At 49.1% G+C, this 274,649-nt stretch overlaps 16 protein-coding genes and 2 pseudogenes across 47 annotated transcripts in view; 11 read left to right on the forward strand and 7 right to left on the reverse strand.

Annotated features, from left to right (window-relative positions):
- Positions 1–10,387: 10,387 nt before the first annotated feature.
- TMT1B (thiol methyltransferase 1B) lies at positions 10,388–12,823 on the forward strand. The gene is made up of 2 exons (XM_084758598.1): positions 10,388–10,991; positions 12,177–12,823. The coding sequence occupies exons 1-2, from the start codon at positions 10,494–10,496 to the stop codon at positions 12,411–12,413; spliced, it is 735 nt and encodes a 244-aa protein (XP_084614724.1). The 5' UTR covers positions 10,388–10,493; the 3' UTR covers positions 12,414–12,823.
- On the reverse strand, positions 12,810–47,941 carry ITGA7 (integrin subunit alpha 7). 7 transcript variants are annotated; one of them, XM_084758484.1, is made up of 26 exons: positions 47,477–47,939; positions 36,239–36,385; positions 31,323–31,450; positions 31,160–31,239; positions 28,988–29,243; positions 27,979–28,098; positions 26,892–27,099; positions 26,595–26,788; positions 26,233–26,321; positions 25,995–26,122; positions 25,773–25,868; positions 25,571–25,632; positions 25,292–25,461; positions 23,973–24,122; positions 23,218–23,333; positions 22,488–22,680; positions 20,321–20,401; positions 20,149–20,228; positions 19,988–20,062; positions 19,759–19,861; positions 19,070–19,246; positions 18,818–18,949; positions 15,917–16,030; positions 15,639–15,737; positions 15,429–15,554; positions 12,810–13,514 (listed from the first exon to the last, which is right to left on the reverse strand). In XM_084758484.1, the coding sequence occupies exons 1-26, from the start codon at positions 47,638–47,640 to the stop codon at positions 13,284–13,286; spliced, it is 3,519 nt and encodes a 1,172-aa protein (XP_084614610.1). In that variant the 5' UTR covers positions 47,641–47,939; the 3' UTR covers positions 12,810–13,283. The 7 variants fall into 7 exon arrangements, with proteins under 7 accessions (XP_084614610.1, XP_084614609.1, XP_084614613.1 ...); XM_084758483.1 differs by lacking the exon at positions 27,979–28,098 and adding an exon at positions 28,335–28,466; XM_084758487.1 differs by lacking the exons at positions 27,979–28,098; positions 47,477–47,939 and adding exons at positions 28,335–28,466; positions 36,985–37,068.
- On the forward strand, positions 47,123–51,098 carry BLOC1S1 (biogenesis of lysosomal organelles complex 1 subunit 1). The gene is made up of 4 exons (XM_084758622.1): positions 47,123–47,280; positions 47,949–48,021; positions 49,923–50,055; positions 50,904–51,098. Exons 1-4 carry the CDS (start codon positions 47,220–47,222, stop codon positions 51,012–51,014), a joined length of 378 nt encoding a protein of 125 aa, XP_084614748.1. The 5' UTR covers positions 47,123–47,219; the 3' UTR covers positions 51,015–51,098.
- Positions 51,099–51,321: 223 nt separating this feature from the next.
- RDH5 (retinol dehydrogenase 5) lies at positions 51,322–57,822 on the forward strand. 3 transcript variants are annotated; one of them, XM_084758578.1, is made up of 5 exons: positions 51,322–51,918; positions 52,449–52,788; positions 52,931–53,189; positions 57,047–57,210; positions 57,403–57,822. In XM_084758578.1, the coding sequence occupies exons 2-5, from the start codon at positions 52,479–52,481 to the stop codon at positions 57,624–57,626; spliced, it is 957 nt and encodes a 318-aa protein (XP_084614704.1). In that variant the 5' UTR covers positions 51,322–51,918; positions 52,449–52,478; the 3' UTR covers positions 57,627–57,822. The 3 variants fall into 3 exon arrangements, with proteins under 3 accessions (XP_084614704.1, XP_084614702.1, XP_084614703.1); XM_084758576.1 differs by having other exon boundaries at positions 51,323–51,918; positions 52,444–52,788; XM_084758577.1 differs by having other exon boundaries at positions 51,325–51,918; positions 52,463–52,788.
- Positions 55,724–148,275, forward strand: ORMDL2 (ORMDL sphingolipid biosynthesis regulator 2). 3 transcript variants are annotated; one of them, XM_084758613.1, is made up of 4 exons: positions 55,724–55,727; positions 146,492–146,680; positions 146,822–146,973; positions 147,767–148,275. In XM_084758613.1, the coding sequence occupies exons 2-4, from the start codon at positions 146,507–146,509 to the stop codon at positions 147,900–147,902; spliced, it is 462 nt and encodes a 153-aa protein (XP_084614739.1). In that variant the 5' UTR covers positions 55,724–55,727; positions 146,492–146,506; the 3' UTR covers positions 147,903–148,275. The 3 variants fall into 3 exon arrangements, with proteins under 3 accessions (XP_084614739.1, XP_084614738.1, XP_084614740.1); XM_084758612.1 differs by lacking the exon at positions 55,724–55,727 and adding an exon at positions 145,239–145,350 and having other exon boundaries at positions 146,428–146,680; XM_084758614.1 differs by lacking the exon at positions 55,724–55,727 and adding an exon at positions 145,261–145,350 and having other exon boundaries at positions 146,506–146,680.
- Positions 58,702–61,519, reverse strand: CD63 (CD63 molecule). Its single transcript, XM_084758599.1, has 8 exons — positions 61,390–61,519; positions 60,882–60,958; positions 59,958–60,146; positions 59,713–59,787; positions 59,503–59,598; positions 59,249–59,389; positions 58,963–59,046; positions 58,702–58,855 (listed from the first exon to the last, which is right to left on the reverse strand). The coding sequence occupies exons 2-8, from the start codon at positions 60,945–60,947 to the stop codon at positions 58,790–58,792; spliced, it is 717 nt and encodes a 238-aa protein (XP_084614725.1). The 5' UTR covers positions 60,948–60,958; positions 61,390–61,519; the 3' UTR covers positions 58,702–58,789.
- Positions 77,705–87,199, forward strand: GDF11 (growth differentiation factor 11). Its single transcript, XM_084758557.1, has 3 exons — positions 77,705–78,157; positions 83,068–83,465; positions 84,049–87,199. The coding sequence occupies exons 1-3, from the start codon at positions 77,728–77,730 to the stop codon at positions 84,427–84,429; spliced, it is 1,209 nt and encodes a 402-aa protein (XP_084614683.1). The 5' UTR covers positions 77,705–77,727; the 3' UTR covers positions 84,430–87,199.
- On the reverse strand, positions 91,891–145,049 carry SARNP (SAP domain containing ribonucleoprotein). Of its 2 annotated transcripts, XM_084758606.1 has the most exons (12): positions 144,937–144,993; positions 142,418–142,470; positions 134,892–134,991; positions 129,157–129,203; positions 127,870–127,937; positions 121,167–121,218; positions 119,076–119,149; positions 118,606–118,634; positions 116,531–116,556; positions 113,553–113,621; positions 96,863–96,952; positions 91,891–92,213 (listed from the first exon to the last, which is right to left on the reverse strand). In XM_084758606.1, coding segments are annotated over exons 5-12 (384 nt in total). In that variant the 5' UTR covers positions 127,872–127,937; positions 129,157–129,203; positions 134,892–134,991; positions 142,418–142,470; positions 144,937–144,993; the 3' UTR covers positions 91,891–92,171. The 2 variants fall into 2 exon arrangements, with proteins under 2 accessions (XP_084614732.1, XP_084614731.1); XM_084758605.1 differs by lacking the exon at positions 142,418–142,470 and having other exon boundaries at positions 144,937–145,049.
- Positions 148,276–148,588: 313 nt separating the features above from the next.
- On the reverse strand, positions 148,589–160,777 carry DNAJC14 (DnaJ heat shock protein family (Hsp40) member C14). Of its 4 annotated transcripts, XM_084758502.1 has the most exons (8): positions 159,252–159,421; positions 157,327–158,777; positions 153,640–153,746; positions 152,961–153,080; positions 149,849–150,009; positions 149,661–149,763; positions 149,288–149,526; positions 148,589–149,142 (listed from the first exon to the last, which is right to left on the reverse strand). In XM_084758502.1, exons 2-7 carry the CDS (start codon positions 158,731–158,733, stop codon positions 149,316–149,318), a joined length of 2,109 nt encoding a protein of 702 aa, XP_084614628.1. In that variant the 5' UTR covers positions 158,734–158,777; positions 159,252–159,421; the 3' UTR covers positions 148,589–149,142; positions 149,288–149,315. The 4 variants fall into 4 exon arrangements, with proteins under 4 accessions (XP_084614628.1, XP_084614630.1, XP_084614629.1 ...); XM_084758504.1 differs by lacking the exon at positions 159,252–159,421 and adding an exon at positions 160,756–160,777 and having other exon boundaries at positions 148,589–149,526; XM_084758503.1 differs by having other exon boundaries at positions 148,589–149,526; positions 159,283–159,421.
- On the forward strand, positions 159,462–165,236 carry LOC311584313 (transmembrane protein 198-like). Of its 6 annotated transcripts, XM_084758537.1 has the most exons (6): positions 159,462–160,265; positions 160,468–160,608; positions 161,609–161,723; positions 162,254–162,835; positions 163,213–163,373; positions 163,497–165,236. In XM_084758537.1, exons 1-6 carry the CDS (start codon positions 160,263–160,265, stop codon positions 163,632–163,634), a joined length of 1,140 nt encoding a protein of 379 aa, XP_084614663.1. In that variant the 5' UTR covers positions 159,462–160,262; the 3' UTR covers positions 163,635–165,236. The 6 variants fall into 6 exon arrangements, with proteins under 6 accessions (XP_084614663.1, XP_084614667.1, XP_084614665.1 ...); XM_084758541.1 differs by lacking the exon at positions 160,468–160,608 and having other exon boundaries at positions 161,609–161,677; XM_084758539.1 differs by lacking the exon at positions 160,468–160,608 and having other exon boundaries at positions 159,464–160,265.
- On the reverse strand, positions 163,859–172,593 carry MMP19 (matrix metallopeptidase 19). 2 transcript variants are annotated; one of them, XM_084758523.1, is made up of 9 exons: positions 172,329–172,593; positions 171,816–171,901; positions 169,534–169,664; positions 169,158–169,373; positions 168,202–168,447; positions 167,534–167,659; positions 166,626–166,790; positions 166,335–166,462; positions 163,859–166,191 (listed from the first exon to the last, which is right to left on the reverse strand). In XM_084758523.1, exons 1-9 carry the CDS (start codon positions 172,416–172,418, stop codon positions 165,793–165,795), a joined length of 1,587 nt encoding a protein of 528 aa, XP_084614649.1. In that variant the 5' UTR covers positions 172,419–172,593; the 3' UTR covers positions 163,859–165,792. The 2 variants fall into 2 exon arrangements, with proteins under 2 accessions (XP_084614649.1, XP_084614650.1); XM_084758524.1 differs by having other exon boundaries at positions 172,513–172,575.
- A 3,057-nt stretch (positions 172,594–175,650) lies between these two features.
- Positions 175,651–177,103, forward strand: LOC311584337 (tubulin alpha chain-like; annotated as a pseudogene). The gene is made up of 2 exons (XR_014783575.1): positions 175,651–175,985; positions 176,096–177,103. The product of XR_014783575.1 is annotated as a tubulin alpha chain-like (transcript).
- Positions 177,104–192,236: 15,133 nt separating this feature from the next.
- PYM1 (PYM homolog 1, exon junction complex associated factor) lies at positions 192,237–208,052 on the reverse strand. 4 transcript variants are annotated; one of them, XM_084758591.1, is made up of 4 exons: positions 207,845–208,052; positions 205,129–205,185; positions 193,526–193,619; positions 192,237–193,165 (listed from the first exon to the last, which is right to left on the reverse strand). In XM_084758591.1, exons 1-4 carry the CDS (start codon positions 207,879–207,881, stop codon positions 192,685–192,687), a joined length of 669 nt encoding a protein of 222 aa, XP_084614717.1. In that variant the 5' UTR covers positions 207,882–208,052; the 3' UTR covers positions 192,237–192,684. The 4 variants fall into 4 exon arrangements, with proteins under 4 accessions (XP_084614717.1, XP_084614715.1, XP_084614718.1 ...); XM_084758589.1 differs by lacking the exon at positions 207,845–208,052 and adding an exon at positions 207,415–207,463; XM_084758592.1 differs by lacking the exon at positions 205,129–205,185 and having other exon boundaries at positions 207,845–208,026.
- Positions 208,053–211,686: 3,634 nt separating this feature from the next.
- Positions 211,687–233,895, forward strand: DGKA (diacylglycerol kinase alpha). 6 transcript variants are annotated; one of them, XM_084758496.1, is made up of 25 exons: positions 211,731–211,801; positions 212,708–212,944; positions 218,266–218,407; positions 218,695–218,768; positions 219,071–219,203; positions 219,405–219,482; positions 220,419–220,468; positions 220,949–221,023; positions 221,209–221,328; positions 221,437–221,551; positions 223,441–223,529; positions 223,670–223,789; positions 223,934–224,032; positions 224,384–224,452; positions 224,689–224,762; positions 224,910–224,981; positions 226,479–226,564; positions 226,659–226,748; positions 230,524–230,684; positions 230,961–231,025; positions 231,574–231,664; positions 232,675–232,873; positions 232,966–233,086; positions 233,272–233,332; positions 233,520–233,895. In XM_084758496.1, exons 3-25 carry the CDS (start codon positions 218,344–218,346, stop codon positions 233,601–233,603), a joined length of 2,190 nt encoding a protein of 729 aa, XP_084614622.1. In that variant the 5' UTR covers positions 211,731–211,801; positions 212,708–212,944; positions 218,266–218,343; the 3' UTR covers positions 233,604–233,895. The 6 variants fall into 6 exon arrangements, with proteins under 6 accessions (XP_084614623.1, XP_084614622.1, XP_084614621.1 ...); XM_084758497.1 differs by lacking the exon at positions 212,708–212,944 and having other exon boundaries at positions 211,687–211,801; XM_084758495.1 differs by lacking the exon at positions 211,731–211,801 and having other exon boundaries at positions 211,847–212,944.
- Positions 233,896–234,004: 109 nt separating this feature from the next.
- On the reverse strand, positions 234,005–246,058 carry PMEL (premelanosome protein). Its single transcript, XM_084758505.1, has 11 exons — positions 245,951–246,058; positions 242,381–242,491; positions 242,140–242,286; positions 238,579–238,713; positions 238,264–238,425; positions 237,375–238,043; positions 236,107–236,223; positions 235,850–235,934; positions 235,557–235,762; positions 235,375–235,462; positions 234,005–234,253 (listed from the first exon to the last, which is right to left on the reverse strand). Exons 1-11 carry the CDS (start codon positions 246,018–246,020, stop codon positions 234,112–234,114), a joined length of 1,932 nt encoding a protein of 643 aa, XP_084614631.1. The 5' UTR covers positions 246,021–246,058; the 3' UTR covers positions 234,005–234,111.
- On the forward strand, positions 239,442–240,576 carry LOC311585040 (heterogeneous nuclear ribonucleoprotein A3-like; annotated as a pseudogene). Its single transcript has one exon. The product of its transcript is annotated as a heterogeneous nuclear ribonucleoprotein A3-like (transcript).
- A 933-nt stretch (positions 246,059–246,991) lies between the features above and the next one.
- Positions 246,992–253,913, forward strand: CDK2 (cyclin dependent kinase 2). Of its 2 annotated transcripts, XM_084758574.1 has the most exons (8): positions 246,992–247,333; positions 248,026–248,103; positions 248,198–248,318; positions 249,453–249,623; positions 250,345–250,446; positions 251,733–251,876; positions 252,198–252,401; positions 252,664–253,913. In XM_084758574.1, exons 1-8 carry the CDS (start codon positions 247,218–247,220, stop codon positions 252,766–252,768), a joined length of 1,041 nt encoding a protein of 346 aa, XP_084614700.1. In that variant the 5' UTR covers positions 246,992–247,217; the 3' UTR covers positions 252,769–253,913. The 2 variants fall into 2 exon arrangements, with proteins under 2 accessions (XP_084614700.1, XP_084614701.1); XM_084758575.1 differs by lacking the exon at positions 251,733–251,876 and having other exon boundaries at positions 246,993–247,333.
- A 1,714-nt stretch (positions 253,914–255,627) lies between these two features.
- RAB5B (RAB5B, member RAS oncogene family) overlaps positions 255,628–274,649 on the forward strand; it is a 23,540-nt gene continuing 4,518 nt past the window's right edge. Inside the window, exons 1-5 of the mRNA XM_084758602.1 lie at positions 255,628–255,746; positions 267,869–268,127; positions 272,301–272,452; positions 272,679–272,801; positions 274,003–274,096. Of these exons, the coding sequence (XP_084614728.1) occupies positions 267,965–268,127; positions 272,301–272,452; positions 272,679–272,801; positions 274,003–274,096 (532 nt within the window). The 5' untranslated portion in view covers positions 255,628–255,746; positions 267,869–267,964. The remainder of the gene's footprint in view (positions 255,747–267,868; positions 268,128–272,300; positions 272,453–272,678; positions 272,802–274,002; positions 274,097–274,649) is intronic.

The following is a 274,649-nucleotide window of genomic DNA, read 5'->3' on the forward strand; positions in this document are numbered from 1 at the left end:
GCCTCGGAATAAAATTACTGCATCTTGTAATAGCTCTAGGCTCCGTGTCTCAAGGAACTGTCAAACAGTTTTCCAGGAAGGCTGAGCCTTTTTATAGCCCCACTGAGTGAACTAAGCTTCTGATTGTCCCGTGTCCTCATCGTGTTTGTCATTGTCTTTACTCAGTGAGTGTGTCACCACAGTCTGTCCCATCACTCCTTTTTGGTGGTTGGTATTGATCGTCTTTTGTGTGCTGATGGCTATTTGCGTATCTCCCCTGGGGGAAACATCTGCACAAATCCGCTCCTCCGTTGTTGTTTTTTCGCTTATTTTTAATATGTTTAGCTTACACGGGTACATGGGATGGAGTTATGTACGCATGAGTGCAAGTGCACGAGGAGGCCAGAGGCACAGAAGCCCTGGAGCAGACATCACAGGGGCTGTGAGCCGCTGGATTGTCCGGTCTCCATCCCCCTCCCTTTTCTTAGCTATTTCTCATTTTATCACTGACTTGGAAGACAGCGTTGTGTATTCTGGACACAAATCTCTTTTCATATATAGTCTACCCTGAGGATTGTCTTTTCACTTCATGGCTAATGTCATTAGGAACATGGAAATTTTTACTCCTGAAAAGTTTAATATCGAGATGTTATATAAGCTTTTCCTCCTGACCCGTTAGTTATTTAGGGATACATCACTTAATGTCTACATACTGTGAATGTTTTAGCCAGGGGTTCTATTGCTGTAATGAGGCACCATGACCAAAAGTCAACTCGGGTAAGAAAGGGTTTTTTCTGACTTACATTTCCATCTCACTGTTCATCATCTAAGGAAGTCAGGACAGGAACTCACACAGGGCAGAACCTGGAGGCAGGAGCTGGTGCAGAGGCTATGGAGGGGGGCTGCTTACTGGCTTGCTCCCCATAGCTTGCTCAGCCTGCTTTCTTACAGAACCCAGGTCCACCAGCCTTGGGATGGCACCACCCACAATAGGCTGGGCCCTGCCCCCATCAGTCACTAAATGAGAAAATGTCCTATGTGCTTTCCTACAGCTCAATTTTGTGGACGCATTTTCTAATTGACAATCCTTCCTCTCGGATGACTTTAGCTTATGGCAAGTTAACCTAGAACAATACTTCTGTCTTATTCAGTGTTCCACGGCTGTCAAGAGACACCATGACCATGGCAACTCTTACAAAGGAAAACATTTCAGTGAGGCTGGTTTACAGGTCAGGGGTTCAGTCCGTTGTCATCATGGTGAGGATCGTGGCCAGGTGTGGGCAGCCATGGTGCCGGGGAAGGAGATGAGAGTTCTACAGCCAGGTCCACAGGCAGCAGGAAGTGCCAGAGCCTCTGGGCCTGTCTTGGGCTTCTGAAACCTCAGAACTCACCTCCAGTGACTCACTTCCTCCCACAAGGTCACACCTCTCAACCTTTCAAACAGCACCACTTCCTGGTGACCAAGCAGTCAGACCTATGAGCCTATGGGCTCATCCAAACCACCAGAGAGAACATCCCAAATCTCCTTCTGTCCTTGGTTGCTTGTATTATTTATTTTGTGTGATAAGAGAGCCTATTTTGTATCATTTCAGTCATTTTGGGGCCTGACTTTCACATGAATTCTGGTGCCCCATATTTGACCACATCCCCTGGATGGGGAGGCCTGGTGGCACTCAGAGGAAGGATGGCAGGCTGCCAAGAAGAGACTTGATACCCTATGAGCATATACAGGGGGAGGAGGTCCCCCTCAGTCACAGTCATAGGGGAGGGGAATAAGGGGAAAATGGGAGGGAGGGAGGAATGGGAAGATACAAGGGATGGGATAAGAATTGAGATGTGATATGAATAAATTAATAAAATATATTTTTTTAAAATCTTTTGGTCTCATTTTATGGCATAGCGTGTGGTCCATCATGAAGGATGTTCATATTTGAAAACGGTCTGTGTGGGACCAGGGATGTGGGCTCAGCTGTTGCCCAGTGTCTCTAAGGTCCTGGTTTGTTCCCAGTGCGAAAAGGAACAGGCACATCCTGCGGTTCCACCTATAGCTCTGTTCAAGTCTTTGCGTCACAGTTGACCTTCTGCCTACTTATTCTACCCATTATTAAAAGTGGAACGTAGGCCGGACGGTGGTGGCGCACACCTTTAATCCCAGCACTCGGGAGGCAGAGGCAGGTGGATATCTGTGAGTTTGAGGACAGCCTGGTTGAACAGAGAAACTTTGTCTTTAAAAACTGAAGAAAATAACTTTTTTATTCCTTCCTTTTTTAGTGTTTTGTGACAAAATCTCACTATATAGCTCTGGCTGGCCAGAAACTCACTCTGTGCCCAGGCTGGCCTTGAACTTGTAGCCATCCTCCTGCCTCTGCCTCCTGCATGTTGAGATGATGGGCATGCACCACCACCGCACCTAATTTAAGAAGAACACTTTAAAACTGTAAGAGGTAGAGGTTTGGTCTATTCTGAAAGAAAGAAAAAGATTAAATAAGTGAAACAATAGAAACAAAAAAAAATCAACAAAACAAAAAGTGCTTCTTTCCAAAGATCAATAAAATTAACTAAGCTATAGCCAAACTGACCAAAACCAAAGAAATGAATAAGAACAAGAAAAATGGTCAGGGTACTAAAATCAGGAAGGAAGGAGGAGACGTCAGTACTTACTTTCCCTTACAGAAATAAGAATTCTGAGGTAATAGTATCTTCCCAGGGACTCCGCCCTCTGGGCTCTGTGGGGGAAGCAGGCCTCTGCCAAGCTCCAGAGTAATCTGCGCTGTTCTGGTACTTTGTTATCTCTTTCCATTTCTCACTGGAAACTGGGTGAGTTAAATAGTGTAACTGACAGTTCTAGAGACTAAGGTTTGTTTCTGCTGTGTGTTTTGTGGCTGCAGCTGCAGCTGGCTGTATCTGTGTCTTCCCTAAACTGATTTTGAAGTGTCTACCTTTTGCCATGTATGACCACTGAGGTCTCTAGCTAGCTTCACAGTCAAATCACAAAACACAGATTTTTCTTAGGCCTCTCTACCTGCCCAGTAGGTGCCCCACCCTTTGCCGAGGGTACTGTGTCTGTTGCCTTCAGGACACTAGCTGGCTAAATCTCTAACCTGGAATTCACTTCCTGCTTGAGCGGCGTCTCAAGACGATCCAAGAGGTGAGAGATGCCAACTGCCTGCATGTGCTACCGTGAGATCCTCTGAGTAGGAGCTGCTAAAAGACCCCTCGGGACATCCCTAGATTTTCCATCACAAATTTTGGCCAGTCTGTCTTTTCCTTCAGTGAATAGCACCACCAGGCAACGGCAACTTTGAAATTGCCGCTTGCTTGAGGTGACCAGCCTGTGAATGAGGCCATCAATAGTGACCCTTCTATAAAGATGGGCTCTTTAAGAAGCAGGGAGCCCTGCTTGCTGCAGAGTCGGAGGTTTCAGGGCTGGAAGTGGACGCTCACTGCTCTTATGGCCGCCAGCCATTTCTCTAGGAAACAGGCGGGGGTGGGGGGGGTCACGTTGTGGACTACTGTATCTTTGGCTCATTTCTAGAGTTCTGGAAAACTTTGATTTTGAGCATTTTTGCTACTAACATCTTGTTTGCTTCACCATCCAGGAACCACTTCCTCCCGCTGTGATGTTTTAATCACATTTCTTTACTAGTCTCCTGGGGCTCTGGGAAAGAAAGAAGCCGACATGGGAACGTACATTGGAGCAGCTACTTCAGAACTGGAGTGGCGTTGCCTAAAGAAATTAAAAACTGAACTACAAAACCCAGCAACCCGACCTCCAGGGAACCCCTCAGGGAGGGGGAGACGGCTCCGGGTGACGAGCATTGCCCTCCCACCTTCGTGGTAGTGTTATTCGTGGAATGAAGGCAAGTGTCCAACAGCCAACACGTGGGAAATTCAGCGGCAGTATGCACATACAGTTACACATTGCCCACGCCCATTTGACACAGCATGCATAAGATCAGAAGATGGCATGCTGAGTGATGTCATGCTGGGTGTGGTGGTGCATGCCCTTAGTCCCAGCACTTGGGAGGCAGAGGCAGGTGGCTCTCTGTGAGCTTGAAACCAGCCTGGTCTGCATGGTGAGTTTCAGGACAGCCAGAGTTACGTAGGAAGACCCTGTCTCAAAAAACAAAAACAAGAAGCAGCCTGGTGGAGATGGTGCACAGCTTTAAACTCAGCCCTCAGGAGGCAAAGGCAGGTCAGTGGACCTCTGTGAGTTCGAGGCCAGCCTGGTCTACGCAGAGACAACCAGGACAGCCAGGGCTACGCAGAGAAACCCTGTCTCAAAAAACCAAAGGTTAAAAATACTGCATGACCACACTTCTGTGTGGAATCAATTTCTTTTTTCACAGAGATAGGGGATAAAGTAGTGGCTACAAGGACCAGGGAAATGATTCAATCAGTCAATCAGTAAGATTCTTGCCACATAAACATCAAAGCTTAAACCTGGGTCTCCAGCGCCCATGTAAAAGCTGGTATGTGCACCTGTAACTCAGGATAATTGAGAGGGAAACTAGACACATCATCTTAATAGTGAGAGACACCAACTACAAGAATAAGACAGCAATCAAGTGGTAGAGGACAGCGCCCAACACGGACCCCTGGCCTCAGCACACCTATCTGCACAAACAGGCATGTACCACGTGCACGCGCATAAACACACAAACACACACACAATGTGGGGTCTGCCTGTGTGTTTAACAGGGTCTTATTACATAGCACCTGCTGGCCTAGAACTTGCTATGTAAGCAGGCTAACCTCAAAGTCACATACATCTGCCTGCCTCTGCACCCAAGTGCACACTCATTCCCAACCCGGGGCCCTCAGTTTTTTTATTTTAAACAGGGTCTCTCTTCGTAATCCTGGCTGCCCTAGAGTTCACTATATAAACCAGATCGGCCTTAAGCTCAAAGATAGTCTCCTGCCTCTGCCTCCAGAGTGCTGAGATCAAAGGCGTGCCCCACCACACCCAGCCTCCTCAAAACTTTTTGAAGTAGTGGTCACCCCAGTGGGGTGAGGTGGGGAAAGGAGGATGTGTAGGTCAAAGGCTACAGAGTAACAGACTCGTCCTACTAGACCAGGGATCCAACACCCACAAGAAGTCTACAGTTAATGTTACACTGTATTCGTGGACTTTGCCAGACTGAGTAGATTTTAGCCGCTCTTGTCACACAAAAAGAAACCCTGTGAAATGACGGACATGTCAACTTGCTATTTTGATATCTAGATGTGTCACACACCACATGTTGTATATCCTAATACACACAATAAAATCTACATATGAATTAGAGAGACAGAGAAACAACCCTAAAAGAAAAGCTCTCATCAAGGGTTCGGTCAGACCCCAGAGCTAAGAAGGCTTACAATACCCCTGTCTCCCCAGAGCCAGGGTGCCAAGGGCAGCGAAGTACAGCAGCTTTATCACGAGGCCAGAGTCAGCTGTGAGAGGTGCCTCGGAGCCAGAGCCAGGCTGGAACGGAGGTGCCTGTGTACAGGACAGGGTGAAAAGCTCTTGCACTGCTAGTAAATTGGTCCCTGAGTTTGTCACTCGCTGCTTTCAATGAGGTTCATGCTTGTCTTGAAGGGGGGGGGAGTCACGGCTTTCCATTTCAGAACACACAGACTCACGAGCAACATTTACGACTGCCACAGCTAATTTCACATTCCATCTACGAACTGGGTGTGGCTCCTTTTTTCATGCTCAACACAGATTTAAAATGCAGCGGTGTCAGCAAGGGTCACCCGATAGCGCTGTACTTTAGATGTTTATCTCCAGTTGACCAAAGTCATTTTTTTTTAATTGTTGTTTTTGAATTTTTATTTAGTCAGGGTCTCACTAGATAGCTCTGGCTGGCCTGGTACTAGCTATGTAGACCAGGCTAGTCTGGAATTAGCAACCCAAACCAGGCTGGCTTCAAACTCACAGAGCTCTGCCTACCTCTTAAAGTTTCTTATTTTTATGTTTATGTACGTGTGTGTGTGTGTGTGTGTGTGTGCCACATGTGTGCAGATGCCCACGCAGGCCAGAAGAGGATTAGATCTCATGGGGTTATAAATGGCTGTGAACTGCCTTGTGTAGATGCTGAGAACCACACTGAGATCCTCCGCCAAGCCAGCTCACCAGCCCAGCTCCCCACCGAGGTCTCACTCCCCAGCCCTGGCTGGCCTGGAACTTTCTATGAGGACTGGCTTCTGTGGCCTGGGGTGAGAGTACTGAGGCAGGGAGTGTGAGCTAACACACCTAAGCAAAATGGTTAATACAACTGATAAATGCATGATGATTGATCTTCATTATCAACTTTATCGGACTTAGGATCTGAGGAACACATCTGTAACGCGTCTATGGGAGAATTTCCAGAAAGGGTTAACTAAACAAGGAAGACCCAGCCTGAGTGTGGGTGTCACCACCCCATCGGTTGGGGTCCCTGACTGAATAAGGAGGAGGAGGGTGCTGAACCGTAGCTTTTACCTCTAACTGCGGGCCACAATGTGACTGGCCGCCTCATATTCTGTGTTCTGGCCCCACGCCTTCCCTCATGACACACTGAACCCCCGTCTTTCTTTCTTTTTTTTTTTTTTTTTTAAAGATTTGTTTATTTATTATGTATACAGCATTCTGCCTGCCGGCCAGAAGAGATGGTTGTGAGGCACCATGTGGTTGCTGGGAATTGAACTCAGGACCTCTGGAAGAGCAGGCAGCGCTCTTAACCACTGAGCCATCTCTCCAGCCCCACCCCCGTCTTTCTTAAAGTGTGAGCTCCCACCAGCTCCTCCCTCCTTACGCTGCTTTGAGGGACATTTTGTCACAATGAGAAAAAAACAAGACTCAACAGTGACTCACCTTTACCAATATTAGCAGAGTTACTTGAGGCCCCTCGTGGACATGGGGCCAGGCCATCCTTCCCATGTAAGATGACCTCTCTTTTCTGCCTCGCTGGGAGGAAAACGGTGAGAATCCAGAAATAATTATCCTCACAGTTTGAGCTCAGGGACTCAGTGTTGGGCCCTCCTGGCAAACTCATGGGGCGTGGGGAAGTGTGTCCTCCCAAGCCAGGCTGCATTGCAGCCCTGTTGGTACCCCACTTCGTGTTCCAGGCCAGAAGCAAGTTATGCCATACACTGCTCCAAAATGAGACTAGAGGCTGCGGCCTTCCCTGCATAACTTACTGCATCACACAAGCAAAGGAGCCCTTGCACATCTGGGCTTTTTCAAGAAGAGGGCTTCATACAGACCTGTTCTTTCTCTCGGTCCATTTTCAAGATCCAGATTCTGACCAAATCAAACCAGAACTTTTTCTGTCTAGATTTCATCAGGCCCTAAGTGAGGAGGCGCTTTCTCCAGTCCCGCATTTGACGTGGACAGGTGCTGTGTGTTGCAGCCACCCCACCTAAGAAGCAAACACACTTCGTCATAGCATGGCTTAATTTTTAACCCAAATCAATAAAGCTTAGTTTTATATTAAGAAATCATGTATCATTTTTGTGTGTGTGTGTTTCTGTTTCTTGATACAGGGTTTCTCAGGGTAGCCCTGGCTATCTTTGATCTCGATTTGTAGACCAGGCTAGCCTCAAACTCAGAGATCCACCTGCCTCTGCCTCCTGAGAGCTGGGGTTAAAGGTGTGCACCCAGCTTTAGGCATCCTGTATCATTCCTAGGGTTAAGATCTATACCCTAGGGCTGGAGAGATGGCTCAGAGGTTAAGAACGCTGCCTGCTCTTCCAAAGGTCCTGAATTCAACTCCCAGCAACCACATGGTGGCTCACAACCATCTGTAATGAGATCTGGTGCCCTCTTCTGGTGTACATACAGGCAAAACACTGTGTATATATGATAAATAAATAATTTTTTAAAAAAATATCTATACCCTATTCCTATCAGGATGCCCACTATAATGCCACTGAATTAAGGCTGAGCTGCTTCGTTAGGCATTGCAAGTTTCCCAGGGGCTGCTTCCAGGCATAGGTGCAAACTCCAGGCTCTGATCCACAGTGTTTCTGTCTCTCTGAAAAGAGAGAAAGTGGGGTTGTAGCATGTTCTAACACATGCAGTACATCCTGTTGTGACTCGCATCTAGTGGCTTCATTTATTTTTTATGGGAATAATAAAACATTATCTTAGAACTCAAAAGAGCAGCAGGCAGGAGTCACACACGCTACACACAAGTGTATTTAACATGAGAAACACACAGAGTGCTGTTAGCCAAAAGCTCTTCGGCACTCTTACCCGTGGCTCCTTGTGGGTGTCCTCACGGCCAGCAGAAGCCTAGAAGTCTAATGCAAGCATTTTAACATCCACCCATTTGAAATGTGCAAGTATCGCCTTGGATTACAAGCCCGACATTTGCTCTAGCTGTTTACAGATCCTGACCTTTATCCTGATCCTAAGCCTTGCCCCATTCCTGGTGCTCACTGACCCCTGACCCTCCAAATTGAGGGCCCAGTCCCAGTCCCTGCCTCAGGCCCACACCTTATGAGATTCCTGGCCTGACCTGCCTCTCCCACCGTTCCACCAAGGAGGTCCACCTTCCGCCGATCCCAGCCTGCCTAACCTTGGCTAGACTTTACTTGAACTCCACAGTTGAAGGGAGTGAGGGTGTGAGGAACTGAGGGATGGATGTTTGCTCCGGTGAGGGGGAAGCAGCAGCAGATGTGGGTGGACGCCATCTTGTGCGTGGCTTTATGAGCACCCAGCAAGAAGTGCAGGTTGTGTGTCCGGGACAGTGGGAAGCCGCTGGAGAGTGAGCAGACGAGAGGGTGGAGGTGACGAAGTCTGTCACCAGGCAATTAGAGCAGGCCAGCTGGGGAAGGGTCGTGGTCTGGTAGGATACTTACTGTGAGTGGTGATGAAAGAAGTGTGTGACAATCCCAAATCAAGAAACAGAGCTGTCGGGGCTTAGGGATCGCTCGCGTATATGGAACTGAAGGGAAAAGAACATTTGGAAAGGAATCCTGCCTCCGCTTCCTGAGTCCTGGCCTCTAAGCATGTGCTGTACTGGGATTTGTGCAGGACTGGGATTAAAACACATTCTAACTAAGCAAGCACCCTACAACTGAGCCACATCCTCGGACCAATACTGTATCTGAGTTTTAATTACACATCCTTCAAAAAGAGAAAGAGGGCTGGCGGGAGGACTCAGACAGTAAAGGTCCCTGCCACCAAAGCTGGCACCCGGTGTTAGACACCAAGAGCCACAGGTCGAGGAAAAGAACTGGCCCCCACAACTTGTCCTTTGACTTCCATGTGTGCCCTTTGGCATGTGCACAATCACACACATGCAAGCACAAAATGTGATTTTAACTTTTCTTTTTTTTTTTTCTTGGTTTTTCGAGACAAGGTTTCTCTGTGTAGCCTTGGCTGTCCTAGACTCGTTTTGTAGACCAGCCTGGCCTCAAACTCAGCGATCCACCTTCCTCTGCCTCCCGAGTGCTGGGATTAAAGGCGTGCACCACCACGCCAGCTCTGCCTGCCTTTCTTTCTTCTTTCCTTCCTCGTCTCCTCTTTTCCTTCTATTTTCTGGGGCCCTGATGCCTTGAACTTGATAAGAGGAGCGAGCTCCAACAAGTGACTTCTCGGGCCGGTGAGATGGCTCAACAAGCAAAAGTGCTTTCTGAGCAAGTCTCAGGGCCTGGGCTTGACCTCTAGAACCTACATAAAGGTGCAAAGAGGCAACCAACTCCACAAAGCTGTCCTCTGACCTCCACATGTTTACCTTGGTAAACATATACACACACACAAACACACACATACACACACACAGATACACAAACACACACACACATATACCACACACACACAAACACACACACATACACAAACACACACATACACACACACGAGCATACATGCATAACATACATAAAATTTTAAATATAATATTTAAAGCTTTTCTTTTTTTTTTCATTTTAAGCACCCTCTTTCAGGTGAGGGCCCCGAGCACAGCCGACCAGCACCGAAGCGTATCTCCAGTCCTGGAGTCTTCCTTCCAACCAGGAAGCCCCCTCCTCCTCATGACCCAGCACGCCTAACCCTGCACATTCTATCTGACCACCATGTAGGACAAAGGCATCCTGCTGACTATAAAACACCAGCGGGTGTGGTAGGAAATCCAACCAGAATCTCTGTCTTGCACAACCTGGGCAGACCTGAGGACAGTGAGTCAGCTCTGCCCCAAGCCTAATGCGGCTGCCTCCTGCCTCTGGCCTCCTTCCAGCTCCCTCTGAGGCAAGTCAGCATACCCATCTTCCCAGAACACAGAGCCATAGGCACAGTCATGATCCCTCACCGATAAAAAAATAAATAAAAAAATAAAAAAAACTTGTTGAAGAACCTGTGAGGCTCTCTGATCTGTGCTTCTGGAGGAACTCCATACACATGCTCCACCCAGTAAAGAGAATTTACCAGGCAGGAGGGCAAGGAGCAAAGTCCTGTCGCAGAGCGAGGGGAGAGTTTTATCTCCCAGACTGCAGGGAGGCAGAAAGCCAGTGTTCCAGGAGACACACCATCTGGAGCTGGCCTCATGGAGGCCCTGGTCCCATTTCTGCAGCTGCTGGTGCTGCTCCTGACCCTACCCCTGCACCTGCTGGCCTTGCTGGGCTTCTGGCAGCCCGTGTGCAAAACCTACTTCCCCTACTTTATGGCTATGCTAACAGCCAAGTCCAACAAAAAGATGGAAAAGAAGAAACGGGAACTGTTTAGCCAGATAAAAGATCTTAAGGGGACTTCCAAGAAAGTGGCCCTGCTGGAGCTCGGCTGCGGCACTGGTCCCAACTTCCAGTTCTACCCACCCGGCTGCAAGGTCACCTGCGTGGACCCGAACCCCAACTTTGAGAAGTTCCTGACAAAGAGCATGGCTGAGAACAGACATCTCCAATATGAGCGCTTCATCGTGGCTCATGGCGAGGACATGAAACAATTGGCTGACCATTCCATGGACGTGGTGGTCTGCACCCTGGTGCTGTGTTCCGTACAGAGCCCAAAAAAAGTCCTGCAGGAAATCCATAGAGTCCTGAGGCCGGTGAGCAAAGCGGGAAGGGAATGAGGCCGGGGAGGGAAACGGAGCATTGGCAGCTCCAGAGTTTCAGGACCCTGGGTGAGGAAGCTGATAGCGCTCACCATCTGACAGCTGAATACGCCATTAAAGGCCTGTACTGGGATGAGGCATAACAGGATGCTATGGAGACACAGGGGTGTGTTGCTTAACCTAGGTGAGGAGATCTGGGGAAGACGCTGAAGGCAGCAAAGATTAAATTGATATCTGAGAAGTTATCATGGTGTGGAGGAGGTGGGGGGTGGGGTAAAAAAAAAAAGTCTTCCAGTAGGAACTATTAGGAGTCTGAGAGCTGGAGCTGGGTGTGGGAAGAAGGAATTTAGGACAATTTCCAAACCTTCTGGCTTGCACAGCTGAAGGGAAAGTGGACGAAAAGTCTGTTTGCTGGAGTGGAAAAACTGTCTGGACAAGTTTGGTCTCAGGGTCTGCTAAGACATCCACGCAGAGAAGCCACACAGGCCGTTAGAGTTCAGGTCTGGAAGTCAAGACAAGATGTGGTTTGGAGCATGGCCTCTGGACAGTATATGACCTTTTAGATCAAATTAGACCCTAATTCGATATGGTAATGAATAAACCCCTAGGAAGAGGGCACTGGGGGTGGGACAAGTGCTTAAGGAAGCTCAGCTGTAGTCAGAACCCCCAGAATCTCGGGAGAGGCTGGGGTCACATCCCTATCTAGCCAATGTGTCTAACTCGCAGCCCCAGGTTAGCTGCGACAGTGGCCAACACAGAATCATTCATTTATTTAAAATACAGTAAGATTTGTTTTGTGACCTTTTTGCAACTTAACTGCAAAGTTCTTGAGGCAGCGTGAGCACGGTAGACACCAGGCATCGATGGGTACGCGTCTAGAAGAGCCTCCAGTTGCCCCTGTTCCCCACGGTACAGTTGTTCCAGTAAGACCTGTTGTCTGTCATGGCCACTTGCCCACCAGATGCTCCTGTGCACACTGTGAGGAGGGCAGGGGCTAGATGCGCAGATAACGCTGGGAACACTTTGTCCCGTCAACTCTTGGGCCAGAAGCTCTTACTTCAGAGAGCTCTGACTAGCTGGGTCTGAGAGGGGAGGGAGAGGTGCGGCGAGAAGAGCAGGACAGAGGAGACAACTGACCTACCTCCCTCCTCCTCCCTCCCCCTCCTCCCTCCTCCCCAGGGGGGGCTGCTGTTCTTCTGGGAGCACGTGGCTGAGCCTCGGGAAAGCTGGGCCTTCCTGTGGCAGCGGGTTCTCGAGCCCACCTGGAAACACATCGGGGACGGCTGCCACCTCACCAGAGAGACCTGGAAGGACATCGAGAGGGCGCAGTTCTCTGAAGTCCAAATGGAACGGCAGCCCCCTCCCTTCAAGTGGCTACCTGTTGGGCCCCACATAATGGGAAAAGCTGTGAAATAACTGTGCCCGAGGAGGAGGCCGTCTGCTCTCTCCCTGCCTGCAGCCAGAAGCCACCCCAGTACCTTCTAAGGGTCAGGTAAAGAATGCGAGAACCTCCTCGGCTCTGCCTCAGCCCTCTTCCACACGGAGGCTTTCTTCCTGCTTTCTCCAGACAGAGGCAGAAAACTACACTGCAAAGCCTTAGAGACTTTGCCCACCTGCCGTCTAGGACCTCTCTTCTCCTTCTGCCTCGACACCCATGTGCCCCTTGAAACTAGTCACAAGTCGATGCATGTATTCCCAGCCAGGTCACCTCAGCCTCCTTCCCCGCTACCCACTCTGTCCCTGGCTTCAGAAGAACAGAGATCAGCAGAAACCCTTGAGGTGAGAGAACAGCACTCAATAAAGCATCCAGAGTTGTTATTGTCAAATACTTTTTAATAAATAGACAAAGCCACTAGACTGGTACCACACACTAAGGTCAGAGTACAGGGAAGACCAGAGGGAAGAGCCCCTGAGACAGTGACACGATGTCCTCCCTGACCCTCTGTCTAAGGCACTTTGGGGAAGACAGGTGCTACAGGGGAGGGTGAGAGAGGGTGCTCAGGAGCCCTTCCCCCCCACCCCCTGTCCTGCATCAGGGCCTGCCTGCCCTTCCAGCCGTGCCCCCACGGCCCATCCATCCCTGATATGCCCCTCCTCTCACAGCATTCTAAGGGGAAGCCAGAGGGGTGGTTCTCACGGTGCGAGAGAGCTGTGGCCCTGAGGAAGCAAGAGTCTGCCACATCTCAATGCGATGCCAGCAACCTACTCCACGATCTCCTCCATCCCAAGGAGCCATCTTAGGAAAGGGTGGAAGGAGCCTACAGGCTGGGCCTGGGGCAAGGGAAGTTAGGCAGTGGCTGGCACAGGATGTCCATCAGGACCCAGCTCAGGGTGCCAGTCGGCAGCGAGGATGGGGTGCGCGTCAGAGCCCTCCCACTGGGAGTTGCCCCAGTTACTCCTCTGGATGGCTCCCGTCTTCTCCTCCTTGAACTGCTGCCGGTCTTCCCGAAGGATCTTCACTGCGTGGTACTGGGGCACGGTGGCCTCGGGGTGCTTCGCCCGCTTGAAGAATCCCAGCTATAAGGAAACCAAGCCAGACCATGAGGAGCCTACAGGGATGAGGCCCCCTGAGGCCCCCTCACCATCTCTGGGCTAGAATGAACCAAATGCGGGGTAGGCTGGTCGGCTTCCGGCACAGTGGGCAGCCCCCAGCTTGCTGCTGTCGGTACCAGGGTCCAAGCAAGAGGAAGACTAGAAGGGAACCCAACGTGCAAAACCAAGGAAATCTCTCTTGGTCCCTGAAAGAGAGGCTTGAGGCTGCACATCAGGATCTCCCACGCTCTCCTTTCATACCCAAGCTTCTTACAACCTCAATAGGGCCTCCTAAAACACAAGAGCCTCCCAGACCTCCCACACATCTGGAAGGATGCTCCCTGTACACATGCACCTGCGTGCTTTTAGCTGAGTAGCATTCCCTTCAGTCATCGACCTCGCAGCCATGAATACAGTAGCTTAACCCCTCACCTACCAAGGTGGTGTTGGGCCCCTTGCATACTGAAACTCAGACTAGCCATGAGTTCTGCATGCTCACGCTGTACGAGACCTCTTTACACAATCATCTCTGCACACTCATTCCCACAGAAAACACATGCATGCAGCCACCACCACCACCACCCCCCCGACATGCCCACATGCTCACATTCCTGGCCTACCCACTCTCCATGTGCATTCTGGGATATGTATGCTCAACACTGACAACCTCGTCTTTCTAGTCACTCCTTACCTCAGATATTCGGACCTCAACACCCTTGCGCACACTCCTCTCTTTACCCTGTCATTCCTGAACCTCCACCAATGCTGGGGCCTGCACTTGGACTCGCACGCACATAGATGCACGCGCACACATGTTTGCACACACACGTGCACACACAACAGTTACCCCACAGTCCCTGGACCCCCAACTTCCATGACCGAAGGCTGCACGGCCAGGTGGGCTCGGTGGTAGCTGGTTGCGAAGGAAGAGCGCGGACTGTTCCGGCGGAAGAAGCCGCACTGGGGACGTTGAGGGACAAGGGAAAGGCAGAGGGGGGGGAAGACTGAGAGGGGAGCAGATCTTTTACGTGTGTTCTTCCTCCTTCCCGTGGGAGCAGTGCACGGGCCGGGCCTCCTAAGGCCAGTCCTGAGGGCATCAACTCTCCCTAAGACTGGGCACATTCTCAGCAGCACAGATGCCACTCCAGAGCTCGATCCACTGATGGCACACACTCACCAAACAGCAGGTGGGCAGGGCAGTCCACAGAGCCCCGCGGATGTGCTTGGCTCTGCACAAGCCCCACCTGTGGCATGTGGCTCAGGGGTAGGCTCTGCTGGAGCATGAGATTCCCCAGCACTGGCATGTACGTGCATGTGCGTGCTTTTATGTTGAGCCAATAGGACTCTGTCACAGCTCTGTTAGCGCAAGACTGGTTCCATGTGCAGCCCGGTACGTGGCAGCTCCCACTCAGCCCCAAGCGGTTGCCTAGAGCTCCACAGTCGTTGGCCTTGATCACAGCTTCCTCCCCAGCCTTTGCTGCCACGCTCTGGTTCAATCAGACCACACTTTCCTACCCACCATGGCCTTCTGGAAGGCTCAGATCCCGCCCCCCACATCCCATTCCTACCACTTCACCGTCTTCTAGGGCCCAGCTCCTGGGGGTCACCCTCTAAAGCCTTCCCCTCCCTGAGTTTCCATTGTCTCAACTCAACAACTTCTGCCTTGTCCTCAACTACAAAGCCCCCTACTCCCACTGGACTACAAAATCCTCAAGGACAAGATCTGCACCAGGGCAGCCTCTGCTGGTGCACGAGATCCCCAGCACTGGCGTGTGCATGTGTGTACTTTTGTGTTGAGCCAATAGGAACCTCCAGGGCAGATGGAGTTCCTGGTGCTCAGCGGAGTGAGTCAGAGGCTAGCCCCCTTTTCACACGGGCTCCACCCTTCCCAAGGCTCACCTTCCACAGCAGCAGCACCAGCAGGGCCAGTACCAACAGCCCAGCCAGCACTGCCAGGAGGATGACCCACCAGGGGACTCCCTCCGCAATCACAGCCACGGGGTCCAAGTATACCATCACCGGGATCTGAAAAACAGGAAGTTCAAGGGCTGGGGTGAGCGGGAAGGAGGGGAGTCCCCACCCAGCACACCCTCCAGCCTGGCAGCTCACCACCGTGGACGCGTCTCTGAGCAGCAAGTTCTTGATGGACGATTTCACTGTGATGTTGGCTCGGACAATCACTTCCAGGGATTTCACGGTTATGTACTCCTAGGGGAATACGGAAGAAGACTGTTCTCCTCAACCCTCTCCAGCCACTGAGGTTACAAACAGGATGGTGCCAATGCAGAGGGTGTTTCTGCTCGGCTTGGGCTCTCAGCATTCGGATGGGGAGTGGTAGGGGTTTTCGCAGGAGACGCCCAGCCTGGAACCCCAGTGGTTGCCCTCACCTCCAGAAAGGTACTGTTCCAAAGGCGGCCCCAGACATGCAGCACGGCCGCACGATCAAAGCTGTGGAGTGGGCAGCTGAATACCACACACTTGGCCGTGCCCTGGGCGCAGTCCTAGAAACAAGGATAGGTAGGACCCTGAGCCATGTGCTGCCACCTTGCCCACACTCCTTGTCTGACCTCAAATTCCTCTCCTCCAAGAAGTCTTCCCAAGCCAAACCTCTGGCCCATAATAGTACCTACCTCAAATCTGGACTACTGGTCTTTGACAGACATGGGGGCAGGGTCTTTCACTTGCACAGTAACAGGCACAGTGGCTTCCTGAGTTGATTGCTACTCAACTTATTATCTCAATTATTAAGCACCCAGTAACTACCAGGCATTTGCCCCAGTCAAGTTCCAGATGTCCTGCAAGATGCTTTGTTTGTTTGTTTGTTTGTTTGTTTGTTTGTTTTTGTTTTTTTCCAAGACAGGATCTCTCTGTGTATCCTTGGCTGTCCTGGACTCACTCTGTAGACCAGGTTGGCCTCGAACTCATGCTGATCCACCTCCCAAGCGCTGGGATTAAAGGCATGTGCCACCATGCCCGGCAAGATGCTTTATTTTGAGACAGGGTCTCAGTAGCCCAGGCCAGCCTCAAACTTATCCTTTCACCTTGGCCTCTATGTGCTGCGGCTGTTGGGGTGTACGCCACTGTGCCTGGCATCAGTTTTTCAAAAGAAGAAAGTAAGGCTTAAGGAAGGCCACCAGCCTACTTGAGGTCACAGAGTTAGCAAAGCTATTCAGTGGTGCCAGACACAATGGCGCACGCCTTTAATCCCTACACTCAGGAGACAGAGGCAGGTGGATCTCTGGGAGTTTGAGGTCAGCCTGGTCTATATAGGGCGTTCCAGGACAGCCAAGACTACAAAGCAAGACTCTGTCTCAAAAAAAAAAAAAAAAAAAAAAAAGGGACGGAGGGAAGAAGGAAGGAAGGAAAGGAAAGAGATCTAGTGGTGGGGCAGGTGTTTGACGTCAGATTCATATTTGGCAAAGCCACATTCCCGTTCTAAACTCAGACTCACGGAAGGAGAGCTGCCGACAAGCTACTGGGCCGGGGAGCCGTCGCCACCCCCTTCCAAGCCTGACGTCAGCCGCTTGCCTAAAGCTGACTTGTGTCATCACTCACAGTGCACACGCACAAGAATGGCTTGAGAGCGCTTGGAGTCTTTTTTTTCTTTAAGTATTTTCTGAGTGGGGCGGGGCACGCTGCTGCACACATGTGGCAGTCAGAGGACAAATGGCAGGAGTTGGGTCTCTCCTTCCATACTGTGTGCTCCAGAGATGGAGCTCCTCTTCAAGCTAGCAGCACATGACCCTGCTCATCCTGCGTCTCCCTGGGCCTCTTTAGAATCTCTTAGTCTTCCCATAGTCTACCTTTGAGTAATTCAAAGCCCTTTAGTCAGTTTGACGAAAAACAAGGCTACCTGCCTATATTTTATATAAAAAGAATCCGGAAAAAGTGAGTCCAGGACAGGCAAGGCTAACACAGAGAAACCCTGTCTCAAAAAACCAAAATAGAAAAAAAAAAAAGAGAGAGAGACAGAGAGACAGAGAGACAGAGAGACAGAGAGAATCCAAGTGATGGGGCTGGAGAGATGACTCAGCAGTTACAGAGATGACTCAGCAGTTACAGAGATGATTCAGCAGGCTGTGCTTGTGGAGAACCTGGGTTCAGTTCCCAGCACCCACACAGCAGCTCACAACCACCCCTAACTCCAGTCCCAGGGGATCCAATGTCCTCCTCTGACCACCACAGGCTCCGGGCACATGCGTGATAAAGGTATATATATTTGTGGGCAAAACACTCATAAACATAAATTAAAATAAATCTTTTAAAAATATTGTTAAGGGCCGGGTGTGGTGGCGCACACCTTTAATCCCAGCACTCGGGAGGCAGAGGCAGGTGGATCTCTGTGAGTTCAAGGCCAGCCTGGTCTACAAAGCGAGTCCAGGACAGCTGTCTCAAAAAGAAAAAAAAATTTTTTTTAAGGAATCTGAGATAATGCATGAGGCAAAATGAATCAGAAACAGGTAGGGGGAAAAATGTCACATGGTCACCCAACTGTGGACTCAAAAAGAAGGCACTATGTGCGTATGGTTCACATGCACATATGCAAGCAAAACACCCACACACTCTGCTTCTTAACAAAGAAGTAAAAGAAACTATTTCAGCGGTCAGACTATTTCAAAGTCCAGGCAGGACCACATGTGTATGTGCTACAGCAGCAGCTAGGTGCAGACACACAGCTGGCTGCGTTCTTTAACCTCGGGTGAGTCGTCTCCAGGGCTGCTCTGATCACACGGCCATGCCTGGGCTTACCTCCAGCCCCAGTGTCTCTGACTGACATCTGTGCCACATTCTCCCTGTCAGCACCGCCCCAGGAGGAACAAACACAGAGCGTTCAACAAACGCAGCTAAACACCAAAACCATGTGGGGAAAGTGGGAAGTAAAAGTGCTCAAAGGGGCCGGCTTAACGAAGCTCACGTTTATACTCTCTTAATCATGAGAACGTAGAACACTGGGCCTGGTGGCGCACGCTTGTAATCCCAGTACTTGGTCGGCCCCAGCCCTTATAAAATGTGATGTGTTTTTATAAATGAGCAGGGCCAGTTGCTTGGCTACCCAGCTGGCCCTGGAGTGGACACGGGGAGTTGCAGGGTCTGAGGCATCAGGAACTAACCCCCCCCACCCCCCTCCGCAGGCACTCTCTCCCTCCAGACAGCTGCAGACTGTCGGCCTGACTTGTCCCTGGTGTGTGAGCACTTTGTCAGGCTCACCTCCATGGCAGCTTCCTGACACTGTACACCTGTGACGGGCTCCTCTACCACACATGCACCCCTGACTGTGCCTGCCTCACCAAAGTGACATTCTTCTTCTTCTCGGCAAAGGACACTGGCCACCAGGACGTGCTAGGCTCCAGCTTCTCTCTAGGCTCCTGCGGCTCGGGCTGCCCCAGCTCTCTCCGCCTCCTATCCCTGCTGTCCACATCCTGGACAGGGAAGAGGAACAGGTGGTGAGAGTCCCTCCAAATACTGCAACCCTGAGATGGTGACTTCCCTCCCAACTCCCCACCCCCGTCCCCACCCCGCCTGCCCTGCCTAAGCCTCACCAGGCGGAGGATGTTGGGTTGTGGGGAGCAGATCCCCTTCTTCCCAGGGCCCTGTCCGCCCTCCAGCTCCACCCGCATGGGGTACAGCAACCACTTCCCATTGGCGATCTCGTGGGGCCACATGATGTTGAGGAAGGCAGAGCCCAGAGTGTTGAGCGACTGGCCTTGATTGGAGACCTACGGGCCCAAAGCAGTGTGGGGGAAATGAAGCTCGGGTTCTGAGTGGACCCCACATCGCACAGAGAGAGGCAAGGCTGAGGGGAGGACCTCAGGAAACACAGCATCACCAGAGCTGCACAACCTGGACCACACTGGGCACCGTTCTCCCCCTGTACCCAAACCCAGGCAAAGCTGGACACGTGTGGGAGGCTAGGTCAGGCCAGCGCTAAGTATTAAGGAAAGCTACAAACTCTTGCCCAAGACCCATGCCAGCTGAGGCCCCAGCAGAGCCCGGTCTCTGAGTTCTCAATGCCTGTCGGACCTGGAGAAGAGACGGCCCTGTCCACTGAGACCCCCGGCGCCAAAATGTGCTTGGAGTCACGTCTGCCCAGGGAGGAGGCCTGGAGCCCCAGGGCCACCATTCTGCAGTACGGGGAAAGAACTCATACCTTGAGGCACGTTTCAGCAGCCTCTTCTCTGTGCCAACAGAGAGGAGACTGGGGAGGGCTATACAACAGGGTGCTGCTTACCGTGACCTCATACTTGACCTTGCTGCCCACATCCCTCTCAGACCGCATGGCACTCTCACCCTTCACCTCGCCAGAGAAGAAGAGTTGCTGGGGAGCGGCCACCCTGGTTACGGATGAGAAGAGGAGGCCTGGGGTCACCAGATAGAGTCCGGAGGCCAAGGCCAGGTGAGGCAGAGCCCAAACCGCGTGTATCGGGAGCGACAGAGGGACCCACGCAGGCAAGGCTTACCCTGACACGGACAGCGGCAGCTCAATGAAGACTCGAGCTCGCACGGAGACTGGATGCAGCCGCTGCTCACTGATCCTGCAATGGGCATGCGAGGGCGGTTGGCACGGGAACCCTCATGAGGTGTCTGACACCTAAGTGGCCCAACCTGCCCTCACGCTTACGTGGCCAACAGCAGCTCCACCTCCAGCTCCGTGGTCTCAATAGTGATCCCAGAGGTGCTGAAGATGAGGTAGAAAGTAACCTGCCCAGTGTGGAAGGACAGGTGAGTCGGGGGGGAAGGGCCAGGTCTTAAGGACGGGCATCTCAGACGAGGTAGAGGCCAGACATACCAACCTGAGCACCCCTCTTCATAGGGTTCCCCAGCTCACACTCGACGTGAGAGGTATTCTCATTGGACAGGCAGAGAGGCTTCTCCTGGGCCGGGGAGGGAGGGATAGCTCAGTTTAGGTTACTGAAGCCCTCAGGATCTCGTCTTGTATGTATACGCAATAGAGTTCTACTCAGTCATAAAAAGAACAAAACTACGCCATCTGCAGGAAAATGCACAGAACTGGAGATGGCCATGTTAAGAAGAACAAGCCAGACTCAGAAAGAAAGACGTGACATTTCTCTTATGTAAGAAATCTAGCTTTTTGGCCGGGTGGTAGTGGTGCACGCTTTTTTTTTTTATGTGCGTTGGTGTGGGGGTTGTCAGATCTTGGAGTTACAGACAGTTGTGAGCTGCCATGTGGGTGCTGGGAATTAAACCCAGGTCCTTTGGAAGAGCAGGCAGTGCTCTTAACCACTGAGCCATCTCTCCAGCCCGGTGCACGCTTTTAATCTCAGCACTCGGGAGGCAGAGGCAGGTGGATCGCTGTGAGTTCTAGGCCAGCCTGGTCCACAAAGCGAGTGCAGGACAGTCAAGGCTACACAGAGAGACCCTGTCTCGAAGAAGAAGAAGGAGGAGGAGGAGGAGGAGGAGGAGGAGGAGGAGGAGAAACTGGAAGGGGCGCCAGGAGGTGGTAGCGTACGCCTTTAGTCCCAGCACTCAGGAGACAGAGGCCGGTGGATCTCTGAGCTCTGAGACCTCTCTGGGGAGAAGAAACGTTCTGAATTGGGATGAAGGAGAACAAGAAAGGGTAACAGGAAAAGAGAAATATTATTACATATTTTTTCTCATGTGGAATCTAAATTTTTAAATATATACGTGTGTGTGTGTGTGTGTGTGTGTGTGTGCGCGCGCGCGCGCATATATATTCAAGTATAGTGGCACATTCCTGTAACTCCATCCCCTGGGAGGCTGAGGCAGAAGGACTGCCACAAGTTCAAGGCGAGCTTGGGCTTCATAGAGAGACGTTGTCTCAAATACACACATGGACCAAGTTTTGTAGTTGGTGGTGTTTGCCTTTGAGTCTAGCACTTTGGAGGCGGAGACCGGTGGATCTCTGTCAGTCTGAAGGCAGCCTGCTCTACATAGCAAGTTCCAACCCAGCCAAGGTTACATAATGTGATCCTGTTACAATACACACACACTCCTCACACACTCTCTCACACTCACACACACACTCTCACACACACACATGAGACTGTGTTGGAAGAGGAAGTAGTATAAGGAGGAAAAGGAGAATAAGACGGATTAACGGATTAATTCACACTAAATATGATGTGCTTTCTCTGCAAACATACTAAAGGGTAAGGGACTAGACTATCTAGGAAGGAGAGGAAAACCAAAAGGAGAAAAGAGAGCAAGGTGGTTTGAATAAGAATTCCGCCCCCGACCCCCGCCAGGAATGGCAGCGCACACCTTTAATCCCAGCACTCAGGAGGCAGAGGCAGGTGGATCACTGTGAGTTCTAGGCCAGCCTGGTCTACAAAGTGCGTCCAGGACAGCCAAGGCTACACAGAGAAACCTCTCAAAAAACAAAAAACAAAAACCAAAAAAAAAACCAAAAAAAAAAAAATGTCGCTCATAGGTGTAGGCTCAATTTGCTTAGCAAGTATATTCTATTACAATTTTATTAACTGAGAATACCTCACTTATAACCCCACTAACCTAAACAATAGGAAAAGGAGATTAAAGAACACAATAATGAAACTGTAAGGATGTCTCTGTCTCTCTGTCTCTCTCTCTGTGTCTCTGTCTCTCTGTGTGTGTGTCTGTCTCTCTCTCTTCCCGCCCCCTCTCTCTCCCTGCTGCCTACCAAGCCAGATGTAGAATTCTCAGCTCCCTCTTCAGCACCATGCCACCATGGTCCCCACCACAATGACAATGGACTAACCCTCTGAAGGTGTAAGCCAGCCCCAACTAAGTGCTTTCCTGAATAAGAGTCACCATGGTCACAGCATCTCTGCACAGCAGCAGATGACGGTGAAGATACAGAGGAAGAGTAATGGGGCTGACCGATGAGCTAAGCAAGTGACCTGCAGGTTTCAAAACATAGTAAGACCTATACCTACTTAAAAAAATTGTCATAAAATACACAACAACAACAACAACAACAGCCCTGTTCCAGAGTCTTACCACAGAGTCCAGGGCGCGGACTCCCGAGTAGTGCAGAGAGGCTGGGAGGGTGACCAGGAGCTGGGCCTCGTGAGCGTCATCACCATCTGCCTGAGGCTGTGCCGGGTCCGAGGGCAGGTTAGTGATGGTCAGCTCCAGGCCTAGGAATGGCTGCCCACTCAGTGCAAACAGGGCCGTCGCTCCGTCCACCTCCCTGGCGGATGGGACACGACTCGCTGTAGGATCTGAGCGTCACGCCCCCGCTCTCCACCCAGTCCCCAGTCAAGTACACACTGCCTCTCCCCCCACCTTCCAGGACCCCCAAACCACACACCAAACCAAGCCAGCTCTTTCAGTGCACAAATGAGTAAGCCAGGGGACCTCCACTCTTACGCTAACTCCACCATCTTCCAACCTCGTGTAAACATGGAGGGCTCCCTCTGCTCCCCACCCATAACATGGAACCAGTCATCACCACCTCACAGAGGAGGCAACGCTATGTAATGAAGTGTCCACAAAACACATAATATTATACAGACTAGGAAAATCATCATCTCTGGTCAGGACATCGTAGTCCCATCCCTGACCCTCATCTTAGTCTTCTGAGTCGGAGCCTCTGCCTGACGGCTCTGAAGAGGCATCCTGCATTTGCTGAGCTTAGGGGGGGAGTGGGGGGGGGGCAGTGGGGAGGGCCGGGGAATGCGAGGGGGGGCCTCTCCTCCCCGATGCACATGCTCTCCACCCTTCTCACATGGGCAGAGGCTGGAACTCCGTGTCGCTGATCCGGGAACAGAACTGGGCCTGCACCAGCTGCAGGTTGCTCTGACATATTTTATCTTCACCACAGCCTTGCTTCAGGAAGTGGATCTGAGGAGAGCGGTCAGGAGAAGATCATCTCTAAGGTTGAGGCAGGGGTCAAATGTGTCCCCAAGGCATATGCTACGTTAGGGAAGCCTGGGGTTAAAGAGCTTCAGAACCGACACTGTGTGACACTGTGTGACACTGGGCTGCCACGTAACCTCTCTGAGCTGTAAAATAAAGGGAGTACTGCCATACAGATGTACAGATTAGTAGGCCAGCGCCTAGGCAGATCACATCTCCCAGCCCAGACTGTACAAAATAGATTCCACACAGACACTGTGAAAAACCAGTGAAGGGTGCCACCACCAGGCTGCCCAGAGAATCGTGCAAGGAGCTGCACACTGCCCCTTCCCTCTGAATGGTAGGAATGTGACTTAAAGGCGTCATCTCAGAGGACAACAGGCTCTTATTATACCAAGACCCCGGACCACAGGGAGTGGGGAGCACTGCCCTCTTACGCAAGGAGCTCACGGCCATTTAGACCACTTTACCTCTGAGGTATTACAGCACCAAATATATAGGGTTGTACTGGGGCTAACGTGTGGACGAGCTCCACAAGCTGTGAGTGGGTGTCACAGGGTGTCACAGTGGCGACACCAGGACCACTGTCCCTCCCAAGCTCCATTTCCCCCCACACTCATTCACCTCAGTCCTCTGGGTGCTCGGCTGGTGAGCATTGAGGATGGGAGCCACTGGGGGGAGCCCCTGGCCAGGAGCTTGTCGCCGTAGCCGAGGGGTTTGGAGACTATATGACAGGGTCACCACGATGGCCCGAAGCTTGTCCTTGACATTTTCCTGGAGGGGAAAGATTGTTCCTCGATAGAGCAACCCCCAAGTTCCATCCCTGTGACTCCCCCCACCCCCCACCCCACTCGTACACTGAAGAATCTCAAGCTTGGAGAGGAGCCGAGGGAGACAGAGATGCAGGTGGCAGAGTGAGTGAGGATGAGAAAGAGACCACAGCAGGAAGAAGCCTCCCCTGAGGGTCAGACAGACACATCTCTATGAAACGCCAGACTCCACAGATGTACGACAGCAGCAGGACTCAAAAGGCTAAGGAAGTAGGAGCTCATGTTTAGGCCAGCCTGGCCTGCATCAAAAACTCCATCTCATTAAAAAAAAAAAATTCAGCAGAGAGACAAAAGCAGGTAGAAAGGAGCTTAAAAGGGAGACCAAGCGATGCCTAGACTTTTTTTAATGTGGAATTCTTCATAAACATATGTGTTGTCCTCGTGCGGAAGCTACACTGTCTCTTCTCTGTCATTTCTGGTTTAGTGACATGCTCCCAAGTACAAATTTTTTATTTTAAGTGTGTGTGTGTCTATGTGTGAGTATCTGTGTGTGTATGTGTGAGTATCTGTGTGTGTCTCTGTGTGTCTCTATGTATCTCTGTGTGTATGTCTGTATGTGTGTCTGTGTCTGTGTCTGTATGTATGTGTGTGTCTGTGTATGTCTGTATCTCTGCGTGTGTCTGTATGTGTGTCTGTGTCTGTGTCTGTATGTGTCTGTATGTGTGTGTGTGTCTGTGTATGTCTGTATCTCTGTGTGTGTCTATATGTGTGCCTGTGTGTGTCTATCTGTGTGTGTATGTAGTGTGTGTCTGTATCTATGTGTCTCTGTCTGTGTGTGTCTATGTGTGTGTCCGTGTGTGTCTATCTGTGTGTGTGGGTGTGTGCGTATGTGTGTGGGGGTGGAAATATAAGCACATGAGTGCAGGTATCCAAAGAAGCCAGAAGTGCACATCAGGTCTCCTGAAGCTGGAGTTCCAGGCATGACTAGCCACGCCACAGGGGTACTAGGACCAGGCCTGGGTCACCTGCAAAAGCAGGACAATCCCTTAGCTGCTGAGCATCTGTCCAGCCCCTTGAGGGCCGGAGCTTACAACAAGGTGTGAGTGTGCTGGAGAAGAGGTGAGGAAAAGGCTTGCAAGAACGATGTCCCTTGGAACACAAGTCAGTGTCCACCTGCAGCTGGAGCACGGTGTCTTCACAGACTCGGTCCTGTTGGTGCTTCAGCCACACCGTGCCTGAGGACTGGTGCTTCAGGTCATCTGGGCCTCGTCTCAGGAAAGTCACACGTGGGACCTGGCCCCGGAGCCTCCGGTCTGTGTCCCCGTCCAATATGTAATCCAGGGCTGTGGCATAGAGAGAGGAGGGAAGTGGTGAGCTGAGGACCCTGCTCCCGGTGCCTCCTCTCCACCCTGGCGGCCCTCAGAGTGAGCAGTGAGTGAGGGCTCCACTCACCCACAATAGGGCTGTAGCTGCTGGGCACAGCAACGTAGCTGAAGCAGATCGTTATGTTCACACTGTGGGGCAAAGGCGGCGCTCCTGAGCAAACAAGGCCCCAAACCCCACTTCTGCCACAGCCCAGACCCAACCGAGGAAACAGGCAAGGAACGTGAAAACCCAGCGAACTCCTCAGACCTCCCTCCTAATCTCGCCTCACCAAACCAAGCGTCCGCCGGCACAGTTGGGCTGTTCTAGGTCGATGGCTCTCGGGGTGATGAAGATCTCTTGGGAGACATGGAGAACCGGCCTGGCCCTGGGCACAGAGAGCTCGTTGGGTAGGAAAGGAGAGAGTGCGAGGCTGGGAATGCTGTGCAGGACCGGGTGTGAGACTGGAAGGGCGTCAGAGCTGCAGAGAGTGTCTGCTGGCCTGGAGGCTCACCTGAACAGTGCAGCGGTATCAGCCAGGGAGCCCACGAGCAGGTCTGGGTAGTGATTGCCGTCCATATCCAGGCCACCAGATAGAGAGTAACCAAAGCTCTTGATGCCCACGGCCTCACCCTCCAGCACCTGGAGATGAGCCTCCTTGAGGGGCTGTCTTCCCCAACCCCCCCTCCCCTGCCCTCTGCTGTCCTGACACCGCCCAGAACCATGCTCCTCACATCAGTGACCCCCCTCACCTGTGAAGGTTTGACAACCAGCCCCAGGCTGCTCCCATGGTAGATAAAGACTTTCCCATCTCCATCAAAGGGAGCTCCCACGGCAATGTCTGGGGGCAGGAGAAAGGCATTATGGGGCTATATGGAGGATGACAGACCGTGCGCATACCCAGTTTTCCTCATTCAGTCCTGCAGAATACTGTTTCTGGCTTCATTGAGAAGCTACACACATCATTTTAAATCCTCTTAGCCACTCCCCTCCAGACAACACTAGTTCAACTCTCCCCAGTTTAAAAAAAAGAAAAAAATCCCCTGATCACTGAGGGATGCCACCTCCTTCCCAGGCCCTCCCACACATTGAGCTTTCCCAATCCCAGTCATACCTGGGAAGCCATCTTGATTGAGGTCCCCCAAGACAGCCACGCTGATCCCAAACATGGAGTCAGGGGAGCCAAAGAGCCGGAGAGGAGAGACGTCATCCCAACGACCAGCCTGATTCATGTACACGTACACAGCACCTCCCAGCTCTTCCTGGCGCTCAAAGAAGTAGGGTGCACCCACAATCAGATCTTGCCAGCTGTGGAGAGTGAGGCAGTATGGGGCCCTCTAGACCAAGGGACCGAGGACAAAGTGCAGAAGCCACCTGGGGACCCAGGGGCACTCCCTGTGTCACCTCTCACCCGTCATTGTTGAGGTCAGCCACAGCCAACGAGTAGCCAAAGCCAGAGGTCAGGCGCTCCCCAGGCAGCACAAACTCCGGTATCAGGCGGCTGGCACTGTCCTTACGTAGAATGACCACGGCCCCTTTGTGGTTGGCACGGGGGGCCCCTGCCACAAAACTCAGCTCCTCCGCACGCACGAGACCCTTCCCAGAGTCGATGGAGAAACCTGGGTGAGGGGGTCACCAACCATGAGCGATGCGCCAAGACTCAGAAGCCAGGTGAGCCCCAGAGCCGCAAGGAACTCTTGCTCTCCCCAGCCACCACCGCTATGGCTAGACTATATTTCCTCCTCCCCTGCCAGGGCCTGGAAACCCTCATAGCCTTCCTGGTCAGAGACACAAGAGGTGACACAGAGGCGTCATGGAGCAGAGAGAAAGGCACTGACAGGGAAGCCTTGGTGACTCGGTGAGAGGGGCTGGGCACAGCAAGGAGAGTCGGGCCAACGTAACCATTCACAGCCAGCCTGGGCAACGGGAGAAGAGGGTGCCCCTTCTGCTTCACACACCCTGAAGCTCCACTGGCATCCAACGCACTTTCTTTTCCCCATCTTTCCCACCCTGCCAGGGGGAGGCAGTCTTTACATCGATGGGAGAAAGGCCACAGAATAAGGAAAAGCTTTGCCAGAATGTCCCCTGGACTTCATTGCATACTTGTCGACATGCAAAGGAGGATATAAGTGCCTACAGGGCCTCACCCGCAAGGCCACAGCTTCCTCCAACATAAGTCTCCCATCCACCCCTCAGAGGGACGTCCCTAGGGCCACCGCTGTCCTTCCAAGCAAGGTTGACCTTAGTCTTCTCACTTCCTCTGGGTCTTCCTCCATGGAGACTCTCGACTCACAGCCCCCCCGCCAAGGCTATCGCCTCCGAGACCTCTCCTTCTCAGGCCTGTCAATATGCCTAATTCTCCTCTACAGTGTGAGCCCGCTATGTGTTTCCCTGGGCACGGGTTGGGGGAGGGCAGAGGAGGAAAGGACACTCTGTAGAGGGGTTAGCAGAAAGGCCAGGGCCGAACCCCAGGGCCCAGGACGCAGGAGCTTACAAACCTAAATAGCTATTCAAGGTCAAGTCTCCGGCTGGTCCTGTGAGCCGGTCAGCAGGGTCCAAAGTTTTATACACGAGCTGGTCGGGGTCTGAACTATCAATGTTGGTCACAAAAAGCAACCCTGTGGGGAGCAGGTTGGGGAGAGACACCAGGGCAAGGGCGGCAAGGGAAGGGAGCACAGACAGACAGAGCCAGACAGACAGGACAGAAGAAAGTGAAAAGGAGGAGGAGGAGGAGAGGATGAAAATGAGAGAAAGCAGGAAGCCAGAGACAAACGACAGAGACAGAAGGGTGGGAGCACGGAGAGAGAAGGGGACACGGGGTTAGAGCGGTTCCGGGCCAGGGAGGGGTCCCTACCAAAGTAGCTGTTGGCAGGGACCGGAATGAGGTGGGGGTCTTGCTCCTTCTCTCCCCCCGCCTCGTAGGGCCCATCGTCCAGGTATGCCAGGTCCGACGAGCCCTGAGCACAGAGCTCCACCCTGGCCGTGCCTGCAAGGACAGTCCTGTTAGTACTCAAGGCGGGAGGGAGGTGCACCCTCCTCGGGCCAGACACTCCGCTGGACAGCCATACAGGGCAGCCCCTCCCCTCCTCTTCAGCCCCACCTCCCACCATCCCCCTAGCCCCAAGCTTCTAGCGGAGGGAGGGGGGTCCCCCAAGACAAGGCATTACACTCACCGAGTGTCAACTCAGCCAGTGGCAGCGTGCAGAGACGGGAATGGCAGTGATGAGGTGGAGGCTGCTGAGTTGGAGCATGCAGGCCCTGGCCCAGCCGTACATGTGGGAGCTCATGCTAACATGTAGATAGTCACATGGCCATGCGGTGGAGAGTAGGTAACCACCACCCCCCTTTCATGGTAGGAGTGGAAGGCATGGCAGTGCCCCAGGTCAACGTATGGTCATGCTTGGCCCTGTACTGCCAGCACCGAATCCTCTCAGAGACAGAACCCCCGTCTCTGAGGTAAGAAGAGGCTTTGCCCTCCTCCTCTACCCTCCGCCGTGAGTGACTCACCCTTCCAGTTATAGGTTCCTGGAGCCCCAAAGATGAGGTAGTGGCTGTCCGGGGAGAAGGTAGCAGCCGTGCCCTGCTGGCAGAACCCAAACTGTTCATGGCCCTGTGGGCGCCCCTCACAGAACTTCCACTCCCCACCATCCAACTCATCACGGATGGCCAGGTCCTGGCTTAGCACAAAGCAGCGACCAATCACATCCCGAGTCTCCAAGATCTGGTCCACTCTCTGTCGAGACTCGTATCGGTGTGCACACGTCTGTGAAAGGACAGGAGGACAAGTCATTTTCTGTGTTTGCCAGGACTCCACATGCTGTTCATACGCAAACTTCTGGCGGACACACACACACACACACACACACACACACACACACACACACCTATGCCAGGGTCACTTGAACACCTCCACCCAGCCAGTATGAAGTCCTCATCTATTCTCACATCTGCAGCCACTTAAAGGAAGATGGCCTTGTCCTAGCTTCTGCCTGGATATTCACAGACACATAAGTGACAGCACATAGAACATGTGCTTCCCTGATCATGAGACAATCTTGCAACGTGCTGAGTTTGGTGTGTGTGTGTGTGTGTGTGTGTGTGTGTGTGTGTGTGTGTGTTAATGCAGATATGTGCAAGTGCACATGTGTGCAATATCAGTGCACATACACGCGTCAGGTGCATGTGGAAACTAGGGGACAACCTGGGGTGTCATTCTTAAAAAGTTGTCCACTTTGATTTTTGAGAGTCTCTCACTGGGACCAGGGCCCTGACAATTGGGCTAGACTGGCTGGCCAGTAAGCCCCAGGGATCCTCTGTCTCTGCCTCCCTAATGTAGGGGCTACAAGTACAACTCCACACGTTGCTTTTTTTAATGTGAATTCTAGGAATCAAACTCAGATGCTCATGCTTGCAAAGCAAGCATTTTACTGAGTCATCTTCCCAGGCCCTGTCCCTAGACCTTTGTGTCATCGCCTCCAAAAATAACACACCCCAATATCCCCCTTCTGAGTCTTACCATCCTCAGAAGCACGGCTCAGAGCAGCTCACTGGCAGCAGCCCTTTCTATCCTTAGACTTATGGACTAAAAACTAGGCCCTTTAGTTAACACTAGTTATGTTCGGCCTCGTGGTGCCATCTTTTGACAATTATATGTTAGAGACAAAAGAAAAAAGGAAAACCGGACATGGTGGTGCACGCCTTTAATCCCAGCACTTGGGAGGCAGAGGCAGAGGCAGTCAGATCGCTGTGATTTCGAGGCCAGCCTGGTCTACAAAGCGAGTCTAGGATGGCCGAGGCTACACAGAGAGACCCTGTCTCTAAAAACCAAAAAAGAAGAAAAAATAAAAAAGGGAGGGAGGGAGGGAGGAAGTGAGAGAAGGAGGGAGGGAGAGATGTCAATGTCAAAAGTAAAAGGCATGTGCCACACAACTGAAGTCACAGCACTCGGGAAGCAGAGGCAGGAGGGGCTCTTTGAATCCCAGGCCAGCCAGAGTGAGACTCGGTCAACAAAAAGGTTGCCCTGGCTCCACTATGTTCACATGTCCTCTCTCAGAAACTAGCATAATGCCTGGAAATAAGAAAAGGGCTCATTCTGGGTGTGGTGGTGCACGCCTTTAATCCCAGCACTTAGGAGACAGAGGCAGAGTGAGTTCGAGGCCAGCCTGGTCTACAAAGCAAGTCCAGAACAGGTGAAGCTACACAAAGCCAGAAAAGAAAAGAAAAGAAAAGGGCTCAAAGTAATATGACAAATGCTTGGATGATTAGACAGCTATCAGAGGTAGATTTTTAGGGTTGTTTTTGTTTTTTGGGATTTTTGGTTTTGTTTTGCTTTTTTGTTTTGTTTTCGTTTTTGTTTTTTGAGACAGGGTTTCTCTGTGTATACTTGGCTGTCCTGGACTCACTTTGTAGACCAGGCTGGCCTCAAACTCACAGTAACTCACCTACCTCTGCCTCCCTGAGTGCTGGGATTAAAGGCGTGCTCCATCACGCCTGGTTATAGGTGGATATTTTAAAAATTGATAAGGAAAGGGACTGCGTCTCACACTCTTGTGTATCACCCAGTAGTTCTAGGAATGATGCCATGTGCCCAGTTTGTATTCTGTAGATGCACCCAGGCGCACACACACAGTGTGCACACGCCATCCTAATCCCTGCCTCCGCACAGGAAGAAGTACTCACGACAATCTTGCCGCCGGGTCCCTGGCTGCGAACACTGACTCCCAACCACTGGTTTTCCTTGCTCTCCTTCTGTATGTTAGCTGAGGCAAGACACTGGGAGTCAGGGGAGGGGACAGGAGACGGAGACCTGCCCTCCCCTCTTCACAGGCTCCCGACGCCACACCTCCCCTGTCGATGTCCACTCTGTAACAGTCGGTCTCCTCTGGACTCAGAGGACAAGCAAAGAGGCCTCCAGTGCGATTTGCCTGCTGCCCGGGAAGAGCCAGGGCCTGGGGAGCCCCCACCAACAGCCTGTGGGATAGGACAAGGGCTAGACTCAGAATCCAGGGTGCTCAATCACCCCAAAGCTCTTCTGGTCCCAACTCTCAGGTGCCAAGCAGAGTGTTCAAGTACTAAAGAGAGAAAAGAAAAAAACAAAAACAAAACAAAAAACAAAAAAACCAATCACTTTCCTCAAATTCTGACAAGGCCATGTTAACAGACCCAGGCTTTACAATCCTGTCACATGTGTGCTTGCTCTCTACATAAAGGACCAACAGAAAAAAGTGGATACACACACGCCAGCCAGAGCAGCCTGCCAGCGTTACCAGCTTAAGAGAACTGCCTGTCCCCAGCACCTGTTCCCAACCAGCTGCCCCACCCCCTGCTTGGCCTCAAACTCAGACTCTGCCCTCCTCCTCCCTAACCCTGGTCCAGTTGAAACCCGGCCAGAAATGGCAGGAATGCCTGGAGCAACAGGCAACACGGCGGCTCGGGGGCAGCAGCGTCAGAGGCCAGGAGAGAAGCTAGTGATGCTTCCTGTGTCCAGTGAAGACCCTACCCACCGGGAGCTCTGCAAGCCCCCAACTCAGGCCTGCCCACTGGCCTGGATGCAGCCGCTGGTCCAGCCCCAGCTCCTCGCCGCATCCAGAATCCCCTTTCCCATCCTGTCTTCCCCTCCATCCGCAGCTTTTTCTCTTCCTCTCCCCCACTCTTACCCAGCCTTCTCCCTTACCACCCCCTCGGCCTTTTTCTCGGCTAAACTTTCTTGGCAGGACAATTTTCCGTGATTACAGCCAAGGCGTCTTCCCTAGAGGGGGCTTGTACTGGGAACGAAGTCTGCCTGGGTCCCCCAGGACCGGACCCCAAAGCAGGAGCGACCAGGAAGTGAGGTGAAGTTAACTGATGCCTAGATGGCCACAGAGATCCTCTCTCTTCTGGGAGCGACAGGCAGCAGGACAAGCCTCAAGGCCTCTCTCTCTGTCTCTCCCTCTCCCACACTCCTGCATGCCCCACCCTGGCGGTGAAGCCCACAGCTGTTGGACAGTATGACTGACAGGCATCTGCGGGGCACTGAGCCAGACCGGGTGAGGGGAAAGGTTCCCACAACCCCTGCTGTCTCCTTAGCAGCTGTCCTTCCATGTCAGAGCCAGTGTCAAGGACGGGTCAGCGGAGCCCACAGCTGGACAGATGGCTCAGCAGTCAAGACATGCTGCTCTCTGCAGAGGACCTGGGTTCCGTTCCAAGCACCCACACCAGGTGTAGTGTCAGTTCCAGAGGATCCAACACCCTTCGTGCACATAATTTTATACTGGCACAGGGAACACACACACACACACACACACACACACACACACACACACACACACACGCATAAATTTTAAAAAATGTTTAAATTAAAAATAAATCTTTTAGTATGAGGGATGAGGAACTGTAGACATAACTTTAGTCAAGAACGCCTGTGGGCCATATGTAGTAGAACACATCGTCTTTAGTTCCAGAGTTCCAGAGGCAGAGGCAAGCGGATCTCTGTGAGTTCAGGGCCAGCCTGGTCTACAGAGCAAGTTCCAGGACAGCCAAGGCTACACAGAGAAACCCTGTATGGGGTATGGGGGAGCAGCACTTGTTGCTCCGCAGAGGACTTGGGTTTTGTTCCCAGCACCCACATGTTGGCTCACAGCAATACTTAACTCCATTTCCAAGGGATCTTACACCCTCTCCTGGCTTTCAGGGACACCAGGCACGCACGCAGTGCTCGTGCATACACACAGGTAAAATATGCGTACATATAAAACAAAACATCTTTTTAAAATGGGGGAACAGAGCCCGGGCATGGTGGCGCATGCCTTTAATCCCAGCACTTGGGAGGCAGGTGGATTGCTGTGAGTTCAAGACCAGCCTGGTCTACAAAGCGAGTCCAGAATAGTCAAGGCTACACAGAGAAACCCTGTCCCCAAAAACAGAAAAAAAAGGGGGGAGGGGAAGACAGAAGGAAAGAGGACACACAGCCGTCATTCACAACTGTTTACTCACACCTCCTCACACACCGAGCCCTGGCTCAGGCGCTGATAAGACTAAAGAGTGATATTTATTCAGCACCTACTATAGGTCGGGCCCTGGGCTAGACACCAAGGTTGGAGGAATTTACCACTCTCTGCTTGGATTCCTAGGACAGGAGCCACAAGCATTATCCTACTTGGCTTCACAATCCCGTAAGATAAGGATTCTTTTCTTCCAGATGAGGAAAACCATCCAAATACTTTAAGCATCCTTCCCACGTTCAGATGCACAGCTACCTAATCACGTTGCCAGGTCTGTTTTCGGGAAGCTGGGTCCTCTCCAGAAAAGGAAGAGGAAGAAGGAGGGGGGAGATGACGCCCTAGGAAATCCAGACGATGGTACCCGAGAAAACAAAGTCCAGCCTTTGAAGGCAGCACGCGCCAACCCGAAGACACAGAGAATGTCATCTGTTACACGGGACGGTCTGGTTTGTCCTGAGCTCCCCATTTACCGAGCTCGCGCCTTTAGGGGACTCAGAGAGACACCCAGAGCCGCCACTGTTCAGTGCACTGCTGCACAGCCAAAGAAGCAGAAGTGTTAAGTGTTTGCAGTACACATCTCCTCCGAAGGCCAAGAGCGGGAAGGAGGGAAGGGCTCATATGGACACAAGCTAAGTGGCCAATGCCACGCCTAGAAAAAAACCCCAGCCAGGTCCTCCTGAAGCAAGAGCACCCTAGCCACACTGTCCTTCACTGTTTCATCCTGGGAGCCCAGCTGCAGGGTCAGCCGCGGCAAGGGGCAGGAGTGGAGTGGACGGTGTTGGCTGCTGAGTACGGGGTGGGTAGCAGCTAGCAGCACACTACTACTGCGTCCTACTACAGCTTGGCCTCCGCCCTGCCCCTCCCTGACCTCGTCCAGTCTGAAGCGGCCCTCTGGGGCAGCGCATGGAAGGCTGGCTCTGCCCGCGTCCCTCCAGACTCTGGGTGCAGGATGCCACAATGCTCTTGTTCTTGAGCTTCGTGAATCCCAACACAAGGAAGGGTACAGCAACACTCTCACAACCTCAGGCTGCTCACTCTAAATATCTCACATATACTAAGGAGAGCCCAGCCTCGCATGGTGGCGCATGCCTTTAATCCCAGCACTCGGGAAGCAGAGGCAGGCAGATCACTGTGAGTTCGAGGCCAGCCTGGTCTACAAAGTGAGTCCAGGACAACCAAGGCTACACAGAGAAACCCAGCCTCAAAAAAAAACAAAAAATAAAAATAAATAAATAAATAAAATAAGGACAACCCTGTGTCATGGTGATAACAGTCCGCCTCCACTTCACAGTTGATGGACATGAATGAGGTAAGAAGAAGGTTAAACCACGGAGTCTTATCTAAGTTGGGCTGGAAACAAATGACGTCCTCTCGTTAGTGCTGAAGAGGACCACGAACAACTCAAGAGAGGGACCAAGCAAGGCGCCAGCTTCCCCATGTCCCTAGTCAGCAGAATGCCCCCTGCTGGAGCAAAATAAAGCCAGACAGTCAGGCCCCTGCTGGGAATACCCCCAACTTGGCTCTGGGAGACCGAATTCAGGGGCCACCTTCAGAGAAGGGGAGAATGACAAGAGACTTAGCTATTAAAAATAACCTAGAATTTGCCTGAAAATAACTCAGAGGGTTCGGCATGTCCTAAAAAGGCCTCCGGGCCTGGAACTCTTAACAGATGGAAGGAGGGAGGGGGAAGAGGTGGACGTGAAGCCTGCCGCTGGCTGGCGAGAGATGACATCTACTTCCTATCTTTCCCAAAGGTTTAGAGGACAGACCCTACTCCCAGATAACAGGAACAGTGGAGGGAGAGTGGTTAAAGCGACCCCCACCTCCAGTGGGTGAGGGGAAATAAACTGTTGTCCCTGCCTCCTGCCCCAGACCAACCGTAAAGAGAGAAGACAGTCCCCAAGGACAGCATCGATCCCAGTAATGGACTCTCAAATGTGGTTTATGCTTGGCTGACTGGTGGCAGCAGGATGGGGGGGGGATCCCCTTTGGAGGAGGGGCTGGGAAGCTTTCTTCCTGTTCGCATCTCTTTTCTTTGCGTTGTAGTCAGAATCCATGGAACTGAAACACAACCAACTGCAAATGTGTCTGTCGACCAGGGGTCCTGCCTCTCATTCTTTCTTGTCTTTCCCTCCTGCTGAGATTTCTGGAGCTGGAAATTTCCCGAGGTGGGGTGGGAAGCGGTCTCACATCTTTACAGGATCCTTGCCGCTGCCGCTGCCGCCACCATTCCTTGCTACTGCTCAGAGAAGCTCTATCTTTCTGCCACTGTCTGTGACCAAACCACTACTGCAAATTGCCAGGCCCTCTCAGGTCTTCCTGTCGTCTCCCTGCTTGCTTGCTAAGCCACACTGCTCCTGACCTCCAGGTGCCTCAAGTCCTCGCTCCTCATGGTGATGCTTTGACAGTAGCTGTCCCTGCTCCCTCTTCTCTTGGCCTCCCACGGCATCCTCATCCTCTCTACCTTTGCCCACTCCTTCCGCCCTATAAAGAGTCAGAATGCTTGCCCTCCTTCCCTGGAGTAGTTCACCCCTCTGAGGAAGAAGAGGAGCCTGAGACCCGGGCTGCAGCAAGGATACAAACTGCGGGGAAAGGGAAGTGATTGGGATTCTGCCAAGAGCACTGCCCTCCGACTCATCCCTAATGGCAAGACCGTGGGTCCGGAGACCTGGACAAGACCAGGCAAGACTTGAAGGCCTGAGAGATGGTAGGTGAGGAATTGGGAGAAGAGTAGCCCAAGGCTTGAGCCTGGGGACTCTGGGCAGGTACGGTGACTCACCAGCTCTGGGGTCCGGGCTGTAATTGTCTGTGCAGAGCCACCGAGAAGCCGAAGAGACTGCCAGGTTCGCCTTCCTTGCGTAGGGCGCCCATCACATCCAGATTGAAGGCGACAGCCCGTGGTAAGAGCAGTCCAGCGAACAGGGAACTAAGAAGGTAGCAAATCCCGGGGGCCCGGAGGGAATCGCAGCTCAGAATCCTGGCCATGGGTTCTGTGCGCGCTCCCTGCTAGAGCAAGTAAATCGTGGCGCGTCCTGAACCCCAGGTCTCCCCGGGAGTGTTTCTGGTTTCCGAAATCTAGCTGGTCTTTCAGGGTCTTCCAATCTTTCGCCTCGGCACCCCTCTTCAGTGCTCCCCTGCGCTGCCCCAGGACCTCCTAACTGTAACTACTGCAGTGGGAGCGCCGGCGTGCGCTCGGGCTCCGGCTCTGCCTCCACTCGGGGACCCCGCCCAGGCCCCGCCCAGGCCCCGCCCCCGGCCCCCAGCAGCCAAAGGAGACTCCAGTGCGCAACCGGGATGCCCAGACCCGCAGATGCAGGTGGGAACAGCTCTAGCACCCGCCGCACCCGTTTCCTTGTGCCCTGCCGCCCCATCCTTGCACTGCGCACTCCTCTCTTTCCCTGCCCTCCCCCCCCCCCAAAAAATGTGGAGGTTGAGCCCAGGAATGCAGAGAGGGAGTACAGTAGAAAGAAAAGAGGCTAAAAAGAGAGTCACGGAGAAGTAGGATGAGGCCGAAGGACTGACTACCTGAGAAGACAGATATGCTGATAAAACCAGAGGAAGGGAAAGCGGAGGACTCCTGGGCCTCCATCAGGAGTGATCCTTTCGCTGACTCCGCCTCCCCGGAGTCTCATGGGCGCGCCCCTTTGAGTGTAAACCGGTACCCACGTCATAGACACACACCCCCCAAAATAAAGATGACCATGCTAACTAGTCAACGTTAGCATTCAAGGGACCAGAAAGAAGCAGAGGCACAGAGAGAAAACACTCAGCACCTGTGGGAACCGTAATAACGGAGAGAAAGGGAGACATAACAACAGAAGGAGGAAGGTCAGGAGTTAGCTCAAAGTCTGCCACGAAGGAAGAAGAGAGAGGTAAAAAGTGCAAACTAAATTGTGGAGGGAGAAGAGGGAGTCATAAGGGAGCAAAAAATGAAAAACACTGGACCCAAGAGACAAAGGCATAGAAAGGGTGTGTCCTGCCGTGGATCCTTCCCGGCAGTGGGCATTTCCAACACACACAAAAGGGGGGGCTGGCAAACTAGGAGTGCTAGGACACGCCTATATTCCCAGCATTCAACAGGCAGAGGCAGGAAGATCTCTGTCACCTCAAGGCCAGATTGGTCTTCGATGGAGAGTTCCAGGCCAGTCAGAGCTAGAGAGAGACCCTGTCTCAGAACAAAAAAAAAGCCAGGTTTGGTGGCCCACACCTACAGCCTCAGCTCTGGAAAGGCAGGAGGAAGCCAGCCTGGGCTACAAAGTGAGGGGCTGTGACAGACAGGAGCTGGGTGGTAGAAAAGAAATCTCCAATAGCCAGACCCTGCCAGAGAAGGGGGGGGGGGGGAGTCTACAGGAACCCAACAGCCTATTCGGGTTCTTTTCCCTCCCCCACTCTGGGATCGAAGCAAGGGGAAGGGACATTTTTTCCCATCTCTCTGCTATTTATAGCTCTAATCAAGAAATGAGGCCAAGAGAAGAGATGGGAAATAATTCATCAAAATAGTAGCCTCACAGCCTTCCAGTATGCCCTCTGGCTTCTCTTTGTTACTGGCATTGATTGGTCTTCGTCACCCTCTTCAAAGACCCCAGTTTACCACGCCAACCCTTCTTGAGTATGTCACTCTCTCAGCCCGTTTCCCAGTGTTGCTACTGTCTCTGCCCTTCAAATATCTCATATGCTTGTGGTCTCTCTTCGTCCCTTTCTTAAAAGCAGCTTCTCCACGTCCCCCTTATCTCTTGTCTTTGTTCAGGATCATACCTCTTTGGCAGGGAAAAAAAAGTGGGCTTTCACTCTGACCATAGGACAATCTCTGCCCACAGGTCAGCTAAAATGCGTACAACAGCTCGGCCATCTTTGTCGTGCTCCACAGGGCTGGAGCGTGCCTCTAAGCAGGTGCTGTGAAAGAGATGCCTATGACAGGCGGATCGCTGTGAGTTCGAGGCCAGCCTGGTCTACAAAGTGAGTCTAGGACTGCCAAGGCTACACAGAGAGACCCTGTCTCGAAAAACCAAAAGAGAGAGAGAGAGAGAGAGAGAGAGAGAGAGAGAGAGAGAGAGAGAAGAGATGCCTATGAAAGCAGGCGCCTGCCACGATGCTACCCTCAGTGCCCCACTGTTTCCTCTCAGGTATGTTTGTGTCTCAGAGCCCCAGAAAGCAGATGATGTGGAAATACAGAAGAGCAAAACTGGATGGAACCCAGGACTTACGACTCCTCCCCAGGCTCTGACTCGGGTCAAAATGCCTTTATAGCCCCAGCTGCCCTTCCTTTCTGCACCTGCAGCTGGGCCTGCCTCTGTCTGCACTTCCCTGAACTTCACCAGCTACCCATAAACCCAAGGCTGAAATCAGATGCCAAGAATCTGCTTCTGACCTCCTCTGCCCAAATATTTAAAAAGTCACCTCACCCGCCACAGGAGGAAGAAGCAAAAAATAAGAGAGATTGGCCACCCAAAATTAGCCCGGCTATAAATAGTGGGGCAGGGGAGGGAAAGAACACACAGGAGCACTAAGCCAGCTTAGCAATGAAGACAAATATATTTCCCTGCGGGATAATCCAGAGCACAATGTTGCAGTTCTGAGCTACACTGTAAGCAAACAGACGGGAAGAAACTAGAGGAACCCAGAGACTGAGGGATGGTCTACCTAAACATCCTGCCAGAATGCATCTTGTATTTGAGTCAGGAGTTTAGAAATTAGTAATGTTAATAAGCACTGTTCAAGCCGGGTGTGGTAGCGCACGCCTTTAATCCCAGCACTCGGGAGGCAGAGGCAGGTGGATCTCTGTGAGTTCGAGGACAGCCTGATGTACAAAGTGAGACCAGGACAGCCAGGGATACACAGAGAAACCCTGTCTCGAAATACCAAAATAAAATAAAATAAAATAAAATAAAATAAAAGTAATGTTCAAAGCTTAGCATGGCACTTCACTCCAAACCCTCAGAGGCAAGATCTCCAGTGGGAAGCCACCTTGGATAACACAACAAAACCCACACAGCTCAGGGCAGGGCGTAGTAGTGGAAGATCGCCTTCCTAGCCACATGAATTCATGGTTGATGCTTCGCAACACCACATAAGCAAAAATACTTACATACATTGATATAACATTTCAAAACGACAAAGCTACAAAAACAGAGATCACGTTAGTGTTTGCCAGGGGATAAAGACAGAGGAGTGAGTCCAAGTATTAAGGGAAGGCTCAAGAGAGCTCCTTCACCACCTTGGTGGTGGTGGTGCTCTTAGTCAGGGCCACAGAGCAGATGGCAGTCCTTTGTTCACCCAAGCTTAATGCCTGACTTGGTGGCCAAAGCTGTTTTATGCCTGGGACTCATAAACGTTAAATAAATCACATCAAATCAAATCTAGTCAGCAGAGAGTCGGAGGAGGAAAACAGACCCGTGGACCTGTCCTCCCACACACATAAACACCCGCTTGCCAACACACCACACAGCATGAATGGAGGCTGTCACCCAGGGGTGTTGGCATAAAGTTATGGTGTAATTCAAATGCTGATTTCTGTATCCCCCATTTCTGGTTGCACGCCTTGTTCTGAGACTCTCCTGTCTGCTCCCCAGTTGTCCCCTGGTATGCCAATAAAGCAGCTTACAACCAATCACTGAGCAGGGGAGGGAATAGGCTGGACTTCCCGTCAGCCAGGTAGAGGAGGAGGAGTTAGGAGAGGAAACAGGAGATTCACAGGGAATATTCATTAGGAGTAAAGATGCTAGGAAGATCGGGAGGAAGGAGCTGGAGCCGAGGAAAACTACAAAGTGCAAGTAAGGCTGGGCTGTTTGCTGGGAGTGAGACAAAGGAACATAGAGGGTTAAGAACACACTTAAACTGCTCAAGATTGCGTCGTGAAGCCTTATAAAGAAATATAAAAGAGTCTAAATTATTTGTGTGATAGCTGGGTTAAGAGAGAAACTAAGAGAAATAAACACTGTTTTGTAAAGATAACATCAACACAGGGCCCGCCAGCCACATGGCCAGCCTGCCTCAGGAGCCACTACAGTGTGTGTGTGTGTGTGTGTGTGTGTGTGTGTGTGTGTGTGTGTGTGTGTGCGCGCGTGTAGGTCAGATGGAGGAGACAGCGAAGTGGAGCAGCTTGAGCTTTGTCAAGACAGTGGAGAGGAGTGGCAGAAGAGGTCTGTGTCTGTGTCGAGGCTCATATCACCACCAGAGAACATGGAGGTGTCCCTGGTCAGGGCAGCCTCCAAGGCTCACGAGGATGTCCAGGGGCTGTGCAGAACTGGCCCCACCCCTCACTGACTTCAGAGCCCTGGAGAGCAGAGGCAGCACTAGGCAAAGCGGAGCCCTGTGCAGCACAGAGAGCTGACTCCAGTGGCCGGGGCACAGGTGGGCTGATCCCAGGGTCATGAGAGCCCGTGAGCTGTCCCTGCCCCATACGGGCTGCAGCAGTCAGGGGACCAGGCCCTGCACCTCACTCACCTGGGCAGCACTGTGGAGCAGGCTCGGGAGAAGTGGGTGTGGCTGAGCTGGCCCCCGAGGGCATGAGATCAGGAGATCTGATCCTGCTTCCTGCTGATGGCAGCCTTGGTTGGCCTAGCCAGAGCAGTGCTGGAGAGCTCGGCCTGGTAGTGTGAATAGGGGAGAGGCTGGCCCTGGGCAGCTCAGGCAGCACACAGGCCCAGACCCAGGCCTCTGAGTTGGCCTTCCCCAAAATCTATGTCATCTGCAAACAGCTGGGATGCCTGAAAGGGTCAGTCCTGCTGATTCAAACCTGCAGGACCTCAGGGCAGGACAAGATAGCCGGGAGGGGACCCGGTGAGGGTTCAATACTGATAGTGTCACAGAAGCCAGAGACCTTGAACCAGACCATGACTCGCTGCAGTGAACACTTGCAAGTGAAGATGTGTGGACAGAGGGAGATACTGTGGGACACACCACAGCTTCCACAATGAGATGTTTTCAACGCTTTGGTTTTTTGGTTTGTGTGCCTGTTTTTTATTTGCGGGGGAGTTTGCAAGGACAAAGGGCAGATATGAGGGGGTGAGAAGATAAGTGAGACCGGGGTGCTTAATGTGAAACTCACAAAGAATAAATAAAAACATGATTAAAAATGGGCTGTTGGGGGCTGGAGAGATGGCTCGGTGGATAAGAGCGCTGTCTGCTCTTCCAGGGGTCCTGAGTTCAATCCCCAGCAACCACATGGAGGCTCACAACCATCTGTAATGTGATCTAATGTGCACTGTATACATAATAAATCTTTAAAAAAAAAATGGGCTGTTGGCGGTATTGTACCAATTTCAGCTTCCTGGCCTTGATATCACACTGCAAGTACATACAATGCCACCATTCTAGGAAACTGAATGAAAAGTACCAGGCCTTTGCACACTACTTTTGCAATTTTCTCTCAGTCTAAAATTACTTCAAGAATATTTCTTCAAGCCAGGTGTGGTGGCGCACGCCTTTAATCCCAGCACTCGGGAGACAGAGGTAGGCGGATCGCTGTGAGTTCGAGGCCAGCCTGGTCTACAAAGTGAGTCCAGGACAGCCAAGGCTACACAGAGAGACCCTGTCTCAAAAAACCAAAGAAAAATCTTCAATTGAGAAACATCGGTACCCAGCACAGACAGTGGCGGTTTTCTCCAGTCCCTTCCCCATCCCCTAAACACTTCCCTCACGTGCTACATTGCTTCTGTTTTTCCAGGTCCCAGAACATACTTTTTCCAGTTGTTGTCTCTGACTTACAGAAGACACGGTCCACAGGTCACTTCTCCCTCCACCTCCTCTGACCACAAAGGCTTGGAGTCTCTGCCAGGCCCACGCTTTTCCTCCCAAACACACAGCTTGAGGACTTTCTCGCTCACCCCACCCAGCTCTCCGGCACTGGGAGCCTTTGCAGCCTCGGAATTCTGGCTGTAGCCAAAGCTCATACTGTGGGAGTGGCTGGGAAAGAAAGGACATAAATGCCATTGAGTGAAGTCCATAGGGAAATGGCTTGACCACTCTGGTCTTTGAGGACCCAAGAGAAACTCTTGGGCAGAGGACCGAGGGGTCACTTCCCACAGGGAGCCATTTAGACCATCGTAAGGGCTCCTTTTCTTCTGAGCCTTGGCTTTAGGCCAACTCTGGAATATGGCCACACTGCCAACAACCCCCTCCCTTGAAGCCCAGCCAGCCTTCCCAGTGTGTGGCGCCTTCTCCACTCCCCCATGCTCTCCCTGGTCTGCATCCTAACAACTGAGCAGAGCCCAGCACTGGGGTTTGGCCTAGACCCTCAATTTGGAGTTTGTTCAATAAAGCTAACTCTGAGAGACCTCAGTGGAACAAGGGAATGGTGGGAAAAGAAGAAGTGGAGCTGCACTCATCCATTCTAAGGGGAAATAAGGCGGGAGCAAAATCAGAGAGAGAAGTGAGCAGAACCGAGGACAAATTCTTTTTTCTTTTTTTTTTTTCTTTTTTTTTTTTTTACTTTGTTTACTTGGGGGGATTTGGGGTTTGGGTTGGTTGGTTGTTCTGGGTTCCCGTTAAATTTGTTGACTTTGCTTTGTTTGGGGGGGAGGATTGTTTTTGGAGACAGGGTCACACGCTATAACCCAGGACGACCTGGAACTCACTCTGTAGACCATGCTGGCCTTGAATTTGTGGTAAGCATCCTTCCTACCTTAGCCTCCAAAGAACTGGGATTTCAAGTGTGAACTACCCCACCCAATTTAAAACTTCAAAGTATTTGTCCGGAGAGGTCGTCAGGATAAAGCATGCATGAAAGCCACTGGGATCCCAGCACTCAGGCTGGGGACTCTGGGGCAAGCTAGCTGGCTACACTAGTCAGAGCCGGTGAGCTTGGAGCTCAGCAAACGACTCTTCCTCAATAAGGAGAACTGTTGAAGAAGGCACCAGCTTCCAGCCTCCATACATACGGGTACATGCACCCTCACACACACTCAGACCCAAGCACACAGGGACAAACATACACATAAGCTATGGAGAGAGGGAGGAAAGAAGGGAGAGAGGGGACGGAGGAGGGCAAGGGAAATGGGGGGAGTTTAAACAGAGCAGTCATCCTCTGGAAATGTGTGCAGCCTTTGTCCACTTTCACCAAAGTTGGGTGAGGCTGATGAGCTTCAGCTACAGCAGAAACTGGGGTCACACAGTAAATAAGAAGGGTCCGGGCAAAAACCAGATGAAAGATAAGCCAGTTAGAGGCCCCAGATACAGGCGCCCCGCGTCCTCCACGGCCCAGCCCCGGGGCAGAGGGACAGCCAGTGTGTGGGGAAGAAGGGCAGAGGACTGGCAAAGCCTGGCAGCCTCTGTGGTGGAGATGTCGGGAATTCGTGCCAAGGCGGGTGAGGGGAACAGAAGATGACCCTGACGCGTTCTCTGAGTCACTCCTGAAATTCCCAACACCAGCCCGCTCAGGGGGGCCCCCACCTTCTGTACCACTCCACGCCTCAAGTGCCCAGGCTTTGGGATTGAAGCAGCTGGCATCTTCCATTCTGCCTCTGTTTTGCTTGCTCACTGCAGTTAAAAGCGGGAGCCAGAGCTAGAGGGGGTGGGGAGGGCTGGGCCTCGCTGCCCTGCGAAGCTCTCACTCTTGCCGAATTGCTCAGCCCTTCTATAGAGCAAGGCCTCTTCCCAAACACTCCTTCCCTCCAGGATTCCCCCTGGCTCACACCCAATGAGGTCCCCTGAAAGGTGTGCGGGGGTCCCCCCTTCCTGGCATCTCTCCCATGGTTTATGTAATACAGATTCTGGCTTTAGAATGGCCTGAATTTGTTTCCTATAAGGAGCTCCATCACTTAACTGCTTTCTTTTTTTTAAAGATTTATTATTTATACAGTATTCTGCCCACACGTGTGCCCACCACAAGACAGCACCAGATCTCATTACAGGTGATTGTAAGCACCATGTGGTTGCTGGGAATTGAACTCGGGACCTTTGGAAGAGCAGGTGGTGCTCTTAACTTCTGAGCCATCTCTCCAGCCCTTAACTGCTTTCTACTCAGATGCCTCACGTCATATTAAGGATGACAGTAATATTTCACTGATTATTCCAGGAACTAAATGAACAAAGTGCTTGGCTATTATGAGTGCTGAGAAAATAGTTACAATATACGTATAAACACTTAGATACATACTCATTATCCAACATTTTAATTCAGCTTTTGTGTGTATTTAGTGCTGGGGATTAAACCCAGACCTTCAAACAAGCCAGGCAAGCACTCAGGCAGTAAGCTACATCCTAGTCCAGTTCCTACTTAAGATTTTTATCCTGAGGGCTTGGAGAGATGGCTCAGCAGCTAAAAGCTCTTCCTACTCTTCCAGAGGACCTGAGTTCCGTTCCCGCGCCCCACCAGTGACTTATAGCTGCCGTGAATTCTGGTTCCAGGGGATCTAGGGGCCCTCTTCTGGCCCCCACTGACACGGTGTGCATGTACACACAATAAGAAGTGAAAATAAAAATTTCTAAGTGTTATTTTGACAACGAGTGAAATTCTGCTTAACACTGTCATTTAACAATGTCACGTGCTTCTTCTCGCTCGTCCTTGATGGTGACCCACCTCCCAGGGTTAGGACAGCATTCTTCAGATAGCTGAATGAGGCCCAGCAAGATCTAAATTTCATCCTCATGACCCACATGTTAAAAAGATAAAAGCTCAAGAGGTTAAGAGCACTGTCTGCTCTTCCAAAGGTCTTGAGTTCAATTCCCAGCACCCACATGGTGGCTCACAACCATCTATAATGAGATCTGGTGCCCTCTTCTGGCCTGAAGGTGTGCATGCAAGCAGAACACTAGACAGAACTGATTCCATAAAGTTCTCTTCTGACCTCAACACGCATGCCATGGCATGTGTCACCACTATCCACACACAAAACAGATAAAAGAACTGAGTACACAAGTGGATCAATAATTCTCAACTCATGCTAAGAAATTTCAAGAATATCCTAATCTGTTCTGCATCCTTTTGTCCTCCCCTGCTACAAATGCAAGAAATTCAGCTTCATCTATGCTATAATTCAGAAAATGAATAAATGACAAAGCTGTAAACAGTCTTAGACATGGATTGGTCCCATGATTTTTTAAATACACTTTAGAATCACCTGAAGGAAAACTAACTAACTATATATATATATACATACATACATACATACATACATACACACACACACATGTGTATGGGGCAGGGTCTTGCTATGTAACCCAAGAGAGCTAAACTCCCTACTCTTCCGTCTCAGCCTCCTGACAGGTTTGCATCAGCACACCATAGATGGAAGTATTTTTACAAATTCTTCTACACAGTCCTACTAATCTTTAACCAGAGATAAATATTAATAACCTTAGTTGATTGGCAAGAAAACTGAAGTTCAGAGTGGGTACGCAAATTGACCAAAATTTGCCCAGCATTTTATGTCTACAGACATTTGGTTTTGCTGTTTTGAGTGTGGTGGTGGTTTGTTGGTTTGTTTTGTTTTGTTTTTGTTTTTGTTTTTGTTTTTTTTTTCTTTCTGGTTTTTCGAGACAGGGTCTCTCTGTGTCTAGCCTTGGGTGTCCTGGACTCGCTTTGTAGACCAGGCTGGCCTCGAACTCACAGCGATCCGCCTGCCTCTGCCTCCCGAGTGCTGGGATTAAAGGCATGCGCCACCACGCCCGGCTTGTTTTGTTTTTTGAGACAGGGTTTCTCTGTGTCACCCTGGCTGTCCTGCGCTCACTTTGTAGACCAGGCTGGCCTCGAACTCACAATGATCAGCCTTCCTCTGCCTCCCTGAGTGCTGGAATTAAAGGCGTGCGCCACCACGCCTGAGTGTCACATTTGGGTTTTTGGTTTGGGGGGTTGTTTTTTGTTTTTTGCTTGTTTGTTTGGAGATTTGTTTGGTTTTGCTTTTGCTCTGAGACACGGTAGTCCTAGCTGCCCTGAAGTTCACTATGTAAACCAACCATTCAAGTCAGTATCACGATCAAAGGCATGTGATGCCGGGGTACATCTACACACTTGCAATGTACCCCGTAGCCCCAGTTGCTTGTGGGGCCCGAAGCAGAAGGTTCCTAGATTCCAGGCCACCCTGAAAAAACCACAGGGGGGCCACGAGGCCGACAGAGACAGAGAGGCAGCGAGAGAGACAGACTGTAGCAGCAGCAATAAACTGATGGTGTTTATAATTTTTCTCGTTGGAATTAGTCCTGGAAGCATTCCTCCTTAATCGGAGAGGCACTGTATAATTTACCTTTCACTTTGGCAGTAGCCCTCACGCTTCTGCCACGACTAAAATGGGTTCGCATTCCCTGACCACAAAAGGGCAGGGACGGACCAGCACGTTCAGCCCTCCCGTTAGCACAGCTCCCTAGAAGGCCGCTTGGGGTGCCTAAAATACTTCTCTACGGTCATCACGCAGAACTGAGGGAGCCTTGGTGGAGACCTGGGGAAGACGAGAAAGGATCCACCGAGAACTGGCTAGCCCGGCCCGGAGGTAACGCTACCCCAGGAACCGAACTGACGGCCAGCACGAAGACGCCAACCCTCTCGAGGCCTGACAGCCAGAGCACTGTGCAAACTGACTACTGCCCAGCGTGACTAAAACACAAAAAGCCGAGCCCCATTAGGAACAGCTCACCCACCGGGCAACCCTCCGCTTCCCTCCTTTAGCTCTTCGCTACCTACCCGACGCCTAAAAGGGAGAGGGGGGCGGGGGCGGGGGGGGGGGGGAGGAAGGTTCCCGCGTCATGTGACGCTACGATCACGTGACTCCGTCCTGCGGGAGCCAAGGTGCTATCCAGTTCCCGCAGCCTTAGGGAGGGGCCCGACGATGCTGTCCCGCCTGCTCAAAGAACATCAGGCCAAGCAGAACGAACGCAAGGAGCTGCAGGGTGAGTGCGGTGTCCCCCCTCCCCCCCACCCCCCCACCGCGGGCGCGCCGGGCCGCGGCCTAGCTTCTGCCGGAAGCCTGGGCCTCCCGTAACCTCCCAGATCAGGGGGAGGGCGCCGGCTAGCGGGCCACCCGAGCGAGCGCAGGCAGGCAGGGACTGGGGGCGGCTCTCCTGGGGAATCCGTTTTCTCGCCTACCCGCTCGGGTCCCCTCGGCAACTTCCCGGATCCCGCCGGGTGAGCCCCGCCCCCTGGCTCTTGGCGCGCGGTGCCCATTGGTCCAGGCAGCCTCTCGCCCCGGAAGTGGGAGGGGCTGGGGGCCCGCCCCCATGAGTGGTTGGATTCCAAAGGGTCTGCCGCATAGCCCAGGCAAGGAAGTCTCTCCCAAGGCCCAGACTGGCAGTCCTGGGGTGCCAAATTGCTGCCCGCAGTAGGGGAGAAAGGGTGTCTGGGAAAAGTCCTGGGCGTGCCGGACGGAGTCCCTTTCCCTCTAAGGGTGCCACCAAAATAAAGAGGGTTGTTTTGTTTATGTATGGGAGGTTCTCTTCTTTAAAGGTCTGACATTAGATGGCAGTTTCCAGAACAGTAATAGGTGCATGGGGACCCATTAGCACCACCGCTCAAATGTGAAGTCAGCTTCAATCCCTCACCCCACCCCACCCCTCCCTAGAGAAGAGGAGGCGAGAGGCTATCACTGCAGCGACCTGCCTGACGGAAGCGCTGGTGGATCACCTCAACGTGGGGTATGAACCTCTTCCTCCATCCACCCCGGTTAGGCAAGGTCTGGCTCATCCTCCTAAAGGATCCCGCGTGCTCCAGTAACTCCCCTGACCGGTCCCCTGCCCCCTAATGTAACTTTATGAAGAGTTGAGTCCGCTTTGACAACCACCCCCCCGCCCCCCAACACTGCATGGAGGCGAAGCAGCTGCGGTGGTTGGGGAAACAGCCAGAATTTGCCCCACCACCACCACACCCTCCCTGGCACTACTTGGTGCCATCTGTCCAGCTCGACTCACCCTTTTAAGCCCAGCTGTCACTTGGATGTGAGGGAAAGACAACCTCTTTCACCACATACCCTCTTTCCTTCCTCACCTCCTACTCTCTGGCAACCCCGGGGAAACAGATGGCAGGAACAAGACGGCACAGCTGGTAGAAGTACCAAAGAGCCTGTGCCAAGACCTATAGCAAAACCAAGCTCTTTCTTCTCTTCCTTCTGGGTCTCCTGGGGGCGGGGGGACCCTACCCCCAACCTCAACCCTCAGTGAGGAGACCCATGATAGCCAAAGACGTGAAGAGCTTTCCCGGCCCTGTGTGACTCAGCGGAGATGGTGCTCTGATAGTCTGTCCCTGGGAAGGAAGGAGGCACGTACTATGCCTCGCACCAGGGCCAGGAGAGCAGTTTGGTTGCAAATCCAAAGGCTTGAGTCACCACGGGAGTCAGGAGGGATTGAGGTCATCTCCTTTACTCATCCTGAGGGGAGATCAGGGGAAAGAATGGCTGTGGTCAGAGCCTCTGGTCTCTTCTGTCTCCAGACAGCTCTCTTCTCTCAATGCTCCCACGTTGGCACTTCCTTTGCCGCCATTTGTGAGGCTGGCCAGACTTCTCTCTTCCCTATTTATTTGCTAGATGCCACCCCACATTCAAAGCTTAGAGGGCAGCTAAGCCAAATCCAGATTAGAAAGGGTTTTGTGTTGCTACCCACAGCTCCTATTCTCCAGAAAATAAAACAAAGGCTTAGTCTGTCTCAGCCCTTGTCAGGTGCCCCCCCCCAGCCCTTTGCCTCCTCTGCCCCCACACATTCCACCGGGTGGGGGTCCCCGAATGTGGAGCCTCCTTACTGACCCAGAGCTTTGGAATAGGCAATGAAAAGGTCATCTGTGAATAAATAAGGGAGGGAGCAGGGAGTATGTAAAGGGGGAAGCAGACGGAGCCCCGCCCCATGGTGGTAACTGTTAGCTCAAGCACCACCTTGACTGAGCCTGGAGCATCAGAGCAGGATGTGTCGGGGACAGGAGCTGGGTGTCATGATGAACGCCCATATGCCTGTAACCCCAGCCAAAGAAGCTCCATCCACACAGCAAGTTTGAAGTCACTCTGGGCTACATAAAACCCTGTCTCAAAAAGGGGGGGGTGGTGGGGGGGGAGAGCCAAGAAAATTTCTTGGGGTAGGCTCAGCTGACCTGGGGTTCCTAGGGAAGAGAGTTGCTCTCCCATCTACCCCAGACTCAGGAAGCGGCCTGATCTTCGAAACTTCTCATAGAGATCACTGGGCCTCAGACCACTGCCAGGTGTGTCCCTGCTGCTGACTTTTCCCACGCTCCCTTCTCCCTCCCAGCTCTTCCTCAGGGATACCCCCTAGGTTAACCCTCCCTACCCCATCTCAGCTGCACACACTTCCCCAGAGCCTAGGAAATGGTATGTTTCTAGTCTGCGCCCAACTTGGCCTTCCTGGCAACCCTGGGGTTGGAGGAAGCAGCCTGCTTCATTTGGGTCACATCCAGAAAGGGCCAGAATCCTAAGGCTTCCCGGTCCTACCTCCTGGCTGACCCCCCCCTCCCCCCGCCACCGCTGTAAGAGGCTACTTCCCCTGAAGCCCACCCCCTGTGATTGGGTGAGCCGACACCCCTCTCCTCCCACGCTCAGTGTGGCCCAGGCCTACATGAACCAGAGGAAGTTGGACCATGAGGTGAAGACCCTCCAGGTCCAGGCTGCCCAGTTTGCCAAGCAGACCGGCCAGTGGATTGGAATGGTGGAGAACTTCAACCAGGCACTTAAGGTGGGCCAGACTCAACACACCACTGCCTTTATCTGAGCCCAGACTGGCTGTCTCCAGTCTCACAGCTATCCCAGACCTAGGGTTAATGAGGAACTGGGGATGGCTCCAGATAGCCCTTCTATGGCTGTGGTGTCAGAAAAGCTAGGAAGAAAAAGGCAGGATCGAGCCGGGCGTGGTGGCGCACGCCTTTAATCCCAGCACTCAGGAGGCAGAGGCAGGCTGATCGCTGTGAGTTCGAGGCCAGCCTGGATTACAAAGTGAGTCCAGGACAGTCAAGGCTACACAGAGAAACCTTGTCTGGAAAAAAAAAAAAAGAAGAAGAAAGAAAGAAAGAAAAAGGCAGGATCTTGGGATATGGCTCAGTGACACATTACACACACACACACACACACACACACACACACACACACACACGTACTCAGAAAACCCTGAGTGTGAGCCGAGCGTGGTGGCGCACGCCTATAATCCCAGCACTTGGGAGGCAGAGGCAGGCGGATCGCTGTGAGTTTGAGGCCAGCCTGGTCTACAAAGTGAGTCCAGGACAGCCAAGGCTACAACACAGAGAAACCCTGTCTCGAAAAACCAAAAAAAAAAGAAAGAAAGAAAGAAAAAGAAAAGAAAACCCTGAGTGTGATACGTGGACAGAACTCCCAGTCACACAGGAGGCTGACACAGGAAGGATAGCTTGAGCCCAGGAGTTGAAGCCAACCCAAGCAACGTTGCAGTAATCCATCTCAAAAGAAAGGTAGACAGACAGACAGAAATGCAGTCGGTGGATCTGACTTAGTTGGGGAGGCCTAATCTACCCACCCTGGTCCCTGACCTGCAGTCTCCTCTCCCTCTCCCAGGAAATCGGGGATGTGGAGAACTGGGCTCGGAGCATCGAGCTAGACATGCGCAGCATCGCCACCGCCCTGGAGTACGTGTACAAAGGGCAGCTGCAGGCTGCGCCGTCCTAGCCTAAAGCTCGCCCCTCTTACTTCACCCTCCCCGGCGGGAGGGACACTGGTGGGCCATGAATAAAGACACACGCTTCCATTCTACACGGTGTATTTGAAGGAGTCACTAGCCCCCCCCCCCCGACAGAGTCACCAGCCCCCCCCCCGATGTGTAGTGGGGGCTCCAAGGTTGTTTCCCATGGGACAAGTGCCTTGTGGTGGAGGGTGGCACTACCCTCCTTGTTACCCTCCTCTTCCTTGGACGCATTGCAGGTGCCTTATTGGGTGAGCAAAAAGAAAGTGTCCCCATGTCTGCCCCCTTCCCCCCCCCCCCGCCCCCGAAATGTGGTCAGCCTTGGCTTGAAACTTTGTACTCCCGGATTTCAGTTTCCTGCCGGGCAGAATTAAGGCAGACAACAGACCCAGTTAGTCCTCAGTGCTGGCTCTGTGCCTCACTCACGTGCCCTTCCATGGTGCTGTTAAGCAGTGTCATGAGACTGGGGCAGGTGGGAGATTAAGTCCTGAGGGCACTTAAGAGCTGAAAAGGAAGAAAAAAAAATGGCAGATCCCGGGCCACCCACAGAGAGGGCCAGCTGCCCTGTTAGGTTTCCCACCTCCTAGGAAACAGTGGCAAAGATGGTCAGGAGCCCAGGCTGGAAAAGATGGGGGCTGCGGGGGACCCTGTGCAGAGCTGCCCTCTGCCAAAACCTGGCTTCAGCCTCTTAGCTCCTCCTCATCGCTGCCCCCACCCCATGAACATACAGACATTTGACACTCCTGCTCCACAGCAAGGGTCCACCCACTGCAGACTTTGGCCTTAGCTGTAGCTAATTTGGGAGCTTGAGAGGGTTAGGAGCCAAGTCTCTTAAGCAGACGAAAAAGCTACAGCTTCGCACGTTGCGCTACCTGCCAGCTTTCCCCAGAGGTAAGCGGTGGTGGGAATGGGGCTGCTATTCAGAGACGAGCTAAGGATGGTGCGTAGTGATCACTTCAAGCTTTGAGCTTTGAGTATTGTCCTCACAGTCCATCCCTTTGATCTTCACAACCCTGGTGTGCGCCTGGTAGGTACTACAGTCCAATTTACTGAGAAAACAGGTACCAACATAGACTGAAGATGTCCGGCCTCACACAGTGACTTTGATGGTACCAGAAATGAAACGACGGCTCTTGGTTCCAAGAGTAATGCAAGGATGTGTTCAGAGGGTTTTGATGGTGCTGCTTTAGTGGGGACTGGTAACCCAGAGCTCCCACACAACAGCTCTGCACACAGGACCAGCTCAGGGTTATTTCATTGCCCACATGTTTTGCACCATAAGCCATTAGTTGCCAGTCATCTGCCAAGCATATTGCTGCTTGGTTTGTCTGCTCAGACCAAACATTTCCAGCTAAGTAGATGTGAGGGACCGGGGCTAAAGGGGCAGAGGAAGTGAATGGCAAGCTTTCCTGCCAGCCTAGACTGCCATCTGCAGGGCATCGCATCCAACCATGTGGCTGCCTCTCCTTCTGGGTGCCTTGCTGTGGGCAGTGCTGTGGTTGTTCAGAGACCGGCAGAGGCTGCCTGCCAGCGATGCTTTCATCTTCATCACTGGCTGCGACTCGGGCTTCGGGCGCCTTCTGGCTCTGCAACTTGACCAGAAGGGCTTCCAAGTCCTGGCCAGCTGCCTGACCCCCTCTGGGGCAGCAGCCCTACAGCAGACGGCTTCCTCCCGTCTCCACACCACACTGCTGGATATCGCTGATCCCCAGAGTGTCCAGCAGGTTGCCAAGTGGGTGAAGACACAGGTCGGAGATGCCGGTGAGTATAGAGCTGTACCTGCAGAGCAATCCCAGGACCTACTGAGGCTGTGGGGGAGGAACAGGGCTCCAGGCCTTCCAGAAACATCTGAGAATGCCTCGGTCTCCTCAAACCACCCCCTGTGTCTGTCATCTTCCCACAGGGCTTTTTGGCCTGGTGAATAATGCTGGTGTGGCCGGTATCATTGGGCCCACACCATGGCTGACACAAGACGACTTCCAGCGAGTGCTGAACGTAAACACACTGGGTCCCATTGGGGTCACCCTAGCCCTGCTGCCGCTGCTACAGCAGGCCCAGGGCCGGGTGGTCAACATCACCAGTGTCTTGGGTCGCCTAGCAGCCAATGGCGGGGGCTACTGTGTCTCCAAGTTTGGCCTGGAGGCCTTCTCTGACAGTCTGAGGTGAGGATGCACAGCTTCAGACCCTGGCCCTGGCCTAAAGCGGGGAGGGATCCTACTCAAACAGGTACCTCAGTGAGTGACACAGGCTAGGAGAGGGGGGTAGGACAACACAGGGGAGATGGAAGAGGAGGCAGGGTTGTAGGAGAGACCCAAGCTTTATCATTTACAAGCTTTGTGTCCTTAAGTTATGTGTGTGGTGGGTGTGTGTGGTGTGTAATATGGGTATGGTGTGGGAGTGTGGTGAGTTTTTGAAACAAGTCTCACTGTGTCACTCTGACTGACCTGGAACTGACAGAAATCAATCTGCCTCTGCCTCCCTAGTACTGGGATTAAAGGTGTGCGCCACCATACCAGGCAGGTCACTTCTTTTATTTTTTATTTTTGAGTCAGGTTTGCACTCTGTAGTCCAGACTGGCCTCGAATTCTTGGCAATCCTCCCGCCTCATCCTGTTGAGGACACAGATTACAGTTGTGAGCCACCACACATCAGTTAGGCTACTTCTCTAGGTGTTTTAGTTTTTCTTTCAAATCGGTTAAAGCAGAGTGTGATTTGCCTCATGGGGTTTCAGAGTAAAGTGAGGCGTGGTAAGAATCCAGCAGCGCCTAGCTGTTAGGGGAAGCTTTTGTCACTCATGTTTAAATGGCATTGACTTAGATGTTTACTTATTTACACGTGCCCATGTGCATACTGTGTGCACACACATGCAGGAAGGCCATGGCACGCATTCTAAAGTAAACTTACTGAGGTTATAGCGTTGATGGCGAGAAACCTTGTTCCGTGAGTCATCTCACCAGCCCCCCAAATCACAGTAGGAGAAAAACTGATATCCATTCCATCCTCCCAGCCATTTATAAATAGATTTTACCACAGGGCTTCTTAGGAAGAGCATTGAGATCTGCCCCGAGGTCAGGTCTGCCCTCATTGTTGTGTTTTATGAGACAGGATGTCACTACGCAGCTCAGACTGGGATGGCAGACATACGCCTCCACTTAGGGCTCACCACGGACATGTCAAACAATAATGTTCAAAGTCCGTGAGAATACAAAGGAGCTGGAGCGAGCAGGGGAGCGGCAGAGTCTGTCAGGACAGAAGCACAGGCTGTAAGGAAGGCGGCTCTCCTCACCTCACTCCAGTTCCCCTTGTCTCCTGCGTCCCTTTCCCTTTCTGTACCTTCCAGTCAGCATCTTGGAACACAGCTTTGCACTTGGATCTCTACCCAGCCAGGCTCCCCACCCCCCACCACCAGCCCCTCCCCCCAGCTTTATCCACCAAGTCTAGATCCGTCACCCCTGCCCGGTCATCCGCTGAGTCTGCAGTCAGCAACCTTCAGGCTAATGATGGTTTGGCTTTTTGGTTTTTGGAGCTTTTTGTGTGTGTTTGTTTGTTTATTTGTTTGTTTTCCAGACAGGGTTTCTCTGTGTAGCCTTGGCTGTCCTAGACTCACTCTGTAGACCAGGCTGGCCTGAAACTCAGAGATCCGCCTGCCTCTGCCTCCCAAGTACACATTTAAATAGTTACATTGTAAATGGTTATATTAGTACATTCCCAGCCTTTAATCCCAGCACTCGGGAGGCAGAGGCAGGCAGATCTCTGTGAGTTCGAGGCCAGCCTGGTCTACATAGTGAGTTCCAGGACAGCCAGGAGGGCTGTTACACAGAGGAATCTTGTCTCAAAAAAAATAAATAAATAAAATAAAACTACCAAAAAACAACAACAACAAAACATTACTTTGCCAAGCATTGTGGTACACACCTTTAATCCCAGCACTGAGAGGGCAGAAGCAGGCAAACCTGAGTTCCAGGCAAATCTGATCTACATAGCAAGCTCTCGTTCAGCCAGGGCTACGTGGTGAAACCCTGTCTCAAAATAAACAAAAACATTCATTTTGTCTAGCCTATAGTACCTCAAAATTTACTATTAAAAGAAAGTAAGGTGGTTGGAGAGATGGCTCAGTGGTTAAGAGGCTGCTCTTCCAGAGGCCCTGAGTTCAATTCCCAGCACCCACATGGTGGCTCACAACCATCTGTAATGAGATCTGGTGCCCTCTTCTGGCCTCCTGGTGTGCATGTATACATATTAAATAAATAAATCTTAAAAAAAAAAAAAAAAAGTAAGGGACAGGGTAGGGAGCGGCTCACCAGCTAAGACCACTCGCTGTGTATCATGAGGAACCACACCACACAACACAAGCCCTCCGCTGGCCTTCATACACACCTGCGCACACGCCACACATTCACCTGGATCTTTCTGAAGTAGACCGGGGTGCTGAGACAGAGGATACTGGGTTCTAAATTAGTCTGGACCTACATTAGCAGCATGAGGCTGAGGCTTGGTCCCAACCGAGCACCACCCCACCCAGAAAAAGCCTGCTAGCCCTGAGTCCAGATCACAGAAGAAAATATGCAGGAGAGGTGGGCGGAGTGATCCCCACCCGCAATCCAAAACCTAGGGAAGCTGAGGCAGGGAATGAGGCCAGCCTGGGCTACATAGCAAGACTCATCACACACACTCCGAGCTTGACATCCGAGTTAAGTGGACATGATGGTAGGAGAGAGCCACCTTCTCCTCTGACATCCACACATGCACAAAGCAAATACAATTCCCTCTCCCTCCCCCTTCCTCCCTCCCTCCCGCCCTCCCCCCTTCTCATGTTTTTCAAGCCAGGCTTTCTCTGTGTATCCTTGGCTATCCTGGAGTCACTTTGTAGACCAGGCTGGCCTCGAACTCACAGCGATCCGCCTGCCTCTGCCTCCCGCATGCTGGAATTAAAGGTGTGTGTCACAACACCCGGCCCTACAATTTTCTTAAGTAAAGAATTCTTGGGGGCTGGAGAGATGGGTCAGTGGTTAAGAGCACCGACTGCTCTTCCAGAGGTCCTGAGTTCAATTCCCAGCAACCACATGGTGGCTCACAACCATCTATAATGTGATTTGATGCCCTCTTCTGGTCTGCGGGTGTACATGAGGACAGAACACTGTATACATAACAATAAATAAATCTTAAAAAGAAAAAAAGAAAAAGAAAATTTCAAGATTATCCTAGATTACACAGTGAGACCCTGTCTCATAAAATAAAAGGTTTAAAAAGAGAGAAGCCAAGCTTGGTGGTACACACCTTTAATCCCAGCACCCGGGAGGCAGAGGCTAGCGTGGTCTACAAAGTGAGTTACAGGACAGGCAGGGCTGTTACACATAGAAACCCTGTCTTTAAAAAAAAAAACAAACGAGAGAGAAGTATGCAGGCTAACATGATGGCACACACCTGTAATCTCAACACATAGGAGGTAAGAGGCATAAATTATCAAGAGTTCAGGGTCATCCTTGGCTACACAGGGAGCTCAGGGCTAGCCTGGGCTACATGAAACCCCATCTCAAAAAAAACAAAAACAAAAACAACAACAACAACAACAAGGAGCCCGGGAGATGGCTCAGGATAAAAAAGATTCCTGCTCTTGCAGAGGACCCAGGTTTGGATTCCAGCACCTTAAGGTTGGCTCCAACCTGTAACCCCGTTAGTGACTTCTGACCAATGACGGTTCCTGCACATACGTGGTGCACACGAACTCATACAGCCATCCTCACATGAATTAATCAACAAATCTTCTTTTACAAGGAAAACAAGCCCAACAATGCCTTGCCCTAGGCTGCTATTGGTGTGGCTCACCTGGTTGCCTACCATGCACAGGTCCTAGGTTTATCCTCTGAGCCAGGGAGAAAAAAAACAACCTCCCACCCCACCCCTGTGCTCCCATCCCCGGCCAACCAGCAGCAGCTTTCCTGTCAGGGCGCCTTTCTGTCTTAGATTCCACTCTCCTGGAAACCCAGGCTGACACACAGAAACTCCGCCCTCCCTGCAGGCGGGACATGGCTCCGTTCGGAGTACAAGTCTCCATTGTGGAGCCTGGTTTCTTCCGAACCCCCGTGACCAACCTGGAGAGTCTGGAGAACACCCTGACGGCCTGTTGGGCCCGGCTGCCTCCCGCCACGCAGGCCCACTATGGGGACGCCTTCCTCGCTGCTTGTGAGTGGCTGGGCCTGTATCCTATCCGGTGCATGATAGGAAAAAGAAGCCCCAGATAGGTCAGGCCTCCTAGGGAGGAAAAGGCTGGGCAGAGGGGATGTTGTCACCTCCCAAGGACCTGTAAGGCGCCTAACATGAGACGCAGGAGAGGCAGGTTGAACATGCGCACTGACTACATCTATCACGCTTCAGACCTGCGAACACAGCGCCGCATCATGGACCTGATCTGTGACCCGGACCTAACGAAGGTGACCGGCTGCCTGGAGCATGCCCTGACTGCTCGTCACCCCCGAACCCGCTACAGCCCAGGCTGGGATGCCAAGCTGCTCTGGCTGCCGGCCTCCTACCTTCCAGCCAGGCTGGTGGACACAGTGCTCAGCTGGGTCCTTCCCCGGCCTGCCCAGGCAATCTACTGATCTCTAGCTTTGCAGCAAGAGGCTGGTTTCGAGGGGCAAGGCATTTATTTTTGTCCCCACCTTGGTGCTGCCTGGTTTCTGATACAAAGTAGGTTCTCAATAAATGTGTATTACTTTAAAACAAAAAGTACGTGGGCAGAAATGAAGGTGCTGTGGGAAGCTGACAAGATATAAGTCTGTAAAATCCCTAAGCTGCCCAGGGCCTAAAGTCTGGTCTGTCTAGTGCCTGCAAAACTTCTGTTGTCCACTGGGTGCACCTTAGATGCTTTTTGGAGCTGCACTTGGAGAGATGGCCACCAGGGGGCATTTTTCTCGGATTTTTCAAGGTAGAGTTGAGAATGCGCAGTTTGCACAAAAGTATCTATTTTTCCTGGGGACAGAGGGGAATGTGACGAAAAATGGTCATAGCCAAATTGGGTGGCTTCCATGAAAGAAGGAAATAGTGAAATTCTCCTATTATCTAATAGTCCGGGACACTGGCCACACAGGTCTCAAGCACCTTAATCATTCTGAGAGAAGCCAGGTCTCCTTGAGGCCTGAGGAGGAAGGAGTTTGCTGACCTCAGCATCAGAAGGCCAAAAAGTTAAACAGCCATGGCCAGGCTCCACCCTTGGTGGGAAACCCTTGGACTTACGCAGGAGATGGCCTCAGGAACTGAAGACTGAGCTGGCAACACAAAACCAGGGGTCAGGGACGAGACTCAGACACACCCTCCTCTGGATCCCCACCTCTCCCACTGCCAACGCAACCAATACATTCAAGAAAATACTCCATCAGGGCTGGAGAGATGGCTCAGCGGTTAAGAGCACTGACTGCTCTTCCAAAGGACCCGGGTTCAATTCCCAGCACCCACATGGCAGCTCACAACTGTCCCTAATTCCAAGATCTGACACAGACATACATGCAGGCAAAACACCAATGCATATCAAGTAAAAATAAATAAATTATTAAATAAAATAAGAAATACTCCGATCCCCAAACCCAGCCTAAATATGTCTGCCGGTTCCCAGGGCAGGGACGAGGAGAAGGGAAAGAAAGGGGGGCCGTCCATCACTCTAAGACAAACTGAGGCTCCTTTTTAGGTCTGAAAAAATAATCCGTTTAATTGAAAACCCCGGAGAATCCGCTCCCTTAGTTGAAGAGGCGGAAGGGACCAGACCCCGCTACATGACTTCGTAGCCGCTTCGGATACTCTTCACCAGACAGCAGGAGAAGACGATTCCCAGGATCTAACGGGAGAGGCGGAAGTGAGGGCGGGGAGAAGGCAGGGCACAAGCTTCCTCAGCCCACCCAAGGGCCGCTGTTCCCAGAGACCGCAGCCCACAGCCTGTCTCACCTCCACAAAAGCAATGCCCAGGGCTGCCGCAGCCACCAGCAGTATATTCTTCCTCAGCCAGACCCCTATTTTCTCCAAGCAGCCCTGAAGGAAAGAGGCAGGCGTGGATACCAACAGGAAGAAGCTCCCTACTGACCTCCCGCACCCCCATCCCCCACCCCCACAACCTCTCTTCTGGACCTTCTGCCCCCCACCCACCCCCCCACCCCCCGCTTCTCCCAACCCCGATCCCATGGGCACCTCTCCCCACCTCCCAAGCCCCCTTCCTCTGACGTCTTCTCCCCACCTGGGTATAGATGGTGGACACCTTGAAGTCATTTCCACAGCCTGCAGTGACGTTGATGCAGCAAGAATCCGGGACGCGGTCCTTGGACATACCCGGAATGTTCTCCCAATCTGTGTAGTTGGTGGCCCCACAGCACTGAAACTAGGGGAGGGAGGAGGCGCGGAAGGAGACGCTGCTAAATGGGCCCCTCCACGTCGATTCAGAGATGAGAACCTTCCGCCCATCCCGCCCCTCTTCCCAGCCGGCCCACTCACTTGCTTCTGCCATTTGTCCACAGCTTGGGCTGTGCTGTTGTCTTTAAGGTAATCCTGCATGTGCTTGTTCAGGCTCTTATTAAACTCTGACTTCACCTGAGAGTAGGGAATCACGGTGTGGAGAGCAGAGTTCAGGCCCTAGCAGCCTGAGAGAGGGCTTCCCCCCCCCAATTCCCCTCTTCCCCCCCCCCCCACCTTCCGGCCACTAACCTTGTCTCTAAACACATAGCCAGTAATCGCCACAGCCACCTCCACAAGCATGATTAGACAGAGGAAGGTGGCAAACTGCAAGAGGACAGGACAGGAGCGAGTTGGGTTTGAAGTCTGGATTGAAAGCGCTTGCTCTGACCCAGTCACTTCCTGGGACACTCCTGGTGTGCTTCGCCCACCCGCCTCGCCACAGAAATGCCCTCTGGTAGTCCCGGGAGTCACGCGGGTCCCACACCCCCACTCACTGTAATCATAAGACAGTAGTTCTCCTTGCAAGCCCCACAGCAGCCCACAAAGGCCACCAGGAAGAGGAAGGTCCCCACTGCGATGATGATCACCGGCAACAGGGAGCTAGGAGTAGCCTCCTGGGTGATGGTCTGGTTCAAGGCAAGCTGAACTGCTACACCAATGGTAATCAACCCCACTGCGCAGGCCTGGGGGAAAAGGTGAGGGTGAGGTCGGATCCACCCCCACCCAGAACACAGTTTCTTACGCCTCCAGGAAACACTAGCTATGGAAAAGGAAGTCTGCCCATCCTTGCCCCACAGTGAAGGCTAGGTATCAGGAGGCGGCATGCCTTCCTCTAAACAGCTCTTGGGCCCAGGGTGTGCATCACTCCCTACGAACTCCCAGCTACACTCTCTCCCAGAACTGCCCCTCACTCCCGTGACTATGGCCCTGGGGTCAGCCAGGCCAGGGAGCGGGGAGAGGAGGTTAAGAGCGGCCCCTTTCTGTACCAACAGCGGCTTCCCAGGGCAGGGGCAAATGAAAGATGGGCAGAGCCCTTCCTCCCCCTAGTAGATGAGAGGGCAGAGATGAATCAACAGGGTAAGGAGTGGGGGCAGCACGGTGGCGATACCATCTGACCGTTGGCAGGTTGCCCCACTACCCCGTATCACAAATGGTTGGGTCACCAGACAGGAAGGGCCAGAAGGGGGTTGGTTGGGGTGCTGTCCGTCTAAGGTGGCCATTCCCGGTCCAAACTCTGCCCAGAGGTCCCAGAAAGCTGGAGGGAGGAGGGTGCTCTGCCTCTGGCCCCTTTCCCGGTGCTTTTCTTTCCACATCTGGCCTCCAGCTGCAGTCATTCCCGGGTCCCTCACCCAACCCCTCCCGGCACCCGCTCCAAGGCTCCCCGCCGGCGTGCCCGGTCCCCTTCCCACTCGACTCACGCAAAAGGCCAGCAGAAGAACGTAGAGTAAGAACTTGACACACTTCATTCCTCCTTCCACCGCCATGGCTGCTGGGCCTGGGGCGGGCCGCGGAGAGCGCGAGGATCAGAACAGGCGGAGGGGGCGCCGGAGCGGCAGCTCCCCGCCGGCCCTCGCAGCCTTCCCTGCGCGGCCCCCATCGCGGCCCCTCCCACCCGGAACCCGCGGTCAGATCCACGTCTCCCTGCCCCCTCCGCGGTGGCCAGACCCGGGGGTGGGGGCGCGCGGCACGGAGCTCGGGACCCCGGCACGCACGGAGGGAACTCGACCCGCGCCCGCCCGGGCCGCCAGCCTGCCCTCCGGCGCCCCGCGGGCGTCGCGAACTTCGAGGCAAAGTTGCTCGAGGGCCGAGCGGGGTGGCCGAGACGGAGCGCGAGACTGCTCTCGGGGGGTTCGGGGGGGAGCTGGGCACCGTGCGCCCCCCGCGCGCGCGCGTCCCCGGGGCATGAGGGGGGTCCCCCAGCCTCACCTGCGCTCCCGACGCTCCTCGATGCTCTCCCGCCGCGCCTCGGCCGCTGTCTCCCGTGCCCCCCGCTCGCGCCCCGCCTGCCGCGCGGCCCCGCCCCGGCTCCGGCCAGCCCCCTCCCCCTCGGGGTGGCCGCCAGCCTCCCTCATGTGACGCGGGAACAGCTGCGGCCTGAGTCACTAGGAGCTAGCCGAGGGGGAGGCGAGCCCCCGGCCCGGATAGGGCCACGTGGCCCCCCTTTGCGGAAGGCTGGAGCCAGGAGCTGGACCTCAGGGTTCCTCGGGGCATTCTGGTTTTCTGTGGGTCAGGAACGCTGAATAGGCGAGTAAGAGCCCAGAGGACGGAGGGTGGCAGAACTGAGGCAAAGTGTCAAAATGGTCTTCGGCTGCCCTCCTCCACCCGCACTCCCCTGTCGCAGGTTCCCAAGACCGCAGAAACCTTAGGTTGTTGGGTGGGGTTGGGTGGGGCGAGAATAAACTTCCAGAAAGCGCTGGGAGTGTCCTATCGTTCTAGCTTAGGGTTTTCTGGCCCTGACTTCTCCATTTTCTGGAACTCCTGAGCTGGGAAAACTCGGAGGAAGTCCTTGTCCAGAACCTTTTCACACGTCCATCACAACGCGTCAGAGCCTGGGCCCGCCTTCTGGGGAATGATTAACAAAGTCTGCGCTCCCTTGTTCCTGGATTAGCCCGTGGTTAGTGGAGATGTGAGAGGCCACCAAGGCTGGAGATGGCAAAGCCAGGTGAAGGCCGTAGTCAGGGCCCCCCCTCCCTTGTGCTGTTGTGAAAAGCGACGATGGGACCGGTCTTCACGCTCCTAGCCTGAGCTCTGTCCTTTGCACAACAGCTCCTTCTGCCTCTTGCTGAGTCTGAAGGGAAGAGAAGTGTGCGCAAAGAAGCAATCAGAACCAAAGCCCGGCCTGGTGGTACGTGTGTCTAATCCCAGCACTTGCGATTCTTGTTTGTTGTTTTTCTTTTTTGAGAATAGGGGTTTTGTTGTTGTTGTTGTTGTTTTGTTTTTGTATAGCCCTGGCTGTCCTGGAAATTGGTCTGTTCGCCAGGCTGGCCTCAAACTCAGAGCTGCCTCTGCCTCTCTGGCTCTGCAGTGCTAGGACACCAAATGGGCCACCACAACAGACGCAATTTCAAACCTTAAGCAAGAGGATCAAAAATTCAAATCCACATAAAGGAAGCCGGGAGTGGTGGCAAACGCCTTTAATCTCAGTATTCAGGAGGCAGAGGCAGTTGGATTACTATGAGTTCGAGGCCAGTCTGGTCTACAAAGTGAGTCCAGGACAGCCAAGATAACACAGAGAAACCCTGTCTCGAAAAAAAAAAAATTTAAAAATCCACATAAAGACGTGAGTTCTGATCCAAGGACCCACATTATAAAATCAGGAGTGGCCCCACTCTTTCGAGGGTAGAGACAGGAGGATCACTGGGACTTGCTGGCCAGTCAGCCTTACTCTAAGTTCAGTAAAAGACCCCGTCTCAAGGCAACAAGGTGGGAAGTGACAAGGCAGGACACCAACGTCCTTTCCTGACCTCACACACATACGTAGGTACACAGAAAGAGGCAGCATGAGTGTCCTCATGACTCACAAAGACAGACATCACATGTTGTCTCTTCTGTGTGGGCTCTGGAGCGGCTTTTTAGAAGGATGTGAAAGTAAATGGAGAATTATTATGAGGGATGTGGAAAGAAAAAGAAAGCAGAGGGTAAATATTCATGTTTTGAGATGCCACGATAAAATCCAGGCACTGGTGGCACATGCCTGTGATCCCAGCACTCAGGAGGCAGAGGCAGGTGGATGCCTTTGAGGCCAGCTTGGTCTACAAAGCAAGTTCTAAAAGAAGGACTCCAGGGTTTCGAGAAACCCTGTCTGGAAAAGTGAAAAGAAAGGTCAGGGGGGAAAAAAAACTGAACGAAGTTGCCTCAGCCAGCACAGCTTGAGTCCTGGAAGCCTGACAGGGGATGAGGAGGGAGTGAAGACAGGATAGACACACCTACAAAAGTGCTGAGGTCGGGCGGCCCGCGTGTACCCTGGTGGAGAAGCACCAGCATGCAACGGGGAAACTCAGCTTCTTTGTACACACTCAGCTCAGGAACACACCTCATTCAGGACTTCGTCTGCTTCCCACACAATGTAAATCCACTATGAAAGAAATGCAGAGATAAGGCAATCATCTGGGCTGAGAAGCAGTTTCCTGAGTTATGCCCTCTCCCCCCCCCCCCCCCAGCTCCCTGCAGACTACACCAGGCGCGGTCCAGACCTGGCTCTCCCTTATCGCGGCAGGATATGGAGGAGGAGGAGTCAAGAGGCCAAAGAGAGGAGTATTCATGAGTTTTCTTATTGTGCTACCACTAACCGCCAGGCCTGTGCTGGGCGTGGGGCAGCAAGAGAGAGTAGGTCTGTCCTCTGTCAGAAGGCAGAACCACGTTCTATCCACACTGAAGGAGGGCAGAAACTCCTGGAGAGCCGCAGGAGCTCAGGGAGCCAGTGGGTTCCTCAGGGCTGGGCGCTATTCTCCAAGGCCACCTTGGTGATTAAAGGGCAAACTCTTGCTTCAGGGGGCGCAAATGAGAATCAGACATGACAGCAGTTTATTAGGCTTGGAGGGGAGTGTCTTAGTGCTACAACACTTCATAATGTTCAAGGCTCTGGATTTCATCTCCACCAATGGGGGGGGGGGAAGAGTAAAAAATAAAAATTGGCTAGCTTTGATAGTGAAATGATAATGCAAGAAAATCAGTCTCAGCCGGGCGTGGTGGCGCACGCCTTTAATCCCAGCACTCGGGAGGCAGAGGCAGGAGGATCGCTGTGAGTTCGAGGCCAGCCTGGTCTACAAAGTGAGTCCAGGACAGCCAGGGCTACACAGAGAGACCCTGTCTCAAAAAAAAAAAGAAAAGAAAAGAAAAAAGAAACAGGTGGAAGTAGCCAGTAAAGGGACTGAGAGACTAAATGGACAGCGAGGACTGGCAGAGCCTTCCCCTCTCCCTCAAGGGTCATTTCTCTTTTGAAGTCATTCCTGTTTCACTTTTGTTTATGGTGTGTGTGTGTGTGTGTGTGTGTGTGTGTGTGTGTGTGTGTGTGTGTGTGTGTGTAGGGCAGAGGACAGCTTCTAGGAAACAGTCTCTCCTTCCACCTTGCGGCTTCTAGGGATCAAAAGCCTTCAGGCCTACCTTGAGGCAAGTGCCCTCACCTGCTGGCCTCTTTTCTGTTTCAGACATAAGAAAACTGGCTTGACAACGTGCAGTAACATTCCCAGAGTCTTAGACACTTTTGCTTGCTTTTCTTTTCTTTTCTTTTTTTTTTATGACAAGGTCTCTCTGTGTAGCTCTGGCTGTCCCAGAACTCACCATGTAGACCAGGCTGGCCTCAAATTCACAGAGCCCCACCTGCCTCTTGAGTGCTGGCCCTAAAGGTGAATGCCACCACACCCTGCCTGTCTTAGAATTTGAACCCAGATCATCTACAAGAGAGAGGATGGGAGCGTCACCCAAGAAAAGCGATGGGCACCAAGGGCGGGAAGTTCAAGATGGCCATGCGGTGGGTGCACCCACAAAGAGTTGGAGGTTGTGAAAGCCTAAAGCCCTTGCTCATCCCTTACGCAGGGGACAGGTAAAATAAAAAAAAAAAAGAAAGAAAGAAAGAAATGGGAAGGAGCCCAGGGAAGGTTTCAGAACAGCAAGAGCCACGGGTGCCAGGTAGCATGGAGAGGTCACTTTGGGTGAGAAGCAAGCTGTTGGCACCCGGTCGGTGGTGCAGTCTCCTGCACTGTGTCAGGAGCACCGTTCTGGGGCCAAGGGGCAAAAGGAAGAAGTGGACATAGCCGAGTGAGCAGGGGGAGAGCTGTTGTGAAGATGAAGAGAATTATCCACCCCAACCCCCACCCCACCCTCACCCCACCCCCACCTACCCCACCCCACCCTCACCCCCACCCCACCCTCACCCCCACCCCACCCTCACCCCCCTACCCCTACCATCCCCACCCCCTGCCTACCCCCACCCCCACCCCCCAGGGGAACACCAGAAGTAGGGCTAGGGCAGGCCGCCACAAATGCACAGCAGTTGGAGAAGCAGGAGAAGCAGGAGAGAGCTGGAGACCAGAGACCAGAGGGGAAGCGCAGAGTAGCCAGACTCCTACAGAAGAAGATGGCGGTGTTGTGAGGGGCTGGTGTGAGGTAATGTGTTTACAGATACTCAAAAAAGAGATGGAGAGTTGAGGACTTTGGGGCTGAAGCAATGGCTGGGCAGCTAAGCTCTTACAGTGAAGCCAGATTTGTTTCCCAGGTCCCACATGACAGCTCGCAATCACGAATAACCCCAGTCCCAGAGGATCTGAACACCCCAGGCGTGGCACACACTACACCCAGTACTAACACACACACTCAGGCCACATTTTCATACTTAAAATACTTTTTAAAAAAGATTCTTAGGCCGGGTGTGGTGGCGCACGCCTTTAATCCCAGCCCTCAGGGAGGCAGAGGCAGGCGGATTGCTGTTTGAGGCCAGCCTGTTCTACCAAGTGAGTCTAGGACAGCCAAGGCTACACAGAGAGAAACCCTGTCTCGAAAAACCAAAAACAAGGGCTGGAGAGATGGCTCAGAGGTTAAGAGCACTACCTGCTCTTCCAAAGGTCCTGAGTTCAATTCCCAGCAACCACATGGTGGCTCACAACCATCTATAATGAGATCTGGTGCCCTCTTCTGGTGTTCAGGTGTACATGCAGGCAGAATACTGTATACATAATAAATAAATATTTAAAAAAAAAAAAAAAAAAAGAAAAACCAAAAACAAAAAAACAAAACCAAACAAAAAAATAAATAAATAAATTCTTGACGGGGCTGGAGAGATGGCTCAGAGAGGGGTCCTGAGTTCAATCCCTAGCAACCACATGGTGGCTCACAGTCATCTATCATGTGATCTGATGCAATATTGTATACATAATAAATCTCTTTTTAAAAAATTCTTGATGGGGCCGGGCGTGGTGGCGCACGCCTTTAATACCAGCACTTGGGAGGCAGAGGCAGGCGGATCGCTGTGAGTTCGAGGCCAGCCTGGTCTACAAAGTGAGTCCAGGACAGCCAAGGCTACACAGAGAGACTCTGTCTCGAAAAACCAAAAAAAAAAAAAAAAATTCTTGATGATCAAAGATGTACTGGTCATAAAATATGAATTATTTAAACCCACTTAACTCTACCTTAAAATATCCTGTAAATGAGCTAAACAGATGGCTTGGCAGACAAGACCCTGGATATATGACCCTGAACACTTGAATCCAAACACAAAACTCACACTTAAAAAGTCATTCTCGGGCCAGGTGGTGGTGGTGCACACTCAGGAGGCAGAGGCAGGCAGATCGCTGTGCGGTCGAGGCCAGCCTGGTCTACAAAGTGAGTCCAGGACAGCCAAGGCTACACAGAGAGACCTGTCTCGGGGAGGGAGGGGGAAATCATTCTCAGGCATTTGCCTAGCCCTACTTCTGGCATTCCCCCGGGGCGGGGCGGGGTAATTCCCCACAGTACCTGGCACTCTTGCTTTGTAAAGCCTCCCTCAGCCGGACAGTGGTGGCGCCCACATTTAGCACTTGGGAGGCAGAGGCAGAGGGATCTCCATGTGTTGAAGACCAGCCTGAGATCTGCAGAGTGAGTTCTAAGACAGCCAAGGCTACACAGTGAGACCCTGTCTCAAAACCATTTTTTTTTTAAAGAAGTCATTCTCATTATCAGGCACCCACAATTCCAGCACTCCGGTGGCAAGATGGAAGGCAGAGACAGAACAGTTGGCCACAGCTTCACGCCCCAGCTAATCTGTGACGCACAGCCCAAACAGCGGAAACAAGAGAAGCCCTGGCCTGCTTTGTTGGTACACACCTTTAATCCCAACAGAGGCAGGCAGATCTCTGTGAGTTCAACACCAGCCTGGCCTACAAAGTAAGTTCCAGGACAACCAGAGCTGTTACACAGAGAAACCTTGCCTCAAACCTCCACACACAAAAAAAGTAAAAATGGCAAAATTTAGTACCAATAGCACCAATTTTTATTTTTATTTTTTATTTTTTGGTCTTTCAAGACAGGGTCTTTCTGTGTAGCCTTGGCTTTCCTGGACTCTCTTTGTAGACCAGGCTGGCCTTGAACTCACAGCGATCCGCCTGCCTCTACCTCCCAAGCGCTGGGATTAAAGGCGTGTGCCACCACCGCCCAGCCAAAAATAATAATCTTATCCTACAGCCTGGAAAGTCAACCCTCTAAGGCAGAGGGGGCCTCTGAATGGGGATGGGCCCGACCCCAGCCTTGTCCCTTCAGAAGGTGCCATCCAGGGTGGACTCTAAGCCGCTGCAGTTGGCCGAGCCTGCTGCACTTCCGGTGCCTGGAAGATAAACTGGGGAGTAGGGACTCCCCCAGCCCCCCAGTCCCTCACATGAAGCAAAGCCAGGCTTCTCTGCAGCTCCTCGCTCTTCTCCTCCAAGCCACACAGGGAGTATCAGTGTTCCAGCAAAGGGATGAGGAAGAATGGAAAAAAAGATGGAGAGAGCACAAGGCACGTGCCACTGCTAAGGCCACCCCAAGGCACGTGCCACTGCTAAGGCCACCCACTCCTCCAGAGAGGAGGAGGACTGAGGGCTGGAACGCAGGCCTCTGGCTCATACCCAATCCTGATGAGTTTTGAATCTTGAAGCCCCAGCCTTGACTAATAACGGATGCTCCCCCAGACCACGGGCACAGGTGAAAACAAAGCTGAGGGCAGAGCTGTGACTGCAGGTCTGTCTCTAGGTCCTGTTGGCAGAAGGGCTCACAGACCACTCCCAGCAGAGCTCCCCAGACAGCCTGACGTGGATTCCCAGCGAGGAGCATACCCTGTTCTGTTGGTTGGTGGACTCTGGGGACACAGAGGGGAGCCTCCGGTCACTGTAACTGTCCCCAGGTTTCACAGGCAAGGCTAGATCTCTTGATCGTTGCATTACCCAAGAGGACACGTTGCCCAATGCCCTTCTGTCCTCATGGTGAGGAAATGGAGGCTTTGAGAGATAAAGCTCGTCATTCAGAATTAACACGCAGGTAACAGTAAGGGTGCCATGGCTGTCCCCACCGGGGCGCTCCCCAAGACAGAGAGACACCATGAAGTGAGACCTTGTTCTGTCAAATGGCATGACCTTGGCAAAACTCTTGCTCAGTCTGGTGGCAGAAAAGCGTCAACCCCCCTCCCCCGCTACCTCACAGTGCAGTTGTGAGGATCACGGAAGGAGCCCCGAGGGCGGGCTTTGCTCCGGTTGCAGTTCAGCAAGAAAGTGTTCATCTAGCAGGCGTGAGGCCCAATGTCCAATCTCCAGCACTAATAATAACGGCTTATGGGGGGGGGGGGGATGCGGCTCAGCTGGCGGAATGCTTGCCAGTCATGCATGAAGGCCTAAGGTCAACCCACAGCCCTGCACAAACACGGCATAGTGGCCAGGCCTGTACTCCCAGAAGGTAGGAGACGGCAGCAGGAGGATCAAGATTTAGAGGTCATCCTAAACTACAAAGAGAGGCTGAGACCAGCTTGGGCTACTTGAGATTGTCTCAAAGCTAAAGGCTTTATTCAGGTGCACTGGCGCACACCTTTAATCCCAGCACTCAGGAGGCAGAGGCAGGTGGATCTCTGTGAGTTCGAGGCCAGCCTGGTTTACAGAGCAAGTCCAGAACAGCCAAGGCTACACAGAGAAACCTTGTCTCAAAAAAAAAAAAAAAGGCTTTGAAGTATTAATGGTTTAATAGCTTTTTGTTTGTTTGTTTTGTTTTTTTGGTTTTTCGAGACAGGGTTTCTCTGTGTAGCCTTGACTGTCCTGGACTCACTTTGTAGACCAGGCTGGCCTCGAACTCACAGTGATCCACCTGCCTCTGCCTCCCGAGTGCTGGGATTAAAGGCGTGCGCCACCACGCCCGGCTGTTTGTTTTTTGTTTTGGTTTTGTTTCTACTTTTGAGACAGGGTCTCACTATGTAGTCCTAGAACTCACTGTGTAGACCAGGTTGAGCTCAAACTCACAGACACCTACCTGCTTCTGCCTTCCTCCCAAGTGCCAGGATCAAAGGTGTACGCCACTATGGCCAGCATATTATCTTTAGACTTGTGGGAATTAAATGACTTTGTTTACAGGTGGTGGTGCACATCTTTGATCCCAGAACTCCAGAAGCTGAAGTCTCTGTGAGTTTGAGGCCAGCCTGGTTTAGAGTGAGCCATAGCCAGCATGGAGGCGCACTCCTTAATCCCAGCACTTGGGAGGCAGAGGCAGGCAGATCTCTGTGAGTTCGAGGTCAGCCTGGGCTACGAAGTGAGTCCAGGACAGCCAGGGCTACACAGAGAACCCCTGTCTGGAAAAACCAATAAATAAATAAACAAATAACTCTGCTTTGATGAGCTGAAGAGGCTGCTCCGTGGTTGAGAGGACTGACTGCTCTTCTCCCGTGTTCAGTCCCCAGCACCCACCCACATTAGGTAGCTCACAACAGTCCTAGGGGATCTGACACCCTCTTCTGACTTCAGAGAGCACCTGCATCTTTCCCCTGACACAGGGCATGGGTGAGCATTTAACAAACAAGACAGAAGCAAAGTTAAGTGTTTGTTGGTGACTCTGTTTTGTTTTGTTTTGTTTTCAAAACAGGGTTTCTCTGTGTCACCCTGCCTGTCCTGGACTCTCTTTGTAGACCAGGATGGCCTCGAACTCATAGCAATCCGCCTGCCTCTGCCTCCCGAGTGTTGGGATTAAAGGCGTGCGCCACCATGCCCAGCTTTGTTGGTGACTATGTCTAATGCTTGGGACTGAAAGCCAAGGACACTAGGCAGGAACTGAGGAAGAACTCGTGCATTCACTCAGTCCCTGTATTAAAAAACCTTTAAAGTGCTTACAGACAAGGCAGGACAGACAGGGCAGAACAGACAGGGCAGGACAGACAGAGCAGGACAGATAGCGCAGGACAGACAGGGCAGGACAGACAGCGCAGGACAGACAGGGCAGGACAGACAGCACAGGACAGACAGCACAGGACAGACAGCGCAGGACAGACAGGGCAGGACAGACAGCACAGGACAGACAGCGCAGGACAGACAGGGCAGGACAGACAGCGCAGAACAGACAGGGCAGGACAGACAGCACAGTACAGACAGCACAGATGCCAAGAGCACTTGTTGCTCTCCTAAAGGACCTGGGTTCTGTTCCTAGCTTCCAAATGGTGGCTCATTACTGTAGCTCGAATCCTAAGGACCCAGCACTCCCTTCTGCCTCCCTGGACACAAGGCACACATACATACAGTCAGGAAATATACTTATAAACACAAAATTAAAACAAACAAACAAACAAACCCTTTTTTAAAAAGTAAAGATGGTGCCAGGCATGGTGGAGCATGCCTTTAATCCCAACACTCAGGAGCCAGAGGCAGGCAGATTGCTGTGAGTTTGAGGCCAGCCTGATCTACAAAATGAGTCCAGGACAACCAAGGCTACACAAAGAAACCCTGTCTTGGGGGGAAAAAAAAAAAGGTAAAAATGGTTACAGCCTGAGCCGGGTATGGTGGCACACACCTTTAATCCCAGCACTCGGGAGGCAGAGGCAGGTGGATCTCAGTGAGTTGGAGGCCAGCCTGGTCTACAAAGTGACTCCAGGACAGCCAGGGCTACACAGAGAAACCCTGTCTCAGGGGAAGGGGTGGGGGGTGGGGGGGGAGGGGGAAGATGGTTACAGCCTGCACATGCAGACAAAACTACAATGTGGTGATGTCCATACTGGAGAGAGGCCCTGGGTCCTGGGGGCTGCCCAGCACAGGGTGGTGGGCACAGGAGAAAGTCAGTATACCTAAGGTGTGCATGTCTGTGAGTTCGAGGCCAGCCTTATCTACCTAGAGAATCCCAGGCCAGCAAAGGCTACGTAGTGAGATCCTGTTTCAAACAAACAAAGGCAGTTGCCAAAAAAAAAAAAAAAAATGAGGGCTTTATAGGGGGCACGCTAGGGGCTGTAATCAAACTGGTCTGGTTCCCTCGTGGATGCAGTAGAGCAGTGAGACAGCCAGCAATGAAGTATCAGGGTTAGAAAGGGTAGGTGATGCTGGTAATGCAGAGGCAGATGCTCTGGTCCTCCTCAAACACACACAGACACACACACACACACACATACATACACATACACACACACATACACACATGCACACATACATACATACACACACACACACAAACACACACACACACACACACACTACACACTTCCAGGCAACCACTTTGATCTTTGCAGCCATGTGCTCTCCTGACTTCCCTCTGAGATTGCGTCTCCTTGGAACTCTGCCTCCAGCTGCCCTCTCACCAGCTTCTCTCATCTGACAGCTCAGGCCCGCATCAGCCCATCTGCCACTCCATGCCCCTGGAAGAGAAAACCCTAAGCTCAACACCCTCCCCTTCCTTCTCCTTGACCAGGAATATGGCGCCCCCTGCTGGAAGACCCCACCTGGAGAGCCCTGAAGTTAGGACTTCAAGGCCCTGGAAAGGAAGAAGACATCTTAAGAAAGGCTTTGGTTACCTGGGGAAACCAAAGGCAAAAAGGAAAGGGTACAGTTGGAGGGCTAACAGTCCCTACGAAGGCTTGGGGAGGCGCATTGGAAGTGTGGAGAAGGTTCTTCTCTGCAGGGCTGGCCAGCCGGAGCAGAGGAAGTCACAACCCCTAATGGTTCCTCCAGTCTCCAAATAGTTTTATAACCTCCACGGCCACCACTACAGCTGCTAACACAAACTCTCTGGATCCCTTCTCTCAGCCCCGAGCTTCTCTCAGAGAGGCTAAAGAAGTTAGAAGGACTGCCAAGGGCCCCACGCAAGACAAGTGTGGGGCTTGAGGACCATGTATGGAAGGGGCAATAATTACACAGTAAAGTCCTGTTGGGGATCGCAGCATTTGTGGACAGAGGCCTTGGAAGGGCCCGCTCCTCCAACATCCCACCCCAGACCCCCAAAAGCCTCTCCACAGCCTCAGAGGCATATACCAGAAGGGCCAGGGAGTAGGGAGGTAAGCCTCCAGGGGACCCTCTCCCCACAACTAAAATCCAGCCGTTCTAACCCTCTTCACCAAACCCAAGGAAGGGAGCACCCAAGTGTGAAGGAATAAAGCCACTAACCCCCAAAATAAGGCTTTTGGGGGCAAAGGAGGAGAGGAGACAGAATTAGGGAGTCCTGTGTACCACCATGCCACTGTGGCCTGTCCCTCCCCTAATATCAGAAGCTAAGCAGGGTTGGGCCTGGGTAACACTTGGGTGGGAAGGTTGAGGAAATGCTCTCAAAGGAGGCAAAAAACAGTGGCTTTACCCAAAAGGTCACCCCACCCACCCCCGTAGAAGCGCCCCTGCTTGAGCACTGGTACAGACTCCCAAGAGCAGAAGTTGTTGCTTCTAAGGCTCTTAACAGACAGCACACCCAAGAACGCATTTCTGCCCCTCTGCTGGCTCCCTCCCCTTATACACGCTTGCTTACAAGCTTCAAACCTAAATACCAGCCTCAAGCCCCTACCCATATTTGCTGTGAACCAGTCAGGACCTTGAAGGAGGCGGGTCTGGAGGTTGCCTGGGCAACCTAAGAAAGGGCACCCCCTATCAGGAAGGCAGTTACTAGGGAGACCAGGACAGTGGACTGGGACCCAAGCCAGGGTTGGCACAAACCAGGATCGGAAAGGCTGGGTGAGTAGGCTAGTTGGTTGGTTGGTGACAGGGTCTCTCTAGGTAGCCCAGGAAAACCTTGACTTATAACAATCCTCCTGTTTCAGCTTCTTGACTGTTTGGCTTACAGGCATGCACCACCACCTCAGCAAGCAAAAGTCTTAATGTTCTGCTCTCTTCCAACTCTTTTCCTAAGGAAAAGGGGGGGGGGGGGGAAGCATCCCCTTCTCATGACTATGTCTGAGGCAGCTGGAATGCTGAAGCTCAGAAAAGAAAGACACCTAGGGATGAAATAAAGGACCAAGCCTGAGAAAAGTCAAGGGAAGAAGTGAACCTAGGAAGGTTTGGAGAAGGGACGAGGCTCGCTGTTCACCTGTTCAGCATTTGCCTACGGTCCCTGGTTCCGGACTCATGTCTAAAGGGCAAGCATCCAAAGCACTGGACTGGCGGTTCCGATTGTTCCACCAGAGGGCAGCATTGTCCACTGAATGCGTTACCTATAGTCCTTGCGATAAAGCCTGGGAGTGGAACTCTGACTGGCAGATTGTTCCTGCTGTTTGACCTACAACAACCCCTTGTGAACACAAATACAGTTTTCTTCACCCCCACCTGGCTCTGGCTAGGTCCCCTTATTTAGGTTCATTCAACCCTTAGTCAAAGCAGCTACGAAATACATTAGTGGAAAAGGTCCCTGCTCTGTTGGGCGTCACAGTGTGAGGGTTACAACAAGCAGGGTAAGAGATGCCTAACGCTGTTGGAATGGTATGTCAGACCATTTAATTCTCATGCTTCCAAAATAACTGTAGTATTGTTATTCCATCTTACAAAGGCGAACTCTAAGGTGTAAAAAGGTTTGATAATGTCAGCTGGCTGCCAGGCACAGGCACAGTGACAAACACCTGTAACCCAGCACTCAGGGAAGCAGAGGCAGGCAGATCTCTGTGAGTTCAAGGCCAGCCTAGTCTACAAAGCAACTCCAAGACAGCTAGGGCTACAGAGAAACCCTGTCTTGAAAACCATAAAATGATGATAATGACGATGACGATGATGATGATGATGATGATGACGACGACGACGATGATGATACAACTTGAGTTGGCAAGATGGCTCAGCAGGTAAAGATACTTCCCACTAAGCCTAAAGACATTTAATTCCAGCACTTGGGAGGCAGAGGCAGGCAGATCCCTGTGAGTTCAAGGCCAGCCTGGTCTACACAGCAGGTCTAGGACAGCCAAGGCTACACAGAAAACCAAAATAAACAAACTCAAAGACGTGTGATCCCAGGGACCCACATGGTGGAAAGAGAGACTTTACTCAGAAAAGTATCGACTCCTTTTGTTCTCTCTCTCTCTCTCTCTCTCACACACACACACACACACACACCTTTGTTCAAGTTCACATAGCCAGAAAAGGGAGATTGCTGGAATTGGACGTAAGAAGCCTAGTTCCAGCAGAGAAGCTAGAGTAAAGAAAGGACTCAACCAGGCGCGGTGGCGCACGCCTTTAATCCCAGCACTCGGGAGGCAGAGGCAGGCGGATCGCTGTGAGTTCGAGGCCAGCCTGGTCTACAAAGCGAGTCCAGGACAGCCAAGGCTAACACAGAGAAACCCTGCCTCGAAAAACCAAAACAAGAAAGGACTCCTGAGCCATTAATTTTTTTTTTTTTTAAACTCATCTACATTGAGACCCGACAAAACAGTAAATTTGGCCAAGAGATTTGGAGAGTGAAAGCTGGGCGCTGGGGATCAGGACAGGTGAAGTGGGAGGTAGCACACTGAGCTCCGGGTGACCCCAAGCTCCCGGTGACCCCGTCACTGCAGGAAGCTGCAGGGCAGGGCACATCTGAGTGGAGAGGATCTGAGATGTCTGAGGCCTCAGGGACTGGGGCGCTGGCTGGTGGGCTTCTGTTTTATCTCTGTACCTTCCACTAGATGAGAAAGTGAAAGCTGTTCATTCTCTTAAGAAGCAGAAAGCAGCTGCACCGTTGGTTTCTGTTCTCAAGGTGTTTGCAGGGTGCTGGGTTGTTTGTTTCAAAGACAGGGTCACTCTGGCTGGCCTGGAACTCTCTATGTAGACCAGGCTAGTCTCTGCCTGGGATTAAAGGCCTGAGCCACTACACCTGGCTTGTTTGCAATCTTGCCTGTTTCCTAAAAAAAAAAAAAAAAAAAAAAAAAAGTTATCAGAGAAGAAAATTGGGCGTAGCGGGATAAGTGGTAAAAAGCCAATACCACTCTGAAGGATCAGGAAGAAAACAAAAGGGAACCGTGAGCTTGAAGCCATGACGCACAAGTGGCTGACGGTAGGAATCACGGGCCGCCATTTATAGATACGGAAACGCAAAGAGGGCTGGAGATGGAGCGCTTGCCTTGCCTGCGCAGACTGTGGGCTCCACCTCCACCTCCCACACAAGGCACAGGGAAGAGGGGAAGGGCAGGAAGATCACACGGAGAAGGAGGCAGAGAAGACTGGGTAAGACATTGAGATGGCTATGTTGTGCTCCAAAGCAAGGGAGCGAACCCCAGCTGTTTCAGGTTGTGTCCCATTAAGTTTTTGTTCTCGTGGGAGTAGACTGGCTCCTCAGGTATTCTGCTTCTCCTCTCACAGCCGACTCTCAGTCGTTACTTTATTCCAGCCTGATTCTATTCTTATGTATATGCCTAAGATATTAGGTTTTAATGAGAGAGAGAGAGAGACAGACAGACAGACAGACAGACAGACAGACAGACAGACAGACAGAGAGAAGTTCTATGTGGTCCAAAATCCCAATAGTGAAGTTTATACATTTTACATTCATCCACTGTTGTTTTTGTTTTTTGAGACAGGGGCCTTCATGCGTGCGTGCAGAAGTTTATTCATTTTGTTCAGTAAACCTTGCATGAGGCAGCAAAACACTTTCAGTTTGCCAAGGGATCTCCAGAGAGACACAAGTCAAGGAAAAGAGCTCTCTGGAGGCTGAGGCAGGAGGGTAACTGAGTTTGAGGCCAGCCCGGGATGCATTTGACACGCGCGCACGCACACACACACACACACACACACACACACACACACACACGCTTCAGAGAAGGAAAGGAGAGTAGGGACAAGGAGTGAACGGGTTGGGGGAGGTGGAGAGGGAGAGAGAGAAACACTGAGGCCTGAGAGAAGACGTCGTCCTCTTTTATCAGTTGACATTCCTGTGTACCGCTGGTCGGCTGTGCTTGGGGTCACACTTGAAGAGTATAAGGCTGGTCCCACACCCGAGTTGCTCCCCTTGCTGCTTGCTGTCTCCACACCGGGCATCTGGGTGTAGACTCTGCTCCCAGCCTTATGGCTGAAACTCCAAGCTCTTTTGTTTTCGAGACAGGGTTTCTTTGTATAGCCTTGACTGTCCTGGACTCGATTTCTAGACCAGGTTGGCCTCGAACTCACAGAGATCCACCTGCCTCTGCCTCCCAAGTGCTGAGATTAAAGGCAATCGCCACCACCACCTGGCTTCCAAGCTCTTTCTCAGACATGTAAGACCCTGCAAACACAAAGGCTTAAGCAGCTGGGAACCCAGAGGAGGAGTCCAGATCTCTTACCAAGCACCACTTTCAAGTCCTATCTCATGTGGCTCTCAGCCTCATGGTTCCCACCCTGTCCAGCCCTTTGTTCCCTTAAACCTCAGTTTCAAGCTCACGTCCTTCTGTCCTTCTCGTTAGTTTCCTTGTCACCACCTCCCCAACTTCTCAGCTTGTTGCTGGCCTCTTTCTCCTGATCTCCTTGATCCTTGTGTTGGGTCAGCCTGATGTTTCACTTTATGGCTCCTTTAAACATCCTGGGCTACCTGAGGCTATTTTTCACATCTCCACCTCCTCCCCTTGGGTGTCTCTTTCCACTCCCACCGAGGAGGCTGACTTGTCTCTGTTACTCCTTCCCCTATCCTTTCTCCGGAGCTCCCTCCAAGGTACCCCTGTCACCGCCTCTCCTTCTTGCCCAGGGCACTGAGCCTCTGTCCCATCAGCTCCCCTGCCCACCTCTCCCGCTCCCTCTGTAGAATTCAGTTAGCCGCCCCTCTTCGCGGTCTACCTTTGTCTTTGACTCCCTCCACTCCAACTGTCCCGCTAGTTTTTCTGGTCGTTCTTCGTCTGTGCTCTGGCTCTCTAGCTAAGTCTCTCCCTTCTGTGACTTTTTTCCTCTCTTTTGTCTCTTCCTCTTCCCTTCCTATCTAGGTCTCTTTGGATCTGCCTCTTCCCCCACCCCCAACCCCTACCCGTCGCTCCGTCTGTCCCCGGTATCTCTGACTCGGTCCCTCCCGGCTTCCCCCTCCCCCTCGTCTCTCGGTCTCTTCATCTTTCTCTGGGCCCGTGCTCCCTCGCTCCCTCCCTCTCTCTTTTCCTCCGCTCTCTCCGGCTCCCTCTCTCGCCTCGGATGACAGCGCTACCTCTTTTGTTGGCTCTGCAGCCAATCGCGGCCGCTGACGACACGGGGGCCGGGGCTATAAAGGGCCCGGCCCGGGCTTGGGCCCCCCCAGCCGCCCGCCCCGGCCGCCCGCCCGCCCCGCCCGTGCGCCCGCCGCCCCCGGCCCCCCCCTCGGCCGGGCAGCCCCCAATCCCGCGCCGCCCGGACCCCCTCCTCCTCCCTCTTCCCTCCGCCCCCTCCCCGCGGGACTCCGGCGTCCCCGCCCCCCAGTCCTCCTCCCCTCCCCTGCAGCATGGTGCTCGCGGCCCCGCTGCTGCTGGGCTTCCTGCTCCTCGCCCTGGAGCTGCGGCCCCGGGGGGAGGCGGCCGAGGGCCCCGCGGCGGCGGCGGCGGCGGCGGCCGGGGTCGGGGGGGAGCGCTCGAGCGGACCAGCCCCGTCCGCTGCGCCGGAGCCGGACGGCTGCCCCGTGTGCGTGTGGCGGCAGCACAGCCGCGAGCTGCGCCTGGAGAGCATCAAGTCGCAGATCCTGAGCAAACTGCGGCTCAAGGAGGCGCCCAACATCAGCCGGGAGGTGGTGAAGCAGCTGCTGCCCAAGGCGCCGCCGCTGCAGCAGATCCTGGATCTGCACGACTTCCAAGGCGACGCGCTGCAGCCCGAGGACTTCTTGGAAGAGGACGAGTACCACGCTACCACCGAGACGGTCATAAGCATGGCCCAGGAGAGTAAGTGGGCTGCGGGGTGCGCGCGGTGCAGTCTCGGGAAGGACCCGGAAGCCCTTTCTGCGAAAACTTGACGGATTGGGCAGCCGGTCCACTCCACATAACTTTTTTGAGCAGTGAAGATGGGCAGCGGAGCTGAGTGCACGCCCCGTTCGGGGGTGGGGGAGGATGGCGCGTTGGGGGAGGGGGTCAGCCCGGGCAGGTTGTGGGGTATTGCTTCCCATCTCTTGGGGGGGGGGTCAAAGTTGAAGTAGCCCTAGAAACTGGCACCCAACAGCGACTCTCCTGAAGCGCTAGGTGGGGGAGCTTCCGTGACCCGTGCTGTCCCAGCTGGGCCGCAGTGCCACCTCCCCACTCCTCTGGCACCAGCACTAACTCTGCCCGATACTCTGTGAGGCGCCCACCAGGCTGCGGAGAACTGAGTGTTCCTCTAACCCTACAGGCATAGGATCCAAGCCCGGTGTTCCTCTCAGCAACCCAGCTGACTGACACTTTTCCCTCCTGCACCTGATCACGCACTGGGTATCCCCCTAGGACCCAGAAGAGCTTACAGAAAGAGCTCAAACCACTCAACTCCACTGCGCTTGCGACTTAACGAGTATAGTTAGGTTACTCTCACCTTAGTGCTCTGCCCCCTGTTCCCTATCCTACCCACAGCTGGAACCAGAGAAGACCCAGGGAGAAAGAATTAGATGAGGGGATAGGAGAACCCAGGCATCCGAGTCCCTGGTCAAACGGAAGATGAACACTCTGATAGACATGAGCTGCTTTGAAATTTTATGGCCTGGAAAATCCAGGCCGATACTACCGCCCCCACTGCCTGCTCTCCCTAGGGTCAGGTGACTCCCCTTTCCCTTCCCCCACCGACTGTCGTCTCACACACCCCCCCCCCCAACTCCAGGGAACCAGGCTTTCTCTATTCCCTAGTGGCTTGGCAAGCCCCCCTCCTTTGGTTTTATGGCTCTGAACAGAAGGGGGGAGACTGGTTTATTGGCAGATGGGTCATAAAAAGCTGGGGGCTACGGGAAATTCTAGTGGCCCACCCCCATGGTAGAGGTACAGGAACCCAGGTGTGCATCTGGAAGATTGAGAGCCTGGCACTGCCACCCAGTTTCTGCAGAATTCAACTTGGTCTGGGTTGTAAAGAAAACTAAAAAGAACCAGGAAACTTGTGTGCGCGCATGTGTATGTGTGTGTGTGTGTGTGCATGGAGATCTGATCTTGGGTTCTCAGTCTCCCTTGTTCTTAGTGCTTCTACTTTTGGAAGCCAGGGTCAGCCTGAGATTGACTAAGGGCAGAGGTAGGGAAGGCAGTCTAGAAAACAGTTGCAGGGAAATTATGAAATGTCCTAAAATGTTCTGGAAGAGGAGGGTATATAGAGGGAAGTAACTCTGGTGTGTGTAATGTGAAGTGCGCGCACGCAGCTTCCCACTGCCCTTCACTATCCCTAGCATCCTTTAGCCAGAGGCTTGAGACCAGAATTAACTCTGGTAGTGGGGAGCAGCAGGAAGTGAAGGGACTCTGGATGCACAAATTGGGCAGTAGAAGTTAAGCCCAGGGCTGGCAACGTACCAGTAGATGAGGCTGGGTCTCACCCTAACTTCCATTTTAGTGCCACTCCAGGACTTAGGTAACCCTGGAGCTGGGTTTCAAACCAGGTATTGTACTTCCCCTTTAAGAGTCTAGCTGCGACCTTAAGAGAGGGAGGGGGAGTAGAGGGGAGGGGAGGGAGAGAGAGAGGGGAAAAGGAAAAAGAGACTTTTATAGTCTAATCCCCAGGGACCCGCTTTAATAAGAGACTTGTGCTCTGCTAATCGGGGGAGGTGTTTGTCAGCAGAGATGGCCTCTGCTCCCCTCCCCCTGCCTCCCCTCCCCCAGCCAACCCGACCCCAGCCCCCACCTTTCCTAGGCTGTTCGGCCTGCCCTAGTTCCCTCTACCCTCTCACTCTCCCACCCCAGCCTTCATCCCTGGGCAGCCAGCCCCCTGCTCTTCTGGGAGCCAAGCCCAGCCCCTCAGTTTGTCACTCCTGTGCACAGAAGAGGCCCCTGCCCTCTCCCCCCCAACCTCCTGCCCCTGGGCCATCCAGCCTGAGTTGGGAGAGGGTGTGTGGTGGGGTGGAGGCTGTAAGCAGAGAGGGGGTTGGGCCTTTGCTGAAAATAGTGCAATGACCTCTCTCCCCCACCAGCACCGCCTACTAAACCTGACCTGCTGCCTGCCACCAACCAAATCAATCCAACACAGATGTGGCCCCTTCCCCTCCCTCCCAGAGCTCCGTAGCTTTACCTGCTTCTTTGTTCCTTCCTCTGCACCTTATCGGTCCCTCTTTACCCCACTAGGGTTTACTCTGTCCTACCTTTGCCCTCTTAACCTGCCCACTCCACTGTAGCCCACCCAGGGTTCTCTGTTCCCCAAACATCCCCACCCCTTCCTGCCATCTGCTTGTCCAGTCCCTCTGCTGGTCTCCTCTAACCTGCTTTCATCCTGTCTTTTCACTCCTACCTTGTCATCTCCAGCATCTTCCCTTACCCTACATCCTGCCCCCTCGAAACATGACTGCATATACACAGAGACATGTATGTGGGCTCCGTGCGGTAGAGATAGAGGAACCTGTCTGAAGGAGCCAGGCTTACCCATCACCCTGTCTCAGCTTAGGTGGTTAAAATTACTTTGGGTCCTGCCAGAAGAGGCTAGGACGGACCTGCCATTTAACATGTATTTACTACTTGGCACTATGGGAGGCACAGAGACTACAGCAATGATAAAATAGTCTCAAGACACCATCCCTCAGGGAGATAAGTACTTAACGGCCAGAAACAGACAACTCCAGCTGGACCTGGAGGTACCAGCATGTAATCCTAGATACTCAGGAGCCTGAGGCAGGAGTTTCTAAAGTTCAAAGCCTGCCTCAAGTACAGAGTACAAGGCCTGGGCAACCCTGTCTCAAAGAGAAAGGGAATGTAGCCTAGTACTTGCCTAGCAGGTATGAGGCCCAAGGTCTGCTCCCCAGCAACACACATGCTCTCTCTCTCTCTCTCTCTCTCTCTCTCTCTCTCTCTCTCTCTCTCTCTCTCTCTCTCTCTCTCACACACACACACACACACACACACACACACACACACACACACACACACACACTCCCTATGCTGCAATTAGGTGTGGTATGCGTTTGGACTATTGTCACTTCTGATCTCACTAGTTTCTTTCCTGCCCCAGACTACCCTCCTAATCTCTGAGTGTCCACTCCTCACCCCTACGGTGCCTTACTGGAGAACTATCAACACACTGGGATCTTGGAAGAACAAAGGGAAAAGACACTGCACAAGGGCATGTTGTGCTGTGTTCTGAGTATATAGTCATTGTGTACTCCTCCTTATGAGGTGATGGAGAGCTAAGAGGAGTCAACAGACGCTGAGTTCTCCGTGGTTACGCCAGTGCAACACTTGCTTGTGACAGGCAGGGGCCTAGACTTCACCATACTTAGTGGCTCTAGAGCAGCCTCCTCCCAGGGTCTTCCCATCTAGAGTAAGAGTGGATGTGGCTGACAAAGAGCACATGAGTTAGGCATCTCTAACCCACTTAGGTTGGGAGAAGCTGTGCATAGCGGCACATGCTGAAGTCTCAACACATGGGAAGATGAGACAGGAGGACTGCTGTGAGCTGAGGCCAGCAATGGGCTACCTAGTGCCTTCCAGGAGAGTCAAGGCCACATAACAAAACCCTGCCTTGAAACACCAGAGGCTGAGACGAGCTTAAAGAAAACTGAGAAGAGCTGGAATAGAAGCAAAGGAATATATTGAAAACCATCCTTGAGACTCTTTAGGAAATGGCTATAATGTAACGCTGGCATGTTATACCTTTGTAAAGAGAGGTACTGCACTGAGCAAAGGGAGCTCAAGGGGGGAAGATGGCTACTTTTTTTTTTTTTTTTTTTTTTTGGTTTTTCGAGACAGGGTTTCTCTATGTAGCCTTGGCCATCCTGGACTCACTTTGTAGACCAGGCTGGCCTGGAACTCACAGCGATCCGCCTGCCTCTGCCTCCCGAGTGCTGGGATTAAAGGCGCATGCCACCACGCCCGGCTGAAGATGGCTACTTATAGCTGTGTGTTGAATATTATTTCTGACACTCTGGACAAGTAGGACACTCCGGGTTTTGAGTGCCTCTGCTGGCAGTGAGGAATCCGCAGAGAACACTTGGAGAGGCTTGGGAGCCAGAAACACAGGAAATGTTGGTAGTTACATTCTGAAGGATGTGTTGCTCTGATTTACTTTAGAAATCCATCTCTCTGGACCCTGGGTTATTTCCTCTGCTGATTCCTTCTTCAGGGGGAGTGGGGGGGGGGGCTTCCAGGCTCCACCTGCTCACTAGATAAACCAGGGTGGAAATGGAGCAAGGAAACCACGAAGGGAAAGAGGTATAGCTTCTATGAAGAGCATTAAAGCACCAGGAAAAAGCTGGAGACTAGCTGAGAAGCACTGGAGGCAAAGAAAGCCTCAGATGGAGAAGGCTCTATAGCGTTTGTTTGTTTGTTTGCTTTTTCTGGTTTTTCGAGACAGGGTTTCTCTGTGTAGCTCTGGCTGTCCTGGACTCACTTTGTAGATCAGGCTGGCCTTGAGAACTCACAGCGATCCTCCTGCCTCCACCTCCCGAGTGCTGAGAGTAAAGGCATGCACAGGTCCATTGGTAGATGGCTCCTTTGTGTTAGGAGAAATGGTATAGGGAATGGTTATACACCAGTAAGCCCTAACAAAGTCACATCCTAGTGATGGGACAGTTCTTGCTACCAGAGACACAGTAGCCAACAAGATAGGTACAAAGGGTAAAGAAGAACTGGAAAGCAGACTGACAAGAGTCTGCTTAGCCACTTGGGGCTGCTTAACCCTTGCTGATGTTGTGCCCCTTCTCTCTCATCAGCGGACCCTGCAGTGCAGACAGATGGCAGCCCCCTCTGTTGCCATTTCCACTTCAGCCCCAAGGTGATGTTCACAAAGGTACTGAAGGCCCAGCTGTGGGTGTACCTTCGGCCTGTGCCCCGCCCAGCCACAGTCTACCTGCAGATCTTACGACTGAAACCCCTAACTGGGGAAGGGACTGCAGGGGGAGGGGGTGGAGGCCGGCGTCACATCCGTATCAGGTCACTAAAGATTGAGCTACACTCACGGTCCGGCCACTGGCAGAGCATCGACTTCAAGCAAGTGCTGCACAGCTGGTTTCGCCAGCCACAGAGCAACTGGGGCATCGAGATCAACGCCTTTGATCCCAGTGGCACAGACCTGGCTGTCACCTCCCTGGGGCCAGGAGCTGAGGGGCTGGTGAGCAGGGGGTCTGAAGTGGTGGTGGATGTGTGTAACCTGTCCCCAGGAGATGGGGGTTAGAAAAAGTAGATCAGGGATGTGGAGGTTGGGGCCAGGAACTAATTCCAGAGGGTGGAGGTGGGGTGGCAACTATCACTTTTCAGGGATTTAGGCCAGATAACAGCTGAGAACTATAACTGGATTTGGGGTGAAGGTATCAGTTAGTGGGAGATCCGTGGGAACACAAACTGACCCTCGTATGGGTGTGGTGTCGTCTAATCCTAGCACTAGGGAGGCCAGACCATTTTCTGTTACTTAGCACTGAGCTACATGAGATCCTGCCTCAACACAAAACCAAAGAGCCTGGCCCTTGAGGCCCTGAGCCAAGAATCTGATGAAGTCACATTGCCAGAAAAGGAAGAATTAGAGAAAGCGAACAGGAGAGATGGCTAGATGGCAAGAGAAGCGGGTAGAAGGTCTGTGCGTGGGAGCCACAGTGGTTTCTGGTCAGCTGCTGCTGTTGAGATGCAGGTAGGAAAGTAAGGTAAGAGAAACTCTTCCGGGCTATGTCACATCTCTCTCCCCTCTCCCTGACCTTTAGCACCCTTTCATGGAGCTTCGAGTCCTAGAGAACACAAAAAGGTCCCGGCGGAACCTAGGCCTAGACTGCGATGAGCACTCGAGCGAGTCCCGCTGCTGCCGATACCCTCTCACAGTGGACTTTGAGGCTTTTGGCTGGGACTGGATCATCGCACCTAAGCGCTACAAGGCCAACTACTGCTCCGGCCAGTGCGAGTACATGTTCATGCAAAAATATCCACACACCCACTTGGTGCAACAGGCCAATCCAAGAGGCTCTGCTGGGCCCTGCTGCACCCCTACCAAGATGTCCCCAATCAACATGCTCTACTTCAATGACAAGCAGCAGATTATCTACGGCAAGATCCCTGGCATGGTGGTGGACCGATGTGGCTGTTCCTAAGGTGTGGGCTACAGTGGATGCCTCCCTCACAGACCCTACCCTAAGAACCCCAGCCCTGGTCCCCAACCCCCAAGCCCTAGAGCGCCCCCCACCTCTTCCCATGAACACCACTCCTTGTTCCCTGACCAAGCAGTGTGCAATACAACAGAGGGAGGCAGGTGGGGAGGAGGGTGAGGGGTTGGGACAAGGAAGGACAGTCAGGGTGGAGCGTATCTGAGATTTGCAAGTGAGAAGGTTTGGCAAGAAGACAAGTAGAGACAGAGGAAGAAGATGAAGGGTGGAGACAGGAACAAACAGCAACACAGAGAAGGCAAAGGAATAGAGGCAAAAAGATTAGAGACAGGCAAAGACAAACGAGGAGAGAGACTGAAATGGGAGTAAAAGGAAAGCCCTGCCCCAAGCCTTTACTTTTCCACCAGCAAGGTGAGAGGCTTGGTATAGCTTGGGGAGTTCCCCCTGACAACCCAGTAGGAGTAAACCGAAAATCCATTCTTAGCTTCTTCCCTCTCTCCTTCCAACAGTAGCCAAAAGCGGAACGAGGATGGGGCAAAGTAAGGACCTGGGTTTTTTTTTTTAATTTATTTATTTATTGTGACTTTTCATTTGTTGGTATTTGGCTTTACTGGAATGGGAGGGACCCTGCCCGCTGTGCCCCACTGGACCCTTATTCCCCAAATCCCGCTCTTCCCCAATACCAACCTACGTAAGCACTTGTATTAAGCCTCCAGGGCTGGGAATGGGAGTAAAGGGCAAGAGGGCTGACACATGGAAGTTTCTAACCCACAATCACCCTAACCAACCTTCTTGAGCCAAACGGGTTGAAATGAGTGGTTGGTCATGGAAACAGAAGTTGAGACTTAGGAGCTGGGGGGTGGGAGACTCCAACACCTAGGATATATGAGAGCTACTGAAATACCCCTCAGGCCTACCTTAGTCATGGTATTATTTAGCCAGAGGGCACAGCCTGCTCATCCCAAATCCCCTCGGCCAAGAGACCAAAGAGCCTGTGGAATGCCCCACTCTCAGCCTCTATCTTCAGGTCAAAACTAGAAATCCCAGAGTACCCCAGGTCTGGGAAGGGTTAAGGGTCAAGAAAATAGTAAAGAGGCTGAAAGTTACAGGGCACCTGAATCCAAATCACTGCTCTAGGCTAGGGAGTACAGCCAGCAGACCAAGGTGGAAGGGATTCTGAAGGGGGGCATTTTAGTCCCCCTAACCCAAAGCTCAGGGTGGAAGAAGGGAGAACAAGGGAGCAGAGTGTCTATAATTTTTATCTTTTATTTTTGGAATATAGCAGTATCTGGCAGCAGGGAGGGGACAGTACAATAGGGAAAGGCATGTGACAAGGCCAGTTACAGCAGAGGATGGGAGAGGATAGGACTTTGGTTTGGAAGGCTTAGGAAGCAGGCAAGAGATTAGTTGCCACTTCAAGTCACTAACTAGGCCCATCCATTCCTCCCACAACCCTAACCCACCCTCCTCTGGACTCACTGTGCCTCGGTTTCCTCCCCTTGATGGATTGAGAAACAGCAGCACCCGCCACAGCCAAGAGATGAATTCTGAGCACTTACCACTGGCACTTTATGGACATAAAATACCTCTCGCTGTGGGACTAGATAACCAGGGCACAATGGTGGTGAAGAGATGTGAGGCTTGAAGGAGCCACAGGCTTCAGAGTACAAGCACCCTCTGCCTCTCAGCTGGACAATGCTGGAAACCAAGGAGTTGAAAATCTCCACACCCTAACCATACCTCAACAGTGGCCTCTTGGCTCCAGACAAGAGTCTTAAGAGGATGGGGGAGGGGAGACTACAGCGCCATGATCACTAATGAGGCAGCAGCTGTGGTCTGGTAGACACAGCCCTGAACTGAAGCCTGACTGGGAAGGTTTACGCTTCCTAAGAGCATGTCTCTCACTTGGCCAGATCATAGAAAGGACAAAGGTATATGGCTATCCTTGGCACCTAACTCCTATTCTCATAGTGAGAAAATGAGGTGAGGTGTCTCCAAGAGGACACTTCCCATGTAGCAGGTGTGAGTCCCAAGCCCCTCCTCTGGCAGGTCTTCACTCTTTTTTTTTCCCCTACCCCATTTCAAAGACCAAGACTCATTTGACCATCAACACCAATTACATTTCTTTGGTGGAGGAGAGGTACAGAAAGGCAGAGGATGCTTTCCTCCAAGGTCAAATGCCTCTTTATCTTGGAAAAGGTAAGGGTTGGACAGTGGGGTTACCAGGTAAACTTCTCTATCGTTTAGAGAGCTGGGGCATTAAACTTCAACCATTGCCTCTTTACTACTACCAATACCTTTCCAGGGGAGGGGGTTGTCTTATGAATACACACCTGAGTTAAGCCTCAGTTTACTGGTCTTTTCTGTCCCCTAAGAGGCTTGAGGACATGGCCAAGTACTCAGTGGGAGCTGGCACCTCTGACCACACCTTACCTGTGTGGACTGGCCAGTGCTCCTCTGAACACATCATTAGTGTAATTCTTTGTATTTGTTTCATCCTGTGTGTGATTGCCTTTGTTTGTTAAGGGTGTTTGAGGAGTATGGGCTGACAGGGGCACTGGAATACCAGGAAAGGACTTCAATGAAATTGAGGTTTCCAGGGAGAAACCATTGCAAAAAGGCCATCAGGCAGTTTTCAAGTTATGTGACAGAGGGCAAAGATGGCCAAAGGGTGCTCTGAGTTTTGGGACAGTCACATGACACAATCCAGCACTTGAACCTGAAAAAAGAAAAATAAAAGCAGTCAAAGAGTTTAGAATTAAGTGATGAGCTCTTCTCCGTAACTGAGCACCACCCTCACACTTGGGAGACGAAGAACTGAGAAGATGAGGAGCAAGGGAGGAAACACTAAGGGTGTGGGGGTGATGACTGGACATGGAGCTGTAGGATGGACAGAGGCCGGGACAGCGAGAAGGCTTACAATTCTTCATGGAGCCAGCGACTCCCAAAGACTACAAAAACATCTAGCTCCACAGATGAAAAGATCTAAAAGTTGAAATGACCCAGCAGGCTTTTTATTTTACAGCCCTCTAATCCTGGCCGCCTCAATAGTATTACCAAAATCCAACAGGCAGCTCCCCATTGTAGCTAAGTGTTTCAAACACTGAGTCCACTATAAAAAAACAAAAACAACCAAACCCTCCTACAGCACAACCCCCATAGCATCATAGTCAGGAGTGGCAGAAGAACCTTGCTCGAGTCACAGGATTCGGTGTACCCTCTGGCTTTCCCTGTCCCATTAGGTCCATCAGAGCTTTCCTGCCTGTGGTATAGGACCTGGGCCTGCTCAGTATAGCCCTAGCCCTCCCCAAGAGAGGCACAACTGCATAAGCAAGTGTATGTGTATTTACAAAGGCCCAGACTGCTCCACTGACCGCCCCACCCTCCAGCTGGGTGAGGTGCTCCCACTTATTCTCCTAGTAGCACGTTAGCAGTGTGTGCTACGTACCTGGTGTGCCATTTCATTCTCAGTGACAGTTTGGACCCACAGAGCAAGTGCCCAGTCATGATTCAGAGGGAATGAGGTAGGACAAGGAACCAAACCTAGCTAGTTAACATAGAATACTGTGTTTTAATCTAATTTCATCTGTTGCTAAATGATATGAGAAAGTGGAAAACTAAATTTAGGGACAACACAGAGTTGAGAAACAACTTGGATTCAGGGGTTGGTAATGTATGGGGACATAGGATAACTGGTGGAGTAGTTGCCCAGCATACACACACTTCTTGACTAGCACCATGTAAAACCAGGCTTGCTAGCATAGGCCTGTATTCCCAGTACAGGGAGCAGAAGCAAAAAGATTCAGAGATTTAAGGCCACCCTCAGCTACATAGTTCATTTGAGCCCAGCCTGGGCTATAAGAAACCTCAAGAAAATTTTTAAAAGGTTAGATTTTGGGGGAAGACTAACAATTAAAAAATAAGTTCAACTGTCTATCAGGCCTCAGGTAAGTAGTTCAGAAAGTTATCTTGTCTCAGCTACCTGAATTCCTTTCTCCCATTTCATGTCAGATATAACAAGTCTCAAAGACTCAGACAAGAAATTCTGCTCATCTACCTTCCTTCCCAGCCACAGATGCTTCCAGGCGTTCTACTTCAGCAGTTCTGAGCTGGCAGAGCAAACAAGCACTTTAGGGCGATGATAGAGGAAACACCCATAAAAAGGAGCAGGTTGACAGCAAAGGGATATAACTCTCACAGCAGACCCCTGTAAGGACTTCTGCAGGATGCCAATGCTGCAACAAGTGTAAGACTACTGGATGATAACCAGAGACACCTTTTTTTGTTTTTTTCAGACAGGGTTTTTTGGGGGGTTTTTTTGTTGTTGTTTTTTCTTTTTTCTTTTTTTTGTTTGCATAGCCTTGGCTGTCCTCCCTTTATGGACCAGGCTGGCCTCAAACTCAGAGATCAGTCTGCCTGTCTTCTAAGTGGTGGGATTAAAGGTATGCACCACCATCATGCAGCCCTGCAAGAATTCAAAACCTAAATGTCTGCCTAGCCAAACAAACCGGAATTGGGTTTTAGATACTAAATTAGTAGAAACATGTAGGTATTCTATATTGTTTGCTCGCACTGTGTAGAATGAGACAGAAGAGAGCTTAGTTAGCAGAATCTTCTGACCAATATTTGAACTAGGGAACCAGGCACATGCCTTTAATCCTAGCATTCGGGAGGCAGAGGCAGGCGGATCGCTGTGAGTTCGAGGCCAGCCTGGCCTACAAAGTAAATCCAGGGCAGCCAGGGTTACACAGAGAAACCCTGTCTCAAAAAACAAAACAACAAAACAAAAAACATTTAAGAGAGATGGAACAAGGGGCCATTTAAAAGGAAAAAACTTAGGTACCGTGGAACATGGTGGTCCACCTTTACCCTCAGCACTCAGTAGGCAGACTTAGGTGGATCTGTGAGCTTGAGGCAGGCCAGGGATAAAACAAACAAACAAACATACCAGAACTTGTTTTTTATTTTGTTTTGAAAGAGTTGGGTAAAGCAAACTGAGTAAAAACAATGGTTATACCATCTGGGGCTAAGGAGATGTCTTAGTCAGGAAATGCCTGCTTCTCAAATATAAAGAACCTCAGTTTGGACTCCTAACTTCCACATAAAAAGCCAGGTCCCAGTAGCATTTGACTGTGACTCCAGTCACCCTAGGTAAATCAATGACCTCAAGATTTAGTAACTCCTGTCCTACCCACTTGAGCACACGTATATCACACACATACAAAACCCAAAGAGACAAAACAATACCCCTCTCCTCTCCCCTCCCACCAGGCATGGTAGTAATCCCATCACTAATAACAATCCCAGCACTTGGGAGGCAGATGCTGAAGGATGCTGTGAATTCAAAACTAGCCTGGACTACACAGTAAGGAACTATCTCAAAAACAAGGGGCTGGGAAGTGCAGAGAGAACCCTAGGTTGGGTTGAATACACCTCTGCAAGGTTATGGAGAATAAAGAGATACAGATCACACTGAACGCCCGCAGTGATAGCAAGGGACTTTAATCCCAGCACTCAGGAGGCAGAGACAGCCTGGTTTACATAGGGAGTTCAGACCAGCCAGGACTACACAGAGAAACCCTATCTCTTATAATTTTGGTTATGAGCCTAGTCTTTAATGGCTGAGCCATCTTTCCAGCCCAAAAAACCCTATCTCTAAAAACAAAGAGCCCCACATTAAGGGGACCGCTCCCCCCACCCCAGTGCTACATTCTGTTATCAGCATCTATTGACCTATGTCTGCCTCCTGATACAAAACAGTAATTCTCTATGACTGTTTTCAGATGAAGACACTGTAAGAGGAGAAAAGTAACTGGAGGTTACAGTCTTTTATGAAAGGGGTGGTGGGGCTGAAAGACTGACAGGAGGACAGAGTCACTCTGATTATATCATTTATTTAGCTGAGGAGGTGACAAAACTTCAGTAACTTTTTCTTCTACTAAGTTTTTCCAAAGTCTCAGAGGAGACAAATTCCACAGTAGGTGAGCAACCCATATAATCTGTTCTCCAAAGTATCTAAACTCCAGTTCCTAGCTTTCTTACAAGCCAGGGAGTATGCAGCTGCCCGGCCTTGAACTTCCCTGTGCCCCAAGTGCAGTGACTACAGGAACACATCATGCTTCATGGCACAAGACTATTATGTTAGAAAGAACGGTTAACTTTTGATTACTCACAGAACCAGCTAGGCTTTGGTAGGAATAAGGACAAAGATTCACACCATAGAAACAAAAATGTAATTTTATGAGCAACTTTTTCTTGTTTTTTCTTTCTCTCTTTTTTTGGTTTTCAGGACAGGGTTTTCTTGTGTAGCCCTGGCTGTCCTGGACTCCTCTGTAGACCAGGAAGCCTCAACCTCACAGCGATCCTCTGCCTTCTGAGTGCTGGGATTAAAGGCATGCAGTCTGGCTCAAAGTTTTCAAGTAAGGAAAATTTTACGACCTTTCCAAAGGAATCTCCCAAACAAAGCATTTGCTGATACCAAACATAAAGCCAAAACAGGTGTGGTGCTTGTGACCACAGCCCTAAGAGGGCTACGACACTGACGGACTTAAGGCCTCCAGGTCAAGGCCAAGCCACAAGAGAACAGGAAGGGATGTGGGGACAGAACTTACACTAACACATCAAAAGGCTAAGTGGCAGGGCTCAGGGCCAAGCATCCTTTGCTAAGGAAGTGATTCAGCGAGGAGAATGAACTTGAGTGTTATCTAAGGCATAGCAGCTCCAAAACTGTGACAGAAGGGGACAAACTAGCACCAAAGCCTAGCTAGAAAGTGGGACATGGTTGGGACCACTGTACATATCCAGAATGTGAAAGACCCTATGTCTGACCCCCAGTAATGGAATGGGGTGCCACAAAAAACAAACAACCAAAAAAACCAAAAACAAAACAAATCCGAAGCATCTTGTTCTGCTGACCCATGTCCCAATGACATAGGTAACAATGCTTTAACATCTTTGACACCAGTCATGCTTTGGATTTCTATACTTCTACCTGAAGAGTGGCCAGCCCACTGTCAGCTTCTTGAGCTATGTCCAACAAAGTGACCTCTGCTACAGCAGACAGGGCCATGTCAGGACACCCTGGAAAACAGGGCTCCTTTACAATGGGCTACTTTACTCAGTGAGGCGTCATTCAAAGCAGGAGACAACCGATCACTAGCCCCACACTTATCCTTTACATGTTCTAAAGCCCCCGGGGCTCTCTCAGTGGCTGACTTCAACCCTGAAGCAGACTTGGAGTGACTTGGCCTCATCATGAAAGAAAAAATAAAAGCATATCTATGAGTATGAAGGTAACAATAGGCTTAAAAGGCTGGTGCAATTTTCTGTCTTCTTTTTCTATGCATAAATGCATTGCAGCTAATCCTCCTAATATATGCCACTGGCACCCCCTCTATGTGGTCTAGTATGGCTCTAAGAATTTAAAAGGAGCACCTAATAAAACACATGTTCTCTTTTTTCTTCTTTTATTAATAAGCAAAATAATTAAAAACAAACAAAAAAAATCCAACAACCTTAAATGCAGAGCAGCAATTAAATCATTGCTGCTGGAATTCAAGGATGTACCTAAGGTACAGGCTTCCTCACTGTGAGGCATGTGACTGTGCATGTAGGTGTGTGTTTGTGTGTGTATGTGTATATATATATATATATGTACATATATATATGTATAAAACCAACAACAATTTGAGAAACGAAACCACTATGGGGCAGAAAGCATGAACTTTTCATTACGCAATCCCAAAACGTTCTGCTCTTTTCCTTTTCTTTGCCTGTAACAAAAAAGCAAGAAGAAGAAGAAAAAAATTAGATTGCAAGATAATAGCAGATTAAGTTCCCAACAGCTTTAAACAAAACCCACATTAACTGTTAAAAGGCCCAAGAAGAGCTATCCCTGACTTCAAGCCACAAACGTCACTCCTGAATCCCTTTAGTTATCCAGTCAGAATTAGGGAGGCTTCGTGAAAAATAAAGGTGAGAAACTAAAGGCAAAACACACCCATACATATAACATAAAGGTAAACAAACATAATCTTCTTAAGGGAGCATGAGGAAGAGTGGTAGAAAAGTGGAAAGATTTCCTTCTAATAAGTAGAAAGGTGGGAGACCTCAGAGGACACAGAGGTGAACAGTATCATCTGCAGAGCAAGTAGAATCAGGTCTCTGACAGGTCACAGAGAGGCTGGCCCTGCAATGCCAGGAGAGGGGAAGGGACAGTGCTTGCAACAAAGTCCTTATTATGGGTGTCCCCCCAGCCCCCCTCTCCTCTCTCCCTCCCTCTCTCCTTCTCAGAATAGAAGCCAAGCCTATTTTGCTTGGACTAATGACACAATCCCTTGGGACAAGACAAAACTCTTCTGATCCATGTAAAGTGCGTTAGCTTGAGAAGCTACTATTTCCTTATAGACAAGGACTTCCGACCAAAGCCACTGTCTCTACCGTCCTCTGTAACCTGGAGACGCCAACGTGGAGCACCTGGCTTAGCAACAACTTACGTGTAAGAAGAGGATAATTGTAATCAGAACCGCAGTCAGCTCATCTTGATAACCAGCAGTGAGCAGATCCTTACTACACATAGGATTTTATTTCAGTAGCACTAAGTCTACAGATTGCTTTAATGTTGTTCCCAGTGGGGGCTGGAGAGATGGCTCAGTGGTTAAGAGCACTGGCTGCTCCTCCAGAGGACCTGAGTTCAATTCCCAGGACCACATGGAGGCTCACAACCATCTATTATGAGATCTGCTGCCCTCTTCTGGCCTGCAGGTGTACATGCAGACACAACATTGTATACATAATAAATAAAATCTTTTTAAAAAAAATGTTGTTCCCAGTGAAGAGCAAACATTGACTTTAATATATTTCAGATTTATTTTATGTGTATGACTATCTTGCCTGCATACATGTATGTGCACCATGTACATGCTAGGAACTAGACACAGCTCCTTTGCGAGAACAAGTGCTCTTAACTGCGGAACCATCTCTCCAGCCCTTGATCTATAATCTTCATAGCATATATACTTATTTATAAAGAAACTTGAGGGAATAGCAAGATGGTTTAGTTGGTAAAATGATCATTAAACAAACAACCATTAGGACTCATATACAGTGGCACATGCCTGTAACCTTAAAACTGGGTAAAGGGAACACAGACAGATTCCTGGAGCTCACTGACCAGCCAGCCGAGCCCACCAGTGGGCTGCAGGTTTCAGTCAGAGACTATCTCAGGAAACAGAAAGACATCCATGTCAACCTCTATGTTCTACATGCACACCAACACACCAACACAGACACTATACACAGTGTGGCAGGGGAAGCAAATGAAACAAAATTAAAAACCATTCCAAGATTCTGAGTAAAGAAATTCATTTTTAAAAGCTATCTCAGAAGAGGAGAATCACTGTTTACACAGGAGCTCCAAGTCTGCCTAAGCTACAGAATGAGACCCTGGAAAGGGGAAGAGAAGGAGAGACTGGGGTTGGAGAAAACACTCTCAGTGGCTAAGAGCATTTGCTGCTCTTGGAGAAGATTCAAGTTTAATTCCCAGCACCCGTATCAGGTGGTTCATAACCTCCATTAATTCTAGCTCTGTTGTGGCCTCCGTGGAAACCTAACACACATACATACACACACACATAAATAAAAGCAAAGCTAAGGCAGCACACGATTGTCCATGACTGCAATCCTAGTACTCAGGACACTGAGGCAGGAGAACTGCTTCAAGTATAAAGCCAGACTGGATGACAGTGAAGATCCTGTTTCAAAAAACTAGTCTTACCAACACGACTGCCCAAACTTGGGCTGAACAAGGACACCAGTGAACACGCCAAAAAGGGCAAGGGAAGGCCCACGAGGCATCAGCACTACACAAAGAACTACAGGCAACCGAGGAAAGCTAGGACTGGAAAAGGTGGTCGTTCCCAGGGAAGAGCACACCACACCAATTGGCTGTCCAGTGCCAAATGGTAAGCCCTGAAAATATGCATACAAGTAACATCACAGACTGAACAGGTTATACTGAGGATATGTATGTATACACATAACCATGTATGCATGCAGTTACAGTGAAAAATAAAGGACATGAATTTGAAGGTAGAGCGGGACAGGGTATATGGGAGAGTTTGGAGGAAGAAGCAGACAGTGGTAGCACACACCTTTCATCCCAGCACTCGGGAGGAAGAGGCAGGCGGATGTCTGAATTGAGACAAGCATGGTCCACAGAGAAGAGTCCAGGACAGCCAAGGCTACACAGAGAAGTCCTGTTTTATCTCAGCCCCAAATAAAAAACACTATTTGCAACTAATGCCAGCTGGGAAGGGAAAATTCAGTTTTCCCTAATGGAGCATCCCTAGATTTATATCAACAAACTCCAGGGCAGCCCTCATGCCCAAGAGTAAGTAGGCAACACAAAATATACCACATGGGTTTTGTTTGTTTTGTAGCCTTTGTCTTATTGGTTTTATTTTTATTTTTTTGTTTGTTTGTTTATTTATTTTTAGAGATAGGGTTTCTCTCTGTAGCCTCTGCTGTCCTGTACTTGCTTTGTAGACCAGGCTGGCCTCGAACTCACATCGATCCACCTGCCTCTGCCTCCCAAGTGCTGGGATTAAAGGCATGCGCCACTACACCCGGCCTTAACTGTGTTTTGTTGTTTTGTTTAAGGGTTATCAAGACAGGGTTTCTCTGTGTAACAGTCTTGGTTGTCATAGATTCCCTCTGTAGACCAGGCTGGCCTTGAACTCAAGAGATCCTCCTGCCCCTGCCTCCTAGTGCTGGGATTAAGACATGCACTACCACGCCCAGCTAAATTTGTTGTTTTTGTTTTGTTTTTTCCCTTTGTTTGAGAAAGAATATAAAGTTGGGTGATAGAGAGGCTGGGAGAATCTGGGAGGAGTTGGGAGAAGGGAAAGAATATGATCAAAACAAACTGTATGAAAATATTATTTAATAAAAAACAAACAAATAAAACACAGTAGACTTTTTAATTAGCAGCCTATGTCTAGCCTATTTCTTAAGTGCCCAAAGTGAGTGGCTTAGCTAGAGAGTGGTTAAGAGGCCATGGACTGGATTTAAACCCACCCTATGAGAGAGAACATACCTGGCACTGCAAATCTAACCAAGAGGCCATGATTGCAGCACTCAGACCCCATGAGTCAATCAGTACTATTACTCTGCTACACAGACATAGTATCAAACTGCCTTTTAAATACCTCTCTATCTACCCATAGTTAGTGTAACCTTCAGACCGAACCACAGGAAAAGTGTTTTGTACAATGGATGGTAGTAAACTCACAACTGCTCAAAATGCAGAGATCTGTATCAATGGAGTGCTCAACTACAAACAAGACATCTGCATCAAGCTGCCATAATCAGGGACCATTGTGGAAGAGAGGGCGGAAAGACTAAGAGCCAGGGGTTGAAGAACATAGTCTTTTTGACAGGACACACACAGCAGCTTTACTTATGAACTCATGGCAGCTGTGGTTGCCCACCCCCCTGAGGAGGTATTAAGAGTTGTCGGCTTCTGGGGGAGGAAGAGACAGTTTCTTTTTCTTTTTCCTTTTTTTTTTTTTTTTTTTTGGTTTTTCGAGACAGGGTTTCTCTGTGTAGCCCTGGCTGTCCTGGACTCACTTTGTAGACCAAGCTGGCCTCGAACTCACAGCAATCCACCTGCCCCTGCCTCCCAAGTGCTGGGATTAAAGGCGTGCGCCACCACGCCCAGGTTGAGACAGTTTCTTTAAGGGTGCCATAGGGCTCCAGTGAATGGCGCCACACTCATGAGTATATAAATAACAAATGAAGATCCTTTGGAGTCTTGTGTTTGCTTGTTTGTTTTGACACTGGGAAGCAGTAGAGAGGTGGCAGTGAGTAGATCTGGAAGGAGTAGGTGGTGAATATGATCAAAATACATTGTATAAAACCCTCAGAGGATTATGAAAAGCACTAGAGTAACAAGGGGGAAAAGCAGGCTAGGAAAGTAGGGAAATACTTTTCCCTGTCCACTCAATGCAATCTTCCTGTTTGCTCTTCTGAGCTCTGTGAAGGACTAGGGAAACAAGAGAACAGTAAAGCACCAGCCAGGCAAGCCTGACAACTGGAACTCAATCGCCAGCACACACGTAAAAAGCCAGCCAGCCTGAAGTTAAGATGTACAGTGACAACAGAAACGACGAGACTCTGTATCACTGCAGAAATCAATGGCTCCCCAGAGTTGTCCTCTGACCTCCATACAGAACCCTTGACGTGTGATGGCCAGTGCACGCGCACCACACATACACACACACACATACACACACACACACACACACACACACACACACACACACACACACACACACACACACACACACAAACACACACTCTTCTGGTGTGTTCTGGGTTGATTTTATAACTTGTTCTATAAAGCATTCTAAATATAGTTCACCTCTGTATCCTCTGTGGTTCCAGTTCCAGCTGAACTTGTCACAATCCCAAATCTCTCCTTCCTTTTTTTCAGTTTCTCATCATCTTCAGACTGTCAATGACAAAGGCAACAGTTGAAACAAGTTAGACTCTCTACAAAGTTTACAGGAACAAAACTGTAGTTTATTAGTTATAATATGCAAGCCACTCTTATAGCAAGAGCCAAAGATCACACAAATGCAAAAGACATATCAGAAAATAAACAACTGCCTGAGCATGGCAATGCACACATTTAGTCCCAGCACTCAGGAGGCAGAGGCAGGCAGATCTCTGTGGGTTCCGGGCCAGCCTGACCTGTAGAGCAGGTCAGCTAGCGCTACACAGAGAAACCCTCTCTTGAGAAACCAAAGGGGGAGAAAAGAAAAAGAAAAAATAGAAAATAAACAAGCTGGTTTAGGTGTGCGGTACATGTGGGGACTACCTCGTGTGACATCAACAGGAAGCCGTGAGGTCTCTAAGAGGCTGGCCAGGTCACCGGCAGTGTCATTTCAAAAGGATTAAAGCTGTTCTTATAGAACCCTGAGCTGATTATTGTGAAAACACTTCCTCTTTAGAAATGTGACCTTTTCCTCCTGTTAACATTTCAGCCACTATATAATGCAACCAGGGAGAGGGTGGCGCTTGTTGCTGTTTGAACATTCAGCCTCTAAAACTATGAGGTAGCAACTTTATCAAGTCACTCAGCCTCAAGTGTCTTCTTATAGTAATAAGAGGCTAATACAATTAACATAGTATATACTGTACTGAAAGTAACTGAGAACTTCTACTTTCAGCAGGGCCTCAGTACTCCTAAGTACAGTGAAAAGTCAGGCATGGGAATGAACAGTAGGGACTGTGATACCAACAGCCAGAGAAAGAATCAGGAAGACTCATTCCCAGGCCAGTCTAGGCTATAGCGAGTTCCCAGCCAGTATGAGACACCTAGCAAGACTGTTTCAAAATCTAAAAGGCTAAGACAGCTAGGTCACAGTAAAGTGCTTGCTGTATAAGCTTACGGACAAACAAATCCCCAGCACCCATGACGGGTGCATCGGGGCCCAGGGAGTTCTGCTCAAACTATTGCACTAACCAAGGACAATACAACAGTAAACATCGAACCCCAACCCTGATCTACCCAATGGACAGGACATTCTCCACAGCTTTGTGGAGAGTGGGGACTGACTTTGACTTGAACTCTGGTGCTTCATATTTGACCACCTCCCCTTTGTGGGGAGGCCTGGTGGCACTCAAAGAAAGAATAAGCAGGCTACCAAGATGAGACTTGATAGCCTAGCCGGGTGTGGTGGCACACGCCTTTAATCCCAGTACTCAGGAGGCAGAGGCAGGTGGATCACTGTGAGTTCGAGGCCAGCCTGGTCTACAAATCGAGTACAGGATAGTCAAGGCTACACAGAGAAACACTGTCTCAAAACACCAAAAAACCAAAACCAAAACCAACCAAACAAACAAAAAACAAAAAACAGTGAGACTTGATAGCCTATGACCATACAGTGGGGGAGGAGGGCCCCCTCTGTCATAGACCAAGGGGAGGGGAATAGGGTGAAAGTGGGAAAGAGGGAGGAATGGGAAGATATAAGTGTACAAGTGATGGGATAACAATTTAGTTGTAATGTGAATAAATTAATAAAATTAATAAAATTAATAATAATAATAATAATAATAATAATAATAATAATAATAATAAATCCCCAGCACCCATGTAAAAAACTGGATGAGGAGCCGTGTGTGTGTGTGTGTGTGTGTGTGTGTCTGTGTGTGTGTGTGTGTGTGTGTGTGTCTGTGTGTCTGTGTCTTCCCAACACTGAGACAAAATAGACAGGCAGCTAGATCTCTAGTGTTTACTGGCTCCAAATCAGCCTAATCTACTCCACACAAGTCAATGAAAGACTACCTCAAAAAACAGTGGAGGGCTGGAGAGATGGCTCAGAAATTAAGAGCACTGTTTGCTCTTCCAAAGGTCCTGAGTTCAATTCCCAGCGACCACAACCATCTATAATGAGATCTGGTACCCTCTTCTAGCAGGCAGACAGACATACAGGCAAAACCACTGTATATATAATAAATAAATAAATCTTTAAAACAAAACATGATGGAGCCAGCTAGATGGCTTAACTGACAAAAATCTTTGCCAAGCCTCTTCAGAATGATTTTGATACCCACATATGAGGAAAGTACTGATTCCTCCCAACTTGTCCTGTGCGAGACAGACAGACAGACAGACACACACACACACTCGCCCCTGAATTACACCTTGAGGTTGACCTTTGGCTTCCATATATATTTAAATTAAAACAAAAACAAAGGGCTGGAGAGATGGCTCAGCGGTTAAGAGCACTGACTTCTCTTCCGGAGGTCATGAGTTCAATTCCCAGCAACCACATGGTGGCTCACAACCATCTATAATGTGATCTGATGTGCATTGTATACATAATAAATAAATAAATCTTTAAAAAAAAAAAAAAAAAAAAAAAAAAAACAAAAACAAAAACAAAAAAAGAAACATATGTAAAACAAATTACTCAAGAAATACTGGCAATGCAAATAGATAAAAGCATGTCACTGAGTAGCTCCTACAAAAAAATAAGTTAGATATCTGAACTACTTGCCTACTGCTCACAAGTTCCAATATGCCACACAAGAAAGGGAAGGAAAATGGAAATTTGCTAAGAGTCAAGGGCTTGCCTGAATTATCCAGTAAAGTCACAGAAATCTCTAAATAAAATGAAACTTTAAAAAACATTCCTAAAACATTTTATTATTTTATGTATTTTTCCTGAACCTATGTCTACCATCACATGAGTACCTAGTGACCACAGAGGCTTGACCCAAGTGCTGGGTCCCTAGAAGCAGCCGCAGCTGGTGGTGAAGCACCATGCAGGTCTGCCCTGCTCCCCTGGAGGGCTGCCAGGGTGCTGCGGAGGTATTCCTCCTGCACTGTAAGGACAACTACAGTCATCTACCAGAGAGGCTCTGGGTATTTTCCGCAGCTGTGAGATTCATCTCTGCCCAGAAACCAGGGAAAGAATACTTCAGCTTACGCTGGAGGGAGCTGTTTTAAACATCAGGTTACAGCTGAGTAAAGTGGTGCACACCTCTAATCTCAGCAGCTGGGAGTGTTTGTGTGTGTGATAAAATTTAAATTGCTGGTAACTGGGTATAATTAGTTAAGAAAACAAAAGAGAAAATAACAAAATAGGATAAATAAGTTGTGTTTAGGTCCTCACACTAATATGTGTCGGTTCTCCATAAATCGTGCTGGAGAAACCAGGTCTAGGTATTTGGTTTGTTTTGAGATAGGGTCTCTCTATGTAGCCCTACCTGTCTTGGAGCTCCCTAAGTAGACCCAACTACCTCAAACTCAGAGATCCTCATGCTGGGATCAAACACCTGGGTCACCATGGTAGGCTTTTTGTTTTTACTTTTGAATGAACTTTTGTGATGCTCTTCTACATTAGGTTTTTATTTAAATCCCAAGAATTCATATTCTATAGGCATTAGTATGTTTTAGAGTATTACAAAACCAGAGGCCATACCGAAAACAATCAAGAGACTATATACAAATGCACAGGGATGTCCCAATGCCCTACTCCGCCTGTGATCACAGCAGCCGCTTTTCTAGCGAAGTTTGGACAGCTAGCCAGCACTCTGTGCCCAACTTAGCCCAGCTCTTCATCCACAGAGTGAGCACTAGCCAGATCCTAGACTCTTTCAGCTTATTTTCTTCCCTTTGCTGAACTTTTCTCTAGTTAGTATGAAGTTAAGAAAGTTTGGGGATGGGCTGGAGAGATGGCTCAGTGGTTAAGAGTGCTGCCTGATCTTCCAGAGGTCCTGAGTTCAATTCCCAGCAACCACATGGTGGCTCATAGCCATCTGTAATGTGATCTGATGCCTTATTCTGCAGATAAAGTGCTCATATACAATAAACAAATAAATTTTTAAAAAAAGTTCAGGGAGAGGAGGACCCACTGGAGAGATGGCTCAGGGGCTAAGAGCTGCTGTTTCAGAGGACCCCAGTTCAATTCCCAGCACCCACATGGCAGCTCACAACCGTCTGTAACTCCAGTTCCAGGGGATCTGACACCCTTCCAGAGAAATACATGCACACAAAATACCAATGCACATAAAATAAAAATAAATACATCTTTTTAAAAAAGTTAAAAAAAAAAAAAGAAATCTTAGGGCCTGTGAGACAGTGGTAAACTATATACAAACTATTTAATCATCAGGCATTACCAGAATACACCATTACCCACCTACTTTTTCTAAATTTTTTTCTTTATAACCAAAAATAAATCTACAGTAGGGTATTTATGAGATTACTGAACTTCTGAAAATGGTTATGTGGTTCTCAGAAAAGAAGGGCCTTGTCCTTGACCAAAAGTACAGCCATTATTAACTAACATCTGAGTCTTTTTGTATGCATTTGGTGTCATACACAGTATCTCAATTCTTATAATAACCCTAGGAAGTAAGCACTATGAGTAAATTAACTTCATAAACAAGAAACTCAGGCTTAAAGAGAAAAAGTACAAGTTTCAAAAATTGTAAGCAGCAGAACCAGCCAGCACTGGCATCCAGAACACTTAAGAAATCACTTCTCCTAATTTGCTGCTTTAGGTAAGCACATCTTTGGAAGAGTAGTCGACATGTTAGCTATAGTATGGTCTCAACACTAGGATCCCACCTCCTACCACACCAAATGATATCTACTCTCTAAGGACCTAGGGAAAGGACTCTGTATAGTAATCTTGTACCAAATTTACCTCAGATGAATTTATTTCTAACTTTTGCTAATTAGCTATTCTGTCTGTTGAAGTGTAATAAATAATAAAGGCAGCAAAAAAAGTTCCACTACATTTTCACTACCCCTGTCAAGGAAAAAGTAGGGTTTTTTGCTTTGTTTGGTTTGGTTTTTTTGAGACAGGGTTTCTTAGGTGTTATCTTGGCTGTCCTGGACTCACTTTGTACACCAAACTGGCCTCAAACTCACAGTGATCCACCTGCCTCCACCTCCCAAGTGTTGGCATTAGAGGCGTGCACCACCACACCCGGCTTAGTAGTTTTGATTTTGCTTATTGCCATTAAGATTAAAAACTAAGGAGGGCCAGGCAAGGTGGCACAGCACTCAGGAGGCAGAGGCAGGTGATCGCTGTGAGTCTGAGGCCAGCTTGGTCTACAGAGTGAGTTCCAGGACAGTCTGGGTTACAGAGAGAAACCTTGTCGCAAAGAGGGAAAAAAAAACACCAAAACCCCACAAACCTGAAAGAAATGAATGAAGATTTTTATAACAACAGTCAGTTTCTGGGGGAATCAAAAGAACATTTTCCTTGGGAGAAGGAGGGACTAGACCACCAGTAACTACTATTATGAACTTAAAAAACAAACAAACAAACAAACAAACAAAAACTTTAATTCCAGGCCTGGCATGTAATTAAAAGGCACACCTTTAATCTTAGCACTAGGGAGGCAGAGGCAGGCAGATCTCTGTCAGTTCGAGGCCAGCCTGGTCTACAAAGCTAGTCCAGGACAGCCAGGGCTGTTACACAGAGAAACCCTGTCTTCAAAAAGCAAAAACAACAACAAAATCCAAAACAAAACCTTAATTCCATACTAAAAGAGCCCCTGAGCAAAGCTCCAGGCACAAATGATACACTACAGCTGAAATGGCCATTATCATGGAAAGCACAAACCTGGGGCTACTTTCCTTACAAATCCCACATTCACATAGTCTATGGGGAGCAGAGGCTGACCTCCTCCCAAGCACTTCTATTGTAGGTATGTGCCACTGCGCAGTAACTAGTGAGTAGGTGTGATAAGGGGCAGTCCTTTTCCTGGCTCTTTAGCTCTTTATTCTGAGGCAGAATCTAACTATCCTTTGAGCTGAAAGGTGAGGGAAGAACGAACCAGAAGTCCTGACTAAATATCACAGGAGCTTTTTACTCAGAGCTGGGGAACTTAGTGGTTCAGACTCTTCTCCAAATACTTCCTCCTCAGCTGCAACAAACACCCTGCCTGCCCTTCCCTCCCCACCTCAGTACCTCAGCTGCAGCTCTTCCTCCTTGCCTCGCAGGGAAAAGCAATGTGACAGTAAATCAACACAGTTCTTATGATCTCTCTCTCACCTCGTGGGAACAAACACACAACAAATGTCTTTCCATCCTGACAGACAGGTTCTGATTCATTGGTTAGCAAGATCCATCTAAGGAAAATCACCAACCAACGCACATTTCTCTCTGCATTTTTCAGGCCAGTGTTCCTGAGGCCATGCTCAAGTACACAGATGGGCATAAGCATCTGCAGAGACCCTCCTAGCGTAGCTTGTACTCGTAAACCTCTGTCCTTCATCATCACTCTGCAGAAGTAACCCTCATTCATATTGCATTAAGATGTGTCTACATGCGACCATTAATTGCTGAATCAGCAGTAGCTAATGATTCTGGTTGTCATCGCTATTAAGGATTCACCTGCCTCAATGTGTGTAAAAATTACTCCCCAATTATCTCTGATTGGTTAATAAAGAAGCTGAAGGGCAGCTGGGCATGCTGGCACACGCCCATTAATCCCAGCACTCGGGATGCAGAGGCAGGCAGATCTCTGCGAGTTCAAGGACAACCTGGTCTACAAGGGAGTCCAGGACAGCCAGGGTCACACAGAGAAACCAAAACAAACAAACAAAACTGAAGGGTCAGTGACTGGGCAGAGGAGACAATAGGCAAGACTTCCATTCCCAGTTTGGGGGGGGGGTGTCCCAGGTGGAAGGGGGTTGGGGAGAGAGGGAAACAGCAATATAAGAAAAGAACTGGATCGAGGTCGGCCCATAGGCTGGACGTGGTAGGTCATGCCTACAACCTCAGCACTCAATACAATGCAGGTCATCACAAGTTTAAGAAAAGTTAGGAATACAGGATGACATCATCTTAAAAAAAATGAGAAAAAGAAAGGAAAAAGAGGGCAGGACAGAAGGCATAATCTACATTTGACAAGTGTTCATGAATCATTATCAGTGTTTTTAAAACTTTTTTAGTTTTTCGAGACAGGGTCTCTCTGTGTAGCCTTGGCTGTCTGACTCACTCTGTAAACCAGGCTGGCCTCAAACTCAGAGCCATCTGCCTGCCTCTGTCTCCCAAGTGATGGGATTAAAGGCCCAGCTCTAAACATATATTTTTATTTGAAGGTTTATTTATTTCTAAATTATGTGTGACTATGTGTACATGCCTGAGAAGGCTCGAAGCGGGCATCAAATCTTCTGGAGCTGTGAAGTTACAGGCTATTAGCTGCCCACATGGGTTTGGGGAACCAAACTCAGGTCTTCTAAAAGAGTAAGTATGTGCTCTCCAGTGCTACCACTGTATTCCGACTATAAAATTAGATAGTGCAAACCAAAGCCCTTTAGAAGGTAATCTTAAGTTTTCAAAACTGACTTCTCTCCAGGAATGCTAAGGAAAAAGACCACTGAAGGAATAACTAAAACACTCAAGAATGCTCTAAGATATAAATCACATGCTGGCCTCGAACTCACTGAGTTCTGGGATTAAAGGCGTGTACCATTATCACGTATACAGCTCTGCCTGCATGTACACCTCCACACCAGAAGAGGGCCCCAGATCTCATTATAGATGGTTGTGAGGCACCATGTGGTTGCTGGGAATTGAACTCAGGACCTTTGGGAGAACAGCTGGTGCTCTTAACCTCTGAGCCATCTCTCCAACCCAGCTGTTTGGTTTTTATCAGGGTTTCACTCTGTAGCCTCTGAGAGACAGGAGAGAGAAGAGGAGAGGGGAGAGTGAGTAGACCCAAGGTCAATGTAAGTGTTTTCATTAGTCATCCTCCACCTACTATATTGAAACAGGGTCTCTACTAATTACCAAGCTCAGAGATCATGTTTGGGATAACTAGCTTGGTCGGAAATGTGCTGCCTCTGGCTCCACGTGCTGGTGTTACAGGAGAACTAGCATCACTTTTAAATGGGTTCTCAGCATCTGAACTCTGGACTTCAGGCTTGTGCTTTACCTACTGAGTTAAGCTATCATCATCATCATCATCACCACCACACTCCTCCTCTTCATTATTACTATTATGTCATCATCATCACCACCACACTCCTCCTCTTCATTATTACTATTATGTCATCATCATCATCATCACACTCCTCCTCCTCCTCATTATTATTATTATGTCATCATCAGTACCACCACACTTCTGGTCCTCGAAGTCTAAGACCACCACAATGTTTGAAGCTAACTATGCCAGTTACTCTTCTTCTCACTAAAGAGCAGATGACTAGACCATGCAATTAAATTTTTAGGTATGGCAGAATACTAACAGGACACTGGACAATACTAACTTGCCACCCTTACTATGTCTCTGAAAATCTGTCTACCACACAATTTACTGATGTCATCAACTATAATGATTAATAGCTGAAAAAACAAATACATACAGTAATAAAGGTCAGTATTGACCAGATATTCTACTCTGGACCCATGAACCATTTTCACTGAAAATACTTGTTATTGACAGCTCTTGCTATGGATAAACTCAATAGCCTCTTGCTTCAACATCCAGTTGGGATTATAAACATATACTCCACATTAGGCACAAATCAAACATTTTCAATAACTCTACAACCATAAAATTAATTCACAGCTGGAGAGATGTGTCAGCAGTTAGGAGCACTGGTTGCTCTTCCAGAGAAGCGAAGTTCAATTCCTAGCACCCACCTGGCAGCTCACAACTGTCAGTAACTCCAGTACCAGGAGATCCAACACATTCACACATACATGCAGGCAAAACTCCGATACAAGTAAAATAAAAGTAAATAAAACATTTAAAAAGTTCATCCATTCACTTGTCACTCAAATTATCAATTGAATCCCTTTAGGTCAAGCAGCATGAGGCCCTGAGAATACAGATTATGAGTAAAATAAAGATCTTTAACCTCATGAAGCTGATAAATTTACCACAGCTACTGTAAGGATGTGTGGTACGGTGACTACTGAATCATGAGGTCAGGCCCTGGTTGGAGGCAGGGCAGCATATTTTCTTTCTGATCCCAGATTTAAAATGTGCTTTTCATAAACAACCCGTCAGTCTGTCTTGAATATACAAATTCTGCTCTTACACTGTGTTAAGGGTATTGTCCACTTGGATATAACTAGTGCCCTGTGAGCAGTATGTTTACACATTCACCATTTTCAATCTCACCACTCTAGTTTATAAAGAGAAACCATGAAAACAAAAAGGAATCTGAACTATAACTCAGGCATGTTTAAGAATTTTGAATTTGCACTCGGGAGGCAGAGGCAGGTGGATCTCTCTGAGTTCCAGGCCAGCCTGGTCTACAGAGCAAGTCCAGGAACAGTCAAGGCTACACAGAGAAACCTTGTCTTGAAAAACAAAAACAAAACAAACAAACAAAAACAAAACAAAACAAAAACCAAGAATTTTGAATTTGTGCCAGGTGCGGTGGTACACAATACCTTTAATCCCAGCACTCAGAAGGCAGAGGCAAGCAGCTCTCTGTCAGTTTGAGGCCTGTCTGGTCTACAAAATGAGTCCAGGATATCCAAGGCTACACAAAAATTCCCAAGAACACAAAAGTAGTCACTGGACTCAAATAAGAAAATTCTTTATTACCTTGAGAGATCAAAGCTGGGCATCCTTTTACTAGTTAGTGAATAACTTTGAGGACAGTTTCCAAGATGAAGATTAAGTCATAGTATCTCCATAAGTAGAAAGCACTAAGGCAGCACATCTGGTTTTCTCTCGGGGACCTTTCCTACCTTTTTCAGCCCCAATGTGAGGAGGACGCTAGTGCTCTATCACTGAGCTCTCCCTACCCACAAGCCAGCCATACTTTGCCAAAGTAACTAGCAAGTAGCTGGTGCTTTCTGTAAATGAGCTAAAATATGCATTAAGATGTTAGCAGTTCTCAGACTAATCTGATTTTCTAAACAAACTTAAGGTTGGAAGGCAAAGGGGCCTTAGGATCAATGTCCTCATTTGACTACCAAGTGACTGACAACAGGATGAAAAGGAGAGCCTAGGGGGTAATGGAAAATTAACATGACATGGCTTTGACTTCCCAGAGGTAAAGGTTATGAAACACTCCAGGCTTCCCACTTCATTCTACCAGGATGAATAACAACAACTGATGGCTTTTCTCTCAGAAGCACTTCAATGCTTGCACACACAGCTGTCACCTCCCTACTTCTTGAAACCCATCTGACCTTGTTTCTTCCTGAGCCTTTATGTCAGCCAGTGAAGAGAACATAAAGTGGTCCCCAATACTAATGTGCACAGCCTAGGCAGATTAAAGGTGAAACTCCAGAGCAGCAGAGCGTGTGCCATCTTAGCAAAGGCATGGTAAAGAAGTCTAATGACATTCCCCAAACACACACACAATAAAGTAATCTTTCTTGGATTCTGGGGCCAAAAGAATCAGAGACCACCAAAGACCTGTTTTTTACCTTTGTAGGCTTTGAAACCAAAGTCATCACCAAATACTCTTTTCACAAGTTTCCATCATTTTTTTCTGGAATACAAATCACAAACACAACCCCAACACACACACCCTACCAGAGGAGGTCCCAACTTTGCTGTAGCTGAGTGGAGGATGAGAAAAGCAAGCAGAGGAAATGAAGGCTTCATACTTGAGACCTTAGGAAACCAAATTCTATTAGAAGTCCCCACCTCCTTCCCTTAGAAGCCAGGAAGCTACTGTCTTTAAGGATAAATGATGCAGAGCTTGGCAGAAATGTCAGGAAGTCAATAAAGGAAAGTAAAACTTTTAAGAAAAAGTGAATGCTATCTTAGCCAAAATATTCAGAGACTAGCAATGCGAGAGAGTGAGAGCGGGAGAGCTTGAGAGAGACTATTTCTGGTAACCTGTGTCTTTAATCCCAGCACTTGAGAGGCAGATGCTGGTGGATCACTGTAAATTCAGGGGCAGCCTGATCTACATAACAAGTTCCAGGTCAATGAATGGAGAAAAAAAGACACACACACACAAACTATAGATGACAAGGCTACACTCAACTAAAGAATGCTGAGAGAGGGAGAAATAGTCTTCTCTAGGAAAGAGCACCACCAATGATTATCTAATACCAAATGGGCCTAAAATATAAACACATACAAGTGCCACTGAAACTAGTGATATTATACAAGCTAAGCATGCTGTATTTATATATTCAGGAGCGTGCAAGTAAGTGTAATAGCTAAAAAAAAAAAGGGGGGGGACCATAAATTTAAGAAAATGCAAAGGGGAGGGTGCAGGGATGGGGTTGGAAGGAAAAAAAGGGAATGGGGAAATGCTATAATCTTCAAAATTATATAAAAAAAAAACCCAGGAGCCTTTCTATATAATAGTGACACATAGAAAAAGAAACCAGAGCAACAGTGAAAACTTTAGGCCATCCTACCAAAAGGAATCTATATATTCAAGCAACTACAGTGAAATTCCAGTAATACGCTTCACAGAAAGAAAGAAAGAAGTTGAAGTCGGGTGCAATGGCGCACACCTTTAATCCCAGCACTAGGGAGGCAGAGGCAGGCACAGCCTGGTCTACAAAGAGAGTCCAGGACAGCCAGAGAAACCCTGTGTGTGTGTGTGGGGGGGGGGTTGTGGAGTTGAAATTGATATGAAGCACAAAGTACCCCAGATAGGCAAAGCAGCCCTGGGCAAACACACCCCAGATTTCAAGCTATATTAGACTCCTAGGAATGACAGAAACATGGAACTAGTACAAAACCAAACAAACAGATCAATAGGCTACAAAGAGGATCCAGACATAAAGCCAGGCAGCTACAACCACTAGACTTTTGACAAAGACACTCAAAGTACACACTGAAGAAAAGACAGCATCTTCAGTAAAGGATATTGGAACTGGATTTATACCTGTAAAACAAAAATCAACTTCAAATGGATAAAAGATGTCAATTAAGACACTCAAAATGCTTGAGGAAAAGGGACAGACATAAACACAGAGAGGGACTTTCTGAGCAGGAAATAATAATCAACAAATGGGATCTCCTGAAATTAAAAAGTCCTGTACAGCAAAGGAAACCCATCAATTAAATGAAGATGCCTACATAATGAGAGATCTTTGCCAGCTATTAATCCAAGAGAAGATCATATCTAATGACACAAAGAACCAAAAAGCTAAACATAAAGGAAATAAGCCACCCAATCAGAGGACAGGCTGGTGAGCAGGCTGCAAAGGCTGCTCAGAGCATCTTCACCTGCACACACTGCTACTTCAGAGGACCAAGCATGCTTCCAGAACCCACAGCAGGAGGCTCAAACTACCTGTGACAATGGCCTCTGGCCTCCACCCACCCACACATGCACACACATCTACATAAATTAGAACAGTTGCTGTTCTTGTAGAGGACCCAGGTTCAGCTCCAAGTGCCCACACTAGGCAGCTCATTCCTGCCTGTAACTCCAATTCCAGATGACCCAATGCTTTTTCTGTGGCCACCAATTGCCTTTTTGGGGGTTAAGGAAACACAATCCCTTTGTATAGCCCTGTCTGGACTGAAACTTACAGAAATCCATCAGCCTCTGCCTCCGAAGTGCTGGAATTAAAGCCATGCGCCACCAGGTCTGGCTTCACATGACACACTTACATTCAGGCATACATACAAGCTGTCCTGGCCTTTACATACACAAACATGCACATACACAAGTGCAGTGGCATATATACACCATCATCCACATAATAAACAAATTTTCAGGGTTTTGGTTTTTCGAGACAGGGTTTCTCTGTGCAGCCCTGGCTGTCCTAGCATTCACTTTGTAGACCAGGTTGGCCTCAAAATCACAGAGATCCACCTGCCTCCCAAGTGCTTGGATTAAGGCTGTGTGCTACCACACCCAGCTCATAATTTTTATAATTTTTAAAAAGGTATCTTAACAGAGGCATCCTGTGTAAGTGGACAATGCTTCCTCCAGAAGACATGCTATACAATGAAAATCTGAATGCCCAGTGTAGGATATTTTTCTATGAATTACTGACCAGGGAGACTAGACCCTCAAGGCCCCCAAAGTCACATGAGCCTACTGCTGATGGTTGATGCTCTTGGTTGCTCACTATAACTAGCAGGTAAGACCTCACTGCACACTTTGCTTTGAGGACACAACGAGATCAAATGAGGAACAACTGGGAAACTCCTTCCCAAGGTGGGTGGGAGGGGAGTTAAAATTCACCAGCCCACTATCTAGCGGTAGACTCCGCATGCTACACTACCAACAAGACACGCCTACGGACGAAATAATGGTATGAACAATGTGGTGGGCAACTAGCTGCTTTCTGACTGATTCTCAGAACTAAGTGCTCCACAGGGGGGAAACTCATGCCTGAGACATCAACCTGGCCAAAAGCTCCCCTGGGTGGGGAATACGTGTTTGTTAACTAGCTAAATGGACACACTGCCAACGTATCTTCTAAATACTAAGATACCCATAGACTGCTGTTGTTCTCAACCTTGGTCAAAGAGGCTGCTTTCTTGCAGTGCACAGTAGTCTATGCACAGACTCATAACCGGTTTATGTACTGAAAATGCTCAGCCCTAAATAGGACATGCACATCAACCTCTCATATAAGGCTCAAAGACTATCAAAGAGAAGGGGGACTATTGTGGGACTGGAAATAGGACTCAACAGGGGTTCAAGCACTCTACCATAGGCTAAAGTTTTATCCTTACACAATTTCTCTGAAAGTATTGACTGTAATACTTTTAACTAATATCCCCCTCAAATGTGGCTATGTTAATGTGTCAATACGCCAGGAACGTTGGCACACACCTTTAATCCCATCACTTGGGAGACAGAGGCAGGTGGATCTGAGTTCAGAGCCAGCATGATCTACAGAGAAGGTTCTAAGACAGCCAGGGCTACAGAGATAACTGTCTTGAAAGGAAAAAAAAAAGTATCTAATCTTAGGGCAAAGTGGGAAAACATGACAACTGAGGCAAAGAAATACATCATGACCATTTTGTTAAAATTTAAGATTATTTTTTTAAGAGGAAAAAAGTCAGCTGGGCGTGGTGACACGACTTTAATCCTAGCACTTGGGAGGCAGAGACAGGCAGATTGCTGTGAGTTCAAGGACAACCTGGTCTACAAATCAAGTCCAGAACAGCCAAGGCTACACAGAGAAACCGTCTTGGGGAAAGAAAAGGGGGAAAAAAGTCCATTCTGGCTCCTTTTCTTCACAAATCCTATAGCCAAATGGTTCAATTGCAATTGAATGGCACATCACTAGAAGAATAACAGGAAAAAGAAAGGTTAGGAAAGGGGGAATGTAAGGGAGCAAAATGAAGATTTATTGGTTACAGATGAAGGCAAAGTTTGGTTCAGTCCGGTCCCTCACCCTAGCAGGGACAAGAGAAGAACCGGATGACTGAGCTCCCCCTCTACTCCCCCTCTACAGGCAGCTCCTTGCCCTCGCACGAAGTCTGGCCTGCTGAGCCCACAGAGCCATAGACAGTAGATGTGCCCTGGGTTTGATCACTAGCCTCACTACTACCACCACCACCAAGAAACAAATCCAGACGAGGATAACTTAGTTAACCAAATGAAAAGGGCCAAGTGTGGGGAATCTGGTAATAACCAGAAGAAAAAGAGGAAGATAAACTAAAATTAATAAGACCACAGATGCTCTTTATCCTACCACTAGACGAAAACCATTAACACCTGACCCATATATGCCCAAGAAGGGAGAAAAAATACTCCAATGTTCTGCATACTGCTGAACTTTGTTCTTTTTTTAAAAATTAATTTATTATTATGTATACAGTGTTGTGTCTATGTGTACACCTGCAGGCCAGAAGAGGGCATCAGATCACATTACAGATGGTTGTGAGCCACCATGTGGTTGCTGGGAATTGAACTCAGGACCTCTGGAAGAGCAGTCAGTGCTCTTAACCTCCGAGCCATCTCTCCAGCCCTGAACTTTGTTCTTTTCAATGTACATGCATTTGTACAACTCCCTAAAACATTAAGCTTTACTTTTCCAAGTATATCAATGTGTTAAAAAAAAAAACAAAATAAAACAGACATATCAGTTAATATACATATCTAAGTTGAGATTTAGTTATTGCCTTTTTTTTTTTTTCTTCGAGACAGGGTTTCTCTACGTAGCCTTGGCTGTCATAGACTCGCTTTGTAGACCAGGCTGGCCTCGAACTCACAGCGATCCACCTACCTCTGCCTCCCGAGTGCTGGGCATGCTACCACCGCCCGGCTCATTTAGTTTTTAACAGAATCCATGTCCTTTCACCATAAATAATCAACTGAACTGACTTACTGTCTTCATCCCCTCTACTCAATTCTTGCTTTTTTACTACACACCAAGTCCTGTCCATCATTCGGACTTACACAAACATTTCCTCTGAAGGCAAGGAAAACTGATGGAGAAGAAAATGACCAGTCAAACACAGACTGAAAACCTAGGTGGTGAGCAATAAGACACAATTTAACCAGACTGTGCTTATCTGGGTTTATTCTGTTAAGGAAGTGAGGTTCCCTAGCCTGTAGCTGCCATGGGACTCAGTGAGAGAAGGCATACCATTCCATCCTCAAACAGTCCATAGAGCTGGAACGGACAACTTACAGCCTCTTGTGCAAAGGTCTAAAGGCCAGAGCCACTCTCTGCTGTCACTTCCCACTACCCTAAACCAACAGCACCTACTCACTCAGAGATGAGGACAGGAACAGACATGACTTTCACTAGACGAAGAGAAAGAGGGAAGATGACTTATAGGATGCAGTAAGGGTGGAAAGAGAGTTCATTAAGTTTTTATACAACGCCTAATGCGTATAGCACACCTATAGAGTTATAAAACTGAAATGTGTGAGCATTCACAAAGCTCAGCCAAACAGCCAATCAGGGCATGGTAGAGCATGCCTATAATCCCAGCACTCTGGAGGCAAAAAAAAAAAAAAAAAACCACCAAAAAACCAAAACAAAACAATAAAACCCCCACCACCAACAAACAGTCAAATTCTAGTGTTGTAAATTCTGTCTCCTCAGCTTGCTTATGTGCCCAAGCTGCACACCTACTGTATGAAGAGATGAACAGATTGTAACTTTAAAAACAGGAGGAGGGGAGGTCCATAAACATTTCTATATGAACTTCAAATTTTTTTCTAGGTAACTGTTTTCTCTTACTCCTGTAACAGATTAGTTAAAGCATGTTTAATCATTACTATAGTCCACATTGTTTTTTTGAAAAGATAAATCCTACCTGCCTCCCAAGCACTGGGATTAAATAACTATATTCAACAATATATCAAAGAGAAACAGGCAATGTTTTAACAGTCTGGGTCAAAGAGATGACCCTGCACATGCCTGTAATCCCAGCACAAAGGGAACAGAGGCAAGTAGATCACTGTGAGTTCGAGGCCAGCCTGGTCTACAAAGTGAGTCCAGAACAGCCAAGGCTACACAGAGAGACCCTGTCTCCAAAAAATGCAATACAATTTGTTACAGTTCGTTTGATGTAATCAATAGTGAGGCAGTAATATTCAAATGACATAAAAATGAGATGCTAAAAAGCCAGCTTCACAAAATGACTTCACAAAAATAATTTCTAAATTCTCAGGCTGTTCTGACCTAAAAACAGAAATTACAGCTAACATACATTACCTTTCTGGAGATGGAAGAGACATTCAAACCAAATCTCTGTGCTCTTTCCTTTAGTTTATCCAGGTTAACCTACAGAAAGAGACACATTAAAAAATAAGAAAAGAGAAGGCAGAAACTATGGTCCAAAACTCAGTTCAAATAAGCCTACTGGCACCAAATACAGCAAATGTGCAAACTCAGCAGCTAAGTGACACATACATCCGACAATAATTAAAAAGCCTCTTCTGAAATGTGGTGAAAGGTGAAGGATTCAGCTCTGTTCATCAATGGTGGCAAAGGCTAAGAGAGCTCAAGATCAAAGCAGACCAAAAACAGCTTGAGAAAGCCACCATGCATAACAACCATCACCTCTACAAACAAGTCCACCATTCAGTCCAAATCTGTTAATTCTTAGCACAAAACCTCTGTAAGTAATTTGTTTCTTTGATGGATTTTACCCAAGATAGCCTTCAACAACTCACTAGACAGCCCAGCAGGGCCTCAGACTTGCACCAATCCTCCTACCCCAGCCTCTCGAATGCTGGGATTCACAAGAATGTGTGATCATCCCAAACTCTGCTACGCAATTCTTTTTTTTTTTTCCCTTGGTTTTTCGAGACAGGGTTTCTTTGTTTAACAGTCCTGGCTGTCCTAGACTCCCTTTGTAGACCAGGTTGGCCTTGCAACTCACAGTGATCTGCCTGCCTCTGCCTCCCGAGTGCTGGGATTAAAGGAGTGTGCCACCACATACAGCTCCTAAGTGATTCTTTTTTTTTTTTTTATTAAAGATCTATTTACTTAAAAACAAAACAAAACAAACAAAAAAACCACATTTTTTTCTAATAAGAGACAGAAGGGGTGTGGATCTGGATGAAAAGGGATGAGGGGAGGAACTGGGGAGAGCAGAGGGAGGGCAAACCATAATCAGGATATGTTAAACGAAAAAAAAATCTTTTCAATAAAAGAAAAAGAAAAGGGGAAAAAAAAAGATCTATTTACTTATTATATATACAATATTCTTCCTGTACTCCCGAAGAGGGCACAAGCTCTCATTACAAATGGTTGGGAGTCACCATGTGGTGGCTGAGAATTGAACTCAGGACCTCTGGAAGAGCAACTAGAGCTCTTAACCACTGAGCCGTCTCTCCAGCCCTGCTAAGTGATTCTTAATTGAATCTTTAAGCAAAGATAAACTTTCAATTTTAGAAGACAAATGATACTACTCAATTCAATTCTCTTTCTTCTTTTCTTGGAAGCCTTGATACAATCATTTAGAACATGTTCACTTATAATAAAATATTTCAATTTCAGTTACAATACTGACTGTAGCAGGATTTTGGAGTTAAATATATTTTATCACGTTTCTATTCTGAAAACTCACTGACTAGTAATAACAGCCCAGAAACCACCACTCTAATTCTTTCTTTACTCCCACATATGTACGTATGTATGTATGTATGTATGTATGTATGTACGTATGTACATACATACATACGTACACCCTGTACAGCAGACTTGGGCATGTGTCTATTTGCAGGTAGGGCACAGACAGCCAGGCACTTTATTAAATGCCAGCAGACAGCAGCCTACACTGCCCCTTTAAGGCACACTCCACACTCAACTCAACCTGAAGAGTAAAATAGGCGGTACTGGTGGAGAGCCAGTCCACGCTCACGGTCTCCTCTTTGAGGTATAGGAAGGTGTGTGCAGCTTGCTCCTTCTTGCTTCATGCTCCCCACACAGAGTGGGGAATGGGTTGCAGCACCCCCCATTATATGCACCGGACATACGAAGCAAGGGGAAACAAGCTTCAGGTAAGTGCCCGGCATATAGGACGAGCCCCGACTTTGGCACGGATTTTTTAGGATTAAAAACTCATACACCAGAAAATACAGTAAACATATACATGGTTTGTTTTTTTTTTAAGGGGGGTGGGGGGCTTTTGTGTGTGTGTGTGTGACATCTGACCATGTAGCCTTCGCTTGCCTGGAACTCAGTATGCAGACCAGGCTGACCTCATATTGCCTAGAAATCTACCTACTCCTTCCTCCCAGGTGCTGGGATTAAAGGTGTACACTAGCATACCTGGCTTCTCTTACGCTTATAGGCAACATGAAGCAACAGCGGCCTGGGGTGTAGCTTAGTTGGTAGTGTCTGCCTAGCATGCATCCTGGGTTTCCTCTCTAGTACCATACAAATCAGACAGAGACGAGCATGCCTTCAATCCCAATATTCTGGAGGTAGAAGCAAGAAAATCTGAAGTTCAAAGTCATCCTCAGATTAAAAAAAAAAAGATCCAGGCTAGGCCAGGAATGAGACAGACCCTGTTTTAAAATTTAAATCAACGTATTTTTAAAAAGAACAATATCTACAAATAGAACTTAATAAGTTACTTCTACAGATTTTGCGGTTGTTAAGAATTAAAAGCCAGAGCCAGGCGAGGTGGTGCACGCCTTTAATCCCAGCACTTGGGAGGCAGAGGCAGGTAGACCGCTGTAAGTTTGAGGCCAGCCTGTTCTAAGAAGTTGAGTCCAGGGCAGCAAAGACTACACAAAGAAACCCTGTCTCTAAAACAAAAACAAAAACAAACAAACAAACAAACAAACAAACAAAAAGAATTAAAATCTAGGCCTTTAATCACAGCACTTGGGAGGCAGAAGCTAGCAGATGTCTGAGTTTGAGGCCAGCATGGTCTCATGTGTAGCCAGGGCTACACAGAGAAACCTTATTTCAAAAAAAAACAAATTTAAATAGTTTTTCTTTAAAGAAAGACATTGCCAAAAGCTTTTAGACAAGGCCTAAAACTTCAGGTTAACAAAATTCTACTTATCCTTTCAAAGTAACGGCTGGTGGGCTATCTGTAGGAACTTGAGGATGTAGCAATTTTTCTAACTTCCCCAGTCTTCAAACACTTAAAATTCAGGGCATACTATACTGACGACAGTTACCAAACTCACAACCTCAGACACGACAAAGAGATTCTACAGAAGATTTCGTACCATAGGCTTGGTGTCAGATGACAGACCTAAGGGAGAAAAAATTTAATTATGTAATAGTTTAAAAATTCATAAAATTAAGTCTTCAAATCAAATTAGGGGAATAAACATAAAACACAGGATTAAAAACTCTTTAGACATACATGAGATGCTGTCTCAAAAATTAAATTAGTTGATTCAAAAAAGAACAATACCTACAAACAGAATTTGTCAGTTACTTCCACAGATTCTTTTGTGGTTATTAAGAACTAGACACTAGGGCTGGTGAGCTGGCTCAGCAGGTAAAGGTGCTTGCTTCTCAAGCTGGGTGACTCCATCCCCAGAGCCCAAGTAATGGTGGAAGGAGAGACCCAACGCCACGTAGGTTATCTTCTAGACATAGGTTCAAAATGAAAGAAAACACACATCCATACAAAACATAAAAGCAAGTATGCACAGCATCATTAACTGCATCAGACAAACAGTAAAGCAATGCACACTGATAGTGAACAGAATGTGGCGTGCTCATGCAGAGGATAGGGCATTTTCTTCACCATCCATGCTGGGAACATGTTAGGCTGCAGGTGATGTTCAGTGGCACAGCTAATAAACAGGCATGACATGTAGCATAGGCCTGGTGGTGCACATCTGCAATCTTAGCATTTGGGAGGCTAAAAGATAGAGATTGTAAATCTGAGGACGCCAGCCACAGTAAGCTACACAGCAAGTCTGAGGCTACCCTGTAAATTGTGAAATTCTATCTCAAGAACAGTCAAAAAATAAAATATTATGCTAAGTGGAAAAGCTAATTACATTGGGAGGCAGAGGCAGGCGGATCTCTGTGAGTTCAAAGCCAGCCTGGTCTACAAAGCAAGTTCCAGGACAGCCAGAGCTACATAGAGAAACCCTGTTTCTCAACCTCTCCTCGCCCTCCCCCCCAAAAGAAAGAAAAAATAATAAAGAAAGAACACACAAAAGAAAACTACAAGAGATCACATATCATACATAGTTCCCTTTGTGTGGAGGTAAATTCATAAATGGAGACAAACATCAGTAGTGGATAAAACACTGGGGTAGAAGAGGGAATGAAGAGGAAGTGACAACAGGGATCAATGTCTTCTGTGGGTGAATATCAGACTCAGGGTAATACTGTGTGGACCTCCAAATAACTCAAAAGGAATAACGTGTGCGCGCGTGCATGTGTGCATGTATTTATGTATGTATATGTAGAAGTATGTGTGCATGTATGTGCATATGTGTGTGTGTGTAGTGGTTTGTATGAGACATGTCTTGGGCACATACCACCATATTCTGCCTTTTTTGTAAAAAGTGTGAGTTCTAGGGCTCAGACTCTTCTCAAGTGCTTCACCCAGCCATCCACCTATCTCCTCAGCCTTTAAGTCATTTTTAATATTATATAGAGTCTACTATACTACTGTATTAGATACATGTTTTCCCTCAATGATTGATCAATATATATGATGCTAATATAAGCCTCATGGCTAAGTCTCTAAATACGTCAAAGGTTACTTCTTTGTAAGTTCTTTTCCCCCCCCCAAGATTTATTTATTTACTATGTATAAAGTATTCTGCCCACTTCTGTCCCTGCAGGCCAAAAGAGGGCAGCAGGTCTCATTATAGATGGTTGTGAGCCACCATGTGGTTGCTAGAAATTGAACTCAGAACCTCTGGAAGAACAGACAGTACTCTTAACCTCTGAGCCACCTCTCCAGCCCCTCTGTAAGTTCTTAAAAGTGAAACTATGAAGTAAATATAGTCTCCTTCAGTTTAATACATATGTTAACTCAGAGCACTGAAAAAGCATAACTTTATGCTAATAAGACACAAAAATAAGAATGTACTAGAAATTTCTCAGATGTCCCAAAAAACAAAAAAAACAAAAAACAAACAAAAAATAGTGAGATCTCCACTCTCATAATTTCAGAACTTTCTCTTAATTATTTATGAGGCATTAGGGTACAGATGCCATAGCCTCTTACAGCTCCGAGAGATAACCAATTTACCTAAATTTGGAGGAATGAAATCTATTGCCAGAAAAGGAAAAGTAAGCTTTCTCAGAAAAACCTCTGTACTCTCACCTTTTGTTGGAACTGAAGAAATTCCAAACCTGCAAGAGGAAAACATGCTGAATTTTAGGAAGTTGTTCACACTCCTGGTTGTCTGTGTCCGTGTCAAGGTACGTGACACTTCTTTCTTGTGATCTCAGAGTTTGCAATCATTAGCTAATTCTAACAACACCATGAAAGAGGTTCAGTTTACTCTTCTTCTCACCAAGAGTCCAAGCGTCCACTAAAAGAAATTCTCAGACTTAGGAGCAGCTGTCAGCTCCTGACTTTTACCTACTATAAAAACCCTGACAGATAACAGAGCCCAATGTACAGCTACTATATTCAAATCAACAGAAGGTTCTGCATATAGCCCAAACAGTGTTCATTAATTTCCATGAGGACACTTCCACTTAAAACCAACAATTATACCTAAAACAAAGATCTGACCCCTATATCCTGAAAACATCTCCACCTTGGGCCACAGGGCTAGAAGTACTCACCTAGCTGCCCGAGCAGCCTTCTTACTCTCCAAACTTACAGGTACATTGAATCGTTCAGCCCTCTTCTGCATTCTCTAAGTGTTAATAAATGAAAAATGAAAAGAAAACTTAATTACTTGTTAAAGAAAAGAGTTGTTATGGTCAGTGAAAACACTAACTTTAAGCCGTATCAGGTAGTATCCAATCTAAGGCTCAACACAATTATTTACACACACACACACACACACACACACACACACACACACACAGAGGGGGGGGGGGAGGAGAGAACTATTGTTCTATATATATCCTTAAAAACAAAAAGAAATAAAATCCATATTCAACATAAATCTCAAAACACAAGATATTTGGTTTGAATAAGATAAAAACAAAAGAAAGAAGAGGAGGAAGAGGAGGAGAAAGAAAAAAGATCAAAGAAACATCTTGGTTCCAATACAGGTAATAAAACAGTTAAAAAAACAAAACTACAGCATTAAATTCTAAAAGAATAAAATAAATTTCTACTTTGAGACAGGCAGGGTGGCACACTCCCAACACTCAGGAGGCAGAGGCAGGCAGATCTCTGAGTCCAGGACAGCCAGGGCTACACAGAAAAACCCTGTCTCAAAATAACAACAGCCAAAAAACAAAATCCAAAACAAAAAACTCTCTACTTTGAAAGTATAAAACTGAACACAAGATCTCAAATGAAACCTGATTTCATACATTTTGAGATAAGAATCCAAAAACTTTCGCTCTCACCAGCTACCAACAACCAAGTTAAAGGGAACGTCTCCCATTGCTACTTTCCCAAGGTACATACAATCCTCTCAAACTCTAATCCTATGCCTGCAAATGTCATAAAGTTACTATTAAGAGCACAGTTGTATAATATAACAGATGACAGTTTAGACATACGCACTATGTCAGCCCAAATATTTTTCTGAGTAGGTGGAGAAAGAAACACCAACTGTCAATACTGAATTTGCCTATGAATCAATTATTTTTACATTTATCCATCTTTAATTCTGTGTGCATGCATGGATGTATGCATCTATATCTTTTTTTGTTTGTTTGTTTATTTATGGTATATGAGTGCTTTTTCTGCAGAAGAGGGCATCAGATCATGTTATAGATGGTTGTGAGCCACCATGTGGTTGCTGGGAATTGAACTCAGGTCCTCTGGAAGAGCAGGCGGTGCTCTTAACCTCTGAGCCATCTCTCCAGCCCAGGATGGAGTCATCTATGCTACAATATCGAGCTCCATTTGCTCCCTTCTAACGTGAGTTCAGGGGGTCAGACTCAGGCTTTTCCCACAGCACCAACTGAGCAGCTCTACATGAAAAACTTTATGGAATGATGCAGACAAAAAAAAGTTAAAATCAGAAATGGCCAAGCATGGTGACACGTGCCTAGAATCCTAGTACCTGGGAGTCTGAAGTAGAAAGACTGTGTTTAGGGCCAGCCTAAGTTACACAGTAAGACGCTATGTCAAAGAACAAAAAGAAAAATGGGGATCCAGTAGGTAAAAGTACAAGCTGTGCAAGTGTGATAACCGGAGCCACAATGCCCAGAACCAGCTGTGCTGGTGCGCATCTGTAAAACAAGCACCCCTGTTGCAGGATGGAAGCTGACGGGCAGCTGGCCCAGCAGGAGAAACAAGGGAGAGCCTGACTAGGCCCAGGGAGGTGGCTCAGTGAGTAGCTGTTTGCCAGATGACCTACGTTTGATCTCTGAACCCACGTGCTACAATGAGAGCCAATTCCCCCAAGTTGTGTGTACACACACACACACACACACACACACACACACACACACACACACACACACACACACACCACTGACAGATAAATAAAAGGTAATTTTTTAAAATGGGGTTTCTTTGGCTGTCCTGGACTCGCTTTGTACACCAGGCTGGCCCCAAACTGAGAGATCCGCCTGTCTCTGCATCCTGAGTGCTGGGATTATGGCTAACAGAGAGATAGAGACCCGACCTCAACAAGCGGAAGGTAAGAACCGACTCTGGAGAATTGTCCTCTCATATCTATATGGCTTTTGTGCATCCACATCACTACCCCTATCCCAATAAATACTAAAAAAAAGAATACTTACCTCAGTCTGAGGTATTCCAGATGTAATTTTTACCACCTTCTTTTCTGATGCCCTGAAGAAACAGATTTTTAAAAATCAGAAAACTTTTCTCTTAACCCAAAACCTTAGAAATGTGTAAGAATTCACCTGAGTATGTTGTCTGCCCCACATGTGTCTACCACCCCTTAAGCCAAAGAGACATGAAGTCCATGGGAACTCTGGCTCCTTGAACTGTCAGAAATTGAGAAGAAAAATTAAAATAAAACTAAGCTCCTTTAAACTGAGATGTAAGAAAGTGACCCGCTAAGACGTCAGGCTAAACATGGTGGGCTAAAGGGACACAGTAAAATTATTTCATTTGCTTTTAAGCACTTTAGTTACTTTTGAACTAAGAACTATCTCTTCAAGCTTCAATTAAATAGAACCTCTCAATTTTCATCACAATATTTAACAAGTGCCGAAAGAGTCCTGATTTCCTTCTTTTATAAGTCTCCATTGCTCCCGTGGGATTTTAGCTGTAGCACAAATAGTTAAAGCAGAACAAATAAAAATGCCACAGGAAGTGGGAAGAAAAAAGGTCAAGGAGGTGGGGGGTGGAATTAGGAAAACATGCTAAGTTACTGGTCAAAAGGTTTAAGAGAAAACAAAAGAGGGGACCACAGGGGCAGGAGACAAAGTTCGGAAGTCCTCAGGATAAATGGAAGGGCATTAACTCTCCAACAAACAACTCCCATAAAACTGTGGGTCATAACCAGTCTCATTAAGGTCCCTTATTTAGAGACATGGGCAGCTTTTGTTCCAATATCCCAAACACTTTTCCCATTTGATGCCCTGAAAGGGAGGAATGGTTTAATGATGTTTTCAGAGGAAGCAATTCTGCAACAGGGCTTGACTCTCTCCATCCTTTGTTGCAACAACTCAGACAACAGGCACGCAACGAATGCCCCCTGCTGACCACAGCTAAGTCCTACAATATTTAATTGTCTTGGCTGGGGGAGGGGGTGGGGGAGAGGATGACCCTTAAAACTAGAAATAGAAGTGTATTTGCACATAACTTCAGGCCAAAGATGATATGAAGAGATTTCCATTTGGAAATACAAGGGATTCAAATAAGCCCTGAAATATGCAGACCGTTCACTAACCTCATCTTTGTATTGCTGTTGTTTTAAGTTGGCCTCTCTCATGCAGCAAAGCTGTCTTCAACTTCCTAACGCTCTTGTGCCCCTTCTCTAGTGCTGAGCTTACAGGCTACACACTCCCTACATTTCTTTTTAAGACAGGACATCTGAGCTGGGCATAGTGACACTCACCTTTAATCCCAGCACTCAGGAGGATTGCTGAGTTCGAGGCCAGCCTGGTCTACAGAATGAGTCCAGGACACCCAGAGAAATCCTGTCTCGCAAAATCAAAACAAGAAGAAAAAAAAAAAAAAAACAGAACAAAAACAGAACAACCCTGGTGGCTGGCCTGTAATTTCCTGTGTAGACCAGGCTGGCCTTGAACTCAGAGATCTGCCTGCCTCTGCTTCCTAAGTGTTGGGATTAAAAGCGTAGCCACAGCCAGACCTGGCAGCATACAGTGTTAAGTTCTGCACTGGAGAGTCAGAGACAAAAGGTCCTCCATGAGCTCAAGGCCAGCATGGTCTATAGAGCCAGCTCCAGAACAGGCAGAGCTGTTACACAAAGAAACCTTGTCCCTGAAAAAAATCAAAACAAAACAGAAAAAGCATGATCCACCAGGCCCAGCAGAACTATTCTGTTACTGAAATTAGACTCCAAGTAAAACATAAACTCTGGTAATGTTTTCCTGACTAAGACAGAGGGGCAAAGGCCAGACATGGTGGCACACACCTTTTTAATGCTAGTGCTTGGGAGGCAGAGGCAGTCTTAATCAACTTCAGGGTAATGACGTATTTTATTGTTGCTGTTTTGAGACAGTATCTCAAATAACCCAGACTGACCCCAAACCTGACAGAGCGGTATCACTCTGACCTGTCTGTCTCCCCCTCTCTAGTGCTGGGTTATAAACATCAACACTGCATCCAGTTTACTCAGAGCTGGGGACTGAACTCAGCACTCTGCATGCACAAAGCAAATACTCTGCCAACTAAATCACATCTCAGCCCCTGTGCACACTGAAACCCAATCATCACAGTAGACCTCAGGGTAGAAGGAGCTTGAGAGGGAACTTCTCATGTTACACAATTAAACTCAATCAGGGCACACAACATCCTCACAGGCGTCATGTGGAATTCCCATTCTTCACTGCCTACCTTCTTTCCTGCCCAGTCACAACAGAAAGTATTCCCCTAATTATAGGGACTCCAAATCTTTCCCTATAGGTTAGTCTAAAACCACAACTATTCCTCTGCAAAGCAAAATTAAAATACCCTGCAACGTTCAATGTCTTTCTTTCGAAATTCATTAATAGGATTAAAACTATCTGAACAGAGAATTACACTTTACATATTCTAGTATGATCCATTTTCAAAACCTCTTTATTTTTAACCCAAACAAGCCAATTATCACTATATTCATTCGATCTTCATTTTCATACCACAAATCCCCAAAATAATTTTAAAATTACTTCACTAGATCATTGTCTCTAGCCAGTACACCTAATTATAAACCTATAATGCAGGGAGAACAATCTGTATGCTTAGTATGCATGAGGCCCTCAGTTCAATCTTAACATAACAGTGGGGGTCAGGGGGAATTAAACTAAAACAGACAAACAAAAATGTTCTGGAAAATAACTGTGGTGGTTTGAATCAGAATGGCCCCACAGGCACTACTCGGCAGCCTGATTCTTGGAGTGTGTGTGTGTTTCTCAGAAGGAAATGCCAGTCAAGACACTCCTAAGGTGCTGGTGAATGATAAAGCCTATTCCAGACACCTGTGGGATAACTCAACCTCTCTCTCTCATATGACACTTATTAGAATGGCATACACACTGCAGTCCAACTAACCCAAGAGCGGCTAGCTGAGAATGGAAAGCCCAAGAATCTAGAGTTGCTGGGTGTCTCAGCTGGTGTCTTGTATAAATTGGAATCCCAAAGAAGTAGGCTCTACTGGATATGATGGCAAAGTGAGTGCAAGTAGAAGAAAAACAAGTGAGCCCTTCCTTTCTCCACTGTCCTTATGTAGCTTCCACCAAAGATATGGAGGAAATTAAAGGTGTGCCTCAAGATCTGGGTAGATCCAGACCACAAGTGCGCCCCCTCTACTTCTGGACTGTCACTCATTGCAGATACAGTCGACAACCAAGAATAACCACCACTATGTTCAAGGTCATTGTTGGCTATATAGCCAAGTTCTTTTTTTTAAAGATCTTATTTACTTATTTTATATGAGTGCTCCATCTGCATATACACCTGTATGTCAGAAGAGGGCACGAGATCTCATTATAGATGGTTGTGAGCCACCATGTGGTTGCTGGGGATTGAACTCAGGACCTCTGGAAGAGCAGACAGCGCTCTTATCTGCTGAGCCATTTCTCCAGCCGTAGATAGCCAAGTTCTACAACAACTTGAGCTATTATCAGACCCAGAGGAGAGGTGCATAATTTACTAGAAAGGGTAGGGTTCTGACGTTAATAGCCGTTAAATCTAGAGGACAGGTATAAGAGGACCTATTACACTACTATTACTATTACTTAACTTTTAAGCAATTTACTTGTACTTTCCTATAATTACAAGCTTAAAAAAACTTACCACTTGCTAAAACAATTAACACCATAAGGCTGATGTGAGGATTAAAAGGTAACATTGCAGCCTGGTGTGGTGGCGCTCGCCCTTAATCCCAGCACTCGGGAGGCAGAGGCAGGCAGATCACTGTGAGTTTGAGGCCAGCCTGGTCTACAAAGCAAGTCTAGAACAGCCAAGGCTACACAGGGAAACCCTGTCTCCAAAAAAAAAAAAAAAAAAAAAAAAAGATAATATTGCAATTATGTCTAACATATAACATTTAAATAAACTATCATTTTGTAAGGTCTCCTGACGTGACAATGTACAGCACCTAAACATGTGCCCACACACTCATATACAGACACCTGCACACTCACAGACACCCACATATCATGTTAAACATCTACAAAAACTACTAAAGGCCTTTATAAAGTCTCATTTCCTTTTTTATAAATAAGATTTCTTTTTATCTTATGTGAGTGTTTTGCCTGCATGTAGAGGAATGTTAACTGAGAACATGGCTGTTCTGGCAAGGGATCACATCCAAAGACCTTCTAGGTCTGCGTGATGCAGGAGAAATACAAACATGCCTTTAATCCAGAAGACTGAGGCAAGCAGATCTGAGTTCAAGGCCAGCCTGGTATAGAACAAGTGTCAAGTAAAGAAAATCTTAGATCCAGGAGTGGTGATAGATGCCTTTAATCCCAAAAAAAAGTAAAATTAGTTTGTAGAAGGAAACACCCATGTTTGAAAATGATGTCTAGTGAGGCAAGGTAGCGCAGGCCTTTAATCCCAGCACTCGAGAGGCAGAGGCGGGTGGATCTCTCCAAATTCAAGGCCAGCCTGGTCTACAGATTGAATCTGGGATAGCCAGGGCTGCTACACAGAGAAACCCTGTCCCGAAAAAGCAAAAGAAGAAAGAAGGAAGAGGAGGAGAAGGAGGAGGAAAGTGATGTCTAAGTGACTGGCAGAAAAGGTGACGAATCAGAGAAGATTTGACAGAATAGGATATGCCCAATTCTGATGACAAGAAAGAGGAAAGGGAAGCTACTTTAGAGGCAGTTTTTCAGAGAGTAGAGGCAATTTTACTGGGACAGTAATAGAGAGATGGGCTGCAGAGTGAAAACTCAGGTGAAGACAGAACAAGTTAGAGAATGGGAAGGATCCAGAAGACTAGAGCAGACTGCTGAGTTAGTCTGAGGCCAAGCGGAGCAATTCTGGGCCAACAGAGAAGCCAGATTAAGTAAGTCCACTGGGAGAAGAGTTTGGGCCAGAACAGCTGAGGTGAACTGGCCAGCTCAGAAAGAACAAGTGAGCTTATTAAGCAGTAAGTCTCAGAGGCTAAAACATTCTAGGCATAGGATAGAATGTATGAAGACTAGGAGCTTCCAGAACTAGGCCTAGGCCAGCAGGAGGTAGTAAACTTCTGAGACAACAATTGAAACAGGCAAATACACCTGCATATGTGTGTGTGGTGCCTGCAAAGGCCAGAAGAGGGCATTGGATTCCCCAGAACTGGAACCACACAAGTTGTGAGCTCCTATGTGGGTACAGAGAAACAAACCCAGGTCTTCTGTAAGAGGAATATGTATTCTTAAGTAAAACTATAATCTATTTGTGCAATTTTTTTTTCCGAGACAGGGTTTCTCTGTGTAGTCCTGGCTATTCTGGACTCACTCTGTACACCAGGCTGACCTCAAATTCACAGGGATCCACCTGCCTCTGCCTGCTGATTGCTGGGAGTAAAGGCGTGCGCCACTGCACCCGGTGTGATATGTATTCTTAACCTCTGATCATCTCTTCAGCCCATAAGCTTTCTATTTTGGTTTTTTACTTTTTTTTACCTTAATTTTTATTTTATGTGCATTGGTAGTTTGCCTGGTGGTATATCTATGTGAGGATGTCAGATCCCCAGGAACTGGAGTTACAGACAGTTGTGAGCTGCCACATGGTGCTGAGAATTGAACCCAGATCTTCTGAAAGAGCAGCCAGTACTTTCAGGCGCTGAGCCATCTCACAAGCCTCTATTTTAGTTTTCCTTTGTGTTCGGGGTTTTTTTTGTGAAGTAAGAGATCTAATCCAGGATCTTCACCACTAGGCTACATCTCCAGCCCCTTCATTTGCAATTTATATTCTCATCTACGTACTATCTGACACCCTGCATCCTCCCTGGACCATCTCTTTGTATGTATTTCACCTTTTTAAGGTTTGGGTCCATTCCAGCTACCCTGAAAGTGGAGAATTAAACACAAGGCCATGTACATGTTAAGGAAGCACTCTACCACTGACCTGTATTGCCAGGCTTATTTGCTGCCCCTTTGATAATGAAACACACCTAACAAAAACACCTGTAATACACACACTCAGTCGGCAGGAGAAGGGGGACTCTGAGTTCTAGGCCTTGCTGAGCTACACAGAAGATCCAGTCACAAAACTAATGACACCACTATAAAGAACAAAATGGTAGGACTCTACCATGCCTAATGTCCCAAAGTACAAAATGGCTAAAGAAAATATGTGGAAGGAGCCCCCAATAAAAACTGGTTTTCGTCACTGGAAACATATTTAACACAGATCTTTCCAAAAACGTCTGACTTTATGAGAAATGAGAAGGCCAGTGGGAACGTGTAACAAGTACACAGAGTGAACCCTAACCCAGTGTTTTTAAGGACTGCCTGACATGCCAAGGGCACCGTTATCTAATGCTTGCCATAGGAGCTTGAAGAACTGATCTCCTGGGAAAAGGACAGGTGGGAGGCTGGGGCTAAGATCTCAGCACCAGAAGGTGAGGACAGGAGGGTCCCTGGGGCTCACTGACGAGCCACTCTAATCAAACAGGTAAACTCTACGTCAGAGAGAAACCTTGTCTCCAAAACTAGGTGGAGCTGGGCTTAGCAGCGAACACCTTTAATCCCAGTACTTGGAAGGTAGAGGCAGGTGGTCTGTCAATTTGAGGCCTGCCTGGTTCCAGGGCAGCCAAGGCTACACAGAGAAACCCTGACAGGGAGGGGATAAAGATTATTAAAAAGTGATTCTTACATATCAACAGCTTTTTCAGGAGGTTCCTCTTCTTTAACAGGCAGTTCTATGGGCTTTGGTTCTTCTTCCTAAAACCAAATGAAACAACATGGTTACTCTCAGCACTCAGGAGGCAAAGGCAGGCAGATAGATCTCTAAATTCAAGGCCAGCCTGGTCTACAGAGCAAGTCCCAGGACAGCCAGAGCTACACAGAGAAAACTGTGACTCAAAAACAAAAAACAAACAAACAACAACAACAAAAACCCCACCACATATCCGTAAGGGGTTCTAGAGATGGCTCAGCACTTAAGAGTGCACACTGTTCTTCAGAGGACCTAAGCTCAATTCCCAGCACCCATTTCAGGCCACTCATAACTGCCTCTAACTCCAGCTCCAGGGGATCTGACGCCACTGGCCTCCACAGGTGCTGTACTCACATGTACATAACATACTCACACATAGATACACAATAAAAAATAAAATAAAATCTTAAAGAATTTTTAAGAACAGAATACCTATTAAGGCCAGCAAGATGGCTGAAGTCAGTGCTGATCTGTAGCCCAGCATCCCACAGCAAGGTGGATGGCTGAGACAAGAGAAGCTTCTGGACACTCAAGGGTTAGCTAGCCTGGAGTATACAGCTCAGCAGAAAACAATGAAAGAAAACCCTGACTTAAACAAGGTGGAAAGAAAAAACTAACTCCAGAAAAACTGTCAACTCAACATGCTTGAGCCCAATATTTCATACACTTACACATGCAATTTGTTTCCCATTAAAAACAGCAACAACAGGGCTGGAGAGAACAGACTGTTCTTCCAGGGGTCCTGAGTTCAATTCCCAGCAACCACATGGTGGCTCACAGCCAACTGTAATGTGATCTGGTGCCCTCTTCTGGCCTGCAGGTGTACATGCAGGCAGAGCACTATATACATAATAAATAAATAATAAATATATAAATCTTAAAAACAAAAAACCAGCAACAACAAAAATACCCATTTTAGAAGAGGATAAGTTGGGCACGGCAGCACTCAGGCGGTGGGAATGGAAAGAGCTGAAAGCTCAGGTCATCCTCAGCTATACAGTGTATCTGATGCCAGCCTGGGCTGTAAGACCCTAGCTCAAAAATCTTAGTTAAATTCTATTAGGAAAATAAAGGAATATCCACCAAATAGACACCATGAACTCCAAAATGAGCCAGCCTCTGACTCCTCTCGGGCGTCTAAGGACTGAAGTGACACAGAAGACAATCCAGGCAAAGCAGTGACAGACATACTGTCAGGCTGGTGACTAACCTCTCCCAACTCACCTCCGTTTCATCTCCCAGTACATCTTCTTCATTTGCTTCCTCTTCAGCTAAAGAACATTAAAATACTCGGGTCAAGCCTTGCTATAACACCACCTTGATCACTGTAGTAAACTTCCTTGCTTTCCCAAAATAAAACTCAATAATTAAGGTAGAACCAATCCTTGTAAAATAAGCCACATTTAGAGAAGATAAGTCCTCTATCTAATGTTAGTATAAAAGTAAACTTGAGCCGGGCGTGGTGGCGCACGCCTTTAATCCCAGCACTCGGGAGGCAGAGGCGGGCGGATCGCTGTGAGTTCAAGACCAGCCTGGTCTACAAAGTGAGTCCAGGGCAGCAAAGGCTACACAGAGAGACCCTGTCTCGAAAAACCAAAAAAAAAAAAAAAAAAAGTAAACTCTACCTGATTGAATAGCTAAATACAATGAGGTTGCAAATAAGACACAGTATAAAATTACTTTTAAGCCGGGCGTGGTGGCACACGCCTTTAATCCCAGCACTCAGGAGGCAGAGGCAGGCGGATAGCTGTGAGTTCGAGGCCAGCCTGGTCTACAAAGCGAGTCCAGGACAGCCAAGGCTACACAGAGAAACCGTGTCTCAAAAAAAAAAAAATTACTTTTAAAACTAATTAGGGGCTGGAGATATGGCTCAGAGGTTAAGAGCATTGTCTATTCTTCAAGAGGTCCTGAGTTCAATACCCAGCAACCACATGGTGGCTCACAACCATCTATATTGGATCTGATGCCCTCATCTGACATGCAGGTGTACATGTAGACAGTGCACTCATATATATGTAAAATAAATAAATCTTAAAAAAGAAAATAATTAGGACAAGGTATAGTGGTACACGCCCTGTAATCCCAGCATTTGGGAGACTACAGAGGCCAGCTTGAGCCATATAACACTGTCTCAGATAGCAACAACAGAAGCAACAACATGTGTGTATGCATGCTCAGCTCAAGTCCCGGAACCCACAAAAGAAGCCAAGCATGGTGGTGAGCCCTTGTAATAGCAGGGCTGGAGCCCGGCAGAGGCAGATGTTTAAAGGTAGATGGCTCCTAAGAACAGTGCCCACAGTTGACTCTGGGGAGCAGGAGGGAGACAGGGAGACAGGGTTACAGAATGATGAAGGAAATATCTTTGAGATGGTGGAAGGATAGAAAGACAGCTCAGCCTTTAATGGCTCAAAAGTAAAACACCATGAGGTTTCGTAGCAGGGAAGAATCTCTTTAAGAAATAGGCAAACACGGGGCCGGGCGTGGTGGCGCATGCCTTTAATCCCAGCACTCAGGAGGCAGAGGCAGGCGGAGTTCTGTGTTCAAGGCCAGCCTGGTCTACAAAGTGAATCCAGGACAGCCAAGGCTACACAGAGAAACCCTGTCTCGAGAAACCAACCAAACTAAACAAGGTAGGCAGGCACAGTGTCCCACGTGGTAATTATAGCACTTATGGAGAAAGAAGAAACCCATAGAATCAGGAACAGAGACAGCACTTAAGACTTTCTTCATGGAGAAAAGGATAGTATATTAAAGCCAACAAATTAGCAAAACTAGACGGCTTAATAGGATAATGTCACATACAGGTTTCTAGAGACAAACGAACCCTGAATGGACTAGAGAAACAGCTAAGTGGTTAGGCGCACTTGCAGAGGGTTTGGTTCCCAGCCACATGACCACTCACAACCACCCATATTTTTTTCTTTTTTCAAGACAGAGTTTCTCTGTCTAACAGCCCTGACTGTCCCAGAACTCCTGTTGTACATGAGGCTGGCCTTAAAATCAAAGAGATCCGCCTGCCTCTGCCTCCAGAGTGCTGGGATTAAAGGCGAGCACCACCATGCCCAGCTTCAACTGCACATCTTTAACTCCAGTTCTGGGAATCCAACGTCCTCTTCTGGCCTCCTCAGACACTAGGCACATACCCACACAAACAAAATAAAAATAAAACTTTTAAAAAATTATTCTTTTAATCTTGATAGAATAATGCCAAATATAGGCTTTAATCTTTTAAAATCTTTTTTTTAATGTATATGGCTGTCTTTGCCTGCACATGTATGCAGTACCCTTGGGGGCTGGAAGAGGGCATCATATTCCCCCAGGCCTGGAGTTACTAATGACTGTAAACTGCCATGTGGGTGTTGGGTCCTCTACAAAAGCAGCTAGGGCTTTGTTTGTTTGTTTGTTTTGCTGTTGTTGCTATTTTTGGATTTCTGAGACAGGGTCTCTCTGTGTAGCCCTGGCTGTCCTGGTCTCATTCTATAGACCAGGCTGGCCTCCAACTCAGAGGTCTGCCTGCCTCTGCCTCCCATGTGCTGGCATTAAAGGCGTGCGCCACCACCACCTGGCTACAGCTAGTGCTCTGAATAGGTGAGCCAACTCTCTAGCCCCAAATCAAATCTTTTTAAAAATATACAAATAGCTTTTGTTTGTTTGTTTGTTTGTTTTAAAAGAAAAGAAGTGTGGGGTCTTATTGAAGAATATGGATTTACAGGGCAATTCTAGGAAGCGACTTGGCAGGGCTAAGTCACATTAAGTATTTATACATTTGTGACTATATAGTAATTATAATCCTAATCTGGGCATATATTATATAATCTTACAGGCAAATAGAGAAGAAAAGTAGTTTACAAAAGAATTATCATAATCTTACCAATATATTATATGTAATACAATACTATATGCATGGTTACAGACTAGCAATATTAAAACACACAGGGCTTGGTGAGACGGCTCACACACGGGCTGCTAACCTCACTAGCATGAGTTCAATCCCTGGGATGTACATAGTAACGGAGGAGAGAACCGACCCTGCAAGCTGTCATCTGACTTTTGAGATGTATAGCATGGCGGGTGCACATATATACAAACACACCACAGAGGTTAAGTGTAATAAAAATCTTCAACAAAAACAAAAACTGTGGTTGCTATATAGCGCAGAATGCAATTCTAGAAATGGGACCAATAAAGGAAAAAAACAAACAAACAAACCACAAAACCCCTGCCACACATCCAAGTCTTGGTTTATTTTTGTGTGTGGGTGTTGTGCAAGTGTATACGCAGGTGAATACAACCATGGACGTATGTGGGGTCCAGAAGAGGTTAAGTATCCTCCTGCTCTAATATGCTCAGTCTCATACCCTGGAGTCAGGGTCTCTCACTGAGCCTGCAGCTCCCCAGCCATACAGCTCCCGGGCTCAGCACACTGCCACTCCCCAGGGCTGAGGTGACAGGCAGTCGTGGTTACCTGGGGTTGGGAGCCCAAACTCAGGTCCACATGCTTATGCAGCAGGAGCCTTTACCCACTAGGCCATCTCCTCAGGTCCCCTACATACAACTTGAAAAAGTAATAATTAGAGAACAAAGTGAGACATAAAGCAAAGCTATGAATTACCTGCTTTCTGAATTACCTCCTGCATTACCAATTACAGAAAGTAAGCAAGCTATCATCCTATTTGCAGGCCGTAAGCTGCCCTGCTCCGTTCCTCTCCCTTACACCTTTGAAATGGGGTGTGACACTGAACCTGGGACTGGTCTGGTGGAAGAAAGCTTAAGGAGACCTCCTACCTTCACCACCCACAGCACCCATAGGCTCGTGAGACCATGTCCAGCTTTTTACATGGGTGCTGGGATTCAAACCCAGGTCCTCGTGCTTATACAGCCACTGCCCTTACCTACTGTGCCATCTCCAGCCCCGAAACATACCTGGGATATACCAAATACCTAAGAGCACTGAAAGGAAGGGAAACGACCAACAGGAGTAAAAGAGAATGAGTGAAAATTAGAGCAATGTGTACAAATGGGGCGATAACACGCACCTTACACGAAGGGGACTGCTTATCTTGAAGGCAGAATTTGGGGATATGAGGTCTAGGAGGAACCAGAGGGTGCCTAGTTTAAAGATGTCAAGAGTCCAGACACTTGTCTCTGACACTGTGAAGGATAAGCCCGTAGCTATGTTAATAGTGACTGTCCAAACACATTTAACAAACCTTTTCACAAGACAAGTTAAAACTAAAGCCTTCAAACCTTTAAACTAGTGATAGTATTATAATTTTTTTAAAGGTGTAATTTCACCAAGTTGCTCAATTGGGTCTCAAATTTTGATTCTCTGATCTCAGGCTCCTAAGCAGCCGGGGTTATATAACTGGTCAGCTTTTTAAGATGTGGTTTTTTGTTTTTTGTTTTTTTTGGGGGGGGTTGGTGGTTTTTTTGTTGTTTGTTTATTTGTTTGTTTTGCTTTTCAAGACAGGATTTTTCTAACAGCTCTGGCTATCCTGGAACTCCCTCTGTAGACCAGAATAGCCTCAAACTCACAGATATCCACCTGCCTCTGCCTCCCAAGTGCTGGGATTAAAGGCATGCACCACCACACCCAGCAACTTGTTTGTTTGTTTGTTTGTTTTAAGACAGGGTTTCTCCTTGTAGCCTTGGCTGTCCTGGACTCACTTTGTAGGCTAGGCTGGCCTCGAACTCACAGCAATCCACCTGCCTCTGCCTCCTGAGTGCTGGAATTAAAGTTGTACACACACCACTACCGCCTGGCAGCCAGCAACTTTTAAAATATGTAGTTATTTTATTTTATATGTATGAGTGTTTTGCCTGCATGTTGTGCATATACATCATGTGCAGAAGAGGACATCAGATCCCCTGGAACTGGAGTTACAGATAGTTGCAAGCCACCACGTGGGCACTTGGAATTGAACCCAGGTCCACTGAAAGAACAACAAATGTTCTAAACCACTAAGACATCTTTCTAGCCCTATCATGCTGAATTTTTTTTTCCATGAGACAAGGTTTCTTTGTGTAACCATGGCTGCCCTGGACTCGATTTGAAGACAATCCGCCTGCCTCTGCCTCCCCAAGTGCTAGGATTACAGGTACACACCACCTTACCTGGCTAAGCATGTTGGTTTTTTAAATAACATGCTAAAATATTCACAGCCAGGTACGCAACATGACAAGATCCTATCTCTTTGGTATAAAACAAATAATTTTTTTGTTTGTCTTCTTTTGTTTTATTTTTCAAAACAGGGTTTCTCTCTGTAGCCTTACCTGTCCTGGACTTCTTTGTAAAACAGGTTGGCCTTGAACTCACAGAGATCTACCTGCCCCTGCCTCCCAAGTGCTAGGATTAAAGGCATGCGTCACCACAAATAATATTTTAACATATACACATATGTATGTATACACACTCATAAAGAGTTTTGTTTTGTTTCAGTCAGGGTCTTCCTATGTAGCACTGCCTAAGCTAGAACTCACTCTGTAGCCTAGACTGACCTCAAAGACCTGGTTCTAGGACTCAGGCAATTAGGTACTGAATTATAGGCATGTACAACCACATCCAACTCAGCCCAACAGTATTTTTTTGGTGGTGGTGGTGGTGATTTTTCGTTTTGGAATTGAACTCAGGACCTCTGGAAAAGCAGTCAGTGCTCTTAACCACTGAGCCATCTCTCCAACCCATTGGTTTTTTGAGACAGGGGTTCTCTGTGTAGCTCTGGCTGTCCTGGACTTGCTCTGTAAACCAGGCTGGCCTCAAATTCACAGAGATCTGCCGGCATCTGCCTCCCAGTGCTGGGATCAAAGGTGTGCGCCACCATGGCCAACTCTAAAAGTCTTCTTGATGTTAATTTAGACCTTACAATACCAATCACCTAAGAAAGGAATAAATCTTCTAAGTGTCGGAACTTGACACTCAATGCTTCCCTCATATCATGTTCCCTCCACAAAGTACTCACCGTGTTCTTCAAGATACGCCTGGAGCCTATTGATAAGATCTTGCTTTATTCCCTTGGTCTCTAAACCACGAGCAAGACATTCTTGCTTTAGTTCAGCAAGCTGAGAAGAAAAAAAAAACACAACTTTTTTTATTCCTATGAATGAAAAGATGTGATTCTCATAAAAGAGAAGATGATGATGATGGATAATTCCTAAATGCCAAATACTATCACTGACCAAGACTGAGTCCACACACAAAAGTAGGTTACTTTTCCTTTAAAATCATCCAATATGCAATTTTTTTTCCAAGACAGTGTTTCTCTGTGTAGCCCTGGCTGTCCTGGACTTGCTCTATCTATAGACCAGGCTGGCCTCGAACTCACAGAGATCCCCCTGCCTCTGCCTCCCAAGTGCTGGGATTAAAGGCGTGTACCACCACCGCCCAACCTGTGCAATTATTTTAAAATAAAGGGACAGGTCTAAAATGTCAACAACATAGCCAAGCGGTGGTGGCGAACGCCTTTAATCCCAGCACTCGAGAGGCAGAGGCAGGCGGATTGCTGTGAGTTCGAGGCCAGCCCGGGCTGCAGAGTAAGTTTTAGGACAGCCAAGGCTACACACTAAGAAACTCTGTCTCAAACCCCCCCCCCCAAAAAAGAGAGAAAATCCAGTGTCCTAAAGACAGTCTCCCTACTATCTAGCTATGGTTTGGATATGGTATAAATGTGTCTTCGCAGCCCAGAGTTTTTGTGTCAGAAGCTTATCCAGTGTAGTGGCTCTGGGACTATTAAAAGGTAGAGCAGCCTGACATAGTGCACACAATGTTAATCCTACCAGTTAGGAGGTGGAGGCAGGAGGATCAAGAATGCAAGGCCAGCAGAAAAACCCATCCCTAACCCCCAGAAAGTGGAGCTTACTGGGTAGTACTTAGGTCATCAAAGGAGGCATCATCCTAGGAAGAAATTAATACAGTTCTCTTTAGGTTAATTCTCCTAACGTCAGGTAAGAGTAAGACTGGCCAGGTATGGGCCTGCAATCCCAGCACTTAGGAAGTGGAGACAAGAAGGCCAGGGGTTCAACACCAGCAAAGTCCGCCTCTTATAGACAGCCCTACTCTAAGGAGACAGACCCTCCACACGTAAGCAGAAGGGACTAGTTGGGAAGAGGGTTAGTGGGGTCAGAAGAGAGCAGAAGAGGGTAGGGACCTAAATATGACTAAGTGCACTATGTACGTTTATAAAGACACCATATGAAACTTTTCTTTTTGTTTGGTTGGTTGGTTGGTTTTTTTGTTTTTCGAGACAGGGTTTCTCTATATAGCCTTGGCTGTCCTGGACTCACTTTGTAGACCAGGCTGGCCTCGAACTCACAGTGATCCGCCTGCCTCTGCCTCCCGAGTGCTGGGATTAAAGGCGTGCACCACCACGCCCAGCTATGAAACTTATTTTTATGCACAATTAATATATGCTAATAAAATGTTTCAAATGTTAACATATGAAAAAAGCCAGATAGGAAAAAAAAATTGGAAATTCTACCTCACCAACATTACTTGTAAGGGACAGAGCACACCTGAAAAAAGCACATGATATACAATGTAGGAGCAGGTGCCTCCTACATAAATGACTTATAAGAAGGTGGTGACAATGGGGACCCAGGGCTTTTGAGCAATGAACTTACCCCAGTTCTCTACCCCATTCCAATCTTAGGAATGCCTTCCTTCTCCTTAACACTTCTGTCTTCTTTATAGAGCCTCCCCTCTATTTCCACCAGACACACACTTTTTAAATCAGTAAAAAATGTATACTTACCAATCTTACAGGCTATAGCTGTCTAGTGATGAGTAATGGACAGGACTATGGGAGAAGACACCCACATCAAGAGTCTCAAAATTGCCAGTAACTCCAGCTACAGGGAATTTAACAACCTCTTCTTTCCTCCTTGGGTCTCTCTGACTACCCATATCCACACACACACACACGCCCAAACACAGATATGAGGGATTCCACCACAGTCTCAAGATGACTACCTAACAAGAGCTGAAAAAGACAACAATCCACACACTAACGTGGGAGAGGGGCAAGTCCAGGGGCCTGAACACCACAAAGAACTACAAGCAGCTAAGGAATGCTCAGAGTTGGAAAAATAGTCCGCCCCAGCAAAGAGCATAACAACTGATTATCAATACCAAGTAGACATCCCTGAAAACATGCATACAAGTGACATTATACAGACTGGGCAAGCTGTACTTATGTATTTAGGGGTGTGTGTGGAGAGAGAAAGATAAAGACAGAGAAAGATAGATAGATAGATATAAAATAGTTAATGAAAAAAGAGGTCTCAATTTGAAAAGGGGGTATATGGCTATATTATAATCTCAAAAAAATATTTTAAATTTAAAAAAGAAGGGTATAGCTCAGTAGAAGTGACTACTTGCTGTAAATAAGGTCCTGGAATTGATCTGCAGCACCACATACATAGATAGAGTGAGCCAGAAGTGCTGGCACATGCCTGTATCCCAGGACTCAGGACAGAAGCTGAAGGATCAGAAAAGATCAAGGTAGTCCTCAGCTATATAGATAGTGAGTTTAAGACCAGCCCGAGTTATGAGACCCTGTCTCAAAAATAAACACAAATAAATAAAAATAAATAGATGTGTATGTGAAAACTTCTATTTAAGATTCAAATCTCCAATCATGCAAAAACTAGATGAGGGCTGAGTAGATGGTTCAACAAGTAAAGACACTTGCTGCCAAGCCTGATGAAGCGAGTTCCATCCCTGAGAGTCACATGACAAGGTTGTCCTGAGCTCAAGAGTGCTCTATACTGCCCATCAACACATAAGCACACACACAATTTCTTTTTTTTAATGAACTCAACGGTTCATTTGGAGACTCAATGGTTCTCCAAAAAAGAGAGCTAGAAGCTGGAGAGATGGCTCAGAAATTAACAGTTCACTGTTCTTCCACAGGACCTAAATGTGGTTCCCACTGCCCATGTAGGGCAGCTCACAAATGCCTCTAACTCCAGAGCCAGGGGATCCAGTACCAGTTTCTTGTATCCACAGGCACCTGCACATGCATGGCACACATTCATATAAACACACACATATGCACATAAATGAAGATCAAACTAAAGGCAGTCAGGTTTGATGACACATGTCTTTAATCCCAGCACTCAAGAGGCAGATAGACACAAATGGATCTCTGTGAGCCAGTCTAGTCTACATAGAGTTTCAGGCCAGTCAGTATGACATAGTGAGATGTTAAAGTGGTTTTATTCTCCTGGCTCAATTGCTGTCTGGGAGGCTTATTGCTTCCTTCTGCTAAGCTAAGCTTGGAAGCTCCTAGCCTTTGTACAATCTAACCTAAGCCTAGAATGTTTTTAGTCTCTGAAACTTACTACTTAATAAGCTCACTTTTCTTTCTGAGCTGGCTGGTTCAACTCAGCTGTTCTGGCTCAAACTCTTCTCCCAGCTGACTTATTTAATCTGGCTTCTCTCTTGGCCCAGAATTGTTCTGCTTGGCCGCAAACTAACTCAGCAATTTGCTCTAATCTTCTGGATCCTTCTCATTGTCTGGTTCATTTGGTTTTTACCTCAGTTCTCTCTCTCTCTCTCTGCATCCCATCTCTCTATTACTGTCCTGGTAAGAACTGCCTCCTCTCTCTGAAAAACTGCCTCTTAAGTAGCTTCCCTTTCCACTCTCTTCTTGACCACCACACCTGGACCTAAGCTTTTCTTTACCTGATACTTGCTCTATACCAGGCTGGCCTTGAACTCAGATCTGTGTGCCTCTGTCTCCTGGATTAAAGGCGTGTTTGTATTCCAGCCGGATCACAGACCTAGAAGATCTTGGTCTCTTGCCAGCCAGATCACATAGACCTACAAGAACTTTGGATATGGTCTCTGCCAGAGCAGCCATGTTCTGAATTAACATTCCTCTACAGGGAGGCCCGTAAGAAAGTCTGTTGGGGCTGAAGAGACGGCTTGACAATGAGAAGACTCCCTGCTCTCACAGGGGCTCAGGCTCACGTCCCAGCACATGACTCACAGCCATCTCTAACTCCAGCTCTAGAGGATCCATCTCCCTCTCTGGCCCCCAAGGGCACTACACAAACATGGGGTACATATGTGCAGACAAACCACTCCTAGACATAACAGTAAATAGTAACAACAAGCAAAAAGACAAGGACCTTAGGATTTTAGGGAAAGACATTACCACCAAATTAGTGTGCATTATACATGGCTAAAATTATAGATCTTTGATAAACTATAGAATAGCCCTACTGGGAAGGATACATACTCCTTAAAATACTTGTGTTTGTGTTCATGTGTAGAGGTGTACACATACCATACCACAATGTAGAGATCAAAGGACAACACTGAATGTCTGTCTACACCTTACACCTCATTTGAGGCAAAGTCTCTTGTTTACCACTGTACTGTGTACTCCAGACTCACTGGCCTGAGAGTCTACAGGTGATTTCCCTGCCCCCCTTCTCATCACAGGAGGACTAAGATTGCAGACACACCTCTGTCAGCTTTTACACAGGTTTCAAGGATCTGAACTCAGATCATCAGGCTTGTGTGGCAAAGCACTTTTACCTGATAAGCTACTTATCTGACCCCTTTTTTGAGACAAAATCTAATGTAGCCCAAGCTTCCCTTAAACTCACAGGTTTTTGGTTTTTGGTTTTTTTAAAGATGTATTTATTTTGTATAGTGTTCTGCACCAGATTTCATTTAGATGGTTAGGAACCACCATGTGGTTGCTGGGAATTGAACTCAGGACCTTCGGAAGAGCAGCCAGTGCTCTTAACCTCTGAGCCATCTTTCCAGCTCCTAACCTCATGTTTTTACAAATGACTTTGCGTGTTTATGCATACTGCCTCTACGCCCTGATACTGAACATTACATGTGTGTACCATCATAACAGGTTTTATACAATAATTTGAATTCAAATCTAGGACTTCTCATACACTAGGCAAGGACTCTAGCAATGGACCTACATTCCCAGCTCTTGTGATCACTATATATTTTTATTTTATAAAGCACAACATGTTAGGCCTGGCATGATGGTGCACACCTTTAATCCCAGCACTCGGGAGGCAGAGACAGGCAGATCGCTGAGTTCAAGGCCAGCCTAGTCTACAAAGCGAGATAGGATAGCCAAGGCTACACAGAGAAATTCTGTGGGGGGTGGGGGGGCACAACGATCAGCACACTAGTGTGTCTGGTCTGAAAGATGATCTGGTTTTGGTTCTGGTTTTGAAGTAAAAATCTAAGAGCAAAGTGTCAATGGTAGAGCAGACGAGAACTTTAAGTTCCTACAGTTCTTCAGCCAGGGTAGCATTTGGAAATGCAGATCCAAGTTTGTTGGGTTTTGTTGGTTGTTTTGTTTTGCAGAAGTACTTAGTGGGTAGGATGGGCCGGCAGACTCAATGAGCCAACAGCATTCTTTACTGAGAAACATTGAACAGAGAAAGTAAGGTTCCTACCTACACCAAATGACTGCAGTGACTTAGGAATGTTAAGCATAAGCATCTAGACAGTCAAAGCAGTACACAGCTGTAAGCCCAGCACTCAAGCATGGTAGCTGGAGGGTGAGAGAGAGAAGGAGAAGGAGGGGGAGGAGGGGGAGGGGGAGGAGGAGGGGGAGAAGGGAGGAGGAGGAGAGACTAGCAGAGGTCATTGCAAGGCCGTCTGAAGCAGGGAGACTGCTATAACACACACCTGACTGGGAAGTCTCTGCTCTACATCCTCAACACTGCCAGAAAAACACATTCATCACACCAGGCGCCTCCTCTCAAACTTTCTAAAGCTTCTCTACCCATGCTACAGCTACAAGAAATAAAACTGCTGAAAGCCGGAGACATGACTGAGAACACTCGAGAGGTAATAGAGGCAAGGGGATCATGAATTCTAAGCCAGCATGGGCTGTATAGCAAGGACACACACACACACACTGCTTATACAACTTGCAAAGGCTCTTTCTGTCTGAGTTAGGATCACCATGAGTCTAGGATTAGTCTGAGATACAGTGAAGTCCTATCTTAACCCAAAAAGAGAGCTGCAGTTTGAAGCTGGCTCAGCAGGGCTGCCCACATACAACCAGACGAGGCAGCGTGCAGCCCTAGCACTCCTACAGTGAGGTGGGAGGCAGACACAGAAGAATCCTCAAGAGCTAGGAGGCCTAAATCACCTCAAATAGACATGTGGACCAAGAGGCCCTATCTCAGACAAGGCGCAGGTAAGGATGGACACCACAGGGTGTCCTCTGCCTTCCACAGTGTACATGCCTGCATTCATAAAAAGGAACAGGAAGACTCAACAGCAACAAAAACATCACCCTTCCAACACCACTCCAATTACCTTACTTTTATAGCCACAGTTTTACCAACTTTCCAAACTATGGCAACAATGTTTACATACTTCACGGTTTCATAACACTATAACGTATGTAATCTATACGTTTCTGGTTCTCTCCACTGTAGAGTTCCTTTTATCATGTTTGACTATAAATCTGGATGTTACAGTTCAGGGCATCCTCACCACACTGCAGTCTTTCCAACCAAGTCAGAATGACTACACTGACATAACATTTTCAGAAATCTGCACTTGATATAGACTTACATCTCAAAGCAGATGTTTTTGTCCTTCCTGCTTTAAAGCTTATTCCTTTCCTCTCAACTAAAGTCCCCAATTTCTTTTTGTAAAAATGGGAAGAGTTTTTTTGTTTTGAGGCAGGATCTTTCCATGTCACCTTGGCTGTCCTGGAACTCAGTACATAGACCAAGCTGGCCTGGGACTCACAGAGATTCACCTGCCTCTGCTTTCCAAGTGCTGGGCCCAGAGACATGCACTACTATGCTCAGCTTGGAAGGACTTTTTGTTTGTTTGTTTTCCAGTGGTGGTGGTGGAGGTGAAGGAGGTGGTGGGGGTGGGGGTGGGGGGTGGAGGAGGAGGAGGAGGAAGAGGAGAAGGCGGAGGAGGAAGAGGAGAAGGCAGAGGAGGAGATGATAGTTGTTTTTCGAAATAGGGTTTCTCTGTGTAGCCCTGGCTGTCCTAGAACTGCTCAGCAGACCACACTCAGAGATCTGCCTCCTGAGTGCTGGGATTAAAGAAGTATGCCACCACCCTCCTATTTGGGAAGAGAGGTGTTTTATTTTGTTTTGTTTGGCATTAAAAACCCTAAATCAGCCAGGGGAGGTAGCATCTGCCTTTAGACCCAGCACTGGGAAACAGAGGCAGACGATCTCAGTGAGTTCTGGGACAGCCTAGGGTTCTAGGCCATGAACAGCGACATAGAGAGTCCCTGTCTCAAAAATAAATTAAATAAAATAAAAACCCTAAGCCAATCCAAAAAGTTAGATTATTCAGTCAAGGTCAGCACTAGAGCCTAAAGCTGTCTTCAAAGCCAGAATCTGCGTGGGTTCTTAACCAAAGGTCCATGGACTGACTCCTCAGGGCTGCAAGGTAATTTTGTAGAGCCCCTTACGTCGCATGCGGAGTACTGTACATGCTTTTTTCTGGGGAGAGGGTCCATACCTTTCATCAGAGTGTCAAAGATATCTGTGACCTCCAAAAGTTTAAGAAGTGCTCTAGAGAAAAAGCAAAGACAAGCAAATGTGGTTAAAGAGTAAGTCCCGCTTAGGCCTTAGGAGTGCCTCTTACGACTCTTAAGATTATATACCTGAAATCAGGTCAGAAAGCATTAGATAAAAGTGATTTATTCAATCAAATGCAAATTTATTGAACTGACAAATACTAATATGATGGAAGGAGGAACTCCTTAAACCAACACAATATCCATAAAGGAAAGTAATGGAACTAGTGGCTTACTCCTGGATTTCAAAAGGGGAACAAACAAGAAAATATCAGATACCCCACTCACTTTTAATCTTTCACCTATGATTTTACTTTCTGTGTATATTTTGTAATATGTGTAACAGTACAGAGCTACATAACTTATACAAACAATATAGGTAGTTGCTCACTTTTCTTTACTTGTTCAAGTAATCATTAAAAAACCAATAACTAAAATAACATAAAAATCCACTAATGAACCTGAGAGTCCAACAGTTAGGAAACATACCTGTTTTCAAAAGGAGATGTCACCTTAACAGACTAAATTACAGGGGCCTTTCCTACATACACTTCATTTACAGCTTTTAAAGAAGGACAAAAGTTCAGGTCCTCTTAGAAAAACAAGTTCTCTTAAGCATTAGGCCATCTCTCCAGACCCAATGAAGTTTTAAGAAAAAAAGAAGGGCCGGGCGTGGTGGTGCACGCCTTTAATCCCAGCACTCGGTAGGCAGAGGCAAGCAGATCACTGTAAACTCAAGGCCAACCTGGTCTACAAAGTGAGTCTAGGACAGCCAAGGCTACACAGAGAAACCCTGTCTCCAAAAAAAAAAAAAAAAGAAAGAAAGAAAGAAAGAAAAAGAAAAGAAAAAAGAGAGAAAGAAAGAAAAAAGAATTTTCAGGGCTGGAGAGAGATGGCTCAAAGGTTAATACCCACTGACTGTTCTTTCAGAGGACCTAGGTTCATTCTCAGCACACACACACCTGGAGACTAAAAACTGTATTCTGCAGGTACACAGACATTCATACAGACAAAATACCCATATACATAAAATAAGTAATAAAATCATCATAATCCAACAATTAACATAAATCTTTTTTTTAAAAACTGGGCATGGTGGCGAATGCCTTTAAATCCCAACATTTGGGAGGTAGCAGTAGGGGGATCTCTGTGAGTTCCAGGCCAGCTAGAGCTACATTCGGAGATCCTGTCTCAATAAATAAATAAAGGAAAGTAAGACTTTAGTTTTTATTAAGTAAGTTTGATTTGTCCAGCGTTCCCAGGATAAGGTGACCAAAACAACTAATGGCAAAGCTACTTGTGATAACACAAACAATAACCAACAGTTTAATTCTTCCTAAAACGAAGCATTGTCCTTACAGAATAATAATCAAAGTGTAAGTCTAAATATAAGATTACCAAAACTTACAACTCAAAATAGGTCCTGTGGTTCAGAATGTCACCAAGAAATGACACCAAAGAGTGCTGGAGAGATGGTGAGCAGTGAGGAGCATTTCCTGCTCTTCTAGGGGACTCAAATTCTATTCCCAGAACCCACATTAGGCTGATCACAAGGGCCTATCACCCCAGCTCCAGGGGTATCCAACGCCCTCGTCTACCCTCCGAAGAAATCACCATACATTCACAGACACACACAGGTAAAGTAACAAAATTGTATCTTTAAAACCAAAACAAACAAACAAAAAACCGGTGACACCAAGAGACCTGGGGTCCTTCCTAATGACAAGCGAAATCCTAACGTTTTCAAACATACTTCACAGTGTTTCCAGTAGCACAGTGCTCCGTCCTCTCTCTAGGAGCATGGTCTCTCAGGAGGTAGCGCAGCTCGCTGAGACCCTCCTGAGAAAACTCAAAACACTTTGAGTGCTAATGGTTCCCGTCATTTTTCAGGCTCCCACCGGGACACCTATCTCAAGGACTCTCCTCAGTTTCCAAACTGGAGTCCAGGGAGCTTAACCCCCTCTAGTTAGGAGAATGGAAACGCTTTTTAGGTTATGTTTGGGACGTATCCGGGCAAACATATGCAAAAAGGCCACCCCATGCTAACTGAGGAATCTCAGCTGGGGAAAGAGAAGGGGGCGCAGCAATCTGGGAAGACAGCATCATTTTGGGTCCGCATGGGCACGGGGCAAGGACTACTGACGTAACGCAGGTCAAGTGAGAAAGGAGGCGTGTAAAAGACAGAAGGCGCTTCAGAGCCGGGCGGGGGGGAGAGTAACAGATAACCAAACAACGAGGACAGAGGAAACAACAGGGGAAGACAGCAATGAAATCCTGAGGGGAAACGGAGTTTAAGGTAGGCCTAAGAAGACGGGCACAAAACTACAACGGGAGCCAAAAAAGAAGCGTAAGCGCCTGGCAGGAAAACACGCAGAGGAAGGCGGCGCAGGACCCCTTCTTCTACGTAGGGAGAAGTCAGGCTCCAGAAAGGCCCACCTCAGCCTTCCCCGCGTAACGGTACCTTCAGCTTGTGGAGCTCCACCGTCTCGGCCGCCATCTTGCTGCGCCTTACTCCCGCGGACCCCAGCGCGGCCTCCGCCTCTAGGCGCCTAGGCCCCTCCAGCCAATCGCTATCGCTCTTACTCAGACCTCACACCAACGGCTCTTCCCATAGGTGGGTGGCGGTGGCGCTCTCACGCCTCTTGGCCACGTTCCACGACTCGCAGAAAAGGTGCGACCCAGAGAAGGGCGGGGTTTGCACAGCCTAACGACAGAGGAAGCGACCAATTGTACGTCCCCATTGCTCAGCCAACCAATGGACGAGGGCAACACGGATTCTGCTCCGCCAATCGGGAGAGCGCAGACGGGGCTAAAGACGGCTACTTCCTGGAGACCACAGGTGCGCCCCGAGCCGGACGGCGGCTGAAGCTGGCAGGTATGGGCTGCGCGGAACTTGAAGAAGGGTTGCGGGAAGAAACTAGTGGGAGTGTTGGGAAGTGCGGCGAAGCGACAGCCTGAAATGCCAGTTCCCGGGAACTGAGCCTTAAGCCGACATGCGAAAGAGGGGCTCTGGGAGGAGCACGGGCGGACTAGTACCTGATTCGGGGACAGGCAAGAGCAGGCTTTAAAAAAAAAAAGAAAGAAAGAAAAGAAAAGAAAAATTGGGCATTAGAGCTAGCAAATGTTTAAAAGCCAAAACCGCAAAACCGCCCCTAGAAGGGAGGGGCCCCATTCTTTGAGAGACTGAGCTCAGGCCCTTTCCTAGACTAATTTAAATACTAGGTAAGTTCTTACAGCCCCACGACTCAGAAAAGGGATGCTGCTGCTAACTGCTGAAATACCAAGAAGGTGAGAGACAGGACAAGCCCCCCCCCCCCAAAAAAAATGATGGAGACTACAGGTAGCATTATTCTCGATACCTTGATTAACTGCATACTTTCTTGTGGAACTCTGGGTGTGTGTGAACTCTTTATGGTTCAAAACTTCCTCAAGAAAATTAAAATACTCCCAGTTCACCTGGTCCTTGAATTGAGTGTCACAGTCTAAGCTTACTGCTTCATGTTTAGTTGAAGTGTAAAGATCCCAGAGTAAAAATTACCATGTTCCTGTAATAGCGAGCTTAAAAAAACAAAAAAAACAAAACAAAACAAAAAAGCAAAACTTGTGCGACAGCAGGTATGCAGTCGAGGACAGCGTGCAGTAGGTTCTCCCTTCCACTGTGTGGGGCTGGGGACCCCAGCTCAGGCCCTGTATGCCTTTGCCAGCCTAGCCATTTCGAAGACCCTTTTGCCTTTTTGTTTGTTTTGGAGAAATGATCTCACTCTAGCCCAGGATAGCCTCAAGCTCAGAACAGCCTTCGTGCGTTAGCCTGCCAAATACAGGGATTATAACACGAGCCACCACGCCAGGTGCTTCATGTCTTAGCAAGCTTTAACAGTCTTCAGTTTCCCCTTTTTTGCATGGTAGAGAAATTCTTACATTCCGAAGAGTTCAGGAGATTTTGGCTTTTCAGGAGACACCTTGGGAACAGTTCCATCAGGGGTTAAGAGGAAATTGAGTTGGACTCCTGCCTGATCCCTCACTGTGGTAGGATGAATGTGGGGGTGGCACACAGCGAAGTAAACCCCAACACTCGAGTGCTGAATAGCCGGGGCGTCTGGCTGGCCTACATCATCTTGGTAGGACTGCTGCATGTGGTTCTCCTCAGCATCCCTTTCTTCAGCATCCCTGTTGTCTGGACCCTGACCAACGTCATCCATAACCTGGTGAGCACTAAACCGCACCCTTGCACCCAGCCCAGACAGCCAAGTCACCAGATGTGGGGATTTTGTGTCTTCCTTTTGGGGTCTTAATTCTTGACCTGAAGGACTACTTCCTGCCCTCATACTCCACTCCCCTCTTCCCAGGCCATGTATATCTTCCTACACACAGTGAAAGGGACACCCTTTGAGACTCCTGACCAAGGAAAGGCTCGGCTCTTGACACACTGGGAGCAGATGGACTATGGACTACAGTTTACCTCCTCTCGAAAGTTCCTCAGCATCTCTCCTATTGTACTGTGAGTCTGGGATGGAGGAGATGCTGGATCAGAAATGGCTCAGTCAAGTGCTTACCCGACGCCTAAGGACTTGAGTTCAAGCCCTACACAGATGCGAGAGCCAGACGTGGCCATGTACAATTACAGGTGCCTGTGATCCCGGCACCGAGGAGCTGGAGGCAGGAGGATCCCTGGGGCTTGCTGGCCAGCCAGTCTAGCCAAATTACTCCACTTCAGTCTCAAACATAAAACATAAAGAAGGTGGAAAGCAACTAAAGGTGACTCATGCTGACCTCTGGTCACATGAACATGTACCTGTGTACACACATCCACACACAAGTAGACTAGTCCTAAGCCTCCAGAGAGCACTGTGAAGTACAGGCGCTGCCTGCTGTTCCATGGTGATAAGGAAAAGAAGAAGGGATTGGAAATAACCCAAACTCTAAGGAAAGCCAAGAGATTTACCAGTCCAAAAAGAAGCAAATAGGTAAAGGCAGAACTTAGGTTAATGGTTAAAAAATAAAGCTAACTTGGAGAAAGGGAGCAAAAACGGCTCCAAAAGTTATATAGACTGAAACAGCTATGGCTGTCATTTGTAATTTATCATTAACAATTAGCAAACAAAATGACTTATAATCTCTGCTTAAAGATGCCCTCTGATTATATCCTGAACCTCATAGTAAATGCTGTTGACTTAGCTGGAATGGCTCTGAACTACAAAGGACCACATGCAATAAAACTAATAATTCAAAAATTGGAAAAACATGAATGGGGGGGCAACCTCAGTCATTCTTTTTTTTTTTTTTCTTCCTAGCTACCTTCTGGCCAGCTTCTACACCAAGTATGATGCTGCTCACTTCCTCATCAACACTGCCTCACTGCTCAGCGTGCTGCTGCCTAAGCTGCCCCAGTTCCATGGGGTTCGTCTTTTTGGAATCAACAAATACTAAAAGATGGGTTGAGAGTTCTGCAGGCGTTGAGGGAAGACGCTGGAAATAAGATATGTTTCTCTCTTCTCCACACTCTCTTCTGTATCTTGGAAGCCTGAGGCATAAGACAAACCTTGCTAAACTCCAAGAAGGAAGAAATTGGAAAACGGGGTTCCTGGGCCCGGCCTTCATAGGGTCAAGCTTCTCTGAGTCAGGAAAGGTGGACAAGGTGAAGGGCCGCACACTCTCTCCCCTCTATCGAGCAAGGAGCCATCAGTGTTTGGGCAGCTTTTCTGGTGATTATGTTTTTCCGTATCTTCTAAACCTACCTCCTTCAAGTTCTGTTTTGCTGTATATTTTCCTTAAAATAAAGTCTTTCCAGTTATGGCTGAAATTGGATAAGCCAGGACAGATGCTCTGATGATGCTGGGGAGGAAATACGGGATGCCAACTTACTAAACAAACTTGAACAAATTTTTGTCACTACTCCTTTGGTCCAATAGGGGTACCTTTCACTCAGTCACAGCAAGGAAAAAAAGAGTTCGCAAGCTAGGTGTGGCGCACACCTCTAATCCCAGCCCTCAGGAGGCAGAGGCAGAAAGACCACTGCAAGCTGGAGGCCAGTCTGTTCCACATAGCAAGACCCTGTCTCCAAAACAGAAAAGGACTCCCAGCTACATGGGCAAAGAAGAGAAGGAGGATGTAAGTTGCCAGTTATATATTTATAGAAAGATAATCCCCTGGCTTTAAATAGATATATACATACAAATATGAACAAACTTAAAAAAATACAAACCCTTGGCTCACAAGGGGACCTCTGGGAACCCCTCTATCCTCCCCTCACCCAAGGGCACAGGGCATAAGTCTGCTTTTTAAAAATTAATTAATTTTGGCCACCCTTGCATCAGCAAGCCTGAAGTTAGGTGATTTACCCATACAGTTAAAGTCAGAGGAAAAATTCAGTTTCCACTCTGAATTCTGTATCTCCAAAATTAGGGCTACATGCTTTTTCTTTTAGCTAATACTTCAGGGTAAGGGGGAGGGGAACCCCTGAAATGGTTAAGAAATAAGATACACTCATTTAAAAAGGGGTATGTTTCATTTGCTCTGAGAGCAAATGCTAAGATAAAGGCAGACAGACCCCAAAACCCCCAGTTCCCATACCTCAGGGACACATTGTCTGGACGAGGTCCGGACCCTAAGTCCTTTGCTCTGGCCACCTCCTATTTCTTTGGTATTGTCAGAAAACAAGATTCAGTTCCTGCGTGTTGGGGAAGAGGGAGAACAGGTCATGGGTTTCCTCCAAGTACTGAGTGAACAATTTAAATGTTTCCCTTTTTAAAGTTTTTAAAAATAAACAAATCGAATCCCATCCTGTGCTGTGCACAGCCCTTTGACTCCCTCACATTGATCTGAGGGAGGAAGAGAAGGGGGTCATCGCTGGAAGGGCCGCCTCACTTTCTTCCGCCTTTTAGGTTTGGCTTCTCCCTTGGGTACTGAGCTGTTGGGTCTGGAGGTCGAAGTGGTCCCAGGGCCAGAGTGAGGTGCTGCAAAGAAGTTCCCATTGGACATTGGCCCTGGGGGTACTTGAAAGATCCGGCTCAAGAAATCCTGTAGGTCAGCAGGAGGGGCCTCTGGAGTGGCCCTGAGGGAGAAAAGATACAATGAGCAGGAGACATTATAGCCAGCTACCGAGTCAACCACACACTGAGTCAGTTCCCAAACTTCCTAGAGAGCAAGGCATCTGAAATAGTGGGTAACGAGAGAAGTGTCGCCTACCTCTGCCGACCGCTGGTGCCCGGTACCCGAGAACCAAATGAGATGTGGTAAGGAACTCGGTGGGTGTCTGGGGAGATTCCCACACGCTGGCATCCAGCCCACTCTGCAAAGAGAGATAATTACCCAAAACATCCATTCATAGCAAATGAGATGAAGAAATACCCTGTATGTAGAGGTCAGAAGTGTACCTGTGATGTCATAGACCTTTCCGTCCATCAGTGCAAAATAAGTGATCTTGAGGCCCAACATGCTTGACTCTGCCCAGAAGTCTCCTTCCTCAGCTGGGTGTAGCCTATTGCACTCAGCACAGTATCTGGCACTCTTAGGGTCCCGGTCCATTTCAAACCTCCTGCAGCCCAACACAGTAGCAATACTTTTCAAATGGTCATCACTGTCAAATACGGCCCAAACAGTAAAAGTTATCTGTACTCAGCCTCTCTATACTCTGCCTTCAGTTCTCTTAGTTTGAGCAGAGTCATGGTATGTAGCCCAGGCTAGACTTAAACATGTAATGCTTCTTCTGCCTTAGGCTCCCAAGTGCTGGGATTTCAGGTATATAGTTCCACACTCAGCTTCCACGTTTCTATAGTTAAGATGTTTTCTTCTTTAAGGTCTTATTAGCATCTAGCAGTTATAGACAATAGCTTTGATTATATTCTCATGCATATTTACAGTATATTTTGATCCTAGGCACCTCTATTACTTCTCTTTTCTCCCTCCCGTTCCCATTGATACCTAGAACTAATGTTCCATTTTCAGGTCCTGTCCCTTATTTCTGAGGTGTGTGAGAGACCTAATCAGTTCCATTAGGGTTGCTTACAGGGGCCTGGGCACCTTACCAGAGGCCATACAACTTAAGACACTTTCTCTCTTCCAACAACCACTAACTGCCTATAAATCCTCGAAAAAGAAAAGCCTTGTAAACCTTTTCTTTCCTTACTGCTAATGGTATGACACACCCAAAAGTCACAGCTATGTTGAAGACTTTACAAAGGTAATTGATTAGACTATGGGATCTGAATATTGCAGGTCTGTAGCCAAATTATCTTTGGCCCCTTTACTAGGCATTCGCTGCCCGCCTGTGTTTCACACCACACCTCACACAGACAACCCTCTGGAATGTACTGGTAGACCACTGGCTTCCACCAGCAAAAGCTAAGAATGTCATCAGGTTACATCTGAGGCCTACCTGACATTCCCACTAGTGTAATTACAAAAATATCTTGAGGGGGTTGGAAAGATGGCTCAGGGGTTAAGAACACTGTTGCTCTTGCCAAGGATCCAGGTCTGGTTTCCAGCACCCACATGATGCAACCCCTATAATCACCAGACAAAGGGTGCATATACATGCACTCAAAGCACGCATACACACATAAATCTAAAAGAAAACATTTTAAATACATTTTGTTCTCTAACTATAAAAATTTGGGATGGTGAGATAGCTCAATGGAAAAGGCATGTGTTACCAAGCTTCATGACCCAGTTCAAGGCCCCAGGTTCACACAGTCAAAGAAGAGAACTCCAGCAAGTTGTCCTAGGACTTCCATACATGTGCACCTCTATGCACACACATAAATAAATGCAATTTAAAAAAAATTTTTTTTTTTAAATTCAGGAGCTGGAGAGATGGCTCAGCAGTTAGGAGCACTTGCTGCTCTTGTAGAGGACATAGTTTTTGATTCCCAGTGCCTACATGGTGCCCTGCAACCATCTGTCATTCCAGTTCTAGGGAATTTGATGCCTTATTTTTTTAATTTGTTTTTAAAATTCTGTTTCTTTCATGTGAATTGAGTGTGTGTACATCTGGGCATCAGATCCTCTGGGGTCAGAGTTTTGGATGGCTGTGAGCCACCACATGGTGGCTGGGAATTAAACAGAGGTCCTCTGGAGAAACAGCCAGTGCTCTTAACCACTGAGACATCTCTCTGGCCCTTGATGCCCTCTTTCGACCTCCTCCAGCACCAGGCACACAGGCATTGAGCACACATACAATGCAAACAAACACATAAAATTCAAAATCTAGGGGCTGGAGAGGTGGCTCAGCGGTTAAGAGCACTCTGACTATTCTTCCAGAGGTCATGAGTTCAATTCCCAGCAACCACATGGTGGCTCACAACCATCTTTAATGTGATCTGATACCCTCCTCTGGCCTGCAGGTGTACATGCAGGCAGAGCTCTGTATACATAATAATAAGTAATAAATCTTTCTTAAAAATTCAAAATTTTAAAAAATAAGCAAATGAAAATTTTATGAAACTGCCCATGTTTGACGTGGTGTAGGGGATAACCTGAATCCACGCTCCCAGCCCATGGCCAGGCCTTTGTGGCTACAGAACTGACTCTTGTTCCAGGCTCTCACCTGGCCCAGACTAGCCTTGATCTGGACATGTAGCTGTGAATGACCTTATACCCTAGGTCATCCTGCTTCCACCTCCCAGATGACGGCACCACAGGCACGGTCATCACACCCGGGTGACGGCACCACAGGCATGGTCATCACACCCGGGTGACGGCACCACAGGCACGGTCATCACACCCGGGTGACGGCACCACAGGCACGGTCATCACACCCGGGTGACGGCACCACAGGCACGGTCATCACACCCGGGTGACGGCACCACAGGCACGGTCATCACACCCGGGTGACGGCACCACAGGCACGGTCATCACACCCGGGTGACGGCACCACAGGCACGGTCATCACACCCGGGTGACGGCACCACAGGCATGGTCATCACACCTGGTGTTTTACATCAGCAGTTGGAATCTTCAATCTTTTTTTGCTTGATTTTTGTTTTTCAAAAACATGGTTTCTCTATGTAGCCCTGGCTGTCCTAGAATTCACTCTGTCCAACAGGCTGGCCTCAAATCACAAGAGAGCCACCTCCCTCTGCCTCCCAGGTGCTGTAATTACAGGAGTATGCCACAGCCACCTGGCTCGATCTTTTTTTTTTTTCTCAAAGATTTGTTTTTATAACTTTTAAGTATGTACATGTGTGCCATGTATACATGAATGCAAATGCCCTCAGCCAGAGGAGTCTTGCGAGAACTGTAGTCACCGGCAGCTGTGAACCAACTGTTGAAGGTGCCAGGAGCCAAAACTGGATTCTCTGCAAAACCAGCAAATGCTCTTAATCATGGAGGCTTGTCTCCAGCACTAAATCTTGAATCTCTTAGTGCTAGGAGAAAGGTAGAAGTCTTGAGGGTTGCAGCCTATACTCCACACTCAAAGGAAAATGCCTGGTTACTCCATCCCTGGGCTGTAGCAGTCGCGTGCCCACCCGTCGTCCTGGGTCATACCTATGCTTTCCTTGGCATCGGCTACACATCATAGTATTCATTGCCTCCTTGAGATCATCTTGTAGCTTTGTCAGGAACTCATTCACTGACCGGCTCAGCTCGTTCTCTGCCATTCGTTTCCTAAAAGGAGAAAGGCTATGTAAATCGCAGGGTATTAAGGTACAAAGAGACAGATCTAGATGCCTCCAGAGCAGTGGCTCTCACCCTTCCTAACGCCGCAGCCCTTTAGTGCAGCTCCTCATGCTGTGGGGACCACAGGCATAAAGTTACTTTTGTTGCTCCTTCATAATTGGAATTTTGCCACTGTAATGTAATGTGTTAATAATGAAAATATGTAGCCATGGTGGCCATAATCCTAGCACTTATAGAGGCAGAGGCAGGTGGAGCTCTGTGAGTTCAAGGCCAGCCTGATCTACAAAGTGAATCCAGGACAGCCAGGGCTACAATGAGAAACCCTGTCTCGAAAAGAAAAGGAGAGAGAGAGAAAGAAACAAACCTTGTCTGGAAAAACAAGAAGAAGGAGGAGGAGGAGGAGTAACAACTGATACTCAATATATGTGATATTCAGCCCCTGTGAAAGGGTCGGCAAGCCCCAAAGGGATCAGGACCCACAAGTTCAGGGTCTTCTACTAGAGGGTTTCCCATGCAGTTCACCTGAAACCTCCCGTTCCAAACTCACATCTCATACTCCTTCCGCCTCTCTGGGTTGCTGACAATGTCCCAAGCTGCCCGCAAAACTTTGAAGGCCTCCTCAGCCCGGGGATGATGATTTTTATCAGGATGAACCTACCCAAAACACAGAAAAATTTCATCACAAATCCATTCAAACCCTCCCTTATTTCAGGTTGTGTGTGTGTGTGCGCGCACGCGCGCACGCGTGTCTGGTGCCCACAAAGGTCAGATGAGGGTGTCAGACAAACAGGAGCTGTAGTGGTTGTGAGCCACTGTGAATGGTGGGACTGGAATGTGAAACTCTGCAGGAGTGGCAGCTGAGTACTCTTAGCCTCTAGGCCACCATCCAACCACTTCCCTTGCATTTAAGATTTTCAGGAGGTAGCAGATCCCCCCTGAGCCAGAGCTAGAGGCAGCTGGGAGCTGTTCAGCACATGCTCCTAACTACCATGCTATCTCTCCAGCACATCATAGATATTCTGATATCGAAGAGTTCTCTTTCATTATCCTTTAGAGAATCAATATAGCCTAATGGCCAATGACTCTAGCTTTGCAGAGAGAGCTGAGTTTAAATCCAGGCATTTGAGCTGGGTGCGGTGGCACACACCAGTACAAAATCAGTATAAGTTAGCTTTGGGTGCAATTTTATACACATTATGTTTACACCTACATACAGAAATAGTAGCAGAGCTGGGGCTTTCGCTCAGTTGTAGAGTGCATGCCTAGGATGAGCCAAGGCTCCGGGTTTGATCCTCAGCACACCAAAAAGTAATACTAATTTCTCTCAAGTATAGAGTACATCAAAACTCCCACCTACATAGTTAACAAAAGCAATCCTATGTTCGTGCACTTGTATGATACACATACCTCTTTATGACTTATGCTCCTTTTTTCTTCCCTTTCATATTCTCAGTCTTAGCTGGGTATAGTGGCACACGCCTTTAATCCTAGCACTCGGGAGGCAGAGGTAGGCAGATCGCTGTGAGTTCGAGGCCAGCCTAGTTTACAGAGCCAAGGCTACACAGAGACCCTGTCTCAAAAACACAAAAAACAAAAACTAAGAGTATTCTCGTTCTTAGGATTCCTGTTTTCACCAAGCATGGTGGCACTCACCTTTAATCCCAGCACTTGGGAGGCAGAGGCAGGTGGATCACTGTGAGTTTGAGGCCAGCCTGGTCTACAAAGCAAGTCTAGGACAGCCAAGGCTACATAGGGAAACCCTGTCTCAAAAAGCCAAAAACAAAAAACAAAACAACAACAACAAAAGAATTCCTGTGTTCAGGTTAGGGCTGTGTGTACCTCAGCGGAACAGCACTCGCCTACACAGCAGACACAAGGCTCTAGACTCCATCCCAAGAAAACGCAAGCTCTCTTCTTCCTGGTCCTGGGCCAGCCACTCACGTGCACATCCTGACACTCCTGTACTGGGTCTACACTTGCCTTTCTAGGAGAGGTGCTTTTCTCCATGTTTAAAAATCTTCCCCCTGGGGCTGGAGAGGTGGCTCGGTGGCTTAAAAAAACCATGGTGCTCTTACAGAAGACCCAGGTTCAGTCCCAGCCTCTATCTAGTTGGCTCACAACCATCCGTAACTCCGCTCAGGGGATCCACACTCTGATCTCCTTGGTACCAGGCTTCACGTGGTGAACATATGTACAAGGAGGCAAACACTCATACACATCTGTAGGAGAGAGAAACCTGGTTTTGTTTTGATCCCAAGTGTGGGATGGGGAAGAGAGCAGGATGTTTACCACTTAGATGTGAGAGAGCAGGATGTCTTTCCACTTAGAAGTAGAACCACTTCATGGAGGAGCTTGGTTGCTGCCAGCTGAGAAACATCCTTGAACAGATTGAGAGGACATATATATGAGCCCAAAACAGGGGGCTGGGCTTTGGGCTGGGACTTGGTTTTGGACTGTTCATGCCTGCACTTTGAGACGCTCCTAGAGAGAACTGCTCCAGGGAAAGCTTCAAGGCTTTGGACTCTGGCTGAGGCTTCTGGTTCCAGTTGCTCCAGGTTCCAGGAGCAACTTTGGTGGAATTCATGGTCTGCTGAAATCCTGCTGACTACACCAGGAGAACTGTTCCTAGGAACTGACACCCAGGTTTCATTCTTGTTTTCCTTAATCTCCTTTCCCTATTATTTAGGCTAGTCAGGTTGTAAGGGAGGTAGGCTCGTTTAATAAGTTCATAATAAAGTAAAATTGTTGAGGTAATTCAGCCTACACATCTAAACCACCCGAAGGGGCCATTTCTCCCTGACTTGCCCTGAGCTGAGACCTCTGGCTACTGTGCTGAGGCCAGGGACAAGGAGGTCATCACAGTGTCCCAGTGCTGGGCTGATGGCAGTGCGCATTAAAGTACAGCCAGGAGACACCCACAGACCTGCAGACCACCTTGTTGTGCGGCACAGGCTGGGAAAGACAGCCAGAGAACTGCCCTCCAGCACACAGCACTGGCAGGGTCAGAGACACACAGAGGCCCACCTGCCGCCACTGCATACAGCGCAGATGGAGGAGGTCACCCAGAGGCCCTACCACCCAGGCTCAGATCAGGGCTTTGAGTTGGCCCACACTAAAGTCTACTTCATCTGTGAACTGTTGGGCCATGAGAAAGGGCTGGTCCTGCTGAGCCAAAACTGCAGGACCTCCATGACACAGGGCAGCAAGAGGATAACCGGGAGGAAGCCCGGAGAGGAGCCAACATTGATGGTGTCACAGAAGCCAGAGACCCCAGACCAGACCAATTACTCGTTGCAGTGAGCATTTACAAGTGAAGATGTGTAGACAGAGGGATACACTGTGACACACTACAGCTTCCACGATGAGATGTTTTCTATGCTTTGGTTTGTTTTGCTTGTTCGTTTGTTCACGTGTGTTATTTTATGGGGAAAGTTGCAAGGGCAGAGGGCAGATACAAGGGGACGGGAGAGATGAGTAGGGATGGTGTGCACAATATGAAACTCAGAAAGAATCAATAAAAAGTTTTTTTTTAAGGATAATTTCAGCAGGGCAGGGTGGCGGCACATGCCTGTAATCCCAGCACTGGGGAGGCAAAGGCAGGTGAATCACTGTGAGTTCAAAGCCAGCCTGGTCTACAAAGCCAATCCAGGACAGCCTGTCTCAAAAACCGAAACAAAAGATAATTTCTTTAAATTCCTCCTTTACCATTCATGGTACTGCACTTAAAATCCCAGACTTTCACAAGCAAAGGCAGGAGGATCACAAATTCAAGGCTAGCTGGAGCTACACAGCAATACCCTATCCCAAAACAACAAAACAAAAATTCCTTTGTTCAGGTGAGAGCAACTAAGGGACTATCTGAGTAGGCCTCTTCCCTACCCTAAGTAAAGGAACTTCACTTAGCTGTTGCAGAGTGAGTTCAACCCTGCCTGTTGTAACACACACAAACACACACACTTCATGACAAAAAACCTAAGGAGAGAAAGTCCGATCCCCAGTCAGAGAATAAGAGTGCGGCCCTTAGCGAGGGATGGTGGCCAGTGCCTGCAAACAGCAGTCACAGATGGAGGCCTGTCTACAAGGTGAAACTCTGCCTCAGAAACAAAACAAAACAGAGAAGTGTAATCCTTCAGCGTCAGGCTGGCTCCCTGCTCAGCCTTGCCTTACTTCTACACTCCATAAAACACGAACAGAAAGCACAGGGAAAGCAGCAGGCAGCAGCAAAGGTACTCACCATCACTGCCAGCTGCCTATAAGCCTTCTTTAGTTCAGTATCCGATGCTGTCACGTCAACTCCCAGCACATGAAAAGGGTTTAGTTCATCTTCAGGAACCTCAGCCATGCTCAAAAGTCGGGCCACTTCCTCTTCTGGCTGGCAGTAGCGAGCGCTAGCTACAGGTGCGCTATCCTGCTTATTAGTCCTCTGCTTGACCCAAGGCAACTCCAGCCAGCCCCGCTGAATCAACCTTACCAGCTGCTGCCACGGCCTGCTGTCTTTCAGCAGAGTCGAGCAACGATGCAAGGCTGGACAATCCAGCCAAGAGAACAGCCATGTGGTCTTATCCCTCCAACCTAACCGGTCACCCAGTCCCATCAAAAACCGCCAGCCCAATTGTAGACAACCCAGAAAGAGAGCTAGAGCCACGAGTAGGAAAGCACCCACTAGCCTAAGAAAACGGGTTAACAACCCTGCGGCACAGTAAAAGCTCTGAAGTAGAAACTGGAACACGGCATGGGCCCAGCCCCCCAGTCGCCCTGCCCAGACTCCCACCCAGACTCGGAAAAGGTCCAGGTCCCTGCCTCTCAGCTGCCTGCATGCATAAATGAGATGGCCACAAGTCTCCACATATTCTCCCACCAATACCAGAAGTTCAATCAGCCACCAGAAGCCTGCCTGTCCAAGCTGGCACAGTTCCTCCGCGCCCCACAGTCCCAGGCCTCTGCGCTTTTCTGTCTGACTTCGTTTTCGGCCCAACCGATGACGACCAGGAGACCTGGGATCTCGGCGTCCACTCTCCCGAGCATCCTCCTTGGCCAGAAAACGGTGCCTCTGCCTCCGGGATGAGGGTTTCTTTCCACTGGGCACACGTGAAAAATCACTGGGAAATTTAAGAGGTTCCTCATCATCATATTCTTCTACCTCTTCGTCTTCCCCCAAGGCAGGAGAGGCGCAGTGGTGGCAAATGTTGCTGAAAGAACCATCTCTGTCCTCGGAATAAGTCCCTTCAGGCACTCCAGGGCTTCCCTGGCAGTTACAAGCAGGTGGAATGGGAAGAAAAGAGGGGCCCACGTCCTGCTGGTACCCAGCCTCATTCTCTCCTGAGAGTTCCTGGTCCACTCCTGACTCTTCTGAAGATGCCTCACTCTCCTGAGGGTAGCCTCCTTCTCTAGGTGGTCCTGGACCCCTTGGAGGACCATGGCTTGGATCTGACCAGTGGGCTGGGTTGGGGGGCTGTGTGTATTTAGGGCCAGAGTGCTCTTTGAGGCAGCGTGTACCATTAGGAGCAGTCTCTGTCGGGTCCCTGAGTCGTGAGAAAGAAAGTATTTCAGGGTCCACAGAGGGTCCTGATGTCCTGAGGGAGGAGCCACCACTGGGGTGGGCTCCACACAACCCTCTTCCTCCGGGGTGCTTCTGGGCCATGACCCCGGGGCTTCCTGAGGATTTTAGGTCACAGCCATCATTACCTGTAACAAAGGTATCAAGTTAGGCATGGTCAAGGATAGAACCAAGAGATAAAGTTAAATCATCTCAAAAGGACATATGCAATGTACCCCCTCCCCCAGACCGTGTGAGCTCAAATTAACCCTAACAATAAACCTGAATGAGACTGACCACAAACCTGCTTGGCACCACCCCCGACCCTGATCGGAAACCCCCTTACCCCCCGGAAATCTTAATTTTTCTTTCTCCAGGAAGCTAATAATCTTCTGCCTGGGAAATAGGGAGGGAGGGGGGTTCCGCAAAGGGTGTGGTCGGCGGGTGGGGGGGTGGGCGGTGGGGGGGGGGGGGTAGAAATACTCTTAGCAAAAAAAAAAAAAAAAAAGACTGTCTGAAAGAGAGAGGCCGCAATCTGTCAGGAAAGGGTGGTGCAGCTCTAGAGGAAAAGCTGAGGGCGGAGCAGCGAGGCGGCCCCCGCAAAAGATCACCGGAGAACCCACCGGCTGAGTACCAGGGGCGAAGGCGACCGACCGAGCAGCGGCGGTAACTCCTCCCCGCTCAGCCAGCTGCGCCTGAGGCCAGGGGGAGCTACCAGAGCAGCTCCCCCGGCTCCGCCTCCCGCTCACGCTCCGCTTCCGCCTTCCGTCCCCGCCGCGGCCGCCTACTTCCACTTCCGGGGTCACCGGGGGGGCGAAAAAGACGGGAAGAAGGAAAGAGAGAAGCGGTTGGCCGAGGCGCAAGCCGACCGAGGGGGCGGTGCTAGAGCACCCGGGCCCCGCCCCTTAAAGTGCCCTCGGGCGGCCAGCCCGCGGACCACGCCGGGCGCGCTGCGCGCTGGAGGAGCTGCGAGGGGCAGGGCAGCCGCCGAGCCACACACGGTCTGCGCACACCCAAGACCCTTCCCTGTCGGCTGTGCAGCCGGAGAGGAAGAGGAGAAGCGTGTGTCCCTTAGCTCCACGCGCGACCCCGCCGACCCGCCCGCCCCCTGTGAGCGCGGCGCACGGGCGAGCCAGAGAAGGGGACCCGAAGCTTGGCTCCGCGGAGCTCAGATCCCAGCACACCTCCGCGTGCCGCTTTGCGTTTCATTTATGTAGTAAGCTTTGGGTCGACGCCAGCACGTGCCCCCCCCCACACCCCTACGCAGACCCTCGATGGATCCTCTCCTCTGCACTCCTAAAGCCTTACAGTTCTGTCAGTGTCCCCACCAGTCACGCGTCTTGCTCCACAAGTTTTGTTTGTTTGTTTGTTTTACCTATGAGCACCCCCCACCAGCACTGGTTTAAAAAAAACAAAACAGAACAAAAACTTCCCTGCAACCCCGGATCCCGACCACCCGGTTGTGCAGAAGACAATACTCCAATTCTCTGGGAAGTGGGAGAAACCAAGCTGGACCTGGGGGTGCTTTGGGACCCCACTCGGGCTTTGAAAACGTCAAGTTGTTAATTAATCTCCTCAACAGTCAGAAACCGTCCGTCTCAGCCTTGGTGGGCATCCCAAAAGTCTTCATTGCTATGGTAAGGGGGGGTCCGTAGTCCTGGATTAAAGACGTAGGTAGTCTGGGTTCCCCCACACACAGGGGTAAAGATTGAGGGGGCCCGCCCCGTGATGTCATCCTCCCCCCTTACACACACCCTGTCTCCTTCCTCCACACACAAGCACCCCCCCATCCCCAAGCTAATTGCATTTAGCTCACAGGGTTTGGGCTCCGACTTGCAGGAGTTTAGGAAGCAAGGAGCACGGTGGCCCTGGGGGGATGCCTGCGGCCAGCGGCCACCTCCACGCCTAGGACCTCCGGGCTGGCATGGAGGCCTAGGGAAGCAGGTCTGCCCCTTCAGCTCTCCTCAGCACTGCAGGCTGGTGAGTAACTAATAACCTCCCTGACCTCTCCTTGTTCTGGGTCCCAGAGCCCCAGGAGTTCTCCAATCCAGCCCTCAGCCTAAGACCTCAATATCCCAAAGGCAGCCAAAGGAAAGTGCATCCGCCTCGCCCGCCTCCCCGCAGTACCTCAGCGCCAGCCTTCCTCAGGGATCCCTCAGGATGGGAATCCAAATCCCATTGGCAGCCCAGGCATGCCTGGATGAGAGGGTGGGTGGGACAATTCCCATGCGTGTCCCAGGCGAGTAGCGAGTGGCTACCAGGACATGAGGCAGCTGTGGACAGGGCGCCTGCTTGCCCTCCCCCGCCCCCTAGCCCCCCCACCCCCACCCCCACTCCCTCAGGCCCTGGGATGAAGCCCAAGACTTCAAAATCCTGACAGACGCTGTTAGGGCGACTCTTAATTCCTTATTTGAAACTCTTTAAATGCCTGTTCCCTTTCTTCTTTGGGGGTTGCGTTTAGCTCACAGGGTTTGGGCTCTGCCTTGCAGGAGTTTAGGAAGCCACGAACACAGTGGCTGGCAGCCAGTGGCCACCCTGTGCCTAAGCCCCCTGGGCTGAGACGAAGCTGGCGGGGAGCAGTTCCATCCTTTGCTCTCCTCAGCGCTGCAGGGTGGTGAGCAGTTGTCCTGGGACCCTAGGATGACTCACTCTGTCCTCTTCCTTCCTCTCCTCACTCAATTGACCCTACCCTGTCGGCTTTGGCAGGGCTTGGTATTGACTCCCAACAGCGGAGGGGGGGTGTTTGGGGGGGGGAGTTGCTTTTTACTTGGAACAGATCACTTTTCAAAAGAAACGGAAGTTCAGAATCCTCAAGGTCCTGTGGTTTCTGCTCTCTGTTCTTTTACAGGTTCACGAGCCCCCCCCCCCCGGCCACACAGTTACGGATGGGTGAAAGGCTGTGACCTTCCACGCTGCGGCCATGGAGAAAGCCTTGCTGCCCCTGACTGTAACGTCTGACCCCAGGCCCTTTAACCAACAGTTCCCTGAGCCTCCAGACCCGAGATGCATCTTGGAACCCCAGGACAGCCTGGAACTGACCCCCGCCCTGGTGTGCGCCCTTTGTTGCTGTTTTGGGATCATCTATGGCTGCTTTGGTGAGGGCCGGGCCCAGGGCGTGGGGGGCGGGCAGCCTCCTAAGACTGTTCTCCTCCAGAGGCTGTGTTCCCAGGCCACTCCACCTCCCGTTTCAGGGGAGGCCTGCCTTCAGCGTTTCCCATCCTGCTTCTGGCAGCTTCTGGTCATTCTGGTTTGCCCGTGCCCTCTGGCTTTCACCCTTGGCTCTATTCTTTGCCTTTCATTTGTCTCGTACCTCAAACATCCCATTCCCCGATTGTCCCCCTCACCAGAGATTTCAGCTTTCCCTGGAATCTGAGTCAGTCTGTGGTGACTTCCTGCGTACCATCCTCTCCACGGTGTATCCGTTCTACCTCCTGATCTCTCCACCTGCCCCCTCAGAGTTTCTGGCTGTCCCCCTCCTGTAGCTGGTGCAGCCTTTTCTTCCCGTTTTCTCGAGGTCCCCATGGTGGGATGCTCCTGGCTTCTGCTCTCCCTCCCTATACACCAAAACCATCCCTGTAGGACCCGCCCCCTTCCGCCTTCTCAGTGCCTCCTGCCTCCCTCCCAGGCTACCGATGCTTCAAGGCGGTGATGTTTCTCTCCGGTCTGCTGTCAGGAGCTCTGGTGATCTTCCTGCTGTGCCATAAGGAGCGGGTGCTGGAGACACAGCTGAGCCTGGAAGTGAGCGCCGGCATCGCGCTGGGCATTGGACTCCTCTGCGGCCTGGTCACCATGCTGGTTCGCAGTGTTGGGCTCTTTCTGACTGGTCTCCTGCTAGGTCTGACCCTGGGCGCTGGCGCCTTACTGGGCACTGAAGCCGTCTACCAGCCACACTCAGCCTGGGTGCCAGTCGGTGGGCTGATGGGACTGGCGCTGCTGGGGGCCCTGCTCACGCTTGGATGGCCACGCCCATTCACGGTCCTTGGCACGGCGCTGCTAGGGGCTGCTGTGCTGGTGGCCTGCGCTGACTACTTCGTGGAAGGACTGGCGCTGGGCACTCGGCTGGCTGAACGCCTGCAGGCGCTTCCAGAGTTGCTCCCCCTTTGCTGGTATAGCTGGGTCTTACTGGGGGCCTGGCCAGTCTTGGGGGCTCTTGGGACACTAGCCCAGTGGAAACTCATGGCTGAGGAATGCGGTAACCGCACCAATGGTGAGTTAGTGCTGTGGCACAAAAGCAGCCGGCCTGCTCCTGCGACTATCCCTGCTTCCTACACGTGAGGGAAGGAGTCCCCGTGTCACACAGAGCGGGGCACTGCAGTTAAAGCTGAACTAGCCAAAGGAAGTCTGGGTAGAATAAAAAGAAAAACTGCCGGGAGATGCAGGGGATTTATTGAGGACTCTGGTCGGAGGGCGGAGGGATCCCAGAGAAGGGTAGGAGGGAACTGTAAAACAAATCCACTAACTGAAGAGAAGGAGCAGCTTGAGAAAGCCCACGAGAGAGAGGCCAAGTGGGTTTCTACGGAGTCTGGTTCTGGCTGGGCTTGGTGTCCAGGGCCTAAAGAACCCATATCGCCTCCTCCCCGACAGTGGTCCTGAGCGGCCGGCGAAGGCATCTCCAGCTCCTTCAGACCCATCATCAGCGAGAGGCCAAGTGGCATCGGAAGCCCCCTCGGGTGGCAGTGTGTGAAGGCAGCTGTGGGAGTCAGCTTCCCCACCGTATCCGGAGCCCTGCTCGGGGTGCAGCTCCAGTAAGTGGGAGGGTGAGGCACCCTGAGGAGGATGGGTCAGAGGGCATACGGTGCTGGCCAGGATGAGCTGAGGGGGGCTCTGATGCAGAACCTTTCTACTTTCTCTGCCCTGTATCCATTCAGAGTTGTCTCCAGAGTCTCCCTGAGTGCCAGCTGGGCCCAGGCACCCGGGCTCCCGCTCCCCACACTATCCTGGACCTGGATTCTGACTGCAGCTCCACTGTCCTCCTTACGACACCTTCTCACCCCGACCAGACCTGAGCCTAGCCCTGCAGAGACACTGATCCCCTAGTGAGGGCAGGGGATCGCTGTGTGGACAGGGCCTGAGCCCACAGCACCCACACAGATCTCCCTCCCCTTGGACTTGGTTCTCTGCCCAGACCAAGCCTTTTAGAGACAGAGAAGAGTGAGAATACAAACACCTACCTCTATCCAGAAGTAGAGGTGCCCTAGTCCCCAGACACACTGACTCCACACCGAGGAGGTCTGCCCAAAATAGCTTTTTATTGGTTCCTGTAATTCAGGGGTAGAACCCAGAGTGTTGCCCATAGTAGGCACGTATTCTATCACTGAACTACAACCAATTCCCAAATACACATTTGGTTTTGGGGTTTTTGGTTGGTTGGTTGGTTTTTATTTGTTTTTGTTTTTGAGACAGGGTTTCTCTGTGTATACTTGGCTGTCCTCATCTCACTTTGTAGACCAGGCCGGCCTCAAATTCACAGTGATCTGCCTGCCTCTGCCTCCTGAGTGCTGGGATTAAAGGTGTGCATCACCGTGCCCAGCCAGTTGGTTGGGTTTTTTTTGTTTTTGGGTTTTTTTTTTTTTTGGTTTTTTTTTTTTTTTTCATTTTTGAGACAGGGTTTCTCTATGTAGCTCTGGGTATCCTGCAACTCACTCTGTAGGCCATGCTGGCCTTGAACTCACAGATATCTTCCTGCCTCTGCCTCCCATGTTAGTATTAAAGGTGTGCTCCACCGTACAGGGAGGACGGCACAGAGGTGCTCCAAGATCTCCCAGCCTCCTTTTGGGGGGGTAACTGGGCTTCTGGTTAGCGTTTCTACCTAGACCCCATAGCCATGAGTCCCCTCTACCTCAGTGGGGAGCACCATCCTCCATGGTGCTGTCCCCTCTCTCCTCAGTGGGGGAAGACCACAGCATCTGCCTCAGCTCCCCTCTCTCCAAACAGAGCACTGGCCCACAGGGCTGGTTGTCGCCTTCTTGCTCAGAGGAGCCTGGTATTCAGGGCTGCACGGTAGTCAAGTGCCTTCTGTGTCTCTCAACATAGATAATCTAACCCGGTCTAACTCCCCCCCCCCCCCCCCCGCCCAGCCCCCCTCTGGCTCTCCTGACCATCGTCTGCTTCCGGGTTTCCCAGGCAGTACGAAGGTAGGCCTACCCTTCCCCTGAGCAACAAATCTGTAACGGAAGGAGGAACAAAGAACCATGGGAATAAAATGGCATTGAGAAGTCAACTGGGGAGTTGGGCCTCTCCTGCTGCTGCTTTGCACCACAGAACAAAGCTAATCTTCCTCCTCAAGATCTGCTCAGACACCACCGTATACAACACATATGTACACACAGCCAGCCCAGCTCTCTCGGGAACATGAAGTTAGCCTTTAGTAAACGCAGATCCACTAGCTCAGGCTGCCAGCTGACCTGCTGCCTCCTGTTAGGAAAGACCCAACTGACAGCCGGGCATGGTAGCACATGCATTAATCCCAGCGTGGTGGTGCACGCCTTTAATCCCAGCACTCGAGAGGCAGGCGGATCTCTGAGTTCGAAGCCAGCCTGGTCTACATAGCTGATAGCCATAGCCATTGTTATGTAGAAAGACCCTGTCAAAGAAAAGGAAAGGAAAAAGACCTGGTAGATTGACAATATCCCTCCACCAGAGAATAGTTGACACACTTGTAGGAGCTAGTGTGCAGGCAGCGGTGGCGCAGGCCTTTAATCCCAGCACTCGGGAGGCAGAGGCAGGCAGATCTCTGAGTTCGAGGCCAGCCTGGTCTACAGAGTGAGTCCAGGACAGCCAAGGCTACACAGAGAAACCCTGTCTCAGAAAGAAAGAGCCGGGCGTGGTGGCGCTCGCCTTTAATCCCAGCACTCGGGAGGCAGAGGCAGGCGGATCGCTGTGAGCTCAAGGCCAGCCTGGTCTACAAAGTCAGTCCAGGACAGTCAAGGCTACACAGAGAAACCGTGTCTCGAAAAAAAAAAAAAAAAAGAAAGAAAGAAAGAAAAAGAAGGAAGCAAGAAAGAGCAAGCTATATGACAAGGGGAAATGGGAACTGGGGACTGACGCAGAAGGGGGAACAGGAGAGTGCCATCCAGAACTGGAATGGTTATGGGCATGAGGTCTACGGTGGGTGCCCATCTGGTAACATCGGCACAATCCCAATGAGCAGACACTGATTAGTCCTTAGGCCCCTAGTGGGGTGACGTTAGCAGGGAATGGAAGGGTTGCAGAGGCTGTAGCTGAGGGAGTAATGTCCAAGATGGCGCCCATGGTTGAGGGAGTAGCGTCCACTACTGTGTCTGCTGTGGAGGGAGTAGTGTGTCGGGTTAGTGAGTCGGGGTCTGGGGTCTGCGGACTGCAGTGCATCCAGCCTGTGATATTTCTGGGATAGCCCTTGGCCGCCCGAAGCTGCTGGTTGAGACGCCAATACTCTTTCCCCTTGAAGAAGTAGACTTGGCCATCTTGCCCGCTCACAGCTGCCGAGAGCCGGTCTGGAACTCCAGTAAACAACTTCTTGATTGGTTTGGGGTAGCGGCTGAAGTCAGTTCTGGCCAGCTCGTCCCATTGCCAGTATCCTGAGCCCTAATTTGGGGTGGATATGAAGAAGAGAATCAGGAAAAATGCTTAGGGACCCCAGACGCTTGCTGACCCAGACTGTAGAAGGTGCCCTTTAAGGGGGAGACTGTGCCCCTCCTCAGAAGGCACTACCCTCAGCTTTGTTATACCTTAAAAAGGAACACCTTTTGATTCACAGGCCAATAGAGAGCTGCGTCCAGGTTGGGCTCTACCCTGTTGAGTTTCATGGGAAAGCCAGGAGCCATCTTGAAATCTACGTAGCGCCACACCTTGTTTCCTGAAAATGGTCAAAGGAAGAGTAAGTCGCCTCTGTCATCAGATGGGACCTTTCAGTCCCTCTCTCCTGCTCTCAGACATTTCTCAAGGCACCCCCACCCCTGCTCCCATCCACAGCTTTTTGGTGACTAGGCCCTTAGGTGAGACCTTAGTACCCCACTCACCCTTGAAGAAATGAATCCGTCGTGTCCGAGGGGAGTAGACAGCAGCGTCGAGGTTCCCAGGGAGCCCCTCCCACAGGGCAGACACTCGGAACAAGGGGCCCGGCCCTGAATCTGTCACAGTCCACACATAGTCCCCTTTGAAAGCATAGGTCTTCCCACGAGGCCCTGAGAACAGAATCACGTCAGTAAGTTTGAGAGACAAGGACTCATGAGTGTCTCGGGTGGATTCCTTCCTGGCCACTGATGGCCTCTTCAAAAAGTCAACTTCAAGAAAAAAGGGCAGAGATGGAAGACACAGAGCCGAGCCGCTCCAGTCAGTCAGCTGTTTCTCTTTGGAGACCTCGTGCTCCACGCCGGGTAGTTTTCCAACCAGGTGCAAAGCCTTCTCTAACAGGCATTGCAGCCAGTTCCATCTTGTTATGTTTCCACATGTTTTTGTTCTGTGTTGTTTGGTTTTTTCTTTTTCTTTTTTTTTTTTTCTTTTCTTCATGACAAGGTCTCTCTGTGTAGCCTTGGCTGTCCTGGACTCTCTTTGTAGACCAGGCTGGCCTTGAACTCACAGCGATCCGCCTGCCTCTGCCTCCCAAGTGTGTTTGGTTTTTTTTCGAGACAGGCTTTCTCTGTGTAATCCAACTTACTCTGTAGACCAGGCACACCTGGAACTCAGAGACCCACCTGCCTCTGCCTCCCCAGAGCACCACCACACCCAGCTCTACCTAGCCCTCTTTTAATTTGGCTCTGAGTGTTCCCTCTCCACTCTGCACGTCTTCTTCCCTGGTTACCAGCCACTTCCTGGAATCCAACCCCAATGCGCCCACTGAGGTCCAACACCACCCCATCCATCCAGGCGCTGGAGTCGGTAGCCTGTCCCCATTGCCTGCCAATAGCCCGTCGGCGAAGGGCCTCACCCAACATCACTGCATCCACGTCAGTGCCACACGGGTTTGGCATGGGACTGGGTTCTGTGGTCACTGGTGACACAGTGGGCACCTCGGTCTCTTCCTCCTCATCTCCTGTGTCTGGGCTCCTCTTGCCTGCGTAGAGAAAGAAGTCCAAACAAGTCTCCTCTTGTCTGCTGTACATTCTGGCCAAATGCCCCACAGAGAGAGAGAGGGGGGATTCTGAGAGGTTTCCCTTGGTGGTCGGCAATATGCTGGAGACGGCTTAGTTTTGAGAAGCGCCAATGAAAAGGAAGTTTCCTGGCAGTGTATAGTCTACATCTTCAAGAGTGGGGTTGCTAGGCATGGTGGCACACACCTGTAATCCCAGCACTAAGGATGGGTTGCTATAGGTCTGAGGCCAGGCTGAGTGACATGGCAAGTTCCAGGACAGCCAGAGCTACATCATAGAGACCCTGTCTCCAAACAACAAAGAAGGATTGGGGTGTGAGGGGAAGAAGGTCCAGAAAGGATGATTAGACATAAAAGGGTCAAAAATAGAGACAGTTTTTTGAGGATGAATAGCTTGCTGAACTGGGCAGAGGAAGAGAAAGATGCCAAGCCGTTTCACTCCATGAAAGCTAGTATTGTCTCCTTGAGGCTAGAGAGTTATTTGTCAGGCTGACTCTTATGCTCACCATACAGAGCCTGGATCCCTGCCACGTCATCTGGATGCAGCTTGAAGTAGGGCTGGTAGCCAGCATAGACAGGAGCCATGAGTGCCTGGGTATATCGGGAGTGCCCAAGTCCCAGGGCGTGGCCGACTTCGTGGGCAGCAATGATGCGCAGGTTCACTCCTTGGTAGGTCCCCTCAGTCCAGAACTCGTCTTTGTCAAAGTGTACACTGCCAAGCTCCGGGATGTCAGCATGGGCCAAGACCTTTCCTGGACAGAGGCAACGGTAGACAGTGCCGTGAGAGCCCGCACTGACAGGCAGCACACCCTGCCTGCCGTATACTCAAGGCACTGTCGAGTGTGGTGACACACCGGTAATCACAGCACTTAGAAGGTGGACACAGGAGGATCAGAAGTTCAGGGTCATCCTCAGCTGCGCAGTGGGTTCTGTGCCAGCTTGGACCACATTGAGATGCAGGATGCACAGCCATAGCTACCTTAGGTGCTTTCCCATCATCACTCCCAGAAGCCCAAAACAAAATCTTCACCACCCCGGCCCATGCTCTCCTCTGTGACCCAGCTCCCTCTCGGGGTGAGGTCTGAGAGAAGAAATGGGGCTGGAGTGATGGCTCAGTGGTTAAGAGCACTGCCTGCTCTTCCAAAGGACACAGGTTCAATTCCCAGCACCCACATGGCAGCTCACAACTGTCTGTAATTCCAAGACCTGATACCCCTACACTAACATATGCACATAAATTAAAATTAAATTAAAAAAAATGAAAGCCAGGCATAAGATTGAAAGAGGAGACGTAGTAAGGGCCCAGCTAGGTGATTAACAGTTCCTCTGGGGGCTGTTACAGGGTCGGAGTACAGAGTAAGCTGGGTAAAACTGACCACCTGAACCTTAAGGTCCCTCAGAACCTGGCTCAAGGGAACAGTTTAGTGCTAAGGTCTGTGGAAAGCTAAGAAGCAAAGCCTACCAGGCCCATCAAAGGTGTTGGAGCAGTATGAGCTTTGGCGGCCATGGAAAGAGAGGCGGATGTCAGCCCATCCGGTTTTCACCTCCCGGAAGGTCAGGGGGGCCACACTGCTCCAATACTTAAAGGCCTGATGCAGGGCTGCCCGGGCTCTGGAGGCTGAGAGGGTCGAAGGCAGGTTCAAGATGCGGAATGTCAAGTGCTTCTTTCTCCAGTGGCCTGGTTAAAGGACAAGAAAGGAAGTTAGAAACACAACTTCCCGGGGTGAAGGGACTGAGCACCCTTCTCAGCAGGCTACTGAACACCCCAGGCTGCCCCAACGCCACCCTCCCTCAGAGCCAGGCCGCCCTCTCCTTCCCTTCCCAGACTCAGTCCTCACCGAGAAGCAGGTATTTAAGGGTCTTCTCGTTGAAGGGATCCTCCAGGCCACAACGAGGCTGCTTCATACGGGCCCTGGTGGCATCATCCATCTGACCTGAAACTGGCAGTTCAGAGGCTTCCTGGAAAGCTCTAGAAAGAGAGAGGTCGGTCCACAAGGGCAGGTGGATCTGGGATGGCTTGAAATTGAGGATAGATCTCTGGCCTCCTAGTGCCCCAAGTCTGGAGCTGAAGAGGACCCTCCAGCCTCTAATGCTCACAACGGGGGCTTTGTCTTCTTGCCTGTAGAAATGGCAGCACTCCCAGCTCCATCTCCCCGTTTTCAGGATGTTTTGAGGAAGCCCTAAAGTGTGGCCTCCCTTCTTTCCACACTTTCTGGCTTTCTGATCTAGTGAGCAGGCCCACTCTACTCCCTGGCCAGCACCTTCTGGAGAGTCTCCCTCATAGCTGCTTTGCTCCCCACTTCAGCCTGCTGTACTCACCTTCCAGCCTGCACTGGGGCGACTTCAGCCCACAGCTTTACATGTGCGTGCATTACCTCCTGTGGACTGTATGTAACTATCCGTATTTTATGAAGGACAGTGCCTCCAAAGGCATGCTCTGGGCCTCAGCACATCCATTGGCTGTGTTCCTCATTTCTTTGTTTATTTATCTTTTCGAGATAAGGTCTCACTTTATAGCCTTGGCTGGCCTTAAACTCACTTTGGAACACAGGCTGGCCTCAAATTCATGGCAGTATTCCCCACCCCCACCCCATGGGACAAGATTTCTCTGTGTTATCTTGGCTGTCCTAGACTCACTTGGGAGGCAGAGGCAGGCAGATCACTGTGAGTTCGAGGCCAGCCTGGTCTACAAAGTGAGACCAGGACAGCCAAGGCTACACAGAGAAACCCTGTCTTGAAAAACAAACAAACAAAAAAAATTATCATGACAAAAACTCTATCTCAGCATGGTGGCTCATGCCCATAATTTTTTCTTTTTCAAGACAGGGCTTCTCCCTGCCTCTGCCTCCTGAGTGCTGGGATTACAGGCGTGCACCACCACACCCAGCTCATGGCCAGATTGCCAAGAATTTCAGGCCAGTCTAAGCTACAGAATCAAAAAGTAATAATAAAAATTAAAAATAAAGATGACTTTCCATTGTGTGGACCAGCCTAGCCTCCAGCTCTTTTGTTAAAATTTTTGTTCTTAGCTACTGCTGCTGCTGCTGCTGCTGCTGCTGCTGCTGCTGCTGCTGGTGCGCACACCCTTGAACCTAGCACTAGGAAGGCAGATCCAGGCATATCTAAGTTCAAGGCCAGCCTGGTCTACAGAGTGAATTCTAGAGCATCACAGAGACTCAATCCCTGTCTTAGGGGCTGAGGGGGTGCAGAAGGCGGTTTCATTCTTTTGTATGTTTCTCCATGCGTAAACATTGTTTACAGATGTTCAGGTGCCCAAGAAAGCCAGAAGAGGGCATCAGACCCTGTGGAGCTTCCGGGTATTGGTGCTGGTCTTCTGGAAGAACAACACATCTTCTTAACTGCTGAGCTGTTTTTCCATGATGTCATCTTGTCCACTTCTCCCTTTTTTTTAAGGCAGTGTCTCACTTAGCTGGCCTGGAACTCACAGATATCCACCTACCTCTGCCTCTGCCTCCTAAATGCTAGAAAGTAGAATCCTCCGATTGAAGACGTGAACAATCACACCCAGCTAGTCTTCAACTTTTGGTGTAGGGTGGGGGTTTGAAGACAGGGTTTCTCTGTGTAGCCCTGGCTGTCCTGGTCTCTCTTTATAGGCCAGCCTGGCCTCGAACTCACAGAGATTCTCCTGCCTCTGCCTCCTGAGTTTTGGGTTTAAAGGTGTGCGTCACCATGCCGGCTGCCTCATCTCCAACTTTTTTGTTTTTTGTTGTTTTTTGTTTGTTTGTTTGTTTGTTTGTTTTTTGTTTTTTCGAGACAAGGTTTCACTATGTAACCTTGGCTGTCTTGGACTCCCTTTGTAGACCAGGCTGGTCTTGAACTCACAGCGATCCACCTGCCTCTGCATCCCAAGTGCTGGGATTAAAGGTGCGCCCCACCATGCCCAGCCTAGTCTCCAACTTTTAATGCTTTTGTCTCTGCCACCCCAGTACTGAGATCACAGCTGTGGGCCACCACGCCTGGCCTGGTGCTCCTCACCCTGACTCTCACCTCACATTCCACCACCCTACAGATCCCCGCTGTGGACTGGGGTCAAGCAGAGGTGGGCCTACAGAGAGGAAGGACCTGTGAAAGCATGAGCCTTGTGGCCTTAGAGCCTCACCTTAGAGCCTCTGTGACATCTTGTAGCCTGAAGTCATTAGCTCCTTCTAGAGGCTTCTGTAGATACCCATATTGCAACAGGTAATCCTATAACAACATAGAGGTGGAAAGAAGGTTAGTCTCCGGGTCAAGTTTCCAGTGACCTAAAAGAAGCTGGGCGTGGTGGCGCACGCCTTTGATCCCAGCACTCTGGAGGCAGAGGCAGGCAGATCTCTATGAGATCTACAGTCTACCCAGCAAGTTCCAAGCCAGGCAGGGCTACATAGTGAGACCCTGTCTCAAACAAACAATCCAAATGTCCTAACAAGGCCCATGAGGGGGGAAGGGGACAGACACGGAAGGAGTCTGGGACCTCAGATGGAACAAGGGAAAGAGCAGGAAGTGGGCAGCATAGCAGGATGCAAAGCAAATCAGGACAGGCAGGTGGACTGTGGGGCAAGTAGGCTGTGGGGCAAGAGGGAAGCTAGCGAACACTATGACGTGGTCTGAGCCCTCCTTTGCCCAGAAGACTCACCAAGACTGCCTCCTTCTCAGAAGGCCCCAGAGCCCGGCCCGAGCCTGTCATGGGCAGTAAGAAGCACAGCCACAGTTGGTGCCAGTCCATAGTCCCAGCAGACAAGAGCTTCCGAGGCTGCCCGAGCCCTCTGACCTGAGACTTCTGGGAGCCTGAGGAGCAGGGCTAGGCAGGGGACTCTTACCTCCAGGTCTTCCCTGTCAACCTCTGGTCCTCTTTATAAACTTCCACTGTGGAGAATGGGGGTTGGGGGGGGGCAGTAGGAGGTGACTCAGCCCAGAGACATGTCGCAACTCATCGTTAACTCCTCCTCTACCAAAGAGTAGAAGCCAAAAAACAAAAAGCCCCTAACACCCCCTTTCCCCAGAGCCCTCTGCTGGAGACAAGGTGACTTTTTGTCTTGCTCCGGGGTCTGCCTCCCAGCAGGGTGAGACCTAGAACCTCTAGAGAGACTAGAATAGGACCAGGGCTGCCCCCTAGAGTTGAGCATTTCCTGCCCTTCAGGGATCCCAGGCCAGCAAATACCTGAGCTTCACAAGTCCGTTTGCCCCTGACAAGGAAAAATCAATGAGAGCCAAGGGGTAGGAGGCAACAGAGGTAGCCTGAGTTTCAAAGAGCAAAGATGAGATCTGCTTGGTTTTTGTTGTCTTTGGTTTTGTTGTTGCTGCTTGACAGTGTCTCTCTGTGTTCCTGGCTCTCCTGAAACTCCCTATGTAAACAAACTAGCCTAGAGCTCACAGAACCACCATGCCCAACTTTGAGGTCTGTTTCTGTGAAACAAAGATAAAGTTGGGAGATTAAATCAGAATCTAGCCTTGCAGGCTGGCCTTGAGCTCTAGATCAAGGCTTCTTAAACGTTTTCCATTTGTGACTCTTTTTGCTAGAGAAAAAAAAAATTTTTTACGGCTTATAGCGATTATAAAATAGGCATTCTAGAGACTGGAGACCTAGTTCAGCAGTTAAGATACTTGCTGCTCTTACAGAGAGGCCCCAAGTTCTGGTCCCACTACCAACGACAACTCCATAAGCACTACACACAAGAGGCGTAACACATACATGAGCTTTAAGCCCTGCAGTGGTGGCGCACACCTTTAATCCCAGCACTCAGAGGCAGAGGCAGGTGGATGTCTGTGATTTTAAGGCCAGCCTGGTCTACAAAATGACTCCAGGACAGCCAAGGCTACACAGAGAGACCCTGTCTCAAAAAACAAAAACAAAAACAACAAAAAAAGGAAGGTAGAGGGTTAACAAGATGGCTCAGCAAGTAGACTCTTGCTGCCAAGCCTGCTGACCTGAGTTCAGTTCCCGAGGAGCACATGGTGGAAGGAGAAAACCGAGTCCTACAAGTTCTCCTTTGACTTCCACACATGCATGATGGCGTGAACACTGTCCCCTCCACACACACACATACACACACAGAGGCACACATGTATGCACACATGCGCGCACACACACACACACACACTAATTAAATAAATATAATATTTAAAACTAAGGTGAGCTAGGCATAGTAGTACATGTCTTTAATCCCAGTACTTTAGATAAAGAAATAGGCAAAGTGGGGCATGGTGGCCCATGCCTGTAACCCCAGCACTTGGGAGGCAGAGGCAGGGGGATACATAATGAGACCCTATCTCAAAATTTAAAAAAAAAATTTTTTTTAAAGGCAAGATCAGCAGGGCATAATGGTGCATGCCTTTAATGATAGCACACACACATATGAATAAGCAATTTACATATTCATGAGTAGGGCATTGGATCACCCAGGAACTGCAGTTACAGACAATTGTGAGCCACCCTCTAAGTTTTGGGAGGTGAACCCAGGTCTTCTGGAAGAGCAACTAACACTCTTAAGCAGCGAACCATTCTCCAACTTCATGTGTTTTGTTTTTCGTTTGTTTGGTTGTTTGGTTTTTCAAGAAAGTTGACTTGGGTTGATCTTTGAAGGCTGGCTGAGAGTCAGAAGGACAGAGTCTGGACAAGTCAGAGTGATAATACAGAGCTCGAGCAGAGACACACACACACACTAATTAAATAAATATAATATTTAAAACTAAGGTGAGCTAGGCATAGTAGTACATGTCTTTATAGAGCTGCGAGCACGCTGTGCTAAGTCTGAAAGGTCAGCGGCTTGGCTCACCACTGAGGGTTCCCACCTCAAGCCATCTCTGGGCTTTACGAGTACTGTGGAGCACGCCTGTAATCCCAGCACTCTGGAGGTAGAGACAGGATGATCTCTGTGAATGTGAGGCTAGCCTGGTCTACAGAGTGAGTCCAGGACAGCCGAAGCTCTGTTACACAGAGAAACCCTGGGTCAAAAAACCAACCAACCAAACAAACAAACAAAAATCCTTAGATATAGCCATGCTTTGTGGGAACATCTTTAATCCTAGCCTTCAGGAGGCAGAGGCAGGTAGATTACTGTGAGTTCAAGGCTAGCCTGGTCTACACAGTGAGTGCCAGGAGTGAGACTGTCTCAAAAAACTAAGAAGCAAACAAACCAACAAAACTCAAAAAACCTAACTACTTGGTTCACCACTAGGGCTACAGTTCAGTTCATAGATGGCTGCCTAATGAACACGAAGCCTGAATTCCATCCTTAGCGCTATACAACCCAAGTCTGTTGGATGGACTATGCCTATAATATTAGCACTTGCGAGTTAGAGGAAGATGATAAGTTCAAGGTCATCCTCAACTATATAACAAGTTCTAGGCTAGCTTTGGTTATGAGACCCTGTCTCAATATTAAAGCAAGCTGGGCATGGTGGTGGCGCACACCTTTAATCCCAGCACTGAGGGAGGCAGAGGTGGGCAGATATCTGTGAGTTTGAGGCCAGCCTGGTCTACAAAGCGAGTCCATCCAGGACAGCCAAGGATACACGGAGAAGCCCTGTCTCGCAAAGCAAAAACAAACAAATAAAAAAAATTAAAGCAAATACTGTGAAGGAAGAATTATTCTAGTCTTTTGGCAGGGGGTGGGGAGCACAGGGTGGCACATACCTTTAATTTCAGTACTCAAGAGGCAAGAAGCTCTGTATGAATCTGAGGCCAACCTGGTCTACCTAACAAGCTCAAGGCCAGCCAGGGCTGTGTAGAGAGACCCTAGAGGAGGAGGAGGAGGAGGAGGAGGAGGAGGAGGAGGAGGAGGAGGAGGAGGACGACAAGAGGGAGAAAGAGAAGAACAAGAAGAATAGCTTCATTGTGTTACTTACCTTGCCTCTTAGCTGTCGGGAACGGTAACCAGGACTCAGTGTCGGCTTCTATCACTCTCACCTTCTAACCCTTAGCTACCATGCATGAGTGAATCACCATCCACACCGGCCAGACTGGTGTCCAGATCAGCTGGGAGCTCTACTGCCTGGAACATGGCATCCAGCCTGATGGCCAGATGCCAAGTGACAAGACCATGGGAGGGGGAGACGACTCCTTCAACACCTTCTTCAGTGAGACAGGCGCTGGCAAGCATGTGCCCCGGGCAGTGTTCGTAGACCTGGAACCCACCGTTATTGATGAGGTCGCACTGGTACCTACAGCCAGCTCTTCCACCCTGAGCAGCTCATCCCAGGCAAGGAAGATGCCGCCAATAACTATGCCCATGGCCACTACACCATTGGCAAGGAGATCATTGACCTTTTCTTGGACAGAATTCGCAAGCTGGTAAGTGCCTTACATGGATACATTTAAAAATGCAGTGAGGATGTTCCGGTGTCTAGCTAGGAGTGTGTGCCCTGCCAATAAAACATTACATTTTCTTCTCTTTTGTACAGGCTGACCAGTGAACGGGTCTTCAGGGCTTCTTGGTTTTCCATAGCTTTGGCGGGGGAACTGGCTCTGGCTTCACCTCCCTGCTGATGGAGCGGCTCTGTTGATTATGGAAAGAAATCCAAGCTGGAGTTCTCCATTTACCCCGCCCCCCCCACCCCAGGTTTCCACTGCTATGGTTGAGCCCTACAACTCCATGCTCAGCACCCACACCACCTTGGAGGACGCTGATTGTGTCTTCCTGGTAGACAGTGAACTATCTATGACATCTATCATAGAAACCTTGACATTGAGCGCCTGGCCTACACTACTAGCCTTAACTGCCTTATTAGCTGGGTTGTGTCATCCATCACTGCTTCCCTCAGATTTGATGGGGCCCTGAATGTTGACCTGACAGAATTCCAGACCAACCTGGTGCCTCACCCTTTGCACCCACTTCCCTCTGGCCACATATGCCCCTGTCATCTCTGCTGAGAAAGCTTACCATGAGCAGCTTTCTGTAACAGAGATCACCAATGCCTGCTTTGAGCCAGATGGTGAAATGTGACCCTTGCCGTGGTGAAAATATGGCTTGCTGCCTGCTGTATAGTGGTGTTAAAGTGGTTCCTAAAGATGTCAATGCTGCTATGGCCAGCCATCAAGACCAAGCGTGCCATCCAGTTTGTGGACTGGTGCCCCACTGGCTTCAAGGTTGGCATTAATGACCAGCCCCCTACCATGGTGCCTGGTGGAGACCTGGCCAAGGTCTAGAGAGCTGTGTGCATGCTGAGCAACACCACAGCCGTTGCTGAGGCCTGGGCTCGCCTAGATCACAAGTTTGATCTGATGTATGCCAAGCGTGCCTTTGTGCACTGGTATGTGGGTGAGGGCATGGAGGAGGGAGAGTTCTCTGAGGCCCTTGAGGACATGGCTGCCCTGGAGAAGGATTATGAGGAGGTTGGTGTGGATTCTCCTGAAGGATAGGGGCAGGAGGAAGGACAGGAATACTAATCTATTCTCAGAGCCCCTGTATCATGTCAGACTCCCGAGGCTTCAGCTTCAACGTGAAGCTGACAGGCAGTGATGCTATCCATTGTGTTATTTTCATTCTGTGATCATGTCTTCTCCATGTGTGCCTGGAAGGGTTTTTTTTTTTTCCGTGATGTCTCAAAGTAAACGCTTTACAAAAAAAGGGGAGGAGGAGAAGAGGAGGGAGAGAAAGAGACAGAGAAGGAGGAGGTGTTTGGAGAGATAGCTCAGTGGTTGAAGGCATTGAGTGTTCTTTTTATTTTGTTTGTTTTTATTTTTTTTTTAATCTTTCTGGTTTTTAAAAATATTTTTAAATTTATGTGCATTGGTGTGAGGGTGTCAGATCTTGGAGTTACAGACGGTTGTGAACTGCCATGTGGGTGCTGGGAATTGAACCCGGGACCTTTGGAAGAGCAGACCGTGCTCTTAGCCACTGAGCCAACTCTCCAGCCCCTATTTATTTATTTAGTATACAATGCTCTGCCTGCATGTACACCTACGCTCCAGAAGAGGGCACCAGATCTCATTATAGATGGTTTTAAGCCACCATATGGTTGCTGGGAATTGAACTCAGGACCTTTGGAAGAGCAGGCAGTGCTCTTAACCGCTGATCCATCTCTCCGGCCCTGTTTTTGTTTGTTTTTAAAGACCGGGTTTCTCTGTGTAGCCTTGGATGTCTTGGAACTCCCTCTGTAGACCAGGGTGGCCTGGAACTCACAGAGCTCTACCTGCTTCTGCCTCCTGAGTGCTGGGATTAAAGGTGTGCGCCACCACCGCCTGGCTGAACACTGACTATTCTTTCAGAGGACCCAGATTCAATTCTCAGCATCCACATGGTGGATCCAACTCCTTCTTCTGGTCCCTAAATACAGCAGGTACCCAAGGGGTGCACAGACATACACGTAGGCAAACACTCACACACATAAAATTAAAATATAAATGTTTTCATTTTATCAGGGCAGTGGTGGTGCACGCCTTTACTCCCAGCACTTGGGAGGCAGATGACTGTGAGGTCGAGGCCAGCCTGGTCTACAAAGCAAGTCCAGGACAGTCAAGGCTACAGAAAGAGACCTTGTCTCGGGGGAAAAAATTGTCTTAATTTTAAAAAGGAGCAAGATGGGGATCGCTGGGTACTTTAGGCTGGCCCTGAACTTCACGGCTCAGTCATCTGTTGCAGCCTCCCGAGTGCTGAGACCTGAACTACACTAACTTTTTGTTTTGTTTATTTACCTAGTTATTGCGTTTTTTTTTTTTTTAGTTTAAAATTACATTTGGGGGCGCTGGAGAGATGGCTCAGACGTTAAGAGCACTGACTTCTCTTCTGAAGGTTGTACACCATAACCCTGGCTGGCCTGCACCAATATGCCTGGCTACAACTGCATCCTGTGTGTCCCTGTGGGTGACCTGTGGGGACACTCGCCGTGGTAACAATGAGGAAGGCAAGAGCGTGATTCCGAGGCATGAAGAGGAAGGCCCAGGGATGGGGAAAGGTCAGCACACTCTCCTTCTGTACGGCCTCATTTCTGAGCCACTCCTGTTCTCTGGGACATCACGGGGGAACCCGCACACTCCAAGATCGAGGTGGGGGGGCGTGCTCCTGACTAATTGTTGCCCTCAGTGATGTTGGACCCCTGACCCAGCACCCTGCTGGGTAAGAATTGGCCGACTAAGCCCCTGTTGATCAGAAACAAAGGGGGGCTTTGAGGGATGAGTGTCAGTGGTGCTCCTCAGGGCCAGCGGCACACAGGCAAGTGACCTCAGGAAAGCAAGCTGACCTCACGCAAGCAAGCGGGGAGCAGCTACAGCTTAGCCCCCAGCGGAGCTCTCCTCTCTCCTCACTGCTCTCTTCTCTCCTCACATTATTCACCGTGGCTATGCCAGCCTAAGAGGTACAACCACATTCTGAAAACCAAAGAGCCAAGAGAAAGCAGAGGAGTATGTATGTCATCAGCGATGCCAAACTCTTTCCTCCCTCAGTCTAGGTAACTTGTATTTTCACCTCTTTGTCAAAAAGGAGTAAATCTCAAGCCGGGCATGGTGGCGCATGCCTTTGATCCCAGCACTCCAGAGGCAGAGGCAGGTGGATCGATGTGAGTTCAAGGCCATCCTGGTCTACAAAGCAAGCCCAGGACAGCCAGGGCTACACAGAGAAACCCTGTCTTGGAAAACCAAAACCAAAAAGGAGTAAATCTCCAATGAGCTGTTTCAGGCAGCACAGCTAGAAGATGTCAGTGCCACAGACTCCAGTGACACACATTGCTCTTCAGCTTCTGGAAAGTTCATGTAGTCACTAAAACCAAACCCCTGGAACCAGGAGCTGTAGGCAGGGTCTGTGTGCAAGAGCAGGGTGACTAATGCTGCTACCACTCGGTGTCATGGCCACCCCTGCCCACAGCTCCCCTTCTGAGTCAAGCTGACCCTGCTTTCTTCCTCTGAATTTGTCATTTCTCACTAGGGGAGTTTTGGGAATGTGTGCGAAGGGTTAGGACTTGGGGTGAGCCTGTTCTAAAAAGAGAACTTGGTTCTAAGAGAGGGAACTCCTTGGACTTGTTTACACTCTAACTGTAAACTGGTTCTCTACCCACAGCCTGAGGCAGAAGACATTTAGATAGATTTTCTTGTTGTTGTTGTTTTGTTTTGTTTTGTTTTTGAGACAGGGTCACTCTATGTAGCCTTGGCTGTCCTAGACTCACTTTGTAGACCGGGCTGGCCTCGAACTCACAGTGATCAGCCTGCCTCTGCCTCCCAAGTGCTGGGATTAAAGGTGTGCGCCACCACCCAGTTTATAGGTGTATTTTTCTGTTTGTTTGTTTTTGTTTTTTCCAGACAGGGTCTCTCTGTACCCTTGGCTGTCCTGGACTCACTTTGTAGACCAGGCGGGCCTCGAACTCACAGCAATCCGCCTGCCTCTGCCTCCCAAGTGCTGGGATTAAAGGCGTGCGCCACCACTGCCCACAGCTCCCCTTCTGAGTCAAGCTGTATTTTTTAAGTAGGGCGATTCAGAGGGCAACAGGGAGACTTCTGGAAGCATTTTCTAGTGACCAGAGGCCATGGGTTTTGGGCGAAAGTATGTAGTGGTCAGGCTGGAAAGATGGCTCAGTGGTGAAAAGCACTGGCTGCTCTTCCAGGGGACCAGGTTCAACTCCCAGCACCCACATGGCAGCTCACAACTGTCTGCAACTCCAGTTCCTGGGGATCTGACACCCTCACACACACATGCAGGTAAAACACCAAAGCAAGCCGGGCGTGGTGGCGCACGCCTTTAATCCCAGCACTCGGGAGGCAGAGGCAGACGGATCGCTGTGAGTTCGAGGCCAGCCTGGTTTACAAAGTGAGTCTAGGACAGCCAAGGCTACACAGAGAAACCCTGTCTGGAAAAACAAAACAAAAAAAAACCACCAAAGCAAATAAAATAAAATAATTAAAGTATGTAGTGGTTTCCAGGCTCATCAGAAGCCAGGTCCTTAGGCATCACCAGAACCTTCTGACAGCCACTCAGCCTGTAGAGGTTCACAGGCATTGGCCACCCTAGTATTACAAAGGGCAACATACATGTTGTACACAAACGGAATTTCTCGGTCTGAAACTGAGAACTGTAGGGATGAAAAAAGCGTATGTGTAGATTAGCAAGATAGCTTAGTACGGGCCAGGCAGTGGTGGGCCACCTCCTTTTTATTTTGTTTTTCTTTTTTGTTTGTTTGTTTGGGTTTTCAAGACAGGGTTTCTCTGTGTAGTCCTGGCTGCCTGGACTCACCTTATAGATCAGGTTGGCCTCTTAACTGACAAAGATCCACCTGCCTCTGCCTCCTGAGTGATGAGATTAAAGATGTGTGCCAAGCTAGGTGGTGGTGGCGCACGCCTTTAATCCCAGCACTCAGGAGGCAGAGGCAGGTGCATCGACCTGAGTTCGAAGCAAGCCTGGTCTATAGAGTGAGTCCAAGACAGCCAAGGCTACACAGAGAAACCCTGTCTCAAACAAACAAACAAACAAACAACAACAACAACAACAACAAAAAGGCGTGTGCCACCACACCAGGCTGGTGGCCTACCTCTTTAATCCCAGTACTCAAGAGTCATAGGCAGGCATGTCTCTGAGTTTAAGGCCAGCCTGGTCTACAGAGCTCCAGGATAGTCAGGGCTATTACACAGAAAAGCCCTGTCTCTAAAGAAAAAGAAAAAGAAGAAGAAGAAAAAAAAAAGATGAGCTCTGGGCGCAGTGGCACACACCTGTAAACCCAGCACTTGGGAGGCAGAGGCAGGTGGATCTCTGTGGGTTTAAGGCCAGCCTGGTCTACAAAGTGAGTCCAGGACAACCAGGGCTACACAGAAAAACCCTGTCTTGCTGGGGTGGGGGGGCCTGACAGCCAGAGGTGTTTTCCCACGGCCCACACGTGAAAGGAGAGCACCTATTAGTAAGAGTGTCCTCTGATCTACACATGCAGGTTGCAGCAGATGGCACCCACAAATACAATACATAATAGATGATCAACGATAGATAGATAGATAGATGATAGATAGATAGACAAATCTGTTTGGAACAAGATTGTTCAGACCCAATCTTAATATGAAGAAAGTTGAGGAGGGCTAGCCTGTGGTCTATTTTCCCTTTCAGAGCCCTGAAGGAATTAGGAAAAAAGGGAATCTTCCAGGGCCATTGAGGTTCAGTTTGCCAGTCTGTTGCCCTGGGAACCTGTGTTTATATGCGTATTTCCCCATCCTAGCCCATCCCCCCCCCAACTCCTTTAATTAGTCATAAGTTTCTAGAAGTCCGTGTAAGAAGTGATGGCCAGGACTGCGCACGGCTGGATCGGGTTAGTGTCCGCGGAAGTGGGTGGGGCTTAGGACGGATGATTCAGAGACTGGGCAGGCACATTTTATTCTCATGATGTCCCAGACTTTTCAGCACGGCCAAATTCCGTGTCTTCAGTTCTTCCCAAAGCACAAAGAAATCAATCAAGACCTGCTCCCCTTCACCTTTTCCGCTGGGGGCCTCAGCTGGTACACCACCCGCAGCGCAGTGCCCACTGCCCAGGGAGGGAAAGTAAGGCGGTTCAGGGCTCCCCGCCTGGAATGGGGTGCGGGAGGGGACGGGGGTGGGGTGGGGTGGGGGGTGCGGGGACTGATAATACAACAGGATTTTGCTCCTTCTGGGAACGGTGAAAATTTCTGTCACAAAATGCTTATCTGCATCGATTTTATGTGGGAAAGCACTTTGGTCTTTTGTCCTCTCTGTGTGACCCAAGAAAACAGCTCTGTCGTGATGTTGGAAAGCCTGTTTGGCTCGCTCTCTCTGTTGGCAAGGGTTCGCTAGGGAGCTGGCAAGGGATGGAGTCTCACTCTGTCCGCCTTCTTTTTCACAGAGGACTGTTGAGATGGGGAGGCGGGCTCTGTTTTTCTACCAGGCCTCAGCCAGAGGGCTATTGAGGATCTCAGACCCGTCTAGAGTTTACTTAAACCGAGAGGGCGTTCACCAGTGGACTTTCGTGGTTGCGCTTTAATTCATTAATTTGGTGTTGAGAGAGCAGTTGATATTATGTACAAATTCATCCTACCCATAGAAAGGAAAAGAAAGCTAAGTTAGGACTCAAAAGTGCCACGGGAGCCAGGCTTGGTGGTCCACACCTGTGATTTCACACCTGTGGTCAGGAACTCAAAGTACTCCTCAGTTACATAGTGAGTTTGAAGCCCTGTCTCAGAAAAATAACGGGGCCCAGAGAGATGGCTCAGTGGTTAAGAGGGCTGGCTGCTTCTAGAGGACCAGGGTTCCGTGCCCCGCACCCCCAGCCCATATCGAAGCTCGAAGTTATCTGTTATTCCAGAGACTCTGATTCTTTTCTTTCCCTTTTTTTTTTTTAAAAAAAATATTTTATTTAACTTTAATCTATGTGCATTGGTGTGAGGGTGTCAGATCTTGGAGTTATAGACAGTTGTGAGCTGCCATGTGGGTGCTGGGAATTGAACCCTGAACCCTGGTCCTTTGGAAGAGCAGGCAGAGCTCTTAACCACTGAGCCACCTCTCCAGCCCCCCCCCCCTTTTGTGTTTGTGTTTCTCAAGAGACGGTCTCTCCGTGTGTAACAGCCCTGGCTGTCCTGAAACTCTTCTTATAATCCAGGCTGGCTACGAACTCACAGCGATCCACCTGCCTCTGCCTCCCCTGTGCTGGGATTACAGGTGTGGGGCTCCACTCGCGGCCTGATGCCCTCTTATGACCACCACCTGCACCAGGCATGCAAGTAGTGTACCGACATAGATACTGGCAAAACACCCATAGGTACAAGATAAAAAATTAAAACCTTGAGCTGGGAGTGATGGTGCACGCCTTTAATACCAGCACTCTGGAGGCAAAGGCAGATGGATCTCTGAGTTCAAGGCCCGCCTGCCCTACACAGTGAGTTACAGGATAGCCAGGGCTACACAGAGAAACCCTGTCTGGAGAAGGTTAAAAAAAAAATCACGGGTGCTGGAGAGATGGCTCAGAGGTTAAGAGCACAGATTGCTCTTCCAAAGGTCATGAGTTCAATTCCCAGCAACCACACGGTGGCTCACAACCATCTAAAATGAGATCTGGTGCCTTCTTCTGGCTTGCAGGCAGGATATTGTATACATAATAAATAAAGAAATCTTTAAAAAAAAAATCACAGCTCGTCTTCCAGAGCACCTGCATGGTTGCTCACAACTGTCTGTAACTCTAGTCCCTGGGGTCTGACACCCTCCTCTAACTTCCCAGGAGCAGTGGACACAGACATGCATGCAGGCAAAACATCCAAATACATAAAATAAAAAAAAATATTTTTAAAGAATCCAGCTGCCACCAGGCGTGGTGGCACATGCCTTTAATCCCAGCATTTGGGAGGCAGAGGCAGGAGGATCTCTGTGAGTTTGAGGCCAGCCTGGTCTACAGAGAGTCCAGGACAGCCAAGGTTACACAGAGAAACCCTGTCTCGAAAAACTAAAAAAAATAAATAAAATTAAATTAAATTAAAAAAGAAAATGTGCCACCAAGCTTGGCGAGAATTTTATATTTGTTAAAAATAAGCTTTACAGGACAATCTTGAGTAGTTTACATCTGTTCTTAACCCTGTGTTATTTTGTCTCACTCCTAGAAAACATTGCAGTGGTATTTGCACATTGTAGCTTCCCTTGTCTCCAGCTCCTTCCTTTTGATCTTTCTTGGACCTCCTCTACCCATGGCTGACTCCCCTGGCCTCAGTCCCCTACTTCCTCCTCTAATTCCTCCTCCCCTGGCTGGCAGGAAGTCCAGCCCTATTCTCTTCCCTGCTCAGTGACTGGCTGTAAGCTGCTTTACTGACATTCAAGGGGACAGTTGGGGAGCAGTGTTTATACAACATTGAGACAGAAATCAGCACTTAAACTACACAATAGCCTATAGACTCAAACATGTTTACATCCACTACAGACTCTAACCTGTGTCAAGTTGACATAAAAGTAGCTAGCATATGTAGTAAAAAAATATTTCTAGGGGTTGGAGAGATGGCTCAGTGGTTAAGAGTGCTGGCCGCTAATTTGCAGCATCCACATGGTGACTCACAACCATCTGTAACTACAGCTCCAGAGAATCTGACACCCTCTTCTGGCCCAAGCAGCAGGTACCTGAACACATGTGGTGTACACACACACACACACACACACACACACACACGGGAGAGAGAGAGAGAGAGAGAGAGAGAGAGAGAGAGAGAGAGAGAGAGAGAGAGAGAGAGAAATTTAAATATACTAACACTAAGAACAAAAGATCAAGCCGGGCGTGGTGGCGCACGCCTTTAATCCCAGCACTCGGGAGGCAGAGATAGGTGGATCCCTGTGAGTTGGAGGCCAGCCTGGTCTACACAGCAAGTCCAGGACAGCCAAGGCTAACACAGTGAGACGAGACTCTGTCTCGAAACAAAACAAAACAAAACAAAACAAAAGAACAAAAGATCAAAAGGCAGGCAGATTGCTGTGAGTTCAAAGCCAGCCTGGTCTACAAAGTGAGTCCAGGACAGCCAAGGCTACACAGAGAAACTCTCTCTCGAAGAAAAAAAAAGAAAGAAAGAAAGAAAAGAAAAGAGGCAGGGCGAGGATAATTTCCATTCAACTGTCCTCTCAGGACCACCTAGTGGACAGCAAACACCAATACAGGCTCTGACCAAAATGACCATTCCTAAAATTCCAAATTCCTAGACCATAAGGCAGGAAAAGTGTCAAACAGAAGAGCAGCCCCAGGAATAGAAAAGGAAGCCAGGAGCTATTGTGCTTTTTTTTTTTTTCCATAAGATGCCTTTGGGGAAGAGAGTAAATAAGACCAGAGGTAAATGAGTGATACTTTATTCCCTCATAATGGGTTATAACAGTGGCTTTCAAACTTTGAACATGCATGCACACACATTCCTTACAATACGCACATTACTTATTACACATGTGTACACACATCACTTACTACACATACACAACATATTATGGGGTGAATCATACTTAGTGTGATGGCATTTGTTGTTGTTGTTGTTGTTGTTGTTGTTGTTGTTGTTGACCACGGACCCTCCTGCGCCCACCTGCCGGGCCCTGGAGTACAGGTTGTGCCACCACACCTAGCAAGCAGGTAGGACGTCTTTGTTGTACAGTCTCTTAGCCTCAGTTTCCCATCTCTGGTGACAAGAATGTCTCTCCTAAACCGAGCATGGTGGTGCACACCTGTAATCCCAGCACTCAGGAGGCAGAGGCAGGGGGATCACTGTGAGTTCCAGGCCAGCCTGGTCTACAAAGGGAGTCCAGGACAGCCAAGGCTACACAGAGAATTCCTGTCTCGAAAAACCAAAAGAAAAAAAAAAGCCCAAACAAACAAGCAGTCTCTCCTTTCTCCTTTCCAGTGTGCATTATGGTCTGCTTTCAGGAAGAGAACACGGAGCAGCGGTGATGGATTTTCTTCAGCATAAAATAACCAATATGCACGCTAAAGTGGCATATATCGGGATGGCACGCTCTAAAATCACCAGCATCATGGGCCATGTTTTGAGTACTCTTGCCTTACACGCAAATGTTCTTCTGTGAAGGGAAACAGGCCCCTACAAAACTGAACGCAAGCTTGGCCCACACCTGTCACACTCCTAAGGCCTGCGAACACAGGCCAGGTCTTCTCTGCTAGACTCTGAGGAGATGTTTGCTAGTCACACTATTCAAGCGCCATCCTTTCTGAGCACAGAGGTACATACGTATGATCCTAACACTGGGGGATTCTGATACAGGAGGATGCTTGAGGCCAGGTTAGGTTAACGTAGTAAGAGCCAATCTGAAGACCTGGGTGTAAGGGCACAAACTTTTAATCCCAGGACTCAGGAGGCAGAGGCAGGCAGATCTCTCTCAGTTCGAGGCCAGCCTGGTCTACAGAGTGAGTTCCAGGACAGCCAGGGCTTCACAGAGAAACCCTGTCTTGAAACAAACAAAAACCCATTATGATTATTATGTTTATTATCAGGCCTATAATTATTACTACAATAGTAATTTTTCACCTGCTAGCAATCAATCAAGACACAGACATTTGTTATATTTTAACATAGCCTTAGTTAACCTGGGGCAGGGTAGACATCAATCCCCCAAAACTACTTCCCACAGTGGGGCAAGTGTGGGATCCCTGCCCCAATCCTATGCCATTTGCTTTTAATAACTTTTGTCAAGCTACCCCCCATCCATAATCCCAAATACTTGCTAATGTTCTTCATCTGGACCAAATCTCCATCCACACCGGCCATGTGCTTCTCTTCCATCTAACCCATGGCGGCCGCCTTCTTTTCTCTTCTCCTCCGGTCTCTCTTTCTTCCCAAGATTCTCTGTGTCTCCCCACGCCCCGGGGAAGCTTGGCCACGCCTATCTCATTTGTCCTGCTCAGGTGTGACGGCCTTTTATTAATAAGCATCAAAACACATCAGACCAACAGTGCCCTGTCTCCTCTCTTCCACCCTGTGAGGCACCGTGAGAAGAGACACTTTATGAACTGAAAAAAACAGGACCTTACCAGACACCAAATGTCCAGAGCACTGTCTTGGGTTTCCTAGCCTCCAGAGCCATGAGGGACAAATCTGCCTCTGCTACAGCGGCCCAGATAGACTAAGCCAGCCGTTACTCCCGGGTCCCTGGGACCAGACCACCCAGCAGCAAGGAACAATTTATTTTGGTTCATAGTCTGAGTGGACTTTGGCGGCGAAGGCACAGGAATGGGGGACATGCGGTCGAAGCTGTTCACATCGTACGAGGCCAAAGAACAGTGCACGACGAGATTTCAGGTATTGTGGGCGTAAGGTTACTGAGTGATACAAATGCTGACTTCCGTACCCCCCACCCCCAAACACACACATACACATCTGGTTGCAAGCCTTGTTCTGAGAATCGCCTGTCTCAATGTTGTATAAACTCTGCTCCCCAACTGTCCCCTTGAATGCCAATAAAGCAGCTTACAGCCAATCGCTGAGCAGGAGAGAGGATAGGGCTGGACTTCCTGCTAGCCAGGGGGGGCGGAGTTAGAGGGGGAAGTAGGGGATTGAGCCACGGGCAGAGGTCCAAGAGATATCCGGACTGAGAGCTGAGCTGAGAAAGCAAGCTACCAAAGTGCAAGTATCTCAGGGATTTTGGCAAAGAGGAAGCCAGACCATCCAAAGGGGTTATGAAGAGATTAAAACTGCTCAGGTGTGTGTTGTAAAGTTTGTTAACAGATATAACAGAGTCAGTTATTTTAATGCTAGTCGGGGAAGAGAGCAACTGAGAAACGGTTTGGTAAAATTAACCTTAACAAGGCATCATCAGGGGTTGGGGATTTAGCTCAGTGGTAAAACGCTTGCCTAGCAAACGCAAGGCCCTGGGTTCGGTCCTCAGCTCTGGAAAAGAGAGCGAGCGAGAGAGAGAGAGAGAATAACAAGACATGTCAATGGCCTGTTACTAGTGTCCTCAGCTAGGCCTACCTCTCCTATAGATTTTACAGCCTCCCATAATTGTGCCAGCAGCTGAGGAAAAAGCAGTGAAAACTCGAGCCTATGGGGAACACTTCAGATGTTCTCGAAGCTACTCCTCCTCACCAGGTAGCTTACGCTACTACCACAGCACGCTGGTTTGAATGAGATACCCCATAAGCTTGTATGTTTATTTGTTGGTGAACTGCTTTAAAAGGAACTTGTTGGAGGAGAGATGCGTCCCTGGGGTTGGGCTTTGGGGTTTCAAAAGCCCATACCCTTCCCAGCTGGCTCTCTTCTGCCTCGTACCGGTCTCAACTACTGCTTCAGTGTCGTGTCAGCCCGCCTGCTACCTTAAAAATATTTTTTTTTTCCCTTAGAGAAGGGGTTCTTACCATGTAGTCAGGGCTAGCCAAGATCGTGACAGGTAGAGCAGGCTAGCCTGGAACTCACAGAGGGCTGTAGGAGAGAGAAACGTGTTTTTGTGTTGATCCCAAGTGTAGGGTGGAGAACAGACTTGTGAGAGAGCAGGATGTTTTTCCATTTAGAAGCTTGGGGTAGCTTGGATGTTGCCAGCTGAAAACATCCTAGTAGAGACTCTAAGAGCGCGCGCGCACACACACACACACACACACACACACACGGAGGCTTAGAAAAAAAGCAAGAGGACTTGGGATTGTTTTGGCTGCTCATCCCTGCACTTGGAGAGGCGCTCTGCTCCAGGGAAGGCTTCAAGGCTTTGGGCTCCGGCTAAGGCTCTGGGCCTCAGCTGCTGTTCCAGGTTCCAGCAGCAACCTTGGTTGAATTGTGGGTTTGCTGAGGTCCTGCTGACTACGCCAGGAAAATCGTTCCTCGGAACTGACATCCTTAAGGTTTCATTATTATGTTCTTTAATCTCTTCCTATTGTTTGTAAGTGAGGTATGCTTTGTTAGTGAGTTCATAATAAAGTATAATTGTTAAGAAAATTGAAGCCAGGTGGTGGTGGCACACACCTTTAATTCCAGCACTCGGGAGGCAGAGGCAGGTGGATCACTGTGAGTTCGAGGCCAGCCTGGTCTACAAAGTTAGTCCAGGACAGCCAAGAAACCCTGTCTCGAAAAACCAAAAAAAAAAAAAAAAAAAAAAAAGGGAAAGAAAGAAAGAAAATTGAGCCTACAGAGGTCTGTCTGCTCTGAGCCCTGGGATTAAAGGTGTAGACAACCACACCTGGCTTCTGTCTGGCTTTAATAAAGGATTTTTAGCAGAGTTGGATAAATGATTCAGAGGTCAAGAGCATACTGCTCCTACAGAAGTCCAGCTCCCGTGCCAGGCAGCTCCCACCCACCGCTCCAAGGGACCCTACGCCTTCTTCCGGAATCCACAGGGACCTGTATGACATTCATTCACACAGAAGCACAAGTATAAAATTAAATCTTTAAAAAATTATTCACTTTGGCCAGGTAGTTGTAGCACCTGCCTTTAAGCTCAGCATTTGGAAGGCAGAGACAGGTGAATCTCTGTGAGTTAAAGGCCAGCCTAGTCTACAGAGCTAGTTCCAGGACAACCAACAAACAAACGTTTAATTTTAAAGTGGGATCTAAGGCAACTGAAGATGTTTTTTATTTAATTTTTCAATCTTATAGGGGGTGTCTCAGGGTTTTTATTACTGAGATGAAACACCATGACCAAAACAAGTCAAGGAGGAAAGGGTTTGTGTGGCTTGCTTCTACAGCACTGTTCATCACCGAAAGAAGAGGGGACAGGAACTCCAACAGACAGGAACCTGGAGGCAGGAGCTGATGCAGAGGCCATGGAGGGTGCTGCTTACTGCCTTGCTTCCCATAGCTTGTTCAGCCTGCTTTCTTAGAGATCCCAGGGCCACCAGTGTAGGGATGTCCCCACCAAGAAAATGCCCTAGAGGGTAGGCCTATCTAAAGATTTATTTATTTATTGCTTATACAGTGCTCTGCCTGCATGTACACCTGCTCGCCAGAAGAGGGCATCAGATCACATTCTAAGTGGTCATGAGCCACCATGTGGTTGCTGGGAATTGAACTCAGGACCTTTGGAAGAGCAGCCAGTGCTCTTAACCACTGAGCCATCTCTCCAGCCCCCAACAGCTCTATCTAATGGAGGCGTTTTCTCCAGGTTCCCTCCACTCAGATGACTTTAGCTTGTGTCAAGTTGACATAAAACTGCCCAGCCAGCAGTCAGGAAGATCACTACACCCCTCAGGAGTCCTGCAAAGGTGTGTTGTCTCCGTGACAATCCGTTACTCACTCGTTAGCGTCAGCCTGAATTCTGATGTCCTTGAACTTGTAGCTCTCCTGCCTCTCCTGTCAGTGAGCCGGGACTGCAGGCTCGTGCTGTCTGGCTGTTTCACATGGTTCTGGGAAGTACACCCAGCGCTTGGTACATACTCAGCAGGCACTCTGACACTTCGCTTCATCCCACCCCACCCTTCAGGAACTTATATAACATGTATGTATATCATACGTGTATGATATCAGAGACTATGTCTAGGAATTGTCGGGTTCCTGCAGAAGGGAGCTCAGGCCTTTGGTCTTTGACTGGCCCCAGCTAGTACTTACTGGTATTAGCTGTGTTCTTTTCTATGCATGGTTCCAAGCCTTATTTTTATTTTTTTTTTTTTTTTATTTTTCGAGACAGGGTTTCTCTGTGTAGCCTTGGCTGTCCTGGACTCCCTTTGTAGACCAGGCTGGCCTCGAACTCACAGAGATCCGCCTGCCTCTGCCTCCCGAGTGCTGGGATTAAAGGCGTACGCCACCACGCCCGGCTCCAAGCCTTATTTCAGTTGGGTATCTGAGCATTCAACTGGTAGGCTCGAGGGATACAGCAGCCCACACCTGTGGACGCGGGAGCATCACAGCCTGATCTACATAGTGCATTCCAGTTCCAGGCCAGCCAAGTACAGAGACCCTATCTCAAACCAACCAGGCAGGGGGAACGCAGGGTCCAGTGAAGGGTGCTCGAGAGCTAAACCAGGTTGATAGTGGACAGTGGACCACTGACGGTCACCGTGATTGGGGGGGGGGGAAACGACAGCTCAGTCAGTAAAACGCAAGCATGAGGCCCCGAGTTCACCCCAAGGGAAGACGGCAGAGACAGAGGGATTATTGGGGCTCATTAGCCAGTAAGCCTGGTAGAATTGGTAAGCCCAGGCCCAACGAGCCCTTGCCTCAAAACACAAGGTGGATGGCTCCTCAACATTTGTGTGCTACCAAGGGCACACATACACATGTAAACACACAGAACACAGAAGAGATGGGTAACTCTGCTACTGTTTGAGGGTGAGGGGAATGGTAAAGGAAGGGTTCCCAAAGCTCCAAAAGCCAAAGGACTGGGCGGGGGTGGGGGCGGGGCAGGGCGGGTAAGGATTTAGCAGACTTGGTTTAGCTGGGACTTCTGAGTTAAACTAGGGCCTCTGGATTCCTGAGAGGCGACCATGCCTGTGACCTCTCCTCTTCCCACTAGTCTGTAACAAAGGTGCAGCATGGGTAAAACAAGAGTTGAACAGCAGATCTTTTCCATGTCTTGACACCTATAATTACTTGTGTCATCTTTTTTGTTTGTTTTGTTTTTCGAGACGGGGTTTGTTATATTGAGCCCTGGCTGTCCTGGACTCTTTATAGACCGACTGGCCTCAAACTCAGAGATTATCAGCCTCTGCCACCAGTGCTGGGATTAAAGGCGTGCGCCACCACGCCTGGCCCATTGTGCCATCTTAGGCAGCATCCAGGGTGACATTTCAAGAGCTACTCTAGGCATTTAAGGTAAATCACATTTATCTTGAGAAGCAGCAAGGAAGGCATGCCAGCCTTACCGCTCTGTTGCACCAGGACATGCGCTGTGCTAAGGTCATCTACATTTCACTAGATCTCAACACTAACTCGTTTACTGAGGTCTGATTTCACCATACGTTACTTTCTCTCTGCTTGAGAGTCTTGCTCTCCAGCCCGGCTGGCCTTGCAATGTTGGCAAGCCTGCCTCTGCCTCCAGAGTACCACCACAGGTGTGCACTACCACAGCCAGCTGCACTTATAACTTTAAAATGTTAAGGGCTGGGGATATAGATCAGCGGGAAAGCTACCATGTGCAGGGCATGGGTTCAATTCCTTACCACCATTAAACATTTAAGCTTAAGTGTCTTCTTTCACCAAGCTGACGGGACAGGAGCTGAGAAGAGCGGAAAGCTGGCCACATGGCGTCTACTTGAATTTATTCTTACTTTCTTTAAAAAAAAAAGAAGGAAGAGGTTTGGGATGGGCAGGGAAGAAACTCAGAAACACTGAACAGGAACAAGGCTCCAAGACTCGGGGTACTCCCTGTACCCTCAACCTCAGATCTCTACAGACGCCCACCCCCGGTTTGTTTTTTTTTTTCAACAAGACACCCAGATCAGCAGCAGAGGTGCCTAGGGTCACCACTGAGAGTGTGGACACTGGGAATGGGTGGGGAAAAGTCCAAAAATAGGAGCTGAGGAGAAAAGGGAGGGAGTGAAGGGGAGCCCAGGCTGTGGGGACCGCATCGGGCCGCAGGAGGTGGAAGTGAGCCAGTACAGGGGTGCCCCTCCTGACTGCTACGGCCCACACTCCCTGGACCCCAGAGCACCCCATGGTTTGTTCTGCAGTCCACTCTCCTCAGGAAGCCTCACAGGCCCAGCTCCAAGTCCTCCAGCTCCTCCTCCAGGGCCCTCCTCCGGGCCAGCTTCTCCAGCTGCTCCCTGCTGGGCTGGCTGACCTCCCCGGCCTGGATGCGCTGCTGCAGCTCCTCCACCTGTCGCAGCTTCTTCCTTAGATTCTTGATCTTCTTGGCTTTCTCTGTGGTGGCAGCAGAGTCGGATCCGTCAGAGGCAGCTAGAGGGGTGGCCGGGGAGCCTTGGAGAGCACTGGGCGTTTGGGCCGCGTCGCCCAGAGACACCTTATCGAGAGTCCTACTCAGAGCCTCTGCCTCTTTCTCCTGCTGTTGCCTCCTCTTCTCCTTCCTCTTCAGGTTGCGTTTGGCTGTCTTGGAGAGGCCTGCTTCACCACCTTCGGGTCTGGATGGGGTGACGGGGGTGGTGGCCTCAGGGCTCAGCCCTGGGGGGAGTTCTGGTTTACTCTTGAAAAACTTGACATACTTGTTTTCATAGCTGCAGGAAACAGAGATGCTAAAGCTTCAAGGGTGCAGCCTAACTCCCTTCCACCTCACTTCCTTCCCACTACATTCCCACTTTCTGTGCCTCGGGCTCCCTGGTCTGTAGGAAAGTTCTAGAATCAAAGCTCTGGGTCTCTGATTGCTGTCTAGAGAGCCTGAAGAATAGAGGTCAAAAGAACAAGACTAGTTGGGGAGCCCTCACTCACCCCTCAATCCCAGCTCCTTCCTCTCCTGAGGCCGTTGTCCCGCCTTCCATTTCTCTGGGGCTCAGGCGAGTCCTCCCTGAACTCAAAGGCACATATGCTCTACTGTGTAGGGACCCCACTACATCCCCTTGTTAAACCTAGCCACGCACACGGGGACCTCCTCTTGGGGCACGTATCCTTCTTTGACCCTCCGTTGCTTGCGCCAGGTCCCGTCGGGTCTCTGTGTTGAGGCAATGTACTTGCCTGAAATGACAGAAATTAAGTTGACTTTAGTCTCTCATTCTCCAACATTTTCCAAGATGAGAAAAGTGTTTATAGATGCGCACCACTCCCCCAGCACCATCTGTCCGCCTGGCGGAAGGCTAGGGCTCACTATGTAGACCAAGCAGGCCTTCTACTTCCAGTCTCCCCCTCCAGCTCCTGAGCACCAAGATCACAGGAGTGCAACCCCACTCAGCCGAGGCATTTCTCCTGTCAGCTCTCTCTCTTGTCACTACTAACACACTGTCCTTCCCCCACAGAGCGTCTTCTTCTAAGTAACATACATAGACAGACCAGGTAGAGATGGCATTCTTAGAAAGTACAAGGCAAAGGGACTATCAAAAGCAGGAAACACATAGACCATAAGGACCAAAGCACAAACTCCAGAGAGAAAAGGACATTTAGACTTTGAAAAACCAAAACCTTTAGGAAAACAGATTACAAAGGCATCGAAACACATGGGGGTAAAGGACACTTGTTCCTGCAGTATTTTTTATGGTCACGTAGTGTATGCGTCTCCATGTGAGTGTATATACGTCTCTGTAGGGTCCAAAAGAGGAGTGTTGGATTAACTGGAGCCAGAGTTACAGATAGCTATGAACTAACTGCCTGGTGTGGGTCTGGGAACTGAACTCAGGGCCTCTGGAAGAGCAGCGAGTGCTCTTAACAATGCCTCCATCTCTCCAGCTACCATGCATTTAAGTCAGCCAAAAGCTGACAGCACTCTAAAGGGCCAACAACAGATGGTCTCAGATCAGACATACAATGCAACACCATGCTGCTATTAGGAAGAAAATGTTAGCCCAGCGTGGTAGCACAAGGCTTCAATCCCAGCACTCGGGAGGCAGAGGCAGGCGGAGCTCTGTGAGTTTGAGCCCAGCCTGGTCTACAAAGGGAGTTCAGGACAGCCAAAGCTACACAGAGAAACCCTGTCCCAGAAGAAGAAAAAAATAAAAAAGAAAAGAAAAAAGGAAGAAAAAGCTAGATATTAGTGGACAAAGTGTTCGTAAAATTTAGAGCGAAAAAGCAAGCTGGAGGGCCTGGAAGCTCTGGTTCACGCTCATAACCCCAGCATACATTAAGCTGAAGCAGGAGCAAGTTCAAGGCCAGCCCAAGCCACACAGTAAGTTTAAACACAGCCCAGGATGCAAGAGGAAAATGTCAAGAACAAAAGTCAAGTGTAGGCTGTGTGTAAGTTCCAAAGTTAAGCTAAAGACCCATATGCATCCTTACTTTGTTATGGTATGTATTTCTTTGTGCAATAGGAAGAAATCATTTTCATCTCCTCCAAAGTCGTATTTTTATTCTTTGTACCTGTGTGGGTGGGCACAGGCGCGCAGGTACTGGTGGAGGCCAGAAGAGGGCGTCAGATCCCTTGGAGCTCAAGTTACAGGCACTTGTGAGCCTCTCCATGTGGGTGCTGGGAAGCCAGGTCCTCTAGAAGAGCAACATGGGCTCTCCTGCTAAGCCAAGCCATATGCCTAGCTCCTAGAAAAGTCTCTCTCTCTTTTTTTTTTTTTCTTTTTTCTTTTCTTTCTTTCAGGGCAGGGTTTCTCTGTGTAGCCTTCACTGTCCTGGAATCACTGTAGACCAGGCTGGCCTGGAACTCCCAGTGATCCTTATGCCTCTGCCTCCTGAGTGCTGGGATGACAGGTCACCACACCTGGTCTAGAAAAGTCTTAAGTACTAGGAAGCTGTCAGTCAGCTCACTGTAGAAGACAACAGCTTTTCAAATGTCTAAGTTTCACTTAAAGATTTTAATTTTATTATTAGCAATAAATATTGAACATTGTTTTCCTTGAAAAAACAGGCTTATTTGTTTTAGTTTTAGCTTCTCTATGTAGCTCTTACTGTCCTGGAACTCCCTCTGTAGACCAGGCTGGCCTTGAACTTCAGAGATCCGCCTGCCTTGGTCTCCAACGTGTCCTGAGTGCTGGATTAAAGGTGGGCACCACTGTATCCTGCTGGCAGAATGATGGGTTTACTCCTTCTCAGGAAAATGCCTGGCAGGTGTCATGGTTTCCATAATCTGAGGCTCAAGGAGCAGGGTGTCCCATGAAGAGAAAGCCTGTTTAGCTTGCAACTCCACAGCTGTTTTTCTCCAGACGCCAACCTTGCTGTAGGGTGGCAGGGGTGGTCCTGCCGCTCCCCTTTCAGTTATGCACTCAAGGCCGGGTTAACAGCACCCAGCACTTTCAACACGTAACTAAGCCTTCCAAAGGGGGATGCACGATCTACTGCACGTGGCCAGGGCTCAGCGGCTTCACCCACATCAGTACAAAAGCCAGCCCAGCAGAAAGGGCAAAGACATAGTATCATGAAAGGGCCTCGGGAATCCCCCCAAGGATCATGGACACCTCAGAAGCAGTGCGGTGTTGCCCGTCCCATTGTTGTTGAGACAAAAGGAGTGTAATGGTCTATGCAGTCTGTGCTCAGGGACAAAGAGGAGAATGTGAGGTAACAATGCTGCAATGCTTGTTACTTTAGGAAGGATATGTAGAAGACATAACAGATCAGTTCTATTTGTTTGTTTATTTATCCGCACCACCCAGAGGCAGGGCTTCTCTGTGTGCTCCTGGCTGTCCTCCAACTCACTCTGTAGACCAGGCTGTCCTCCAACTCACTCTGTAGACCAGGCTGTCCTCCAACTCACTCTGTAGACCAGGCTGGCCTCAAACTCAAACTCAGAGCTCTGCCTACCTCTGCCTCAAGAGTACTTTGATGAAAGGGTGTGTCACCACACCCAGCTAGAAATCACCAATTTTTCATTCATACTTTCTTTTTTTGGTTTTTCGAGACAGGGTCTCTCTGTGTATCCTTGGCTGTCCTGAACTCACTTTGTAGACCAGGCTGGCCTAGAACTCACAGTGATCCTCCTGCCTCTGCCTCCCAAGTGCTGGGATTAAAGGCGTGTGCCACCACCGCCCAGCTCTTTTTTCTTCGTTTTTAACGATTTATTTATTATGTATACGGTGCTCTGCCTGCATGTGCTCCTGCATGCCAGAAGAGGGCTTTAGGTCACATTACAGACAGATTGCTGGGAATTGAACTCAGGACCTTCAGGAGAGCAGGCAGTGCTCTTAACCTCTGTGCCATCTCTCCAGCCCGGAAATCATCAATTCTTTAATAAAAGGACTGGAGATGTAGCTCATTGCTCAGTACTGTTTAGCACCCCCAGCACCACATAAACTGGCATGATCATCATCCTGAAACTTCTTGTCACTTGTGTCTGTGTATGAATGCCAGATATGTGCCAGAGTTGCAGGCAGTTGTCAGACACCTGGCTTGGGTTCATCTCTCTCCCGCCCCTATAATCCCAGAACTTAAAAGCAAGCAGAGAGCTAATGAGAGCAGTCTTTTTTAATTAAGAAATTATTACTGTGGGGTATGCACACATACACAAAGCACAATGCCCAGGCAGAAATGAAGAAGTCCTTTCCATCTTTCCATGAGCTCCAGGTGTCAAACTCAGGAATTACTCCTACTTAGAAAGATCCAAGTATTGTATAAAAGTAAGTTTTAAAATATCTAGATATAAAAGCAGGGCGTGGTGGCACAGGCCTTTAATCCCAGCACTCAGGAAGCAGAGTCAGGTGGATCTCTGTGAGTTCGAGGCCAGCCTGGTCTACTAAGAGAGTCCAGGACAGCCAAGGCTACACAGAGAAACCATCTTGAAAAACAAAACAAAAAGAGACAGAGAAATAGCTGTAAAATGATCCTTTACTGAAAAGGTTGTTTTAGGGCCTTGGGTAAGTGACTGAATCCATCATCTAATATAGTATCTTAAGTCAATCTGGAATGACGACAAAGCAACTTGAAAACACACAAACAGGCAGGCAATGCTGGCGCACACCTTTAATAGGCCAGCCTGCTCTACAGAGTGAGTTCCAGGACAGCCAAAGATATACACAGAGAATCCTTGTCTTGAAAACCTTAAAAAAAAAAAAAAAAAAAAAAGATTTGCATCTCTGGGACCTGCTGCATGGAAAGAGATCTAGGTCACAGATCTGAGCTTTGACCTGGGGACAAGTTCTTTTTCTTTTTTAAAGTTTTTTTTTTTCCTGTTGCTATTACTATTAAAAGTTTTTATTATTTTTGATTTTGTGAAGGTGTGTCTGCATGCGGTTATAACACATGAGTGCTGGCGCCCACAGGGATTGGAAGCACTGGGTTCTTCTGGAGCTAGAGTTAGAGACTGTTACGAGCTGTCTGGTGTGGGAGCTGGGAACCAAACTCAGGTCATCTGGAAGAGCAGCCAGTGCTGTTAACTGATGAGCCGGCTTCCCAGCGGTATTCTTTCCAACTGTGGGTACATGCACATAGCACAGGTACCTGTAGAGGCCAAGGCATCAGAGCCCTGAGTGGTGGGAACTGAACCTGGTCCTCTTAAGGCCAGTATGTCTTAGGCACTCTGCAGCCACCTCTCCAGACCCTGGGGACAATCTCTAAGAAAGAAAAAAATAGAACCAGTGAGATGGCTGAGTGGCTAAAGCTGCTTGCTGGATCTGACCATGTTTGACCTGACTACATATAGTGGAAGGAGAAAACTGATTCCTGTAAGCTGAGCTCTCATCTCCACAAACACACAGTGGCTAGTCTTCCCCAAACAGACAGACAGACAGACAGACAGACAGATAATGAGAGAAAGAATTAGTTGTAAAAAGATAAAAAAATAAAAATAAAACCAGAGTATCCAGGTTAGAGAAATGATCATTATTATCACTCTCAAGGAAGGAAAAGCAACAATACTGGCAGGAAATACTTCAAGAAAGGCAGGACTATGGGAAACAAGTTTGAAGTTATAGCAGGTGCTAAAGTATATTAATAATATTTTAAAATAGTATTAAACACTACAGAGACCGCCTGTAATCCCAGCACTTGGGAGGCAGGGGCAGGTGGATTGCTGTGAGTTCGAGGCCAGCCTGGTCTACAAAGTAAGTTCTAGGACAGCCACGGAGTGTTCCACAAATTATATCTTGAAAAACAGAAAAAAGAAAACAGTTTTTGCTAATTGAAACCTTATTTATCTTCTAAGAATAAAGCTTCAAAAAGTATAGTGGTCAGAAGTTAGATTATAAGTGAATTAAATATGATATGCATATTTTGATAACCCTATGAGAAAACTGCTAAGCTAAGTACTACAGGATTATCAATATGAGCAAGATGTCCTTAGTTTGAACAATTTACAGTCTAAGTGGAAGAGGCTGAGGCAAGAGCTACGTATCAAATTCTCTCCCATTACATACACACACACACACACACAATGTCGATGTAGCTGAGATGGTGGAATGCTTGCCTTAAATTTCCAGGTTTAAGCACCAGCACTTGCAGAAACTGGGCGTGGCAGTGCTTGCCTATGATCCTAGCATTCAAGTGTGCTAGAGGCAGAGGATCAGGAGCTGAAGGCAGACTTGGCTATGTAAGACCCAATCTTGAATATAGAACAAAGCAATAACTTTTTTTTAATGTCAAGAGGAAACAGACAAGTCAGGCAAGCAAAGGGTAAGACAGTATTTTCAAGTAGTAAGCCAAGAAGGTGCCTGTGCAGGTGAAGGTGCCTGCTCTGCCGGCCTCACACCAGGAAGGAAAGATGAACTGCAGACCGCCACACGTCATCCACAGTGAAGCCAGTCTGAGCCAGCAAGGGCTATATATACAGTAAGACCCTGTGTCAGGAAAAAGTGGAGGGCGAGTGTGAGGGGAGCACAGGAGATGGTGGCAGTGAACTAGGAAAACCTAAAGATTTGACCTTTAAGACTGGTTATGAAAGGCCGGGCGTGGTGGCGCACGCCTTTAATCCCAGCACTCGGGAGGCAGAGATAGGCGGATCGCTGTGAGTTCGAGGCCAGCCTGGACTACAAAGCGAGTCTAGGACAGCCAAGACTACACAGAGAAACCCTGTCTCGAAAAACCAAAAAAAAAAAAAAAAAAGACTGGTTATGAATAACAGCACGAGACGGCAGTTAAAAATCACAGTAGTGCTGTTTGTTTTTATTTAAGATAACATCTCACTATGTAGCCCTTCCTGGCCAACCTAGAAATTGCCTGTATCCAGCGGCCTTTGACTGTTACAGAGTGCTGGGATGCAACCTGACAAGCTAAGGACTGAACTCTGCACAGGGGCTCAGGCTTCAAATGGCAGCATTCAGGAAGTAGAGGCAGGAGGACCGTCATGAGTTCAAGGCTAGCCTGAGCTAACGAGACCTCCTTTTTTCTTTTCTTTTTTTTTTTTTAATTTTCAAGACAGGGTTTCTCTGTGTAGCTTTGGCTGTCCTGGAACTTGCTTTGTAGACCACACTGGCCTTGAACTCACCCAATCCACCTGCCTCTGACTCCCTAGTGCTGGGATCACAGGTGTACGCCACTACACAGGACCTGTTTTTTAAAATCTTTTTTTTTTGTTTGTTTTTTTGTTTTTTGAGACAGGGTTTTCTCTATGTAGCCTTGGTTATCCTGGACTCATTTTGTAGATCAGGCTGGCCTCGAACTCACAGAGATCTGCCTGCCTCTGCGAGTGCTGGGATTAAGGGTATGTGCCACCATGCCCGGCATGTTTTTTAAAGTCTTGAGACAGGGTCTTATGTTGCCCAGGCTGGCCATTTGTTATGCAGCTGAGGATGACCTTGAGTTTGTAATTCCTCTGCCTCCTCGGTTCTCGGGTTACAGATGTGCAGGCCACAGCCTGGTTTATGCTGGATCCAAGGCTGTGCGTGCATGCTGGGCGAGCACTGTGCCTGCCATACTGCACGCGGAGGCCAAGGGTGGCAGTATCCTGAGCATTAAGCCTGAATGCAACAAATGTAAAGCTGTGGATTCCCAAGAGAAAATGGTGGCTGTTCTTTACTTGAGTGCACCCCAATTACAGGGCTCAATATTTATAGACACACTTAATTTTCACAACTCTATGTATCACTCCAGTTTTACACACAATGAGAAATTTATTAACATTCCTCACGTTACAATGTGTAGACAGTATCGGAACTGAAATCAAGATTCTGAACTCTAGGAGCTGTAGTGCTGTTGCTGGACATTGAGCCTGGCAAGGTGGTCAGCAGGCTTTAAGTTGTCTTTTGATGTACGTGAGATGATGCTCACATAGATTCAAATAAATACAGATAAATAAACGTAGTACAACAAAGTTCAAACTTATCACTAAAATTTTAAAAAGTAGGGGCCGGGGAGATGGCTCAGTTGGCAAAGCACTTACTGTACAGGCAGACGAATCCGAGCTCCACCTTAGAATGCATGCGTGGCACGGTGGGCCATGCCTGCAATCAGAGCTATGGAGACAGATAGGACAGATTACAGCCAGCCTAGTGGTACAGTGAGCTACAAATTCAGAGAAAGACTGGTCTTTGAGAAACAAGCGGAGCTGGGTGTGGTGGAGCACACTTCTACTCCTAATCAGGAGGCAGAGGCAGAAAGATCTCTGTGGGTTTGAAGCCGGTCTGGTTTACTAGTGAGACCCAGGCCATCTAGCCTACTTAGAGAACTTACCAAAAAAAAAAAAAAGGTACAGGTGGGGAGTGGAGGCTTGTTTAAGAGAAGATACCCAAGTTAAACAACCTCAGCCTTTACACACACACACACACACACACACACACACACACACCACACAAAGAGACACAGTAAAAAAATAAACTCACATATGTCAGGTAAAAGCTTTGTATGAAGCAAGGAAGCGAGCAGACCTGTCCCCATGTCACTTACAACATCCCGAAGGCCTGTTAAACAACGCACTGCTGTGCTCACTTTGGCAGGACATTCATATGAACATCAACATGGCACCTGGACAAAGATGCAAATTCACAAAGCACTTCACAGTTAAAAATAAGGTGGGGTCTTACTGGAGAGATGGCCCAGTTAAGAGCACGTGCTGCTCTAGCAGAGGACCCAAGTTCAGTGTCCAGCAGCCACAACCACCCATAAACCCAGTTCCACGCCACACAGTGGTACACATAAATGCTTACAAAAAAAGCACTGATACACCAGGCGTGGTGGTGCACGCCTTTATTCCCAGCACTTGGGAGGCAGAGGCAGGCGGATCTCTGTGAGTTTGAGGCCAGCCTGGTCTACAGGGGAGTCCAGGACAGCTAGGACTACACAGAGAAACCCTGTCTCAAAAAAAGAAGAAAAAAAAAACAAACCTCCTTCCGACAGGTATCTGTGCACTATGCATGGGTGTGCAGGAGCCGCTGTTGTCTTCTGTACCTTGTATAGTCTTTCTCTGCAGGGCTATTGTCTAACTCCGAAAAATACCTAATCTAAGCTGCTCTCTTTTTTTGTTTTTCAAGACAGGGTTTCTCTGTGTAGCCCTGGCTTTCCTGGACTCACTCTGTAGAGCAGGGTGGCCTCGAACTCAAAGCAATCCACCTGTCTCTGCCTCCCGAGTGCTGGGATTAAAGGCGGGCGCCACTGCACCCCATGACAGAAACAAGGAGCACCTGCGGAGGATGAGCGACACCTGGCGTCCCAGCTCTCAGGAGGCTGAGGAAAGCTGGGTCCAGAGCTCAAGATCTGAGTCACAAAGTGAGCTCCAGACAAACCGGCAGTGAGAGGGAGAGAGAGAGAGGGAGAGAGAGAGAGAGGGAGAGGGAGGGAGGGAGCACGCATGTCTACACACAGGAAGAAACACAGAGGACAGAGAGCTGAGGATGAGGAGGAGAAAGAAGAAATTCCAATAAAAGGGTAGTCTTCAGAATACATCTCTAGCACTGCTGAGAACTGCTGGGGGCGGCTCTGCGTAAGCTGAGTTAAAACCCTCGGTACCACTTGGCTGGAGAACTGGTTCAGAAGTTAGGATCACTTGCTGCTCTTACAGAGGACCCAGTAGCAGCTGACAACGGTTTCTCCCCTCTGACTACAGGCACCAAGCACATTCATAAACACATATAATAATGTCAAGAGAGTCACCAGCAAGCAAGTGAAGCCATCTGCACCTGTGACCCACGAGCACATGGGCTCAAACAAGACCAATGTGGCTCGCTCCAAGCTCAGTGAGACCTCAAACAGGCCGCCAGGTGGCCTGCTCTGGCCTCTGAAATCATGAACGAGCACACATGTACATATATACCTACACCCTGTACACCCCCCTCAAAAAAAACATCAAGATGACAGAGGGCATGTAAAAAGCGAGAAACTGTTATTAAGGAGACAAGAAACCTGCATGATACGATGTGCCAGATGAGATCCTGGATCAGAAAAAAAATTAGAAAGTTTCTTTAAAAAAAAAAAAAAAGAGGGGCTGGAGAGACGGCTCAGAGGTTAAGTGCACTGGCTGCTCTTCCAAAGGCCCTGAGTTCAATTCCCAGCAACCACATGGTGGCTCACAACCACCTATACTGAGATCTTCTGGTGTGGAGGTATACACGCAGGCAAAACATTATAAACATAACAAAGAAAGAAATCTTTTTTAAAAATGAAAGAAAGAAAAAAGAAAGTTTCTTTCTTTCTTTTTTTTTTGAGACAGGGTCTCCATATGTAGCTCTGGCTGTCCTGGAACTCACTATGTAGGTAACACTGTCTCTACCTTCCAAGTGCTGGGATTAAAGGCATGGGCCACCCATCTCCAGTTTAAGGAAGTTTCGGTAATTTGTTTGCTTGTTTTTTGAGACAAGATCTATGTAACCCAGGCTGGCCTTTAACTCACCATGTAACCCAGGCTGGCCTCAAACTGCAGGAATTCTGTGTCTGCTTCCCACCATGCCTGGCCTGAATAACATATGACTTTAATTAATATTAACATTCTACACAGTTCAGTTAACAGTAAGAAATGCACTTTATCAATATAAAATGCTAATAAAAGGGAAAGGCACAAGGTATATAGGAATTCTTTGAACTTTTTTTTTTTTTTTTTTTGAGACAGGGTTTCACTGTGTAGCCTTGGCTGACCTGGACTCACTCTGTAGACCAGGCTGGCCTCGAACTCAGTGATCGGCCTGCCTCTGCCTAGAGTGGTGGGATTAAAGGCGTGCGCCACCACGCCCAGCTGAACCATTTTCTTTTCTTTCTTTCTTTTTTTCTTTTTTTCTTTTGTTTTTTTTTTTGTTTTTCGAGACAAGGTTTCTCTGTGTAGCCTTGGCTGTCCTGGACTCACTCTGTAGACCAGGCTGGCCTCGAACTTACAGCGATCTGCCTGCCTCTGTCTCCCAAGTGCTGGGATTAAAGGCATGCACCACCACCGCCCAGCTGAACCATTTTCTTAATTGCTCTAAAAATCTTGAAACTGAAAAAAAAAATTAAAAAATCTTGAAACTTCTGAAAAACCAAGTCTATACCATCTCATTATGCAGAATAAATAAAATCTAATCAAAGTTTTAAAAGAGAGAGAACAGGTTGCTCTAGAGTTGGCAAAAAAAAAAAAGGTGCCTATAACAGAAATAACGGTGGAAAGATTAGAAGAGATGAATTTGAGATGTGACAGTACACACCCCCAAAAAGCTAGACCTTCAGCATTAGGAAACAAAGGCAGCAGCGCCTCAGCGGAGAAGACAGTGCTAAGAACGGGGCTACAGTTACGCAGCAGACTCAGCAGCCAGGCAGGTGAGACCTGACTCTCACTGGGCTTCAGTGGCCCCAGGCCTGCGACCCCAGTGCCCCAGAGGCTGGAGCAGACCGCGGGCACACTGGGCTGGCGACACAGGGAGACCTGATGGAAGGCAGGGGTAGGGCAGGAAGGAGGGGAGGAAAGGAGAGAGACAGAGAGCTGGCTGTGACTCGGAGAGAAACAAATGACAGGCGCTAAGTTTTCAGTGAAATGGAAGTAAAAGGGAGAATTAAAGGCAGAGTGACAGGGGTCGGGGAAAGCTGGTGGAAAAGCCACGGAGACCCTAGGACACCGAGGAGCGGAACTGGCAAAGCTGTGACACTGATGGAAGCGGCGCTGTACGCAAACGCCTAACTTCTGAGTTTTTTCTTTTCTAGCAATAAATTAACAGTCTAAAATCAGAAACCAAAGGAGTTGATGGATGTCGTCCAAGACAAAGGCAGCCAGGTGAGTTACTGTCTGTAACACAGGCTTAGGAGGTGGGGCCAGGAAGAACAGTTCAAGGCAAACCTGAACTTCAAGAGACTGCCTCCAAAAAGCCAAAAACTAAACAAACAGAAATGATAAAAGAGGCGGCTGGGGGACACGGCTCAGAGGGTGACATACTTGCCACACTAATATGAGAACCAGAACTCAGGTGGCAGCATCCACGTACGTGCTGTGAGGCCGTGGCGTGACTAAAATCCCAGCACGTGGGGGGAGGCAGACGGGATCCCAGACTAGCCGATTCGCCCAACCCTGGGCTCCAGTGAAGATCCTGCCAGATGTCAGGTGCAAGGGATCAGGGAGGACACCTGACAGCAACAGCTGGTCTCCACGCCCCGCACGTGCACACATTCCCACACACACTGAACCAGAAAGACTCAGGAGGGCAAAAGGCTGCCTCTGTGGATTGGAGACGATCACAGTGGTGACTGGGAAGGAAGCTGAGGTGAAGGGGAATACCTGAAGGGAAAGGAGGGTCACAGATGAGGTCCAGGCTGTAGTGATCCTGAGGTGTAGCTGAAAATACAAAGGTATGTCAATGATCTCGTGCTTAGGAACCTGGAGTTCAGAGTTTCCCAAGGCACTAGAGACAGAATAACAACAGCAAAAATAAGAACAAAAGGACCAGAGAGATGGCTCGGTGAGTAAGAGTGGGGACCGCAATGGAGCGAGGCTGGTGTTTGACCCCCAGCACTGACACAGTGGTTTACAACTGTGACTCCAGTCCCAGATCTGATACTACTTCTGCTCCTGTGGTCACCAACCACACAAGTGATGCACAGACATCACTCACACTTAAAATAAGCCTAAAAAAAATTGTGGGCAGTAGATGGGAACTTCACAGGAGCGACTATAATTGCAAGACACTTGAAAATTAGAAAAGCAAAAGAGCAGTTTGTTTATTTTTTTCTTCTGCATAGTCAAAAAGGACAGAAAATACCTCTGATTCAGGGGCCAGATGGGAAGTGTGGATTAAAAAGAATAATAATAGATACATTAAAAGAAGCAAAAGGAAACTGGGCGTGGTGGCACACACCTGTAATCCCACCACTCGGGAGGCAGAGGCAGGAGGATCACTGTGAATTCGAGGCCAGCCTGGTCTACAAAGTTAATCCAGGACAGGCAAGGCTACACAGAGAGACCCTGTCTCCAAACAAACAAACAAAAACAAAACACAAAACAAAAAGAGCTGTGAAGTCATGGCAATGACACCTTTCATCCCACGGTGGGAGGTGGAGGCAGGTGGACATCTATACCTTCAAGGCCAGCCTGGTCTACACAGTGGGCTCCAGGCCAGCCAGGGAGCCAGTGAGACCATGTCTAGGTGGGGCAGGAGACGGTTAAAGAAAGAAGTTGCTATTTAAAAGTGGGGTACAGTAGTGCATGCCTTTGGTCCCAGCACCCGAGAGGCAGAGGCAGACATATCTCTCTGTGTTTAAGACAAGTTTCCTCTATATGGGGAGCTCTAGGCCAGCCACGGGTACATAAAGAGACCTTTATGTACCTTTATGTCTTTAAAAGAAAAAAAGTTGCCGGGCGTGGTGGCACTCGCCTTTATTCCCAGCACTTGGGAGGCAGAGGCAGGTGGATCGCTGTGAGTTCGAGGCCAGCCTGGTCTAAAAGCTACTCCAGGACAGCCAAGGCTACACAGAGAACTTGACTGGGGGGAGAGGGGGGAGTTGTCAGTTAAAGACCTACTGAGTAAGAACATAAGGCAGCATTGCTCTAAGACTCTGAAAGGCAGCAGCAGACCAAGCTGTCAGCGAGACCGGAAGGTAGGAAGCCCACCTACAAGGGAACAGGTAAAGCAAACCAAGAAGCGCATATGGCAAAACGCACTACTGCACTCACAGGACCACTTCTGCGGAACGCTAGTCAGCGACTGCCACAACGAAGAATGCAAACACAGTTTCCAGGTTCTTGCACTGCATTTTACATACGTCTTTCATGTATCTATTTGATCATCCCGAGGGCAATTTTGCTATTCTGCACATCATTCTAAAGACAAGACAATCAGAAACAAGACACAAACATAAAGAAAACGGATTCTCAGTTTCACAAACAGCAGACAGCTCGTCTGAGAGATTCTACCCACGCTGTAAGAAATAACGGGGCTCTATTAACTGGCAAAGATGTTGAGAGAAAGGCCAGTCGAGACTTTTCCTGTTTGCTCTCTCCCACTTTAGAAGGAAAACCCCATCAATGAGACAAGTGGAGTTGAAAGTTAAATCCGTCTCCCCGTCACACCTCTGGACTTCAGTGACCCTCCAACAAATACAGACGAGACAAAGGGTGAGGAAAGGACTATGTAGCAATGAGATCTTCCACAGACACAGCTTGCAGAAAAAGAATGAAAAACGGGGTAGGGTAGAGAGCATGCATTAACAGTGAGAGATGGGGGAGGGGGCGAGGAGGGTTGGAATTGGAGGGAACTGACAGCGCAGGAGCCCTAATGCTGGAAAACCCTGACAAGGTATACGTCTCCAACAGCCGAGGCTCCTAAGGGTCCCGGAGCAGGGGACATTGAAGGACCCCCAGGATTTGGGAGACCGGAAGCAGAGATCCCCCCCAAAGGAGAGACCAGAAGGGGGCGCAGGTGATAACCCACGGGAATGAATGGGGAAGGCGGTACGGGGGCGTGGCAAAGGAGGGGCCCCGGGATGGGCGTGGCACAAACCCCTCTCCAAGTCCGAACCCCTAACCCACGAGTCCGGGGAGAAGCGGCTCCGCGATTCCCGCACTCACCGCCGGTCTCGTCAGTTACATAGGGAGTCGCCATCTTGAGAACCCGAACCACTTCCGGCGTGAGCGGGCTGGGGTCCCGCCCCCTCCCCACCGGAAGTGGAGCCCTCATCACAGCAAGCCACCATTTTAGTCTTAAAGAGAGACTGCACCATTTCATTGACCCGGGAGGAGGAAAAGGGAGAGTAGGAGATCGTAGCAGTTTATGAAGTCGTGGGCTCTTTTTACTGAGCGCCTGGTGTATATAAAACCATCCTCTGGGCTCCAGGGGAAGTTCCGCCATATGCCCTCTGCTCCCTACCCCAAACAGTTCTCGGCGGGTCTCAACGCAGCCAAAAGAGGGAAGCACCGTGCAAGGCCCTGGCCTGCACCGAGCCCTAGGGCACCTGCTGACGTGGGTGCACGAACAAGAGGGGCGCTGCGGGCGGGTCACCTGTCCCCGTGGCCTCGGTGATGCCGGCAGGTTCCATGGCGGAGCTGGGCGGGCGGCCCTGGGGAGTCGGCGGCGGGCGAAGCGGCTTCTGGCCGGGCCGCCCAGCACCGGATCCTCCCGGGTCAGAGGGCGCGCGGTGAGGGCCTTTGGGCGGACCCAGGCAGTATTCTAATTAGCCGCGCCCAAGTCTCCGGATTAGTCCCGGCGACCGCGGGCAGGGCCAGTCTTCAAACCACCCGCTCCGTCCAACGCACCCTAAAGTCCCGTCCTCCCCGCTTCGGGGCTGACTACCTGCTGAACTTGTTTCCCCTTCAGCTAGTGCTGGCTGCAAGCTGCTCTCCTCCGGGGTCCGACTCTGCCCCCCTTACCCTCCAACCCCGCATAGCTTTTTCCTTAGCTCTTTCACCTTCCTCTGTTGCCCCACTCTGGCTTAGGTTAGTGTCCAACAGTGCTTCTCGAATTGAGGAAAAGCGGGGAATTATTAGTGACCGACTGCCTCAGCAATAGACAAATTGTCCCACTGAAGAAGAATAAAGAAAGCCTGCTGCTGTTGGCCTGTGCCATTAATTCCAGCACTGGAGAGACGGGTGTAGATCAAAGGCGGGCGGATATTTGAGTTCGAAGCCAGCCTAGTCTGCAGAGCGAGTTCCAGGACAGCCAGAACTACACATAGAAATCTGTCTCAGGGCTGGAGAGACAGCTCAGAGGTTAAGAGCACTGGCTGCTCTTCAGAGGTCCTGAGTTCAATTTCCAGCAACCACATGGTGCCTCACAACCATCTATCTATAATGAGATCTGGCGCTCTTATGGCCGACACAGGCACACCTGCAGGTGGGACGTTGTATACATCATAAATAAATAAACAGAAAGAAAGAAAATAAATCTGTCTCAAACAAGAAGGAGGACAGACAGAAAGATTTGTAAAAATTTAAAAAGCAGGCTGCCAGGCAATGGTAGTGCATACCTTTAATCCCAGCACTCTGGGAGGCAGAAGCAGGCAGATCTCGGAGTTCAAGGACAGTCTGGTCTACAAAGCAAGCACAGAACAGCCAAGACACAGAAAAACCCTGCCTCGAAAAATAAACAAAAAAGCCGGGCGTGGTGGCACACGCCTTTCACTCGGGAGGCAGAGGCAGGCGGATCGCTGTGAGTTCGAGGCCAGCCTGGTCTACAAAGTGAGTCCAGGACAGCCAAGGCTACACAGAGAAACCCTGTCTTGAAAAACCAAAAAAAGAAAAATAAACAAAAAACAGGTGGGTTGTGGTGGTGCACGCCTTTAATCCCAGCACTTGAGAGGTAGAGGCAGATGGATCTCTGTTAAATTGAGGCCAGCCTGATCTACAGAGTGAGTCTAGGACAGCCATGGCTACACAGAGAGACCCTGTCTTGAAGAACCAAAATAAACCAAACAAACAAAAAAAACAGGCTGAGAAAGCCTTAACTAAATTTTCAGAAACCCACACTTTACTTTCCTTACAATTCCCCCAGCTCTGACTTCTCTCCTCGGGCTCCAATTAAAAGTCAAAGGCTACACGGGGAAACCTTGTCTTGGAGGGGGATAAAAAAAAGTCAAAATCACTTTTAAATTATTTGCATGTACGACGAATGTACTTTTTCTGGACTCTACAGACCAGGCTGGCCTTGAACTCACAGAAACCCACCTGCCTCTACCTCCTCAAGTGCTGGGATTACAGATGTGCGCCACAGACTGGCTGCACACATGTATACTTCTAATCACTGTGTGTGTGTGTGTGTGTGTGTGTGTGTGTGTGTGTGTGTGTGTGTGTGTTCCCCCATGCCCGTGCCTCCCCTGTGTATCTGGTGTACCTTGTGTATATGGTGGGGGAAGGGTGCTAGGGAACGGAACCTAGAGGCTAGCTAGTACGTGCTAGACAACCTTCCTGGCCAGTGAGCTACACCCGCAGCCCACCAGCCCATGCCTGTTCTTTCATCAGTTGTATTTCAGTCCTGCCCACATGGTACCCTTTCCTCTAAGAGGAAAAGGAGATGAGGGAATGGAATGGTGCCCCTAAAAATTAGTGGGGCAAATGACTTTTTTGGGGGGGGTTGGGAGAGGATTTGAGACCAGGTCTCTCTGTGTTAGCCTTGGCTGTCCTGGAGTCACTTTGTAGACCAGGCTGGCCTTGAACTCACAGTGATCCGCCTGCCTCTGCCTCCCGAGTGCGAGGCAAATGACTCTTGGCCAGACTCTTTCAAGAGTCATGTCTTCAGCTTTCACGGAGGGGGAAACCCTAGTGCGACCTGTTTACTCTCTAACCCTGGACACTCCCCGTCACTGTGCCCCCTCAGACATCCTGCCCTCGCGTCTGCAGGTTGGCAGGAAGTGAAACTCAGTTGTCTGTTTAGCAGACCAGCCTTGGACCCAGCCCTGGGCCCCGGATGTGTACCCCCACCCAGAGGAGGAAGAGGAGGCTGGGAAAACAGGCTTGTTTTTTCCTTTCCCTTTGTTCGTTGTGGTTTCTTTCTTTCTGACTTTTATGATGTGGCTGATTAAAGAGACGAGCACCTGGAACCTACAGGCATTAGACGCCTCCTCCTTAGATGATTCTTTGCCTTTTTTCTCCCGCCCCCACCAACAACTGATTCAGGGTAGGATGAAGAGGGCAAAGATGATGGAGCCAGGCTGGTGTTCTCTTATCCTTTGTTAGAGAAATCACATTCCAACTGATGTAGGAGAGTCTTTAATTTTATGTAAGGACTGACTGGAAGAGTAATTCAGGACATAGTATTACTCAAATGGAGTCTTTTTTTTTTTTTTTTAGGGTGATCAAGAGCTGGAGAGCTCTACACACATCTAGCCACATTTTAGCTTCTGCAGAACTAAAGAAGATGAGGTATAAGGAACCCACAAGAGCATGGAGAGTCGTATACACCAGTAATCTGAGCACTTAAGAGGCTGAGGCAGGATGGCAAGTTCAAGGCCAGCCTAGGCTACATACATACTGAACCCTTATCTCAGGAAAAAGAAAAAAGTTTGTTGACTGTGCACAGGGAGGCTATATAGGAAGGGGGAGATAAAGCGTTGCTAACAGTGAAGAGTATGCTGTTAAAAATAAAGGCTGATCCCAGCACTCGGGGGGGCAGAGGTAGGTAGAGTTCTGAGTTTGAGGCCACCCTGGTCTATAGAGCAAGTTCCAGGACAGCCAGGGCTACACAAAGAAGCCCTGTCTCAAAACAATTAAGAGGAGGAGGAGGAAGAGGAAGAGGAGGAGGAAGAGGAGGGATGGAGCACAGATTAATGGTAGAGCACGTGGGAAGCAGATCCCAGGCACTGAAGTTCATCTGCACCATGATGCTGATGACGATGAAGGAGGAGGAGAGAAAAGGAAAAAGAAACAGTAAAAGATCAAGATGTAAAAAACAAAACACGCCTTTAATCCCAGCACTCGGGAGGCAGAGGCAGGTGGATCTCTGTGAGTTCGAGACCAGCCCTGTCTACAAAGTGAGTCCAGGACAGCCAAGGCTGTCTGGAAAAAACTCAAAATATTAATATTAGTATTAATAAGTAACAACAACAACAACATGCTTGTCTCCACACACCTGAGAACTGTTTAGTTCTGTTTCCACTAGAGGGCCTAATGTATTCTTTATGTTTTTTTTCCCTCTGACTCTCATTGGACCCAAATATTTATATATATGAGGGTGTGTGTGTGTAACACACACAGACAAACACACATTACCAACCAGCAGTCTCTCCTCTCCTTTCTACTTCCAGATGTTAAGAGGAGGCAATTCCAAGAACCCAAAGCTTTCTTAACTCTCCTACTTCAGAGACCGGTAGGAGGGAGTTAGTCAGGGGTTTGGGCGGGGCCAGGGAGCAGGACGTCCCCGATTGCTACCAGAAAATACCCAGTCCTTGATCTCTTCCCCGTTATCTACCAACCTCACACCATCCATGCAGCCCCAAGAGTCCTGACAGCTCCAACCCGATTACAGGTAGGAGAAACTGAAACTCTCTCTCTCGAGACAGGGTTTCTCTGTGTAGTCTTGGCTGTCCTGGACTCACTTTGTAGACCAGTCTGGCCTATTACTCACAGGGATCCGTCTGCCTCTGCCTCCCGAGTGCTGGGATTAAAGGCGTGCGCCACTGCCGCCGGGTCTGAAAGGCTGTCTTAAGGCGCTACCTTTGCCCAGGCTCTTCTGTGCCATCTGCCAAGGCCAGAGGGTAAAGTGCCAGGGTCGGGAGTCGGGAAAAGGTGAACACAACCATGCTCTATGCACCTGAGCCTCCACCCTGGTCTTAAGGAAGGGATGTGGATTTCGAGAGAAAGAGCTGTGTGTGCACAGACGAGTGCAGGGGAGCTGAGGAACACGGAGGCGAGGCAGGTCACTGTCCCGGGCAGGGGCAAGCCATGTGAGGCTATGCGGGGAGGGGGAAAGTACCTAGGTCTCATGTTATCAAGTGTGGAATCTGGCCTTGCCCCTCTGGGTTCTCATCAATGTGGAGTCACTGAGTTGGGCAGGTGAGTCCAAAAAGACGATTTGGAGACTGGAAAGGCCGACCAATTGCTGACCAGTTGCTGGATAGTTCCAAACAGCACCCTGACCCCTACCTTGGCCTCCCAGGGGAGGCATGATGGGAGAGGCTGGAATTAGAAAAAAGAGAAAAATAAAAGTGGAGCTGCCCCGGGCGTGGGAAGACAGAAGCGTGGGAGTGGAGAAAGTGGCGCAAACCAGAGCCGTGGAGATCTCTGGAGGCCTGGAGCAGGTTGTGTTGGAAAACTGGCACCCGAGGTGGTCCGGGGAGCGACCGGAGGGCAGGCTGGGTCGGGGGCGGGCAGTGTGTCGTCAGGAGCTGGGCGGCCCCGCGGCGGCCGCGTCTGCCTAGCCCGTCCCCTCCAGGCCAGCTCGGGCTCCGACGCCTCAGCCCAGACCGTGAGCTCTCCCGGGTGAGTCCCCGCGAGCCCCGCGCCACTCGCACACTCCCGCACCGGGGCAGCAGGGCTGCGGAAGGGGCCGCCCCACCGGCTGGGCGAGAGTTGCGGCGTCCGGAGGAGGAAGCGTTGACAGCTGGAGCCGGCTGCGGCAAGGGCTTGCGCTGGGACGCCGCCGGGGCTGCCGGGGCTGCGCAAGACAAGGGTAAGCTGCGTTACCCCAGACCTTACCCCCACCACACCCCACCCGACCCCACCCCGCGTCCTGCTCGCTCACTCGGAGACCTGGGGAAGTTCAGCTCCAGGGGACTGGAGCTCAAGAAAGGTCCCTTTCGGAAACCCACAGTGCCACAGGGGTGAGGAAGCGTTCTTCTTTGGCCTCCCATCCTCGCCACACCTGTCACAGGGAAGTTTCTGAAAAGACTGCCCGGGAATCCCACTTTTCAGATTTAAATACCAGAAATGAGCCTGACTACCGAGGAAGAAAAGCAAATATTACTGGTCGTATCTATACGGCCTCAGAAATGCAAGCCCACATCCCCCAACTATGTCAAGTTACGCTCGTAACTTCCTCCTGTACCAGTAGCTATGACACCCTGCGCACAGGAACATAACGTGCCACCATCCCCTTATCCAGGCAACACAGTTATCCCTGGTGTGTGTGGTGATTTAATGAATTCCGATGCTTCAAGACAAAAATAAAATAAAATAAAAATCCTTCTGGCGAGTAGCAGGGATGGATGGGGAGGAATGGACCCTCAGCCCTGGGTGAAAGGGGGCACCATCCGTGACACAGTTACGTCCAGTTCCTTAGGCCTGCCTCCAAGACTAGAAGCGCCTGCTCTGTGAAGTACTTTTTTCCGCCCCCCCAGGACATCCTGAATGTCCTAGAGACCGGGCTAATTCTGGAATAATGGTGAACTTGGAAGTGAGCAGTGTAGTGAAAAGGAGGCTTTAAGTGTTACGCCAGTTGTGGGGAACCCTTGCCTCTTTGATAGCTGCAGTTTTAGCAGTCGGTGTTTAAAATTTGACCCAGAGGATGGGAGACAGCAAGGCTTGGTGGAGGCCCTGTGGACAGGTTGGCTACGGGCTGGCTGTGACCAGGACGTAGGACCCTCTCCCTGCAAGTCGATTTCTTCCGGTCTCACTCTAAGTTGGTAGAGGTGAGTCGGGAAAGCAGGGGGAGGGAGGGGAAGGGTGAGTCACAAACAGCTGGGGCGAGGGCTACAGTCCCACCCTTCTAGCCTGCATTTGTCTGGACTAGCCCATATTATAGCCTGGGGGTTGCGATGCGGTTGAAGGGCAACTGTGGACTCGCTCCAGGTCTTTATGGCCCCAGGATTCTGCACTTTGCTCCTCTCCCAGACGCCCCTAGAAGCCCCTGGCCCAAGGCACCAACCCACAGGTGTCCCTGACTCTATAGCGTCTAAGCCACCCCCTTATTTGCTCAGAGGCCAACGCGCGAACCCACAGCTGCATGTCTGTGCATGACACACTTTTTTTACTTTAGGTGGAGGTACAGTACAGAGTTTCGCCACTGGTCGGAGTCACTAGAATTTGCCAGTTCTTGGCTTAAAAGTATACTTTTTCCTATATCCGAATGTGTTTCTTTTTCTTGCTTTTTTGGAGGGAGAGGAGGACAGAGTCTCACCCAAGTTGCCTGTTCTGGCCTTGAGTTTGCTCTGTAGCCCAGACAGGCCTTAAGCTGTTGACTCCCTGCTCCCGTCTCCTGAGCGGCTGAGATGGCCTATACCGCCACACCTCGCCAGGCATAACACTGTCTTCTGCATGTTACCTAATATACTGTTGGCTGGTGTTTATTAAATTCTTATTCTGTGTTATACAGTTTGCTGTGTGTAATTACGTATGTAAACTTACTTAAGATCCACTCTGTGACTGATCAGGTCCCTAATTATTGATAAGATTGGGCCATTGTGATTTGCTCAGTAACAGAAGGCTTACCTTACGTTCTTGAGATCTTAAAGGCCTAGGTTTGATTCCCACCTTTAAAAAAAACAAAAAACAAAAAACAAAACAAAATTAATGTGGTTCAGTGAGTAAAATGACTCATCCAAGACGTAGGATTCTAACTTGCACCTAATTCAAAAGTCCATTCTTGAGCAGGGTGTGGCAGGGCAGATGTCTATAATCCCAGCATTTAAGAGGCTGTGACAAGAGCTACATAGTGAGACTCTGGCTCAAAAACAAACAGTAAAAGGGAAAAACACTCTTAGTTTCCATTATATAGTGGCTCTCCAGGTGTAAGGCCCGGGGAGCCACGGAGGGACTGCAAAGAGCTGAGTCACTGCAAAGAGTGTCGGGAAAGACGGGTCTTGACCTCTTCCTCTTCGTTGTCCCTTGTTTGTTCTCCCTATCACTTTCTCCCTCCGTTTCCACTTCCCAGAACTTTGGAGTCATCTAAAAATCTCCAGCAGTAATCAGAGATGCTCATTAAGCTGTTCAAGCTTATTGACCATAAGGCTGTTACATATTCATTAACTGTTGGCAGCAGAGGATGGGTTAAAGTCACTGATGAAGGCCAGAAAGGCAAGGTCCCTTTCCTCAGCTGTCACTGTCCTAAAAGACCCATTTCCAGTGTTCTCAGAGAGCCCTTGGAACACAGATGTTATACTGCATAGAGTAGGACAGCAGATATGTCACGGGCAGAGGTTTCAGAGGAGAGCTGGCAGCACCAGAAAGGAAAGGGCCTTTCTTAGGGCCCAGCTGCCGTCCTGTATCCTGACCAGTGCTCCCTGAACCAGTGGCTAGAGATCAGGGTGTTTTGTTCTGAAGTCAGGGTCTCATGTTGCCCTCTTTGCCTTGGACTTCTGATCTTGCTGTCTCCATCCACTTCCCAGATGCTGGGACTCCAGGCATACATCATCATGCCTAGTTTATATGGTATTGGGGATTGAACTTGGGGATGCTAAGCAGGCACTCCACCAACTGAGCTACACCCCCAGCAAGACCAGAGTATTTAGCCAGGTGGTGGTGGCGGCGGCCGGCGCACGCCTTTAATCCCAGCACTTGGGAGGCAAAGGCAGGCAGATCGCTGTGAGTTTGAGGACAGCCTGGTCTACAAAAGCAAGTCCAAGACAGTCAAGGCTACACAGAGAAACCCTGTCTTGAAAAAAAAAAAAGTTCTGCTTGTGATGTGAAGAGGGAGCTACACTGAGATAGAACAAGAAAAGCAAAGACTCTGAGGCAGCAGGTTTACATCAGTTTCAGGCCAGCTTGGGCTAGTGAGACCCTCCCTCAAAAAAAACAAAACAAAACTGGATGGAACGTCAAGGAAGTTCTCATGAAGGAGCTGGTGGTATTTTAGATGAGACAAGAAGATAGCTCTGCCAGGAACAGGGGGAAGTGTCCTAATCAGGAAGAACAACAAATACCTTGGTGGTAGAAAAAAAACTTGCCATGCTTGAGAACAGGAGGGCAGTGTGTGCCCAGGAGAGTAACACAGATGGACACCTCCCTGTGTTCAGGCGCTGTCCTCGCCCATGACTTCCTCGAGTTTCAGTAGTGTCTTCCTTCTCCTCTTTTTCTCTTTATTTTTTCCTTTTTAATACAACTTTGTTTATTTTTAGTGTGTGTGTATGTGTGTGTGTGTGTTTGTGTTTGCACACACATGCAGGCTATTTTTTGTGTGCACACCCCTGTGGCATAAGCATGTAAGTCAGGGAAAAACTTGGTGGAGTTGGCTCACTTTTTTCATTTTGTTTTGTTTTGTGTTTCGAGACAGGGTTTCTCCGTGTAGCCTTAGCTGTCCTGGACTCACTTTGTAGACCAGGCTGGCCTCGAACTCACAGAGATCCATCTGCCTCTACCTCCCGAGTGCTGGGATTAAAGACATGTGTCACCACCACTCAGCTCACGGTCACTCTTACCATGATAAGGGTTGGGCTGTGCAACTCAGGTGGCCAGGATTGCGTAGCCAGCCCCTTCACCTGTTGGACAGTCTCACCAGCCTCTCTTGGGTTTTTTCTTTTCTTTTCTTTTCCTTTTTTTTTTTTTTTTTTTTTTTTTTTTGTGTGTGTGTGTGTGTGTGTGTGTGTGTGTGTGTGTGTGTGAGAGAGAGAGAGGGGGGGGGAGGGAGAGAGAGAGACAGGGTCTCACTATGTAGCTCTGGCTAAAGGTATGCATATGGAACTCAATGTGTAGAGCAACCTGTCTTCAAACTCAAGAGCTCCACCCGCCTCTGCCTCCTGAGTCCTGGGATTAAAGGCGTGTGCAACCACCCCCTGGCTTGTTTGAGATATTTTTAAATATGTGACTGTATTTAACTGTCCAACTGTGAAAGGTAGATACCGTTCTCCCTGTCTTGCCGGTGTCATTATTCCAAGCCCCAGGCCCATCACAGCCAAGAGTAGAACCCAGTGAGGTCTGACCAGCTGAGTCCTCGGCCACCCTGCACTATCTACTTCCCTAAAATATGTAATTGCTTGTTGTTGCTATTATTAAATAACCAAGGTGGGTTAGTGTATAGCTCAACCCAGGGCCCTGGATACAATAGCTTATCCGGGCTAGTGGTTTCTTGGCTGAACCAGTTTGACTCAGCTTCGTCTACAAAGCCAGTTCTAGGACAGCCTTGGCCACTTAGTAAGGAGACCCTTGCAAACAGACAAAATAGAATCATCAAGAAAAGGCCGGAAGCCGGGCATGGTGGAGCACGCCTTTAATCCCAGTACTCGGGAGGCAGAGGCAGGTGGATCGCTGTGAGTTCGAGGACAGCCTGGTCTACAAAGTTAGTCCAGGACAGCCAAGGCTACACAGAGAAACCCTGTCTTGAACCCCCCCCCAAAAAAAAAAAAAGAAAAAAGAAAGAAAGAAAGAAATGTTGGCTGGCTACTACTCAGTCCTTAAGGCAGGTGTTAGTCCGGATCACATGATCATTATTCCTGCTTGATTCCTGGTCCAGTAGCAAAAAATGGGGCTCCATAAATGCTGTTAGCCTAACCTGGTGGAAGGTCCCGCATCATAGCTGAGCCCGTAGCTCGGCAGCCCCCGCCCGGCCCTGGTACAGCCCCTGGGACAGGGCTAGGTAGGATCCCAGCCGTGGGTAGTTCTGCGTCACGTGTCCGAAGCGCTAGAGGTCGTTGCGGGGGTGTGGCTTGGGGGGAGTGGTGGCTGGAGGCGCACAGCAAGATGGGGTCTTGCCATGGTAGGCGTGGTGAGGTACTAAGAATCTTGGTGGGAGGGTAGACGGAGGTGGGCAGAAGTCACAGAGCCTGAAGTGGGGGGTGGGGACTGAAAAAGGCCAGGAGCATCCCCCGGGGGTGTGGGAGGGGCGGGGGCGGGGCGGCGGTGGGGATAGTAGCCGAATCAAGACAGATGGGAGGAGACGGCTGAGTGGAAGAAAGACCCAGAAATGAAAGAAAATGTCAGAGATGAGTCAGAGAAAGGAAGACAGAGGACAGGCCTTGTCGGGGGCGACTTAGAGACCCAGGGGAGAGGAATTACAGGGAAAAGAAGCACACAATGCAGACAACGGGCCGTTCTTCACGAGAGCTCTGCTCTTCCCCCTAGACTTACCCTCTGAAGAAGAGACCCAGGAAGCCGCTCCACCAGGCTCTCTTCTCGATCCTCCTCAAGAGGAGGAGAAGGATGGCCAAAGAAAAAGGCCTAATCAGCCCAGAAGACTTTGCTCAGCTGCAGAAATTCATAGAATGTGAGTCTTTCTCCCGGCCCCTCGGCTCTGAAGACTTTTCTTCCCTGATATTACACTTCACTCCAGTGTCCCAGCCACCTGGAGCTGCTCCTCCTCACAGAGCCCCGGAAGGAGGCCTCAGCTCTCCGCCCACCTTCCCTCCGCGCCTGACTGCTCGCCTCAAGCTTCTTCCCTTCTTGAACTTTCTTCTCCTATCTGACCCTTTCTGGCCTGTGGACGTCCAAGTGGAACTCCGGCCGAGGGCCAGGCTGTCCTCTCGCTCTTACCTCCGCTCTCCTCTCATCCAGACTCCACCAGAAAGGTCAGCGATGTGCTGAAGATCTTTGAGGATGGAGAGATGGACAGATACTGCGAAGGAGACGTAAGTGGCACCGGGGCATTCTCTCCTTCACGACCTCTCCGCCAAGATCTCCAACTTGCAGGAATTTTTTGTGTACCCACTTCTTGCTTCCTCCCCTATTAAACAACCCACTTGTTGATTGTTACTGCAGCTGTTGCTTTAAAACTAGAGACCCCAGTGACTCGGGAGACGGCCCAAGGAACGCCTTGTTTCTTGTGCTTGTCAGCACCTCGGTTATTGTCTCCCCGCTTTGCTCCCCATTCCTCTGTCCCCAGGGTCTCCATCCTGCAGACTCCCCAGGGTAATACTCACTCTTACCATAGGCCATTGGGTACCTGGGATTTATGCAATTCCTGAAACTTTATCTGGAAGTGGATGAAGTTCCCCATCACCTGTGCTGGGCTCTGTTTCAGTCCTTTCATCCTGGTCAAAGCTTTATGGAGACTGAGAGAAAAGGTATGCTAAAGCGGGTAGGGCTGGCCCAGGGCCCAGGGAACAAAAGTCAAAGCCGTTTGAATTTGGGGATAAGAGCTGAAACAGTTCATATATTGTGGAGAGAGAGAGAGAGAGAGAGAGAGAGAGAGAGAGAGAGAGAGAGAGAGGGAGGGAGAAGTGTGGGGGCCCTGCCCTTGAACCTGCGCTGCTTTCGTTTTGTAGGCAACTCCATCTGTCTCAGTGACGTCTCTTGCTACTTCTCCCTCTTGGAGGGTGGCCGGCCAGAAGACAAGCTGGAATGTGAGTTTGCCACTCTGAGCAGGAAAAACAGGACGGGAGGGAGGAGGCCGAAGGGACCCCCCCCCCTCATTCCCTTCTAAAGGGTTTCTAAAGGCCAGCAAGGGCGCGGCCAGAGAACGGACTTGTTTCCTCTGTTCTCCTAGTCTGCCTACACCTAATACACCCCTCTCCCGCCCCCCCCTCACCTCCCCCCACCCCCGGCCACACCCCAGTCCTCGAGTCTTTACAACCCCACGTGTGAGGCCTTGGATGTTCATGGTGGATAGAAGTGTGTTTACCAAGGCTGGCGAGCACTGCTGTTCCCCCTCCCTTTTTGCTTTATTTGTACCTACCGGGGTCTCACAATGTGCAACCCGTCCTGGTCTCAAACTCTCTACCCTTTTGCCTCAGCTCCCAGAGTCCTGGGATTACAGGTGCACACACTGTGTCTCCAGCTTTCCTTCTTTCTCATCTGTTCTGTCAGTCCTATTATTTTATTGTTCTTACTGTTCTTATTGTTATTATTATTATTATTATTATTATTATTATTATTATTATTATTATTATTTTGGTTTTTTCGAGAGAGGGTTTCTCTGTGTAGTCTTGGCTGTCCTGGACTCACTTTGTAGAACAGGCTGGCCTCGAACTCACAGCAATCCGCCTGCCTCTGCCTCCCGAGTGCTGGGATTAAAGGCATGGGTTTTGTTTTTAGTTTGGGTTGGAGTTTGTTGTGTTTAATGATTTATTTTATTTATTTTGAGAGAGGTTCTCCACTATGTATCCTTGGCTGGCCTGGAACTCCCTGAGTAGAGCAGCATGGCCTTGATCTTATAGAAATCTGCCTGCCTCTGCCTTCCAAGTGCTGGAATTACAGGTCCACCATGCCAGGCCTTGGAATGAATTCTTTGGATCTCTGTCATAAACTGACCGTATCCCTCCCTCCAAAACACTTCACAGTTACCTTCAAGCTGTATGACACGGACAGAAATGGAATCCTGGACAGCTCGGTGAGTTGTGGGACACGTGTTGGGCAAAGGGATGTGACCGTCTGCCTGTGTTCTCCCAAGTAAGCTTTTCCAGGGTCTCCAGACACAGAAAAGGTTGGGGGTGAGCTCAGTGGCACAGTGCTTGCCCAATATACACAAGACCTTGGGGTTTAGCCTCAATACTACCCTTCTTCCCAGCACATGCACACACACACACACACACACACACACACACACACACACACACATACACACATACACACACACACACACACAGGAGACAATGGCCCCCTAGGACTAAGTATGGAAGTAGTTTCCAAGGTCATGACCTCTAAAAGAGAAAGCTGGAGACACGAAGCTTGCAAACATTTATTTAATTTGTCAGAGGTATCTGAGAACAAGAGGTGACTTTGGAAGTGGAACCCGGAAGCTGTGATTTCTAGAGGAGATTTGTGTAGTGGTGATAGTGAGTGGCTGTGGCTTTTCCCCTCTTTGCCCCAGGAAGTAGAAAAAATTATCCTCCAGATGATGCGAGTGGCCGAATACCTCGACTGGGATGTGTCTGAGCTGAGACCGGTAAGGTTGTTTGTCCCGGTCCTGGCTGCACCCTCCTGCCTACGGTCCTGCACCCACCTCACCTCATCTTGGATGGGTACCTGGTTCCCTCTGCTAGGATGACTGTGTTGGGTGCCCTAAGAGACAGTGGACAAGGGTGCCGGGGGGCCGCTCTCGGCCAAAGGCGTTTCCTGCTCTCCTCACAGATTCTTCAGGAGATGATGAAGGAGATTGACTACGATGGCAGTGGCTCTGTCTCTCTGGCTGAGTGGGTCCGGGCCGGCTCCACCATGGTGCCACTGCTTGTGCTTCTGGGGATGGATATGGTAGGCGGGAAGGGTCTGTAAGGGTGGGCCAGGAGCTGTCTTGAGATGCGCTTACCAGAGAACCAGAGATTAGCCTTCTGAGAAGCTGCATCCTCTGTGACTTCCTAGACCTTGAAAGATGATGGGCAGCATATGTGGAGATCCAGAAGATTCTCCAGGCCAGTCTACTGCAACATATGCGAGTTGAGCATCGGCCTTGGCAAACAGGGCCTGAGCTGTAACCGTGAGTGACGTCACCTGGGAGTGTGGAAGCAGGGAAGCCCAGCAGTTAGTGCGGACATGATGTTACATACTCAGAGAATCTAGGATTTGAATTTTAGGCTTTACCACTCACTCTATATGATTCTGGGAAAGCAGCATAACTTTCTGTTTTAATTATTATTATTTGTATGCTGTGCTGGGATTCAAACCCAAGTCTGTATGTCTTTTTTTGTTTTTGTTTTTGTTTTTGTTTTTCGAGACAGGGTCTCTCTGCGTAGCCTTGGCTGTCCTGGACTCACTTTGTAGACCAGGCTGGCCTCGAACTCACAGAGATCCGCCTGCCTCTGCCTCCCGAGTGCTGGGATTAAAGGCGTGCGCCACCAAACCCGGCTTTTTTTTTTTTTTTTTTTAAACAACCTTTATTATTAAAAAAAGAAAGAAAGAAAATGGGCTGGAGAAATGACTCAGATGTTCTTCCAAAGATCCCGAGTTCAATTCCCAGCAACCACATGGTGGCTCATAACCCTCTATAATGAGATCTGGTGACCTGTTGACTCACATGCAGGCAGAATACCATATAAATAAATAAATCTTTAAAACAACAACTTGTAGCCAGGCAGTGGTGGCGCACGCCTTTAATTCTAGCACTTGAGAGGCAGAAGCAGGCGGATCGCTGTGAGTTCCAGGCCAGCCAGAGCTACACAGAGAAACTTTTTCCTCAGGGAGGGGGAGGTAGGGGTTGGGGGGAGATGACTCGTAAATAAAAAATTTTCACACTGTAGCTCAGGCTGGCTTGGAACTATATGGGCCAAACTGACTCAAACCTCCTCCCCCTGCTCCTCTTCTTCCTCCTTCTCCTCCTCTTCCTCCTTTTTGTTTTTGAGACAGGGTCTCTTTATGTAGACCTGGCACTTACTATGTTCATTAGGCTGGCTTTAAACTCACAGAGACTTCCCTGCCCCTGCCTTCCTTCCGAGTGCTAGGACTAAAGGTGTTCATCACCATACCCAGCTTGCCACAGCTGTTTGAACGTTGGCATTAAAGGGTGAGCCATCACGCCCAGTCTCATGTTTTTCTATTATTTAAAACATTTTAAAATATTTATTTATCAATATTCTGCCTGCACGCCAGAAGAGGGCACCAGATCTCATATATAGACGGTTATGAGCCACCATGGTTGCTGGGAATTGAACTCAGGACGTTTGGAAGAACAGCCAGTGCTCTTAACCTCTGAGCCATCCCTCCAGCCCTCATGTTTTTCTTTAGCCTTTAGTTTCCTTGACTGAAAAAGAAGATAATTGTAAATATGTTGATACTGTTGCTGCTAGCACATGCCGGCAATAACAGCATTCCTTAGGAAGTTTAGGTCTAGCCTTAAGTACAGCCTGGACTACATAAGACCCTATCTCAAAACACATGGGCTGGTGAGATGACGCCTCCAAATCTGATGTTGTGAGTTTGATCCCCAGAACCCACACTGGAAGGAGAGAACTGACTAGAAACTTGTCCTCTGATCTCTGAGTGTCCACTGTGGCACATGCATACCCACACGCATAAATCATTGTAATTAGTTAGTTAAAATGAGACGTTGTTTTTGCAGTATATCAAAGATTCAATTATTTTATCGAGACAAAAGTTTTCACTTTGTACCTTTGGCTGGCCTGGCCTGGATATGTAGACCAGGCTTGCCTCAAACTCCCAGAGATCTTTCCAGCTCAGTTCCAGCCTAGCATGGGGACAATGTGGAGACAGATAAGAGGTGGCATGTGCTTGCCCTTGCAAACTTCTTCACCACAACCTGGAGACAAGGGTTGCATGCTTTGTTCCAATGGGTGATTCCCCCTCATTCCCAAGAAAGGAGAAGAGAGGGGACAGCCTTGATTAAGGCTCTGACCTTTTTCCTTTCCCCAGTCTGTAAGTACGTCGTTCATGACCACTGTGCTATGAGGGCCCTGCCTTGTGAAGTCAGCACCTACGCCAAGTCTCGAAAAGACGTTGGTGTGAGTGACCCCGTGCCCCCTTCATTCCCACACTGCCAACCCCGCCCTGGCCCTGGTCCCAAGCCTTTCGCTGCCCTTATCCCCTCACACGAGACGCTCCCAGACAAGGGCCTGCCTCTCTTCCCCCCTACCCACCCAAGGTCCAGTCACATGTTTGGGTTCGAGGAGGCTGTGATTCCGGACGCTGTGACCGCTGCCAGAAAAAGATCCGGATCTACCACGGCTTAACCGGACTGCATTGTGTGTGGTGCCACCTGGAGGTCAGTTTGGGGGGCGGGGGGCCGGGGCGCACCTCATCTCTCTTATTGCCATCGTTATTGTTGGTCCGAAGGGCTCTCCTGTCCATCCCCTCAAGCTGAGAACTGACAAAGTCTCCCGCCTGGTTTCCCCTTTTGTGCTCCCAGATCCACGATGACTGCCTGCAGGCTGTGGGTCCCGAGTGTGACTGTGGGCTGCTCCGAGATCATATCCTGCCTCCATCCTCCATCTACCCCAGGTTCCTGGTAAGATCCTTGACAACAGCGAGGAGGGCACAGGAGCGTGTCCTTGCTTTCCCACGGACACCACCTCTACACACAGAATACCTTTGGTTTGGTACGGGGTTCTGTTATTGTTCCTCGCTACGTATCCCTGGCTAGCCTGGAACTTGCTATGTAGACCAAACTAGCCTTGAACTCAGACCTGCCTGTCTCTGTCTCCCAAGTGTTGGGATTATAGGATAGATGTGAGCCACCACACCCAGCCAGAGTGACATTTAGAACAGGAGGCCAGCACGTTGAGGGTTCAGGTGAGACCCACCCATTTGATTCCTGGATGAGGCATCTTTTCCCTCCCCTTCACTGTTCCCCTCACAGGCATCTGGACAGGAGCGCAAACAGAAGATCACAGACGAACCAAGCCTGTGCACCTCTGAGGCTCTTCGGGTACAGGGTTGAGGGGCTTGGTCCTAAAGGTCCCATGCCAGCTCTTGCTTGGAGCCTTCGTGGGAGGGTCTGAAGTGGAAAGTAAGGGCTACCCGCTCCCTAAAAGCTTCAGCTTGGGAGAGGAGGAGAGGGGAGGGGGGAAAGTGTTTGGGGGAAATGCCGGTCCTGTGTCTGGGCCACCTTCATGTCTTCACAAAACCTGCTTCACTTCTCCTTACTTTCTCCCTCCACTGCAGATTGACCCCGTTTCCAACACCCACCCACTCCTAGTGTTTGTCAATCTTAAGAGCGGAGGGAAGCAGGGGCAGAGGTGAGGAGGGATGGGGAGGGAGGGGCAGGGCAGGGAGGGACGAGGGTGTATGTATGCAGAGGGTGCTTTGGGAGAGTAAATCCAAAAGGAGTGCAAAACGTGAGTCCTGTCGTCCATGCCACACGCCTTTCTTCTCCTCGCACACAGGGTGCTTTGGAAATTCCAGTATTTGCTAAACCCTCGGCAGGTGTACAACCTGAAGGATGGTCCAGAGCAAGGGTACGTATAGGTGAGGGGCGGGCTGTCTCACAGGGTTTAAGGGTGTGTGTGGAAAGGGGAGAGAGAGAGAGAGAGAGAGAGAGAGAGAGAGAGAGAGAGAGAGAGAGAGAGAGAGATATCAAGAAAGTGTCTTTAGGAGAGGAGACTCAGTAGCTTGGATTTCCTTTTTTTCTTTTTTTCTTTTTCTTTTTTTGGTTTTTTGGTTTTTGAGACAGGATTTCTCTGTGTAGCCTTGCCTCTCCTGGACTCTCTTTGTAGACCAGGCTGGCTTTGAACTCATAGTGATCCACCTGCCTCTGCCTCCCGAGTGCTGGGATTGAAGGCGTGCTCCACTACGCCCTGCAAGAGCTTGGATTTCTAAATGCTTTTCCCCCTTAGTCACTGGGTATCTCATTACTTCGGATTTTCTGGCTCTCTTGATTCCACTCTCACAAGATAGAGATGAAGTAGTCTTCTGTGACCACCAAGGGACAGCTGCACCTCTCCCCATTGTCCTTTCTCTACTTTCACTAGAAACTCAAAAGCTTTCCATCAGGTTTTTCCCAGTGCTGGGTTTCCAGGAGCCTACTGTCACCATAGTTTTTCTTTTTCTTTTTCTTTTTTTCTTTCTTTCTTTCAACATGGGTTTTGGAGACCAAAACTCAGGCCTTCATGTTGCTGGAAGAGCATTTACCAACCGAGTCATCTGCCCGACCCGTTACATTTCTATTTTTATTTACTTATTTATTTTGGTTTCTTGAGACAACGTTTCTCCGTGTAGCCTTGGCTGTCCTGGCCCCTGAGTACTGGGATTAAAAGTGTGCACCACCATGCCCGGCTATTATTACTATTTTTTATCGTTATTATCATCATCAGTGGTGTGTGTGTGTGTGTGTGTGTGTGTACGCGCCACAGTGCATGTAACAGAGATCAAAGGACAACTTTGCGAAGTGGTGAGGATTGCAGACAGGTTGTTCAGCTTGCTTGGCAAGCTCTTTTACCCACTTGAAAAATGGTGTGTATGCTTACAAGTCTGTGTGCACATACAAGTGTGTGTATTTTTGTGTGTGCATATATATGTACATGCTGTGTGTGTGTGTGTGTGTAGGGTGGGGATCTAGGGTGTTTTGGTGAATCAGAGCCAAGGAACAGTTTCAGGTGTCATCTTTGGAGTACTGTCCTTCTTCTGAGACTGGGTCTCTCAGTGACTCAGGGCTCACTAATTTGGCTGGCCTGGCTGACCAGTGAACCAGGGGTCCTTCCGTTTCACCTCCCCAGCAGTACTGTAATAAGAACACACCTCGCCCTGCCTGACATCTTTATGTGGGTTCTGGGGATCAAATTCAGGCCCCAGAGCTTGCAAGGCCACTCCACGCCGGCCTCCCAGCCCGCGACTGAAGTCTTTGGACGATAGGGAACAGGGTCGTAGGAGTGAGAGACAAGAAGCCACTTATCTAAGAGGACTTGGGGGGCTTCTCCGTTACGCTCCTTCATTTTCTCTCTCCTCTTTTATCTCAGGCTCAGATTTTTCAAAGACGTTCCTCAGTTCCGGGTCCTGGTGTGTGGTGGAGACGGCACAGTGGGCTGGATTCTAGACAGCATTGGTCAGTGCAAGGAGAGCCTCCCCCTGGGCAGGAGGTGGGGGCAGTGGTGTTCAGGGCCAGCTCCCTTCACCCATTTCTTTCCCTGCCTCCTCAGAGAAAGCCAACTTGTCCATTGTGCCTCCTGTTGCTGTGTTGCCCCTGGGCACTGGAAATGATCTGGCTCGCTGCCTGAGATGGGGACGAGGTAAGTGGTAAAGAGAAGTTTTGCCGGACCGTGGACCATGGGGAGCTTTAAGAGAGAGAGACAAAGTGCTGGGGAGATGGCTCAGCAGTTAAGAGCACACTGGCTGTTCTTCTGATGGAGCTGGGCACAATTCCCAACGCCCACATGGTGGCTTACGACCTTCTGTGACGCGAGTCCTGGAGGATCTGATATTGTCCTCTGTGAGTCCTGCATGCACAGGGTGCACAGTCATACAGGCAGGCAAGACATCTATTCACATTAGCGAAGGAATGAATAAATAAAATAAGTATTGTTATAGAAGAGAGAGGAGGAGGAAAACCCAGGGATCTGGTATAAAGAGGACTGGGAAGAAGAGAGGAACACAAAGATGGGACCAAAGAAGGAACTTTGGAAGAGATAAGGGTGGCCTTCTGAACAAAGGGGCGTTGAGGGTCACAGTGCCCTTCCTCAGTATCTACATGTCTTTCTCACAAACAGCGACAGGCTCAGAGGATAAAGGGATGATGTAGGAAGGAGCAAGTCGTGTGAGAGCTGAGTGAGCCAGCAAGGTTCACTCAGCAGGCAGCCATTTGTTTACTTGCTTCTTTCGCTGCTTTCTTTTTTCTAATTACCAAAAATTTTGCATTATAGCCAGGTGTGGTGGTGCACACCTTTAATCCCAGCACTTGGGAGGCAGAGGCAGGCGAATCACTACAAAGTGAGTCCAGGACAGCCAGGGCTACACACGGAAACCCTGTCTCGGAAAAAAGATTTTTTAATTTTGCATTATGCACATGTGCTTGTGCCACAGTGGGACTGTAGATATCAGAAGACGATTTCCTTCCTTCCTTCCTTCCTTCCTTCTTTCCTTCCTTCCTTCCTTCTTTCCTTCCTTCCTTCCTTCTTTCCTTCCTTCCTTCCTTCCTTCCTTCTTTCCTTCCTTCTTTCCTTCCTTCCTTCCTTCCTTCCTTCTTTCCTTCCTTCCTTCTTTCCTTCCTTCCTTCTTTCTTTCCTTCCTTCCTTCCTTCCACAAGATCTTTCTATGTATCCCTGGCCCTAAAACTCTCTCTGTGGATCAGGCTGGCTTTGAAATCACCAGAGGACAATTTCCAAGCTTTTGGAGTCAGTTTTCTTCCACCACATGGGTTCCTGAGGTTGACATCAGGCTTGGCAGCAAGCGCCTTTCCCCACTGAGGCAGCTCACTGGCCCCTCACTGATTTCTTTTTTTTTTTTTTTTTTTTAAAATATTTATTTATTACATGTACAGTGCTCTGCCTGCAGGTACATCTGCAGCCCAGAGGAGGGCATCAGATCACATTATAGATGGTTGTGAGCCACCATGTGGTTGCTGGGAATTGAACTCAGGACCTCTGGAAGAGTAGCCAGTGCTCTTAATTGCTGAGCCATCTCTCCAGCCCCCCCCTCACTGATTTCTTTCTGAGGTAATTGCCATAGTCTTTCAAAACATTCCAGTTTCTCTGTTGTGTTTTTGAAAAATTATTACTTTATATATTTTGCCTACGTCTATTCCTGTGTATTCCTATGGAGGCATTTTCTGTTGTGGTTTGGTTTGGTTTTTGGAAACAGGCGCGGTGGTGTGCATGTACATGCAGGAGTTGGTTCTCTCCTAACGTGGGTCTCAGGGAACAAACTCAGGTCCTCAGGCGTGGGAGCCTATGACTTTACCTGCTGAGTCATCTCATGTAGCCCTGTGGGTTTTTTTAATTTTATATGTATATATGTGCAAGTATGTATGCCCATGCATGTTTTTATCTTGGTGTGTGTGTGTGTGTGTGTGTGTGTGTGTGTGTGTGTGTGTGTGTGTGTGCACGCAGTTCACAGGATAACCTCCAAGGCTGAGCCTCACCTTCCACTACCTCTGAGATTTAGAGTCTGGTCTTTTTTTCCTGACGGATGTGCCAGGCTGGCTCACTCATGAGCTTCCGGGTGTTTCTGTACCTAACTCCCACCTCCCTGAAGAATTCCTGGGACCACAGATATTCCTGTTCCTGTGTTTCAGACTGGAGTCTCCAGGGCTGTAGACAAGCATGTTACTCTAGCCCTCATGTGACATTTTAACAAATACACAGGTCATACTGGACAGACGGTTCTAGGACTTTCTTCATTAAATTACGTGTCTATGGTCTAAGATTACTGTATTTCACTGTTTCCAATACCTACATAGCATTTTGTTTGTTTGTTTGCTTTTTCGAGACAGGGTTTCTCTCTGTAGCCTTGGCTATCCTGGACTCACTCTGTAGACCAGGCTGGCCTCGAACACATAGTGATCCCCCGGCCTCTGCCTCCCGAGTGCTGGGATTAAAGGCGTGCGCCACCACACCCGGCTCTACATAGCATTTTGTGGCTTACATTTTTTTTTTTTTTTTTAAATTTTCAACATTGGGTTGGTGTCTCTGTGCAGCGTTGGCTGTCCTGGACTTGATTTGTAGACCAGGCCACCAGCCTTGAACTCACAGCAATCTGCCTGCCTCTGCCTCCCAAGTGCTGGGATTAAAGGAATGTGCCACCACACCCAGATATATGGCATATATTTTTATACAGAGGAATATTTAGACTTTTAAGAATTATTTCCCCTGGGCGTGGTGGCGCATGCCTTTAATCTCAACACTCTGAGTTCGAGGCCAGCCTGGTCTACAGAGCGAGTCCAGGACAGCCAAGGCTACACAGAGAAACCCTGTCTCAAAAGACCAAAAAAAAAAAAAAAAGATTTATTTCCCGCTGTGCGGTGGTGGCGCACACCTTTAGTCCCAGCACTTAGGAGACAGAGGTAGGCGATCGCTGTGAGGTCGAGGCCAGCCTGGTCTACAGAGTGAGTCCAGGACAGCCAAGGCTACACAAAGAAACTCTGCCTCAAAAAAAATTTTTTTCCAAGAATATTTCCATATACATACATCTATCTATTCATGTATTGTGTGTGTTAGGTTCTATAGGAGGAATTCTTAAAGTGAAATTGTGTTTTTTTAAAAAAGTGTTAAGGGGCTGGAGAGATGTCTCAGCAGAGGCAGATGGATCTCTGTGAGTTCGAGGCCAGCCTGGTCTACAGAGTGAGTTCCAGGACAACCAGGGCTACACAGAGAAACCTTGTCTTGAAAAACCAAAAAATAGAAAAATAAAAATACAATTACTTGTTGCCCTTTTTTTTTTTTTTTTTAAGATATGCTTGTTTAGTTTGGTTTGATTATTGTGGTTGGTTTTGGGGACAGGGTTTTTCTTTGTAGCCCTGTGCTCTGTAGACCAGGCTGGCCTCAGAACTCAGAGATTCATTCATCTATCTCTGCCTCTGCCTCACAAGTGCTGGGAACAAAGATATGAGCCGCCGCCACCACCTGGCTATGTTTTTATGTTTTGAGAGATGGTGTCACTGTGCAGCTTAGACTGGACTTGAACTCCTATGTAGCCCAGGATGGTCTTAAATCTTCAGTAGCCTTTCTTCAGCCTCCCATGTGCTGTGAGTGTAGACATGAGCCATCACAACTTGCTGTCATCTTTTTCTGCGTTTTCCTGGTTTGTCTTTTACTACTCGATGTGTATTTGGAATATTTTCTGTATGTACACACATTGGAAATGCTTATTTTTATAATAGAGTGGAACAGACAGCAAGGGCTGACTTTCTCATTGGTACATGGAGCCTGGGCATCTTGCCCTTTCCCAGGCAAAGGGCTGGGGCGTCCTACAGAACAGAGGCACAGGGTGGGGAGCCTGCCAATGGGCCCGATGGGCTCATTGTGGGCTGCGGCTGAGGGATCAATGCAAGCCTGATCTTTTCCCTTGTAGGTTACGAAGGTGAGAACTTGGGAAAAATCCTCAAGGACATAGAGATAAGTAAGGTGGTATATCTCGATCGATGGCTTCTGGAAGTGACACCCCAAGAGAACGAAGAAAAGAGTGATCCAATCCCCTCTCAAATCATCAATAACTACTTCTCCATCGGCGTGGTCAGTGGAGCAGGGTGGGGAGAAGGGAGGAGAAGTGTGGGTTAAAACAGGCAGAAGCTGGAGGAGATCAAAGAGGAAGACACAGGAAAAAGTGGGAGTTAGGTACCCAGTGATACGGGTGGCAGAGGGAACTCGGGACGTGTTGTGAACTCGAGGTGTGGGAGGAAAGAGGGGGAAGGGCTGGGAGAGGGCGAGGAAAGGGAAAGAGAACGTAGCAGAGAAAGAGCTCTGGACACGGGCAAGGCTGGCCTCTGAAGTGTGCTTGTAACTCCCCAGGATGCTTCAATTGCTCACCGATTCCACATCATGCGAGAGAAATATCCTGAGAAGTTCAATAGCAGGTAAGGGAAAGAGTGACTCCGTGGGCGGCTACACCTAAGCCCCACGGCCTGAGTCTGACCCTGGGAACCTCCGTGGTAGAAAGGGGGCGGGGCTAGCTCTTGCAGGAAGTCTGACCTCCATATACCCGCATGAGTGCACACACAAATAAGATATTAAAAAACAAAACAAAACCCAAAACACAGACAGGGAACAGACACTCAGTATCAAGACTGGATTTAGGCCAGGCATCAGGAGGCAGAAGCAGGTGGATCTCTTGAGGTTGAGGCTAGCCTGAGCTATAGAGGAGTCCAAGGACAGCCAGAGCTACATAGAGGAACCCTGTCTAAACACACACACACACACACACACACACACACACACACCACAACACAACAACAAAAAAAGCCAGGTTTGACACAGAGTAGTTATGTTTTGGGCAAAAACCCTTCCAGGAAACCCCTAACCCAAGCTCCTGCTGGGAGTGGGGAAGTTGGCGTGCTTCCTTGTCGCTCTCCACACTGTGTAATTTGTCTCTTCCCTGCTGGGCCTTTTGCCTGGGCTCACACAGGATGAAAAACAAGCTATGGTATTTGGAATTTGCCACATCCGAATCCATCTTCTCAACATGCAAAAAGCTGGAAGAGTCTTTGACAGTTGAGGTACGTATGATAACACCAACCAAATCCACATCCTTAGAACCTTTTTGGAGACAGGGTCTCAACATTGTAGCCCAGGTTGGCCTGCCTCAGAGTCCTAAGTGCTAAGTGCTAAGAGTACACCCTTTTTTTTTTTTTCATTTCCTTGTATTCAAGTTTCTTCCTACATAGGAGTCCTTGGGGATGTCACATATGTGTGGCCCTACTTTTGACGACCCAGATCTCCAAGCCTGACTTGCCAAGTCCTTAAGATACAATAGACCCTCAGCTGGTGAGATGGCTCAGCAGGCTACCAAGCCTGATGACCTGGGTTCGGTCCCCAGGACTCACGTGCTTCTGCATGTTGCCCTCTTGCCTGCCACACAAGTGCATCTTCATGCCCCCACCCTTCACATACGAACAATAAATGCATTTCCATCATTTTTTTTTTTTAAGACAGGGCCTCTAATTATATAGATCTGGCTGTCCTGGCACTTAATATGTAGACCAGGCTGGCCTTAAACTCACAGATCCATCTTTGTCTGCCTCCTGAGGGCTAGGATTAAGGGCATGGGCCACCATGCTAGGCTAATAAATACATTTCTTAGGTGGTACAAGCCTTTAATTTTAGCACTCAGGAGGCAGAGATAGGCAGATCACTGAGTTTGTGGCCAGCCTGGAGAATTCGAGAATGGCTACCCAGAAAAAAAAAACCCAAAAACCTGAAGTTTTTTCTTGTACAGTTTTTTATTTTTAATTTGTTTTTATTTATTTATTTATTTATTTTTATTTAAAGACAGGGTTTCTCTGTGTAACAGAGCCCTGGCTGTCCTGGACTTGTTTTGTAGACCAGGCTGGCCTTGAACTCATAGACATCTGCCTGCCTCTGCCTCCAAGCGCTGGGACTAAAGGTGTTCGCCACCATGCCCAGCCTCTTACACACCTCTTAATCCTGGCAGGAGCAACCACATCTCAGGACAGTGGTCTGAGGTGAGAATCTGCACTCTAGCTGCAGTTCTGTCCTCTCCCCTCAGATCTGTGGAAAGCTGCTGGATCTGAGTGACCTCTCCCTAGAAGGCATTGCAGTGCTGAATATCCCAAGCATGCATGGAGGCTCCAACCTCTGGGGTGACACCAAGAGACCTGAAGGGGACACCTGTGGGATCAACCAGGCACTAGGGAGTATGGCCAAAATAATTACAGACCCTGATATCTTGAAAACCTGTGTGCCAGGTGAGGCAAGCTCCCCTGGGAACTAAAGTGGGTGGCAGGTCTGAGGGGAAGGGAGGACCAACTGCCCTCTACCTCTAACCCCGCCCCGCCAGACATGAGTGACAAGCGGCTGGAAGTCGTTGGCATAGAGGGCGTACTTGAGATGGGCCAAATCTATACGAGGCTCAAGAGTGCAGGGCACCGGCTGGCCAAGTGCTCGGAGATCACATTCCAGTAAGGAACCCTCCAGCCAGGGGGATCCCGAGGGAGGGGAGGTGGGGGTTCAGGGGGCTGTGGGAGCCACTTGGAAGGTATCAAAGCTCAGCTGAGAAAGCAGAGGTCTGATGTTTGGGTGGTTAAAAAAAATTTAAAAAAATACTAAATAAACCTCAACTAGAGTCTTTCTCCACCTCCCACAGGACCACAAAAACCCTCCCTATGCAAATTGACGGGGAGCCCTGGATGCAGGCACCCTGTACCGTGAGTACCACCTCTGCCTGTAGAAGCTGGACCCTTGGGTTCCGTGGGCGCCCGTTCCGTCCTGCACCCTCCTTACTTCTTCCCAGTGCCCCAGGTTCCCCTGTCTGTCCCCAAACTCTGGTCTCTCAGGGCCCCGGCAGCTTACCCCTCCAGGAGAGGCTTCCAGATGCCTTCCCTTCCCTTTCAGATCAAGATCACCCACAAGAACCAGATGCCTATGCTTATGGGTCCAGCCTCCAGCTCCTGCAATTTCTTTGGCTTCTGGAGCTGAGGATACCCACTGCCTTGAGTCCACCTCCCTGTTCCTGCAGAGCTCCCTCTAGGCTCTGCACATTGCTGCCACGCCTTCCTGCCAGCTCGGAAGGCTGTTCCATTGTTTTCACAGTATTTATTATCCTGAACCCCCTCGCTTCTCTCTCTCTCTCTCTCTCTCTCTCTCTCTCTCTCTCTCTCTCTCTCTCTCTCTCTCTCTCTCTCTCACACACACACACACACACACACACACACAGCCAACAACACATAACACTGAAAGTGCCTCATCTAATAAAATGACTTTTCCTTCATTGGGTATCTGTTAAATGAGCGATACATCCCCCCCTTTTAAAAAAAAAACACCTTCACCCCTTTAGAGACAGATTTAAGAGCAAACAGAACGAACAAAAACCCTAGCAGCAAAGTTCTGAGAATTTATTTCAGGTATGGGTAGTCTCAAAGGGAAGGCTGCAGAAAACACAAGCATTGCTGTCAGCCCCAGGAAATTTGCACCGTCCCGAGACTACTCAGACCTGCTGCCCGCTGAGGAGCGGGCTGTTCTCACCAACGTGGCAAGCGCGGAAGACCCGGGGCAGGCGCAGCCAGTGGATGCTACTGTGTGGCCCTTGGGAAACAGGAGGAACTGAGACCCGCTTCTTAAGCCTGTGCCTGGTATGGAGAGAAGAGGGGTTGTGGTCGGCAATGGCAGGCAGCCTGCACTCATCATATGTCCCAGGTCTTGGCCTTGACTGTGCTCTCTCCTCTCTTCTTTACTCTACCCTAGTATTCATGTTCTCTGTCTCTCTACCCACTGACATCCATTACCCCTTCCCCCTGTAAGCTCTCCGCCTTAAGCACTTTAGCAACACTAGCTAGTTGGGGAATCTGCGTCCCCCCCAACACGCCCCCCCCCCCACTTTGTTTTTTTTGAGACAGGGTCTCACTATGTAGCTCTGGTTGCCTCAGACTCAGAGAGATCCATCTGCCTCTGCCTCATAAATGCTGGAACTAAAGTTGTGTGCCATCACGTCCTCTTGAATTTACCTTTCTCATAGGTAAATAATATGCTTTTTTGTTTTGTTTTGTTTTCAAAACAGGGTTTCTCTGTGTAACAGCTCTAGTTGTCCTGGACTCACTCTGTGGACCAGGCTGGCCTCGAACTCAGAGACATCCACATGCCTCTGCTTCCCGAGTGCTGGGATTAAAACCATGTGCCACAACGCCCAGCTGCCCTGTTCTTGGTTTGTTTTTGTTTTTGGGTTTTTCCCCCCCAAACTTTCATTTACTTATTATGGTGTGATGTCATGGTCTACATGTGGAAGTCAGAGGGAAACTTTTGTGAATTTGTTCTCTCTTATCCTGTGGGCACCAGAGATTGAACTCAGGTGGGCAGCCTTAGTGGCAAACGCCTTTCCACACTGAGCCAAGTCGCTGGCCGACTCGCTTTGTAGACCAGGCTGGCCTCTGCCTCCCGAGTGCTGGGATTACAGGCGTGCACCACCACGCCTGGCTCTCTGACCCACTCTTAATATTGACAACAGCTCCATGTCGTCAATTGTTTCTACCTGAGGAGGCCTCCCCACAGAGCTTCTAATGCTAATAATCCTCAGAAAATTAAAGCTGCTTCCCACTGTGCCACAGGAAGACTGAGGCTCAGGCCTGTCTCACTCCTTTCCTGGGTTCTCTCCTGGATACCATGCTTGCCCAAAGGGTGTGGGAGTTCTGTCACCCTTGAAGGAAGTGCGGTTGTTGGTCATAATGGGTGAAGATCTGGATGGCAAGGCTCTTACCTGTATATCAGAGATGCAAGGGCTACAGCCATCAGCACCAGTGAGACACTTACAAGCAAGGGAGCCTGCCCAAGGCCACCGTCCTGACCTGTAGGCAAGAGTCGCAGACACTACTTCAGGAGCTGTTCCCTCCCGGCTAGCCTCTGTCCGCCGTGTTTCTCCTGACTCGTTTAGGTACCTACCAGGAACAACAAGTTGGGTGCTGGCCACCGCCAGACTGTTGGCATCGGCCAGAGACACATTGAGGCAATAGGTCCCTGAGCCACCTTTCAGTACTTGGTGCAGAACCAGTTGGCAGTCTGGGCTTGGCGGCACAGGTTGGCACAGCCTCTGGGCAGGGGGCTGGCACCCTGGCGATGAGATGTCCATACAGGCTTCCTTGGGTAGCCTGGAAGAGTATGAGTTTGCATCAAGGAATCGGGAAGGGACGGAACTCCAGAAAGAGTGACAGTCAGTCCCAAGAGTTAACACTCACCCGCCTCGGCAGGACACGGTCAGCTCAAAGGCATCCCCCTCGCTGGATGGCACAGCCTGCAGGATCTCAGCGTTTTCAATGCCCTCTGCAAGGTCACAACTTTTTAAGTTAGGATTCCTCTACCAAGACCACGTACAGGAAAGCCCCTGGGATTTCTCCCAACACTATCTCTGCCAGGAGGGTAGAGTAACTTCTCCCAAGGCCAGCCTGGCAGTATATGCCTCCCTTCCTCACTTCCCACTGTAGGCAAGACTCACGGACAATGTCCAGGGTGAGGGAAAAAGAGCCATATCGATACAGAACACAATCCAGGGCGACTTGTCTCTTCACAAGCACTAAGGGCTCTGTGCCATCCAGGAGAGGGTTGATGGGCCCTGGTAGGAGGAGATAGGAAAGGGCAGAGTCAAGAGACAGAGACCAAGCAGGCACCGTGCCAAGTACAGCCAGAGCTACAGGGTCCTAGAGGGACTGGCAGGATCAGCCAAGCTCTAGCAGGTCTCATTTTATATACAAGGAAGCTATGCAAGAAAGGGAAAAAAAGTCTTTTCCCCTCACATAATATCTCTCTCCCTCTCTCTCTCTCTCTCTCTCTCTCTCTCTCTCTCTCTCTCTCTGTGTGTGTGTGTGTGTGTGTGTGTGTGTGTGTGTGTGTGTGTGTCTTTCTCAGACTGGAGAGATGGGTCAGTGACTTAAAGTACAGTTTGGAAAAAAGGAAGAGTTGGAGAGATGGCTCAGAGGTTAAGAGCACTGTCTGCTCTTCCAGAGGTCCTGAGTTCAATTCCCAGCAACTACATGGTGGCTCACGACCATCTATAATGTGATCTGATGCCCTCTTCTGGCCTGGGGATGTACATGAAGACAGAGCACTCATATACATAAGTAAACAAATCTTTAAAAAGAAAGAAAGGAAGGAGGAGGAAAAAAAGAATTGCCAAAAATAAAATAAAAACAAAAAAATCTCCAAATATTTATCATGTCCCACTGTGGGCTATGTCCTGGAGAAGACAATTGGCCTTTGTCAATCCGTTCAGCATCAGCTCTCCCTCTTCTGTTTTGCTCTGGGGTAGGAATGCCGGGGTGGGAGAAATGGGAGAATCCGGGTGTCAGATCTGAAACACCTGTGCTTTTACGCTTGACCAGAAGATGTGGAACAGCTCAGCCAATGACCGTGGGCTGTTCCCTTGGCTGAGCTTAAAAAAAAAAAAAAGCAGCTCATTCTTCCCTTGTGGCCTGGGCAAAACTCCTTTCCTGAACTGCACATGCCTTGCATATAATTAAGGCAGACTGTAGGCTTTAGAGCTGGTGAGGACTCTGAGGCAGCCACAAGGCTAAAGACAAGACTGGTAGTCGGACGTGGTGGCGCACGCCTTTAATCCCAGCACTGGGGGGGGGGGGGGGCAGGCGGATCTCTCTGAGTTCGAGGCCAGCCTGGTCCAAAGCCAGTCCAGGACAGTCAAGGCTACACAGAGAAACCCTGTCTCAAAAAAACAAAACAAACAAACAAAGCCTCATTCTCATGTCTCACCTGTAGAGCTTATGGTAGGTAGAGGTGGGCTGGCATCCGGGCCCTCAGACCCACGGGTGGGTAATTCTTCAGTGGTAGTTTCCACCAACTCTGTGGTTGCTGCTTGTGTGACTGTGGCTCCAGAGGGCCTTGTGGGTGTGGTACCTGTACCCGCTACAGTTGACATCTCTGCGGGTGTGGTATCTATGACCGCTGAGGTCAGCATCTGCTCAGAGGTAGTAGCCATGCCCTCTGTGGTTGGCATTTGTACAACTGTGGTTCCAGAGGGCTCTGTAGTTGGCATCTGGCCAGGTGTGGTACCCACAACTTTTGTAGTGGTCCCTTGCCTGGATGTGGTTCCAGGTGCCTCTGCAGTTGGCATGGAGCCATCTGTGGTGCCTGGGGCTGGGGAGGAGCCACAGGAAGTGAGAGGAATGGCAGCCTGCAGAACCACCTGAGCAGTGACTGAGCCCGACTCCAGATAGGTATGAGTGACCTCAGCCGCCCGAGAAATCAGGGTCCCGGTATGGTCTCCAAAGTCCCATGTGTAAGAGAGGTCAGCCTCGGCCAAGTAGCCACTGGGGTCATGGAGCTGGAGGGCAAAGATGAGAGGCTGATTTCTTAGGAAATGCTTGTTCCCTCCGTCCAAGGCCTGCAGCTGTGACACAGTCACGGAGAAGGGTACCTGGTCTGGGGGTGGAGCCATAAAAATCATAAGGGGGAGACTGAGTCACATCTTCTTCACAGCTACGTTCTCCACCCAAAGCTGAGTAGCCGCATCTTTCTTTGTCTCTGAGCCCCATATTTCTCTGCCTAGGTCTCTCTTCCCTTCCTCTTTCCAGTCCAAGTCAGCCTCCCCACCTCCTGCCCTGGGCCTGCCTGGCCGTGTTCCTTTCTGAGCCCTTTTTACCAGTAATGGTGAAAGCCGAAGTGGAGTGAGTAAGGGGCACATAGCTCTGGGCCCCCCGTCGGTGGTAGACAGTCACTTCCATGGTGTGTGTGCCCAGCCTTGCGTGGCCTGTCGCAATGCTCAGCCTGGACACTGGGCCCCCCAGAACCTGCCAGTATTGTCCTGAGAGAAAAGCAAGGAAGAGGGGGGCAGCTGGTCAAAGAGAAGTGAGAGGCAGGGTTTGGAAAAGGCTTCAGAGAAGGGAGGCTGAGGACCTCCTCTAGGAGGATTCTGGGAGGGTGGGCTCGGTGGGAATGGGCTGCTACGAGACCTCACCCCAGATCTTCCAGACATAGACAAAGCTTCTTCTCGGAGGCTTAGGACCAGCCGGGCAGGGTCTACCATCAGGGAAGATGCAGGCATCGTCAGGGTCCTGTGCGTACACTGGCTGTCCTCCCCACACCTGGCTCCCTGCAAAGCAGAATCAGGCACTCGAACCCCTAGCATAGCTCCTGGTGATGGGGCTGTGGAACTACAGTCTCCACATTATAACCCATAGGGGACAGTGGCTGGAGAGCGGGGGATGTGCGCAAAGCACAGCTTGGGGTTCATATGCAAACAGAAGATAAATAGAAGACTGGACATCCGTAAAATAAAGTGCTCACAGCGACTGGCACCTAACACTACGTACTTATTGTAGGTCCGGGCACTCACTCTACAAACAGGAAAACAGGACAGGCACACATTAACTTACTCGGTCAGTGTCACATCTACTGATGGATTTACGTCTCAGCCCCTGCAGCTTCAGGAATTTGCTATCCTCCAATTCAGAAACTATAATTTTATCTGTGCTTGCTAATTTTAGTGCAATAAGTATATATTACACTTTATATATAACACTTTATATATTTACAGTGTATGTTGGCTGTAGTGAGTATTAGCATAATTTTTTCTTTTTTTTAAATTTTATGGGGAGGAAAAAAGATTTTATGGGGAAGCCGAGGGCAGTGGCCCATGCCTGTAATCCCAGCACTCTGGGAGGCAGAGGCAGGTGGATCTCTGTGAGTTCGAGGCCAGCCTGGTCTACAAAGTGAGTCCAGGACAGCCAGGACTACACAGAGAAACCCTGTCTCAAAAAAAAAAAAAATATATATATATATATGTATATTGAACTCAAGTTGGAAGAGATTAATCCAGTCTCAAAATAGAGGGCCATGATCCAAAGGAACCAGATGTTTATTGGTGGTGTGAGCTTTGAAAGCACAGATGATAGCATAAGAGAGCATTTTGAGAAACACATACAGACTGTGTGGTAATGAGAGATCCTCAAAGGAAACGTTCCAGGGGCTTTGGTTTTGTGACCTACTCTTGTGTTGAAGAGGTGGATGCTGCAATGTGTGCTTGGCTACACAAGGTTGATGGGCATGTGGTGGAACCAAAGAGAGCTGTTTCTAGAGAGGATTCTGTAAAGTCTGGTGCCCATTTAATGATGAAGAAAATTTCTGTTGTGGTATTAAAGAAGACCCAGAAGAATATATATAATCTGAAAGACTACTTTGAAAAGTATGGCAAGGTTGAAACCATAGACATTATGGAAGACAGGAAGAGTGGAAAAAAAAGAGAGGATTTGCTTTTGTAACTTTTTTTTTTTTTTTGCTTTTTTTTCTTTTGTAAGTTTTGATGATCATGAACAGTTGATAAAAGTGTCGTTCAGGAATACCATATACTATTCATGGGCATAATTGTGAAGTGAAAAAGGCTCTTTCTCAACAAGAGATGCAGTGTGCTGGGTCACAGAGAGGTGGTGGAGGAGGATCTGGCAACCTTATGGCTCGTAGTGGAAACTTTGGAGGTGGTGGAGGTAACTTTGGTCGTGGTGGAAACTCTGGTGGAAGAGGAGGCTGTGGTGGTGGAGGTGGTGGCGGCAGAGGTAGTTACGGAGGTGGTGATGGTGGGTATAATGGATGTGGAGGTGACGGCGCCAACTATGGTGGAGGTTCTGGTTACCCTGGTTACCGTAGTAGAGGAGGCTATGGTGTGGTGAACCAGGACATGGAAACCAAGGTGGTGGATATGGTGGTGGAGGAGGAGGATATGATGGTTCCAATGAAGGAGGAAATTTTGGTGGCGGTAACTATGGTGGTGATGGGAACTATAATGACTTTGGAAAGTATAGTGGACAACAGCAGTCAGATTAGAGACCCACAAGGGGGCAGTTCTAGTGGGAGAACCCTGGGGAGCCCCTGTGGTGGGAGAACCCCGGAGAGCCCCTGTGGTGGTGGCTATGGATCTGGTGGTGGAAGTGGTGGATATGGTAGTGGAAGGTTTTTTTAAAAAACAAAACAAACAAGCTAGGCGGTGGTGGCGCACGCCTTTAATCCCAGCACTCGGGAGGCAGAGGCAGGTGGATCACTGTGAGTTCAAGGCCTGCCTGATCTACAAAATGAGTCAAGGAGAGCCAAGGCTACACAGAGAAATCCTGTGTCAAAAAACCCCCAAAAGACCCAAACCAAACCAAACCAACCAAAGAAAGAAAAACAGCAGAAAAAGGTTACAGTTCTTAGCAGGAGAGAGAGCGAGGGGTTGTCAGGAAAGCTGCGGGTTACTTGAGACAGTTGTCCCAAATGCTTTAGAGGAACTGTAAAGATCTGCCGCAGAAGGAACCATAGTCAGAAAAGTCACTGCAATTTTAATAGGAAGCCCTTCTTGTTCAGGACGTCATAGCCACAGTTGGCAGCAAGCGCAGCTATTGATGAATGCAGTGTACTGACGACTGGATGGACATTCCTGAGGACTTTTACCTGTTGTAGCTTTGTTTTGTCTTTTCCTTTTCATTACATCAGGCATATTGCCTTGTAAAGTGTGCTGGTGCTACCAGGAATAAAAATTAAGGAATTCTTTTTAAAAAGATTTATTTATTTGCGTATTTGTATTTATGAGCACTCTATTTGCATGTATGACCGTAAGACAGAAGAGGGCATCAAATTTCATTATAGGTGGTTGTGAGCCACCATGTGGTTGCTGGGAATTGAACTTAGGACTTCTGGATGAGCAGTGAGTGCTCTTAGCTGCTGAGCCATCTCTCCAGGAATTTTTAACTTGAGAGAGAGAGAGAGAGACAGAGAGAGAGAGAGACAGACAGAGAGAGAGAGACAGAGAGAGAGATTCTATGGGGGATAAAGATCATCGATAAGTACTTGGGGGCTGGAGAGATGGCTCAGTGGTTAAGAGTACTGTCTGCTCTTCCGGAGGTCATGAGTTCAATTCCCAGCAACCACATGGTGGCTCACAACCATCTATAATGAGATCTGGTGCCCTCTTCCGGAGTTCAGGTGTACATGCAGGCAGAATACTGAATGCATAATAAATAAATAAATCTTAAAAAAAAAAAAAAAAGAAAAGAAAAGTACTTGGTGAGCCGGGCATGGTGGTGCAAACCTTTAATCCCAACACTTGAGAAATAGAGGCAGGGGGATCACTGTGAGTTTAAAGCTGTCCAGGACAGCCAAGGCTACACAGAGAAACTCTGTCTTTTTTTTTTTTTTTTTTTTTTTTGGTTTTTCGAGACAGGGTTTCTCTATGCAGCCTTGGCCATCCTGGACTCACTTTGTAGACCAGGCTGGCCTTGAACTCACAGAGATCCGCCTGCTTCTGCCTCCCGAGTGCTGGGATTAGAGAAACTCTGTCTTGAAAAAACAAAAACAAAAAAACAAAAGAAACAAAAAAAAAAAGAAAAGAAAAAGAAAGCACTTGACAAGCACGTGTGAGGCCCTAGGTTCTAATCCCAGCGCTGTTAAAAAAATAGAAGAGGAAGGTTTTTTTCTCTAGGCTTACTGGGCACCCCTGGGAATCTGAGCCCCAAGAAGAAGGCTCAGAACATCCTGAGAAGGAACTCACCATTGATGATGGTGGTGTTGGCCCAGATAACCTGCCCATCTGGCAGCACCTTTTGACTTCCAGGGAAACACAGGGCGATGGAAAAGGAGGCATTTGCACCGAGCAGCGTGGGCCCGTCATTACTGACCTTCAGGGACACCTGGCCACCTGGGAAGGAACGCCGCGTTAGCCTGCCCTCTCCAACCCCCTCCCCTCAAATCCCAGTCCCACTGCGCCTTCCCCCAGGATTTCCACACCCTACCTCTCCAGCAGTTAGGCCCCTGCGCCTCTGTCCACTCAGGGTACAGCCGCCTGTTCCAGGCTTTAGATAAAAGTTGCCTGGGGACACCAAGCCAGTCCTGATTCCTGGATCCTAAAGGAAATGTGCCATAAGATCCTGGGATCCTGGGTCCCTTCTCAGAGGACAGTGCTATGTCCCATTCATGTCACTGTTCCATTCAAAGTGAAATTTGTTCATTTGGTGGCATGGAAGGCAGCCCTGAGACAGAGCACAGGGCCAGCACCTGGGAGCACTCTACCACTGAGTACATCCTCAAACCTCTTTTTACTTTTCTTTAAATGCTTTTGTTAATTTTTTAAAGCTGGGTGTAGTGGTGCACACATCTAATCCCATCACTCAAGAGGCAAGTGGCTCTCTGTGAGTTCCAGGCCAGCCAGGCTTACAAATCAAGCTCCAGGACATGCAGGGCTACATAGAGACCCTGTCTCAAAAAAGCCCAGAACCAAAAATATTTTCTTGAGACAAGATTCCACTATGCAGCCCTACCTGGCCTAGAACTCACTTTGTAAACGAGGCTGCCCTTGAACTCACGGACATCTATCTGTTTGCCACTAGAGTGCTGGAAATTTTTTTTTAGATTTATTTATTTTATATATTGTATGAGTGCTTTATCTGCAGAAGAATGCATCATATCATATCATAGATGGTTGTGAGGCACCATGTGGTTGCTGGGAACTGAACTCAGGACCTCTGGAAGAGCAGGCGGCGCTCTTAACCACTGAGCCATCTCTCCAGCCCTGGAATTTTTTTTTTCCCGAGACAGGGTCTCTTTGTAGCCTTGGCTGTCCTGGACTCACTTTGTAGACCAGGCTGGCCTCGAACTCAACAGCGATCCACCTGCTTCTGCCTCCCGAGTGCTGGGATTAAAGGCGTGCACCACCACGCCCAGCGGAAATTTTTTTAAAAAGATTATTTAATGTAGTATTATGTATACAGTGCTCTGCTTGCATGTACTCCTGAAAGCCAGGAGAGGGCGCCATATCACATTACAGATGGTTATGAGCCATCATGCGGTTGCTGGGAATTGAACTCAGGACCTTTGGAAGGGCAGGCGGTGCTCTTAACCACTGAGCCATCTCTCCAGCCCTGGAAATTTTTTTAAACTTTAAATGATTTATTATTTGCACACACAAACTCACACATCCATGCACCAGACAATGGTGTATGTGTGGAGGTTAGGTTAATTTTAAAAGTTTTTTTGTGGGTCTGGAAAGATGGCTCAGTGGTTAAGAGCACACTCTTCCAAAGGACCCTGGTTCAATTCCCAGCACCTACACGGCAGCTTACAACTGTATGTAACTTCAAGATCAGACACCCTCACACATACATGCAGGCAAAACACCAAGGCACATAAAAAATTTTTTTTTAATTTTTTAAATTTTTTTTTCAAGACAGGGTTTCTCTGTGTAGCCTTGGCTGTACTGGACTGTCTTTGTAGACTAGGTTGGCCTCAAACTCACAGAGATCCATCTGCCTCTGTCTCCCTAAGTGCTGGGATCAAAGGAGTGCCCCACCTTGCCCGGCTATTTAATTAAAAATGTAAAAATTACCGGGCAGTGGTGGTGCACGCCTTTAATCCCAGCACTCGGGAGGCAGAGGTAGGTGAATCTCTGTGAGTTTGAGGCCAGCCTGGCATACAAAGTGAGTCCAGGACAGCCAAAGCTACACAGAGAGACCCTGTCTCAAAAAACAAAACCAAAATAAAACAAAACTGGTAGCGTGTAGTCAGCCTTTGCTGCTTTGTGGGTTCTCTTTCCCACCCTTTACACCCAGGGTTTCATCCCCTATCACTAGGTAGGAGAGAAAGGATGGAGGGGGGAGAGAGGAGGAAAGGGGGGAGGAGCGAGAGAGCCCTGAATCTAATTTCTTTTCTTTTCTTTTTTCTTTTTTTTTGGTTTTTCTAGACAAGGTTTCTCTGTGTAGCCTTGGCTGTCGTGGACCCGCTTTGTAGACCAGGCTGGCCTCGAACTCACAGAGATCTACCTGCCTCTGCCTCCCAAGTGCCGGGATTATAGGTGTGCACCACCACGCCGGGCTCTGAATCTAATTTCTTTTGTTTCTTCTTTGAGCACAACTACTAACAAAACACAACCAACCCTCCCACCCCCACCCCCCCACTCCCCCACCCCCGCCCCCCACCGACAACAACCATCAACCCTGCCTATTGGGGCCCTAGCATTTATGTACCCTCTGAAAAGTTCCCAGAATTCCAAATGTCACACAATCACAGAAACTATCTGCTGCTGGCAAAATGACACTGCTAGAGCGTGAGGCAAATCATAGTCAGCTGCTGCGGACAGTCCAAAGCAGCCGCACATCCCCACACCTGGGATTAAGACAAAAACACATTCTTGTTTTGTTTTGTTTTTAAAGGTATTTTGAGATAGGGTTTCTCTGTGTAACAGCCTTAGCTGTCCAGGCTGGCCTAAAAAAAAAAACGACATTCTTATATTTCTCTTTTTTTTTTTTTTAAAGAAAACCAAAATTCCAAAATTGTCAAAACTGTTGCTACAGTAGCACACACCTGTCTCTGATTCCGGCACCCAGGAGGCAGAATCAGAAGGATTTACTACATAGTGAGTTCAAGACCAGTTTGCAATTCATCTCAGAAAAGGAATGAAGAAAAACAAAACAAAACAAAACAAAAACCTGGGAACTGCACTACAAATGAAGAAGTCAGGTTAAGGACCTTTCTAGAAGTTTGTGAAACCAAGGATCCAGATAGGTTTAAAAAAAAAAAAAGAGGGCTGTGAACCAATGCAAATACTGCAGCACATGAGAACTGTGCCCACTGGGAAGCCAGGGGCTTTGTGGGGGTTGTTGGTCTTTGGCATCTGAGAGAGTGTCCTGCCACAGAAGCAAGAGCAGGCATAAGAGGCACCATTCTTTTTGACTGCCCAACCTCCCTACTCAGCAGCACGGGACATTCCAGACCCTCTCCCCGACCCTTAACTCCCTCCCCCTTGCCTGTCACGAGGGCCTCAGTCCCCCAGAGTCCTTTCATGTGACACTCAGCTGAGACCCTCCTGCTTGACTCTCCCCTAGCCCTAGAACATGAGGCCTGGGCTGTGTTCATCCATCCGCACCCCTAAATGCAGAAGGTGGTGTCAGCTTGGTCTTACTGGCCACCATATTCTTTTTTCTCTCTACTTAAGATATTACTTAAAGGATCGCCACCCATTTCACCTCCTTGGAGGTGCTGTTTCAGCTGACTGCCCTAGGGAGCCTCAGAATTAGCGCTGTGCCTTCTGCCCCTTGCATCAGACGAAAACGCTTCTATGCTCAACCCTAAATTTCACATGTAAAGCCGGACACAACGGTTTAGGAGTTCAAGACCATCCTTGGCTACATAGTGAGTCTGAGGCTAGCCTGGGCTACACTGGACCTTGACTCGAACAAATAAAAACCCACAAGCCCATACCCTCACTAAATCAAGCAAGACAAGGCTGAAATATTTTGACATGCCTGATTAGAAGGAGAAGCCCCCCCCCACAGCAGGTGTTCACTGTGTTTGTGCCTGACCACACTCACCTGCGGCCCCCACAGCCAGCAGAGCAGTCAGCACAAAGAGCAGGAGACGGCCCCTTCTCTGCACACCCATCTTCTCCCTTCCAGCCGCCAAAGGTGCCAGGGGGTGGGAACGGGACCCTATATAGAAAGGGGTGCTCATTTGCATAGCCCTACCTCCTCCCCACCCCCAGCCCCCAGAGGAGGGGAACCCGGGAGGAGGCAAAGGGCCTGAGCTGGTTTCAGCCCCTTTCTCATCCCACTGTTCAGTGACAGCTTCTGGTTTCACTGGGCCACGTTCATCCTGACACACACGGATGGTTCTGGAAAGACTTCACTGATGAAGCCAGGCTGAGAAACGACTCTGTTATCTAGCCAAAGAATCCTTTATAAGAGTCCCGATTTTCCAGCCTGGTCTTCAGAGCGAGTTCCAGGACAGCCAAGGCCACACACAGAGAAACCTTGTCTTGGCGAGTCCCGACTTTATGGCCCACATGAAGGCACACGGAGGCAGAGCCAGACGGACCTCTGCGAGTTTGAAGCCAACCTGGAGTTTTTAACGCATTCCAGCCAGCCAGGCTTGCATTAGTGTCTCAAAAAAAGGGGGTGGTCGTGCTGGAGGTTTAAGCGTGCGTGCTGTTCTTGCAGAGGACCAGACTACGGATCCAGCATCCAAGCCTGGCTATAACTTCAGCAACAGGGGATTTGCTCCTTCTGGGAAAACCTACACACAGACACACAGACATACACACAATTTAAAACAAATATATATGTGCACATATATTATTTATTTATTTATTTATTTATTAAGATTGTAAGGTGTTTGCTTTTTAAACGAGGCTCTCTTGGCCAGGTAGAATTTGCTCTCACTCAAGGGGTGGTGACACTGGTGAGTGACAGACAGGGAAACCCGAAGACAACGCCAGTTCCGGCCCGCGGGAAGGAACGGGGGAAAGTTGCGCGGTCGCCTCACAGCTCGCCCGCCCAGGGCGGGGCCTCCGCGGCGGGCCTCGTGACGTCCGCCAATCGGAAGCGCGGTGGGCGGAGCCAGGGAAACGCGGGAAGGAGGGGCGGGGCCTCGGCCGGCCGTCTGCAGCCGTGGGGGGAGGCGGCAACATTGTTTCAAGTTGGATAAATTGTCAAGGGCTGGGCTTCCCGTGCGTTCCATCCCGAGCCCGGGCTGCGGTGCTCACCTTGGCCCCCGGGTCCTCCGCCCCGAGAGTCGGGCCCGCTTTTTTCAGGGTTCCCGGGCCCCGCTCCCGGGGGGCCTGAGCCGCCTCACTAGCGCTCCATGGAGAACTTCCAAAAGGTGGAGAAGATCGGAGAGGGCACGTACGGAGTGGTGTACAAAGCCAAGAACAAGTTGACGGGAGAAGTGGTGGCGCTTAAGAAAATCCGGCTCGACACGTGAGTGGCCTTGGAGCCGGAACTCCTTTGCCGGGACCTCCCGGCTGCCCCCCCAACCCCCGACCCCGACAGGCGGGTAGCCGTCTGGGACCGGAAGGTAGCGGGGAGGGACTCCTGAAGCGAGCGCTGGGTGGGCTGGCGGAGAGACGCTCGCTCTGGCTCTGGCGGAGGACAAACTTTTCTCCTCGTGCTCCACCCGGTGTGTTCCCAAATCTGCAAGCCGAGAGACTCCGGAGGAGAGAGCGGGGGCGGGGGGATGGGGAGCCGAGGTAGGGCCCAGGACTGTTCATGGAGTTGAGCTACGTGGGAACGAGAGGGAGAAAAGTTCCTTTCTGAATGGAGAGCTCTCCTCACTGCTCCAGCCCCATACTTAGAACCCTCAGCCCTATTTCAAAAGAATGGCAGTTGAGACTCGCTGGCCTTCTGGGGAGGCTGGAGATTACTCTCACCCGCCTCCCCTAGTACCTTTCCTCTGTTTTTTCATTCACCTGGAGGCTCTACTTTACCGTCCACTGGAAAAAGAGGAAATAATGATCATAAATATGTCTAAAAGCCACACCCTGACTGCCAAGGCATTAACTCCTCCGGACACCTGTCCTTTCTGACTTCCTGAGGGGTCTGGGGGTTGTGTATGCCTGACAGAGTCATGTTTGTAACCATATTTGCGTCTCTGCTTTCCCAACCTTTCCAAGTGAGACAGAAGGTGTTCCCAGCACTGCCATCAGAGAGATCTCTCTGCTTAAAGAACTTAATCACCCTAATATCGTCAAGTAAGTAAGTCTGAGAGATGACCAACACGAATTCTGTTTGGTTAGCCTTAGAGTTTCTCTCCTTCAACTCTGTTTCCGGGATCTTCTCTTGCAGGCTGCTGGACGTCATCCACACAGAAAATAAGCTTTACCTGGTTTTTGAGTTTCTGCACCAGGATCTCAAGAAATTTATGGATGCCTCTGCTCTCACTGGCATACCTCTCCCCCTCATCAAGGTAATCCTCCTCAATTCCAGCCCCACATATTTTAGGGGAAACTAAGAGGCAGGCAATTGAGACTACTAATGATTTATTTTGGCTTTCTCCTCCACCCCCCCAGACCTCAACACTCCTCCCTTTACCTGTGTTGCTTTTTCTGGGTATTATAGTCATTGGACGTAGGTAGGACAGAAGAGTCAAAACTGAGCTCCCGTGAGCCAACCTAGGCAGCTCAGGCAGGAGATCCGCTAGCACTAAGATAAATGGGATTGAGGGCAACTGGTGGGTTCCTTCAGAAAGTTCTTCCACCTGTGATGGGGAAGAAACCAGTGAGTCACATGGTCTGTTTTAGAGCTGGGCTCCTGAAGCTACTTTGTACATATCAGCAATTACACCTTCAACACACAGTTAACACCTTCAGTGTGCTAGGCACAGGGTGTTGGAAGGGAAGCAAAAATTGAGTAAAATGTGGTCTTTATCCGTGACAGGCTGGGAGCCCAGTGAAAGAGGTAGCTATAATGTGTGGTTATGTTATAGTTGCGTGTGTTGGCTCAAGCTCCTAGTCCTAACACTTGGGATGCTGAGGCAGGAGGATGTCTGTAAGTACAAGGACAGCCTAGGATATAAAATTACTATCTTAAAAAAACAGGAGCCAGGTGTGGTGGCACACGCTCTTAATCCCAGCACTCAGGAGGCAGAGGCAGGCGGATCGCTGTGAGGTCGAGGCCAGCCTGGTCTACAAAGCAAGTCCAGGACAGCCAAGGTTACACAGAGAGACCCTGTCTCGAAACATCCCCCCCCAAACAAACAAACAAACAAAAAACCAGAGCTGACAAAATGGCTCAGCTAGTAAAGGTGTCTGCCTCCAAGCCCGATGACCTGATGGCCTGATGGCCTGACTCCACCCCTAGGTCCCACACAGTATAAGAAGAAAACCAATTCCAAGTTGTCCTCTGCCATGCACTGTGGCATGCCTCCGCCCCCCAATAAATGAATACATGTGTAATTATTGAGTTAAACAAAACTCCTTAAAATGCGTAGCACAGTCACCATCTATCATGGTTACGGTTTTGTTGAATTTGGAGGACAGAGAACATGTCGTATCCGCTCATTGTGAAGAAGACACAAACTTCCCTCTCTCTCCCTCGGCAGAGCTATCTGTTCCAGCTGCTCCAGGGCCTAGCGTTCTGCCATTCTCACCGGGTCCTACACCGAGACCTTAAACCCCAGAATCTGCTTATCAATGCAGAGGGGTCCATCAAGCTGGCCGACTTTGGACTAGCAAGAGCCTTTGGAGTCCCTGTTCGTACTTACACTCACGAGGTGAGTCCCTCTGCTGTTTTCTTCTTGAAGAATCTTGGGAGATGTTCGTAACAGCATTCACAAATACCAAAATACCAGGGTGAGAGTTCTTTGGTAAATAGACTCAGAACCAAGAGTCTTTATTTATTTAAAGTGTATGGGTGTTTGGCTCCCATGTACGTCTGTACCACATGCTTGCCTGATGCTCACAGACATCAAAAGAAAGTGTCTGATCCCCTGGAACTGTAAATTACAGACTGTCGTGAGCTGCCATATGGGTGCTGGGAATTGAACCTGGGGCTTTTGCAAGAGCAAATGCTCTTTACTGAGCCATGTCTCCAACCCTTAACCAGAGGGTTGCTGGTTAAGATATGCACTGAATTCATATCGTGAAGTTATGCAGACTTAGACACTAAGTCAGGAAAGCTGATTGGTGTGTGCTTTTCCAGGAAGCCCATGAATCTGGGGCATGGAGAATTGGCTCAACAGTTAAGAGCGTATAATGGTCTGCAGATGACCTGAGTTCAGTTCCCAGAGCCCATGTCAGGCAGTTGACAGTCACCCTTAGCTCCAGTTCCCGAGGATCAGACCCTTCCGGCCTCTGAGGGCTCTGCACCATTGTGGAAACCTACGTCAACATGCATGTACGCACGTTATGAATCTGGAAGGTGACAGGGTTTTGTCTAACTGAGGCACTTGACCCTCCTTGCCTTGTGACCCCTGTTGTCCTCTTGCTGCCCAGGTGGTGACCCTGTGGTACCGGGCGCCCGAAATTCTTCTGGGCTGCAAGTACTACTCCACAGCGGTGGACATCTGGAGCCTGGGCTGCATCTTTGCTGAAATGGTACGGAAGCTTCCCGGTTCTAACCAGCCCACTCACGTCCACGTCCAAGAGCAAGGCCCATCTCTTGGCCCTTTGATCGCAGGGTCCTCTCAAGTATTGCTACTGCAGAGATAGTTGCCTGAGACAGCTGCAGCTTTAGAATACTCCAGAACAGAGTTAGTCGTCTGGTATACAGCTCCTTCCCAAAGTGAGCCAAACCTTTTCGGTGCCCACTCAGCTGGCTTCTGGTTTTGTTTTTTGTTTTGAGATAGTCTCCCTGTGTAGCCCAGACTGGCTCCTGTGTTCTTCATCTTCAGCTCCACCTCCCGCCATTACTGTCTAGCCCATGGGACTGGGTTGACCGGCATGAGCAACCATGCTGGCTCCACTCACTCAGCTGTTTCAGCTTTAATCCTCAAATATTTGGAAGAATGAATTCCATTTAGTACAACAGGTGGCCCACAGGCCACATGCTGCCAACGGTAGCTATGAGTGTGGCCTCAACATAAAACCATAAAACTTGCTTATAAAACAGAGTGGGTTTTGGTTTTGCTTTTTTGTTTGTTTGTTTGTTTTGGTTTTTTGGTTTGTTTGGGTTTTTTTTGGTTTTTCGAGACAGGGTTTGGGTTTTGGTTTTGTTGGTAACAGGGTTTTGTTTGTTCTTTTTTTGTTTTGTTGCCTTTTTGTTTGGTTTGGTCTTTGGTTTTTGTTTGATGGTTTGGAAAGACAGGGTTTCTCTGTGTAGTCCTGGCTGTCCTGAAACTCACTTTGTAGACCAGGCTGGCCTCAAACTCAAGAGATCCACCTGCCACTGCCTCCTGAGTGCTGGGATTAAATGCATGTGACCAGCTTTGGTTTTTATAAAAATTTGGTTTAATGGTACTTGAGCTTGAGCATTGTGGATGACAGAGTCATGTTGCAGTGTCAAAGGCTGGCTAGGTCTGATGTTGTCGCCTTCATTTGTCCTTAGACCTCCTCTTAGAAACAAGGAATTTAGTAAAGTCAGTTGTGTTCAGCTTATCCACACCTACCATTTTTGTAGACTTAGTCACGGCCTTGCCCCCTCAACCTCTGGCTTTTCAGATTGAAGGATCCTTGAAGCCTAGTTTCATATGGGAGCGCCCATCCCATTTAATGCAATAGTGGGTAGACAGACAAGTAATATTTTTATGGTCCTTTGGGTTGAAACTGGGGGCTTGGAGACCATTAGCCTAGCTATAGATAGACATATAGAATGTGAATTTATCCAGCAATACCTTACAATTGCCCATATTCCTCTCTCAATTCATCCAAAAATATTTGTTAAGCACCTAGTGTGTACCCAGCACCATGCTAAGTGCTGTGGGGAACACAGAAGAAATGGAAGACACAGTCTCTGCCCGCTGTGCTCCTATCTAGAAGTGGCTGCGTCACAAGGAGGGGGGATGACCGCAGTGTCTACCCCATACCCCGTGAGTGGCTTGGGATCCCTTTGCTACGTGTCAGTGGCACCCCAGACATTCACCCCCTCCCAGCCCCACCCAACCTTGGGGATCTACAAAGCCATGGTTGGGGGAAGGAAGGAGGGGGAAGGAAGGAGGGGCAAGCGAGGAGACAGATGAAGGGACTTCATTGTCTCAAGCTCTGTATGACCGACCGACCGACTCCATGAAAAGCCCTGGGGAGGGAGTCATGGGCCCTGCTGACCTTCCACTGTGGGAACCTTCCTTTGTACAAGAGTCAGTGTGGACTGACGTCAGTGTGGGCCCGCTTTCCTCTCTCCCCACTTTCAGGTGACCCGCCGGGCCCTATTTCCTGGGGATTCTGAGATTGACCAACTCTTCCGGATCTTTCGGACTCTGGGGACCCCAGATGAGGTGGTTTGGCCAGGAGTTACTTCTATGCCTGATTATAAGCCAAGCTTCCCCAAGTGGGCTCGGCAAGATTTTAGCAAAGTTGTGCCTCCCCTGGATGAAGATGGACGGAACTTGTTATCGGTAAGAGCCCGGAGTGGATACCTGTAACGCCCCTCCTAGTCCCCAGAGAGGAGCGTTTCCCAGATGGAGCGAAACTGAGCCCCTCGCCTCTGTTAGAAGTCCCGCAGGCATGATTCCTTTGTCATTAGTAGGCTGGTTCAGATAAGGGGGAAGGAAAGGAGAGCTGGGTAAGAAGAGCATTGGTGTCCAGGTCTCTGAGCACACCTGCTGCCGCCTGGGCCGCAGTCCTGTCACTGAAGTCAGGGTATGTTTCTCCCTCCAGCAAATGCTGCACTACGACCCCAACAAGCGGATCTCAGCTAAAGCAGCCCTGGCGCACCCCTTCTTCCAGGATGTGACTAAGCCAGTGCCCCACCTTCGACTCTGATGCCTTCCCATGGCCCTCTTCACCGAGCCTGACTTGACTCAGGTCAGCCCTCTGCTCTCTTCTGGCTGTCTGGGCGCCTTTTCTTGTTGGCCAGCCAGTTCAGGGAAAGATTAGGTGAGAAGGAAAAAGGTTTGGTATTCGATGCACTTAACTCAGCTTCCAGCACCTTCTCTCCCTCTTCTTAGTCATCACCGACAAGGGTTGGCATTCAAAACAAAACAAAACTGACCTTTTTCCCCGTGTCGAGTTTTGCCATCCCAATCTTAGAGTGTCTTATAATTATTATGTCCATGTTTAGGAAGACAGACCCAGCTCTCCTGCGGCCACTGTTTTGTAGAGGCCAACTAATAAGCAGACGTCTAAGTTGGGACATTTCAGAACCAAGCAAGAGAGGTCTGTTCTGATGAATTAGATCTAAGCAGTTTCTACGTTAGTTTTAGAGTTTGGCCTCACCTAGCAGTCGAGGGGCCCAGCTGGAGAGGCAGGCTAAAGGATGTCCTGACTGCCTCCTCCAGGCAAGAAGAGCCAGGAGGGCACAGGGATTGCGCCTCACTCGGGTCTGTTTCCCACGGGGAAAAAGACACTTGAAGTTTTCTTTTTTAGCAGTTTTATTGTTTCCTGGTGCTGACAGCTGAACCCAGGAGGGCCTTGCCCTCACGAAGCAAACGCACCACCAGTGAACCAGATTTCTACCCTCTTTTTGGAATTTTAGCTGTTCAGTTGTCAAAGGTCCCTCTTGGCATCTTCCTCTGAGAGTCACCCCTCGCTGCACGGTGGTGGAAGCTGGAAGCGAGCCTTTTAGATGCCATTGGGAACACTGGTGTTTTTAAAGGGTCCGACCTGATCAGGTCATTGGGGGAAAATTTCTATAAAGAGTGAACAATTATATTTATATTTGAAGTTTATAGTAGTTTGGATGTTTTAGTGGGTTTTTTTTTTCCATTTTTGGTTTGTTTTTTTCTTTTTTGTCAGACAGTGTGGATGGATTTGTTGCCATGTGCACTTTGGATTTTATAATTCAATTGTTTAAAGAAAGTATTTCTTTTATGATTTTCTTTCTTCTCCCACCCCTTGTCCTCCAGTGTTCTGTTAATATTTTTGTAATTTAGTTTGTAATTCATTAAAAGAAAATATTCTCAGTTGTACAGTGAATCTCTTTCATAGTCATCATCTATTTACTGAAAGAATGGTGCGAGTAAGAATCTGACCGTAGTGGTGAGTGATTTCACATCTGTCTCTTTACTCTCCGAATATGCAGGCCACCCTCCCGGGCTTTGTGCTGGGATGTTTTTATTTGTTTGCTTTTTTGTTTTTTGGCTTTTCAAGACAAGGTTTCTCTGTGTAGCCTTGGCTGGGCTGGACTCGCTTTGTAGACCAGGCTGGCCTCAAACTCACAGCGATCCGCCTGCCTCTGCCTCCCAAATGCTGGGATTAAAGGCGTGTGCCACCACCGCCCGGCAGCTGGGATGTTTTTAAGGGTGAGTAAATTGGGTTATTGTCCCCACTGTACAGGTGGGGGAACGGAAGCTTCCTCCCTACCCTCCCTTTCCCCCTCACATGTGCAGTTTCAGTGTTCTGTTAGCATCCATGTGACTGAGCTGTCTTCAGAGGTCTGTATCTCAGCGCCCTGCTTCCCAATAAACTCTTACCATGTGTAGAGTTCTGTTTGGTTCATTTGGAGATTATGTGTGGTGTGTGAGCAAGCCTCTCAAGTGCCTGCAGAGGTCAGGAGAGGGCACTGGCCCTCCTAGGGTATTCTGTGAGCTCTGAATGGCTGAGCTATCTCTAGCTTGTCTGGGGCCCTAGGTTCAATCCTCAGTGCCACAGAAAACCCTTAGCAGAGCTGTCTAAATATTTTATTCACATTTACAAGCAAAGATACCAATTATATGAAAATGTAGGAGGTTAAGATGTCTTGGGACTACCACTTTTTTTTTGAGACAGTTTCTCTGTGTAGCCCTGGCTGTCCTGGACTCGCTTTGTAGACCAGGCTGGCCTCGAACTCATAGCGATCTGCCTGCCTCTGCCTCCCGAGTGCTGGGATTAAAGGCATGCGCCACCATGCCCGGCGGGACTACCACTTTTTGTTGTCATGGTTTTACACCATCAAAAATTTTGCAGTCCACCCCAGCCCAAATCCAGGCTGTGGGGAGAAGAAAGGGTTAATGCCGAGTATATATCCTCCACTGTAAGCTAAGAACTCCATTTGCAGACCAAGCTGGTCTGGAGCTCGTTGAGGTTTTCCTTAGCCTCCTTATTTTTAGGATTAAAGGCGGTGGCCACCAAGCCCAGCCTTCATCCCCCAATCCCCCTTTAACGGAGATCTTGTCTCAAGGAGCCCTGGGTAGCCTGGAACTCACTAGGTAGAGGAAGATGACCTAGAACTCATAAACCTGACTCTACCTCTCAGTGCTGGCGTTAGACAGGGTTGCCACACCACACCCGGCCAAAAGCCTTCCTAGGGCTTCTTTTCGCGCTCGCCTTGCCTGCCACTCAAGTTCGGAAACTTTCCAGTACTGGTTAAAAATGTCCTTTTGACCCGCCTCCTTCACTCACCTGATTACATGTTTACGAGTCAAAAGGCGGGGTGGGGTGTCATGGGTGTCGAGGTTTTATTGGTTGATATACATGCCTGTCAGCACTGTACCGCCCCCTCCCCCAGGAGCCCTCTCTTTAATGGCTTGTCATCTCGTCAATCTTCAGGGCTTCTCTTGTCGTTATTGGCTTGCATTCTCGCCAGTCAGGCCTCTCACTTGACCTGGTTGGTGACGGCAACCCTAAAGCCCGCCTTTCTCCAGAGGATTGGCGGGCGTGCGCACATAAGGCCCACCCACCACGGTAGGCGAGCGGTCTTGCGATTGGCTGGAGTCCCCGCCCCGGCGAGGAGGAGGGGCGAAGGGGGCAGGAGGCTTGGTTGAGCCGCAGCTGTTTGTCTGTTCCGCACAGGCTCGGGCCCGACGCGGGAGACGGAGCCCCAGGTACCGAGCTGATGGAGCCCACAAGGGCAGAGGCGGAGGTCCCGAGAGCAGCGCAGCCTGGCCTATGGCCGCACCCGGCCTGCGCCGGGGCCTCGCCGCGGCCGCGTAGCCTCCCGGAGAGGGCAGCAGAGGCTGTCCCGGCAGGCCCAGTGGGCGCCGAGCCTCTGGTCGGGGAGGCGGCTCGGGGTTCGGGCGCGGGGACCCGGCGAGGAGGGAGGAGCTGCGCCGGGAGCCCTGGCAGCCCGGGAGGTGTGGAGGGGTGGGCGCTACGCCCAGCCCCGAGGGATGCCGACGCTCGGTCTCCGGAGTCCAGGGTTCTCAGCCGAGTGCAGGCATTCTTTTCAGGGGAAAGTGACTGTTGAAAGGGGAACTGGGGGCACTCTGGTGTGGCCGAGAGGGATTTGGTCTCAGCGAAGTAAATGACGAATGCATTGCTGAGCTACAAGACCGAAGTAGAGGGAAGTAAAACGGGGCCTGGCATCCGTCCTGGGAACTTCTGGACTGATGGTGAGGGAGGCTCTGCATCTTACCCTCTTGTTCCTTTAGCGGTTAGGTCTGGTGACTTGAAGTTTTTTGGTACTTCGGGAGTAGGGAGCGAAGACAAAGGTAAAATTAGATTTCCCATGGCTCCCGGTAGCTCCAAGTTCAGCTCTCCCTCCCCCCCCCCCCCCCCCCAATACTTGAGTTTGCTCTGGCCTCCTAGCTGGTCTTGTTTTTTTGTTTTGTTTTGTTTTCCTACTTCATGTACTATGAAAGAACTAAGGAAAATTCGGAGATGCTTTGCTCAATCTTTCCCACTTCATAATGTGGTCTGCGGTGACCTAACTTTTACCTAGAATTGAGGAACTCTGTCATCTGTGTGGAAAGGAGCTTAGCGATCCCCAGCCATTTAAAAAAAAAATGGACCATGTTCGTTGAAACTTCTGTGAGACTTTAACTTAGGCATTTTCTAGATACTTAGTGGTCTCCAGGCCAGGAACTGTGAGCTGATACCCCTGAGGGAATTTGGGGAAAGAGTTAAGAATTACCTCCCAGGAGGCCGGCATCATCTTTTTTTCTTTGTCCATTTATTCAGGAGCCACTTCTTGTGTGATTAGTCAGTTAGGCCAAATCCTGGGATACTTAGAAAGATGAATTACAGAGAATGAAGATGTCCTTAAAAATGTTCTGTGTGTGTGTGTGTGTGTGTGTGTGTGTGTGTGTATATGTGTATGTGTGTATGCCTGTGTGAGCCACAGTGCATATGTGGCAGTCAGAGGACAACCTGTGAATGTTGAGTTCTCAGGCTTGTCAGCCTAGAACAGGCATTATTAGTGGCAAACAAATGGGAGTCCCCTCTTCCCGCACACATACATACACACACATACACATAAAGGGAGGGGTTTACTGACCTGTCAAATTTCCTATAGATTGGACCCTATTGGTATTGGTTTCTGTCTTAGGGCCCTTTCTCTTTTCTTTCTGTACTAATGCTATGTATCACTGCATTATTTCTTCTTCTTCTTCTTCTTCTTCTTCTTCTTCTTCTTCTTCTTCTTCTTCTTCTTCTTCTTTTTTCTTCGAAACAGGGTTTCTCTGCATTATTTCTTCTTCTTCTTCTTCTCCTCCTCCTCCTCCTCCTCCTCCTCCTCCTCCTCTTCTTCTTCTTCTTCTTCTTCTTCTTCTTCTTCTTCTTCTTTTTTCTTCGAAACAGGGTTTCTCTGCGTAGCCTTGGCTGTCCTGGAATCACTCTGTAAACCAGGCTGGCCTCGAACTCACAGAGATCTGCCTGCCTCCGCCTCCGGAGTGCTGGGATTAAAGGTGTGCGCCACCACTGCACAGCCTCCTTTTTTTCTAAATATTTAATTTTTATGGGTGCATATGTGTTCCAAGGTGCATGCATCATGCAGGAGTCCTTAGAAGGTCAGAGGAAGTGTTGGAGTCCCTGGAACTGGAGTTAAAGACAATTATAAGCTGCCACATGGGTGCTGGGAACAACCACTGAGCTGTCTCTAACTTGTGTCACTACATCTCTTAATTACCAAAGCAATATATACACATATTAAAGTGTGTAGGCTGCATGGAAATGAATGAGATCTGAGTCCTTCCACACATAGCTTATTTCACTGAGGACAGCCACAGTAAACAGTTTGCCACCAAAGACAGAGTTTCCACATTCTCACTAAACCCTGTTTTCATCCTTTCAACTGTGTTCTCCTCTTGTATGATACTCTCTGATTCACTGTGTCCCTTTTGCTCTTCATCTTGTCTTCTATCGCATGCAGAACAAGCATGGGGTTGTGCCGTGTGTTATCATCTGCCTTCCTCAGTACACAGTCACACGGTTGTGCACTGGGTAGCCTAGAAACTGCCCGAATCCATGAACAAAAATTTTATGGGCAGGAAAGAAACATAAAGGGAAGTAATTTTGTTTAGGATAGTTATTAGCATCTCCACTAGAAAAAGGAATCTGGAACGCTCCTCTTCATGCAGGTATTTACAATATTTGACTATCTCTTCCTTCTCTCAGGGAGAGAGTGGAGGTTCCAGAAGAGGGTCTTGTACCTGGCTTGATACAGTGGCCCAAGAAGTCCCATATTGCCCCAAATTTGAAGTTGGCCTTTTCGACTTTTCGAAGGTCTCTAATATGCTCATGGTACAGTGCCTAGCAAACACCTCAATTCAGTCTCTGCCCCAGCTTTTCTCACCTACACAGCCAGTCCTGGAGAAAACTATTGGCAAGTGTGTTCATCCTCTTTAAGCCCCCTGATCATACCCTGACTGTTCTGTGTCCCTTCGTGGGGTTTGTGTTTTATACCTTCTCCTTAAAGCATCCTTTCAAGAAAAGATCTGGAAGCTGGGTATTCTGAGTACTTGCCTTTGAGTCCAGCATTCAGGAGGCTGAAGCAAGGCCCTGAGTTCAAGGCCAGGCTAAGCTACAAGCAGGCACTGTTTCAAACACTATGACTACTGCCCAAAAGATTTTTTAAAAAATCTAGGATCTAGGATTGTAGCCTAGTGGTAGAACGTATGATTAGCATTTACCAGATTCTGTATACAGAGAGAGTAAGAACAGAGGTTGTATCTAGGAATTGTTAAGTTTAACATAATAAATAATTCGCGGCTGCAGAGATGGCTCAGTGGTTAAGAGCAGTGGTTGCTCTTCCAGAGGACCTGGGTTCAGTTCCCGGCACCCATGTGGCAGCTCAGAACTGTCTGTAACTCCAGTTCCAGGGGATCTGACATCTTCACACAGATATACATGCAGGCAAAACACCAATGCATATAAAATAAGATTATTTATTTATTTTTGGGGTTTTCAAGACAGGATCTCTCTATGTAGCCTTGGCTGTCCTGGACTTGCATTGTAGACCAGGCTGGCCCCAAACTCGCAGGAGATACACCTGCCTCTGCCTCCTGAGTGCTGGGATTAAAGGCATGCGCCACCACACCTGGCTAAAATAAGATTTTTTAAAAAGATGTAAATAATTCATAGTGACTTAAAATATCATTTCCCAAAATCACCAAAGGCTTTTGTGTATTTAGGGAGCTAAAGTGGACTTAGCAATGTAGAACTTCAAACATAGGCCTGGAGTCACAACAGTGTATTTGGAGAAGAGGGCTTTCTTGCTGCCCTTGCACTCACACCCTCTGTCGCCTGGTGCTGTGCGGGGGTGCAGGGTGCTCCTTCACGGTTGGCTTGTCTGTGTTGGTGTATGTTCGGCTCCTGTGATGGGGCATAGATTGGACAGGAGAAGCAACAGGCACCTCCCACTCCTAAGACATTTCAGGGGGGAAGGGATCAGTGGTGCAGCTTGTGCAGCATGTGTGAAGCCACGTGTAACTGAAGTGCGAAGTGGTGAACACACGGAAGTGCGTGGCCCTCACAGAGGAAGGATGCTGTAAAAGCTGTACATATATCCTCCTTCCTCCCAAGAGTCACCAGGAGAGGAAAGTACAGGTCTCTGGGCTAGAGTGTAGCTTTGGTGTAGGGCTTGCAGATCCCTGCCTGTGTCGGGTGCAGCTTCCATCTCTAAAGTGTTTCTCAAAGCCCAGGGTGATGACGCCAAAGCTTTAAAAAAACTGCTTAACATCACCTAAAGCCTCAGCGTTGTTTTTAGGCACTAGGAGTTGCCTCAGCGTTACAGAGCCACACTGGGTGTGACTAGGCCATGTGAGACATAGTAACAGTGACAGGAAGGGCAGTTAGCCCATATCGGTTACAACAGTCCATCTGTCCAAGGGTGATCACCAAGCCCCTCGGAAGAGAGCTGCTCTGAAGCCGGGAAGGAGGAGCTCCTAACCCTCGCGAGGCCTGTGCAGGTGGCTCTGAGAGGGAGGAGTAGGTGCTGAGGATCTCGGGATCACTGAGGTATAAGAACACTGCTCTGAAGGTTTATTTATTTATACTTTTGCTTCTTTTCAAGACAAGATTTCTCTGTATAGCCTTGGCTGCCCTAGACTCACTTTATAAACCAGGCTGGCCTCAAACTCACAGCGACCCACCTGCCTCTGCCTCCCTGAGTGTTGGGACTAAAGGCGTGCGACACCACGCCTGGCTTCTGAAGGTTTATGATTACATAAATTTTGAAAATCCCACTTTTTGAGAAGTTACTGTTGTACACGCTTATGTAGCATGTATATTGCTGTATATATTATTTCCCTATATATACATACATGTATGTATACAGTAAAGAATTAATACAGTGAAATACAGCATGCTAGCCAAGCCCTCTCCTGAGCTGTATTTCCAGCTCTTGTTTCACTTTTTCTTTCCTTCCTGGTTTTTTGGGTTTTTTTGACACAGGGTTTCTCTGTGTATCCTTGACTGCCCTGGACTCACTCTGTAGACCAGGCTGGCCTTGAACTCACAGCCATCCCCCTGCCTCCTGAGTGCTGGCTGTCAGTCTTGCTCCTAGGTGGCTTTTCCTTAGACTCCAGCAGGGATGAATGTCGCTGTAGTTAGAAGACAGTTTTGTAGTCTCCAGGGACATTGACACTCAGTTGTAGTCTCCCAGGGACATTGACACTCAGTTGCTCTAAGTTTGGGGTTTTCTCGGCAGACAAATGAAGGCATTCTAATCTTTCCCGGGCCAATAATAGGGAGTTAGTCCTGCCATGCTGAGAAGCGATAAGCATGCTTTTTGCCTTTTGGAGGAACAGGGGGAGGATGGGGGAGCTAGAACTCTACAGCCAGTGACTCACTGGATGGAATGGAGCCAAGGCGGTGAGCTACGTGCGCAGCCCTCAGGTGAAGACTGCCGTGAGAGGAACTGAAGGTGTGTGCTGGCTTCTGTGCCGCCTTCCTTTAGTAAATCTCACATTAGCTCCAAAGCCCACCAGGCCCTACACATTGCCAGGCTCCCTTTCGCCAGCCATGCAGACAGGGCTTATTGGAGGCCCTGCTGGAGAGGAGGGCAGTCCTGTACTCACTGCAGCTGAGGCCCCACATGGGCTCTCTCCAGTACGCACGCATGTTTGTATTTTGTACCCCCTCCAAAGTTAAGCATTTCCTGATTCCTTGAGAAGTGCAGTGACGGGCTAGGGAGATGGCTCAGTGGGGAACATGCTTTTGAAGACCTGATTTTGATCCCTAAAACCCATGTGGGGGGAAAATTGTCACATAACTTGAAATCCAAGCACAATGCCTTTAGTCCCAGCACACAAGTACAGTGGCGCCTCGGGCGAGGTGCCTTTAATCGCAGCATTCAGGAGGCAGAGGCAGGCAAGTCTGCGTTTGAAGCCAGCCTGGTCTACAGAGTGATTTTCAGGTGAGCCAGGGCTGCGTAGAGAAGCCGTGTCTTCAGTGACAACAGAAAGGATAGAAGCTGGGTGTGGTGGCTCACCCCTCTAATCCCAGCTTCTGGGCTGCCAAAACAGGAGGTTCACCCCAACTGTGAGACCGGCTTGTCTCCAGTAATCTTCAAACCAAAGTGGAGGGAGGACACATAGGGGAGGTAGTGTGTGTCTGTAGTCCCAGCACACAGGAGGACACATAGGGGAGGTAGTGTGTGTCTGTAGTCCCAGCACACAGGAGGACACATGGGGAGGTAGTGTGTGTCTGTAGTCCCAGCACACAGGAGGACACATGGGGAGGTAGTGTGTGTCTGTAGTCCCAGCACACAGGAGGACACATGGGGAGGTAGTGTGTGTCTGTAGTCCCAGCACACAGGAGGACACATGGGGAGGTAGTGTGTGTCTGTAGTCCCAGCACACAGGAGGACACATGGGGAGGTAGTGTGTGTCTGTAGTCCCAGCACACAGGAGGACACATGGGGAGGTAGTGTGTGTCTGTAGTCCCAGCACACAGGAGGACACATGGGGAGGTAGTGTGTGTCTGTAGTCCCAGCACACAGGAGGACACATGGGGAGGTAGTGTGTGTCTGTAGTCCCAGCACACAGGAGGACACATAGGGGAGGTAGTGTGTGTCTGTAGTCCCAGCACACAGGAGGCAAAAGCAAAAGCATTGTGAGTTGAAGACCAGCCCAGCATACACAGCCACAGCGAAACATTTTTTTTTTAAAGGAAGGTGGGAAAGCAAGCATAATAATATAAAAGAGGCAGAAATACTGTTTAGCTGGCTAGACTTAGTGCCTGACAAATTGGCTAATTTTATGAGCCTCAGTTTTCTCACCTATAAGTGGAAGTGGACCACCCAACATGGATTGGCTCTTATCTGGCTTACTGGGCAGTGCGTGGAGGCCATGGACCCGGAGCCCTGTTAGACAGATGATTAGACTTAGTGTTAATGCACTGAAGCAAGTCAGGGGGTCCTGAGGATGCAGTGTTGCTCCAGTTGGGACTGACATGTACTGTGAAGTGGTGCTCGGAGAACGTCATTCTCTGTTCCTGGCCAGTGAGCTGACCTGTGGACAACACCTCAGTCCTCCCAAATTAATGGATACTGCATAAGCCAGTCCTGTCTTTGGAGCTTCCAGTTGGTTGGTTTTTGGGTTTTGTTCCTCTTTGTGATAGCCCAAAGACTCCTTTTGTAGACCAGGCTAGCCTCAAACTCAGAGAGAATCCGCCTGACTGCCTCTCGAGTGCTGGGATTAAAGGTGTGCAACACCAGGCTGAGCTGCAGCTGCCCTTTCTTCTTGGTCCTTTTTTTTTTTTTTTCTTTTTTTTCCTCTCCAAGACAGGCTTGCTCTGTGTAGCCTTTGCTGTCCTGGACTTGGTTTGTAGACCAGGCTGGCCTTGAATTCACAGAAATGTGCCTGCCTCTGCCTCCCGAGTGCTGGGATTAAAGATGTGTGCCACCATGCCCGGCTTCTTTGTCTTTCTGTGTAACCTTGGCTGAGCTAGTACTTAGTAGACCAGGTTGACTCTCAAATTCTAATTTTTCCAGACAAGGTCTCACTATGTAGCCTTGACTGGCCTGTAACTCACAGAGATCTACCTGTCTCTGCCTCACCATTGCTGGAATTACAGGTCTGTACCATCACACTGTGCCTTTTTAAATCTGTGATGATCCTTTTGCCTCTGCCTCCTGAGTATTGGGGATATTTTGTTTTGTTTAGACAGGCTCTCGCTCACCAACTTGGCCTTGACCTGCCGCAGTCCTGGGATTATCTGCTTGGCCCAGTAGGCCCTGTTGAGCTGCACTTCTCAGGAAGCTAAATTTGACTGCTTCTCTTCTAAAAGTGTGAAAGGGAGGAATGCCCTTCCTTGCCTCTTCTGGCCTCAGGTTTGAAGCTGATAATGATAACACCTGCTGCATTGCCTTTGAGACCTTGAGAGCCTGTTTGGAGGTTCTAGCAGGCAGCACACCCCCTTGACTAAAGAACAGGCCTCTCTCTGTTCTGTACAAGGGACTCACCTTTAACTCTGCAGAAGGAAGGTGACACCCAACTAGCCAGCCACAGCCAGATCACTGTTACTTTTTTTATTTGCCTTTAAATGGATCATTTTCCCATTGTCAACAGCTAGAAATGGTGGTGTGGGCCTGTGATCTCAGGAGTCTGAGGTGGGGCAATTTGGGCTGCATAAGACCCCCACCCAAGCTGGGCATTGGTGGTGCACACCTTCAGACCCGGCACTCGGGAGGTGGGGCCAGGCGGATCTCTGTGAGTTCCAGGCCAGCCTGGTCTACAAAGTGAGTCCAGGACAGCCAAGGCTACACAGAGAAACCCTGTCTTGGAAAAAAAAAAAAAAAAAAAAAAGACACCCACCCAAAACCATAGGTGGGAGATAGCTGAGCAGTTATGAGCACTTAACTGCTCTTGCAGAGGACCCAAGATCATTTCCATGTTTGTAGAGAGCTCACCATCATCTAGAACTCCAGTACTGAAGGATTTGATGCCCTTTTTTGGCTTCCAACATTCCCAGGAATACACATGGTGCACAAACATGCAGATAAGCAAGACACTGAAATGCATAAAAAGAAAATATTAAAAAGCCAGACATGGTGGTGGCATGCCTTTAATCCCAGCACTGGACTGCACGCGGGTGGGCAGATGGGACAGACACAGATCTCTGTGAATTTGAGACCAGCCTGGTGTACGTAGTTCTACCTAGGCTATCCAGGGCTACAGAATGAGACCTTGTCAACAACAACAGCAGCAGCATTTCACGAGAGTAAGAAAGGAATCAATTGAATTGATGGTGGAGCCCAATGACTGTAGTCCCAGCACTTGGGAAGTAGAAGAGAGGATTGTGAGTTCAAATTCAACCAGGGTTACTTGTGGCCCTTACCATAAAAAACAAAGGTGGGGGTGGGGGGTGCACACCTTTAATCCCAGCACGCAGGAGGCAGAGGCAGGCAGAGCTCTGAGTTTGCAACCAGCCTGGTCTACAGAGCAAGTTCTAGGTCAGCCAAGGCTACACAGAGTAACTTGGTGGGTTCAGTAGGGGGGAGCGGACACCTAAAAAAGGTAATGTGTGTGCATGGGTGTGTGTGTGTGTGTGTGTGTGCGCGCGTGCGTGCGTGCATGTATGTGCAGTTGAGTGCAGATGGCCATGGGGCATTGGATCACCTGGAACTAGTGTTACAGGGCTGGGAGCCACCTAACATGGGTGACAAGAGCTGAGCTTGGCCGACGACGCAGTGGCGCACACCTATGGTGGCAGCACTGGGAGGCAGAGGCAGACTGGTCTCTGTGAGTTCAAGGCCAGGATAGCCAAGGCTACACAGAGAAATCCTGTCTCCAAAAACCAAAAAAAAGTTTAACCTTTACTTTTGTTTTATGTGTATGAGTGTTCTGTCTGCATGTGTGTCTGTGCACCATATGTGTGCAGTGCCCTCGGAGACCAGAGAGGGGTGTTGGGTTCCCTAGGACTGTAGTTACAAAGCATGATGATATTAATGATGAAGGTTTATAGGTTTTGTTACTCATCAGTTACAGTGAACAGCAAAGCAGAGCAGAGCAGATTGCTAAGGTCCTATAAAGAAATGAAAGGTGGTCTTTTCTAATCCAGTAGTTTCTAAATTCCAACAACACAAGGTTGTTTAGAAGCAAAAAAATGTGCTGACCAGTTTCTCCCCAACCCCTGCTGTGACCCAGGGTTAATGTGTCCGGCTGTGACTATGAGAATCCAGTCCGTCCCCACCTGTGTTTCCATAGTTTTAAAAAGCAACATTGAGGCTTACTGTCCTTCCCCTTGGAAGGTATTCTTTCAAATAGTATGAGGGAGTGACCAGGGACCTCAAATGGTGTGTGTGTCTCAGTGTGTGTGTTGGGGGGATATGTCACCTACACATACCACTCTTGGGATATATATGTCGGCTTTATGTGTTTTTAATTTGTGTGTGTGTGCAAGTGCATATAGGTCAGAAGGCAACCGTGGGAGTTGGTTCTCCTGCGGCTATGGGCAAGTGTCTACTGAGCCATCTTACCAATCTGATTTAATTTTTATTTTATTCATTATTTATGTGGGTATAAACATATGCATGATGTGTGTGAGCGGGAGGGCCACGATTCACAGAGATCAAAGACAACTTTGGGGAGTTAGTTCTCTCCTTCCACGGGGGGTTCCGCGGGTGGTGGCACCAAGGCTTGTGTGGCAAGCACTTTGGCCCACTGAGCCATCTCTCTGGCCACCTGTTTTGAACTTTAGACCTAAGGCCCCTTTCTTTTTCTGCGAGGCACTGTATGTGAAGTGCTCCAGGGTATGTTTTCAGAAATGACTCATCCTCGGGTGCTTGGTTTGTTTTCAAGACAGGGTTTGCTGTGAAGTCTTGTCTAGCCTCGAACTAGCTCTGTAGGCCAGGTGGCCTTGAACTCACAGAAATCCACCTGCCTCTGACTCTCAAAGGAGTGTATCATCACCACCTGGCCAGATACCTTTCTTTTTCTCCCTCTCCTCTCCCCTCCCCCCACAGAGTTTCTCTGTGTAGCCTTGCTTCTAAAATAAAACTTAAAGAACAAACCAGTTGAGTGCAAGCAAGTTAAGAGACACGTCAACCGATTTTCATTGTATGAGCATCAGCTTCATTACAGTCCTCATTCAGACTTCTCAAATAGGCAACGTGTGTGTGCTGGAAAATGCTGTAATTGTCTTTGTTATGGTAAAGCCTATAGTTAGACAAAACCAAAATACTTAATGAATTAAATGTCTTCAGATGTGAAAAGAGCTGAAGTTGACAGAGAAGTAAAAATAATACAATAGTCAGATCAAGGTTAAGAACCAGCCCTCAGCAGGGCATGGTGGCACACATACCTTTAATCCTAGGGAGGCAGAGGCAGGTGCATCTCTGAGTTGGAGGCCAGCCTGGTCTACAAAGAGTCCACGACATCCAGACCTACCCAGAGAAACCCTTTCTCAAAAAAACAAAACAAGTCAAATTATTCTGATTCTAATAGTTTTCAGATTTCTTGAACAATTGTGTGTGGTATGTGTCCATATGTGTAGATGTTTACACATATACAGGTAGAAGCCACACGAGTTTGGAATTTGCTGTATAGACCAGGCTGGTCTCCAACTCAGAGAGCCACCTGCCTCCGCCTCCTGAGTGTGCAGCAGCACACCCAGCCAGAATGTAAGTCTTCAGAAGAGCTGTGATGAGGAGGGCAGCAAGACAGCTCAGCAGGCAGAGCCAGGCAGCCTGAGCTCACTCCCTGGAGCTGTGTGGTGGGAGAGCAAACTCATGCAAACTGCCTCTGGTCTACACACAGATGCACATAAAAGGCTTTTCATGGTGCTGTGTGTCAGGACTATTAGGACTGTTGGCACAGAGTGCCCAGGGCACAGTAATTTGTCATTCCTGTCATTTCCCTCTCAGTCCTCTGCTAACTTACTTTTTCTTTTTTGATTTTTGAGGCAGGGTTTCTCTGTGTAGCCTTGGCTGTTCTGGACTCACTATGTAGACCAGGCTGGGCTTAAGCTCACAGAGATCCGCCTGCCCCTACCTCCTGAGTGCTGGGGTTACAGATAAGCACCAGCACACTTGCTGTGTACCACCTCACTACTGAAGGTCAGCTGTGTGTGACCTCTCAGTGTTGGGTAACTAATCACCAGAGCGCAGCTTTCAGGACAAGGAAATGAAGAGGCTCTGCTCTTGTTCTAAAGAGCGACTGCGCACACCTGTAACCACACCACTCACAGTAATGGCAGGGCTCCTCTGGTCTGTGCGGTGAGTTCCAGGACAGCCACTACTATGCAGTGAGATGCTGTCTCAGAAAACCAAAGTAAAGGGGCTGGAGAGATGGCTCAGAGGTTAAGAGCACTGACTGTTCTTCCAGGGAACCTGAGTTCAGTTCCCAGCAACCACATGGTGGCTCACAACCATTTATAAAGTGATCTGGTGCCCTCTTCTGGCCTGCAGTGTGTATATGCAGGCAGAGCACTGTATTCATGATAATAAATAAATCTTTAAAAAAAAGAAAAAGAAAACTAAAGTAAGCTGGGCAGCGGGTGTGTGTGGCCTTCAGTTCTAGCACTTGGGGGAGGGGACATGAAGGCCGCAGGACCAGGAGTTCAGGTCACTCTGTAAAGCAACCTCATTGAATATGGTGGTTCCTGCTCTAATCCTAGCACTTGAGAGGCTGAGGCAGGAGTCCAAAGCCAACCTGGGCTAGAGGTCAAAGATTTTAGACCATCTCATAAAAACAAAACAAACAAAAAAAATGTTAAAAGTTAAAAAAAAGACTGCACTTTCAATGGACCTGTGTCTAATTTTATCTTTTTTTTTTTTTTCCTACAGGACTGCTGAGGCCTGGAAGTCCCTCCCCTTCCCCTTCCCCCTTTGCCGCTTTGTGGCATCCCCCTCCCTCTACCCTCCTACTTTGATACCCTGGCTATGACTAGCAGAAGCACAGCCAGGCCCAATGGGCAGCCCCAGGCCAGCAAGATATGCCAGTTCAAATTGGTCCTGCTGGGAGAGTCTGCGGTGGGGAAGTCCAGCTTGGTGTTACGGTTTGTCAAAGGGCAGTTCCACGAGTACCAGGAAAGTACCATTGGAGGTGAGTGTGCCTAGTAGGAAGGTTCAGTGCTTAGTAGGGCTTCAAAGGGACATCTGTGACTTAATTGTGGAACTGGCTTTCACTACCAGTAGAAACTGCAGCAAGATCAGGTGTTCAAGGTCATCCTTAACATAGAGTTTTAGGCCAGCTTGGCCTACATGAGGCCCTGTTACAATTTTAAAAAAGGAAAAAACAATCAGAGCCGGTCCAGGTGGCCCACACCTTTAATCCCAGCACTCGGGAGGCAGAGCCAGGTGGATCTCTATGAATTTGAGGCCAGCCTGGTCTACAAAGTGAGTCCAGGACAGCCAAGGCTACACAGAGAAACCCTGTCTCTGAAACCAACAACAAAAATCAGGCAAAGCATGGTGGTGTGTGCATTTAATCCCAGCACTCTGGAAGCAGAAAGAAGCAGGTCTCTGTGTGTTTGAGGCCAGCCTGGGCTCCATAGTGAGTTCCAGATAGCCAGGGCTATGTAGAGAGAACCTGCCTAAATAGATAAATCAATCAAAGTAAGTTAAAAGTAAAAGCTGGGCCTGCTGCCTCTAATTGCAGTTCAAGGCTGAGAGTTTTTACTTTTTCACGTAATCCTGAAACAGGTCCAAAAAAATCAGATTTCCAACTTGGTACCAGGAGGAGTAACGGTGGTTTTTTTGTTTGGTTGGTTTTGGTTTTTGGTTTTTTGAGACAGGGTTTCTCTGTGTAGCCCTGGCTGTCCTGGACTCACTTTTGTAGACCAGGCTGGCCTCGAACTCACAGCGATCCGCCTGCCTCCTGAGTGCTGGGATTAAAGGTGTGCGCCACCATGCCCAGCTGTAAGGCTTTCTTATGAGAGGTCCTTTATGGGCTGGAGAGATGGCTCAGCCATTAAAGGCTAGGCTCACAACCAAAAATATGAGAGGTCCTTTACTACTGTTTTTATGTTCATCTTGTATATGTGGGTGTTTGGCCTGCATCTGTGTCTGACTGGTGCTCCAAGAGGCCAGAAGAGGGTGCTGAGTCTCCTGAAACTGGAGTGATAGATGGTTGTGAACCATGCAGTGGGTGCTGGGAATGGAACCCACGTCCTCTGGAAGATCAGCCAGTGCTCCTAACCCGTAAGCCATCTTTCCACCACCCACCAGTCCCCGTACCTCGCCCGTACTTTGGATTAATGCCAAGAAAGAAGGTAGCAAAAAAGGAACAGGCAAATGCTGCTATGGACTGTATAAGTTTCAGGTCAGCCTGGACCACAGAGTGAGACTCCCTTTCAGAGGAGAAAAAGAGTCGTCATAATACTTCTGTTTCCAAGAGGCAAAAAGTCAGTTCTTTATACTTTTCCATTTCTGTCTCAGTGAAGTTCCATTGAGTGACATCACAAACAGATAAAAGTTAGAGTGGTGATGGGAGTGGTATGTGCCTTTAATCTCAGGAGGCAGGAGGCAGAGGCAGGAATGAGTTCCAGGACAGCGAGGGCTACACAGAGAAAGCCTGTCTTCAAAACAAACAAACAAACAAAAGCAAGTGAGGCGGTTCTATCCTAACATGGGAACATACTGGGAGCTAAGGCAGGAAGACTACTTCAAGTTCTGGGTTAGCCCAAAGCTACCTAGCAAGACCCTCTCTCCAAAAAACAACACCCAGGGACCGGAGAGATGGCTGAGAAGTTAAAGGCACACACTGATTTTGCAGGGACACACATGCACCCAAGTTTGGTTCTGAGCAAGCCGCCTCAGGTGGCCTGCACCCACCTGTTACTCCGGCTCCAGGAGGGATCGGGCACCTCTGGCCTCACTAGCACTACCCACACAATACTTGTAATTTTTGATAATAATATAAATATTTTAAAAACAAATAGATACATAAATAAATAAAAAATGTAAAACACAATACTCAGGGCCAATGACAGAGGCCTGTAATTTTAGCTACTTGGTAGGCTAAGGCAGGAGGATCCAAGTTCAAAGCTTACATGTGCTACAGAGTGAGTTCCAGATCAGTCTGTATTACAAATAAGACCCTGACTAAAGAAAAGAAGTGGGGGGCTGGAGAGATGGCTCAGTGGTTAAGAACACTGTCTGTTCTTCCAGGGGCCCTGAGTTCAATTCCCAGCAACCACATGGTGGCTCACAACCATCTATAATGAGATCTAGTATCTTCGTCTGATGTACAGATGTATATGGAGGCAGAACACTGTGTATGTAATAAATAGATAAATAAATATTAAAAAAAAAAAAAGAAAGAAAAGAAGTGGAAGGATAGCTCAGTAGGTAGAGGAACTGTACCATGCTGAAGGCGGCGTGTTCCCTGTCCCACCCCAACAGTGGTTCCTAATCAGGTATGTAATCAGGTGACTCTTGATAAGCCCACATCCGCCCTAGGTGTGCCAGGGCCTTTCAGTACCGTGTACTTAATGTCCTTCCTTAAGACTATTAAATCCTTCCCACTCTCGGTATTTTGAGACAGGCAGGGTTTCTCTGTGTAACCAAGGCTACTACATAGGGCGTCCCGGAACTCTCATTGTAGACCAGGCTGTCCTCGAACTCACAGAGATCCACCTCATCTGCCCCCCAGAGTTGCTGGGATTAAAGGTGTGCGCCCACCACCACCTGGCATGCCCCATCACTTTTATTTAATAACCTTGCTTACGTCTGAATTGAAATCTTTTCTAAAGAATATTCCTGAGGATGCTGGGGAGATGGCTCAGTGGTTAGGGGAGCTTGCTGCGCTTTCAGAGGACCCGAGTTCCCAGTGTCCAGCTCCGGCGGGTCCCTGTAATCCCCACTCCAGGGCTCCCACATCTCTTCTGGCTTCTATAGGCATCTGCATTCACATGCATATACTCACACACAGGCCCACAAATAAATGGTAATATTTCTTTCTTAAAAAGAAATAAAAATTGCCATTTAATAGAAGTGGTGTCCCAGCCCTGCTGTCTAGCTTCAGGCCCTGTGGGCTTGATTGTGACAGGGACTAGAGTAGCCTTGTTTTCCGGGTGCTAGAACTACAGCTGCGTCCTGCCCTGACAAGCTTCTCATTTCTTGAGTTTCTGTTTTTATTACTTACATAACGGTTTGTTTGTTTGTTTGTTTTTCGAGACAGGGTTTCTCTGTGTGTCCTTGCCTGTCTTGGACTCATTTTGTAGACCAGGCTGGCCTTGAACTCACAGCGATCCACCTGCCTCTGCCTCCCGAGTGGTGGGATTAAAGGCGTGCGCCACCACACCCAGCAACTTTTTTATATATAACTCATTATTTATACAGCTCTGCCTGCATGTACACCTGCATCCCAGAAGAGGGCACAGATGGCTGTGAACCACTATGTGGGTGCTGGGAATTGAACTCAGGACCTCTGGAAGAACAATGTTCTTAACCTCTGAGCCATCTCTCCAGCCCTCTTTTTATTTCTTATATGTTTTTTGTACATGTATGTATGTGTGAGGGTGTTGGATCCCTGGAGCTGGAGTTATAGTTGTGAGCTGCCTTGTGGGTGCTGGGAATTGAACCCCAGGCCTTTGGGAGAGCAGCCAGTGTCTTAACTTCTGAGCCATCTCTCCGGCTCGTTATTTAACTTTTATGTGTGTTTGTGCGCCCTGTTTGCCTGGTGCGCCCTGAGGCTGGACGAGGACGTTGGATCCCTGGAAGTGGAGTTGCGTGTTGTGAGCACCTGTGGGTGTCGGGATAAACTCTGGCAGAGCAACAAGCGCTCTTGGCTCCCGAGCCAGCTCCTGATTCCTGATGTGGCTTCTGCCTAATACTTACTGCTGCTGGCTCTTTCCTTTTTTCTTTTCTTTCTTTCAAGGCAGGGTTTCTCTGTGTTTAGCCCTGGCTGTCCTGGAACTCACTCTAGACCAAGCTGGCCTTGAACTCAGATCTGCCCGCTTCTGCATCCTGAGTATGGCGCCCGCTGGCTCTGAGACTCTTTCTTAGGTGAATAAACAAATAAACCCAAGGTCTCACTTGGTCCAGGCTGGCCTCAAACTTGCTAAATAGCTAAGTATGACCTTGAACTCCTGAGCCTCCTGCCTCTGCACACAAAAGTTCAGAGGCCATCTTGGTCCTGTTCCACTATTTACATGAGAGCCTGCAGTCGATGGGCCTAGAGGCAACTGGTCTTAGAGTTGGCAGAGGTGATTTGAAGGGGAGTGGGGTCTTCCCATCCATCCTCCCACTTACATCTTCATTTTCTTCTTCATAGCGGCCTTCCTCACCCAGTCTGTGTGTCTAGATGACACAACAGTCAAGTTTGAAATCTGGGACACAGCTGGCCAAGAGCGATACCACAGCTTAGCCCCCATGTACTACAGGGGTGCCCAGGCTGCAATTGTGGTTTATGACATTACTAATCAGGTGAGTGGTCTGAGGAGGCTGTGTTTTGAGATGTATCTATAGAAATTAAATTATGTGGAGAGAGGAAACTGGCTCTTGAAGTAGCAAAATAAAACATGCCAAGTACGCTTCCAAGCACTCAGGCAGACCAAGTGGATTGTGGGAGACTGTGACGTCAGCGAGGAGGGGGGTGATGACTGTGGGGCAGCACTCACTTCAGCCCGCACGCTCTCTCATTCTTTCCTAGGAAACATTTGCCCGGGCAAAGACCTGGGTGAAGGAGTTGCAGCGACAAGCCAGCCCAAGCATCGTGATTGCCTTGGCGGGGAACAAAGCTGACCTTGCCAGCAAGCGCACGGTGGAATATGAAGTAAGGCGGCCCGGCCCCCAGCGCTCCGCTTCATGCGTGACCCTGACTGTCTCCTTCCCTAGTTGTACGCCGTGTTAGATACGGCAACACTGTGGCCAGATGGCAGCAGGAGATTTTAGAGGAATCAGAAGAAACTTCCAGATGAGAGGGGTAGGGAAATACCAGCTATAGGGTGGGAGCCAGGGTGAAAACAGGAAGTGGGCAACAGTTAGGTTTGAGGTAAGCAGCAACTGTTGATATGCCAAAACCCAGAGATTGCTATCAGTTCACCTTCTCCACAGTCACGATTCCTTACACTGGGGAGTGGTTCCAGGTGTAAAGGCCTTGTGTGGCAAGTGTGAAGACTTGGGATTCCCAGCACCCACAGCAAAAAGGCACAGTAAGGTTGCACATGCCTGCATTCTCGGTGCCCGCAGTGTGGACACAGGAGTGTCCCAGGGGCTTGCTAAAACAGTGAGTTCCAAGTCAGTGAGAGAGGTTATCCTGAAAGAAGTCAGGTGGCCGGGCGGTGGTGGCGCACTCTTTAATCCCAGCACTTTGGAGGCAGAGGCAGGGGGATCTCTGTGAGTTCAAGCCTGGTCTACAGAGCGAATTCTAGGACAGCCAGTGCTGCAGAGAGAAACCCTGTCTTGAAAAAAAACAAAAGAAAAGGCAGAAAGGTGGGGGCTGGTGGTGCAAGCCTAGGGGCCTGAGTTCATTCTCTGGACTCCACGGAGATGAAAGGAGAGGCCAGACCTCATCATTGACTCTGGCCTGCATCAGCACACGCACACACAATACATGGAGCAAAGTAAACCAGGTGAAGAGGAATTAAGAAAGCTACCCGAAGTCAGCCCGCAGCCTGTCCATGCATGCATGTTCACACAGACTCCTGGGGTCTGTTTGTTGTGCTGACTGGACATGGGCTTATATACTTTTTGGGTTTTTTTGAGACAGGGTTTCTCTGTGTGGCCTTGGCTGTTCTGGACTCACTTGTAGACCAGGCTGGCCTTGAACTCACAGCAATCCACCTGCCTCTGCCTCCCAAGTGCTGGGATTAAAGGCGTGCGCCACCACTGCCCGGCTTGGACATCAGCTTATCTTGGGGGAAATCTTATTACCTTATTATGGGTTCAGAGCCAACTAGTACAAAAGAGCACTAAGAGGAGAGAAGTCCAGAGTGCTGCTCGGAGTAACACGACAGTACTGCTCATCTCTCTAGGAGGCTCAGGCGTATGCAGATGACAACAGCTTATTGTTCATGGAGACGTCAGCGAAGACCGCCATGAACGTGAATGACCTCTTCCTGGCGATAGGTAAGGTCACAGCGTCTGAGGTCATCCTGTTTCTCCGTGTCTGTAAGTAATTCCTGGGGCTGGCGAGGTAGGTCAGGGTAGAGTTCCTGCATAAGAGAGGGAAGGCCCAAGGTTCGGTTCCCCAGCACTGCAAAGGAGCAAAACACAGAAACCTTAAACCTGAAGTTGTAACCTAGCACCTGTGCAGCCAGAACACAAGTGTGAGGCTAACTGCGTAAGTACGAGGCCAGGGGTTCTCAACCTTCCTGATGCTGCGGCCCTTTAGTACAGCTGCTCATGTGTGGTGGCCCCAGCCATAAAGGTATTTCGGTGCTGCTTCATAACTGTAGTTTGAATCATAGTGTAAATGTGTGGTATGTGACCCCAAAGGGATCATGACCCCAGGTTGAGAGCCACTGCTACTCTGTAGCTGAGCGTGGTGGCACACACCTTTAATCTCTGCACTCAGGAGGCAAAGGCCAATGGATCTCTTGTGAGTTTGAGGCTAGCCTGGCCTATATAATGAATTCCTGAACAGCCAAAGAAACCCTGTCGTGGGGCGGGGGGGGGGGGG

This window comes from Acomys minous (genome assembly GCF_964271855.1).
Source record: "Acomys minous genome assembly, chromosome: 15".
Classification (NCBI taxonomy): Eukaryota; Metazoa; Chordata; class Mammalia; order Rodentia; family Muridae; genus Acomys; species Acomys minous.

What these genes read in the sequence shown, in the direction of transcription:
- BLOC1S1 (XM_084758622.1), top strand. Translation starts at nt 47,220, where the DNA reads ATGCTGTCCCGCCTGCTCAAAGAACATCAGGCCAAGCAGAACGAACGC. An exon ending in CGAACGCAAGGAGCTGCAGG is followed by an intron (nt 47,281 to 47,948) that starts GTGAGTGCGGTG and finishes ACCCCTCCCTAG; the next exon opens with AGAAGAGGAGGCGAGAGGCT. An exon ending in GTGGATCACCTCAACGTGGG is followed by an intron (nt 48,022 to 49,922) that starts GTATGAACCTCT and finishes TCCCACGCTCAG; the next exon opens with TGTGGCCCAGGCCTACATGA.
- CDK2 (XM_084758574.1), top strand. Translation starts at nt 247,218, where the DNA reads ATGGAGAACTTCCAAAAGGTGGAGAAGATCGGAGAGGGCACGTACGGA. An exon ending in AAGAAAATCCGGCTCGACAC is followed by an intron (nt 247,334 to 248,025) that starts GTGAGTGGCCTT and finishes AACCTTTCCAAG; the next exon opens with TGAGACAGAAGGTGTTCCCA. An exon ending in TACCTCTCCCCCTCATCAAG is followed by an intron (nt 248,319 to 249,452) that starts GTAATCCTCCTC and finishes CTCCCTCGGCAG; the next exon opens with AGCTATCTGTTCCAGCTGCT.
- SARNP (XM_084758605.1), bottom strand. Translation starts at nt 144,972, where the DNA reads ATGGCGGCCGAGACGGTGGAGCTCCACAAGCTGAAG. An exon ending in CTGGAATACCTCAGACTGAG is followed by an intron (nt 119,150 to 121,166) that starts GTAAGTATTCTT and finishes ATTAACACTTAG; the next exon opens with AGAATGCAGAAGAGGGCTGA. An exon ending in TTCTTCAGTTCCAACAAAAG is followed by an intron (nt 116,557 to 118,605) that starts GTGAGAGTACAG and finishes TTTCTCCCTTAG; the next exon opens with GTCTGTCATCTGACACCAAG.
- MMP19 (XM_084758523.1), bottom strand. Translation starts at nt 172,418, where the DNA reads ATGGACTGGCACCAACTGTGGCTGTGCTTCTTACTGCCCATGACAGGC. An exon ending in CAACACCTTTGATGGGCCTG is followed by an intron (nt 168,448 to 169,157) that starts GTAGGCTTTGCT and finishes GCCTCTGTCCAG; the next exon opens with GAAAGGTCTTGGCCCATGCT. An exon ending in AGGGATCCAGGCTCTGTATG is followed by an intron (nt 167,660 to 168,201) that starts GTGAGCATAAGA and finishes TTCTCTACGCAG; the next exon opens with GCAAGAGGAGCCCAGACACA.
- RDH5 (XM_084758578.1), top strand. Translation starts at nt 52,479, where the DNA reads ATGTGGCTGCCTCTCCTTCTGGGTGCCTTGCTGTGGGCAGTGCTGTGG. An exon ending in GCCTTCTCTGACAGTCTGAG is followed by an intron (nt 53,190 to 57,046) that starts GTGAGGATGCAC and finishes CCCTCCCTGCAG; the next exon opens with GCGGGACATGGCTCCGTTCG. An exon ending in GGACGCCTTCCTCGCTGCTT is followed by an intron (nt 57,211 to 57,402) that starts GTGAGTGGCTGG and finishes ATCACGCTTCAG; the next exon opens with ACCTGCGAACACAGCGCCGC.
- CD63 (XM_084758599.1), bottom strand. Translation starts at nt 60,947, where the DNA reads ATGGCGGTGGAAGGAGGAATGAAGTGTGTCAAGTTCTTACTCTACGTT. An exon ending in GCTATGTGTTTAGAGACAAG is followed by an intron (nt 59,599 to 59,712) that starts GTTAGTGGCCGG and finishes CCCTACTCTCAG; the next exon opens with GTGAAGTCAGAGTTTAATAA. An exon ending in TGGACAAATGGCAGAAGCAA is followed by an intron (nt 59,390 to 59,502) that starts GTGAGTGGGCCG and finishes TCCCTCCCCTAG; the next exon opens with TTTCAGTGCTGTGGGGCCAC.
- DNAJC14 (XM_084758504.1), bottom strand. Translation starts at nt 158,733, where the DNA reads ATGGCCCAGAAGCACCCCGGAGGAAGAGGGTTGTGTGGAGCCCACCCC. An exon ending in AGGCGGAAGGAGTATGAGAT is followed by an intron (nt 153,081 to 153,639) that starts GTGAGTTTGGAA and finishes TTCTCCTTTTAG; the next exon opens with GAAACGAATGGCAGAGAACG. An exon ending in GGCACCAGCGGTCGGCAGAG is followed by an intron (nt 149,527 to 149,660) that starts GTAGGCGACACT and finishes TTTCTCCCTCAG; the next exon opens with GGCCACTCCAGAGGCCCCTC.
- PYM1 (XM_084758590.1), bottom strand. Translation starts at nt 207,571, where the DNA reads ATGAAATGGTGCAGTCTCTCTTTAAGACTAAAATGGTGGCTTGCTGTG. An exon ending in TGTAACTGACGAGACCGGCG is followed by an intron (nt 193,620 to 207,414) that starts GTGAGTGCGGGA and finishes CTGTCATTTCAG; the next exon opens with GCAAGTACATTGCCTCAACA. An exon ending in CCCCAAGAGGAGGTCCCCGT is followed by an intron (nt 193,166 to 193,525) that starts GTGCGTGGCTAG and finishes TGTTTCCTGCAG; the next exon opens with CTATGAAAACAAGTATGTCA.
- DGKA (XM_084758494.1), top strand. An exon ending in ATGGAATCCTGGACAGCTCG is followed by an intron (nt 220,469 to 220,948) that starts GTGAGTTGTGGG and finishes TCTTTGCCCCAG; the next exon opens with GAAGTAGAAAAAATTATCCT. An exon ending in AAGAGTCTTTGACAGTTGAG is followed by an intron (nt 231,665 to 232,674) that starts GTACGTATGATA and finishes CTCTCCCCTCAG; the next exon opens with ATCTGTGGAAAGCTGCTGGA.
- ORMDL2 (XM_084758613.1), top strand. Translation starts at nt 146,507, where the DNA reads ATGAATGTGGGGGTGGCACACAGCGAAGTAAACCCCAACACTCGAGTG. An exon ending in CCAACGTCATCCATAACCTG is followed by an intron (nt 146,681 to 146,821) that starts GTGAGCACTAAA and finishes CCCTCTTCCCAG; the next exon opens with GCCATGTATATCTTCCTACA. An exon ending in AGCATCTCTCCTATTGTACT is followed by an intron (nt 146,974 to 147,766) that starts GTGAGTCTGGGA and finishes TTTTCTTCCTAG; the next exon opens with CTACCTTCTGGCCAGCTTCT.
- GDF11 (XM_084758557.1), top strand. Translation starts at nt 77,728, where the DNA reads ATGGTGCTCGCGGCCCCGCTGCTGCTGGGCTTCCTGCTCCTCGCCCTG. An exon ending in CATAAGCATGGCCCAGGAGA is followed by an intron (nt 78,158 to 83,067) that starts GTAAGTGGGCTG and finishes CTCTCTCATCAG; the next exon opens with CGGACCCTGCAGTGCAGACA. An exon ending in GGCCAGGAGCTGAGGGGCTG is followed by an intron (nt 83,466 to 84,048) that starts GTGAGCAGGGGG and finishes CCTGACCTTTAG; the next exon opens with CACCCTTTCATGGAGCTTCG.
- LOC311584313 (XM_084758536.1), top strand. Translation starts at nt 160,357, where the DNA reads ATGTCATCCTCCCCCCTTACACACACCCTGTCTCCTTCCTCCACACAC. An exon ending in GATCATCTATGGCTGCTTTG is followed by an intron (nt 161,724 to 162,253) that starts GTGAGGGCCGGG and finishes CCTCCCTCCCAG; the next exon opens with GCTACCGATGCTTCAAGGCG. An exon ending in CTGCTCGGGGTGCAGCTCCA is followed by an intron (nt 163,374 to 163,496) that starts GTAAGTGGGAGG and finishes GTATCCATTCAG; the next exon opens with AGTTGTCTCCAGAGTCTCCC.
- PMEL (XM_084758505.1), bottom strand. Translation starts at nt 246,020, where the DNA reads ATGGGTGTGCAGAGAAGGGGCCGTCTCCTGCTCTTTGTGCTGACTGCT. An exon ending in CTATGTCTGGAAGATCTGGG is followed by an intron (nt 238,426 to 238,578) that starts GTGAGGTCTCGT and finishes CTTTTCTCTCAG; the next exon opens with GACAATACTGGCAGGTTCTG. An exon ending in ACCGTGTCCTGCCGAGGCGG is followed by an intron (nt 235,763 to 235,849) that starts GTGAGTGTTAAC and finishes ATACTCTTCCAG; the next exon opens with GCTACCCAAGGAAGCCTGTA.
- ITGA7 (XM_084758489.1), bottom strand. Translation starts at nt 36,444, where the DNA reads ATGGCCAGGATTCTGAGCTGCGATTCCCTCCGGGCCCCCGGGATTTGC. An exon ending in GCCGGCGGACGCTTGGTTTG is followed by an intron (nt 25,633 to 25,772) that starts GTGAGGCGAGAT and finishes TTTGCCCCACAG; the next exon opens with TGTGAACATAACGATCTGCT. An exon ending in AACCCAACATCCTCCGCCTG is followed by an intron (nt 18,950 to 19,069) that starts GTGAGGCTTAGG and finishes TTCCCTGTCCAG; the next exon opens with GATGTGGACAGCAGGGATAG.
- TMT1B (XM_084758598.1), top strand. Translation starts at nt 10,494, where the DNA reads ATGGAGGCCCTGGTCCCATTTCTGCAGCTGCTGGTGCTGCTCCTGACC. An exon ending in TCCATAGAGTCCTGAGGCCG is followed by an intron (nt 10,992 to 12,176) that starts GTGAGCAAAGCG and finishes CCTCCTCCCCAG; the next exon opens with GGGGGGCTGCTGTTCTTCTG.